The sequence below is a fragment of the Myxocyprinus asiaticus genome, chromosome 40 (assembly GCF_019703515.2).
Source record: "Myxocyprinus asiaticus isolate MX2 ecotype Aquarium Trade chromosome 40, UBuf_Myxa_2, whole genome shotgun sequence".
NCBI classification, from domain to species: domain Eukaryota; kingdom Metazoa; phylum Chordata; class Actinopteri; order Cypriniformes; family Catostomidae; genus Myxocyprinus; species Myxocyprinus asiaticus.
In genome coordinates this window covers 31,318,982-31,542,800 of record NC_059383.1, presented here as the reverse complement: position 1 = coordinate 31,542,800, position 223,819 = coordinate 31,318,982, and the positions used below count along the sequence as shown (strand labels likewise).

The window sequence follows — 223,819 nt, the reverse complement described above, 5'->3', positions numbered from 1 at the left end:
TGGTTTGATATTTTTTGTTAAGTTTAAATTTTTTACTGTTTCATGAATGATGCGTTTCAGAATTGTTTTACTATTTAAATTATGCCGAAAAGCCTATAATAGGCTGTTTAATGGCAGGTTCTATTGGGGGCATGTTGTCACAAAAGGTCAATGTGTGTTTAATAAACTGCATTTTTTTTTTACCCTGGACAATGATGGAAACGTTTAGACTTAAGACTTTAAGTGTCACAGCAAGCCCCAGTCTCTCCTACTTGACAAACAATCGTGATGAAAAACAAACAAACTAGAAATTAAATATATGCTCATTTATAGCATGTAAAATTTGATTTATGCACACAAAAAGCACTATTCGGTGGATATTGTGAGAGTTTTATGCTATCAAAGCTGTAATGTTACTTTAAATTACTGAAGCATTGATCAGTGTTGACGGACTTGCTTTACTGACTGTCCTTGATTTGTAATTTCTATGACGGTTAGGATGATCTAATTAATAAAGCATTGAGAGAGAGCGAATCATTACAGCAATGAGGTGTGACATTTAAACAATCTATACTGTGACATCTAAACTTTGGCATTTGCATGACAAATCATGATACTTATTGTTGTTGTTTTTTCATTTTCTTTATCCTCATGTATGTCGTAACCACGCCAACAGATTTGTTTTTAATCTTGGACGTATAGGGTATCACCCCTTACAAAAAATTATCATGGTAATCACAGTGTCCACCAAAATACCATAGTTATTACAGTTATTATATACAGTTAAACTGTGGAAACTTGGTGTCAACCAATCAAATAGAAAAATGTAACTAACTGAAAGATTCTGAAAGCATTTTATGCTGTTTGAGGGAGATCCCATATTCATTTTAAATGTAATTATGTACTAATTAATTTATGGTTCGACAGTGGTAACAGTAACAATGGTATTTGAGCAGATACATTTTTATTTATGACCTTTCTCCTCGCTTTCTTGCAAAATAACCAAAACATAATGAGAGATATCTTCACCAAATCAAATGTGTATAAAATCCACTGAATCAAATACTGTCTGCAATTTATACAGCAATTAAATCGATGCAATGTATCTAAAGGGATAGTTCACCCAAAAATGAAATGTTTTCTCATCAATTAGTCATCCTGATGTTGTTCCAATTTGTAAGTTTTTTTCTTCTGTGGAACACAAAAGGACATGTCTGGTTAGGCAGCATGTAACCTTCTGTCACCATTCACTGTCGGTGCTTCTCAATCAGAAGGCTGCAGCCTGGTTAGGCTGCATATCTCGGCTGCCATGTCATCAAGCACCGTTGAAGGCCATCTCAATTGTAAGGACCCTCGGAAGGCAGCCTTCGTTCACCATATTTTGGAGGATGCTTCAGGTGCATCCTTCGCGACTTTCAATCACCCACAATCCCTTGCACAGGAATGATTTTGAAAATTGAGAGAGAAAAGTCCTTCTGTGTGCTATTACATGACTGTGCACTGTCCTGGTTTCTTCCTCCATATCTACAAAGAACTTGTAGAGGATCAGCACAGTTTCCATATCTGTCATCTTTGATGCCGCTTCTTCTCTCTTCAAAGTTTTCATGCCGTGACCACGGAGGCAGAAACCTTTATGATGTAGCCATGCACACTTACTAGACCGTCTCATTTTAGCACTGAATGCTGAGGAGGAGTCTAGCCTACAGCCTCAGAAGGACACAGCCTAACTAGACTGCAGCCTTCCGATTGAGAAGCACCCTTTCATCCCATACTCTAAAGGGAATCGAGAATCAACTCGAAACGTTGGAATCGACTCGAAAGCTGGAAACCAGCTGATATTTTCAGACTGTGTTTATTTCCTCGACCACCGAACTACAACACATTTCAGAAGCCTAACAGCAATAAAACAATTAACAAAAGTCTTATAAATGACTGCATCTTGAGTCTTTTGTATTCTGTCAGCATCTGTAAATCGCTCCGTTTGTTCATCTGTATGAAGCAATCACACAAGCCCTTCAACACATCTGCTTTTCAATATAGTCTCTGCCGGTATTTTACTTTGGATTAAATTTATAATCAGACATGCCAGATTTGTGACAGTAAACTGGCATACAATAAAATCTTCCCCGATGTTACAACACAAGTCTGCAACAAGGAGATGGTAGAGTTGAGTTAGTGTCCTAGTTCACATCAATAAATTGGTATGTTAAAGTTTAAATGATCAATGTGCTATATATATACACACATACACACACACATATATACACACATTATATATAATAAAGAATGAGTAAGTGTTTCAAAACTTTTGACCGGTAGTGTATATATATATACAGTGGTGTGAAAAAGTGTTTGCCCCCTTCCTGATTTCTTATTTTTTTGCATGTTTGTCACACTTAAATGTTTCAGATCATCAAACAAGTTTAAATATTAGTCAAAGATAACACAAGTAAACACAAAATGCAGTTTTTAAATGAAGGTTGTTATTATTAAGGGAAAACAAAATCCAAACCTACATGGCCCTGTGTGAAAAAATGTTTGCCCCCTAAACCTAATAACTGGTTGGGCCACCCTTAGCAGCAATAACTGCAATCAATCTTGCAATGAGTCTTTTACAGCGCTGTGGAGGAATTTTGGCCCACTCATCTTTGCAGAATTGTTGTAATTCAGCCACATTGGAGGGTTTTCGAGCATGAACAGCCTTTTTAAGGTCATGCCACAGCATCTCAATAGGATTCAGGTCAGGACTTTGACTAGGCCACTCCAAAGTCTTCATTTTGTTTTTCTTCAACCATTCAGAGGTGGACTTGCTGGTGTGTTTTGGATCATTGTCCTGTGCAGAACCCAAGTTCGCTTCAGCTTGAGGTCACGAACAGATGGCCGGACATTCTCCTTCAGGATTTTTTGGTAGACAGCAGAATTCATGGTTCCATTTATCACAGCAAGTCTTCAGGTCCTGAAGCAGCAAAACAGCCCCAGACCATCACACTACCACCACCATATTTTACTGTTGGTATGATGTTCTTTTTCTGAAATGCGGTGTTACTTTTACGCCAGATGTAATGGGACACACACCTTCCAAAAAGTTCAACTTTTGTCTCGTCAGTCCACAGAGCATTTTCCCAAAAGTCTTGGGGATCATCAAGATGTTTTCTGGCAAAAATGAGACGAGCCTTAATGTTCTTTTTGCTCAGCAGTGGTTTTCGTCTTGGAACTCTGCCATGCAGGCCATTTTTGCCCAGTCTCTTTCTTATTGTGGAGTTATGAACACTGACCTTAACTGAGGCAAGTGAGGCCTGCAGTTCTTTGGATGTTGTTTTGGGGTCTTTTGTGACCTCTTGGATGAGTCGTCGCTGCACTCTTGGGGTAATTTTGGTCGGCCAGCCACTCCTGGGAAGGTTCGCCACTGTTCCATGTTTTCGCCATTTGTGGATAATGGCTCTCACTGTGGTTTTCTGGAGTCCCAAAGCTTTAGAAATGGCTTTATAACCTTTTCCAGACTGATAGATCTCAGCTACTTTCTTTCTCATTTGTTCCTGAATTTCTTTGGATCTCTGCATGATGTCTAGCTTTTGATGATCTTTTGGTCTACTTCACTTTGTCAGGCAGGTCCTATTTAAGTGATTTCTTGATTGAGAACAGGTGTGGCAGTAATCAGGCCTGGGTGTGGCTAGAGAAATTGAACTCAGGTGTGATAAACCACAGTTAAGTTATGTTTTAACAGGTGGGGCAAACACTTTTTCACACAGGGCCATGTAGGTTTGGATTTTGTTTTCCCTTAATAATAACAACCTTCATTTAAAAACTTAAAAACTTCATTTGACTAACATTTAAACTTGTTTGATGATCTGAAACATTTAAGTGTGACAAACATGCAAATAAAATAAGAAATCAGGAAGGGGGCAAACACTTTTTCACACCACTGTATATATATATATATACAGTGTTGGGGAGTAACTGAATACATGTTACGGGAATACGTATTTAAAATACAAAATATAAGTAACTGTATTCCAGTTACAATTTAAATAATTGGTAATTAGAATACAGTTACATCCAAAGTGCATTTGAACAGCGGTGAAACACTTTCTTATGATGTGTTACATACATATGAGCAGACAGAGAAGTAAGTTTGGAACAGAAGAATAGAAATAAACATTGTGTAAATTGTCAGCTTTATGCTAAACTAAAATGCTATTTCTAGCCAATTTACATGCACATGTTACCAGGCACGATCATATTTTTTATCAAGAAAATTCATGTTGGATCATAATTTCTTTTTTTCTAGTAAGACCTTTGATATTAGGGCAAAAATCGTATTATTGATAATAATTGTTGTATTGTTTTCCTGTAAAAATATCTAAAAAATCCTTAAAACAAGATCAATTTGATTTATCTTGTTTTAGAAACAACACTGCATAAGATATTTAGGTTTTTCAGAGAATGTATTTTTAACATGTGTATTTTGTCTTACTGTATTGGCAGAGTTTTTATAGTCAAAACAAGTGAACAAAATCTACCAGTGCTGAAGAAGTAATCCAAAGTATTTAGAATACATTACTGACCTTGAGTAATCTAACGGAATACGTTTCAAATTACATTTTACAGAATGTACTCTGTAATCTGTAGTGGAATACATTTCAAAAGTAACCCTCCCAACCCTGCATATATATATATATATATATATATATATATATATATATATATATATATATATATATATATATATATAGCCTACATTTTACATTAAAATTATTTTATGAAATCAAATTCAAAGACAACAAATTTAAATATATGATTTTATTCAGTGTACAAAAGGTAGTGGAGAATTACTGTACATTATAATTGAAACCTCTTTCAAAACAAGAACTCATGAGTGGTAACAGATCATTTCAGTGTAGGTAAAACTGTGCTTTTAAAATGATTTGCGGTAGTTCTTCGAAATACAGCCGCATCTACTTAAACTTCCCTAAAATTTATCTCATTGGATTGAAGCATCGTGCTTTGGTATCTGTATATAGGCCCTGATTTCATTTTAGAATGGACCTATTAAGAGTAAATGTTGTTCCTGCTATTATAAATAGTGCAAAGAGCACTTTGTAGTGAGCTGTTTATTATGAGATTTAACTTTACCTCCTTTTTTTTTTTTTTTCGGAATCGAAAAAATGAGTCTGGAATCGACTCTTGGAATCAATTCCATCGATTCCAAAACCAGGAATCAGAATCTGAGTCGATTCCCAAATTTCTGGAATCGAACAGCCCTATTCAATGGTCTTTCATGCTCGTTTCCGATTGAAAAAGAACAATCTAGTGCCATCTAGCGTTTGGTTTTGATTAAATGTTTGTAACACTGAGGCACTAAATGCAGCATGCTCACTTTGTTGTAAAGATGTCAAACTGAATCTCCCAGTGTGTGTCACACATTTCATATTATGTTAAAATGTTGCTAGCTTTTTCTGAAACAAGTGAGTATTTTTAACACATTTAAAGGTGGCCACGTGATCACATCTTAACAGAATCATAAAGCACATTGTTGCTCAAGTTAATGGGCCACAAAACTGTGATGATTTGGCTATTGGTGCAACAAGCTCAGAGCTGACTGAACTTCCCTTTGCTTCTTCTTGGGTGTGCTGATAGCTCCACCAGGCTGATTCTTCCTCCATTCTTCTTAGAAACCAGGAAAAAAACAAAACAAAACATGCTAGTCAGAGCAGGTCTATTCAGCATTGCTATATTACAACTTTTTTGTTTTTATTTATTTCTATAATCATTTACTCACCATCATGTTGTTCCAAACCCATATGAATTTCTTTCCTTGATGGAACACAAAAGCAGACGTTAGGCAGAATGTTAAAGGTGCACTCAGTAACTTTTTGTTTGTGTCATCTTAGACTAACAGTGACATCTAGTGGTGTGGATGCAACATCATTTAAAATCAATTGTATTCAGTTTACAGATGCCATTGTAGAATTTCACAATTCACAATCAGCCATGATTAATTTAATCCAAGAGTGAAATTGTCCAATGACAAGACGTTTACTGAGAGCGCTACGATTGCTGTAAGACACCGGACTATTTCTCTTCAGGAGTTTAGACCCATAAATATCCCTTTCTATTCCTTCAGACTCCAGTTATTCAAATGCAGGCAACTCCTGACCTCCTCAAACACATGCTCTTGACGTGCACATCCACTGTTGTTGTTTTTACCTTTCTCTCGTTATTTCCCGGCATTTACATCTTCTAGCGCTTCTTCATGACAGCAACGGCTCAAATGTGAGTATTGCCGCCTTGTGGGCCTACTAATTAGTGCAAATAATTCCAGGAGCATGTGGATTCTGCACGTTCAATGAAAAATCGGGCTGCATGCGTTCAGTGCTCGAGCACTCTGCTGATGACGAGATTTGCGTCATACGTCCTGTACCGAAGTGCACTTTGGGCTTTAGCCTCAGTAACCATTCACTTTTGATGCATCTTTTTTCTTTACAATGATAGTAAAAGGTGACTGAGGCCAACATTCTGCCTAACTTCAACAGAAGACATAAAATCATATGGGTTTGGAACAACATGAGGGTAAGTAAATGACCACATTTTTTTTTTTTTTTAGGTAAACTAGCCCCTTATAGGTTGAGTACCATGACTGCATCTCATTGTCTCTCTATTCCTAAGAAAGCTTTCTTAAAAAAATTCAAATTGTGCAGAATAGTGCAGTTGCAAATTAAAATTTGTATCTCAAATGCCCCTCTCCATGCACCAGCGATTTCCTGCTGTTTCATGTTTCCATCTTATATTTCGAATTTCTTTTTCATTTAAGTTTTATTTCTTGAGTGCCCGTTAAATAAACAGTTTTTGCAACAGTCTGCCACATGGCACATTTTACTATATTTTAATATGGGCACAGAAAGCAAGATGGCAAGAATGAGTGTGTGAGAGAAGCAGAAACACTCACTTCCTCCTCCCGTAGTAATTCAGTACCCTCCGCACAGAGTTCACAAGCCGCAACCGCACACACTGCGCAAGAGACACCGATACATGCACTGGTGCATAAAGAACTGAAAGAGCTGATGCCCCCCCCCATGTTCATGTTTCTCAATCGTCCAGTTCTTTAAGCCACAATAAGTGGCTAAATCAGTGCTCTGCAAGTTTAAAAGACATAATGGCATCATTGCAGAGACCTTCTCAGGTCATAAACATCAACGAACCAACGGTTTATGAGACGGTTTGTTGTAATATTGATGGGCAACACATCATGTCCTATAATCATCTATTTATTAGTTGTGGTATGTGTCATTGAGGTGTTATGTTGATGTTAAATCGTCAGGGGCGAAGTAAAATGGGAGTGGAAAGGGCAAGATGGGCCAAAGGGGAAGGAGAATAAATAAATTAAGAGTGATCTAAGCAGGAAGCTGGTGTATCCTTCATGAGTTACTCACTTCGCATGCAGTATCTCTCCATCATTAAATGACAGGGCAGGCCTCCACCTTTTCTCCGCATAACTCTCTCTTGCAAAGAACACGACAGCTGAGGTCTACCCCACAAGCAACACTCCTCAAAGAACCAGGTAAGAATCTACGCAAGAACACACCTTTAATCTTAGCTTCTGCCCTCTACTGAAGGTCTTTCTGAAGATCTGTTTTTCTTTGACCAGTTGAGAGACACTGTCAGTATTTGCTTCTACTGTTTTTCAGTTCTGTTTTTTCTTGCATTGCACAAGTATAAAGCATCTGCTCAGCAGCTTACTGTCATAGAAATGTTACATTCCCTAACGGATTAGGGAAAATTGAAGCATCACTAAATCTTCTCATTTGTTGGAATTTGCTGTATTATCCTTCATAAAATGAATACACTCAAAAATATTTTAGACTATTTTTAAGATTTACGCATTTCAATTTTGAAACAAAATCATAAAATTTAATTTTATCATTTAAAAAAACGTTGAATTGATAAAACATAAAATATTTAGTTTTTATTTAGTTAACGATTACTCGAATTTCCATATTGGAGAGGATATGCTGTTTAAAATGGCGGAGGAGACTGCGGTTTCTATAGTGAAATACTTTTGTGCACTGGCTACCGCTAAATAGGGAGAAATACCCCCACTTGGACAGCTATTTTTCCACTGAGAAATCTGATTTTCAGAAAGCTGACATCATCTCTGCTTGGGTGTGGCTACAGGCACACACTCCATCTCTCTTTCTCTCTCTCTCTCTCTCTCTCTCTCTCACACACACACACACACACACACACACACACACACACATCCTTGTTTATCCAATAACTTGTTAGAAACAGCACAAGCCATGATACTATTTCTGAAGTGACATTTTTGAATTACTAACGAAGGCTTGAACGCATCATTTGGTTTGAACCAGCAACATCAGATTCTGATCCATCGCGTAAGAAAGTAGTTCCATGCACAAATACGGTTAAAAATACGGTTTTCATGACCGTACTCGGTTTTTCCTCATTTTTTTTAATTTACTTGTTCATTGAACTGTTGTATATACGGTTGTTGTTGTTGCCATCCTGTACCTGTCCTGCAGGTGTGATATTCGGATGTACCGATCCTGTGCAGGTGTTGTTACAAGTGGTCTGCCACTGCAAGAACGATCAGCTGTCCTTCCTGTCTCCCTGTAGCGCTTTCTTAGGCGTCTCACAGTACAGACACTGCAATTTTGTGCCCTGGCCACATCTGCAGTCCTCATGCCTCCATGCAGCATGCCTAAGGCACGTTCATGCAGATGAGCGGGCATCTTTCTTTTGGTGTTTTTCAGAGTCAGTAGAAAGGTCTCTTTAGTGTCCTAAGTTTATATAACTGTGACCTTAATTGCCTACCGTCTGTAAGCTGTTAGTGATTTGCATATTTGACCTGTTTTTTGACGTCAGTGTTGATGTCTTTTCAACATCAATTGCCCACTGGGAGGTGCATGTTCATTAATTGTTTATGGTTCATTGAACAAGAATGGAAAACATTGTTTAAACCCTTTACAATAAAGATCTGTAAAGTTATTTGGATTTTTACAAAATTATCTTTAAAATACAGTGTCCTGAAAAAGGGTTCATGTACACTGGCGGCCAAAATCTTGGAATAATGTACAAATTTTGCTCTTATGGAAAGAAATTGGTACATTTATTCACCTAAATGGCATTCAACTGATCACAATGTATAGTCAGGACATTAATAACGTGAAAAATTACTATTACAATTTGAAAAAAAACAAAAATTCTGAACTTCATAAACTACTTCGAAGAGTTCTCATCAAAAAATCCTCCACGTGCAGCAATGACAGCTTTGCAGATCCTTGGCATTCTAGCTGTCAGTTTGTCCAGATACTCAGGTGACATTTCACCCCACGCTTCCTGTAGCACTTGCCATAGATGTGGCTGTCTTGTCCCACAAAAGCTCAATGAGGTTAAGATCCATAACACTCTTTTCCAATTATCTGTTGTCCAATGTCTGTGTTTCTTTGCCCACTCTAACCATTTCTTTTTGTTTTTCTGTTTCAAAAGTGGCTTTTTCTTTGCAATTCTTCCCATAAGGTCTTTACCCCTGAGTCTTCTCTTTATTGTTGTACATGAAACTGCTGTTGAGCAGGTAGAATTCAATTAAGCTGTCAGCTGAGGACATGTGAGGCGCCTATTTCTCAAACTACAGGCTCTGATGTACTTATCCTCTTGTTTAGTTGTACATCTGGCCTTCCACGTCTCTTTCTGTCCTTGTTAGAGCCAGTTGTCCTTTGTCTTTGAAGACTGTAGTGTACACCTTTGTATGAAATCTTCAGTTTTTTTGGCAATTTCAAGCATTGTATAGCCTTCATTCCTCAAAACAATGAACATGCCATTTTTTACCTAATATTTACCTTAAGACATGCATAAGAAATTAAGACATTGCATACTGTGGCAACTCAAAAACAAAGACAATGTTCAGCTTCATTTAACAAACCAAATAGTTTTCAACTGTGTTTGATATAATGGCAAGTGATTTTCTAGTACCAAATTAGCAATTTTGCATGATTACTCAAAGATAAGGTGTTGTAGTGATGGCTGCTGGAAATGGGCCTGTCTAGATTTGATCAAAAATGACTTTTTTCAAATAGTGATGGTGCTGTTTTTTTACATCAGTAATGTCCTGACTATACTTTGTGATCAGTTGAATGCCACTTTGGTGAATTAAAGTACCATTTTCCTTCCAAAACAGCTTAATCTGTACATTATTCCAAACTTTTGGATGCCAGTGTGTATATACTTCGCTTAATCGTTCTTGTGCCCGGAATTTGTAATTACGATATCTCTGACTCCCCTTGAAGGCTGCGGTAAACTGGGATATGAGGAAATAATTTAGATCGAAAGAAATTACACACATCAGCTTCAATATATTGTGGTGTGGGGAATTCTGTCACCACTCTTATTGGGAGGAATAAGTGAATACTTAATTGGCTGTGAGAGAGTGGATGGACTTTTTTGCCTTCACCTATGGTTGCTGACGGAAGGAAGCTTTTAAAAGGAATACAGTCAAACGAGGTGGTGACTTATGTGAGGGAAGTGATTTGAGTGCTCTCGGGGGCAATAGGCACTCCAGAGACGAAGACAGAAAGTTATTCAGATTTGGGGGTATGTGAGGAAGTTGAGTTAGGGCTGTCTCCTTTTAGTGTCACTGTAACCTCTGGGCAGAGAATACTGCTACTTAGTGATGGTGAAATGAAGCTTTGCGTAGCACCGAGGCTTTTCCCTCAACTGTATAGTGAAATGGTTCATTACTCAAAGCTTTTCAACACAGTGCACACTAATGATATCTTGTGGTCAAAAGGTTGAAAAGCTGCCTTTGCGTCCCAGAGGACCCAGCCATTTTTTGATTTTCATGTAATAAATCAATCACTTTGTACTCTGAAAACCATAAAGGCAATAAAAATAATTAGTCTTTCATGAGTCATGTGTCACTATTGATGTAGTACTTACACAATGTATGAATAAATCAGTCTATGAATGAATTTATGAAAGAATTTATAAATGGGATGAATTATCTTGTACTGTAGCTATTTTTATGAATCTGCTTTGATCAACACATGAAGCCTTGCTCACATAAGTTTTTGCCTTAGTCTGAAACCTATGAGTTCATAGGCAAGGATCATGTAGGCATATACACTATATTGCCAAAAGTATTCGCTCACCCATCCAAATCATTGAATTCAGGTGTTCCAATCACTTCCATGACCACAGGTGTATAAAATGAAGCACCTAGGCATGCAGACTGCTTCTACAAACATTTGTGAAAGAATGGGCCGCTCTCAGGAGCTCAGTGAATTCCAGCGTGCTACTGTGATAGGATGCCACCTGTGCAACAAGTCCAGTCGTGAAATTTCCTCACTACTAAATATTCCACAGTCAACTGTCAGTGGTATTATAACAAAGTGGAAGTGACTGGGAATGACAGCAACTCAGCCACGAAGTGGTAGGCCACGTAAAATGACAGAGCAGGGTCAGCGGATGCTGAGGTGCATAGTGCGCAGAGGTCGCCAACTTTCTGCAGAGTCAATCGCTACAGACCTCCAAAGTTCATGTGGCCTTCAGATTAGCTCAAGAACAGTGCGTAGAGAGCTTCATGGAATGGGTTTCCATGGCCGAGCAGCTGCATCCAAGCCATACATCACCAAGTGCAATGCAAAGTGTCGGATGCAGTGGTGTAAAGCACGCCGCCACTGGACTCTAGAGCAGTGGAGACGCGTTCTCTGGAGTGACAAATCACGCTTCTCCATCTGGCAATCTGATGGTCGAGTCTGGGTTTGGCAGTTGCCAGGAGAACGGTACTTGTCTAACTGCATTGTGCCAACTGTGAAGTTTGGTGGAGGGGGGATTATGGTGTGGGGTTGTTTTTCAGGAGCTGGGATTGGCCCCTTAGTTCCAGTGAAAGGAACTCTGAATGTTTCAGCATACCAAGAGATTTTGGACAATTCCATGCTCCCAACTTTGTGGGAACAGTTTGGGGATGGCCCCTTCCTGTTCCAACATGACTGCGCACCAGTGCACAAAGCAAGGCACATAAAGACATGGATGAGCGAGTTTGGTGTGGAAGAACTTGACTGGCCTACACAGAGTCCTGACCTCAACCCGATAGAGCACCTTTGGGATGAATTAGAGCGAAGACTGCGAGCCAGGCCTTCTCGTCCAACATCAGTGTCTGACCTCACAAATGCGCTTCTGGAAGAATGGTCAAAAATTCCCATAAACACACTCCTAAACCTTGTGGAAAGCCTTCCCAGAAGAGTTGAAGCTGTTATAGCTGCAAAGGGTGGGCCAACGTCATATTAAACCCTCTGGATTAAGAATGGGATGTCACTTAAGTTCATATGCGTCTAAAGGCAGATGAGCGAATACTTTTGGCAATATAGTGTATATATATGATCAAAATAAATGAAGATTATTGTGGAATAATCAGTTGAGTGCTTGTGAACTGGGCAGTGAAAGTGCTTGTGAACTGGGGATTTGACATATTATTATGTGGGAAATAGACTTTAAAGATTTTTTATTAAGGAACAGGATTTGTTCAACAGTGCAGGTGCTAAATCTATTTCTTTTTTTATTTACTACTTCCCCTGCCTTTGAGAATATTCTCTCACACGGGACTGAGGAGGCAGGAGTGCATAAAAATTCCAGGACAAGATGAAGATGCGGATAAACAGTCTTTTGAATAGCCCAGAAATGCAGGGGATCTTCTGTGTGTGGAATATTTGGGTCACTGAGGTACCGCTGACCCTCAACTGTGGCATCTACAGTCGCATTTTTCATCCTTCTGGTTTCTACATGACTGTCCAGTAGATCCCACAGACCTTTACCTGAAAATGGATAGAATAATAAAAATAAAATATAATGGAATTTAGGTTCTCCATGCCAAATGGAATAAAACACACACACACACACACACACACACACACACACAATACCACAAACAGTACCTGAGTGGGTCGCATGGCTGCCTGTGGCTCCTGCTGGCTCTGGTTGTGATGAGGGGATTTGAGAGGATGTGGATGGGGTGTTTTGGACTGCCACAGCACTTATGATTGCAGCACATGAGGCGTCTCACAGCAGTATATGCATTTGACTGGCTGCAGAAGCCTACAGTTTTAAAACGTGGATCAAGCAGATTTGCCAGGGTCATAATGCTCGTAGTCTCATATGTAGACATCCTCTCTGAGAGAAGCTTCAGGAGGTTGTTGCACAATTGCAAAGCCATCTCATCGTCAACCTGTGAGCTCTTTGAGGCGATTGCATGCCTCAGCATTCGTATAAGAGTAATCACCTTTGACCCTGACAATTCTATGGAAGCCTCATTGAAGTGGCACAGTACACCAAGAGATTCATTTACTGTCTGGTACTCTTCTGAAGTCAAAGGTGTGAGGTTTGTCTTCAGAGTAACCAAAGCAGCACCTACTGACTCCCTCTGAGCAAAGAGGCACTCTAACTTGCATACGTGCTGTTCCAACGTGTATTAACTTGTGATTTGGCTTGCCCATCAGATTTTGTAACAGCAATAGCCTTTCTCTTGCTGTTGTGCTGGACTTGAAATGAGCCACAATCTTTCGTGCCTTTACTCTAATATCCTCAAGACCTGGTGCTTGTTCTATGGCCTTTTTCACAACCAAGTTTAGGGCATGTGCTATGCAGTTTGTGTGGCGGAGCTTCAGGATGCCGGCACATGCTATCATATTGGCAGCAGCATCAGTTACAAGACATCACACTTTGTTCTGAATGACCCACTCCTACATCAAAGCTGTCTTCGCTTCAGCTATATTCTTGGAAATATGACTTTCTGAAAATTTTCCCACCACCAGTAAAACTGTGGACAGCTGATCCTTTTCATATATAAAATGACATGTCACTGTCAGATATGCATCCATATGTAAAGATGTCCAAATGTCTGATGTGAGGCTTACAGCTTTGGCCATTTCACCTCTTGCTTTGCCTTCTCTTTGGCCTCCTTGTATTTATCCTCAACCATTTTCTTTAATGACTGGCAGGATGGAATAATGATGGTAGGGTCTATAATTCCAACAAACTCCCTAAAGCCAGCATCTTCAACAATTGTAAATGGATGGTAATCATTTACAATCAAGCTGACCAAGGCCCCTTCGATCATTTGTTTTCTGGTCCCTGCAATACAGTAAAGTGTTTAAAATATAACTGCAGTAATACATAACAGCCTTTAAAACAATGTATACAGTTTAGCCTATTCCCATTATTTAAGATATATACCTTATTATAAAGACAGCAATAGACAAACACCTTGGTCTTACACCTTGGTTGCTTGTAGCTGTTGGTCCACTTCCTGAAGATGTGTTCTCATGTTTAGCTCTAAAATGTCTCAATATTGAGGATGTGTTGTGATATGACAACTGCTGAGAACAAATTAAGCACTCAACCTACAGAAGCCCACATGTATTACATTGAGTACATGTAATATTTTCATATTATGTAATATTTTACATAATATATGCTTATTACACATTGAATATACACAAAACAACACATTTAAATATTTATTCTCATTATGATTTATTCTTATCAAATCGTATGCTCCGTATTAATATTACTATTATTATTATTATAATTCTTGATATTATTAAACTTACTTTATTTGTTAACACCACCTGAAAATGCTGCCAGACTTCAGAACGGCCTCTTTTCTTTCTGGTTCCATGCTAACAATTCAAAAGAACTCACCCTCTGTTTCACTGTTTCACTGTTTCAATTCACTACCGAATCGAATGACACTCGAAACCTGCGCAAGGGACGAGCGCCATTTTTGAATCGGAATATGAAGCAGTCACGTGATTGTGTGCGGAAACGAAGCGTCGGACGTCACAGACCACGTGGTTATGGCAAAACGAATCAAGCTCCGGTACAGTGCTTCACTGTGAGATGTTTCGTTTTTTTGACACAAGCTTCGAAGCCTCGGTGGCGAACGTCACATCACTACTGCTACTTATCCCATTACGCTACCTGCTGCCACATGGCTAATTTGCATGACAGTTTTGCCCCGCCAATGTGAGACGTGGCCAACACAAACGTAATTAATATTACTTTAATGAACATGCCCGTGACAGACTCTCATCGCTGGGAATAATCCTCTCCTGTATTCCACACCCCATGGATGGGTCTTGTCGACCTGGGACAAGGGAAGTGTTTTAAATGGCTCTTTACGATTTTATGTGTGTGAATTGTTTGTCTTTATCCCATGTGCTGCTACTGTATTGGGGAGGGTGAGCAGGGAAGGTTGCGCCTTATGGGTGTGCATGTATTTTCTACAAGAGCCTTTTTTATTGTGAATAGTGTTATTGTGAATAGTGTAACTTGTGAATGAACTGAGCAGGGTTAAAGTTCACTTGTGTGTTTTTTGAAATTATGTTGTGCATTGCATACTTACTGCTGCCATCTTCCCATTTGCGTTTGCAACATGGAATTTTAGTTTAATGTTGTGTTTAATAAAGAAAATGGTCTTTTTGTGTAATCTGTGTGGTTGCGTTATTTATCTTTTGACATTTGCTAGTAGGGGCGAATAGAATCTATTACAATATTAATCATTTTGTGTTCTGATCACTCAATTATAATCTAGCCACAGCTAGATGTTTATGAAAAATATATTTTAAAAAGGAGAAAATATTTTTAAAAAGGCTCTTGTAGAAAATCTGTCACAGATGCCACACTGAACAAGGGAAGATGGAAGGCTTTTAGCAAAGGAAAGAAATACATGTTACATTTTCTGAAGAAGTGTAAGTGTTCTTTTTAACAGCACTGGCATGGCATTTTCTTTTTCTTTTCTTTTTTTGTGCTTGAGTAAATACTCTCGGTACACTCCCTCTTCTGGTCACTCTACTTACCATGTGAGGAATGAAGAAAATGAGGGATTCTGACTGTGACAAAACCACAAGTTGTAGGCAAACACTTTGCACAACCAATAGCAAATCCAACAATATACCATGACAATGTGTTTTCAAAACAAGATAACAAACTAACGCCATCTTCTGATACTTTCAAAGCAAGCTAATGGGTCCCATTACAAGATGTATGGCAAGGTGGATGAGGCATCTTCAACCCCCCTGATTCTCCTCACTATATTCCTGACATCATCTTTACATACAGTTTTATGATTTATGACGAATATCAAAATGTCAGCAATAGATCTCTCACAAAAAACATCACCATCCTGCTGTGGCACTGGCCAAATGGCACCTAGTACAACCTAACATGCGATGTATGTCTGAAGGACTATGGGATCTTTAGATGTTGGTTAGCAGACAATCTAAAATTTTTACAAGAGTGCCGACTTAGTGGTCTTTCATAACTTTGAGCTGAAGATGCAGAAAGTGCACCTGCCATTGGCTCTACCTCGGCCTGCCACTCAAAGGTGGGTGTGGCTTTCTTTGGAAGCGCCACCAAGCAACGGCAACCTCTCGGCACACAAAAACCTTCTCAACCTGACCGTGTCATATCACCCTCAAGGTGACATCACTGTGCCCTATGGGAAGTTGTTACCCTGGGAAAAACCAGGTCTAGACTTTGTTATACCAAAAAACAAGAGTTATGAAGCTCGTTGGGTGGTCAGCCACTACCGGAGACATCAAAAAAGGAGCGCAGTGTTCCAGGAGCTTAAGAAGAACCTTAACGTGCAATTGTACGGGCTTTCTGCCAAAAAGTCACTACCGAAGAAGGCGCTGCTCCTGACAGTTTCACACTGTTATTTCTACCTGGCCTTTGAAAACACACAGTCTCCACACTATATCATTGAGAAGCTCTGGAGAAGCCGGAACTGTGCCTGTGGTGCTGGAGCCGTCATGCAGAGACTATGAAACTGCAGCTCCTCCTAAATCTTTCATCCATGTGGATGACTTCACGTCCATAAATGCTCTGGCCAAGTATCTCAGAGACTCAACTAAAGATCCAGAGAAGTATAATACTTATTTCATGTGGCGACAAGCCTATACAGTCAAGCTGTATACAGACTGAAAAGAAAGACTGCAATATCTGCCCCATTTATGGACGATTTCCAACTCAAAATGTTTACAAAGATTTGAGTGCTTGGACAAAATGGTAACATAAAATGGACAGATTACATTTTACATGTTGTTTACTGTGTTAAAAAGGGGAAATGTGTCATTTCTGCACCACTAGAGGCACCAGAGGGAAATTGCAAAAATAATGACCGTTTCAAACAGGTTCCCCCAAACACACCTCTTATCTGCCATTGGTCAAACATAGTCCCATCCCAACCAGCACACCATTGGTTGAGGCAGTTTTGGAATGTCAAGATGATTGTGATGCTAAAATCAAAACAATGTTTTGAAAGTGCCTCAGAACCCATGTATACACTTTTAGGGGAGATCAACTTACAAATATCTTTTACTTTAGCCATATCTGCACTTGGATAGGAAAAATATTTCAACAATGAAAACATTTAATATTTCTAAGGCACATTTTAGACTGCTGGAGTACCTGAGACTATTTAGGCTGAGATAGACCACTTTTATTTAAATGAATGGGAGAAATTGGAACACCCAATATAACGGGTGCAGAAAAGGCAGTCCCACCTTAAAGGTAAAAGAACCAACCCCCTTCAAAGATACAGACATCCCTGTCAGTTAACTCACAAACACGCATGAGCAGGAACAGACAAATAGTTTAGCATGATCTGAGCTATATATATATAAAAATAAAAAAGTGATAATTGTTCTCAGATTTTATTGCTGATTTGAAGTATGTTCTTTGATTGTAATCTTGACCAACTGTTTTGGAGAGTTCACTCTTTCCCCATTCAAGTAGACAGGAGCTATACTTTTTTGCCACTTGTATCCATAGAAAATAGCTGCCCGGAGCATTGCCAATATGGCTGCCAAAAGGGACTTGGAGCAGAACACATCCTATTATTAATAAACCATTTTTAAGCACAGAACAGTGGTGTATACCGATGCATGGGGGAAAATATATTTTAGTGATCAAAATATTTGGGGCTGAGGCCTTGGTTCCAAACTGAAACCACAAACCCCATTTCCTCTCCTGTCAACATGCATAAACACCCTCAGTGAGAGGATCCTTGAAGGATGCAAGAATGTTTGCTAAAAGCCAGCAACATTTGTTTTTCCAAGACATTTAGATATCAAATAATCTGTGTAATTGCAACAGTTCAAAGGAGGCCAAAACAAGATAGCAATGACAGTCAATGAAATGGTTTAATTGCTACACAGAGGTACTGTACGTGTTGATTGCAAGAGCAGCATTTCAATAAATTATCAAATATGGCTTTCATTTACATTGGGATGAGAGCTTGCATTATTCAGACTCTGAAAGATAGGAAAGGTAAGGCACATAACCTCCAGAGAGGCTTATTGTTCCCACATCACCCTGATAAAAAGATATTACACCTAGTACCATATCATTTGGAGAAGGGAGGACAGTGCTGGCATTTAGAGAAAAAGAACAGTGATTGGTGTTCTTTGTGGACAATTTGGGGGTGTCTCCTCCAAATGATTTTAAAAATAAGTATCTGTTTAAAGATATCGGTAATTGGTCGATTCAAACTTAGACGGAGTTCATGAAACCAATAGGGAAATCTTGAATTTGCTGCCAGTTCACTACGAAAAGGTGATTTGAGCAGTAACAAAGAAATGGACACATGAAATAAGTTGGGAAATCATCAAAATATTTAACTACAGAGACCAACATTAAAACTGGAACATTGGCAAAAGAAAAAAAAGTCATAAAAACAATGATAAAATCATTTTTTAACCTATGAATTCATGTGCAAATGCATTACTTAAACAAGGCATCCATTGTTCATCAATCCACCTGGTAAAATTAGAGTGTCCAAAACGCACATTACAGAAGAACTGAGTAAGCTAGATGCAACATTACATAGAAATAAATTTGGCTTGGAGCATTTCTATGAACATCAAATCAACTTTAGCAGGCACCTGTAAGGTCATGTTCTCACTCTGGCCTAGTGAGCAGGTGTTTAGCAAAGTTTTAGGATGGGCAGAAAAGTGGAGAGGGCCAGCTGGTGAGATTAGCTGGTGAGGTGACCCACCAGTCCAGGGTGCAGGACGTTTTTAAAGATCTCTGGTCGGTGGAGGGGTGGCATGTATAGGGCAGGGGCTGCTCCGGGATGGGCTGGTCCAGGATAGCCTTGCCCTGGGAGCCCTGTGCCACCCATGTGGGGTGGAGGTGGTGGGCTCTGCTCATAATACGGACTTTCGACACATTCGTCATCATAGGGCAACGCTAGGCGCTTACCCTTTTGTCTACGATTGCAGAACCACACGCGTACCACCTAGAGAACAAGTATACAATTCAGGATATATTAGTCCTAGAAGCACCAAATAATGTGATCAAGCAGGAAAAATTAAGGCATGCTTACATCTCTCTCCAGGCCTAGGTCATCAGATATGTGTGTTATCTCCAGAGTGTTGGGCTTGGGGCACTTCACAAAGTATGACTCCAGAGCAGAACGGACGGTGCCTTCCAAACTGGTTCTCCGCTTTCTTTTCCTTGTGTCAACAAAAACCCGCTCAATCTTGTACATCTGGAGGATATATAAAAGGGTGATGAAACTGTCAGAATAAACATTAATATGACAGCAGGTTTGACAAGACATTGGCTATGTATAGGATAGCATCAGTAGCAGCACTCCCTGTACGCATATTACGGGAACAAAAAGAGTTCTGGGTGCCAGAAATGAGTGAAAAATTATGAGCAGGAGGTCAAGAGAACTGCAGGAGCCCAGACTATCAAGCCATTCTTTTCCAAGACAGGTTAGTGCACAGTAAGGGTGTCAAACGGGATGGGCCCTAAACGTTTCGCCATCTGATTTAGTTGTGCAGGAGCACGACACGGTACTGGCACCTTGTACATAAAAATAGCTGCTGGCGATGTCACAATTGCATTATTGCCGGTACGGTGTACTGACGCATACCGGCCCACTTCTAGCACTGGTCAAAACCCCAGTCTTAGTGAGGTATTAATATAAACTGTTTGTATAACACGCAGGGAAGAAAAAAAAAAAACCCCACAGATGTCTCAAAATACGGGATGCTTTAGACTTTGCAGTGTAAATGCAGCATTACAGACCTGCCACTGTGTGAAAAGTTTTACAAAGTCAACAATATTTAAGGAAAAAAAAATATATAAAAACTCTGCCCTTGGCTGTATAACTTTAGTAGCTTTAAGTATTGATACACCGATCAGCCATGACATTAAAACCACCTGCCTAATATTGTGTAGGTCCCCCTCGTGCCACCAAATCAGCGCCAACCCGCATCTCAGAATAGCATTCCGAGATGCTATTCTTCTCACTACAATTGTACAGTGCGGGTATCCGTGTTACCGTAGATTGTCAGTTCAAACCAGTCTGGCCATACTCTGTTGACCTCCCTTATCAAGGCATTTCCGTCAACAGAACTGCCGCTCACTGGATGTTTTTGTTTTTGGCACCATTTAGAGTAAATTCTAGAGACTGTTGTGCATGAATATCCAGGAGATCAGCAGTTACAGAAATATTCAAACCAGCCTGTCTGGCACAAACAATCATCCATGCATTATCTAATCAGCCAATCATGTGGCAGCAGTGCGGTACATAAAATCATGCACATATGGGTCAGGAGCTTCAGTTAATGTTCACATCAACCAACAGAATGGGGAAAAAATGTGATCTCAGTGATTTTGACCGTGGCATGATTGTTGGTGCCAGATGGGCTGGTTTGAATATTTCTGTAACTGCTGATCTCCTGGGATTTTCACGCACAACAGTCTCTAGAATTTACTCAGAATGGTGCCAAAAACAAAAAACATCCAGTGAGCGGCAGTTCTGTGGATGGAAATGCCTTGATAAGGGAGGTCAACAGAGTATGGCCAGACTGGTTCGAACTGACAGTCTATGGTAACTCGGATATCTGCTCTGTACAATTGTGGTGAGAATTTTTGCCAGTTGAAGTTCTTTTTAATTTGACACTCTTGAATTAGACGCCAGAAATACAGGGAGATGCGTTGCAGTTGTCTGTGTCAGTCTAGCACCAATGCTTTACATATTTATCATTGCATACTACTATTACATACTATTTAAAAAAATATGCAGTATACAGTAGCTCTATATATTATATAGCATGTAGTAAACTGTAAGCTTTTATCATATTAAAGGTGTACTTAGCAACGCGGACAACCAAAGTATACTTACTGACACCTAGGGGCGTTGATGTAGCATCATTCAAATTCAATAGTTTTTAGAATGCCATTGTAGAAATTCACTGTTCACAGTCAGCCAGGATTCATTTAACCCCAGAGTGAAAGTATCCAATAACACTGCAGCTACTTAGATTAAGCAAGTAGTATTCAGCTGGTCATGTGATTCTAACATGGCAGCCCCCATGAGGGGACCCTCACCATGTAAAATAAAACAGCTTTTATGACTGGAATATTGATCTTATGTAAGTGGTCATGACTTAATATGCATCAATTACAATCCATTTCTTTAGAAATACATATTTTTAAAAAATAACCAAGTGCAACTTTAAATTCCAAACATATAGCCAGTGCGTCAATATTTAAAGTAAACAGATGGAGTGAAGTAGACGGCACTGTAGCTTCAAGTTTAGTGGCAGTCGTTGTCTGTTTCGAGCGCCTCCTAGTGAGACTTATGAAAACGGATGTAGTCTACTTACATCCTGGGGATTTTCTGAATTCTCTGCCTCATTCAGCCATCTCTGCAGCAGTGGCTTTAGTTTGCACATATTCTTGAAACTCAGTTGGAGAGCCTCAAAGCGGCAAATGGTCGTCTGACTGAACATTTTTCCTAGACATTGAAAAATTAACAAAACAGTTCTTAAACACCCACTTGAACGTAATTATATAAATGGTTAAAGACCTCCAACTCACCATACAGGTTTCCCAGAGCAAGCCCCACGTCCGCCTGTGTGAAGCCCAGCGTGATTCGCTTGTGTTTCAACTCTTTAGCAAACTGCTCCAAGTCTTCTGTGGTCAGGTTCTCCTAAGAAGTTTTTAAAAGGCAAAACAATTAATACTCATAAACGAGACTAGATTTAAATTAAAGCTTAATTACGACTGAAATCTCACCTCCTCTTCAGAATCACTGCACCCTCCGCTGGAGGAGCCGCTGCTCCTGGCGGTGGTTTGCGCCTGACCCGTGGGCATGTTTTGCGCAGTGGCTCCGCTGAAAAATCCCGGGCTACTAAAGCCATTCCCGGGCGGAGATGGAGACAGAGAAGGAGATGATGCAGAGGGAGTCGGGGGAGCTTGGGAAATATTAGCGGGGGGCGTGATATGAGGCAGGCCGGCCCAAAAGTTCGGGTTCCATGGTGTGGAGTAATACATCCCGGTGGCCACGGATGATGCGCCTGCGGAAAGATGATACTGGGATTGAGGCTTGTCTTCTTCATTGGCGTAGTCCTCGACATCCTTCTCGGTCTTTACCTCAGCAGGCATCTTGATTTGCTCCCTGGTTGCAGCGATAGGCGGGCTAATGTTTGCCGGCAGGGTGGCGGTGGTGATCCCCGCCACCTGGCCGGTGAACTCGGGCGCCGCAAACGGGTACCAGTGTTTGGGCTGCGTGAAATCGCTACCTTGCAAATCATTGGCCTTGAAATCGCCTCCAACCCCAGAAAAAGGGAAGAAACTTTGTGGTAGCGCAGGGCTGATTCCATTGAAATGGGTTTTGTTGAAAAGCAGGCTTGGGTCCTGAAGCATGCCGTGCGCGAACTGTAAAGACGCACCGCCATGTCCATCCAGGCCCGGGACTTGAGGGTACATGGCCCTGTTGACCTCGTAGGGTCGGCTGTTGCAGTCTACGCCTGTCGGGCTCTGGGATCGGTCCGTCATCTCGCTGAACAAATCTCTTTGCACTTCAGGTAATAAAACTCACAGCGTGATGATCAATAAACGGACATAAATAGTTCCATTCCAGAACGTTCTTGCAAAATGCCCAAAACTTAGCCACAGACTCTAAAAGTCCCAGTGTCCTCTTTACTTAGTGCGTCTCAGCCTATATGGGAATGTGCGCAATCGTCGTTGGTAGGCCTACTTGTGTGTGATGGCCATCAGTTAGGCCCGTAGAATGGACCAACAGTAGTTCACCAACACCCACCTCACAAACAGCTTCCAAAACTCAACTCTGCCCTGTTCCACACAGGTTTTCCTAATCAATTGGAGTTGGAGGCTGGAGTCTTAACCTTGTACTCTCCTATTGGACGCCTGAGACAATAAGCCACAGCTGACGGTGAATTTGTGAATGAACTTGGGTTTCTTATTGGGTTAAAGGGCCTGTTTGGGAATATGGGCTGCGTCTCTACAACATACATGTTTGTATTTGCCAAAAGTTCACAAATCAAAAGGTAAAGAAAAAAATCAAACAAGGTGTTACTTTAAAAGACAATCCTCTTGTGTAGAACATCCATATCCCTTAGCCTATGTAAAATGGATGTTTTGACAATGTAAATAGGGGTACTGTGGATACATATGCATAGCATGTGTTATATATATATATATATATATATATATATATATATATATATATTCATGCCACATTAAGTAAACGTTGTTTCAGGAATATGAACTTAATGAGTTGTTCTTGATATTCACATTCTTGACATGTATGAAAATATCAATTTATTTAATTGAGGGAAAGTAAACAAGTCTTGTTCAAATTTACGTTTTAATGCATTTTAAATGTTCATAAATAAATATGATAGGCTATATAGTCTAATCTTTTGTTGCGAATAGCCTAATTTGTTTCTTTGTAAATAAAATGGACCATAAAACCAGTTAAAATCGGTTAAAAATGTATTGTTCTAACACAATACTGTTTTAATTCCTAAATTTTATATTTATGGGCTGTTTCACTGGGCTAACAGTGACATAAAAGGTGAAATGTTTGTCTTTGATATCGCAGCTTTGGATAACAAGCGTCACATCTCCCACCTTCACGCTGCTGGTTGGATCACCGTTTATACATGAAAAAAGTGCTGTGAATAATAATATTGTAGAAGTTTTTTTATTCACTTCATTTTATTCCAAAAAATAGCAAATAAATAGAAATTATATATATATATATATATATATATATATATATATATATATATATACACACACACACACACACATACATTATTAGTGTAGTAAAATGTTTTAAAATTAATATTAGAATATATATATATATATATATATATATATATATATATATATATATATATATATATATATATATATATATAGCCTATACATATTTATATATAGGCCCCCCTCTCTCTTTCTGTCTCTATCTAATTTGTTTTTATTTATTTATTTATTTATTTTTTATTTATCACACATTACACATTTACACATATATAGTGAAATTCTTTTTTCACATATCCCAGCTAAGCTGGGGTCAGAGTGCAGGGTCAGGATCTATCTATCTATCTATCTATCTATCTATATATATATATATATATATATATATATATATATATATATATATATATATATATATGCTAATTTATTTGTATAATTTATATTAATTATAAAAAAAAAAAAAAAACGTTTTTGTTCATAAAATATTCTACAACGTTGTATAAGGTTTAGCTCATCCGCTTAAAGGGATGCGCGAGTTTTCAGCGGTGGTTTATTTCATTACTAGCTGTTTACAGTTCTTGGTCTATACAGACGCATCGATACAGCTGTGCACCCCCCGACCGAGCCGATCGGTGCAGATTGCGGCAGGAAGACGCGCCACAGGAAAGTGGATGGGGGAGGCATTGTGCAAAAAGAGCCCGGGGCACCCCGCGGCTTCCAGATCCAGAGTTGCGATGGCCGGCCATTAGCTGCCTTTCAGCACTGAACAATACGTCGCAACCCTTTGATTCCGCCTCTACCCCTCCTCCCCTGAAACAAACACTGGTCAAAGTCTCTGCTCTGCGTTATTCCGAAGTCTCTTTCCAGCATTAAACCGCACAAATATATGGGAGTCTGTATATGCAGAAGACGTTATGAGAGATGTTAAGGGATGAAGTTGTCACCCATATAGTGGCCCCAGAAAGTTTGGATACTGAAGCCACACTTACAATTATGTATGCACGTCTTTGCATTATATAACATTTTAAACAATAATTATTTTAATGTAATTATTTCATTTTTGTTTAGATCTGACAAATTACATTACAAATGCAACGCACACAAAACAGTTCCCTGAAAACAACTCTTCTGATGAACGTGTTTTCAATTACTGAGTTTAAGTAATTCTGGTGCTGTTTATGAAATTCTTGAAAAAATATATGTTGGCCTGAGAAGTGCAGAACAAACTTTTATTAGCAGGCATATTTCTTAAAAAAATTAGCAATAGAAATTTTATTTAAAAATGATTAATATTTGAAAAACTTTTGTCCACCAAATCAGTCATGTAGTTTAACCAATGTACTGGTATCCATTTAGCTGTCATGTGAACAAAATAAAACATAAAACTGAGTGGACCCCTTCAGACCGTTCCAAAAAGCATTATTTTGTTATTTCATTAAATATTAATATTTTGACATTTTTATAAAAATGCATGTTTTGTTTACAATTCCTGATATTTTGTACAAAATATTTTTCACCTTGAAAAATACGTTTTAAAACTTTGAATCAATATTCTGAAATTTTTGTGAAAAGGCACATTGTGTTCAAGATTTGTTATTTATTTATTTATTTTTTTGTAGAAAATGCTATAAATGTTTTCAATAATTTGTGAAACAAACATGAACTCAAAGATCACATTTCTACGAACTTGACACGTTTTAAACTTGATTTTTTAAAAGATAAATAAGAAAAAAATGGTCGGGGTTGGGGAGACACTGTATAACTGTGGGCCCTACTTTGATTCCCATGTCTAATCCCTCTGAAGCCTCACCACCCACCCAGGGCATCACACACACCCGCAAGCACCATCAGTACAAGCACAGCTAACTCAAATCTTGAACAATCAACCCCCTGCCTTCAAACACACTCTGGCAGACCAGGAGCTATTGGTCACAACTGAGGTCTCCATCTCTCCTAGTTACAAAGCCGAGGAAAGGACACACAGGAGGCCTTAGGGGCCAGTCAAAGGTCTTAAAAGACATCAAACCACTGCTGCAGGCATTGTGCTGGCCCATGGACTTGGGTGGGGATTGTTATGTAAAATGCAGACAGAGGAGGAGAAAGTGATGACACTGGCTCGTGGGGTGTGCAGCGAGGGTTGGCTGAATCAGGATTAGGCCCAACACACTCCCAGGTGGCTTTTTTTTTGCAGGCTCTGTCTATTTAAATGGCTTGTATCCTGAAGGGTCTTGAGAGGAGTCTAAACAGGGAAAACACTCAGCTAAACACACTATACCTGAGTTAACTTCATCAGAGTAAATATTAAATGAAATTCAGAAAGGGAGAATGTACATTCAGGCGATCCTTTTTGCAAAATAAACCCAGACAAAGTGATCAGGACCCCAATGTGATGTTGTGAACAAAATCGGTTGCCTATAATGGTCAATTTTACAGTGTAGTAGGCATTATATGAAAATATTTGATCACGGATTGACCAATCAGAATCAACTGTTCAAGGTAAAACACATGGGATTTAATTTGCTCTTGATGTGCTTGCAGTGAGAAACTGTTTCTGGATGCCTGGTAAAATAAAACAACAGCTCTGCCCCACCATGGTTTACATTTGATGCATTCTGGAACATTTCAGAAGATGGTTGTATCTTGGGTTGCATCAACCTCTTAGAATTACATATTATAGACCTGTGAACCAAGTGTTATTGGTTTTAATGGACAACAGTAAATGGTGTATATGTTTGAGGTAAAATATAAGACGTGGATTTTCAGTGAGTTGAAATGTTGATTTTGATGCATAGATTAAAATCTAAAGATGGAAGGAAAACAAGGAAAAGTTGGATATCAAGCTTAACAGAAGAGCATTTCACAAATGCTCTTGCATACATCTATACAATGACCTTATGAGAATGACATAATAAAAACACATATTTTGGCAACAAATACAAATGTACTGATCCATCATTAAGTTCATCAACCCTCTCAGTTGCTTCTGATCTCAGTTTCACGCACAATAACATGACGCCCAGGCTATTATATAGTATAGTATCCAGAAGAGATACAGTGGGGTCTTAGGATTTTGTAAATATTAAAAAATTAAAACAAAGAAAAGTTATGATGTTAAATGAAGAGGAAATATCCATACCAGCACAGTTGCATACTATCAATTAAGCAACAGAGGGACATACCAAATACAAAAAATTCTGAAATTCATTTAAAAGTTTCATTATAAATATTATGCAAATAATTAATTTGTAATGAAAAAAAAAAAAAAAAAAACAGACACAAATTAAAAAAGAAACAAAAGAAGAATTTTCACAAGCGATCTCAGACTTTTGGTCCACACTGTAAATAAAAATGATCATATGCATCTATTCCATTCACACTTTTCAGTGGGAGTGTCCTTTTGCATGGATGGAAGGCAGCAGTGCATAGACAAGAATAACAAATACAGATGGTTGTGCATGCTTTACACATATTGTTTTGTCTCTTATTGAATGTGTAAAATATAATTAAGAAAATGATTCTATTTTTTGAAAGCCTAGACCAGACAAACAGATTCTTCACTTAGTTAAACAGTATATTTGAAACATGTGTTGGAGACACTTTTCAAAATATATATATATATATAAATATATATAAAAATTCTCACATCGACATGAATTAAGCATAATGTGAAGAATCCAATTAACTTTATGCTCAATTCTTAATAATGCACATTATCTAAAGATTATTCCATTCAGTTTGATGAAATTGTGTCATAAAATTGAAATGCGTAATTCTTGAATATAGGTCCTTCGAGTTTTAGTATCTAATAAAAAGGTATGTGATCTCTCTTCTCTCTACCCCTTTCACTTTATATAACCTGTCCGATGGCCTTTTGATTGCTTTTGACACCCTGCTGACGACCACGGCCTCTTTCCCCACATATCTTGATCGGGTGGCCTATGGCCGCCTTCCTCACCATTCACAGTTACAATGGCTCTTAATACCCCACCCCCCACCCCACATAGGCACCTCAATGAGGCTGGATCTGTGATGGCTCCTTCTGGAACCACACCTTATGGGGCATTTAAGTGGCCCATTGCAGAAAGGGTCTTAACTGGGGGAGGTTGTCTCTGCTATTGGCACATTCTTTTGAGGTGACTGAGTTGGAGAGGACAAACAAATATTTAAGCTATGGCTAAGAGCAAACTTGTCTTAGCATTGGCCTTGATCGGCCGTTAACAGAAACCAAGCGTCGACAGGTGTTTCAAGGGACTAACTTAAATCAGCAACTTGATTTAAGGTCAAACGTACACCTTTGAGAGTGAAATGAATTGACATTCATGTAGCTGATTCAACAGTTACCATAGTGAAGATTTAATGCACAAATGTAATGTCAAAATATTACTTCAGTTCAACTATTTCATGAAAAGCTTTATGTAAACAAACAAACAAACAAACAAACAATCTATTTCTTTAAAATGTATGTATTGTGTTTATTAAACAACTATACATTTATTGTCAGAAAACCTGTTTCTACTAGTATGAGAAATATTATTTAATTTATCTGTCTAATCTGTCATTTATATAGCACCTCAAAGGAATGTTCCAGGTTCAGTACTAGTTAAGCTCAATGGACAGCATTTGTGCCATATTGTTGATTACCACAAAAATGTATTTCAACTCGTTCCTCCTTTTCTTTAAAAAAAGCAAAAATCGAGGTTACAGTGAGGGATTTACAATGGAAGTGAATGGGGCCAAGTTTTGGAGGGTTTAAAGGCAGAAATGTGATGCTTATAATTTTATAAAAGCGCTTACATTAATTCTTCTGTTAAAACTCATGTATTATTTGAACTGTAAAGTTATTTCAATTGTCATTTTTACGGTCTGTTTTTGGGTTTTAGTGTTTGTTGACATTACATCGTCATGGTAACAAAGTTGTAAAACTGGCTATAACTTTACACAGAAACGCTTAGTTAGCAATTTTATCACACTAAAATCATGCTTACGCATATTGTTTATGTCTTGTGGCTATATTTTTGAAACAGTGAGTATTTTAAAGTAAAAAAATTAGCCCCCATTCACTTCCATTGTAAGTGCCTCACTGCAACCCAGTTTTTTGCTTTTTTTAAAGAAAAGGAGGAACGAGTCAAAATGAATTATTGTGGTAATCAACATTATGCAACAAATGCTGTCCATTGAGCTTAACTTGTGTTGAACCCGGAACATTCCATTAAGTACTTTTAAATATCTGTAGGCTACTGTACATTCTGTTTTACTACAAATCAATAAAATATTAAAATAATTTACTAGTAAAATCAAGCCATTTCAGTATTACCATAAACTACTATAATTCCAAGTCTGCTCACAGTTATCATGGTATTGAGTCTGATTGTCTTATAGCTAATGTGCGATAATGGCATTAATGCCACACCACAAAAAAGCCCAGTTTGTAGCCCACAAATATAAAAGAAATATTATGTAATGCAGTTTAACTTTGTTTTTTTACTGTATGTACACTAAAGGGACTTGAGCACAGGAGCCTTGATGTTTCTGCTTCAATCTATGTAGTATTACATTCCCTGACATAGCCATGATATCATAAAATGGAATGACATTTACTGGGGCACAAGAAGAAATACAATTAAAGATCATATGGAGAAGGGGAGAAATAGATTTCATATTTCACTGAAAGGCATACAAACTGAGAGGAAATTTACGGAACCAAAGTGACAAAAAGGAAATTAAACAGAACATTTATTAATCTCCTAAAAATGATATTCTTAAAGACCAGCATTAACAAAGACAGTAAGAAAATAGTATACAGATATGGACAGATAAGTAAATGTGTGAGAGACCACTGTGTATTGTTTTCAGTGGCAGATTTAGGCATGGGCGACATGGGCAACCGCCTGGGGCGGCATATTGCTATAATGTATATCATCTATTCTTCACTATCTTTATAGTGTAAGTGTATTATATGCTTTCAGTTTGTTCTGAGGGGCTGGCTGAGCGAAGGGCGTCAACCAAGACATTCCAGGAAGAAAAGTCATACATGTTTTTCACATGTGTGTTACATAGTATATGTGTGGTGCAACAGATGGTGCTTCAACCTATAGAAGAATGCTTTTAGGTCTGTTAGGCCTATTCTAAAAGTATGCAGGTGTGTGTCCAGGTCAATTGTGATTCCTCTGGGAGTGCAAGTTAGAGTCATCGAACAGTGGGTTTTTCACCTCCATCTCTCCAGTCTACAGAGAAAACAAAAAAGTTAAAGAAAATTAGTTTTATGGTTCTGGTTTTCCAGGCAGTATTAACATGAATAGTTCACCCAAAAATGAAAATTATTATTATAAATTATATTTACTCACCCTCATGCCATCCCAGATATGTATGACTTTCTTTCTTCTGATGAACACAAAGATTTTTAGAAGAATATCTTAGCTCTGCAGTTCATCACAATATAAGTGAATGGTGACCAAAACTTTGAAGCACCAAAAAGCAAATAAAGGCAGCATGATAGAAATCCAAAAGACTTCAGTGTTTTAACCCATGTTTTCTGAAGCGATCCAATCGGTTTTGAGTGAAAACAGACCAAAATGTATCTCATTTTTCACTGTACATCTTGACAGCAGTCTCTAGGAAAGATTTTACATTCGATTACACTTCCTGAAATCAAGATTGCCAAGGAGACTGCTGATGTCAAGATTTATGGTGAAAAAAAGTGTTACATTTTAGTCTGTTCTCACCCAAAAGAGTTTGGATCGTTTAAGAAAACATGGACTGAACCACTGGAGTCTTATTGATTACTTTTATGCTGCCTTTATGTGCTTTTTGAAGCTTCAAAGTTTTGGTCACCATTCACTTGCATTGTGAGGACCTACAGAGCTGAAATATTCTTCTAAAAAAAATCTTAGTCTGTGTTCCTCAGAAGAAAGTAAGTCATACACATTTGGGATGGCATGCCACCTTTAAGCCTTGAATTTTTATGTGGGAAACTGGTTCTGCATCTATAAACCACATAGATGTGTCTTATAAAAACCTGCAATGGCCAGTTTATTTATAAATTAGGTGAAAAAAGGAAGGGAGTGTTGGGGGGTGTGAGGTTACACAGTAAAATATTGCCGTGTACGCACCGGTGCCAAGCCAGGGCACTCATACACAGTGAAATCACCCTCTTCAGTCTCTTCGTCTGATGTGGCCCCAGACTCTGAGACTTTAGGTTCAGCTTTTTGCCTGCATTCAAAACAAAAAATAACAACATTAGACTCACAAATGTCTATATTTGCTATCATAACCCATTTTGTGATACTTACGCAAATAGTAGTAAAAGCATCACTCAGACACATCTTTCATAGTGCTACAGTCACTTGAGACCAGACAGTTAAGATCTGAAATTTGACTTGGTAAAGTCCGTAACATGCACAGTGCATATGGTTATTGCTTGTGCATACATGTATGTAAGTATGTAAGTGTGTTTATAAAAAGAGAAGCCAATATGAGGGAAGGAAATGAGTCAAGGAACATTATATATTTGTATCTTCATATTCTTAGCCAACAACATCTTAAAATAGTAACTTTTGTAACAATAAAATGCACAAATAATGTTGATGGCAATAACCAGGACAGTTAGCTAAGGGAACATAACTCCCGTAATAATTGTAAATAATCTTTCAATTCTATTTCTACTCAAGTAATATATAGATAAGCACTGTGCTTACTTCTCCATTGAAAGCATCTGTTGTTTCTGATGCTGATAGTGATACATCTGAGCACTGTGAGCTAGTGTTTTATCCCCAGACTAAAACAAAGAAAGAGAGCAAGTATGCAAGAGAGAGAAGAGAGAGAGAGAGAGAGAGAGAGAGAGAGAGCAAGAGTCAGACACCTTGTCTCTAGAAGAGAAGAGTCTAATACACACTCCACACACACATTCAAACCTCTTAAAGCTTGATTTTTTTAATTTATTACATTACATTAAAAGAAGTACTGCTGTAATGTTTATTTTATGTTGGTCATTTTTGACACATTTTGCATAATTTCGCAAAAACGTGAGAGTTGCTTACAGAGGTATGGCTATTATTGGGACCCGCTGCATGAGACGCAGGGTAATCGACCTTCTGAGCCAAATGAGCTTCTCTCTGTAACCTGCAAGAGACAAAAAAACCAAACTTATAGGAAACATGAGGTTTAGATATAGTTTTATTTTTTGTAAAATACATTTAAGAAATACATATCCATTTTTTCACTATTCCAATTTCTTTCAAAAAGGTACACTGCACTAGGACAAAACTACAATTCTGACAATTTATTATTGGTTAATTTTTTTGAAAATGTTAAATGTTAGTAAACTTTTTCAATTTAAAAATGTTGAAATATTTGTCAGAATATTTCATCTCAAAATAATGCCATAATCTTCAATTATGCATTTATTTATCATCACAATCAAGAATAATGTATAACCTGTTGATAAATATTGTGGAAAAAAAAAAAACTCCCACAAAAAAACAACAAAACAAAAAACTAAAACAAAACAAAACAAAACAAGATGCTCAGGACCTCAACATAAAGCGAAGATGTCTTGCATTATCCCGAGGTGGCTGAATGTACATTATCCCACTTATTACACAGCTTATTACCATATAAATAAATGTCCATTAAATAATGAAGTTTAAAATTGTATCACATGAAAAGAAAGGGACAGCAGGACAATGGTCAGTAATACAGTTTAGTGGTCACTGTACAAAAATATTTGAATGCAGAATGCCACGATTAACCAATCAGAAGCATTCCAGAGAGCTGTACAATAATTGTATACATTGAGATTGAAATCTCACATTACTTCTAACTAAAAAAGCTGATTTATCTTACCTGACCCAGCAGACAGCAGCGAGGATGATAGCTATGGTTCCCATTATAACACATAAAGATATCATCACTGCTCCAAGTGAAACCAACACATGAGAAGAGAGAGAAGGACACAGACAGGAGAAACTATGAGGAGCGCAGTCAAAAGAGGAATTTGGTGCATTATCAAAATAAGCCCCTTCATTCTGAGTTTGGACAACCCATCTTCCATCTGCAGGGTTTTGGGGGACACACTTAAAAGCACTTTAATGAGCACAACATGAGCATGGAGCATCTAAATTGGTTCGATACTGGCCAGAGAGGCTCACAGTGTCCTTAAATTTGAGCACAAGCAAATAGTGAACAATAAAACATCATGTGATAGGCCTGCTGTTATAATGGCACCTTTGTGGGGGATGTGGGCCAGGAAATTACACTTAAATACAATGAAATTACATTAAAATTTGTGCTTGGAAAGAGAACTGTGGAAATCCTGATCAAAGAATAATGATGTTAACAAAAATGTATAATAAATTAATTTGGACATCTGTGTTCACCAAAAAAAAAAATAAATAAAAAAAAAAAGAAACATCCTTGGGAGTTGTGTTAAACGAAGAGAGTGGAACACAACTCAAGCGTGAGATTGCTGTGTGTTTAATGGTGGTGAGAAAGGCAAGCGAATTTGGTCCCACACTTTTGCTCAGTGAATTTCCATAACCTTTCCAGTCTTGTGTGATTACTGGATAAGGATTTTAACAAATCATTTTATTACTTCTGGGGCAGATTTCCATTTGTTTGTCAGGTACCATGTCAGCATTCACAAAGAGCAATATATAGCTGATGAAATGTTTTAGAGCAGAGCATAAATAGAAAAATGCATATCTACTATAGAAATTCTCAATACTTTCTAACTATTTGACATTACTTTCCAGGCTTGGAAATAACACTTTTAAATTTCCCTTGTAACTCATGGTTTTTGGAAACCCTGAAATGACTAAACCTACATAAATCCTGTAATAATGACGAACCTAAATATTAATATAAAACAATAACCCGTCCTTATTTAACATCCCCAACTGAATAAATATGCACTGTACTTATTTTAAAAAAAAACGTCTCCTGATACACAGATCCTTTAGACTCTCGCCAACACGTCAATTACAAATAGATATATAAATAAAATCTGTTTTCGCATGCAAACTCTCATAACCCTATTACTCCTTTGATCCATTCTTTGAGATGTGAATGAAACAGAGGGTGGAATAAGACATGAAGGCTATTTTAGTGCTATAATAATAGCTGACCTAATTTTCTGAAAAGTCAACAGGGAGTCTTGGGTAAATCTGCTTATGACATATTTAAAGATGTTCTAACGATTTCTAAGAGATGTTGTTAAATCAGTACAATTTTAGTTCTAAAGATGTGAAACTCTGAAGAAAAGATACATACAGACTAGCAGGCTGTCTCTGGAGGGGTGGGGGTTGACAATCGGCCCACGACGGTTGGATGAGTCTGTGTGTGGCTGGGGAGGTTTGGGGGTCTGATGTGTTGGTGCTGAAGGGCCACTGGTTGTCGGTTTTAAAGTTGTGGTGTGAGACAGATTTTTCTGCCTTGATTCTGATGTGTGCGAAGAAGACTGTGAGGGAGAACCTAAGGGGTAGAGAATGAGAAAACTAAACAAATTTGACAAAAATCTGTCAATCTGTCAAAGAGTAAACTTATCTGGAGGCAAGGCATATCCAGGAAATTACTTTTGGGTGGGCCTCAATAAAAATGGATGGGCCAAATTTTCACCCCATTTTTTTTAATCAAATTTTCCTTAACAACAGAGAAACGACACATTCTGCAACTGTTCTTTCACTTTTTCAGAAATCAGAATTTATGCATTCTGGGCCTGGGTCTAATTTGGGTGGACCCAGTCCCACCCCAGCCCACCCTTGGCAACTGTCCTCTCTATTTTGAGGTCCATTAATAACGGACCACATGAGATCCACTTATAATAGTATATATATATATATATATATATATATATATATATATATATATATATATATATATATATATGCACCATTTTCCACCTTTTCTCTCACCCTCAAGCCCAAAGTATACTTCGGTTTTGACCCGAACGCTTTGCATCTGCGTATAGTCGAACGCTAGCCTTTCAAAGTATACTTCATTTGACTGTGCGCACATACACAGGCAGTTGGCGTATGCGCGCTACGACTGCTATGAGACACTGGACTATTTCTCTTCAGAAGATTAGACCCATGAAGTTGTCTTTATATTCCTTCAGACTTGAGTTATACAAATGCAAGCATCTCCAGACCTCCTCACACACGCAATCTTGACGTGCACATCCGCTGTTGTTGTTTCCACCTTCATCTCAAGTTTAGCGGAGAATACATCTTCTTCTAGCGCTAACCATTAATTAGTGCAAACCATTCCAGGCGCATGCTGTGCATTCAGAATACACGCAGTTTGAAAAATCAGGTCGCATGCGTTCAGTGCTCGGGCACTCTGGTGATGAAGAAATTTGCGTCACTTGTCCTCTACGAAGACGTCTAGCATTCGCGTCTGACCGAAGTATATTTTTGGGCTTTAGAAACAGGCATTATTTTGCTACTGTACTTTCAAAACTTCTATGTTAACACCCTCTTTGCATGTGTGAGCTTACTTACAGATTGTGGATTTGCTGTCGGGCCTCTTTTTGTTTACAATATCAAGAAAAATCACTTTTCTCATGATATGACCCCTTTAAAATGGTTTTGTTTAATTCAAATTAAAAACAAAATTATATTGTTGCTTCCCTAATGTTACTTTTCTTTGTTCTTGCTTTTAGAGCTTTTCACTGTCTGCAGATTCACTGTCTGTAAGCTGCAAATACTTTAGCAATATGTACTGTTATTTGTCATGTCGCTAAAGCACACTAAATTCAAATTGAAACTGAAACTAGCAGACAGAGATGAGTGAGTGAGGTGGAAAGAGGGTTGAGCAGGGTTTGCTCTGAATCATGACCTCTATAACCACTGTACTGCCATGTTAACCATCACCACACTGATATTATAAGCAGATAATTCAAACCTGGCTGCTTGACTTCTGACATTTGCTGCTTGGCAATAACAGAGGACAGATAGTCGATTTCTTCATCAACATCAGGAAGAGATGTCTCTTTACCTGAGGAAACAAAGACAGAATTTGAAAGGGTTATGATATTATTGCAAAAGAGTACCGTGGTGGTTTCAAGGTACAGTGATGGTATTACATGTTGCTTTGATAAATACCATGGTGTTGAATATTTACTTATTCACATACCATGGAATTCACATGGTACTACTTGGTACCGGTCGACCGATATGTTTTTTTTATTTTTATTTTTTAATGGCCAATGATACTGATGCTGATATCTAGAAAACATGGTGGCCGATGGCTAATATTATGCCAATATACTGTAGTATAGTACATGATAAAGTTTTTGAAATTCTGACATGAAATGACCACATATTTTACACTGCAATAACACAAAATCATCTTCTTCTTCTTCTTCTTTCTGCTGCTCCTGTTAGGGGTCGCCACAGCGGAACATCCGTGATCCGCATATTTAACTTGGCACAAGTTTTACGCCGGATGCCCTTCCTGATGCAACCCCCAGTGGCTGGGGGACTCTCACAGCAATTACACAAAATATTATTCAAAAATATTTGAAACCAAAAATCTGCATTATCCAATAACATATCTGATGATTTTGCAACACACTAACTGGAATGGCCCACTTGTGTTAATCAGCAAATCAGGCATAGTTATCGGCCGATAGGGTTAGGGCTATGATCTAAAAATTGCCAAATATCATACACTACTCCTTGATCCTTTTATTTTATTTAAAAAAAAACCTATCCCCTTTTCTCCCAATATGGAATGCCCAATTCCCACTACTTAGTAGGTCCTCATGGTGGCGCGGTTCCTCACCTCAATCCGGGTGGTGGAGGACAAGCCTCACTTGCCTCCGCTTCTGAGACCGTCAATCCGCGCATCTTATCACGTGGCTCATTGTGCATGACACCGCGGAGACTCACAGCACGGGAGGCTCATGCTACTCTCTGTGATCCACGCACAACTTACCACGCGCCCCATTGAGAGCGAGAACCCCTAATCGCGACCACAAGGAGGTTACCCAATGTGACTCTACCCTCCCTAGCAACCGGGCCAATTTTGTTGCTGAAGAGACCTGGCTGGAGTCGCTCAGCACACCCTGGATTCGAACTCACGACTCCAGGGGTGGTAGTCAGCATCAATACTCGCTGAGCTACCCAGGCCCCACAACTTGATACTTAAAAAATACTAAGGATATACCATGATACTGTAAATGTCCAACAACCAAGACATTACCATTGTACCATGTCCTAAAAACATGATACTTCCATGGTACATTTTTGTTAGTGTATTACTGGTATTCAAAGTTTGGTCTTGTGACCCTGTAGCAAATGGGAATATTCATGAAAATACAAACATATTAATATAGAAATTCTATGAGACTTTAAACGTGATGCATTGGGCAGTGTGTGTGTGTCCTGAGAAAATGAGAGTGTGCCAGGGTGTTGTTTGTTTGACACACTCTAAAAAGAAAACAAAGGCAGCACATGGTTTAATGGTACAGTTGGCCAGACAGTAAGCTGCATTCCAAGACAATGGAAGATCTTCCCCTTGGTAACCAGCCTGAGTGTGTGTGTGTATTTGTGCATGTGTGGCCAATGAGAAGGGGTGTGTGATCTCTCATTACCTCTTTACACACTCTCTATACTGGAACAAAACACTAACGAGATGTGGTCTTGTTTGGGAATTCTTATGATTGTGAATTTTCAATCAGTGTTTTGATTAATTGAAAGAACTGATTCATGGAAAAGAATCAAATGTTCATTGGCATTTTGCAATTGAACTTTAATGTTAACATAAAATGGAATTCACAATCTATTTTACATCCAAAATAAATATTCAACAAAAACAAAAACAAAATGAAGGGAAGGTCATGATTTTTTTCTTAATGATTAAAGAAAAATTTGATTAAAATCCTTGTGATATTTATAATTGTGATTAATTTTATATTGCCAACAAATGATCTATCTATATATTTTGTACATTTTTTAACATTGGAAATACAATATCAAATATATATGTTTGTTATTTGTAAATGCTGTCGCTTTAAATAATTTCCCAGCCTGGTTTCATACATTGATATATGTAACCTACTGTATATGGTTAACTGCTATAGGGATGTGGGAGGTGAGGTGCTGCATGCGACAAAGCTTGTGCATGCAATGAGCTGTTGCAAAAAGTGACATGTTCATATTAGCAACTTCATTAATAAATTAAAAAGTTTGTGTAACTGGTACATGTTAAAGGGGCAGTTCACCCAAAAAATAAAATTGTTCCAAATACATGTTATTTGTTTCTTCTGTGGAACACAAGAATGTTGATGCTGCTCTGTTTTCCGCATGTTGACCAAGGCCAACATTCTGCTTAACATCTCCTTTTGTGTTTTACAGATGAAAGTAAGTCATACGGGTTTGGAACAAACAAGTAGTTGAGTAAATGACAGAATTTATTTTAATTTCGTTTAAACAAATAGTTCGACCAAAAATGTTAATTCTCTCAGCATTTAGTCTTCCTCATGCCATCCCAGATGTGAATGACTTTCTTTCTTCTGCTGAACAGAAACAAAGGTTTTTAGAATAATATTTCAGCTCTGTAATACAATGCAAGTGAATGGTGGCCAAAATTTTGAAGCTCCAGACAGCACAAAAGGCAGCATTAAAGTTAAAGACTCCAGTGGTTAAATCCATGTCCTCTGAAGCGACCCAATTGGTTTTGGGTGAGAACTGACCAAAATATAACTCCTTTTTCACTGTACCACTGCAGTCTCTGGGCACGATCATGATCTTAAGTTTGATTACACTTTTTTGTGCTTGACATGCCCAGAGTGCTAGATGGCGCTAGGAAGTGTAAACAAGCTTGAAATCATGACTGACAAGGAAACTGCTGATGTCAAGATTCATAGTGAAAATGGAGTTACATTTTGGTCTGTTCTCATCCAAAATTGATTGGACTGCTTCAGAAAACATGGACTAAACCACTGGAGCTATATGGATTACTTTTATGCTGCCTTTATGTGCTTTTTGTAACTTCAAAGTTTTTTTCACCAATCACTTGCATTGTATGGACCTACAGAGCTGAAATGTTCTTCTAATAATCTTTGTTTGTGTTCTGCAGAAGAAAGAAAATCATACACATCTGGGATGGCATGAGGGTGAGTAAATGATGAGAGAATTTTCATTTTTTGGGTGAACTATTCCTTTAAGACTTGCTTTAGCCCTGTATCAACACTAAAGTGGCGACAGACCCAAGCTACTGGAAAAGCGAAAGTTTATTGTCATGGTGTATATTTAGTCTACAGAGGATTGGCCATCTGCCTCCTGGAACAAGCCTGATGTGATACAACAGCACATATCACTGTCTGCTTTGTTACAGGCTGAACACCCCCCACAGTCCAGGTTGATGTCCTCCACAGCAGGTGTCAAAGAAGGCGGGTCAAACCATCTGTACTTTTTAAGGGGGGTTGATGGAACTGACAAGCGGACCTGTAAAAGTGTGCTTTACACAAAGTGAGTGTTCAGTACAGCTTAACTGAAGAGACTGATGTACATCAAGGGGAATGACATTGCATCCAACATTAAACAACTCATCTCACGACACCTGCATTCTGTTCAGATCGTGATGCTGTAGCTTTTTTAGAACAAGTGTGTTCGGTCTGAACAGCCCTCAAATAAGACTCTCAATGTACAAGAAAATCAGACAAGTAGTTCTGCAATTTAAAATGCTACTTCATCTTTACACTATGACCGTAACTTATTCAAAAGATTAGGAAATCAAATGATTTTATGAGTCATTCTTTTCTGTTATGAAATGAGTGTGAGACAGAGAGAGAGAAAAAGCGTATTGCCCTATCTTATTTCACTCCACCATATCAAAACTTAATTAGTGCCATCATTATTACTCGTTTTAGGAATTTGAACAAACCCTTCAACCATGTTTGATTGCAGCTTAGAAAAATGGACTTAAAACCTGTTTTATTCATACATTGGTCACAAAATTTGATCTGATCATTAACTAAGTCACAAACATAGATAAACACAGTCTGCTTAAACAACTAACACACAGCTTTACAACAGCTCTGATCTCGCATCTAAAACCCCATTATTCCTCAAGCTATTTTTGAAAGAGTAACTACAGAATCTTTAATAATTTACAGTACATCCCTTTCAATGCTGATAATATTATGATAATGTTATTAATATGGGGAATTTTACTTAATGTAAATTGGTATTATGAATTAGTTCATTAGTTAGAGCAGGGGTTTTCAAAGCCACATTGGGGGCAGTGGTAGCTCAGCAGTTAAGGCTCTGGGTTACTGATCAGAAGGTCAGGGGTTCAAGCCCCAGCACTGCCAAGATGCCACTGTTGGGCCCTTGAGCAAGGCCCTTGACCCTATCTGCTCCAGGGGCGCTGTATCATAGCTGACCCTGCACTCTGACCCCAGCCTAGCTGGGATATGTGAAAAAGAAGAATTTCACCATATATGTGCAAAATGTATAATGTGTGATAAATAAAGAAAATTATTAATTAAAATTATTATCAGTGGATTCATCGATCTGGAGTGCAAAACATGGGCTGCGCCAGATGCTGTCTAACACTTGCTCCTTCACATCCTGTGCAATGTCAGAGATGCGCCGACCCACTGTGTTGTCAAAAAGTGGAATAGAATCAAGCTTAGAAGCCGCTGCCTCTCCTACCATCAAGGAACACATATCTTTGGCTGACGGCAGAATAAATGTCTCTCTGATGTTATTTGCTTTGTTCACCTTGGCAATACGCAGCGCAACGTGATATGAAGCTTTACATTTTATTTGACAAATTCTCTGACCTTGAAAGGCTTGAATTTTTCTTTGGGTCTTTCATAAGTTCACAGTATGCCCACCTCTTCAGACACTACCACACCACTGGGATAGCTACAACAACATTTAGGACCAATAGCTGGTCGTTAAAATGAGATTTGGACATGATTATGCTACCATCTAGTGGTGACTTCATGAAGGACCAGTTGAAGCCATTAAAACTAATTTTTTTAACCACTCCACAGATTTCATATTAGCAAACTGTAGTTTTGGCAAGTCGTTTAGGATATCTACATTGTGTATGACAAGTAATTTTTCCAACAATTGTTTACAGACAGATTGCTTCACTTTTAACTGACTATATCACAATTCTAGTGGGTCAGAAATTTACATTCATTAAGTTAACTGTGCCTTTAAGCAGCTTGGAAAATTCCAGAAAATGATGTCAAGCCTTTTGGCAATTAGCCAATTAGCGTCTGATAGGATACTTGGCTAATTAGTGTCAATTGGAGGTGTACCTGTGGATGTATTTTAAGGCCTACCTTCAAACTCAGTGCCTCTTTGCTTGACATCATGGGAAAATCAAAAGAAATCAGCCAAGACCTCAGAAAAAACATTGTGGACCTCCACAAGTCTGGTTGATCCTTGGGAACAATTTCCAAATGCCTGAAGGTACTACGTTCATTTATACAAACAATAGTACGCAAGTATAAACACCACGAGACTACGCAGCCATCATACCGCTCAGGAAGGAGACGCATTCTGTCTCCTAGAGATGAATGTAGTTTGGTGCGAAAATTGCAAATCAATCCCAGAACAACAGCAAAGAACCTTGTGAAAATGCTGGTGGAAAAAGGTAGACAAGTATCTATATCCACAGTAAAACGAGTCCTATAGCAACATAACCCGAAAGGCTGGTCAGCAAGGAAGAAGCCACTGCTCCAAAACCACCATAAAAAAGCCAGACTAAAGTTCACAAGTGCACATGGGGACAAAGATCTTTCTTACCTCTGGTCTGATGAAACAAAATGGCCATAATGGCCATTGTTATGTTTGGAGGAAAAATGGTGCAGATTGCAAGCCGAAGAGCTCCATCCCAACCGTGAAGCATGGGGGTGGCAGCATCATGTTGTGGGGGTGCTTTGCTGCAAGAGGGACTGATGCACTTCACAAAATAGATGGCATCATGAGGAAGGAAAATTATGTGGATATATTGAAGCAAAATCTCAAGACATCAGCCAGGAAGTTAAAGCTCGGTCGCAAATGGGTCTTCCAAACAGACAATGGCCCCAAGCATACCTCCAAAGTTGTGTCAAAATGGCTTAAGGACAACAGAGTCAAGGTATTGGAGTGGCCATCACAAAGCCCTGACCTCAATCCAATAGAAAGTTTGTGGGCAGAACTGAAAAAGCGTGTGCGAGCAAGGAGGCCTACAAACCTGTCTCAGTTACACCAGTTCTGTCTGGAGCAATGGGCCAAAATTCCAGCAACTTATTGTGAGAAGCTTTTGGAAGGCTACCCAAAACATTTGACCCAAGTTAAACAATTTAAAGGCAATGCTACCAAATACTAACAAAGTGAATGTAAACTTCTGACCCACTGGGAATGTGATGAAAGAAATAAAAGCTGAAATAAATCACTCTCTCTACTATTATATTGACATTTCACATTCTTAAAATAAAATAGTGATCCTTACTGACAAGAGACAGGGAATGTTTTCTATGATTAAATGTTTAAATGTATTTGGCTAAGGTGTATGTAAACTTATGACTATATATATATTTCAAACCGGGGTCTCCGGCATAGTAGGCGGGCGTGCTAACGAGGAGGCTGAAGGCTATAGCCTCTAGCATCAATCGCTAATGTGCCTCTTGAGGCCAGGGGAATGAGGTTTATATGCACAGCACATACCAGCTGGCTACCGTTACACTCACTCCTCTAAACCTCACTCCCATCCGGGTCACGGCACCACTGTAACCAGTACTGCTTGACCCGCTCCGAGCGGGATTTGAACCGGTGTTGCCGGCATGGGAGGCGGGCGCGCTAATGAGGAGGCTAAAGGCTACAGCCCCTAGCGTCAGTCGCTAGTGCACCTCAAGAGGCCAGGGGAGTGAGGTTTATACACACAGCACATACCAGCTGGCTACCGTTACATATATATATATATATATACTGTAACACTGCAATGACACATCAAAACATAAAAAAGTAACTGATTATGTGTGATTCACAGATACATGTGAAAGCTAGCTTTAACCCCTATTTAATACTGTCGGACCATTTCAGTTATTATGATGATTTGTGCAGTCATGTTGGTGTTTAAATCGGGCAGGTGTTTATTGACTGATGCCTTGGTCTCTGGTGTCTCTTTTGCATTGGATTCACATCCAATCAGACATGAGAATGAGACCACTGACCCAGAAAGATGGATGATGATTAGTCGGAGGCTCTCCGGTTTAATGGATGGCTATTAAATACACTACCCAACCTCTTCTCCCACATCAGCCCTCGACCAATCTAACCCAAATTCAAGGGCTGGAAAATTCAGGCTCAGCTTTCAAGAGTATTATAACAATGTAAAAAAATCTATACAAACTAACTATGAAAAAAATCCATATTAATTTTACTGGTCTCAGTTTTCAGTCAGTCTGTTTACTGTCATTTTCTCTTGCTTCATAATATAATTAACCCTTGCCTTAATGTATGCCAGTGTGCTTTTGATTATGTTCGCTTGTTCACTTGTTTACAAGAGCTATAACATATATACTACATGATGAAAGTGAAAATGTTCTTATGAAGGGTAGAATTCACAAAAATTAAACTAAATTTATAATGACATTAAATTAAAATTAATTTAAGAGGGTTTGAAACCAACATACAAAACCTCTGCTAGAGAAAACACAAATTTGCACAATTGGACTTTTGGCAAATAGTTACAGAGATATAGCCCTTGTGACAACCTCCATGAGTGACAACTAGCCCCAGTCTCCCTTAAACATATATGGTCAACACCTGACTCACAGTACAAGTGAACATAGTAATAAATAGCCTACAAGAGAATGGGAATGTAGATGGTATAAATACAGCGCTTTCACACAGAACAATATATATATACATTTTTTTTTTTTAAATAGAACATTTACAATAAGGGTATATGTATGTCCAAGTATTTTGCCAATAGATGGACAGATTAAGCAGCAAGTTATTTCTTAGTGTACAACACCAAGAAACAAACAATGTTATTCAACCATAACAACAGTACGACAAAGAGACTCAAGGTGCAAGAATGTTTGCTCAGTAAACTTTTTAACAGCAAGTTCCACCTTAGTCTAACATACACTATCACGCTGATAGCACTCTTTGAAGTGTCCTTTAAAGGAATAGATTACCTAAAAATATAAATTCTTTCATTATTTACTTACCCTTACAGTATGTTGTTCCGAAATCCGTATGATAGTCTTTCTTACGTTGAACACAAAATGAGATGCTAGGCGGAATGTTAGCCTCAGTCACTATTCACTTTCATACAATGTAATTGAATGGTGACTTAGGCTAACATTCTGCATATCATCTCAAACATTGACTTTCTTTTTTCAACAAGGTAAAGCTATCTATCTGGCTAACAAAGATGAGGTTTTGTTGAAATTGCAAGAATGATTTGTGTCAGTCTTGGAAGTATTAGAAACATATCAAACAAGTGGGTTGAAAATTATAAACATATCAAAGTATGCCATCATTTTCCAGAAAAAAAAAATGTGTTAACGAATTTATAGCTGTCATGGAGTTACATTATAACTGTAGTATTTCCAGCATATTTATTGTATATTTGTTACTTATTACATGTAACGTAACGTTTAATGAAAAATATAAATATACTCCTTGGTGGCTCTTAAAATGTGTAGATAAAATCAAAATTATCAGTATTCATATATTGTATAATTCATCAGGAATCAGAGAAAATATGGGCAGGACAGGTAAAAGAACTGACTAACTCTTTTAAAAGGGATTGTTTACCCAAAATGAGAATTAGGACATCGTTTACTCACCCCCATATGACTTTTTTATGTGGAACACAAAAGGAGATTTTAAAGGGATAGTTCACCTAAAAATGAAAATTCTCTCATTATTTACTCACCCTCATGCTATCCCAGATGTATATGACTTTCTTTCTTCAGCAGAACACAAATTATTTTTTTTTTTTAAGAATATCTCAGCTCTGTAGATCCTCACAATGCAAGTTAATGGTGACCAGAACTCAGAAGGTCCAAAAATGACAAAGGAGGCATAAAAGTAATTAATAAGTCTCCAGTGGATAAATCCATGTCTTCAGAAGAGATATAAGTGTGTGAGAAACAGATCAATATTTAAGTCCTTTTTTTTCTATGATTCTCCACCTTTGACCAGCCCTGACCAGTAGGTGGCTGAATGTGAAAGTCACTTCAACCCCAGAATGTGGAAGTGAAAGTAAATGTGTAGATTTACAGTTTAAAAAGGAGTTAAATCTTGATCTGTTTCTCACCCATACCTATCATATCACTTCAGAAGATATGGATTTAACCACTGGAGTCTTACGGGTTACTTTTATTCTGCCTTTTGGGCCTTCAAAGTTCTGGTTACCATTCACTTGCATTGTGAGGACCAACAGAGCTGAAATATTCTTTAAAAATCTTTGTGTTTTGCAGAAGAAAGTCATTCACATCTGGGGTGACATGAGGGTGAGTAAATGATGAGAGAATTTTCATTTTTTGGTGAACTAACCCTTTAAGCAAAATGACAGTCTCAGTCACCATTCACTGTCATTGCATCTTTTTTCCATACCATTAAGACAAATGGTGATTGAGGCTGTTATTCTCCCTCAAATCTTCCTTTGTGTTTACGGAAAAAAGAAAGTCATATGGGTTTGGAACAACACGAGAGTGCGTAATTGATGACATAATTTACATTTTTGGGAGAACTCTCCCTTTAATAGTCAAATAAACAGAGAGGAGATGAGACGCATCAAGAAGAGAAACTGCGATTTGCAGAACTTTTTTCCCCTGAAAAAGCAAGACCATATTGTAATATTGCAATGGATTAGAAAAGATTGATTCCTTTTGCTAGGCAGTGCTCACATGGAATTACATTAAACCCAAGGACGCATATGCAGACAGATGCGTGCATGCTTCCACTCCAACTGATTAAACTCAGTCATGTGCCTTTGCCACATGAGGAGAGAGGGAGAGGAAGAGATGAGAGCAGAAGTACGGGCCAGCTGACTACAGGATTTGCGTCTAGGCCACTGACATCATTATCATCATGTCCTCTTTCATGATGGCATTAGTCCCTGGCAGAGTGCTGTTAATGAATGCCTTTCATTCGCCTCTAAAAACAGCCACGTTTCACCTGAATCACAGTATGCCGATGCGAAGAAACAAAGCACAGCGCCACTCTAGAAAATAGGTGTTAAATAAAACGTGACACTGCAACCAGAAGGATCGTCACTCATAATGCTTATTTAAACAATGCCATGGCATCAACCTGCGAGGAGTATCTGTGAATTTGAGTTTTGGTTTCGAGAGCATCTGTATGTGGGTTTTTTGTTGTACTTGACAAAGTGGGTGTGAAAAGTCTTCATACCGTGGAGGTGGTGTTGGGGATGGTGTCTCCTGTGAGCAACACAATGTCCCACTTCATCTTCCTCCAATGGGGAGAGGCAAGGGCCACAGTGGGAGGAGCCAGGCGTGCAGAAGTGGCGCCCCATTCGAGCACAGTCTATGTGGTCGGGGCACTTGTTTGCTGGGAGGGAAAAAAAGATAGAAATAAAACTTTTAAAAGAATAAAATAGAGCAGGATTTTAAGATATACTCACATACTTTCGTACAAATCTATCAGCATACAAGGGATTCAAACCCTCAACTTTAAGACCAAAAACGCAGTTTAAGCAAATACTAATATGTAGATGTAAACACTTGGCCAATGCAATGCCAACGCGCGGTCTGGTTGAATGAGCGTTTTTGTATTACAGTGGTGGTAACAAACCTGAGTACTCTAGGGGGCGACAGAGTTACCTTCAAATGTCTGTGCTTTTTAAACTGGATGTGTAATTACTCAAGTAAGTTGCTTTAAATATATTGACTTTAAATTACTTGCTCATCAATATTATCTTTAAACTGCTCCGCCATGACAATAGTTCATTAGAAAGAGAAAACTCAATGTGGACTGTTCACACTATTGTTTGCTATGGGGCCTCTTGTGCAAATGTTGAGAATGCCATTGCACACTGTGGAATGCAACACCGCAAAAAATCAAGCTTGCTTAGCTAGAAGCATCTGCATTCACGTACTTGCGTACTTAAGTATTATACTCGCCACTAATTAAAACCAATATCAAACCATTTTACTTTTCAAGTGCTTGAAGCATTAGTGGTCACATGTAATGACACATGTTAGGAATGATGTGTTTGAATGTTAATGTGCTTTTAATTCATTATGCATTAGTTCAACAGGTGTTAAAGGTTGCTAAAGGAAATGTTGTTCCCAAAAGAGTCATTAAAATACATAATTTCCACTGAAGCCCCACCTGCATTCAGTCACCTTTGATGGTTCTGTTATTGGTGTTGTTTTTTCTGCAGGTATTAAATACCAGTATGTGCCTTTGGACATTAGTAATAATGTTTTTTTTCTTCAAAATACACATTAATGAGAAAATATGAATACAGACTTGTTCTCACACAACTAAAAAGAATATTCACATAATATAATTAAAAAATAATTAAAAAAAAATTCTTGATCAACCAACCCTCATAGAATAGAACTGCATTACCTATATTTTGCTAAATGATTTTCATGTGGCTCTTTGTACGTGTCGCGGAAGTTTCCTGGTGAAATAAAAATTTGAGGCACCACAACAAGCTCAGCTGATAGAGTGTTGCACTTACACGCGAGTCGAAAGTGTCATAGAAGCAACACAAAATGACGTGGTGATTTTTAGAAAAATACCTCAGCTCTATTGGTCCATACAATGCAAGTGAATGGTGATCAGACCTTTGTAGCTCCAAAAATCACATAAAGGAAACATAAAAGTAATCCATATGAATCCAGTGTTATATAATATGTAAGCAATAAAATAGGTGTAGGTGAGAAACAGAACAATATTTTTTACACTAAATCTCTACTTTCAGATGTGAAAGTGAAACTAAACAGGCACCACATGTGACTTTCAGATGTAAAAGTGAAAGTGGAGATTTAGAGTAAAAAAAAAAAAAAAAGGACTTAAATTTTGATCTGTTTCACACCCACGCCTATTATATTGTTTCTGAACATATGGATTTGACCACTGAAGACTTATGGATTACTTCTATGTTTTCTTTATGTGATTTTTAGAGCTACAAAGGTCTGATCATCATTTACTTGCATTGTATGGACCTACAGAGCTGAGATATTCTTCTAAAAATCTTTGTGTTCTGCTGAAAAGCCATACACATCTGGGATGCCATGAGGGTGAGTAAATCATGAGAGAATTTTTGTTTTTGGGTAAACTATCCCTTTAAAAACCTCAGACTTGCTTTTAGCACCACACAGTGGACATTTCATCTTGGAACTGCCGCAATACGTGTAAGGAACTAAGCAACATCATTCTGCAAAAATGTTGCCACAGTCATGTAACTTCCATGAGAACACACTGTTGCTGGTCTCATATGTGTGTTATCACAAAAAGTGATAAAATATTAAAACATATTCAAAATGATCTATAACTAACTTTATATTAATTTATATTCAATATTTCAACTCCTGTTATGACCGGTAAATACGCAACTTCTACACACTACATGGAAGAATACCAGAAGGGAACAAAGTAAAAACACGTCACAGATGCCGTCAATACAGCTTAACTTTCATTGAACATTCCTTGAAGCCAAAGACATCCTTTTTATTCATGAAATGATAACTGAAGTACCCAATTACATCAACGCACTTGAATGACTCAAATCAGTGGCTCATTCTCCAATTTTGTGGTTCATCAGGGTTTATTCAGGCTATTGAGTCCATAATCATATTCACTATGTGTATCTCTCTTCTGTTATATTTTCTCCTATGTGGTTGTCTCTGCATCTTTTGTAAATCCAACAATTTTTATTCGAATTCTCTCGGTGGAGGGTACAGAAGGAAATTGGGTCAGCAGCAACATTATAAGCACTTAAAGGAATCATCCAGGTTCAATACAAGTTAAGCTCAACAAATAACATTTGAGGCATAATGTTTATTACCACAAAACGTAATAATTACCACAAAAAATAATTTTGTCTCATTTTTTTTTTTTTTATGCAGTTAAAGTCACTTACAATAGAAGTGAATGAGGTGAGTCCATAAATGTTAAAAATGCACACCGTTTCAAAAGTATAGCCAAAAGATTATAAACATTATACACGTGAACCTGATTTTAGTGTGATAAAATTGCGTTAAACTTTGCGTAAATTGCGTAAAATTGGAGTTACAACTTTGTTGTCATGATGACATAATGTTGGTAAACCCTGTAATCTAAGAGAGTATAGAGTTCGAGTCTGTGCTCTGATTCGCTGATATTGCTTCTGGGTAATTCAACTATTATTATTTGTATTTATTTTTTATGTTGAAAAAAAAAAAGAAGAAAAATTTGAAATCAAACTTTAAGGCTTCTACAGAAGTATATGGTTTCACTTAACACCGGCGCTCATGTTAGGTCTGTTTCGAAATGTTCATGTTATCATAAAACTCATATGCAATCGTATAAAACAACAAATTAAAAATAAATTTCTTTATGTATATAGGCTAATTAATGCAATTTTTACTTCCAAAATGCTACTGCTGTGCTCCATACACAATATTTACTCAATTTAAGCAGTCAGGAATAAGTGATTCAGTATCCTGGGATAACTGATTAGCTTTCTGTCTCTCTTTGCATCACCAAAGTGACATATAATGGTCCACCAAATGAGTATGAACCCTCATTAGACAATCATCCTTCCTCTGTCTCCCGAAAGACTCATCCATCATGCAAATACTTAAATGCTTAAATAACACTGCGACTGCGTCAATAGATCTTATAAGACAAACTTGTTTGCTTCGTTCCATAACTACATATGCACACACAACTGGATTCTGATCTGTTGTGTAATAAAAACATACTTTCAAGTTCAGAGTTAACATTAATGCTTTTCTTTGCTTTTAAGAGTCACATCTGTTATTCACATGTATCACTGAGAGTGACATTTTTCCAGGCACCAATACTTTTTTAAAATAATTATGAAATGATAAGTGTTCTGTCAATGCAAATTCCAAGGTTACCAAGGTCAGAATAGGAACTCACTGCTTATCACTATAAATGTAGATCTCCATTCCTTCATTAGTCTTCATTAAACTCTACCAGATTGCCTTTAAATCTGGATAAGTCATGAAAACTGAGACTAACTGACTCATGAAGTGTGAGCGTGTGTGAATGCGTATACGTGGGAGATGCACGTTCCTCTAAACATCCCGCTGGGCCGCCCACCTCCAGCTGATCATGAACATTAATTTACACAACCGTTCACATGCTCAAGCTGCGACTGCAAACCAGGAGGGACTTTGGATGCAATGGCCACCACGTTTGCTTCTAATGCTGCAGCAAATATCTCCTGGAGAACTTCAGTTTCTATCAGTTTCTACTTTTAACAAGCAGTAGACGATATATAGGTTTTACAGATTAATCGGTACCGATAGTTGCTTTTTGGAACTATGGGTTATCGACAAAAATCAAAGCTGACAGTTGCCAATAGTTTTTTTTGGCAAATAATTGATACTAATTGACAATATTCATCCAGGTTTTTATTCTCACTTCAATTTTGTTATTTTGATTAGATAAATCAAGTGAGGGCATGTAAAGAAAACTGTAACTATATGGATTAGGCCTATCTATATATACATATAATCTGTTGAATACAGGCTATAAAAAAGCTTAATTTGTTAAATACTTAAATACTGTAACAGAGCCAAGTCTCCTACATTTCAAAATAAGAGTCCGGAAATAAATATGTGCACTTCTGGCCTGTTACTTTTTATCAAAAGTTACATTCAACTAATAGCTTGTAGCAGTTTGAGCATTTTCTAGGAATTAAACCCATCACCTTCTCTGGTTATCGAAACATGTTCTACCAGTTGAAATACAGGAACTGTGGGGGCCTGGGTAGTTCAGCGAGTATTGAATCCAGGGCATGCTGAGTGACTCCAGCCAGGTCTCCTAAGCAACCAAATTGGCCCGGTTGCTAGGGAAGGTAGAGTCACTTGGGGTAACCTCCTCGTGGTTGCGATTAGTGTTTCTCGCTCTCAATGGGTCGCGTGTTAAGTTATGCGTGGATTGCGGAGGGTAGCATGAGCCTCCACATGCAGAGTCTCCGCGGTGTCATGCACAACGAGCTGCGCGATAAGATGCGCGGATTGACTGTCTCAGAAGCGGAGGCAACTGAGACTTGTCCTCCACCACCCGGATTGAGGAGAGTAACCGCACCACCATGAGGACCTACTAAGTAGTGGGAATTGGGCATTCGAAATTGGGAGAAAAGGGGATAAACATAAAAAAAAAAAAAAATAAAAAAAATAAAATAGAAATACAGGAACTACTTGCTTTCTTTGTGTTTAGCTGATGCCTTTATCTAATGTGTCTCAAACTTTTGGCCAGGGGTTAAGTGCCTTGTGTAATGGTGAATTGGAGCCAGTTCATGAAATCGCCGTTGCAGGATTCAAACCTGCAACCTTTTGGTTACAAGACCAAATCTTTAACAACATAATTTCTTACAGTCTCTTAGGTTTCACATTCAGTTGAAGAGACTATATCTGGAACTGTACATCAAAACATCCACGACATAACACTGATCAAAGTCAAACCTGACAGACCACCCATAATTGTATTTCATCTTGCGAAATCATACAACAACAGATATGCATAAGTAAATGACAGACCTAGTAGATCTTAAAAATAAAGGCACGTGTACTAGTCAAAGGGTCTAGGGGCCAGAAAAAAAAAAAAAAAAAAGAGGTCAGATTTCCACTTGGCGGTAAAAAAAAAATAGACTTACATTGAAGGAGAAAATAAAGCTATGTCTAGCACTAGAAAGTGTATAGCAACATGATAAAAAACCACTCAGAACACCTTAGTAACTGCATAATAATGCACTAAAAACCACTTACAATATCGTAGCATCACAATGGCATGTTTTGCATGGCCAAGCACCACTCAGCATTAAAAAAATTAGTTTGTGACATTATCTAACATCAGTGACACATTGATTCTGAAAAAATGCGTATATGAAAGAACCACACCATTTAAATACATTTTTAAAAAGGCTGTGCCAACATTTTTGTTGTTCATGCAATGGGATGCCTCTGAAATAAAAAATGAAACTGGTTGTAGACATCTTGTTCTGGCCTTTTTTGTTTCATATAACTGCTGAGACTGTACAAGCTCCTTGAAATGCCAAAAACATGAAGAGGTCAGATCTGCCTCATGAGACCGTGAGAAAACAGATTTGTCAAAACAAGAAAATGGCACGCAATTACATAACACAGATCAGCATATCATAAAGCTGAATGAAAAATGAATATTCTAACCATCTGTTCCTGGCCCATAAATAATTAACCAAGCCATGAGCGGGAAGGAAGCCAACATCAGCACAGAATTACAGCACTTTGGAACATGTGGTGTTTACAGTGGCCATTTACTTCGGTAGGATATGAATCATGAGTGGCGACAAATGTTAAAAAAATCTGTTGCGAAGCAGTGAAGTGGAGCTAATCTTTTCAAGTAGATAATATTTGGGCAGTTTTTATGTATGTTGAGAGATTCCATGACCAGGAAATTGGGGAAGGATAAGGGGAATCTCCCATTGTGTGGATTTCCTGTTGCTCCACTTAAACCCAAAGCAAAGTGGCAGCTTTTTTGACTGTTTAAATTGGCTTTGTTAATCCATGGCTGTAGATACACTTATTTTCAGTATTATTAATGGGATAGTTCAACAAAAAATTATTACTATTTACTCTATTACTTACTATTTTTACTTAATTATTACTTACTACTTATTTGTGCCACATGCTTGCTCACTCACTCCCGTTCCTGTGACCACATCACCCCTGTACTCCAGAAGCTTCACTGGATTCCTGTACCAACAACGGATTCATTTCAAAGTCCTTCTCTTCACTCACAAAGCCCTCCATAGCCCGGCCCCCTCCTATCTCACCGACCTACTCCATCACCATACTCCTTCCCGTAGCCTCCGCTCCTCTGATGCTAAATTACTGTCTACACCACTCAGGACCAAGCATCGCACCTGGGGCGACAGAGCATTCTCCATAGCTGCCCCCTCACTCTGAAACTCTCTCCCCAAACACATTTGAGACTGTTCCGGTTTGTCCATGTTCAAATCACTACTCAAAACTCATCTTTTCAGGATTGCTTTTAATGTGTGATTAATGCTGTGTGTTATAAGTTTTACTGTATTGTTTTTATGACTATTTTTAACTCTATGACTATTTTTAGTGTTTTTGAGTACCCTGAAAAGCGCTCTATAAATAAATCGGCATGGACCTCGTCGGGCCATTAGAGCGGATGGCACGCGGGCATCGCTTTGTGTTCTGATGGACTATGCAATGCGATATCCGGAAGCAGTGCCTCTACGCAACATTTCAGCACGTAGTGTTGCAGAGGCACTCTTCAGAATCATCTCCCAAGTGGGGATTCCGAAAGAAATCCTCATTAAACAAGGCACTACTTTCATGTCACGTACACTACGCAAGCTATGTGAACTACTGGGGATTAAATAGATTCAGACAAGCGTGTACCACCCGCAAATGGACGGCTTGGTCAAACGGTTTAATCAGACCCAGAAAAACATGATTCGTAAGTTTGTGCACGAAGATGCTCGGAATTGGGATAAGTGGCTCGAACCCATGTCATTCACAGTGCTGCAAGCCTCCATGGGATTTTCCCCATTCAAATTATTGTACGGTCGTAAGCCTCGTGGCGTCTTAGATGTCATGAGGGAAAATTGGAAGGAGGGACCTTCAAACAGTAAAAATGAAATTCAATATGTTCTTGACCTGAGAGCAAAACTCCACAAATTGGGGTGACTGTCACAGGAGAATTTGCAACAGGCTCAAGAACGTAAGTCTCGGCTGTATAAAAGGGGAGCACAACTACGAGAATTTACACAGGGAGATAAAGTCCTTGTATTGCTACCCACATCAAGCTCTAAATTACTTGAAGTGGCAAGGGCCCTTTGAGGCCACACGGCGAGTCGGGGAGATCGATTATGAGGTTAAACGAATGGATAGAGGCGGAGCACATCAAATTTACCACCTCAATCTCCTAAAACCATGGAGAGCGGCGGTCCCCGTGACTTTGGTAATGGTGGTTCCGGAGAGGGAGGAGCTCGGGCCAGAGGTGAACTTAACCGATCGAGTCACCCTGGTCACTTGCGGAAACCACCTCTCACCGTCACAAGTCACAGAGGTTGCCAGGTTGCAAAGAGAATTCTCGGACACGTTCTCGCCTCTTCCCAGTCGTACAAATCTCATAGAGCACCATATCGAAACCAACCTAGGTGTAGTGGTACGCAGTCGTCCCAACTGATTACCCGAACACACAAAAAAAGTGGTTCAAGAAGAATTAAAGGCCATTCTAGCTATGGGGGTAATAGAAGAATCCCACAGTAACTGGGCCAGCCCGGTGGTGCTGGTTCCGAAGAGTGACGGCATGGTCCGATTCTGTGTGGATTATAGAAAAGTCAATGCGGTGTCTAAATTTGATGCATAACCGATGCCTCGGATTGATGAACTGCTCGATCAGTTAGGCGCGGCTCGCTTTTATTCGACACTGGATCTGACAAAGGGATATTGGCAGACTCCCATGTCCCGTGAAAAAACTGCACTTTCCACACCGTTCGGTTTACACCAATTTGTTACCCTTACTTTCGGTTTGTTTGGGGCCCCGGCTACGTTTCAGTGACAGTGACTCATGGACAGAATCCTCAGACCGCATGCCGCTGCCTATCTAGATGACATCATGATTTACACTAATGAGTGGCAGCGGCACCTGCAGCATCTGAGGGCTGACCTGAAGTAGTTGAGATGGGCGGGACTTACGGCAAACCCTAAAAAGGAGGTAAGACAGTTCCTGAGGCTGGCTGGCTATTATCGTAGGAGGGGGGTGGGAGGGGGGTAGTGGGCAGGCCGAATGGCTCCCTCTCCTGAGCCTGGCAATGGGGGTATGTGGAGGTGGGGGCGTGATCAATCACCGATTTGTGAATGGAGAGCGAGATCAGGAGATGAGAGCGGTAAAGAGTCCCACATGTGGGTGTTATCTCTAACAGCTGCTTGTGTTTTCAGTGAGAGTTGAGAGGGATAAAAAGGGGCAGTCCAGACTGAGGAGGGAGAGAGAGAACGACACATGAAGTTGGCTGGGTGTGTGTGCCTGTGCTGAAAAGCGTGTGCATTGCAGTAAAATAGTGTGTGAAATAAAAACTTACGTGGATTGTTTAACAGGCTCCCGCTTCCTCCTTGTCAAGCGAGTTAAGAGCCTTGTCACACACAGAATGACTGATAAGTGGTTGGTTGTATGTTCATTTGAATACTTCAGTTCTGCAGCTATAAAATATTTGATTGGGAATTTCTAGGTACAACACATTTAACAGAGAAGACCTCTGAATAGAGAAGCAAAAATGCATGCTGTACTTACTTTTCTTACAAAACATAATAATAAAGTTCATAACAAAAAGAAAGTGCAACAGATCTGTCTGGAAAATGCATGGATTGAGCCAGGGTCAGAAATGAAGGGGGTCTCAGGGCAAAAATGCCCCCAAAAGTGACAAAAATGCCCCTGAAATTCTAAATCGGGGGGTACAAATTTATATTATAGTTCTTAATATTTTTTTCTAAGCTTAGTCATAAACAGTTTCACACATAAAATATGACTTGATGCTGATTTAATTTTATGGGATGGAGGAAATATATTCAGACTGATTACTTTTGGTGAACTGATTAACTGAAGTATCTGAATAAAAGAAAGACAGTATAATTTTTATGTTTTGAAAAAAAAAAAAACCCTCATAAATTTAAAAATAAATGCTCCTGAATCAGAATCAGATTCAGCTTTATTGCCAAGTATGCTTACACATACAAGGAATTTGTCTTGGTGAGAGGAGCTTCCAGTGCACAACAATACAATACAGCAACAAGACAGAGATAATAATAAAAAATAATAAAAAAATAAAAATACAAAAAGAATAGAAAATAAAGTAAATATAGAAATAAGACACTATATATATATATATATACACACACACACACACACACACACACACACATATATATATATACAGTACACTTACATATACACTACCGGTCAAAAGTTTTGAAACACTTACTCATTCTTTATTATAATTTTTTTTCTTCACATTTTAGAATAATAGTAAAGTCATCAAAACTATGGAATAACATACATTGAACTATGGGAATTATGTTGTGACTAAATAAAATCCAAAATAAATCAAAACTGTGTGATATTTTAGCATCTTCAAAGTAGTCACACTTTGCCTAGAATTTGCAGACATGTACTCTTGACATTTTCTCAAACAACTTCTTGAGGTATCACCCTGGGATGCTTTTTAAACAGTATTGAAGGAGTTCCAATCTATATGCTGGGCACTTATTGACTGCTTTTCTTTATTATTTGGTCCAAGTCATCAATTTCAAAAAACTTTTTTTTAAATTTTTTATTAAATGTTAGTTTTATAATGAAATAAATTAATATGGTGGCACAATTATATTTTTGTCTACAAAACTAATTTCAAATATTTAAGCATACGCCTTCAAATCAAAAGATTCTTAAGATCATGAGAAACATTTCAGTCAAGTGTTTCAAAACTTTTGACCGGTAGTGTAAATATACACATACATACATACATACACACATATACATATATATACATACATACATACATACACACATATACATACATAGTGTAAATCTAAATACAAATCTGTTATATACAGTGCAAGGGAAAGTAATGGCAAAAGAGGTTGGATGTGTTGGATAAATATAAAAAGACTATCCAGGGGGTAATTATTGCCCCTTAATGGAAAAGTGAATTTATGACACTGGATTGAGCACAAAATAGGCTGGTTGATGGTACATCAGGCTGAGTTTCAAGTGTCCGAGGGTCCCTTCTAGTCTGCCTGGATCAGATACTAATTATCATTAACACAAACCCTATAATGACACACATCCTCATTAGTTGCTGAAGTGCACTGGACCACAGGAAATGAGATCCCAGATTTACGACCACATTTTTCAATAGCCACATTAAGACAACTGAATCAGAGAAAGCTTTATAATTAAAACTACCCTTCTGGGCCAGCAAGTTTCTCTTACATTCTGTGCAGTACAGAGTGAACCTGCAAAAGTCCCGGCTGATCTCACTGTACCTTCCGCAACCAAGTTGACAATCTGAGTGTGTACTTGGTGTGGGAAAACTTAAGCGTGGATGTTTGTTGAGTGTTACTGAACACCCAAGGGTGTGTTTGGTTTTTAGTGCGCATATTTAAACATGTATGCCATGTTTGGTTGCGTCTTAACCATGTAAGAAGGACAAGCTTTGAGCAAGCACAGCAGCATAGCCTTGCCTGGCAGAATAGCCGATAGTAGAGTGCAACAGTCAAGTTCCCTAAATTTTTAACAATAATGTATAACCTTTCAAGACAAACCTACTATAAGTTTTGAGGTTGTTAAGCAATGATATATCAGATATTATATATTCTGTAGAAGCCATCGGTCAGTGGGATTTAATCTTAATTTAAAAAACAATTGCATTTAATCGTCCGATTAATGTTAAAGAACTACACTTTCCATAATCCTGAAGAGAGATCCACCAATAAGAGAAGTCGCGGGTGGAAATGTAAAAAAGCATTGCGAATGACAAAATCGAGTCTCCCTATTCTCTCAAAATACTTAAATATTTGTATATACAGTATTTGAATATTTTGCAATAAATTTAAAACATATTGTTTTAATACTTAAAATCAATTATTATAAGTTATTTTTAAATTGTTCTTTATTACGGAATTTGCAGTGCTTCATGGGACAAATCATTCCCTAATAAAAGAATCAAGGTACACAGCCTTTGTCTGTTTGCCCAATTTGTAATACATTTTTTGCTTTAAATCAAATGTTGTAATGCTGGAATGATCCATTTCGGAGGTAGCTGGTTTGGTTCATGGCTTAGAACTACTAATTGAAGATTAACAATCTAATAAATAAACTAATAAAAAAGCCTATGGAGAAAGTCTATAGAAAAAAATTAATCCCAAACCAACACTGCTGAAAAAGTAGGAGCTTAATTTTGCCACAGCTGCTCCATTCTCACACTGTGGGTTTACATGCAGTACGTGGCATTATACAGGTACAAGTCACCACTCTCAATGAGCAGTCAGCTAACCATCATTGTGGCCACAATAAGATGTTTCCAGGTCTCTGTAGTAAGGTTGGGAATCGTAAGGAATTTTACAATTCTGGTTCCGGTTCCGATTCCGATTCCTCTTAACGATTTCCGGTTCCTTAACGGTTCCAGTAACGATTCCAGTAATTCTTTTTTTTTTTTTTTAAGAATTATTTAGAAATGAGAAATGTGATTCTTATTGCAATTACTACCCTCTGCTGTCTGCTACCAAATAATGAGATTATTTCAGATTTGTACAGAGTAGATATAACAAATCAGATATAAATGTAATACAATTCTTGTAAAAGTTGTGTTTGCAGACTTTTTAGAGACATAAATCCAATCCAATAATAGATTCTTACTCTATTTTAAATAATCTAAACCAACACAATATGTGATGGCATATTTCATTAATTAATTTATTATTTTATAAAATTCCACTTATTACAACAAAACTTGTGTATCTTTAATTATACATTGTCATATGAACAACCAGTCAGTAACTACACTACTTGATTTAATAGAGACACGGGTCATCATTAAATAAACAGTAACAGTTCCACAGACAGATTAGACTGTGTTTTGTACTTCAGGCTTGTGAGACTTCAACAGTTCTTATTTAATTTCGAGTTGGACATTCATAACTTGCACATCAGTATAAGATTACTTGTATACTGGAAGCAATGTATGTTTCGCGCTGTAGATCAAAAGAACCGGCTCATTACAATGTTTTTTTCAGGATCGGACTATACCGGAAGCACCATATGTTTTGCGCTGTTGATTCAAAAGAACCGGCTCCTTTGAATAATTATTTCGGGAATCGAACTGTACCGGAAGCGCAAATATTTTGCGCTGTAAAAAGAGCCGGCTCCAGACTCATTCAATTGGGAATTAAATACACTGGTAGAACTGTGTGTTTTTACGCTGTAGAGTCAGTAGAAGGCAGCACTGCTGCAGAGATTTGCTGCTGGAAACACTGTCAGAGTATTTGAGGATGGTGTTCCAGCCGCATCGGCGGAAAATTGCATGCTGGAGAACCATTAACAGAACCGAAAGTCACGAAGATCATACGATTCCGCTATTTTTTAAAGAATGGAACCGGTTCTGAACAAGAACCGGTTCTCGGTTCCCAACCCTACTCTGTTGAGCCTGAGACCCTCATGTTACCCTGAGAGACCAAGCGCAGGGTCCAATTCCACACAGTTGCCACAGCAACACAGCTAACCTTTTCTCAATCCACTCCATCAACTCTGAAGAGATGGATGCAACACTTAGACACTTCACACTTCTTATGTAAGTGCATTACAAAGCAAGCTGTTGCCAGAACTGCAACGTAATGGAAAAAGATTGGTCCCTTATTTCAGAAACGGCAAGATTCCTTTCTTTTATCTCTCTTACTTTACACTTTGAGGATTAGGGATAAGGTGGCATTTTAAGATTCAATTTCCAGATGGGAATGCTATTGTGCACAAACTAAAAGGCCTACTTTCCACCCTACCACTTGATTACATCAAAACAGTCCTCAGTCTGTCAATGGAATTGATGAATGACAAGGGGCTTACAGAGCTCACAGAGCTTACAAATCAAAACAAAAGAGGGCCAAGGACATAACCTTATGGTATCTCAAACTTGACATTTAAATGTGAAAGATTTCCGTGTTCTTAGTAAGTTGTATGACTGTAGGCCAAGTTCAAAAACTCATAACTAAATACAATTTACACTGCTGACTTGCATACAGATTAACTCAGTGTTTCTCAACTGGTTTTATTTCAGGGCCCAGATTTTACATTTGACATCAGCAACTCAACACAGTACCAAAATTATCCATCATACAAAAGTAAACAATTAAGTCCTTAAAATCAAACATTGACATTTATTATTACTATAAACTGCAATGTCCCAACAACAATATGCAAAATTATGAATGTGACAAAGGCTGAATCTGAAAACTGACCTTTATCATTTTAAATTTTGAATGTTTATTTTCTAAATTGTTGAATTTCAGATAGTTTCATGCTCTCGGCAGCCAATAATTCCAACAAAACCCTAATAATTTTAATAATTCGAACAATCCCCTACCCCTAAGTTTTGAACTTCAGTGTGTAACTCGTCCCACACTGTTTGCGCTACAGACATGAATGATATCTAAATCGTGTGGCTTGTTGAGGAGTGGTGTGCTATTACTTTTATAAAGAATTTTTGCCTGCCAGACAATAAATTGGGTGAAAAATATCCCATACCGTAGACTTTTCCATTGAAAGAGGGACTGAGCCACATCAAGGGACCAGAATATCATAGAAAAGGAGATTTTTGCTCTCTGGACTTGACTGGGGCAGTAAACATCAAGCAATGCCCTAGCAACCGCACACCAATGCACTAAAAACAAATCATGAACACCTTAGCAACCACATAGCAATGCCCTGACAAACTCCCACAACACCTTAGCATCATGGCAGCAACTTTTGCATGGGAAGGCACCTCTCACATTTTCTTCACAAAATGTAAAAAAGTAGTTGTCTTGTGCATAGACAGGCTTGATGATTCAGACAGGCTCTGATCACCACCTGTGAAATTACTGCATTGCTAGCGGCTCTAACCACAGGTCTTTCTTTCTTTCAGTGAAATATAAATCTACAATGGCGATCAGATAATCAAACCACCTGAGGGGAGTTCACACTGTAAGGGAACAACAAACAATCTGCTCTACAATGGAAAACATGTATAAACACACGTAAACAGCACTGGGAGATGAGATAAGAGAGAGAGAGAAAACAGAGTGGGACACAACCTCTCCACCAGACTCCACAAAAGCTTAGAGCTCTATCTGACCTTTTAGTTCCAGAGGCAGTATGTTATATGTTGTTGGATGGATACTGGACAGGTCTTTTTGTTTTACCCTATCAATGTACTAATAATACTTTACAGAGGCTCCATAAAGTGTCAATGTAAACCTTTAGTCCATATAGTGTATATCTAACAGTGTAAGAAATTATCTTTTTTTTAAATTATATATGCCCACGTACATTTAACCATACATAAACAGTTTATTTAAGCAAAAATACTTAAATTGAATGAATCAATTGAAATAAAATTCTCAATCTGACAATAAAGTAAGTTAGCTATAAAATCAACATCAAATACAAAAGTAGTTGCCGATAAAGATATCATAACACAATAAATATAGAATGCATTTTATGTAATTGGCCATTCCCTATGTTTGATACAGCTCTCTACTGTCTACTGTCACAGTAGATTTGGATGTAATCACTGTTTCAAGTTTCAAGGTTTTCTTCACGTTCATTGTCAAAGCTGTTTTTTCCCCCATCAAAAATCAACAAATTTTAGCTACACATTAAACAACACCTGCTTCCTTAGACAATGATTAAGATATCTGACAGCTTCAAGCATGAAACCTAGATAGATTAGAATAAAATGAAATATATGAAATGTTAGATAAAATAAAAAATAAAAACTTAAAATTGACCACAGGCAACATGATCACATGGGAAGTCGGAATGTTGCTTCCGAATGTTCCAGTACAGTAACATCGGCCCCATTATGTCAAGTTATTGACAAGTAGTGATGTTAATGACTGATCGAAAATCAATTAATTGTCGTTAATAATTTGATCGATTAAGCTTATCGATTGTCGATTAATGAATTTAAGATAAATAAGATCTGAAATCAAGCTAGCAGACATTGATAAGGCTGTCTATACAGTCAACTGTTGCTAGAGGGTGCTTGCAGGCTGCATGTCATTATTCGGTTCACAGAAGACGCACAGATGCGAGATGTAGTAGGCTCAATGTAAACAGTGTTGGAACGTTTCTCTCTTTTTTTTTTCTTTCTGAAACGATAGTGTGTTAAAGTACATGACAACAAGCACTGTTGATCTTCTTCTTTCATCCCAACCTACAATTACGTCAACAATCGCTGGGAAAGCATGAAGGTACATTCAGCTGACATCTCACCATCGTCACTTTAGAAACGGTTTATTAATTACTATGTTTACGCAGCGTGTAATGATTTGACTTAATTTTTAAAATAAAAAATAAGTCCAAAGGTCCGAAATAACCCACGATCCACAATGTGAAGTTTTAATGAACTCAAATATGCATAAGTGATTATATCTTGTATACAAATTATTTTTCACAGTAGCCTTATTCATTAACAGTAATTAAACAATTCACAAATTCATACTAAACAGCCTAGATGTATTAAAATACACTGAACTAAGAATATTTTAAGAGGAAAATGCCAATACTTGCATTCCTTAAGTGTATTAATGTAAATTATATTTCAACAATAGGCTACATGCACATATTATTTGGAGTCCTCCATGTGCGTTTTGCGATATTAACATTAACGATTCATTGATTGTTAATTTCCATGACGATCGATTATGAAAATGTCTTAAAATTGACTTCCCTACTGACAAGCGGCATCTTCCATCACGCATTTTTGCATCGGTTCAAGCGAGTTTACCTCCTCTTGTGACGCGACTGGAAACGTGTTACGCCAAACATATGGGAGATCCAGGTTCTTGTCCCGTGTTGAAACCAAGACGTAATGGTGTTTGCACAATCAGTGATGAGTGCAATTTGGAGGTTCCAATTTTCTCTGTAATAATACATTTTTACTCCACTGACGGTTAGATTTAGGGTTGGGGTTTGGGGGGTAGACTTAATAAAATATGCATCTCTCTTCACTGTATTAGTTACATCCTTTAAAGCTAAAATCAACTCGCTTTTAGCGCCCCTTTGTGGGCATTTCACCCGGAAACTCAAGTTCGCAAGTGCTCTTAGGGTGTGTTCACATTTGTAGTTCAGTTCTCTTGGTCTGGACCAAAAAAGAAAATGATACATTTAGTCCTGGTTCGCTTAGCTTTCACACTGGCATTTTTAACACCGAACCTAACGATACAAAACCAAAGGCATCAGGAAAAAGTCACAACCTGATTGGACAGCTTTTAGGACGTATATGTTTTGACGGAACTTGCCGATCATCCAAAACGATGCTGGCTGCTGGGCAAAATGCACTCGTTATATTTATATATGTATATATGGTGGTATTTTCACCAGCTGAGAACAAACGAAGAGCTAATAAAATATGTAAAGGAGTCAAAACAGCCCCAGGAATTCCTCCGTTGCACACACAAATGAAGATATGCTGCAAGGACGGCTGACGGCGGTTCTGACGCCTGTACCGAACTGTAATGGGCAACATAGCTCCTATGATGAGAAGAACCAGGTATGCTTGAGGTCAGTATTAGGCAAATTACTTCCTGTTTTTGGTCCATTTAGACGTCTTTGGTCCATGTTGTGTCCATATATCAATTGAACCGCACCAGAGTTCGTTTGGAAGCGGACCAGGACCCACTTTTCAGGTGGTCTCGGTCCGCTTGTTTGGTGCGCACCAAGGTTCGGGTGACAGCGTTCACACTTGTTCAAATGAATCGCTCTAACAGAGCAATCGCACCAGAGTACGTTTTAATCGAACCAAACCTGCCAAGTGTGAACACACCCTTATGTTCAAAAACACTTTTTGGTTTGCCCACTAGTAGCAGTGCTTCCAGTTCCGGTAAGCACAGAAGTTTAGCTCAAGAAAAGTCAACCTACTGTTTTCAAATTTAGATCAGTCTGCAACAGGTGCATTTTTTGCCCCAATATATGAAATCTTAAACATTTTTGCCCTAAGTTCTGTTATGCTTTCTGACTTTAGTTTATCCTGACGAAAAATAAAGTTCTGTACAAAACTATTACATTAAACTATTAGATTTTTCTTCATCTTTCTTGTTTGATGATATATCCAATTGCTGTATAAAACTAAACAAATAATATATAAATAAATATATAAAGCTAGCTAGGAATGCTGAACATTCATTTGTATATCAAGGAGAAAGCAACAGTAAGAGAGTGTGTTGTGCCAGTGTCCATCTGTAGTAATTCCCACAGGGATCTGAGAGAGAATCTCGGATAGATCATTTCTGCTCTTCGTGTTCTCTATAATTACTGCAATTACATTCCACAATCCATAGCTCTCAAAGCCCACAATGAACCTCTTACAGTAATACAGTGAATATTCGAGACATAAAAGACTGACTTGAAAAGCCTAGAACAAAGGGAGCAAAATACATACAGACTCCCTTCAATATCTCCACCAAATGGGATAAATAAAGTGCCAATGGATAACCATACGGCAAGATATTGTATTGCAGCTCTGTAGGATGAATTGCTTATGTTGCAGCATTTGTTGTTCACTTTGGATCAGTATAAGAATTTTAATTTTTATATATAAAAAAGGGGCATTATTTTGAGCCACGGAATTAATTTTCAGGTGCATTTTGCATCTTTAGGAAGGCACATTTTATTAAACCATATACAACCACAAACCATGCCGTACATTTAGGTCAAATACTTCACTGAACAAAATATGGTTTGAATTCTAAAATCAAACCTGCAAAGACTCTAAATCGACAACTAGCCTTAAAATAGGATATTTTTGCACCCACATCATAAACATCTGGGCCATTTTTGTCACTTTCAGTAGCATTTTAGCACCAAGCACTGGTTAATTACCATTCTGTGGATACATGAATACATGTAAATGAAGATAGTATGATCCCAAAACAAAGTATCTACATTCTAGACAAATATTAAATAAGAGAACACCTCTTATGGCTCACTCATAAAGTAGGGAATAGCACAACAAGGAAACACTTTTACATTTCATCCTTGTTTGTTCCTTCTCCACTTGTTCAACTGGATTGGATTTACATACACTCAGCCTGGATCCTGTTGCTTCTAATTGGTAAAAAATGAACATACCCACGGCCACAAAAGAGTAATACATTACAGAACAAAACAGTTTATAACTATAAACTTATCCGGTTAAATGCACCTTCTTCTTAGGAAATCAAGAGTTTCAAAAAGATTCAATAAAAGTTTAAAAGCCTTTTCAACCACTTAAAATAATAATAATAATAATAATAATAATAATAATAAAACTCACACCAAATATTATGCATTATGACATATTAATCTTTCAAAAAGGATTCCAGATGGAAAGAAGCATTTTACTGAGCTCACAGAAGCTTCAGTAAGACGCTGTTACTACCATATGTCAGATACGCACATACTCTTACCTGGAATACTCGCACTGGCCGCAGCGAGGATTATGCTGATCAAGACCCCGGGCAGGAGAAGAGAGGCCCGGGATCGCCTTGCGCTCCTGCTCGGGGAAAACAACAACATCATTCACGGCGCTTCTCAAGTCCAGGACAGCAGATAAAAGCTTCGGGGTGTCATTCCCCCATTTGTTTAGGTCGGACTGAGAGAGGCAAACCGGCCCGAATATAGATAAGAAAGTGTCAACTCAAGAGAAGTGTTTGTCTGTCTGAGCCAGGCGATGTTAAGCCGCTGTCGGTGTGGTACAGTGCTTAAGACAGAGGAGGGAGGGAGAGAGGAGAGGAGGAGTATGTCAACCCGTGTCAACAGACTAGAGAGATAACAGAGAGAAGGTTTGCAGCAGTGTGGAGGATGAATGAGGTCGTGACGCAGTGACGCTGACGTGGATGTTTCTCATAATTTGGCCTGAAAAACGGTTTTTTTTTTTGTTTGTTTGTTTTTTCATTAGATGTATTTCATTTATATTTATTGGCTATAATTGTCTTTTCAGTCAAATTTAAACAGTAAAACAATCATGAATCAAAACATTTTTTAAAAACAACAAAAATGTAACAAAAAAAACAAAAAACATTTGTCAAATATCTTATGACAAATCTACCATCTCTAACTAACTAATTAACTATCTATCTATCTGTCTGTCTGTCTGTCTGTCTGTCTGTCTGCATAATATGTGAATGCTGTTGTTCACTACTCATTAGCCCAGTGTTGTGTCTCAAGTGTGGTTAACTCTTAGAAATGGCGCCTCCAGACAGAATCAGGTTCAAGGTGATACAAATTAGGGTTTATTGCAACACTGGCCCTGTAAGCCTATTCACTGTGACGGAGGCTTCTGTTGTATTCTTAAGTACAGAGTACCACAGCCAAATCAGTCAACTTAAGATGCAAGGTCTCTTTAGAGACCAGTATGAAATTATTCATGTAAAATGATTAATTCCTGTATTGCTTTGTTCTGTTACTGATGTATATTCTTTTCCAAAAAAAAAAAAAAAACACAGTACACTGGTATTTTGGTAAATATACTTTTTATTAAAAAATATAATATAAATTGAAATTTACGCTGAAGAGAAAGAGTCACTGCAAACCAAAGAGTTTAAAGATTATAAGGAATTAACAGTCCACTGAGGTTAAATAACATTCAACAAGCATGTTATGTGAGATATAGGATAAGGAGATCTCCCATTCACCTGTGAATGTGTCCCGATCTGGCACAGAAGGACCGGAGGCAAAAAGGAGGCCTGAGCCATTGTTGTTCTAGGGCGTCTTCTCTTGGCAAGTTTTGGTTAGTGACAACTTTCAAAGAAGAAATTGTATCAACATTGTACATTTTTTTAAACTTTACAACAGGGGAAAATTATGTGTGGAAAAAAAAACTGCATCATTTTTAGTAAAGGAATAAATCATAATTTTAAATTGAACCTTTTAGACTAATCTAGCTGACAGACTTCTTCCAGAAATCTGTGTTTGATGCAAGAAAAATCACAATAATTCAACACAATGAACAAATAATTCATAACAACGTGCATGAACTGTTGATTTTTTACAAAAACACTCCGCTCCAGGTAATATAAATAACTGTCATGAACCGATTTTAATAAAATCAATATATTTACAAAATATTGTGAGTAATTCTATAACAGACATATGTCTGTTATATGTCTATAACAGAGATATAACTTCCTGAACATTCCTTCATCACCACAAAAAAAATAAAAAAATAAAAAGTCACTCTTAAAATCTCAATATATACAATACAGGCAGTACAACATTTCATCACTTTGGCCACATTGGAAAAAATCATCATAATGCCTGTATTATATGTTTTTAAATTTTTGTCATAAATACGCATTTATCCATTTTTTATCCAAAGTAGAATTACATACCTTATGAAGGATCCTCTTTGAAATATCTGGGTGAGGATGAGGACGTCTGGATGGAGGCAACCTGCCCAGATGAGGAGGAGCCACTATGAGAGTCAATACAAGAAGGAAATGAATTGCTCATTTACAGCAAGTTGAACTCTGAATGAAAACAAACATGGGGGTACTACGATATCTAACAAAGTGAGGTTTAACAAAACTGCACATACAGTGCTGAGAGATTTATGAGTCATCATCATTATTAGTGGAGCACACTCATCTGTGAACGGCTCCAGAGTTGGAGCAAATGGGGAGGCCCTCTGTTGGCAACTTTTGGTCCTGTCAACTGTAAATCACAAATATTAATGCAGTGCAGTAGATTCCCTACAGATATATCACAATATTAAAATTCATAGCAGTAAAATATTGTGTGAAACATTACCGTACTTTTAGTAATAAGATAAATCGTATTTAAAATAATTTATTTTAACTTAATATAGCAAGTCTCTTCTTGCAGATTTGTCAATTCTCTCAGCTAAATTGTTAACAAAAAGCCGGTTTAAAGTGTAATGTTTGATCAAATAGCAAGTCCTGCATACACGCGATATGAAATACATAGTGAATATACTGAAAATGTACCTGAACTTCTCAGAGTGGGGGTTTGTTTAACTCCCAGACAAATCAATTAACTGAAAGTAAAGTTTGAAAAACATTTAAATGGAAAATGTTTTCTTATATTGTCTGAATATTAGTAGAGTGATGTAAATTATAATATACTTGAAAGGTTCGTGAAGCAATATGTGGTAGTGCGCAGGGAGTAGCAATCATTTTAAAAGTGTGTGTGTGTGGGGGGGGGGGGGGGTTAATGTTCAAACAGACCCAACACTTACAGTGCAGTATTAATATATACAGGGTTGTGAGGGTTACTTTTGAAATGTATTCCACTACAAATTACAGAATACATGCTGTAAAATGTAATTTGTAATGTATTCCGTTAGATTACTCAAGGTCAGTAACGTATTCTAAATACTTTGGATTACTTCTTCAGCACTGGTAGATTTTTTCACTTGTTTTGACTATAAAAACTCTGCCAGTACAGTAAGACAAAATATACATGTTAAAAATACATTCTCTGAAAAACCTAAATATCTTATGCAGTGTTGTTTCTAAAACAAGATAAGTCAAACTGATCTTGTTTTAAGGATTTTTAGATATTTTTACAGGAAAACAATACAACAATTATTATCAATAATACGATTTTTGCCCTAATATCAAAGGTCTTACTAGAAAAAAAGAAATTATGATCCAACATGAATCTTCTTGACAAAAAAAATATGATCGTGCCTGGTAACGTGCATGTAAAATGGCTAGAAATAGCATTTTAGCTTAGCGTAAAGCTTACAATATACACAAGGTTTATTTCTATTTCTTCTGCTCCAAACTTACTTCAAACTTACTTCTCTGTCTGCTCATATGAATATAACACATCATAAGAAAGTGTTTCACCGCTGTTCAAATGCACTTTGGATCGCATCATTTATATGTATAAATGTTTTCCATCTGAAAGGACTAAATATTAAATGAAACAAATGACAATAAAATGTAAAGTAATCTCTTCAGTAATCAAAATACTTTTTGAATGTAACTGTATTCTAATTACCAATGATTTAAACTGTAACTGTAGTGGAATACAGTTACTTATATTTTGTATTTTAAATACATAATCCTGTTACATGTATTCCGTTACTCCCCAACACTGACTATATTACAGTATATATTAATATATAAATATGATATAAGTATTATATGAATATATATGTATTATTTACTTTTAATATTTTTAGTATTTTAAAGATTCAAGTATTGCAAAATAATTGCTAAATTAGCTGCAAAAATAAAGGGCATCTTGTGGAGCACTTGCTTCTGTTTTACACATGACAATAAAAGACTGAGCACAAGCTGGTCCTGAATACATTATTTAATCAATTATAATAATGATAAGTGTGCATGTGCATTGTGGGATTTAAACGTATCCAAGTGGCTCCAGTGTTTTGACTATGTTCACCAAAATTGGTTCAGATTCATTTAATGATTCATTCATTTCTGGTGATTCCAGAAGGTGGTGACAAATGAGTGTCTTGTGTGATCAAAAGAACATTTTAATCCTTTAAAATGTGTACGTCTACAGACCTACAAAGAGACTTTAGTTGAGGTTTTAAGCATTATAAGAACAAAGCAAATCTATCATTTCCCTACAGTTTGTGAGCTGCTGAGCATGACTTTTATCAAAAGACAACAATAATAGTTAATAATAATTGAGTTCTACATATCGATTCACTTCAGTAAAATGCAGAAGTGTTGTAAGAACACAGCAGATCTATCTTTTTTCTTACAGTTTGTCGACTACACACCAACACAGAGGAAAAAAATAAGGAGCTGATGTTAAAAATAGCTTTACATATTTAACACAGATCTAGTAATCTGCTTAAATTGGGGAAAACAACCGATCAAACTATTACCTCACAAACATAATGTAAAAAGCATAACTTAATGAAGACTCATGTGCTGATATAAACTCCACTAACAATGTGTGCTTAAAAGAAGGATTGTTCTTTGTTTTGTTTTTCTGTAGTGCATTTCACGTAATGCTGCCAATTAAGAGCGATATGCTGATAAATAACTCATTTGTGTGTTCATCATCTCTAGATTATTCATTTAGATCAACATCAGTGCCGATAAAAAACATGGATAATCACCTTTTTAAAGAGTGCGGCTGCTACGCCCTTGGTAGAGCAAACCATCCAATTTCATAGACTTCTTCCAGAATTCCATCGAAATTCTTGTCAAATATCTAAAAGCAACTTAAATTAATCAGCATAAGAGAAACTCTTAACTGCAGCAGATCAATTAAACTTGAAGACACTTTCAACGAAAGAGTTCTCAAATAGAATTTATGACGTCACCTTTAAAAAATAAAAATCATAACAAGTGCCAATACTTTTATTTTTTTGTTTTTAAAATCTCCACTCCAGGGGTGTGAAAGAAAATGTATTTGCATTCTTTGCATAAACGAATTAATTACATAATTAAACGATTGTGAATAATTCTATCACATCAAAAAGTACACAACAAAGTAGGGTCATAACTTGATTTAATGGCAATTTCCGATAATTCTTTCATTAATCGTTACAAAAACAGCTCTTAAAAAGACACTCTTAAAATCTCATTTTACAATATACAATATCTCACAACTCTGGCCCTTAATAAATGCTTCATCTAACCCTTATGACACACATTCTATATGGCAAACATCATCTCAAGTAATGTATAGAAAATATCTTAAGAAATAAATTATAATCCCATCTGATCTGTAATATGCCCCCACTTTAAAGTGAATCAGTCATAAGCCCTTGCGATTGTGAGAAAAGAGGTACACAGATTGACATCCTTTTAAGAACAGCCAGAAATAACAGTACAAGATACCAAACTTAGTTAAGACTTGAAATGGAAACATTTGGTAATGATAGAACCGTTATCCACACAATCGTCCAGACTAAAGTGATAGATCATCTGAAATAGTAAGGCAAATCTAACAGATCCCTCTTATTCGAGTATGCAGGCTGAGCTATAATATGGCAATGTGCGAGACAAACTGGCATTGGAAGTAAAATAACATAACAGCAATAAATTTACAGTATTCTTAGGTGATTTTTAGCAGAAAGCCAGATAAAGCGATATGTAGACAACAATGAATCTAGTGTAAGCAATTAAGTGTTTCTTTACATTGTGGTGGCAAACATAACTGTGGGAAAGTTGGGCTGCACAGTATTAAACAAATTGCAATTTCATGATCAAATCTAAGAGACTAACAGTCATTATCACCATATCAAGTGATCCACAAAGACACTGTACACATGAAATGTATTTCTCATCGCACAAGACCAAGTGTAAATATAACTATATGTAACCTTTCTAATGGTTTGGTGTGTTGTGCATCCTGTGACCTCATAACAGAAGTTGAAATTGTGAAAATGTGCTAAAGTATTCACAATATTTTAGATGATACACATGCATACACAAACACACACATTTACTATTGGCACATGATGAAAGTACACATTCCATGATGAAATGATTAAGGCCACCTCGTACGGCTTTTACACACACATGCAAACATGTTCAAATCATTCGTCTTTGATTTCCCTGATGTGTCTGTGTAATATACTGCATGTATATATGTATACATCAATCAGCCACAACATTAAAACCACCTGCCTAATATTGTGTAGGTCCCCCTCGTGCCGCCAAAACAGCGCCAACCCGCATCTCAGAATAGCATTCTGAGATGCTATTCTTCTCACCACAATTGTACAGAGCGGTTATCTGAGTTACTTTGTCAGTTCTAACCAGTCTGGCCATTCTCTGTTGACCTCTCTCATCACCGAGGCATTTCCGTCCACAGAACTTCCGCTCACTGGATGTTTTTTGTTTTTGGCACCATTCGGAGTAAATTCTAGAGACTGTTGTGAGTGAAAGTCCCTGGAGATCAGCAGTTACAAAAATACTCAGACCAGCCTGTCTGGCACCAACACTCATGCCAAGGTCCAAATCACTGAGATCAAATTTTTCCCATTCTGATGGTTGATGTGAACATTAACTGAAGCTCCTCACCCATATCTGCATGATTTTATGCATTGCACTGCTACCACATGATTGGCTGATTAGATAATCGCATCGATGATTGTTGGTGCCAGAAGGGCTGGTATGAGTATTTCTGTAACTGCTGATCTCCTGGGATTTTCAAACACAACAGTCTCTAGAATTTACTCCAAATGGTGCCAAAAACAAAAAACATCCAGTGAGTGGCAGTTCTGTGGACGGAAATGCCTCGTTGATGAAAGAGGTCAACAGAGAATGGCCAGACTGGTTCGAACTGACAAAGTCTACAGTAACTCAGATAACCGCACTGTACAGTTATGGCGAGAAGAATAGCATCTCGGAATGCTATTCTGGGATGCGGGTTGGCACTGTTTTGGCGGCACGAGGGGGACATACACAATATTAGGCAGGTGGTTTTAATGTTGTGGCTGATCGGTGTACATCCATACACATTCTATATATATATATATATATATATATATTTTAGAGAGAGAGAGAGAGAGAGAGAGAGAGAGAGAGAGAGTTAAACTGTACAGTAGTTTGGTCCAATCTCCCCCATTTAAAAATCTTCTGTAATATAATGGCTACAACACTGTTTTTTCGGTTTGGTCATAGGAGCCCTGTGTTAAGGTTGTCCTAAAGACTTCAAGCCACTTAAATGTGATAAAGAATAAAAACATTAAAAAAAATAAAATAAAAACAGCACTGCGAGCCTGTGATTTGCTATGAAAGAAAAAGAAACATTCAAATAAACTCTGATCCAGATAAATTGGTGTGAGAGAACATCTTGTAAACCTCTATAATACAGAACCAGTTGTTCTTACTTGACTTTTTCACTGCAGACCATTAAGAATATTTAGCAAATAACTCAATAAAGGAGACAGTTTTTCATGTCTTACCCTTTGACTCTGCAGATCTATATGGTTCCAACTCTAAACTACATAAGCGGAGACCATCTTTAAGTATTAATAGGGGGAAGAGAGAGTTTGACTATCTGGTTCCCCCCACAAGGAGTTCAGATGGTAGAAACATATTTTCCTTCACACAATTTGCCTGCGTTGCCTAATCTGAGGTCAGTGACAGCCCTGCATTCTGTGAAGGGAAACGGTCACAGGTTGGTCCCACTGTCAGGGGCTGCTCTCGGGGTCTTTCTGTGACGAAGCACAGGTCTCCTGGTTGTTCCGTGTTGAGGATGTGGCTTCTCTCCCATTAATGTCCGTCTCCGTGGCTGCCTCGCTTTGCTCAAGAACGAGCTGGATGGTTGTGCTCTCCACCTCCCCCTCGGCAAACTCTCCATCCTTAGCCAGACGGAATTTAATGTTCAATTTCTCTGTTTTTGTACAAGGGGTGGGGGATTAGAGAAATCAAATTAAAGACCATGTGAAATAAAAAAATAAAAAATTGTTTTGGTGTCTTTTAGTCCATGTCTATTAGCTGAAATAATCTATAAAATTTACATAATTTTTCTAATGGAAAAATTGAGCAAAAATAATTGATGACACCATCTCTTGCTTAGGGGTGTACAAACATTTTTGGGGCATTCACTCATACACTGATCTGCAGTGGCAAAATGACCAAAAGTAATTAATTTTCTATTAAAGGAATAGTTTACCTAAAATGAAAATTCTCTTATCATTTACTCACCGTCATGCCATCCCAGATGTGTATGACTTTCTTTCTTCAGCAGAACACAAACAAAGATTTTTAGAAGAATATCTCAGCTCTGTAGGTCCATACAATGCAAGTGAATGGTGATCAGACCTTTGTAGCCCCAAAAATCACATTGAGGAAACACAGAAGTAATCCATATGACTCCAGTGTTTGAATCCATATCTTCAGAAGCAATATAATAGGTGTGGGTGAGAAACAGATCAAAATGTAAGTCCTTTTTTAATTTAAATTTCCACTCTCTTTCAGATATGAAAGTTAAACTAAACAGGCACCATGTGTGACTTTCAGATGCAAAAGTGAAAGTGGAGATTTAGAGTAAACAAAGGCATTAAATTTTGATCTGTTTCTCACCCACACCTATTATATCACTTCTGAAGATATGGATTAAAACACTGGAGTTATATGGATTACTTCTATGTTTCCTTTATGTGATTTCTGGACCATCAAAAGTCTGATCACCATTCACTTGCATTGTATGGACCTACAGAGCTGAGATATTCTTCTAAAAATCTTTGTTTATGTTCTGCTGAAGAAAGAAAGTCATACACATCTGATGGCATGAGGGTGAGTAAATAATGAGAGAATTTTCATTTTTGGGTGAACTATCCTTTTAAAGTTGGTGATTTCCAGCAACATATTGAGCGATGCAACAAAAATGATAAATGTTTAACTTTATAGGAAGTAGCAAATCGTGGTTTGGTGGCGTGCCTTCAACTAAATGTAAATGGTATTGTTGTATATTATAAAGTGCGTTTGTCAAACCATTTAATTGGTTATTTAAAATTGAATCTAGAAATGTACAAAGATTTACAAGTTAAACAATTGCTTTATGTACAGTAGGCAAATGGAGTGTGATAAATGACAGATGATTTTAAATACAACAATAAAAAATTAAAATAAAATCAGAAACATGAGAATAATAAATCCTGGCACATTTGTCATTAACAGACTTTGCTGTGTGGCTACAAATGTAAACCAGATTCAGCAGTGTGTTCTGTCTGATCGGTGGTACCTTTCCCCAGTTGTTTCTCTTTGGGCAGCAGGAGGACGTCCACATTGTGATGTTCCTCTAAAGCAGCAGTGAGTGTAGCTCCTTCTTTACTAAAGAGGAACACCAGAGGAATGGTGATGTCATCTGTAGAGTCTCCATCTCCAACCATCTGGAACAGTGGAGTCTCAGCACTGCTGCTGCCCTCTCTGTGATCTGTGAGGACATTCAAAAGCAAACAATCCAAATTCTTCATTACTATTTATAGTGAATGTATAGAAATGCTTACAGGGTGACAGAGAGATGAAGATTAGTTCTAGAAACAATTTATTTCAATATATTCATACATAATATCCAAATAAATTCAATATATTTATAAATCTATTAAATAAATAGATTTAATATATTCATATAGTATGCAGAATATTCACTGTATTGTGAATTAACCTTTAAAATAAGAAATAGATGATTTAAGTTTATCATAGTTCAGCTGACCAATGAAGATGACTCCAATGGCTCCTGTTTCCTGCAGGTGGCGAGCTTTAGCAGCAAACATGCAGTCTCCTCTCAATGCCAGCGCTATGTGTCCCTGCAGCTCCACTGCGTTCTCAATGGACCCACATGCTGTGTATGGAACACTCCTCACAATACTGCCTTTCACCTAAAAGAAGGGAAAAAGAGATATGATGAAAAAGAAAACAAAAACTATTTAATAAATTAATTAACAATGTGCCCTGCAACTACTGTCAATTGCAGCTAGACCAAAAATAATTTCTGCATGACTGCTTACCCCGTGCTCTTGTTTGGCAAGGTCCATTCCAAACTTTGCTGGTCCAGCTGTAAGGACTGTTCTACCCAAAAACGGAGGGGAAATGAGCTGCACAATCAGTGGGACCACTTCCTCATGCTCAGGGGTTTGGCTCACCTCAGCAACCAGCTTCAACTTGTAAACACCTTTCTGAGAGTCCTTTGGAAAGAGAGACATATGAATGAATGGATGTACAGAGGAAAGGATACAGTAAATGACAGATATCCAACTGTTGGTCCAATGCAACAAAGTGAGTAAATGTAAATTTTATGGCTGTTTCACCTGAGCTGCTGAACCTAAACTGGCAGAGGTTAGCTCAGTAAGGGGTGTTAGAGAGATGCCCATGCTCTTCAGAAACTCCACTGGCTCCAGGCCTGTGTCATGAAGAGGCAGTTCAATCCCCCTGTGTGAAAGAAAGGTGTGTTATAGAAAACAGTCATTTAGCAAATGCTTTTTATCTATGCGTTAAATCTTACTTCTTGATGAAAATTGTTAAGAAATGTCTGGGTCATATTCCATCCCAAAATCATAAGTTGGAGTTTTTGGATGGCTCTCGGGTGGGGTGTGGAGAGAGTAGTGTATTGTAGTTAGTATGATTATTATGTGTGTGTATGTATGTATGTATGTATGTGTGTGTATATATATATATATATATATATATATATATATATGTATATTTTTGTTTTATATATGTATACATGTGTGTCGGTTTGATTTTTATTTCTAGATATTTTCTTATGTTTGACCACAGGGTTGTTTTTTTGGGGGGTGGGGTCGGGGAGGGGGGGGTTGTGGGGTTTAAATGTTGATTTTATATATATGTTTACATTTCATTGCTATTGTATGATTTAATAAAAAAAATTTAATTACAAAAGATTCCCCGTGCCTTTAGAGCTCACACACCCCTAAAACATCAGTGAGCCACCACCATGCTTCACAGTGGGGATGGTATTCTTTTCACTATAGGCCTTTTTGACCCCTCTCCAAACATAGCGCTTATGGTTGTGACCATAACCAAAGCTCTTTTTTGGTCTCGTCACTCCAAATTACAGTGTGCCAGAAGCTGTGAGGCGTGTCAAGGTGTTGTCGGGCATATTGTAACTGGGCTTTTTTGTGGCATTGGCGCAGTAAAGGCTTCTTTCTGGCAACTGGACCATGCAGCTCATTTTTGTTCAAGTATCGTTGTATTGTGCTCCTTGAAACAACCACACCATCTTTTTCCAGAGCAGCCTGTATTTCTCCTGAGGTTACCTGTGGGTTTTTCTTTGTATCCCGAACAATTCTTCTGGCAGTTGTGGCTGAAATCTTTCTTGGTCTACCTGACCTTGGCTTGGTATCAAGAGATCCCCGAATTTTCCACTTCTTAATAAGTGATTGAACAGTACTGACTGGCATTTTCAAGGCTTTGGATATCTTTTTATATCCTTTTCCATCTTTATAAATTTCCATTACCTTGTTACGCACGTCTTTTGACAGTTCTATGGCTCAGTATCTAGCCTGCTCAGTGCATCCACTCACTGTGAGAGCTAACAAACTCATTGACTAATTGCCATTTAAACCTGCGTGTGTCACCTTGTGTGTCTGTAACAAGGCCAACCATTCAAGGGTATGAAGACTTTTGATCAGGGCCATTTGGGTGATTTCTGTTATCATTATGATTTAAAAAGGAGCCAAACAACTATGTGATAATAAATGGCTTCATATGATCACTATCTTTAAATAAAAGACATATTTTCAAAATCAGTGCCAAAATTTCAACATTTCTGCCAGGGTATGCAAACTTTTGAGCACAACTGTATATTAATGATGTATTTATACATCATGGTAGTATTTGTTTAATTTATGCTGATTTATTTTAGAAAAATAAACAAAAATACATACAAAATTTGTGTCCAGCCAAGGTCATTTTCATTATTACAGTAAAGAGTTTTTTTCTCCCGTTGTTAATCAGATTTACATTCTTTATGGACAATATAATTTCTTATTTTCATTTTGAGGTGAAATATGATCTGGATATTGATGAGATTATATTAAAGCAATTTACAGTACATTTATAACAGTACATTTTCTACCCAGAGTCAGTTACTCTTGTCTTGTACATAATGCTCAGTTACACCATCTTTAAGTAGACTAATGGGTTTGTAGGCAAGTTTTCGGTTGAAGGTAAACCTGTATCACATCCAGACCCACCTGATAGGCGAGTTCTGCTGGATTCTGCCCACACCGGTGAGGTATTTGTAGCCATCTCTGATAGTCCTGGCAAAAGTGGGGTTGTTGGGGAACAGGGTCTGAGCACTGGGGCAGGAGTATGAAAACAAATCGTCCGCATGAGCTCCTTGAGGTTCCTGAAAAACACAAAAAATGCCATTTAGAAATTAACACATTGTGGAAATGTAGGTCTTTGAAAACAAAGTCAAATGACTGATGCAAGTCTGCAAAACATCCAGTCATTAGTTATTATGGATCCAAAAGTAGTATTTCCCATTGTAGTTGGCAGGACAAGAAAATTTTGGAGTCCTGTGTGAGAACTCTTACCGTGTTGTTGCTATGGCAGTGGGGCTGGGTCGAGGACAAAGATATTGGAAGCAAGTGAGCTTCAGTAGTAAAAATATAGTCATCAATGTCTATAGGCAACTGGCTCTTCTCTGAAAAGAGCAGGTAGAGGTACTTAAACATCTCGGCCAGGAAGAAGGAATCCATCCTTGAAACAAACAAACACAAGAATCCATTTACTATGAGCTCGAGCAACATTTCAAATTTAATCAGGAAAGAGATCCAATGCTGGCTTGTTTGTCTCAGTCCTCTTGTAAATGTTGATATAATTCCTGAAGGCATCACTTCCGAGGCACTTTTCCATCATCAGGCCGAACAGATAACGTTGCTGAATCATGCCGTTCTGTATTGATCCAGGCTTGTTGACCACTTAAATGTTTTTTCCACAGTGGTGCAGCGAAATCAGAATTAGAATGGATTGACTCGGCAAGTGACCAATCTTGAGTCGCCATGCCACTAAAGCCGTTCCACCAGCACGGTTCTCTGTCCTTAGTACGGTTAGCTAACTGTGCTGAGAAATCCACCCCAAATCTTGTTCAAGTGACATACTACTGGCACCATCACTGACCGTGCTCAGAACCGTTCAGCCCGATGGGGAAAAAGCGTCTACTGTTGTTGTTCATCACCTGATTAATGAGTTTCAGCCTCTCTCTTACCTGTCTTCATGCGTTCCTGTCCTCACATCCTGTACTGCGGCGAAGCCACAGGGGACACGCGCATGAGCGTTCAGCTTCTCCACTATAGACTGGCCCACTTTCAAGTAGTACGGATCACCTGTGGCCTGGAAATGAGGTGGAAAACATTGTCTGAGTACAGACAAAACATGAAGACAGTGGAAGTCAACCTTGACCCTCAGAGGGTCAATTCTACTTACTTTATAAAGGAAATATGTGCTCTCAGCAAACTCCGGTCTTAAAGGGTGCTGCCCCCAGTGGACTCTGAACTCTGAGGTAAAAGCCTGTATAACAAAAGATCATTTGAATTTCATTTGAATTTGGAGTCATACGTGAATGGAGGATTAGGATTAAGGAATGCAGTCTGTCCATGAATTACCTCAGGGAGGAAATTGTGCTGTTTGGTCACTTGGTACAACATCTCATGTGTCTCAATGGCAGGTTTCAAATCTCCCCTTAGAACCTGAATGTGTTTAGACACAAAGTGCAAATTCATCTCTAAACCTTTTCATTTCGAAAAGAGCTACTTTTGCTTTTTCTCTTTCTCTTCATTTCTTGATGCAACTTGGTATAATAAGGAACCTGTAGTCCAGGAAAGAAGGCGAGCAAGGAATCCATCCAGCTGCGCACGTTCACGGTGGGGTTGTGCATGTGCACGTTGAGCAACAGAGGAGGCTGGCTGATGTACTTCATAATGGCACTGTAGTGCTGTCACAACAGACAAAAACACAAATCATGTATACTGGAAATTGATGTAAAAGTAACTTAAGTGACTACTGGCGGTTTCAATTATCAGTAGAGCAGCATTACAGAATAAAGAGCTCTTACGGTGTTGAACCTCTCAAGGTACACCTTGTCCCCAAGAAGAATATATGCTTTCATCAAATATTCATAATAAGAGTCGATTCCAGCACCAACACCACTATCTGTAATAAGAAACAGAGAAGACACTGATGTGAAAATAATCTCTATGAGAATTGTAGATGGCTTTGAGGTGGTGAAGTTCCCATCGCTCAACTGGTGCAGCATGGCGCTATCAATATCAAGATCATGGGTTCAATTCCCAGGGAACACACATACTGATAAAATGCATATCTTGAATACACTAAGTTGCTTTGGATAAAAGCAACTGTCAAATGAATAAATTTATGTAAATGACTGTGAGGGTTATTTTACTGGCATTAAATGAATATTTGTCATTGGTCCACGAAATCTCACCCCTGCGAACCCAGTCGCCATTGTGGATGTTGATCACCGTGCCGACGAGGTCACTTCCTCTTTGCCTCTTCTCCCAGAGGACGTCCAGAGCTTTCCGAGCATGTTCCTGTGACGGATGGCAGAAAAATCACTTAGCACAATCTAACTGTTTGAGCCTTGATTTGTTGGCATGAACAAAACATCCTGAGGGCTCTATTTTCATGACCGTGCAACGACCGTGAGCAACATCTTATCTAGTTTTCGTGAGAGCACTTATTCTAAGCACAATTTTCATGCCAGCGCAAAGCGCAAGTGGATGTGGGTGGGACTGTTTGCACTATCTGTGGGTGTATTGTATGTTAATGAAGTGGCACAAAGCACAACTTGCTAATTTCCTGAGAAATAGGTCATTGCGCTAAGACGTTCCTGAACCATGTCTGTTTTCAAGTCTAAACTTGATTCCACCAGCAGGTGGTAATAAAGTTCATGTCCAAACTCTGAAAATATATTGAAAAATAAAATGATGTCCCTGACAATCACTGTTGTAGCCTTTTTATGAAACAAAACATGAGATTTGTGTAAAACCTTCTAGAGATTATGGTTTATTTTCCAATTATTATGTTTATATTTTCAATTGTATTTATGATCTAATCTGTATTAATATTTATTTCACCTGTTGTTGTAGAGTGATTTTTAAGTCACTACAAAAGAGGCTGGTGGAAAAAGTTGGAGAGGGTGAAATGTTTGGATTTTACAGGAGGTGGTTATAAATTATACATAAGATTTTTTGACCACTTCGTTATTTTGATTATATTTGCGTTTTATTTGAAGTATAATATGAATTTATTGTAGAAATATTTTTGGTTTCATTTTTTGGTAGAAGTGAAATGCGTGCAAATAATCCACAGCTCATCTTAAAAGGCTGATACAATCACTGTTAATACTAGCCATGATTTGTGTGTCACTTGATCAATAGATTCATAATACTTACATTCTCTTTAATTTAACGAAGCCTACATCCAAATCCTGACGAGAACCAAATTTTCGATGTGTATAAAAGAAGAGTGTCACTGTCATAGAAATATGCCTGACATTCAACAAGGATGCAGTTAATGCACAAAAGAACATAAGTCCAAATTTCTATTCTTCTATTACAAACAGCCTATTTACACAACCAACTTCATATGAATGTTCAGCCTTAGTTTAAAAATCGCTGGTGCTTGACAAGGAATGGACTATATAACAGTACGCAAACTGTGCAATAACCGGAGAAGAACCTCCGAATTAAATAGAACTTGACCCAGCCCATTAGCACTTTGCATGCAATTTCACCAAACCCACTTGCGTCTAGCCTTAGCACATGCTTGCACGAAAATACCAAAACTTATTGGCCATGCCCTTTGGTATTGCCCACTGCGAGAATGACTTATGGCATAGCGCTGCGCTTAGCGCTCTTAAAATAGGGCCCTGAATGTTTACCTCAAATATTGTGTTTCCAGAGAGTCGGCTGAGAGCTGCAAATTCTAGGATCATGGTCCCCGCGCATGCAGTGCAGGTGTCCGACTCAGTCCCTGTACGGGAGAGGGGGTTGAGGACGCCATACCGCAGGTTTACCTAACGAAGAAAAGTAAAACACAATAAACAAAACATTTGAAGAAAACTTCTGTTCAGTTCAGGCTACGAAACAATGTGGAATCATTCTTGTGTAGCCTTTGTTCAAAAGTATTAAACTGGTTTTGGAGAAAGTAAAAGAAGCGGAGTTCCCATAACTAGAGCTACTAATTAAATATGATTCTGTCCAAACATCAAAAGTCAAAACTAGTGTAGTTACCCGAGGGTAAGGAAGGCCACTGGTGGTGTTAAAGGCAGGCAGGAGGCGGAAGCCCAATTCTTTGGCCATGTGCAGCAGTTCATCTCTGTACCATTGCATCCTCTCTCCACGCTGTTTCAGAACATCTGCCATTACATGTGCACCCAACAAGCCACTGAAGGAACAAAAATGCATTTAAATGGAGTCAAATTAATCAATTTTAGTAATTAAATTTCTAGATGCCTAGAATCACTTATTCTCTTGGTGAATTTAGAGACCATTGCTTTTCACTATTAAAACCTAAACAAGCAACATGGGCTACAAAAGTCTTTAAAATGTGGCTTTAAAAGCTACTGTATTAACCCATCAATATATTTAAAATATTGAAAAGTTTGATTTAAAAAGATATGAACATCCAAAGGAAGAGAAACTTCATAATCCATACCCCAGCACACGGATATTAGTCTCAAAAACAGAGACAACAATGTCATTGTCCAGCCTGACATCACTGACTGTCTTTTTGACCGCCTCCTCAAACTCATCCAGTTTATTTAACAACTGCTCAGAAAAAACATGAAACAACAGCTCATAAGCATCACCACAGATATCAGGGATAGTCAAATATGGCCAAGAATGCCTTATAAAAAATGTGTTTGCTTTGTAAATGTTTTGTCACTTAAAGGAATAGTTCACCTCACCATTTACTCACCCTTATGCCATCCCAGATGTATATATGACTTTCTTTCATCTGCTGAACTCAAATGAAGATTTTTAGAAGAATTTCTCAGCTCTTTTGGTCCATCCAATGCAAGTGAATGGGTGCCAGATTTTTGAAGCTCCAAAAATCACACAAGTCAGCATAAAAGTAATCCATAAAACTCAGTGGTTAACCAATGTCTTCAGAAGCAATATGATGGGTGTGGTTGAGAAATACATCAATATTTAAGACTTTTTTTTACTATAAATTCTCCTCCCTGTTCAGTCAATATCCACTTTATCTTTCACATTCTTGTGTTTTTGGTGATTCACATTCTTCATGCATATCACCCCCTACTGGGCAGGGAGAAGAATTTCTAGGAAAAAAGGACTTGATCTATTTCTCACCCACACCTATAATATCCCTTCTGAAGATTTGGATACTGGAGTCGTGTGGATTACATTTATGATGCCTTTATGTGCGTCACAATTTTGGCACCCATTCACTTGCATTGTATGGACCTACAGAGCTGAGATAGTCCTCTAAAAATCATAATTTGTGTTCTGCAGAAGACATACACATCTGGGATGGCATGAGGGTGAGTAAAAGATGAGAGAATTTTAACTTGTGGGTGTACTCTCTCTTTAACATGTCTGGCTGACATAAGATAGAGTATTAGTGTTTTTCGCAAACATTTACAAACTGTAAAATAATACACAGAAGATTTTAACTCACCACAAGGGTATCTAAAGTGTCTATTAATGTTAAAGAGAACCTTTAAAAGAGAGATAGAGAGGTGGACATTAGTAACCCAAGGAATCAACACAGAAATCAGTTACAAGATAACCACACTCTTTTCAAATGTCATATCAAAGTCAAAGTTTTATTTATCATGTACAAATGAAATTATATTCATCTCGACAACTAAATATAGCAAAATGTATGAGAAAAATCTCCATCACACATGATGTGTGTGCAAACAAAGAGGTAGGAAGAGGGCAGAAAGAAAGCAAGAAATCGAGAGAAAGCTAGACTCACTTTCCCAGAGAGTCATCAATGTCCCCTCGATTTGGTTCCAGCCCTCTCACCCTCCCCCTACAGCTGAGTGGCATCAACTCATCAGCTGGGTATGCATATTTCTGATGGAGAGGGAAAAAAAGAAACATCTCAATTAATCTTTTAACTAGTGCTGTCAGCGTTAACGCATGAGATTAATTAAAAAAAATGTACGTGTTAATTTTGCATGTAAATTCTAAAGCCCACTGTGCAGCTAGTATTTCTCTCTGTTGACGCTCTGCTCAAATTTCATATAATTTCAACTTTGTACCCATTGCCACCGAGCTTTAGAAGTGTCAGCTAATAATCACCAGACAGTTCGGATGAATTATTTAAGTGCCACCACTAAAAGCAGAGCAAGACGTGCTCATATGGTGTTCATATGGTGTTCAATACAGAGCTAGATGCACTGACACGATTCATGTGCATTCCATATCTAAAGTGAAAAGACAGCCTGCCGCTGATTAATATTAAATGAGGTTATTATTTTTTTTTTTTTATAATTTTTTCTCCCCTTTTCTCCCTAATTTGGAATGCCCAGTTCCCAATGCGCTCTAGGTCCTCATAGTGGCGTAGTGACTCGCCTCAATCTGGGAGGACAAATCTCAGTTGCCTCCGCGTCTGAAACCGTCAATTCGCACATTTTATCACGTGGCTTGTTGAGCGCGTTACCGCGGAGACATAGCAGGTGTGGAGGCTTCACACTATTCTCTGTGGCATCCACGCACAACTCACCACGCGCCCCACCGAGAGTGAGAACCACACATTATAGCGACCACGAGGAGGTTACCCCATGTGACTCTACCCTCCCTAGCAACTGGGCCAATTTGGTTGCTTAGGAGACCTGGCTGGAGTCACTCGGCACGCTCTGGATTCGAACTCGCGACTCCTGGGGTGGTAGTCAGCATCTTTACTCGCTGAGCTAACCCAGACTCCCCTTAAATGAGGATTTAATGCACATTGCAATGAATACTAGTTCTTTCAATCAGTCAACATCCCACTTAGACTTTGGGAAGTGTTTAATGTTCCTTGAGTTGGAGCTATTTTAGTGAATTTCTGTCTTTATACTGTGAATTTTGGGAAATGATAATAAAGCATTTTTGTTACATACTGTATTGTTTTGTTCTATTGTGTTGCTCTTTCCAAAGAACAAATAAATGCATTATGACAGGAAATAAGTATATATAGTCAAATTTTACTACTTTTAAAATCTGAGATTAATCACGATTAACTATGAAACATTATGAGATTAATCGCGATCAAAAAACATTATTTGACAGCCCTACTTTTAACCAATCACAGATGCATACATTTCCAAGGTAAAGTAACAGAACAAAGGTACAATTCCTTTTGATAAACAGTGCGATTTGATGCAAATAAATACAAAGTTTTCTGAAAAACAAAACCAATAATGTAAAAAAAAAAAAAGAGCTGCTGGCTGTGATGTGGTTATCTATTTGCTGCTTACCATGTAACTGTTATAAGCATGATCGAACATCTCCAGAATCTGGTCCCTAAAACATAAAATGTAACATCGAGTGAGCAGCTACTACTTTGAGAAAAAGCAATGCACATGAACATGAATTTGACTTAATATCCACATCAGAAAAAAGCATACCTCCTAATGCATGGTCTTATTTTCTGTTTATATGTGGCTTATGTATGTGTAATGTGCTTGCATTCAGCATTCTAGGTGAAATCAAAGACTGCGTTTTCACATGGTTCAAATTTCCTCAAAGAATATAATTACAGATATCAACACCCTGATAAATGGCAAAGTTACAAGGTAAATCTTAGTTACAGATAAACAACATCTCAGCTGCTTAAACAGGGATTAGATTAGAATGACAACCAACCGAATCATTGGGCTGATTGAGAAAGTATGTCCAACACTTAAGAATCAGTTAAATTGAGCAATCATGTTCATGTGCTTGTACCATCTTTATGCAATCCTCTACCAATTCAAACAAACATGACACAACTAATGAAACTATGGTGTCACCTATGAATTTAATATCCAAGAAGCAACATAATAAGTGTGAGACAAAACCAAAATGACGTGGAATTAGAGTTTATAGGTAACGTCTACCATTACATAAGGCTCTATAAATATCTCCGACAGGGTGTCAAAGCACCACACCACTGGTTGTTGTATCTCTTAGTTTGATTTTAAAGGTATTGGGAAAATCTTGCAAAATGGACTGAAATCAAAGTCATCAAATACCAACATCGTAGTATACACATACAAGCGTACAATCAATAATTAAATAATCATGTAACATTACACATCAGTCAACCATGTCTATTTCAGTTCAACTGAACAAACCTGATTTTGGACTTCTCCTCTGCAGTCATGGTCTGCCCGTCTTGACCAGTGACTCCATTTAAAAGGCAGAAGAAAAACACAGCAGCCAGCACCATGACCAACCCTCCACAACCATGTGCTTCTCTTCTGATCCAGTCTCCCCACATTTAAACAAATATTTTCTCGACGACCTGCTCTTTTGGTCCCCTTAAATTACAATCAACCCCTTGTGTAACTTTTAAACTGTCTGGTGCTAAGAGACCCGTCAGTGTTTATCCCTTTGTCTCTGGTCCTATGTAGTTAATTAGCATTAGTTGATTAAACATCCCCGCCCCTAATATAATAATAATAATGCTCTCTAAATAAATTACGATTAAATTTAATCTGTACTCTCATTAAAGAGTCAGACAATTTCTTTATTTACAAGTCAGACTTAATGCAGTTTGTCTACCTGTCGAGTTGTGTAGCCAGCCGGCTAACTAGTAAACAACCCAACAAATATAGTTCTCCGCACTACTTTTGATCTTGTTAGTCTCTTTAGAAATGTCTAGACATATATCCGGGTAAATCGACGGTATCCAGCTCCGGATAATCCCCATCTCACCTAGATTTTACCCCTCATTCAGCTGAGTTTAGCCGACTGATCAGCGCTCGTCCGGGCGCGGCCTGATGATGTCACCATTAAGCGCCGTCTGACTCTTCTTCTTCTTTTTTGGATTTATTGGCGGTTGGCAAACCAGTTTAGGCGCATTTCCGCCACATACTGGGATGGAGAGTGAGGCATTGATGAAGAAGGAAATAAAAAGATTGAAAAGAGAGAGAGAGAGAAAAAAACATCTATCTGAAATCTAATAATATCATATTATTTCCCAAGGACTTGATGTTATCAGAATCAGCTTTATTGCCAAGTATGCTTACACATGCAAGGAATTTGTCTTGGTGAGGAGCTTCCAGTGCACAAACAATACAGCAACAAGACAGCGATAATAATAGAACAAAATAAATAAATAAATAAAATAAAAATAAAAAGTGAATAGAAATAAAGTATATATAGAAATACACAATAGGACAATACACACACACACACACACACACACACACACACACACGTATGTACAATATACAAATACAAATCTGTTATATACAGAAGCAAGGGAATGTAATGGCAGAAGAGGTATGGTATGTTGGATAATTATAAATAGACTAATTCTTCTAATCAGACCTGTTGTCTTTAGGTAATCTAATACAGCCTTAGTCACTTTTGAATTGTTATTCAATAAGTTCTGTAATGTTAAACTATTTATCCCTTTGGTTATGGCTTTAACATCTTCTCTGTGCTGAGATCGTTCTTTGTAATAACCCATGCATTCTAATAGAACATGTTCAACAGTTTCCGATAATCCACAATTAATGCATAGTCCATTGTTATGCTTTCCTATCTTAAATAGTGAATGGTTCAATGAAGTGTGTCCGATACAGAGACGTGAAATTACTGTCATCCCTTCTTTTGCCACAAACTACTCTCACATTTCCTACCTCTTATTTAATTCCATATAAATGTCTTCCTTTTCTCTCCTGGGTCCACATTTCTTGCCACCTCCTTTTAACTGTCTCTTTAATTAATCCTTTCATTTCAGCTTTACTCAGTGGTGCATTAATATCTATTCTTGGATGCTCTAATGCCTGTTTAGCCATTTCATCTGCTAGTTCATTACCTTTTACACCCACGTGTGCCAGCACCCACAGAAAGAATGTTTTAATCCCTTGTTGTTGTAGTATTCTAAACAATGTTTGAAGGTTTTCAAAAAGAATATCCTGTCTAGAATTAGATTTCCCATTCATTAATCTGGTAAGGCCAGAAAGGGAGTCAGAATAGACCACCACATTTAGTGGCTGAACCTCTTCCATCCACTGAAGAGCCAACTGTATTGCTATAATTTCTGATGAGTAAACAGATAAATGGTTAGATGTTCTTTTCCTTATTTTACAGTCAAACTGGAGGAATAACTACTTCTGCTGCTGTATGTCCAGACTCTGGATCCTTTACACAGTCAGTATAGATTTGTATACAATAATTATACTCTTGATCTACAGTGTATCTGGAAAGTATTCACAGCGCTTCACTTTTTCCACATTTTGTTCTGTTACAGCCTTATTCCAAAATGGATTAATTAATTATTTTCCTCAATTCTACAAACAATACCCCATAATGACAACGTGAAAGAAGTTTGTTTGAAATCTTTTCAAATTTATTTAACCCCCCCCCCCCCCAACACACACACACACACACACACACACAGCCTTTGCTCAATACTTTGTTGAAGCACCTTTGGCACCAATTACAGCCTCAAGTCTTTTTGAGTATGATGCTACAAGCTTGGCACACCTATTTTTGGTCAGTTTCTCCCATTCTTCTTTGCAGGACCTCTCAAGCTCCATCAGGTTGGATGGGGAGCGTCGGTGCACAGCCATTTTCAGATCTCTCCAGAGATGTTCAATCGGGTTCAAGTCTGGGCTCTGGCTGGGCCACTCAAGGACATTCACAGAGTTGTCCCGTAGCCACTCCTTTGTTATCTTGGCTGTGTGCTTAGGGTCGTTGTCCTGTTGGAAGATGAACCGTCACCCCAGTCTGAGATCCAGAGCGCTCTGGAGCAGGTTTTCATCAAAGATGTCTCTGTACATTGCTACATTCATCCTTCCCTCGATCCTGACTAGTCTCCCAGTTCCTGCCCGCTGAAAAACATCCCCACAGCATGATGCTGCCACCACCATGCTTCACTGTAGGGATGGTATTGGCCAGGTGATGAGCATTGCCCGATTTCCTCCAGACATGACGCTTGCCATTCAGGTCAAAGAGTTCAGTCTTTGTTTCTCATGGTCTGAGAGTCCTTCAGATGCCTTTTGGCAAACTCCAGGCAGGCTGTCAAGTGCCTTTTACTGAGGAGTGGCTTCTTTCTTTCCACTCTACCATACAGTCCTGATTGGTGGAGTGCTGCAGAGATGGTTGTTCTTCTGGAAGGTTCTCCTCTCTCCACAGAGAAATGCTGGAGCTCTGTCAGAGTGACCATCGGGTTCTTGGTCACCTCCCTGACTAAAGGCCCTTCTCCCCTGATCGCTCAGTTTGGCCAGGCGGCCAGCTCTAGGAAGAGTCCTGGTGGTTCCAAACTTCTTCCATTTACAGATGATGGAGGCCACTGTGCTCATTGGGACCTTCAATGCTGCAGAAATTTTTCTGTACCCTTCCCCATATCTGTGCCTCGATACAATCCTGTCTCGGAGGTCTACAAACAATTCCTTGGACTTCATGGCTTGGTTTGTGCTCTGACATGCACTGTTAACTGTGGGACCTTATATAGACAGGTGTGTGCCTTTCCAAATCATGTCCAATCAACTGAATTTACCACAGGTGGACTCCAGTCAAGTTGTAGAAACGTCTCAAGGATGATCAGTGGAAACAGGATGCACCTGAGCTCAATTTTGAGTGTCATGGCAAAGGCTGTGAATACTTATGTACGTCATTTTTTTTTTTCGTTTTTTTTTTTTATTTTTTATAAATTTGCAAAGATTTCAAACAAACTACTTTCACGTTGTCATTATGGGGTATTGTTTGTAGAATTTTGAGGAAAATAATGAATTTAATCCATTTTGGAATAAGGCTGTAACATAACAAAATGTGGAAAAAGTGAAGCGCTGTGAATACCTTCCGGATGCACTGTATGTATTGCGTCACTACCATATCCTTAGAAACCCATCTTTGTATGTCGTTTATTTTTTCCAGCAACTCTAAATCAACTGATGGCATTGGAAACATCCAGGGAGGTAACACTGGCATTGCCACTGTTGGGCTTACATTGAAAATTCCCATTCGGTGAGCCTCATTATTATAACTGTGAATACTCATACTCCCAACAGTTGTCCAGAACTTTCTTTAAAGGATGACTATAACTATGTCCTTTTATTGATATCCAATAAACCATTTTCAATTGTAACCAGCGAATTTCCAAAGACATCCCCCCCCCAATAATGATCAATGGAGACATGTAAATTCTTCATACTGTTACCACCCCCCCCCCCCCCCCCTTCATACTGTTATACATGTAAATATATAAACACATTTAAAATATGCCGCAAAAAAAATTTATTCGTTCTATTTGTGAATAAAGAACGTCCAACTTTATTGCATTATTTATTGACGTGGGGACGCTTGATCACTTGTTTCTGATTTCACTGCAGTATTGTGGAAAAAGAAACTACATGTAGCCGTGCCAACGATGCCAACCTAGGATCAGTACATAACAGCACATTCAGCAACATGGAAAAGCGGATCAAGTTGGGTTCTGAACTCGCGACTACACTGGTACAGCTAGTAAAAACATGCATCAAACATCCACACCAACTCAGCCTTGTTTTTTCTTTCTTTTTTTTTTTTTTTAAAGATATGCAGCCAATAACCTACAAACAAGGAAGTCTTAAATAATGCCTAAACTAAAAGACTAAAATAATGGCCAACTCGGACAACACATTGTTTACTAGAACTGGCAGAAAATACTAAAAACAGACACAAGCAGCGTATCTATCAACCACAAATAATATAATATTGAGCAGCAGCCGTCGGAGTTGCATTGGAGTGACGTCACCTCCCCACTTCGAATGACTGGCCAGAGGAGGAGCTGTCGATCGAGAACTAGTGGACCAGTAGGGACGCAAAACGCCCCCTGATTTACATGAAACTCTACTCAAAAGTTTTGGAAAACCAAGCGCAGAGCTTGGAAACAAAAGCAAACAAAAATACAGCGTAGCATACGAAAAAAAAAAAAAAAAAAAAAAAAAAATTATTTAAATATGAGCAAAATTGTCAGAGATCACAAAAAACAGTAATATAACAAAGGAAAACATGATTTTGTTTGCAATACTGATTACTTTGCTTTAATTTTTCTGTTGTTTTTTTTTTGCAGCATATTTAAAATGTGTTTATATATTTTTGATTCATGCTTGTTATTTTTTTATCTGCGCTAATTATTTTGATCTGCACTTTTTATTTATTTTTGCGCCTATTATTTTTTTATCTGCACTTATTATTTTGATTCATACTTATTATTTTTGGATCCGTGACTGCAATCCTTTTTTTTTTTTTTTTTTTTTTTAACCCATATAATAATTCTAGATATATTTATTTCTCTAACACTTTTATGTTTAAAAATGCGCCAATTATATCTTCTCGAATTAGCTATTAGTCTTACAGAGATCAGGAAGAACTCATAGTTATCCCTTATCTTTTTAAAGGGCATTTAAAGGAGCGTTTAAAATGGGTACTGCAGTCCAAATTCAAAATATTGGAGAGGGTTGTCTCTCCCACCCCCTCCTCCCCAGACTCGAAGCTCATGCGGGTTGCCAGGTTGAGGACACGCAACAGGAACGAGCAAACTGACAATGGCAAGCGACGAGTCATCAGCTAATGTATACATTTGCAATGTTTTTATTGTTTGCAAATTATAAACCAGCTTTTTATAATACTGGCTGTTGTATTGTTTTCGGAGAAACTAGTATGTCAACTTAACATGTTTCCTAAATCGTTGATAACATATGATAATTTTATGCTTTAGTACAGTAAATTTATTACATAAGTGATGTCTTTTTATATCTATCAAACACATCCTACCTCTTCTGCCATTACATTCCCTTGCACTGTATATAATAGATTTGTATTTGCACTACGTATATATGTATGTGTATATAAACTCAGCAAAAAAAGAAACGTCCTCTTACTTTCAACTGCTTTTATTTTCAGCAAACTTAACGTGTAAATATTTGTATGAACATAAAAAGATTCAACAACTAAGATATAAACTGAACAAGTTTCACAGACATGTGACTAAAAGAAATTGAATAATGTGTCCATGAACAAAGGTATCAAGACATAATCTTGGATTTTAAAATTGTTTCAAAACCGAAAGTAACAGTCAGTATCTGGTGTGGCCACCAGCTGCATTAAGTACTGCAGTGCATCTCCTCCTCATGGACTGCACCAGAATTGCCAGTTCTTGCTGTGAGATGTTACCCCACTCTTCCACCAAGGCACTTGCAAGTTCCCGGACATTTCTGGGCAGAATGGCCCTAGCCCTCATCCTCCGATCCAACAGGTGCCAGACGTGCTCAATGGGATTGAGATCCGGGCTCTTCACTGGCCATGGCAGAACACTGACATTCCTGTCTTGCAGGAACTCACGCACAAAACGAGCAGTATGGCTGGTGGCATTGTCATGCTGGAGGGTCATGTCAGGATGAGCCTGCAGGAAGGGTACCACATGTGGGAGGAGGATGTCTTCCCTGTAACGCACAGCATTGAGATTGCCTGCAATAACAACAAATTCAGTCCGATGATGCTGTGACACGTCGTCCAAGACCATGATGGACCCTCCACCTCCAAATCAATCCCACTCCAGAGTACACGCCTCGGTGTAACATTCATTCCTTCAACGATAAACATGAGTTCGACCATCACCCCTGGTGAGACAAAACCGCGACTCATCAGTGAAGAGCAGTTTTTGCCAGTCCTGTCTGGTCCAGCGAAGGTGGGTTGTGCCCATAGGTGACGTTGTTGCCTGTGATGTCTGGTAAGGACCTGCCTTACAACAGGTCTACAAGCCCTCAGTCCAGCCTCTCTCAGCCTATTGCGGACAGTCTGAGCACTGATGGAGGGATTGTGCATTCCTGGTGTAACTCAGGCAGTTGTTGTTGCCATCCTGTACCTGTCCCGCAGGTGTGATATTCGGATGTACCGACTGAACAGGTGTTGTTACACATGGTCTGCCACTGCGAGGGCGATCAGCTGTCCTTCCTGTCTCCCTGTAGCGCTGTCTTAGGCGTCTCACAGTACGGACATTGCAATTTATTGCCCTGGCCACATCAGCAGTCCTCATGCCTCCATGCAGCATGCCTAAGGCACGTTCACGCAGATGAGCAGGGACCCTGGGTGTCTTTTTTTGGTGTTTTTCAGAGTCACTAGAAAGGTCTCTTTAGTGTCCTAAGTTTTTTTAACTGTGACCTTAATTGCCTACCGTCTGTAAGCTGTTTGTGTCTTAACGACCGTTCCACAGGTGCATGTTCATTAATTGTTTATGGTTCATTGAACATGCATGGAAAACATTGTTTAAACCCTTTACAATAAAGATCTGTAAAGTTATTTGGATTTAAAAAAAATTATCTTTAAAATACAGTGTTTAAAATTATCTTTAAAATACTTTTTTTGCTGAGTATATATATATATATATACATATATATATATATATATATATATATATATATATATATATATATATATATATGTGTGTGTGTATGTGTGTATGTGTGTGTGTGTGTGTGTATATATGTATATATATATATATATACACACACACACACACACACACACACACACACACACACTATATATATATATATATAATAAAAATCTTTTGATCTGAAGGTGTATGCTTAAATGTTTGAAATTAGTTTTGTAGACAAAAATATAATTGTGCCACCGTATTAATTTATTTAATTATAAATCTAAAATGTAATAAAAAAAATACATGTCTGCAAATTCTAGGCAAAGGGTGACTATTTTGAAGATGCTAAAATATAACACAGTTTTGATTTATTTTATATTTTTGGATCACAACATAATTCCCATAGTTCCATTTGTTATTCCATAGTTTTAATGACTTTACTATTATTCTAAAATGTAAAAAAAAAAAAAAAAAAAAAAGTGTTTCAAAACTTTTGACTGGTAGTGTGTATTTATATATATATATATATATATATTTTTTTTTTGCCTTATATATATTTTATATTCTATCCAATTTTTATTCTTATTCTTATTCTATTTCTATTTATTTTATTTTTATGTTTTCTTATTTTTTCTTATTATTATCTCTGTCTTGTTGCTGTATTGTATTGTTGTACACTGGAAGCTCCTGTCACCAAGACAAATTCCTTGTATGTGTAAGCATACTTGGCAATAAAGCTGATTCTTATTCTAGTTCTGATTCTGATGTAGAGTGGCAGCCGCAGGACTTCAACTCCCAGAGTCCTCCGCGGCACATATAAATAAAAACCCTCGCGATACGGCACTCTTTTGTTTGGGCTGCGCGCGACTCAGCTGTTGGCTAATAAAGACAGATAAACATGCGGCGAAGTTGGCTGTTGATGCGCAGGTGGTTATGATCTTGCGTTCCTGCCATAACGGACGTTTATTCCCTCTTATATGAGAAAGTTACATCGTCCTGAACTCATCTTTAGGGGGCTGCACACGAGTTCATCATGAATGTAAGTTGTGCATATGCCTGCACTCAGTCCACGAAACATCAATATTTAATATCTAGCCTATGTATAACTTATATGTAAATCGCAGTCAATTTACCATTGCAGTTTTATCTAACACAGACATTCACCTAAATAGTTGCGTTTGTGACACTAAAAAGAGTATATTTTTGCTGTTTCTTGCTATTTCCACATCATGGACTTCCTTTTTAACGCATTAGTAGCACACGAATGGGCTGTGTTATATTAATGCAGTTACTGAAGGTTACTCTTGAACAGGGGAATAACAGCTGACAGCTGTGGGCATTTTTGTTCTGATGGCCACTTTTTGTTCCAAGGCCAATGTTTCGCTAAGCAAATAAAAGATGCATTCATTCAAGAGGTTACACAGCTGCTCTGCCATAACACTGGGAATTCCTTGATACTGCACCAACTTATCAAAAGGCACTTGTCTCCATTTGACCAATGCAAAACTATCAAGAGAATAGCAGATATGCTGTACAAGACACAATGTGTACGTACTCCATTGCAAGCCTACAGTAGAATTCTTCAATGCTTGGAATGGATTGGATGGGATTCTTTCATTTTACTCCTGAAGACAGAACTGCAGATTTGCTCATGATTATAGCAGGACATGGAATGTTGTTGAAATGGAGAGTAACAGTGACCTCCTTGTCTACCTTTCACTCTCTCTGTACTTCCTGCAAAACACTTGTCATTACAAGTTTTTTGCTGTTGCAAAGTGTCAGTCTTCCTCGAGCTGTTTCAAGTAATGTGACTGTCACAAGTTTCCTCACTTGTCCTTTTATTACCAGTCTTTTTTAAACTGTTGCGCCTGCATATGTACAGAGCACATAGTATGGCCAAATCACATAAATCTGCTATTCCGTTCTGATCCTAATCTGTCTTATTTTGAAGTTCGCCCATGTATTGTTGAGGTTCTGCCTCTTGTAATTCAAGGAAATCAAGCATAAGCTCCTATGAAAAAAGCTGGAGAGATTTAGATTGCAAATGTTATTTTAAAGCAAGTTTTTAAAATGGATGGCTTTGGTTTCTTGTGGTGTGGATAGTCTTAAATGTCTCGCAGCAAATGCCAAGTACAGCATTGATGGGCAGGATTATGTCAGCACTGTTTTGACAAGCTAATTGAAGTGTTGTGAACGATTATGTCTTGATACCTGTTCACAGACTCTTCCTATGGGATGATGTGATAATCTGTGGTGTGAAACCAACCTTCCCTTAGCAGCTGTGTGAAGTTGAGTCAACGGAAATAAGTCACTAATTATAAGTCTGCTGATTGTGTCCTCTTGTTCTCTGTCCTCAACAGATGCACTTTGAAGGGTCCAGTAACGTCACCCTGTTGTTTGATTTCTGGAACGTGCACGGGCCTGCAGGTACGTGGCAGTTACAGACAAGACCTAACATGATTATAGCATACAATATACAGTATGCTTACATCTTCAATATGACCGATTATATCCCAACAATTCATCTGGCTTTCTTCTACCGCTCTGATTCAAAAGTTGTTTAACTTGCTTTCATTTATGCTAATTAAGAGTATTAGTGAAATCTGTACGTAAAGTGCACAATATAAACACTGCAATGTAATGGCGTGTGAAAGAATATATCAGTAAGATGCCCCTTTTTTAATTGAGTTTACCTGTATTGACATTCTTGTATCCATGGAACACAAAAGGAGATGTTAGATGTGACCTTGAATGTACCTACATTACCTTCACCATCAGTAGACAATGGTGAGCTTTGAATATACCAGAAAATAGGGCCAATCAGTTCACATAGTTTTGACATTATGCTCTTTGTTATAGAAATGTCCCACCTTCATAGACGAGAGCTTAAAGGAATGTTCCGGGTTCAATACAAGTTAAGCTCAATCGACAGCTTTTGTAGCATAACGTTGCTTACCACAAAAATTAATTTCAACAAAAAGCAAAAATCGAGGTTCCAGTGAGGCACTTACAATGGAATTGAATGTGGCCAATTTTTGAACGTTAAAATACTCACTGTTTGAAAAGTATAGCCACAAGACAAACAATTTTACTGTGATAAAATCACTTACAAACCTTTTCTGTGTAAAGTTATAGCCAATTTTACAACGTTGTTACCATGACGATGTAATGTCAACAAACCCTAAAACCACTGTAAAAATTACAATTTAAACAACTATACAACTCAAATAATACACAAGTTTTAACAGAAGAATTAATGCAAGTGCTTTTATAAAATTATAAGCTTCACATTTCTGTTTAAACTAGTGGTCAACCAATATGGATTTTTTTTAATGGCCGATGCCGTTATCCAGAGAGCAGGGTGGCCGATAGGCCAATACAATGCAGATATATAACACAATTTAATATAGTAAGTAACAAGCATAAAATTACTACTACTACTAATAATAAACTCTTATTTAGCACTATATTTACTCAATTTCACACAAAAATTTTACTTTTTAAAAAATAATCTAAAAAATATTGTATTTTAAATGGTGTATAGCAGTTTCTTCTGTTTAGTCATTTCTGTTTAGTCATTACATTTTAGTAATTTATTTGCAAGAAGGAAATAACAGTACACACAGTAGTCCTGCAACCATGGATGTCATGTCCACGTTAGCAATCACATTTTCTCAAAAAATACAGAATCAAACCAATTGTACATACAGTCCACAGTGAATAAGACATTTACTTGTAGCACATGTGAAGCGCTTTTACTTTGAAGTTGCACCAGAGACTATTTAGCAGAGACGGGCCACTTCTATTAAAATGAATGGGAGAAATTAGAACGCCCAATTGCAGTCAACGGATGTAAATAGGAAGTCCCGCCTTACAGGTAAAAGAGCCAAACACCTTTTAGATACAGAGATCGCCTGTCAATCAACTTGAGAACTTGCATGCACATTAGATTTAAAAGCTGGGAAAATTGTGTTTTTTAGCATAGTCTGAGGTAAAGAAGCACCATTTATGATACCAGTGTTGTCAGATTTTACTGCTGATTTTGAAATATGTTCTTTGATTGTAATCTTGACCAGCCGTTTTGGAGATTTCGGTCTTTCCCCATTCAAGTAGATAGGAGCTGCACTGTCATGACTAGAAATAGCCTCCTGAGAGCATTCCAAACATGGCTGACAGTGGACTGACTTGCTAGTAAGACTTTGGTTGCACTCACGCGCTCATGCGGATCCAGCGAGCAGCAGCAATCTCCTGACAGTTTAAACAGCCTGGATTGCCTGCTTGGATTGTGACCATTGACCATCATGATTTGTGAATCAGAGGAACTTTTGATCCTGATCCTGAAGTTTTGATTCTGGCTGATAGAATATGCACTTCAGAGGAAGATATTAGATGAGTGCACGACGGGAAGAAAACACCAGATTTTTGTGGGGTTCGTGAATGACATCTGTTTAAACGAGATATCTGCATATTTGCAAACAGTATATAATAGAAGTTTTATTGATATTTGCCTTTTATCATTAGAAAAGAAAGTTAAAGTTGACAGGGAACAGTTGAACTGTTAGAATACGTGCTTTAGAGGTAAATAAATGAGCGCTCCACAGGATGCTGGATCTGCTCAAGTTGTGTGAGGTTGGTTTATTACATTTGTTGTTTATTACATGAGATATGCGCATATTAGCAGACGGTATATGATATTAGTTTTATTGATATTTGCCTTTCTATCATTAGACAAGACAGTTAAAATTTACAGGGAACTGTTGAGGAGAGAAAATCAGCCAAAGGCTGATGCGATAATTAAAAAAGTCTGAATATCGGCCTTGGCGATATATTGGTCGACCACTAGTTTAAAATTGCCCACATTCACTTCCATTGTAAGTGCCTCACTGTAACCTTGATTTTTTTTTTTTTTTATAAAGAAAAAGAGAAATGAGTCTAAAGTAACTTTTGTGGTAATCAACATTATGCCACAAATGCTTTCGATTGAGTTTAACTTGTACTGAACCCGGAACATTTCTTTTAAATGTATTGTTATTATGGAAATTCAGCAATACTGTGGGTATACCAGAAGCAACAGGTTCCTGTTTTGGTTGGTTTCCTGTGTATTCACTTTCAGGGCAACAATGTCATTCAATAGGTCATGAGCCATACATTACACTTAAAGATGCACAATGCAGGCCCAGACAGAATCTGCAGACTTTTTTTTCACAAATTCTGTAGAATGGGTGTAAACAAAACATGTGTTGAACGGAGCTGAGAGTGCCAAACTCTTATTGGTTGCTAAAGCATAATAAAATTAGCCAAGATATTTGATAAACAAATGATCTAATCCATGGATCGTAGAATTCTGTGAGCACTGATTCCATGTTGATCTGCTTGTATGTAGCATGACTCAAGCATGCCATTATATAACAAACATTTTGTCTAAATTGTTTACACCCTGTAAAATAATTGTAATTTTAAATGGAATTAAAAAAGCTACAGCAAAAACTTAGTTCACCCAAAAATGGAATTTCTCTCATCATTTACTCTCCCTTATGCCATCCCAGATGTATTTGACTTTCTTTATTCTGCAGAATGCAAACAAAGAGTTTTAGAGGAATGTATCAGCTCTGTAAGTCCATACAATGCAAGTGAATGGTGACAAAAACTTTGAAGCTCCTAAAAGCATATGAAGGCAGCATAAAAGGAATCCATACAGCTCCAGTGGTTTAATCTATGCCCTCTGAAGCGATCCAATCACTTTTGGGTGAGAACAGACCAAAACTGCTTTTTCACTGTACACCTTGCCATTGCAGTCTTTTGGCACAATCATGATTTCAAGCTCGATTAAACTTCCTGCTGCTTGATGCATGCCACAAAGCGCTAGATGGCGCAAGGAAGTGTAATCAGGCTTGAAATCATAATCGCAAAGGAGACTTCTGTCAAGATTTATATTGAAAAAGGAGTTACATTTCAGTCTGTTCTCACCCAAAAGTGATTTATTTACTTCAGAAGACATAGATTAAACCACTGGGGTTGTATGGATTACTTTTATGCTGCCTTTAAGTGCTTTTTTGAACTTCAAAGGTTTGGTCACCATTCACTTGCATTGTATGGACCTACAAAGCTGAAATATTCTTCTAAAAATCTTCATTTGTGTTGTGCAGAAGAAAGTCGTCCGGGGTGGCATGAGCATAAGTAAACGAGATAAATTTCATTTTTGGGTGAACTATCCCTTTAATTTGTGTATGGTGAGAAATTCAGTTTTATTTAACAAGACAATACATGTAATTTTACAGTAAAATACTGAAATAATATGATTTTTTGTTATAAGTAAAAATTATGATTTACCTTATAGTTAATGGTAAAAATGTGTATTCTGTTTAACAAGACAATACATGTTCTTGAAGTAAACTATTGTTAAATTTATGGTGACAAACAACAATTGACCACTCCTTGAAGTCCCTGTGTGGCCAATCACATTTGATTACATTTTATTGAAATATTAGTTTTTTTTTTTCTTCTTTTTGATGTCTGTTGTGTACATTTGGGGTGTTTTGTTACATTTCATGTTTTTTAGTTAATGTTTATTGTAGAGATGCACTAATACTATTTGGTGGTACTAGTATCGTGCCAGTACTTGGGGAAGGTAAATACTCCTACTTTGTATCGGTATCTTAATTTAATATTTCCAAGTATGAGTTCATTGACATCATGACATGGTTGCACTTGTCACAATTGCCGCTTCTAAAACCAGAGTGAAAAAGTGTCAGAAATATGGGTGTTTAAACTATTTAAACCAAGCATATCATTTTCATTTTATCTGTCTTTACATGATATATATGAAGCTCATCCATGGTTTTTTAAAGTATAATTCCAAATGTTATAAACTACAATAAGTAGTCTGTAAAGTAGATTTTTGTAGTGTAGATTGGTATATTAACCAAAATGATATCCCATAATGCCTGAAACTTGTTCACTGTATTTTTTATGGTGAATTTCTGGCAACAACTGCCAGTTTTTATTACCAAAATGTTTTTTTTTTATTTTAACAGTGCAGAGCTTTCCGCTGTTAAACTAAGATCTTACTTTTTCATTCTGAAGGGATGGTGCTGTCAGTCTTTGTTGTTCTCCTGCTCACTGTGTTCTATGAGCTTCTAAAAGTGTTGAAGATCACCATTGGAAAACAGACACAATTCCCCATTACACAGCCTTCTGGTCCAGTGTCATTCTCTGCTGACCAAGCCTGCTTCGCTCCTGTCATGGGGTGTCAAGGGGGAAGCTCAGATCTGGCCGGCAGCCCCTCCGAGATCTCATTAGCTCCCACTGAAAGTACCACTGCCACTACATCCACTGCTAAGAAGTAAGTGTTTTCCAAGAACTGTTGTGTTCAAATTGTAAAACAAACAGTGACGATTTGTGTGCTGTTGAGTTCACGTTTGCATTTAATCATTTAGAAGACACTTTTATCCAAGCAATATATGTGCAGGAGCCCATAATAATGGCAGTACCGCAATACAAAGTTTCAAGACAATAAAGATTCGGTATATGTCAACTTTTAGTTAGTCTATTGCATTAACAATTAACAGTACTTTTGCAGGATTTATTAATCTTGGTTAATGTTAATTTGTACATATACTATGCCAACTTGTTGATTGTTAGCCTTGGCTGTCCTAGCATATTGACTTTGACCAATTGGACTGTCCATTTTTCTATTTTTCTGTCCATTTATCTCTAGCTGGCTTCTGCACAGCCTCCAGACCGCCATACATGTCCTGCAGGTGACTCTAGGCTACATGCTCATGCTTTGCGTCATGTCCTACAACATATGGATCTTCCTGGGAGTCATCGTGGGCTCCGCTCTGGGATACTTCCTGGCTTTCCCTCTCCTGAATCATGTTTGAGAAGGAGTAAAGATGAAGAAACGGGAAACAAGACGCTACAGCCCTAAAAGCTTACGATCTTAATTTACTGAAAACTTCAGATCACAAGCAATGAGGAACTTTTTAGATTTTGTTTATGGTGCCAGGTTTGTGAACTTACAAGCAGAATAGTTATTGCTTTTAACAATAAGATGTGCAAGCCCTTGAGATGTTTTTTTTATTTTTATTTTTTTTTCAATTTGGCATGCCCAATTCCCAATGTGCTTTTAAGTCCTCATGGTCGCGTAGTGATTCGCCTCAATCTGGGTGGCAGAGGATGAATCCCAGCACAATCCACGCACAACTCACCACACGCCCCACCGAGAACGAACCACATCATAGCGACCATGAGGATGTTACCCCATGGGACTACCCTCCCTAGCAACCGGGCCAATTTGGTTGCATAGGAGACCTGGCTGGAGTCACTGCCCTGGGATTCGAACTAGCAAACTCCAGGGGTGGTAGCCAGCGTCTTTACCACTGAGCTACCCAGGCCCCTGAGATGTGAGATTATGTAGTTCGAACAGTGATGTATTCATATTTCTAACAGGATTTTTAAAGAAAATGTTAAAGAAGAAATCATGTTTTAATGAAGGTTGGCGAGAACCATCATGAGAGGATGGTGTGACAACAGGCCAGTTACAATTTTGTAAAAGGGTTGGTTATATTTTAAACCTCATTGAGAGCAAACAATGTGTGTTACATAGCATTTGATGCTGCGTTTGAAGTTTTGTAGCCTATTCAGAATGGTGCTACTGTTTATGGCGCGGAACACATGACCTTCTGTCGAAACGGTCGGTTTCCGTACTGTAATAAACATTAATGTGACCTATTAACAGGTTTTTCCACTTTCTATTGATTAAGCTAATTTTGTTACACAAATGAATGTTGAGGTTCTGCAAGTGTTGTGAATTAAAGTTAAAGGAATGTTCCATGTTAAATACAAGTTAAGCTCAATCAACAGCATTTGTGGCATAATGTTGATTATCACACAATTTATTTTGAATCGCCCCTCCTTCAAAAAACAAAATTCAGGGTTATAGTGAGGCACTTACAGTGGAAGTGTATGGGGCCAATTTGTGGAGGGTTTGAACCGAAACATGAAGCTTAATTTTATAAAAACACTTGCATTAATCCTGTTAAAACTTGTGTATTACTTGAGCTGTAAAGTTGTTTAAATTGTCATTTGTACTGTCATTTTAGGGATGTACATTACATCATTTTGGAAATGAAGTTGTAAAATTGGCTTTAACTTTACAGAGAAAAGGTTAGCAAGTGATTTTATCACACTAAAATAATGTTTACACGCATATCCTTTGTCTTGTGGCTGTGCTTTTAAAACAGTCAGTGTTTTAACGTAAAAAAAATTGGCCCCCATTCACTTCCATTGTCTCACTGTAACCCAGATTTTTGCTTTTTTCAATCAATTTTTGTGGTAATCAATATAATGCCACAAATGCTGTCGATTGAGCTTAACTTGTATTGAACCCGTAATATTCCTTAAAGCTGGTCTTTTTTTGGGGGGAAATTACACAAGTTTTAAACCTTGTGATGGTTTGTAGTAAACTTCCTAAATGAGTCAAGATCAGGCACACTGGAAATTACAGCTGAATGGGAACTTTGTAAAAGAGATACAAATCATGTGGCCTTAGTTAATGTTCACCAGCAATAGAGACATTGAAACTGAGCACAGAAATGGGAAAATTAGTTGGAATGTGAATGGAAACTGTGTATTCATTTGTTTGGAGGCAATGGGTTCTGTAGAAAACTTTAAATCAAAGTGGTGAGGATTGTAATGCACTATTCCTCAAGGCATTTTTTTTTTCTCAGCCACTTTTTGGTCTCCATGGTTTGTGCAATTCATTACTCATTTTGAAAAAGTAAGATTTTGTGTTTGTGGAATGTTTTAAAATTGGTTTACACATCTAAATCAAATAAATTGTTGAAACAGTCTTGGATTAATCTGTTGTAATGCAAAGTTGTACCGCACAGATTTTAATTCAATGTTTTACACAAAGGCTTTACAACAAATGAACATTTTATATAAAAGAATACATCCTGTGGTTGATTTGTACTATGGGGAGGTTAGGTCAAATGTAAGCCTCAATCACAATTCACTTTCACTGTATAGAATTGTTCGTTTTGGGTGAACTATCCCTTTAATGTGGATGGACATTTGTAATAGTTTTGGGGGGTCTATGTCTGCTTTTTACAATCTTGTACGAATAGGACAATTTTATGGACTATAATTTTGTAGCATATTTTTTACATAATATCTTAAACTTATTCAACATGCAAAACAATTTCAAAATAATTGGGATTTATTTGACCTACTGCTGACTTACAAAAGAATAAAAGCAGGGTGTAGAAAATGTCACACTGAACACACTTAAAATAAATAGATATAAACTGCTAAATATATCAATATATTTCTGTGGGGCTAATGTTGCTGTATCAGTAGTTTTACATCAAAACTAAATCAGAAAGTTTCAAAGTAAATATGTGGATGTGAATTTAATTAATAGACTTCTATCAAATCTGAACTGTGGATTTTCTTTAAACTGACAGCTGCAATAACCCAATCCTCAACATGCATCAAGCTTGAATCTCTATCTGCAACTAACAGTTTACATCCTCTGTAACACACAAACACAGGTGGACACACAGCACTCCATGAAAGTAGGTCACAGCATATGTGTGAGTGCCAACTGTAAAACATTCTAGAGGCACTGAAGGCATATAGTGCAATCTGTATTATGCATGGTATGTACAATGCATTCTAAAGCAGTAAATTCACTTTGGATTTCTTTATAAAACACATAGTAATCAGAGGAATAAAAACATACACTTTAATTTATTAGGAATGCGTTCACGCAATCATTTTGTAAGTGCTCAACTATGCTGCATTCATACCTAGTGTTTGAATATAACCACAGCAAAGGGAATTAAAAAAAGAAAACTATTTGGTTTGATGTAACTATCAGCTGGCCCCAAATATCACTGTAATTTTCTCAGAGATCCTCTATAATGCACAAAGCCACTTTGCATATACGAGTAGTCAGGTGGAGTCTATTTATACATCTGCATTAGCTCAGAAGTCTCCTCATGACAGAAACTGGAATAATACTAACAAACCTTGCTGATGTCAAGGGATGAAGGAATGCCACCCGCAACCAAATGTGATGATTTGCACAGAAATAAGGAAATATAGAGCTGTAAAGGACAATAATAATTCATATTGTGAAACCTCTGCCACATATAATTATTACTGTGGGAGTCATGAGTAAATAAAAAGATCACATTTTAAAGGCACAAATAGGTCATATAAATGTATATATGATAGAATAATCTATATACACACACATGTGGAAAACAAACAAACAATGTAAATTTCTCATAGCTAAACATCCCAAAACAAGTCAAAATTGTATGCAAGAATAAGAAATAAAATAACGGTAATTTAAAATAAAATAAAAATAAATGCCAACTTGGCTGAAATATCAACCATAAGAGTGTTGCTGGGAAACAAAAATATAAACAAAACCGAACACCTTCAGTTTATAAAATAACATTTCACTGTGGCTTGGTTTCTGCATTTAAATCTCACTCATTGCAAACAACCATCTTCTGTGGTTTTAATTTTTGATTCTTTTCCTGCATCTGAAACATCACAAGAAGCTTTGACGTCTAAATCGATGCTTGCAGTTTTTACTCCCTCCACCAGAGTTAACGTCACCTGCTCTGCGTCCACTGCATTTAGCCCTTCCATGATTGGCTGAGCCTCTCCTTCTGCATTCTCATTGGCTGGAGACTGAAAGCCACTGTCATCATGGTGCCGAGGGCTGGAGTTGATCAATGTTTGGGTGAATTCCTCATCAGAGTCAACGGCACCTTCACTCAGGTGCTCAGTGGGGTCTTCCTGAACTGCAATCTCGATCTGCTGAATGGCACTCTCAATTGCTGACAAGCTCTGCTGCTCTTCTGAGAGGTTTGTCTTTAAGGTATGTCCATCATCAGAAGGGCCTTCTTTTTTTGTTGGTGATTGCCTTTGCACTGTCTCCGTTACTGTGGTGATGTGCTTTACCTCATCACCCTCCTCCAGAGGCAAAATCCCATTGGTCACCTGTGAACCAACTTCTAAGGAAGCGGGGACAACGACCTCCTGAACGGGGTTGATAAGGTGTCGGATCTTGTCAATGCTGTCAGGAGACCCTGGTTCTTCTTTGAATGGAACATGTTCAACTACTTTTATAGGTGTTTCAGCTTCAAGGTCTTGTCCAACCTGCCCCTTGTTCTCCATTGAGTTAGAAGGCTTTTCTGCTGCAAAATCTTGTCCTACCTGCCCATTGTTCTCCATTGAATTTGAAGACTTTTCTACTGCGAGAACCTGTCTTACCAGCCCCTTGTTCTCCTTTGAGTTAGAAGGTTTTTCTGCTGCAAGATCTTGTCCTACCTTCCCATTGTCCTCCATCGAATTTGAAGACTTTTCTGCAGCAAGAACTTTTTCTACCTGCCCCTTGTTCTCCATTGAGTTAGAAGGTTTTTCTGCTGCAAGATCTTGTCCTACCTTCCCATTGTCCTCCATTGAATTTGAAGAGTTTTCTGCAGCAAGAACTTGTTCTACCTGCCCCTTGTTCTCCATTGAGTTAGAAGGTTTTTCTGCTGCAAGATCTTGTCCTACCTTCCCATTGTCCTCCATTGAATTTGAAGACTTTTCTGCAGCAAGAATTTGTTCTACCTGACCCTTGTTCTCCATTGAGTTTGGAAGCTTCTCTGCAGTGAGATCTTGTTCTACTTGCCCCTCGTTCTCCTCTGGGATACCATCCACTCCTGGCACTTCCTGGCAAGACTCATAAGGCAGTGGAGGCATCCCTTCCAGGTGGATCATGGAGACTATCTGCCTGCGTTTCCTGTTGGCCCCATCACCCCTCTGCTTCTCTCCTTTTACATCTCCGAACTGGCCAGCCCAGTCGATGGTGTTCTCGCCCAACAGGTGCAAGTTGGGGTCACTGTTGGTCAGTGCCATGCTGTCCCTGTACAGGTTATGCCTTCTCTGGACCGCAGCCTCCTTTACAGCTGCAGAGAGATAGAGTAAATGAGCAAGAGAGAGAAACAGTGTGGCTTATCCATATGGTAAGTTATTAAGCTGATTGGTTGATACAGCATTTACAGCCAAGTTGAAACACCTGTTCTAGCAACAGTGTATATCATTATCCACGTTTCCACTGTCAGGCCAAATTAAGGTGTGCTAGTGCATGCCAGGGCCAGTTGTGTTCCCACTGTCACTTCCGGGGCTTAATCATTCCTCCTCGGGGCTTTTTCGGGGCCAACGGCCCACTGATTACCCTTGGGCCAAAGAAGGCCAACTGGGGATTGAGACTGGATCAATGTCAAAGGCAGAGTTTAGCAAGATACTCATGCTGCGTTTCATTACAGTTGGATGTGGGATATTCCTACTTTAATTCTCAGATCTTCAATTGCCAGATGCATGGAAAATTACGTTTAAACAACCAAAACGGCAACGCTCCCGCTTGCTTAACAGGGGCTCGGCTGTCACCAGAGACGTCTCCTAGCAACCGAACTGATAAACAAAGCTGCTATGCTAGCATTTGTGCTACAGGTGTACGATCATCAAAATAATTTAATTTACAGTGTTTTGAACACATGTCCCTGCAAATGTTTGTTAAATAAGCTTTAATATCTTGTAATGCAGGAACTTTGACTCAATGATTGATATCATTTAATAAAAGTGAATGTTGTTTATCACTACATTTTTACATCTCCGGATGCAGACATGTTTGTGTGACGTCACACAATTGCATCTCAGCCAAAAGATGCGGACACATTACAAATCTGTTAAGATGCACAGTGGACAAAGCGGTGCTCAAAGGAAGAACTTTCCATGGTTCAAGATCATGGACGGTGTGCAGGGACATCGTCCCGCTGTTAGTGGAGAGACCACTCAGGACACCATGGCAGTTAAAGTCGGTAAGTTGTAAGTTATCTTGCTAGCTAGCTAATGTTTAAATACAATATAAACTTGATATTCTAGATAACTAGATAACATGTTTTAGCTTGTGAAATGGGCGGGGTGTGTGATGTTTGCACCAGGGCGATATATTAAGGGCAGGTTTTAGGCCAACTCTGCAGGCTTTTGGCCCGATGGTGGGAATGCAGAGTTATTTTGGTCTCACTGTCCGAGGCTATTGGCACTGGCCCGTTAGTGGAAAAGTGGCTATTGCACAGCAACCATATAATTATGGGCCAAATTTTAACCTTAACTTATGTCATTAACTATATCTTCAAGCGGAAAGATGGCACTTAATGAATTTGCTTAAAATAATGTTTTTATTTTATTCAAAATTAATTACATGATGTGCTGATTAATAAATCACATTAAATCGTAATTAATTGCATATCAATATTTACTGAGAAAGGAACCCAAAATTAATACAATTTAGTATATATTAAAATAATTATAAATATAAAATACTCTATAATAAATATTATAATTCAGATTATTTAAATACATTGCATAATATACATATATTGTGGCAACAGAAAAGTTTAGCATTTCTACAATACAATAAGTGGCATAAAGTCAAAATACTGTTTGTTTTGTTATCATTAGACATAACCCTGTTATTAGCATGCTTCCGTCTGAGCTAATTTTTAACTGGTCAGGCAGGCGTTTTGAGCATCTCACTTTGGTTGCGTTGCATTTCACTAGTTTTAAGCGTCTCTAGCCATAAGCGCTGTGTTTTTAGAATGCTGTGTCAAGTTAAATAAAGTTTGAAATGCTGAAAAACCCACATTGAGATCCCTGCATTCTGTTGTTCTCAGTCCAGCTGAGCGCAAAAAGCATGTCTGTAGTAGGCTGTACTGCCTGTTGCGGTCTTGTTTTTACGAGAAGTGTTGCCTGTACAGCTGGAGTTGACTGCCCCCTACTGCCACATTAAGGTGGTACATCAAGCTTGAACTGGTCCGATGGTAAGAACATTGCATATTATAGAAATTACGTACGGGCACATGAGTAATTGTGGTAAATTTTTTAATGCGTTAAATCAACCGCCCTTGTTCTTATTAAAAATGTGGGTACTTAATATTTTCATTGTGTTATTTTAAAGTTTTATGATACTATTATGCAGTAACTTCTACGAAAGCAATAAGGCACTCAAAAGTCATGCTATTTTGCGAATATACAGTAGTTATGGCTATAGGGGTTGCAGACACTTGGCTGCATGTTGTCCCTTGAGCCATGGCTATATTCACAATATAACAAGCACTCTTACATATTATTGTTTAAATATGCAATTATACAATATCCATCTAATGAAATGTGCTGTACATTGTCTTACCCATCAAGATATCCTTGGTGACTGACTGCAGGACCACTTCCTCAAAAATGCTCTCTACTAGTATGAACCTAGAAAAGTCCTCAAAGATGAGCTCCTTGAACTTGGGCAGATCCTAGAGGTCACAGGGAATTTTTTTTAAATGCCTGCATGATGATCGCAAAGGTCACAAGAAATAGAAAAAGTGGTGGTATTGTTGGACAAGCAGATTCCTTAAAATGAGGGGATCTTAAATGTCAATAAAAATAGTACAGAATTCTAAAACTCCAGTAGGCACATTATTTACTAACCGGTGAACAGGATGGGGAAAGCTGTTTCAGCATGTACGGAATGATGATTTGAAGTAATGCCTCCCTGAAGAACTTCTTCCTTACTGTGCTGCTGTCATAGTCATATTTCTGCAGATAAATGAACAAAAAAAGTATATTACTGTAAAAGGAGTAAAAGGTGTCTGTTTAAAGACACATATTACCAGTTTCATCCCAAAGCAATAAACTTACTACAGAACACATAATACAGGGACAATTCCCCTGGAGTATCTTGAGGTTAAGCGCCGTACACAAGAGAAAAACAGTTGAACCAACAACCTTTCAGTTGCCAGCACAATTCATTAACCACAAGGCTATAAAAAAAAAAAAAATGCAGACTCAACCAGCACACTTACTTTGAGCACTCGGTCCTGACAGCGCTGCAAGATCTTGCAGGTATCCTCTCCACTGTTGCCGTCTAGACTCTGGTGCAGCAGTTGTTCAAATGTGTGCACTGCATTGTCCATTTGCTATATTCATTCAAGGGGATTTTTATTGAAAAAAAATATATAAATATTGCATCTTTTGACATTTTTCAGAAAATCATACAATTCTCAAGGACTTTGAAACTCTAATGGTCAAATACTAAGACCAAACAACATTTGAATACTGGTCGTAATGGCCACTATACCTGCTGTACAAGATATTACCACATGGTGGTGCACATTAACAATAAATGTACACTGCAGTATTGCAAGGAACAAACTCCTCTTTAACATTTAACATTCTTCAACCATTTTTCTCATTCTTCCATTTAAAAATAAAATAAAATTTTGTCCGCACCAGTGAAATCGATAAAATGTGCTTGCGCCAGTTCTGCTAAACTTTTTCAAATGAAATCTCTAAAAATGACAAGAACTGTGCATGTTCACAGAAAGAAACCAGAGACTGAGACAGACCTGTCTCATGAGAATCTGAGCTCTCTGGATGAATACAGATGGACTGGAGACGTCAAACCTCTGCTGGAGACCCTCCAGGTTCAACCTCTCCATCTTCTCATAACAGCTCTGCATCTTTACCGGGTGGAAGGCCAGCATGGAAATCCTATCCATATGCTGGAAATTAGGAAAGAGAGGAAGGAAAGGACTTAAATTGAATTGTGAGATTGTAGAGAAGATGAACAAACCTTTTAGAACAAGAGTTTTACATTTTAGGAAGACAAAGTAGTTGCCACGATGTTGCTATGTGGTTGCTAAATCCATGAGGTCCTTAGCAAGCCCTAAAATGTTAACTTATTATGTACTTATGTTTATAAAAGAAAAGAAGTGAATCTCACTCCTCACCTCTCCCAGTTTCTCCTTGCTGCTATCGTTCATTGTGTTTTTGCTGACCTCCACCAGTTCACGGAAGAGGATATCCCTCACTTCTGAAAATCCTCTGCTGGTGGGCTCCATAAGGGCCTCCAGGATGGAGTTGATGTAGGGCTGAACGCTGCTCCTCAGAAGCTGCTCAGCACGGGGCAAAACAAAAGCTTCAAGAGGAAATAAGAGGGAACATTAGCACACTAAAACTTATCTTATGGAAAAACACATGAATTTCACACATGAACACGTTAATCACATGTGCATGTGCATTTGACGACTGAAATTGTCACATTAATGTATGCCGTCAAATCAAAAACATAAAAGAATGTGTAATGTTCCAAAACCACACAAAAACCATATTCAATTACACGTGTCAGACTCATGTGGTTGTGAGAGATATCCTAGTCATATTTAGGCTTTAAAGTCATATATTAGGCCCGCAAGCCATCTTTTTGAGGTCCGTGTGATGTTGTCAACACATAAAATTATTGAATGTGTATGGATTTTGAGGTGTCAATTTTCTAGACCATTTACGGTAAATCTCAGTATTGATAAACTGCTAAACCGGTATAGAGGAAAAGAAACGGCAAACGGATACAAATAATGAATTAAACAACAAATCCGCAAATATAAATCTCATTATAAGCCACTTTATATGACATGAGTGCAGCATCAGTATGTGCGCGCGTTGATAGAAACAGTTTGTACACGCTCTCAGTCACTTTAAACATGCACACGGTGAGTCTCTCTTCCACACCTGCTCGTCACTGCCACAGCACGAGTCAACGAGTGTTGGGTGACAAACAAGCTCATCATATATATGCTCATCATGAACAGTAATAATAGAAAAAAAGGTTTATCCTGCAATAACGGAGTTAAGACATTTTCTCCCAAATGCTTAATTTTTTGTGATTTACTTAGCTACATAAAAGACCCTGAAAAGAGGGTAATAGACAATGATGTCTCACTGAAACCCTTTTAGAGCTAGTTTTGCATAAACAGTAAATGTCTTGTTTTGAGGGTACTGTATCTCTGGAGTGTCATGACAATTTAACAGTGACAACAGAACAGATTATCTTCTTTCTGTATATATATATATATATATATATATATATATATATGGCAGAACATTTCTCAAAATATACATTTTAAATAAAAATTTTTTTTTTTTTTTTTAAGAGTATGTGCATTCTGCTGCAGTATATGGCCTACTTCTAAAAGTGTGGATCTTTTAAAACAAACAAACAAAAAAACATATAGGCCTGTATATGATCATTATAATAGTGTATCACAGTTTTGATTTTTTAAAGAACCACACTTTTCCAAGAATTCTGCAATATATCTATAAGGTATTATTTTATTCTTGTTAAGTACATGTGTACATGATGTATTAAATAGCATATAAAACAGTCTGCTTGCCCCATTATTATAAAAAGTAATAAAAATCTTAAAAAAAAAAAGAAAAAAAAAGAAAAAAAAAAATAGAGTGCGGCCCTCGAGACTAAAGGCATCCTGCTTTCCGACCCCCCAGTTTTCCAAGGTTGACAACCCCTGCTTTAAAGGAATAGTTCACCCAAAAATGAAAATTCTCATTATTTACTCACCCTCATGCCATCCCAGATGTGAATGATTTTCTTTTTTTCTGCAGAACACAAACAAAGATTTTTAGAAAAATATCTCAGCTCTGTTGACCCTCACAATGCAAGTGAATGGTGACCAGAACTCAGTAGGTCCAAAAAGGACATTAAGGCAGTATAAAAGTAATCCATATGACTCCAGTGGTTAAATACATTTCTTTAGAAGCGTTGTGATAGGTGAGGGAGAGAAAAAGATCAATATTTAAGTCCTCTTTACTATCAATCTCTACCTTTGATCAGCCCCAACCAGTAGGTGGCTGAATGTGAAAGTGAAAGTCACTTCCGCACCAGAATGTGGAAGTGAAAGTGAAACTGTAGATTTACAGGTAAAAAAGTACTGAAATATGGATCTGTTTCTCACCCACACCTATCATATCGCTTCAGAAGATATGGATTTAACCACTGGAGTTGTGTGGATTAGTTTTATGCTCCTTTGTCCTTTTTAGACCTTCGGAGTTCTGGTCACCATTCACTTGCATTGTGAGGACCAACAGAGCTGAAATATTCTTCTAAATATCTTCATTAATGTTCTGCAGTCGAAAGAAAGTCAAACATATCTGGAATGGCATATGGGTTAATAAATGATGAGAGAATTTTTCATTTTTGGGTGAACTATCCCTTTAAGATGATAAAAAGCCTTGCCTACTGGAAAAAGTTTAATTATGCTTTACTGAGCAACACAAAGCTTTAAAAGCTCAATTATGAAAGTGAAGGCCGAATTAAGCCACATTATACAATGACTCAGGAACAAACCCGTGAAAGCACCTGTACTTTAAAACAACTGCTATTATTCAATAAGAGTCAGGCATATCTTAAAAGGCACAGTTCACCCCCACCCCAAAAAAATTGGCATCATCAAGATGGTATTTTATTTTAGAGAGATTCAGCAGAGTCACAAATTTCAGTCTGTTCCTCACACATAGCTGTTGTATGGCTTCAAAATACTTGGAATATAGAGCAAAAGTCAAATGGACCACTTTTGTGCCAATTTTGTGATGCTTTTTTGTAATTTTTGAGTCCCCATTCAAATGAACTGTATGTAAAAAGAGCAGTCTGGACATTCTGCCGAACACTTCCTTTATTGTTCCACAGAAAGAAGAAAATTTCTACGAGTCTCTTAGATTCAGTTTGAAAACATCTGTAAAATCTCAAAGTTAGTATGTGCCATAGATCTCACATTACACGTACAGAACAATATTTGTGTTCTCTGTAGTTTTGTAAAAGATCAGTGTTGCTTGGTTGTGCTCTTACCACGAATCTTTCCAGAAACATGCTCTTTGGATGTGATTATTTGGTCCATATCTGTGCGTAGAGCAGCGTCCAGGTGGGGGCGCTCCACCTCACACACCTGCACCATAGCTTCATGCTGGGTTCGTGTCTGTGCCAGCACCTGCCTGTACACTGCATCAGAGATCTAACAGAGTAAACAAGCAATAAACAAAGCTAAGAAATTGTAGCACATAAACACACACACAGACTGCAGTGTGTGCTTCTGACAGGCCATTAATGCAACAAACAATCTTCACAAATCAAAAGTGTGGTAATGTTTGAATCGTAATCATTTCTTCATTTTCTAATTCAAAGGAAAACACTAGTTTCATCTAAACATTAAAGGAGGATACCTTACAATTATAATAAATGTAAATCATGAATTCATCTAAAACCAGCCTAAACTGGTTGGCTGGTCTTATCAGTTTAATGTAGTTTTAGTTGGTTTGAGGTGGTTTTCCAGCCTGACCAGATAAAAGGGCCCAAAACACCTCTAAAACAATTAAATTGACCAGCCAGACCAGGGCTGCGTTTCCAAAAAGCATAGAAACCTTAAACTGATCGTAGAGACCATTGGCGCCAATGATCTTTAAGCTTGTGATGCTTTTGGGAAACGCAGCCTAGGTTGGTTGACCAATTAAGACCAACTGACCAGATTAGGCTTGTTTTATTTTTTCAGCAGGGATGTAGCATCTCAATTCTCTATGTATTGTAACAGATACCATTAGCTGCACGATGCAATTGTAACAATAGTTAACAATAGTTGTCACAAAATTTGACACTTTGTGATGAACTCTCTGAAATACATTGTGTACATATACCTGATCTTTAACAAATTACAAATTTTAATATGAAAACCGACCAGCATCCAGTCCTTCTGTCTCTGTTGCAGTTTTCCTTTTAACCTTGGTACAATCATATTCCTCAGTTCAGGGTGCAAAGTTTCCATCACAAGGTTGGACAGAATCTAGAAACAAAAAAGATACAGATAAAAAAGAAAAAAGCATTAAGCCTGGAAAAACATTACGGTGTCGTTCCACTACAAAGTACCGTTTACATGATCATGTGGCACAATTTGAATACTTCTTAAGAAACTGATCAGACAGCTTTAGGGTATCATTATCTATACTAATAGCCCTGTGGTTTTGCGTGAATATCTCCAGTAACCATTTCACAGATGGCACATTATAAAATGTCAAAAGATTAAAGCTGAATTGTGTAACTTTTTCAATGTTAAAATACCTTCTCCTATCCCATCTTAATATACAGGGACAAATAAAAGCCATTTGTAGATTGATTTCCCAAAAAGGTTTATTTTTAAAGCTTTTGTCATGTTTTTTTTTAGTACACTAGCAAATACAGTAGATGGTCACAATGCTAACAAACATGGACTCCAATTTTGAAATCAACCAAGGGATGAAGCAATGAGGATGTTAGTATATGAGCACACATACAAACCAAAACACCGAAACATTATTGAAAAAAAGGCCATAGGGTCAGTGGGTGGGGCTTCGTTTTCACAATCTGTCAGTGATTGTATGGCCAAACGACTATTAGCTGATCATCTGTAAAGCGTCCGGCCACACCATGTGCATGTACAAAACTAACACCTCTAGGTCAAACTAGTATCTTTGAGTAGTGACTAATTGATTTTAAAAGCACTCAGAAGCTAATCACATAGTTGCATTTATTCAGATAGGCTTGGCCTTGGTAACCGCTATAAACTTTAAGATGAAGTTAATTAAATCCCCACTGATTTCCCAGGTTTCTCTTAAGTTCATCATTTATTTAGCAATTTGATCAGACAATAAATAGTACAGGATTGTGCACCCACTCACCCGGTTTCCTTGGTAACACAGGGACCAGGTGTGCATTAACACCACACAGACCCCCTCCTAGGAAAACAAAAACAGACGGCCCATGCCCAGCAGTAATAACAACCCACACGCCTGTTTCCTCTGTCCAGGCTGACCGTGACACTCTGAAACATAAGGGCTGTGTGAGGAGGATACAGCCCTCCAAAACTAATCACCATGCCTCACACGCACACAATACCTTCTTTATTTCCAACTTGTGCCACTTTCCCCTGGTAAGAGTGCAAGAACAATGGCGCTAACCTGCTTAACACACACACACGCACGCACGCACGCACGCACGCACAAGCACGCGTGTACTTTTAAATGAATATTCCTGCTAAATTGTAACTTAAGCTCTCAAACTTAATGCCTCAAATGCTATTGCATCTGACAGAAATTTTACCACAGAGATTGATGGAGTATCATCGTTTAGCTTTTGAAAACAAACTAAAACACTTGTTTACAATAATTCATAAGTGACATCAATAATGTCAGACGACACTGGGACTCGGATGTCTTGTGACCGACGGCAAGTCTAAATATTCCAATGTGCAAATGAAATTTGAGAGATAACAATGAATACCAGCTTAAATATCAATCTGTTCATCAAGGAAATAGCGTAATTGCTTGGAACATTTTTACGGTGCTTTTGGTCATTTCTTTTTCTTGACAACTCCAGTTATCATTTACTTTCCTTCTTCTTCCGTGTTCAATGGAAGATAGAAATTCATACAGGTTCAGAGCAAATGAGGGTGAGTAAATGAAAGAATTTTAATTTTTGGGTGAACTGATGCTTCAAATTGTATTTTTTGGGGGTATTCCTTTAAGACTGAATGAAGTAAATATAGGAGAACACTCAGGGCAAAATAAATCAAATAACACATGAGTGATAAAACCAGTCTAACCAGAAGAGAGTTCTTGACTGTTTGACAGTTTCAAATGAACAAACAATTCTGTCTTCCAATAATCCTAGTGATCTGGTTGCTGCCCATTAATATGGACATAAAGGGGAGTTGTAACAAATATGCCATAAGCCACTGATTCATATCATGGGAGTGTGTAGGTCGTCTGTAAATCAACAGGACAGTGTATTCCGTTAAGGGGCCATATTCACACTTTTGTCCCCCAGGTCCATTTCTAATAGTCAAGGTTTCTTGCGAAATTATTTAGTTTTACGTGAGCATTTTTATCCTCTCTCTGAATATGGAGAGAAACAGGCTTTTTTTACTGACTGTTTTGTCTACTTTAAATGACCTCTTTTGTTGTTTGCTAACCTTTTTGCACATGGGAAAAAGAATGGGAATAGTAAAAGTAAAATGTCCAGACACGTTGTGATAATGAGAATTGGATGGTAAAAATGGCTTAAATGGTCCTAAATGCAGGCTTCATTTTCTTTATGCAAAATTTAGTTTCATAAATTTATTGATTTAGGGTTAAAAAACTGATCTCAGATCCATAACTCACTCCTGTAATGACACATTCTCGGCTGTCTTTCTGCTCTGCGGTTTAGGCGTTATTGAGGGTTTAGGCAGATCCAGATCTTAAATACAGAGAGCTCAGTCTCTTAATGGAACATTGAGCTCGGTTCAGGTCAGATGGAAAAATAATACTGTCTTTGAGTGAGTGAGTGAGTGTGAGAGAAAGAAAGAGAGAGAGAGAGAGAGAGAGAGAGAGAATTCAGAAATTGTTATGGTTATAACGTCACTACTCTGAGCACATTGAAGTCAACATGAAACAATGTTTGCAACCCATTTAACATCAATAATGGCATATATTTATATTTTTCGCACCAAAAGCAATCGTGCCACTTTAGAAGACATTAATTTGACAGCTGGAGCTGGATGAAGTTTATACGGACTATCTATTCTGTTTTGGAGCTTCAAAAGTCAGATCACCATTCACTTGCATTTTAAGGACCTACTGAGCCAAGATAGTATTTTTCTAATTTTGTTCAAATGTGTTCTGGTGAAGAAAGAAATTCATATACACCTAGGATATAATGAGGGTGAGTAAATGAGAGAATTTTCATTTTTGGGTGAACCAAAAATACAGAAGCAAAAACAGCCTGTTTATTTCCAAGTATAAGAGAGAGGGAGTAAAATGGTCATGTAAAACTAAATTACTATTAGAAGTGTTGGTGCAAGAAACTTATGATAATAATTGGACTATTAAACTACTACTACAGAAAGTTTATTCAACCTCCCACCTGTCTGGGACACAAGCCTGGATTGAGAACACGTGGAGGAAACTCAACTCAATGATCCGCAGAAAAGTGCACAGGGATGAACACAGTAAGAACACACACTCACTCTTCTGTAGGAAGGCTCTGATTGCTCCTCCATTCTCAATCTAATCAGTCCATTGCTATGAGTTAGAGTTGGAAGTCTATTGTCTTTTTTGATAGCATTCAAGACTGCCTTAAACTCTCCAGATACACTGTAGAAGAAGGCGACAGCAAGATTTGGGCTCTGAAGTACCACTATTATTGGAACTTTTTATTTGCAAAGCAGCCTGTTCTGCATGGAAGATGCAGACAGGTGTCAGATGTTGTTTAGTACTGCTCAGACATCCCAATGAATGTAATTGACCTTTACTGACCTGTGCTGGGTTACCACACATCATGTCCCAGGTGCCGTAGTGACCCTTAGCCTGCCTGTATAGCCGCAGGGAGTCAGTGAAAGCCGGTGTTGATACCTTGCACTCTTCTGACAGTCCTAGAAAGATAAAAAAAAGACAGTGTCAGAAGTTATTAACAGCTGTTGCGATAACATGTGAAAGGGGGTTGTATGTTTTCCTGGACATTTTTTATGTTATCGGTCATGATATCATCAGTTTTTAAAGTTTAGCAAAAAAACAAAAACATTTGGCAAAAAACACAAATTCATGCCAAAAATATACAATTTTGACAATCCTGCTAGAAAATCCAGCTAAAACCATGACTAAAAAGGCTGGTAGGGATGAGAATGACCTGGTAGACCATCTTTGTTCAAGTTGCAACTAGCAATAAGCAAACTACCATGTTACAAAAAATAAAAAAATAAAAATAAAAAACAGCTTTATCACCTAAAGCTGATATGACCTGAAAGAATGGAATCTCGGTTCAGTGAGATTCAGTGAAAACTATGGCTACCACCAATCAGGCAGAGAATTTTAGGAGAATCCAGCAGACCTAATGTGACAAGACAGTTAGGAAAAAGATTTAAATAGAGATATACAGTAATTATATGGACTACACTGAATATGACTTCCATGGTCATTGTGCTTTTTTAGCCAAACATGTGAATCCGAGTCAACTGATGGGGTCCCGTTTTTTTACTGGTTTTACAGTCTACATGAAACAACATTCACAACACATTTTACTTCCTTAATGTGATGATTTTTTTGGAATTGACTGGATTTTACCAATAATTTCTCTTTGAAATAACATGCACAGATAGATTTCACAAAATAAGACAAGAACTATGCATTATATTCTGTAAGTCAATAGTGTAAATTTTGTTGTCGACTTTAAAGTCAATCTGAGCAGCTTTTATTTTAGGTGATCTGAGCTCTCTGTGTCATTTCAGACTAAGATAACCTTTTGGAACAGCTTTCCTGTTGCCAACAGGAAGTTAGAGTGGGATCTATAGTTACACAGACAGACATGGAAAAACAAATACACAGACATGAGCAAAGGCAAGCTGCACAAACAATCATAAGGCAGGAGCTGGTGATTCAGAGTGTCTTTGCAAGTATTTATCTGTGTGTACAGTATACGTGCTGAAGTGTGTGTTTCGGATTGGCTGTATTTAAGAGAAAGCCACAAAGACAGGAAGTCAGCAGTGAGAGATGGAGGGATGGAGTGTGTAAGAGTCTGTCAGGAACAGGAAACACACTCAATGTCCATTTTTCAAAAGATACTGCGAGAGAGAGAGAGAGAGAGAGAAAATGGAGGAAAGTAGAACATAACTAGTTTTTCTTGGCCTGGGACCCATGAGAAAACACTAGACGCATTTGTCAGCAGTCTCCGTGAGAAAGTCCCTAGAGTTCTGTGCTCGATAAAACATTCTTGTTTTTAGAGAATACTGTATCTCTTGAATTAAGGTTCTTTTTCTGAACCGCACTAGCAAATTTTCCTCTTGATTCAAGCGTAAACCACAAATTTTTTTATGCTTAATGATTTGTTTAAAACAAGAAATAATTGCCAATGGGGTCAGTAAAATAGCTAATTTAATACTGAATAATAAATATTTTGAATATGCACTGCTAAAATCATTGTCTTAATCAGTATTTTCCCCTTGTTTTCCAGAAAAGACGCCTCCAGTAAACCCTTAACATATAAATACCTTAAACAAGATACTTAAAGCAAAATTGTGCAAGTTATTAAGACCTGTTTTTCAGAGAATATTTCTTGAATTAAGTTTATTTTTCTTACCCCACTGGAAATATGTTTTTGTTCGCTTTGAGTATAAACGTCTTACTATCTTACGCAATTTTGGTTCCAGTTAATTTTTCTTATTTTAAGGATGTTTAGATATTTTTACTGAAAATTATTTTTTACAGTGTACATAAATAGTTTTCTCCCAAAACTGTTCTAATTAAATTGAAGGACTTGAATGTGGGTCTCTGTATTGTTGGGTGGAAAAAGAGCTGTAATCATTTTTCAGGTCACAATCAGAGATCAGCCCTGGCAAGCATTAGAAAGGTGTCTTGAGTAAAAATAGTACATATGGTAGAGTTTAGCATGGGTTGACTTTGGCACAGGCCTGTGCGGAGGTTAGCAGAGACTCCTGGGATGGCTGGTTCCCAGGTTTTCTCTGCCACTGCATATGTGTGTATTACTATTGCATTCACTGGAGAATTTCCCTCTCAAGCATAAATAACCTGGACATCGTCAAGATAAACATCTTATCTGTTATGCATAGTATTTGTGTTACAATGTGGTTGCTTGCGAAAAGAGCCCCCAAGTCTTTATGATATTCTGTTCACCTAGATGACTCATGTACCCTCTTCAATGAAAATCCTATGGGACTTTTTCTCCCATTTTATTGCTAGCCAGGCAAAAATTGTAAGTGTAAATCCTTAGAAAAAGCACTCCACTTTTTAACAAGCAACATGATTTGAGGTACCATTCATGGCCTTAGCAAACAATGATGTACGAGTTACATGCCGAAGTGTAATAACATACAATGTGTGGAATGACACAGGTCATTTGTATACATATGAATGGGAGAAATCATAATGCTGAATATGTTGGCTTTAGGAACACCGCCTTGCAGTTAAAAGGGCCAATCATCTTTTAATAGAGACATCGCATGTCAGTTTTTATTGAGAGCTGTTCTTGTATCCATAGAAAATATGTAAGGTCCTGCAGGCTGCCTGCAGGCAGAAAGAAGATGGCCTCTGATTGACACAACTTGCCTTAAAGGGACTTTGGAAATATTCAATAGAGGTGTGTTCTTTAACACATTAGGGGTGTGTTCCTAACACTCAAAGTACAGAGGGCAATTTTTGGTCTTCAGAGGAATAGAGACAGAGAGCAAGGGTTCATTTATTGTAAGAGCTCACAGATGACATCTTCAGTGATCACATGTGGGTGCCACCCAGACAGATGGTCAAAGGGTGCTTATTACGTTGTACAAAGGGACTTTAGTTTAATTCAAAGCATTCTAGTTGGTCGTGAATTGCGACCCTCATTACACTATACAAAGCATAAAAAATGCTTTATTGGCTCTTTTGATACTTTGATTCCATATTCGAAAGTGACAATTATCTACTCTTCTATTTTAAACCTGTTTGTTTCCGTTTTGCCTTGCATCATGACGCCATAATGGATGTGATGACATGATTTCCAACTCTCCCAGTTGCCAATAGTTGTGTTTACATGGACACTTTTTACTTTAATTGGAATGAAATCACTTTTTACATGAGCGTACATAAAGTGATCGGATTGATGCGAGCGTTTATTTGTATCAAGCATCAGATCGGAACTGCTATTGTGACATGTGTACACTGAACGATTATACATCATTCCTCACCGTTTGAAGGGGTGTTGACTTTGAGCACATAAAATTATTTCAGACTTCTCTACAAATGAGGATATCATGTTACGCGTGACGGCTTGTAGTTTTAATAATCAATACATCATAAATAACAAAAAATATTAAATTCAAAATGTTCAAATATACCATCTACTCATTTTCCAGCAACAATTTAAACATCCAGCTTTGAAATATACAGCCTCTAAATTGAGCCAAGAGGTCAGTTCTATTTGCCTGCTTCATGTGATATCATATGACCTTGCTGCCAAATACCGTACAATATATGACCAAAACTCCACATACCTTGTGTGTGCTGCGCTGTGGGATGCAACAAAAGTCAGCAAAACTTTTATTTCTATTTATAAAGCTTAATAAAGTGATACTGCTGTTAACATACCAGAGCCAAAATCACAAAGTCAACCAGTGATGAAGTTGGAGAGCAGCAATTAAACACTTACATTTATAATACCACGGCTGTGTAAGATGTGTAACGATTGTAACATTGTATAAAAAAAACACTATAAAGTCAGTATACAGTATATATTTAATTGTAGGCTATACAGTATACTAACATTAGTCATTAAACAACACATACGATTTTGAAGCAGACTTCATTCACGCCACCAGATAACAATGTAAAAATAGTCATATTTACACAGCAAGTTATGGAAAATTCTGGATATTTGTAAAATTAACACCATTAACTATGCAACAAAAGAGACAACATATGCATGACAACATAAATAAAACACAATAGTAATAATTAATAATTTGCATAGGTTTGTTTGCCTCGTTTGCTTTCTGTGTTCTCTTTATGAGCTAAAAGCAGATCTTTCATATAGGTGGGATCATCACAGACATTTAGTAATATAGTGACCGAATCAGAATGAGAGATGTATACGATGATATACCGCTGGGTGTGTGCGCGCTCGCCGATCACACGTCAGATTGGCCGGCGTACTAAGATGACTCTTGAATAAAATATATTTAAATGAAATGTTTGTCTGTGAAAGTCAAATCTGGCAACATTTCTGCTGACTTCAGACATGTACACACTTTTCCTGGCACTTGGCATGGATCAAAAGGAACTTTTGGATGCTTTTACTGACATCATTTCACAGGTGTTTCTCCATTCACCACTGTAGCTTCTTTACGCTGATGGTCACAAACATGCCCACTGTGATGAAAGTGTGTCGTCGTGCGTGAAACGTCATGACACCATTACTGCGTCAGTAATGAACATGTGCAGATCGTTCCAGTTTCACAAAGCAATCAGATCAAGTGTTTACATGGCAAAAATTATCTTTTCAAAAGGATTAGAAAAGGTTTACACCACCCCTTACCATCCAAAAGAAATTTAAAAATAGGATGTGGCCAATTTAATCCGACTGACGTGGTTACATAAGCCTTTTTTTTCGGATTGAGATTCTAGTCTGATCACAAATGGATTACCAGTGTCCATGTAAATGCAGCTAATGAGACAGGCAAGACTACCACAGGCTGACTGAAAAATGACTCAAATAAAATTACTAGATTAACAAAATGCAACATTTGCATTAAAGCACCAGTGCGTTTCAATTTATAGCTCCTTTCCTATAGCCAGGACAATACACTTAAAACATGTATTGTATTCATATAGAGGCCTAGTTCCAGTTCAAATAGTATGTTTGGGGTTTGCTTTATCTCAGCTGCATGAAAGGCCTTTGTGCGTGTGATGGTGTATAATCCTGGATTTCATTCCATGGTGGCAATAAAACCAAGTGCTTCAAGCACCTGCTGTAACACCACAGATTTGCATGTGGTTTATGTTCTCTCCTCTGGAAACCCTCCAACCAAAACGCAAAGTTGTGCTCCCATGTTAGCAGAGCAACTGCCTCTAGTCATCATACTATTTAAGGTAATGGCTTCAGTAAAATCTTCAGAATTTTTAGAGCCCCTCCCTGCTGCCTCAAAGGCAAATGGTGTGTATAATTTCTAGCACTCATGAGCTGTCTGTTTTGGCCTGTTACAGAGTTAGGCATGGTATCTTACATCTAAGTTTTAAAAGGCCTGGAGGAAAGCCGGAGACTTCTGTATATCCCACAATGTCTGCTGTAGATATTGATCTGGGATCAAGTCCCTCATTACATGTTAATTTTAAATCAATATGCGAAACAGGTTGAGGAACAACACTTCCTCTTGAAGATCTTCTTGTTTTAGTAAACATGATTTAAAAATTGACCACAATTACTTTAGTGATACATTTTTCCTGGTCTTATAGAGCGCAACAGTCTGGTTCTGGAAGTAAAAATACCTTTCATTTTTTTCCCCATTGGGGAACTGATTTTTTTTTTATACATTATAAACCTTTAAAGACAGACCTACTGTGAGTTCAGAGGCTGATATACTTCTGCTACTGCTTTATTTCAACTACATAAAAAAAAAAAAAAAAAAAAAAAAAAAATATTATAGTAGAATTTGTGCTGAATATCTACACTATCCCATGATCCTGCAGAGAAAGATTAACCAATCAGAGAATTGTGGCAAAAAGAATGTGCCAAGAGCCCAGCAACATGTTGCACAGTGAATGATGCTCAAACTATTTATATATTTGTATATATCTGAATATTTAGCTATAACCTTAAATCGTGTTTATATACTTATAATCAACTACTAAACATCAATAGTTTTCTATTTTCAATCACTTTTAATTTGATTATGTCATCCACTACACGGGATTGTAGTGCATGCCCTCATGGAAAACATTAAGTACAGTCTTGTAACTTTGTCTTTTTGTTAGAGTTTCAAATACCGTTTTTTTTATTAATGTATTTTTTTTTTCAAATAAAATGTTGTAAATGTTGTGATTGGGCTTGTTTTGGTTCATGGCTTATAACTCTTTTATGAAGTACTTCATGAAATCCCTATGGGGAAATATAAGGGGAAAAATACTTCCAGAACCAAGTCGGCTGAAAAAGTGGGCAGGCAATGTTGCACTCTATTGTGCATGATTCATCAGAGCATATTTTTCCAAAGAAACAATGCGTTTGTAATCTTTCATCTAAGTGTAATACGTTCATCCGCCTCTAAAAACGAAACTTTCGTTTTTAGCTTAAATTGATAAATGTTAACCTATAGTCAAATAGCGGTTTAAACATTGTTTCAGGTTACTTTGTAGGTAAAGTGGCCTGTCTAAACTATTGCCAATAGTTGACACAGTAATTTAATGCCAGTTAACAAATGTAGCAAATGTTGCAATAACGAGATTCGAAAAAGAAGCATTCCCACTGTGATACATCAAGTGTCAAACTGAACCTTTAACATTCAGGTCTCAATTCAAAAAACCTCCTTAAAAAGCAGATGCAATCAATTTCCAATGGATAAAATCAAGTCAGGGCCTAATTTATTTTCTCACTGAATATCCTGTTTCTCTAATATTACGGTGTAAAATGGGATGCCAGTGTCATTTCATGTTGACTTAAATATGGGGCGAGATCAGTACTGGGAGAACAGCAGAATGTTTTCCATCATAAATTTTGCACAGCTACTGCAGGGGAATCAGTGGGAAGATAACATGTAGCTCCTGGCTAATGAGTGACTTAAAAGGTCCCACCTTTAATTGATCAATCTCTGGCTGTGGACAACAGGGAGGTCTGACTTTCCTCAGTGCAAACAGACAGGTGAGAAGGAATGCAAGAGGGAATTTATGAGTCTTCCATGCGACTGCCTCTTCGGGTCAGGCTGTGAGCAATATTGCTGTGCTGTTTAAAAGACACACCCCTAAATTGTATTTGGCAGCCTATCATCATGTACCAATGAGATACCGAAGTACTAGATATTCTATACTGGGGTAAATTATGTAAGGTAATTAAAGGAAACCTTTTGTCATTATTATTTGTGATTCACAGTAATTTGTACTCTTGTCTCAACAAGCCCAAATGAGGCCATCTCTTATCTACCCCAGTGCATCATGGGAAGGTGCTGACATGTGATCTGAGGAGGTTAGTTAACAGTCGATACCTGAAAGATTGTTTTCAAACAGGTTTCCAGGGTATAGCTCAATTTAATACTGGGAATTTTTAAAAAGGCATGTCAGAATTTCTGAGCACATGTTGCGAGAAATTTTCTCAGGTGTACTTTTGAGTGACAAGCAGGACATACAGACTGAAAGATGAATAAACAGAAAGATACAGAAGGATAAAGATAATACAGGCCTTTTTAAAACTCAGGAAAGCAGATTATCTCAAAGGGAAATAGACGTGGCGTAAATTTTAAAACAGTGTGACTTCTTTGTTTTGTCTTTTGTTTGTGACCGTGACTCACCATTATTGGTATGTCTCACACAGTCCTGGAAGACGGCATGCCACTTCTGCTGTTCTTTCTCTGTCATGACGCAGAAGTAGTGATGGCGTGCGTATGGATGCCATAGGATGAGGGGAAACTGAGTGGGACACTTCAGAAATGGAGAATTGCCTGCTTTGGCCTTTGTATCTAAAAACAAACACGTCATAAAATACATGCTGCTCATGATGGTCAAACACAAATTATGTCAAATTACACCGATTAGACTGAATAGTCTATATATATCATATATAGAGTGCTGAATTCAATTAAACAAATCCTCTAATAATCAAATAAGACCCTACCGGAGGAACAGCAATTCCTACAGGGTGAGCAATAGAAGTTGTACATTTCTGAGCGATTTTCTTTTCAATTCTCTTTAAATTCTTTTTCATGTTCTACAGGATCATTTTATTATATTAGGCCATGTCCACACTAATGTTTTCATTAAATCCTTTTGTTAGTTTTCTAACGTCATTAAGTATGCTATATTAGATTTCGAAAGTGTCTGTTTTTGGAGGAGGAAAACATTGTATTAGAGTGAATGAGACACGTAAACGTCACAAAATCAATGCTTTTTCAACTGAAAATGTATTATTATGGGCATTACCTTAGTCATATAAAGAGCTTTGTGTAAAAGAACAAATACTGTTTTGTGTTAAATTGGAACAAAATTTCCATTTAGAATTGTCTCCAAATTATGATCAAAATTACAGTAGGAATCTTCACGATTTTTTTTTATTTTTTTTTATCAGTTTAGTTTTGAATACATTTCTTATTTAAAGCCTGCTCATCACTCACCAGGCAGGCTATTGTTGAGAAGCTCCAGATATTCCTCCATAGAGGTCAGGGCTCTGTACCCAGCACAGTTTATGATCCCTTTGGGGTGGAGACCTCGATCATGTGCCTGTAAAGGAAACAGACAGCTCAGAATCACACTGCAGCTGGTCATACATGACCAGTAATAGCACCACGCTCTCGATTTAGGCAAGGCTTAGGAAAAAACAATAAACATCTGTGCTAGATCAAGACTGTGTTCCCTAAAACAAATTTAGTTTACTTTCGTTAACTTTTACAAACTTTTGTTTACTTTTAATTATCGGAGCTGGTCATGTTTGTGCAATGGTCCCAGAAATAAAAAGCCCACTTAGATGTTTACACTCACCGCTTTGCTCTCGTACAAGCCAATGTTGTAGGAGTCACCCACATACAAAAACCGGCTCCTCCATTTCTTACTTTCTTCCAGATACTGAAACAGACCTCCTGAGAAGATGGACTTGTTCTTCAGTGGATCCTGTGGTGGGAACAAACACATTGCAAATGAATGGGAATCGAAATCGTTTTGCTAGATGAAAGTGTGACTAAACATAACACTGGATGGTGTTTAAAAGACCCATTTGAAACATTCCCAACAGATTGGTAACAACAAAAAGGCCTCAAAGCAGCTCTAGACGTATTTATATAACATTGGTGTCACTAATTTAGTCTAAATCAAGAAATAGGTGGAGCAATTGGTACATAAAAGACATTCAGGGTCTGTTATGTCTACAATCAAGACCACAGCTTTGTACCAATTCATACTCATTGAGTACACATGCTTTAAACATAGTTCATCAGTTAATCTTTGAAAGATCAAATATACATCAATCCAAACAAATATCTTCAGGCCCACCTGTCTTGGCTCTCAAAAACACAGGGACTTCAAAATGAAGTATTTTTGTATTCAAAAGGAAAGCGTACAATTCTTCAGAAGCAGTGTGAAAGTGAAAAGAAAGTGTGTGTATGCGGTGGGGTAGGGGGGTTGGGGTCTAACTTAAGACCAAAGCAAAGATAATTTTAGATCTTTATAACCAGGTAAATATTTGTTTAAGCTATTTGTTTGGTTTGTCTAATGGATTTAAAAAAAATTTTTTTCATTAACCAAGATGATGACTCAAGACAAGCGAGATTGCTGTGGGACTACGTCTTCATAAACACGTAAATTAAGCCCAATACTTTTTTTCAAATAGCGGACCCCAAAAATAAATTTCTTTGTTTTTATTTCTCTGTCATTAACAGTTACTGGAGGAGAATGTCCTCAGAAGGAGAGCACTTGACAACGATCCACATCACTTAGAGGAACCAGGCCTCCAGCCAACAAACATTCTTTGAGTGTGTGTGCTATTCAGGGCTTTGTTACAGTTATTTAACATGTCTGAAATATGCTTCACTTCCTTTCGCTGACTTCATGTCGATAAGCATGACCACAGTGAGCCTTCAACATGAGAAGGGAAATGGAACAGCAGGGAAAAAAGGGAAAATCAAAATTGAGATAGAGACAAAGTAAATGCCATGATGGAACAGAAAGGACCACAAAAGACCTAAAAGACATAAAGTGAAACCTTATTCTGAATCGAAAGATGCAAAGGTGTGGATCTGTTTTCAACTTGGGGTGGGCAAAAAACAGGACTATTCAACAGGACTCTTTACAATATTAACTGTATTACTGTAGATCCATGTCCATTGGATCTACGCCCCTGGACAGATATAGATGTGAAATAAAGGCAAAGTTGGGTGTTGACTGGAGTGGTACCTTTCTCTGTAGAAGTTGTGTCTGGGTGTTCCCCCCTCCTTCAATCTCAAAGCGCACACTGTTGAACAGAGCCACAGTATACTGCTGCTCGTGAATCGTCCCAAACTCTGCCATAACGGCACTGGTGCGGGCTAGGTTGGAACAGAAACAAGGGAATGTTATATTTTAATATAAACCACACCACAAGAAAGAAAATCATCACTGCCAATGATTATTCTGGGTTAAACACAAGTTAAGCTCGATCAACAACACTCGTTGCATGCTATTGATTATTATAGAAAATAATTTTGACATTCATTTACAAAAATGTACATCAGTTTGCAAAAACAAACAAAAATGTCCTCACAGGTCCAGGAGCAGAGCGGGGAATGTATCGACCAAAACAGATGCGTGCCGGACCAGCTCCATTCAGAACCCCGGTGCGAGTTAGATGTGTCGCCAGTAAGGCTGGGCGATATATGGAATATTAATTATATAATCTAGATAATTTTGCTGACGATGTCAAACTGAATGTTGTGATTTAATTTGCTTTCATTTGGCCATTAAGTTTCATAAAGAGCGAATCAGTAGACTCATTTTACGATCATTCAGGGCTGCACAATTAATCAAAATAACATAAAAATGGCGAGTCATATGTGATTATTAATCCACAAAAGGCTGCGATTTAAAGACAGATAAATATGGTCTGTGTGTGATTCAGAACAAACTCAGATCAGTTCACGTGTATTGTGAAATCAAAGTAATGCAAGTTCAAGCATTCGCGCAATTCCAAACATTAGTAACTGCTACAAGTTATTATACAAATCTACAAACGCGGCATATAATAACAGAATAGGAGGAGATTACAGTGTTTCAGGAAATGCAGAACATTGTAAACTGTCAAATACACACTGACACTTTCAGTGTCAAAATATAAGCTCCTTGTGAAAAATAAAATAAAATATATAAGCTCCTTGTGAAGTTGAAGTAAATACGACAGCACTTTCAGTGTCAAAATATAAGGCCCAGGTGTAGGTACAGGACAGAAATATTTACTTTTGTATAATGCAAATCTAATAATCAGAATAATGAAATTTCAGCATTATATTATATTAATAAACCTGATGTGTCCCACAGTAATAATTTAGTATTATGCAATGTTCACCTAAGGTTTCGAAGTCAGTGAAGTAGCTTTGCACACCATGTTCATTCACAAAAATGTATTAGTAAAAACATTTGAAGGTAAATAATGCTTTTTATTAAGCTACCATGTATCATTGTATATGAAATATAAATTTAAAGTGCATATAAACGAAAATGATTTAATTTCATTCTCCCGTGTGTTTATTTAATGAAAACTAGTTATTTTTAAATAGATTTTTATTTAATGTCTTTTTTCTTTTTTTGATTTTCTCCCCTTTTTCTCCCCAATTTGGAATGCCCAATTCCAAATGCACTCTAAGTCCTCATGGTGGCATAGTGACTCGCCTCAATCCGGGTGGCGGAGGACGAATCTCAGTTGCCTCCGCGTCTGAGACCGTCAACCCGTGCATCTTATCCCGTGGCTTGTTGAGCGCATTACCATGGAGACATAGCGCATGTGGAGGCTTCACAGCATCCACCGCGGCATCCACGCACAACTCATCACGCGCCCCTCCGAGAGTGAACCACATTATAGCGACCTTGAGGAGGTTACCCCATGTAACTCTATCCTCCCTAGCAACCAGGCCAATTTGGTTGCTTAGGAGACCTGGCTGGAGTCACTCAGCACGCCCTGGGATTCAAACTCGCGAACTCCAGGGGTGGTAGTCAGCGTCTTTACTCGCTGAGCTACCCAGGCCCCACATTATTTAATGTCTTTAAAATATTGAATCTACTTGGCTACAGTGGCAGATTGGATGCAATGATGGTTCCTCTGATTAACACCCCCCCCCCACACACACACACACACTTTTGAGAAGGGAGTTGCTACGCTGGGTGACCTGTATGAAAATGGAGCATTGAGATCCTTTGAAAATATTATACAGCGGTTTAGGATTCCCAGATCTCAATTCTTCAGGTACTTACAGCTGCGCCATCTACTTTGTGCCACCTCTGGGTGTAGTACGCAGCCCCCTAAAGCTGCAGACACTAGAGATGGTAATAGCGGATTTTGGAAAGGGTCACGAGGCTTCAGCATACTATTCCTGGCTAATTCAGAGTCTAGGGGTTGGGGTTTTGACATCTCTTAAGTTATGGGAGAGAGACTTGAATTTAGTATAAGGATGAAGAATGGGGTAGGATTTTTAAAAATGTCAAGTCTATGTCTAGGAATGCAAGGGTGCGCCTCATTCAATTTAAGATTCTGTATCGTTTTATAAGACACACCCACCTGCTGGCGATGCCAATCAGAAGATGGGGACATTGCCCACGTTTTTTGGTATTGTACTAAGATTCAAGAGTTTTGGTCGAGGGTTTAGAGTTATGTCTATGAGATCCTGAACACTCAGATTTCACTCTGCCCCAGACTTTGTATTTTGGGTGATGGGGCATATCATATTTAGATGAAAATTGATTCCGTGTTTTCATGTGCTGATTGTGTTGATTTGAGTTTGGAATCAATAAAAATTGTTAATGAAAAAAAAAAAATCTTTTGAGCCATTTTAGAGCAAATACATAATTATCGAGATATATATTGAATATCATCAATAGGCAATAGGCATGTAAGACATGATACCCCATTATTTTGGACACTATTCCCCATGGACACTTTATTCCCCTTTTTGGACATTTTCTGTTTATTATAATTTCCAATAAATTTCTCTCCGATGCCTGACACTACACCCACTGTGTCTGTCTCTTGCTCACTCTGCCACAGGGCATAAATGTCAACACTTTTTCAACAACTGTCAATTAAGTTAACTTTAACATTAAATATACTATGAATATTCCTTTAAAGCTATATTATGCCTCAGTACAAATTGCTGATTACAGACATCAGTGTGAAAAATATACAAGTATAAACAAGTACAAAAAGTATAACGGTCATAAACCTGTTTAGTTAGTTTAGGTCTTTTGATTGTGAATTGTTCCCAATAGCGGTCAGGCAAGATAACAAAGACGGACATGAACACGCACATGCACACCGTCTAGCATTACCAAACAAAACACTGTAACTTGATCTAAGATTTTTAGTTGGGTAGAAATGGAGTGTGTAATGGAGCGAGTGATAGTCTACTAGCCAACTTTTCATCATAAGCCTGTATACCATAATCAATAAACCATGAAATGCTGTGATTTAATAAATAAAAATATAGGCCTATAGTCCGCATTCAAAGTGAATAGGCGGCACTGTGTTCTGTCTGTAATCTACACATACTACAAGTACGCTTGGGGCTCATGATACAGTGTTTTCAGTGGCCTCAGAGAAGTTCACAAAAATATATAAACACAACAAACCACACTTTGCCATTAACAATTTTTACTGATTCCAAAATTAAAATGAACACAGACAACACATGTAAACACGGAATCAACTTTTATCCATATATGGATAATCTGTAATCTTAAATTGAATGAGGTGCACCATTGCATCCCTAGACATAGACTTGACATTTTTAAAAATCCATCTCCATCTTCTAGTACTAAATTCAGGTCTCTCTCCCATAACTTCTTAAGAGATGTTAGACCCCGTCCCCTAGACTCTGAATTAGCCAGGAATAGTACGCTGAAGCTTCATGACCTTTTCTAAAAGCAGCAAGCACCAAACAAACCACACTTTACTGACAGCAGATGGCACAAGTTAAGGATGCGTTTTTGGATTCAAACAGCTGGACAGAGCTCAACTCAGAATGCAGGGTTCTCGAGATGTGTTTTTCTAAGGTTCAAACTACATTTAACTTGATGAAGCATCCTAAAAACTCTACACTATGCTAGTGTACATAGACGTGTCCTTAGAAAAGCCCTTATAGTACATCGGACAGATTGATGAGTTCAATTGCAAAATGGATTGATGTGGACCTTAGGCCAATAATAAGCTTATGTTCAATGATATGGGAATAAACATGTAAAACATCTATTGCCTTTTAAGAAACACTAATCAATTATTGCCTAATCAATGCTTTACTTGTCTGCCACAATAATGTATTTTAATTATATTACATATTATATAAAAAATTATTTAAATATAATAAATCACCAAGTATACTGCATTGATATTGCAATACTCATATGGAAAAATATTTTGTCTGAGAAAACACTGATCCAATTACAATGGGCATACTGTTTGACACAAAAGAAGACCAAATCATAACATTAGGGAGTTTTTGATAAAGGGGAGAAAGAAAGATGCAAAAACAGTCAAGTTAAAAAAACAAAAACACATAGACACACACTTCTGTGTGAAAATACAAACTAAAATTAAAAGAACTGAGCCTGCAGGCTTATCAGAGCTTTATGAAAAGAAGAAAGGTGCTATTAAGAAGAATTTGTTTATAGTAAGAGAGAATAAATGTTCATGGAAAAAGTGACATATGATTAGAAGCAATCGCAATTGAATACCACATTCAAAGCATCTTGTGGTCTGGTCCAGCAAATGACACCCTCTGCATTTAACATTTAATGTTATGTGAGTCCCACAAGTTTTCTGGTTGTTTCTGGTCTATAGCCTTGGTCTTCCGGTCTTCCATTGATTGTCCGGGGCAGAGTTTGCTTACTTAGCTACAGGCCTAATTTGAGGACAAAATTGTCCCTTAATTTAGCTAAATCTGACAAAAGTCCCCTTTGCGGCTGTGCTAAAACAACTCATAGATAAAAAAGGTGTAGGGTTAGTGAGTAGTAAATATAATTAGCTTTACATAAAAACAAAAAGAAGTCTATGGATTGTCCTCATTTTCAGTAGCTAAACAAGCATGTTTGTGTGAGTGAAAGGAAAGGTGCTTCCATAACAAGAAGGAACAAGGACAGGAACAGGACAGGAGCGGAAATGAAAGAAGGCCATATCTGATGTCAACTCGCATGAACTTAGTACACAACCTTAAATACACATGACCTTCTGTATATTCCGGTTTCAGTGTTTCCCACAGGATTCTGAGAGACTGTGGTGGTTGGACCTCGGACCCTCTAGACTAGAGCATGCTCCCCGTAAGGAATTTTTTTACATTTTAAAGTTAAATGCATAAATCTGGTGCACTTTGAGAGCAAACTTAAGAGGCTAGATCTATGAAGAACTTAGTGCTCTTGTAAACAATTTTGCACTCTAGCAGTAATTTAATCATAAACACATTGGTTGCAGGGCTCGACATTAACGCTTGTCCGGGACAAGTGGATTTTTGAAGGGGCAAGTGAAAGAATTTTACTTGCCCAAACGGACAAGCAGACTGATTAAAACATCAATAACTAAAAAATAACCGGCTATATTTGTGATAGCCTAGGCCTGTGTCACTTTTTAGAAAATTAATATTTTTATTTTGCTTTTGAAATTAACCCAGAGCACGTCATTTTATAATTCGCTAGCAATCTAGTAACAGCTGCGTCTGTTTGATTGACAGGCGGCGTATGTGTGTGTGCTGAACATGTGCGTGTGTTCCGAAAATGCTCATGCTAATGCGCCTGAATGGTCAAATACATTTCAAAACTCTGCCAAAATGCCCGTCTTGGTGAGGTATTCATGTAAACACAGAGAGTGATGTCTAAAGTGAATGTAAACATCGGAGAAAAAAAAGCTGATTTGTATTCAAATGTCAGACTTGTAAGTATAAATGTAAGCTAATAGACCTGCTGCCGTCTAGTGTGTCATCATAATAATCGAGAAAACACTCACTGCTCTTGACTGGGCAACTTTAGTAGCTTTAAAAAGTATTAATGTATTATAATCATACAGTGAATACCAGTAGTAGTTTTATGTTGCATTTCATTCTGAATGTTTATATCAATACTTGATAGCCTACTGCTGTTAAAAACGTTTAAAGCTGTTAAAAAAAGCACTGAATTTTCTTAATTTTTATTTTTTGTTCTATTATTTTTCATTGCTGTTTTTTATTGTTATTTTATTACTGACTGTTTACTAGTCTTGAATAATTACTTAAGAACTTGAAACCATTCTTTCGCACCAAACTACGTTCATCTCTAGGAGACCTTCCTGAGCGGTATGATGGCTGCATGGTCCCATGGTGTTTATACTTGCTTACTACTGTTGTACAGATGAACATGGTACCTTCAGGGGCTTGGAAATTGCTCCCAAGGATGAACCAGACTTGTGGAGGTCCACAATTTTTTTTCTGAGGCTGATTTCTTTTGATTTTCCCATGATGTCATGCAAAGAGGCACTGAGTTTGAAGACAGGTACACCTCCAATTCAGTACACCTCCAATCAGAAGCTTATTGGCTAACTGTCTAAAGTCTTGACATAATTTTCTGGAATTTTCCAAGCTGCATAAAGGCACAGTTAACTTAGTGTGGCAGTGGGGGTATGGTCAAGCGTCCATCCGGAGAGAGAGAAAGCGGTAAGGGTGCTTGCACCTGAGCTAGATTATGTTTAACACCTGTTTCTAATTCCAGTGAGCATGGGGAGAGCGGCATATAAGCAGCCACACCACCAGCAGAGAGGGAGAGAGAGTCTGGCACAAGGAAGGCCACGGTGCTCTTGAAGCTGCTACGTTTAATCTGTTATGTTTGTGAAGCTGATGTGTTTAAGTTACTATGTGCCTGTGAAGCTGACGAGTTTGCAAAGTTGTAAAGCATTGAAGTGGCCGATTAAATGTCCTACCTGAGCCTGGAAAAAACCTGCTTCCCTGTGTTCTCCTTCCCTTCTGTTTATGAGCTGTGTTACACTTAATGTATGCAAACATCTGACCCGCTGGAATTGTGATAGTCAATTAAAAGTGAAACAATCAGTCTGTAAACAATTGTTGGAAAAATTACTCATGTCATGCACAAAGTAGATGTCCTAAACGACTTGCCAAAACTATAGTTTGCTAATATGCAATCTGTGGAGTGGTTAAAAAAACTGAGTTTTAATGACATCAGCCTAAGTGTATGTAAACTTCTGACATCAAATGTACATGGTAGATCTTGCTGCAATAACATGATGAAAAAGTATATCTCATTCCATAGAAGTGTGAGCATCCCTGCTGTAAATAATGGTGTTGGAGGCTTTCCTTTATTTGACTACCAATTGTAACATAATATAATTATCATATGACAAGAGCCTCCTCCCCTACTCAGTGTGGTTTACATTTTTGTCACAGAGAATTGAGTTGATTGCATAGGTACACTATTAGGTTGGGCATCTTAGAACAGTGCCGGAGGTGCATTTTACCAGAATTTGAATAAGAAGCAAATTAAACTCCTGTGAACTTGCCTACAAACAGACACATACAGGACTTCCTGGAGAGTTTAGAATGTCAAAATAAAAGCGTGAGGGTTTAAAAAGTGCACGATTGAAATATGTTACTGTTTTATTTAAAATTAAAAGTCAATAATAATAATAATAATAATAATAACAATAATAACAATTTATTATTAGTAGTAGTAGTATTTGTTTGCATTTTATAACAATATTTAAGTTGAATGGTTCCAAAAAAATAACTGTGTGAATGAAAAGTGGACTGATGTCCTGCAACTAAATTGAACAAAAAGTCTGAATCCTTTAAAGTCCAAAAGCAAGTTGAAACATAAAAAAAAAAAAAAGAAGGCAAAAATAAAACACTGGTTTCTTTTCTACTGAAGACTTGAAGACTGGAAGTACTGTTAATTTTGCTGCTACATTATCCAGTATACTAGTTAATAATAAAGTGTTTCTTAATAAGCTATACATTTATATTGAAATAATGTGTAGATAGAGGTTTGTTTCTCTTTACATATTAAAGAATACTCCCAATTAATTCCACACAACAATGTAAAGATATTCTAAACTGATTATGCAAAAAAACAACACTGGTATCGGCTTGGGATCGGTATCAGCCGATACTGAGATTTCCGATATCGGAAGAGAAAAAGTGGTATCGGTGCATCCCTAGTTATTATGAGAACTGTAAAAATATTTTCATTTCATTATGCAACTGTGGTGGGACAAATTAGACCAGGCCACCACTGTCTAGGTAATTAATGGAAAACACTGGGTTTACTGTACCAAAGTGACAAGATTGCTTTTGGTGTGAAAAAGATAAATATTTAATTAATTTTTTGAACTCTAAATCATGCTTCCGGTCGGCAGGAGTACACGCGTGTGACATACGTTCTCGCGAGTCCTAGATCAACATAACCTGAAAGGCTGCTCAGCAAGGAAGAAGCAACTGCTCCAAAACCGCCGTAAATAAGCCAGCCAAGTGCACATGGGGACAAAGATCTTACTTTTTGGAGAAATGTCCTCTGGTCTAATCAAACAAAAATTGAACTGTGCGTCACAGCCGGAAGAGCAGTGCTGTACAAGTGAGGAGGAACGCTGTACAGTAGCTTGGTTGATTTTGGTTTAGATCTGTATTTATCCATTTCTTTTCTCACAGTGGTGCGTTTGTGTGCTTATCCTGGATGTCTCAACCCAGTGGAGAATGTGAGATAACGTCTGTATCCATGGCAACGCAAATACATCACACGAGAGACCGCATGGACTCCACCCTCACCTGAAGCATTGGATTATAGTTATAAAGTACTTAAATATTGTTCATTTTCACACCAAAAGCGATCGTAAGCTTTAGAAGACATTAATTTAACCGTATTGTCGTACTGATGACGTTTATGCTGACTGTCTGTGATTTTTGGAGCTTCAAATGAGAAATTGCCATTCACTTGCATTTTAAGGACCTACTGAGCTAAGAATTTTTTTTATTTTTCTTCAAATGTGTTCTGGTGAAGAAAGAAAGTCATACACACCTGGGATATCATGAGGGCGAGTAAATAATGAGAGAATTTTCATTTTTGGGTGAACTATCCCTTTAAAAACACTTATGCAATGCATACATAGGTAAAATTTGAAGGAACATGCATATTTTTTTAAATATATTATTTACATTGAAATTTAACTTTTTAAATAGGCTAAAGGATTGTGTTCAATAGCATATTTCCATATTAGCATTTTTTTGCTGCAGTATTGAAATTAGTATCGAAAACTGAATTTTCACTTGTATTGGTACAGAATATCGAAATTTTGGTATCGTGACAACCCTATCAGTAACCTTTTAAAAGATTTTTTTTTTTTTCATCATGGTGGCTGCCAAGTTATGACCACAATACCAGTCGAATACTACTTGCTTTATTAGTGTAAAATTAATTAGTGCACCTTTAAGGGGCTTGACCCTACAACATTCCAATTACCAGCCCCGATCTTTTCCACTACGCCACACCACCCTTAAAAAGCTGCAGCTCTGGTGGGACTTGAACCCACAACCTTTAAATGACCCCTTTCAATCTATATGTCAAATGAGCTATCCGTTGCACCAAGTAACATAAAGCCCAAAAGCTGGCAAAGTCAGCAGATAAGCCGCCATTCACTTTCCATGACAGAAAGTCAGAAAAGTGTGAGACAGAGAGAAAGGCATGAGTGCATGAGGACACCTTGAGAAGATCCTCCCTACCAAATTAAGACAAGTTGAAACCTGCTCTCAAATAACATCCTGCTCTAATAGTGAAATAGCTCACAAGGGAGGTCTAAAGATCTTCAGAGGAATTTCCTGCATTCAAACCTCCCTTCAACCTCCTGACCTCCTGTCCATCTACAGTACTACAGGCATCTTCACAACTGCTCCAGGCTTCAGAAGAACAGGCCACTCTTATAGTCTCTCCCTCTAGAGAGACTAAACACCCTCCCACAATTAAATTTCAGAGCATTGGTGGAATTTAAAGGGTCGTCATCATTTCTTAGGGCCGAGTCAGCAGATAGAGTCAGCATTTTCTGACATCAGCATGAGCGTGGGACCTGCCCTGATCCACCTGCATTAATCCCATGGAAATATTTCACACAAATCAGTTTGGAATGTTGTAATGAGAAAGACAATTGTTTCATGATGTGTCAACTCAAAAACTGACACAAGTCTGAACTATTATCAATGAAAGACTTGGACTGGTACTTCAAACACACACAATGAAAACTATACTCCTCAACCAGTCCTGACTTGTTCTAAGAGATTGTGTGTATGTATTTATGCACTTCACTATAGCATGGGGACAAAACTGTCCCCAAAAGGAGAGCCAAATCTTACGTCTATGGTCTATTCCCTGGAAAAGTTTGTGTTCCCAATTTTCTACTCAGTCAAAAAGGCACATCATTTCTGAATTCTGGGAGGTTGGTTGAGCATTTGTTTACCAAAAACACAGTGTTGGCACATAGCAATAATCTTCCGAAACTCTCTCAAACTGAGTATGTTTCTCTGAAACATGCTTTTCGACAGTCTTCCAATGCAGAAAATTACTTTAAAGAACACTTAGGCTATATTCATCCAGTCCTTTAGTTAGTTACTATGATTGACATGTGGGAACAAGAGGAGAAAAAGAGCAGCCACTGCTTCAAAACACCAAAACCACCACTGACGTCACAAACTATGGATTGGTTACGTTTTCCCACGTCTCAACCGGGTGGCACAGTCCAACTCTGAATTTTTCCTAGAAGATTCTAGGAAAACTCTAAAAGCCTGATTGAACAAACTAAGCAAACCTCAATGGACATAACTGCGGTATTCCATGCCTCTCAGACTACTGGCTGGAAACAAATAAAGCCCTTTAATGAGAAAAACACGTTTCTATTAAAGTACATTATTATTTCCTGTCATGACTGGAAGAGGAACTAATATATGGCCCTGTTAAGGGTGTGTCTCTACAGGTAGATGACAAGTCCTCCAAACCAACCAGAGGGACCACACTAAAGCCATAAGTTAAGTACTAGAAGCTTCAAGCTTCACAGATCACAAAGGAAATCCAAATTGGGAGTGCAACATTAAACAAAGACTTTGATATTTATTTTACTGACACCTTTTCCCCACAATTGCTAACAGTTTTAGAGGTATAAGGGGGACATTTCAGTTGAGGATGCAAAAACTACTATTAATGCACTATTAATATCAAAAGATAGACTGACTGAGTACAACTGGCTAAGAGACAACTATGTTGTTGCCAAAAGACATTTCTTGGCATAAGGATAATAAAATTCAATAGGATGGGCAATATCTCAGAGAAAGTGTTGCCAAGATAAACGTTACTAAACATTCTCTCAAAAGCAAGTCATCTAGACCTGAAAGAAGGATTCATTAAATGTTCTTTAACTATTTTAATAGTAATCAATTTTGAACCATAATCAACCTAAATATCTAATTTATGCTCAAATGGTTCAAAACAACGTAATTTATGGAACACAAAAGGCTGTTTCGCACTTAAATAGTACTGGTATTGTTACAAACTGAAAACCCCAAACATTTTCCCTAAAGAGAGTAGATTTTAAGAACATTTCTAGATTATATTTGGGTGAACAATCCTGTAGACCATCACATGTGGAAGGTTGCATTGGTATGAAAACTTCTGACAAGACTAAAATTCAATATAATTCTTAAAGAACTGTAAAGATATAGCAGGTTGCTGTGCTTACACTCACAATGCCCTTTAAGATTTTAGTGTACGTATGCCTTCTTATTGGTTCGACTTTTTAAAAATATATATATTTTTAAAAGAACACAAACGCGTCTCACCTGTAATCATCTCGCGCTTGCCCTCGTCCAGGTTGGTTGAAATCACGTCACCCATTATGGCGATTTAAGTGAAAAATGACAGATATTGTGGAAAGTTCCTTGAGATTTAAGACTTGCGTTAAAGAGGAAAACACTTGAGAGACGTGTCCTTTGAGTCTTCTGAGAAACACATCCCCAGAGAGCAGAATCAGCTCCACAGATCGGGGTGAGTAACTTCAGTATGGCGCGTGTTTTGCATTTACATGAGACTACTTTACTGACAGAGTTGCGCGCGCGACGAGGAACCGTGTGAGAAAAGTGTGAGTCATTTAAACTTGTTCAGTCAAATGAGATACACTCAGAGAGTATGGTCTACTGAGCTCGACACACCCAACTTCACCATAACAAACCTGTTGTATCGCAGCTGCTATTTTAGAGCGGCTGATACGATCTGGTAATGGCGCAACACAAAAGGGCGTTTGTAAAATGACTGGCTTGCTTGCTTTGTTTTATTATTATTTTGTTTATTATTATTACTATTATTATTATTATTATTATTATTATTATTAAAAGGGAATCATTTTCGTTTTAAAAGTAAAGAAAAGGTATTGAATTGTATTTTATCATCCTGATCTTTTTAATAATTAGTTTGAAGCCTATGAGGCTTGCTCTGCCTTCTTTTTATGTCAGGTAAATACAAAAATAATTACAGAAATAAATACATTAGCAGGGCCTATGTATAATATTTATTTTTTTATCAGTGAACACCATATATGAACATACATATATTGCCATATATCAGATTTGTGAATGGGAAATAAGATATTAATAAATTAATAATAAGAGATTAATAATTATTAATTAAATTAATTATCTGTAATTTGTTATTGAATTTTATACATTTAATTAACTGTTATTAATTAAATTAATGTATTAAATTCAATAAAAAAATTAATTCATAAAAAAAATGTAAAAAAATAAAATAAAATATTCAGGACCACTTTTAGGCCTACTTTAAAAAAAGATTTGGTTTTAGAAAAGGAGGCAATAATGGCAATTCTGTTTCGACGAACTGTAGCGCCCTGTTGTGGACCAAATTGGTAACTGACTAAATGCTGCATTGGACCATGCAGTTTTCATCACACGAAGGCAATGATGCAATAATAAAATAAAATAAAATATTGTTACAGTTGTCTTTAAATTACCTATTCGTGTATGAAATGTAGTTAAGTTAACTAGTATCGCTTAGTATTGGAAGCTCACTGCAGAAATTTTTCCGAATAAGGAAACCTTTAATTAAACGTCTTTGCAACAATGTTAAACCTTTAGTTGCTTTTCAAAATCACTAGTGACTTTATGATGAGAGACCCAATGTCTTAATCAAGTAGTGGCCAATAAACACGTAAAACAGGTGCATTGGAGAAGGGCAACGATGTTTTACAATCTTCATTCATAATGACATGGTAAATAATCGGGGAATGTAGAAAGAATAAGAGCTATAAGAGCAGGGAGGGGCTGATACGCAGTGACGAATCCCCGCAGTCAGCTGCTGTGTGAGGTGCACTTCATCCATCGCTTTGCCAGAGACAGCAAGAGGAGGAGAGGAAGTAAAACACAGCACACTCAGGAGCATCATGGCACCGATTGGATTAAAGGCGGTCGTTGGAGAAAGTAAGATCATGCTAACTATCAACTACTGAGATTTTATACACTTGTCTTGAGGTTTAACCAAATAGATATGTTGAATTTCATAGTATAGGCCCATTATTGTATGTGTCCTTAGTGCTCCTTGCGTTTTTGGTTCCCCCTGGATGCGGCTGGTTGTTACCCTGCCATTGTGCTGAGCGGTGAGGACATTTATTACAGGGACGCACCGTTGCGCATTGTGCATCAGTGGAACATGACAAAAACGCGCTTTCCCCCCTATGTTTGTTTGGTTTAAATCAGAAATATTTAGCAGGAGAACCAGACTGTCATCAAAAACGCTTGATGCACTGGTGTAAAGATGGTCCTACATAGAAACGCCCTATTCTGAATCTGCATGGACATTTATGGAATTACGCAGGGCTGTGTCGACGGGACCACAGCGATTTTATTTTATTCAGATTAGCATCCCAATGATCAAACAATTGTATATTGATGAGAAAACAACTACCTACGGCACTGAAAGATTAGGCTAATGTATGCGTTTAGTCAAAGCCTCACCCCTATGATTGATCACCAGTGCAATAGCTATATTGCATTGCGTAAAACTCCAGCTGGTGAACTGATCTGCCAAGGGAAAAGTGCCCGTGGTTTTAACACGAATGCAGCTGGCTTGCATCTCCGTGAATTTCCAAATGGATCATTAAATGGCGGAGTGCTTCTCGTTCGGTTTAAGAGTGGAAAATGAGAGCACCAAATGCGCATCCCTGAGATTTGTAGCTGTAATTTCCGTTTGCCATATTGGTCTTTGCTATGTATAGCCTAATGCATAACTGGATGACCACAGAGAGATCATTTAGGACCAGAATGGCGTTTAGAAGCGACAGATTGTTGGTTGTTGTAGGTGTTTTATAATTTTAGAGAAATGTGTTTGGCTTAATGCATGGAAAACGAGATAATTGTGTAGGAATAATGCTATCCAAAAGGTCGTTCTCTTTTGGAGATTTCAGGCCTCGATTGATTGCTTATAATTGATATAAATGAATTTTGCCATAAGCACAAAAGTCAGTACTTACAATTTAGATTCATGAAGCATTTCATATTTTAAGCATTGACAAATGCCTCATACAATTAAATATATGGATATATATATATATATATATATATTTCTATATTTACTGCACTATATATATATATATATATATATACACACACACACACACACAACATTTAATTTAATGTATGAATATGTATTTAATATAGAAAGATATCATATATATATATATATATATATATATATATATATATATATATATATATATATATATATATATATATATATATACACACACACACACACACACACACATTATATTTAATTCATATTAACTTTATATAATAAATGAAATAATAAATTTAATAAATTATTATGGAAATTAATAATTAAAGATTCATAAATCATTTTTATTAATTAAATAAAACAAAATTGTCCAGGACTGTATTTTGTAAAATTGAAAGATATGTAGGGTATCCCACTGGGTTTAATAATTGCTTTTTGGAAAATTAAATCAAATATATTATTTATATTTAGATTAAGTGTGCTGTATTCAATATGTACACAGAACATTATTTTTTATTTTTAAACATATTAACCGCATATTAACATTTCAAATGGCAATTCTCATTTGTGTTTAGAATTATTATATAATTCATAATTTAATTGTTTGCAATAGCCTTTCAGTGACATTTGCACTGTAAAAAAATCTTTATATTTTGAATTTTGTTTATTTAATATACACAACATTTAATTTAATGTATGAATATGTATTTAATATAGAAAGATATCATACAAAAATAGCATTCAGCAATAATAGCCTACTGTGAAAGCAACAAAAATATTTTACAGTGTGTCTAATGTTGTCAACAAATCTTATGCTAAATCCACATTAAAATTATGGAAAACCCAACAGACTTACATACTGTGAAAATGCTGTTGCATTGTTCATTGCAACTGAATGGGTATACACACAGGCACGCACTCAATATTGACTGCAATCTGATACATATAGCCCTGATAAAAGGCACAAGCGCACTGAGCACTTGCTCTGCATTCACTTTTCCTCACACGCGGGATGGATTGGTTTTGGTGTGGTTTGATGCACACAGTGTATGTGTGTAGTGTTGGTCTCACTGTCTACTGCTGGGACACAAGATCCAGCACACATATCCGGACACAGGGTCAAATATTAAAGAGCAAATGGAAGAGAGCCAAGTGTTGTCTCAAGACAAGACTGGCCAAATGCATGTGGGATGGATGGAGTTTTTGCAGTATCCACAGGGAAACCTTTTTGAGCGTTGTAGGATGCAAATGTAAGACATGGAGTAGACACGGAAAGCATCTGTGTGAATGACAAAAGGGTCATTCTAAAGGGTCTTTCAAAGACATTAGATTTGTTCTGAACGAATTTGTTGCTCTATTTGTTGATCCATTTTCATGAATTGTGCCTTCTATACCCTACTTACCAGGTTTTGTAAATTACATTCAAAATTGAGCCTTTATGGAAACATGTTCTTCTTCTATTTCTCCACAAATCTCTGTGCAGAGAAGATTTTGACTATATACTGGAAACCCATCAGCTGATGTAATTATCTGCACTCTTTTGATGCTAAAATACTCAGCCTACTGTAGTTTACTAATACCAAGGCAGTCTATAATGCCTGGAGAGAGCCATCATTCCTGTTCATCTAAATGACAGTTGCTTGGCTGGCACATGCAGCCCCAATAGTACGTAACTGCAGGAAAATGATAACGCTGATTGGCTGATGGAACCTCAAGAACACACAGTCACAAGCCCTTTATAAGCCATTCATTAGAACTGGTGAAACATCTATATAATGACATTTTTGCATTTATTGCTTTTATTTATGTTGCAAAAAAAAAAAAAAAAAAAAAAAAAAAAACAATCAGAATATATGCTTTTTTCAATGGAAAAAATGACACCTGGAGGGAATGAAAAATATCGCAGTCTTCATAATACACCAACACAGACACAAAACCTGGTATGTGACACTCCTTTTAATGACGACGCTTTCTTTTCATCTGTAGCATTCAAGGGCACAACAGCAGAAGATGTATTGAGACGAGAGTCCTTGATCATAGTGTTTATGAGTCAGTGTGCCTTACAGCAAACATATGATTCATGCTCGACTTGAACTAAGGACATTCATAACGCACAAGTATCAGGTGGAGAGAGAGTCCAGTCCCTTTCACGCCATGCATATGACATAGGCCATGTTCAGAATGGAATACTTGTTTACTACTTATCAAATGCTGTGTAGTATACACTGTATACTGTTTACTTTTTAAATTACTGCCTGAAAAATGTTTAAACAATTGTATGCTCACATAACCTAATCTTAATACATTTGATTGCTGTCCAGTCATAATCTTGGATATAAAAGTGGTTATTTTGCTGGTTTAATTAAATAAAAAATGTATCAGTCTGATCAAATAGTAAGTTAAGAAAGAGAGGTGAAAAACTGCAGCTCTAATTCTGTCTGGTTCAGTTATCACACTAGAAATGGAAGGTCAAGTTGATGGCATGACATTGTGAGATACAGTGTTCAGTGCAGTGTGCTTTGCTGTATAATGCACATCCGGGTATTTCATGCACACTATATACATACTATGTAATGCAGAAACAGTAAGAGTTGGATGTTTGTATGCTATTCCAAACATAGCCATATAGGCCTTTGTATTGAGTGTCATTTGTGATGTCACATTGAACAGCTGTTAATGTTCTCCAATAACAGAGCTGGTGAGTGCAAATCCAGTGTGGCAAATTGCCTCTTTATTGATTTAGAATTGTGTTCAGTAGCTACTGATGGTCTCGCTTTCTGCTCCTTTACAATACACAAGCAAACCTCCTTTACGTCGTATATATAGAACCTATCGAACAGATACACAAACCAGGATAGAAATAGCAGATGGTGAGAATCTATTATTCAGGCATCAGATCCTTCCCTGTAAGTGTTGTTAAGGGAGAGAGAGAGAGAGAAGATACAGATGTATAAATAAATAAGAAAAGAAGAAAATCAGAGGAAGCAAAATCTCACTGAGAAAGTTGATGGGGTTAAATTAATCGATGAGTAGAATTAAAGAGAGTAGCAAAAACTAGACTAGAACTTTACATTTTCTAAAAAATAAAAAATAATAATAAAAAAAGGTGTTTGCACATGCAAATCTCACACCACAATGCTTCAGTGTTGTGGGTGGTTTTTACTGCATTGCTCAGTGGTTTCTTACTGGCCCAAGTCAAAAGAGCCCACCCCAACATCTCTCTAATGTTCTGGTCCCTAGATATGGTTTAGATACCTCCTTTAATGCAAGTCTATTTATCATCCACCATGCAAAAATTGTATGTCCAATCAGTAAGAAGAGTCAGTAACTACGTTTCCATCCAAGGATTTTTGCGAAAAAAGTTTAAGACTATAAACTATAAGAACTATTTGTCCAATGAGTTCACTTTCAGAAAACAAGCTTTTGAACCTTTTAAAACTTTTAAATCTTTTAAATCTAACCCTCTTTACCTTGGATCGCATTTGCTGAGCTTCTTCAGAAAATGTAAATTGCATTATGACGCTAAAATTAATTTTAGATGATAATCAAGTTCAGTTGGTTGTTAAAAGTTGTGGGACAAATATACGGGACATAATGCAGTTGAGATGGCAATGCTTTAGATTAGATGATTGTTCAATATAGCCTACTGAATATCAGGAATGTATCATATGTAAACCCTGATATTACACTGCATCAGTTTCTCTTTACTAGCTGTGCACACAACATATACACATCGATGGATGGTCCTTATAAGACCGAAAATGTCCCCATTACTTGGTGCAAGTTGCCAGTTTGAACATGGCCATGACGATTCGCTTTCGGGTCGGAACCGGTGGCAACCTGCGATAGGCACAACATCAGGACCAATATTACAGTCCTATCAGAAGGGCAGCTGTTCCCTTTTGATTGCAATTCCTCGTCGTCTGATTGCATTTATTTGTGAAATTAAAATGACAATAAGCTGGCTAATTTCAATGAATTGTCTCAATACTTTCCCCATTTTACCAAAACTTTGGAGGAAAAAAATTAGGGACATCTGGGAGGCGAATAAACACACATTTCTGAATGGAAATGGCTTAAACATTGACCTCAAATTAAACTCTGTGAAATAAGGAAATAAGACATTTTCTCAAAGAATATGGAAATCTTAGGGAGAGAAAAAAGGGAAAGAAAAAAATACTCTTGTTTTGAATTATTTAAGAGGCTCTGAATTTTTTTAAAATTGTTACATAAAACACAGCACAGGCTTTAACGTGAATGCACAGTGTGGATTTTCTTTTCACATATTTTTAGCAACATATTCAAACTTGGTCTTATAGAAACACATTACTATGCCAATGTTTTTGCTAATTTATTTTTACATGGCTTGTTATGTGTATCGTGGCATTTTACTGGGGAGATAAACTCAATTAGAGGTTCTAAAACAACTACTTTTATTTACTTTTTGCCCTGTTCCACACACAATTGTTATAACATCAAAACACTTTTACTATAGCACATGACTTATAAAGCAATACATTTTAAAGTTTGCATTACATAACCATCTACATTTAGAAGCTTGTTCGAAATTGCGTTATAGCTCAACTAATAGAGCATTGCACCTGTGATGCAAAGGACCTGAAGAGCACGAAGTGAGTTGACAAGCCTACATGAGTCGACATGTAAGCCTAAAGTGTCATAAATGTCACATTTGCTTTTTCTGACACTATCAATTGGGTTTAGGTTTAGGGTAGGGAGGTAGATTTCTGTTATTTAAAATTCAATAGAACATTAACCTTTAAAACCTCATCTGTTTGGGAGAAAATGTAACTCACTTTTAGCACTACTACATGAACCCCATAATATCATTTTGCAAAAAGGTCGCCACAGTCAAGCAATTTTCAGATCAGGCTTATACAGTATATTCAGTTGTATCATATTCTGATCTTTAATTTCTCTATTTAGATTTTCCAAACATGTTCCATAAAGTTATATTGCATTAAACAATACATTTTCGAAATGTAATAGAATATATCATTATTTCTTCTTTCAGGATTGATTAAATTCCCAAACAAAACAGTATAATGGTGTAAAGTTATGTATCAGATGGACAGTAATAGTACTTTGATATAACATGGTACTGAATGATTACAATATTCATGTACCATGGTATTTACATGGTTCTCCAAGGTGCTTCAAAGAATACCATGGCACTACCATGTTACATGTTTAAAAACCTTTATATTACCATGGTACATATCCAAAACCATTGTATTAGCAATATTAAATGGTTGTATTAGCAATATAAAAATGGTTGTATTATCAAAGTACATGTCCAAAAACCATTGTATTTACCTTGGAACTGTATGTGTCCAAAAACTATTATATTAGTATGGTACATATCAAAGAATCATTGCACAGTATTACCATGGTAGGTGTCCAATAAACATAGGTGTGCTGGTATTCTGTTAAAATTGATTTAAAATAATAATAATAATTATTATTATTTACTGTTCATCTTCAGAGTTTTAGCCTTTTAATGAGTGAAATGCACTCTTTAATATTTTTATTATATGACTAATTTCTGCAAAACAGACTTCAACATACTTTGATTTCTCCACTTACCACTTTAAACCAAAGATTGCACTGCATTGCCTGTGAGCTATTTGCAGTACTCTACCATAATGAAAAAGCACCATTGGCTTGGCATAGAGGTCTATAGCATCACTACTATTCCTCTTTCAAAAAGCTCTGTTGCGTTTTTTATTAGACGAAACTTACCAGGGAGCAAGAGATGTGTTGCGTAACGACTCGGCATGCTGAAATTCTATACCAGCAGGACAACAAACAAACATCTCACTGTGCATCTGTGTGAATGGATGTGAGTGGGTGCGTGCTCTGTCCTTGGACTCTGTGACGTTGGTTGGGGTTCATTGGAGCATCGTCTGTCTGTTATACAAGGACATGGACAACATTTGATAGTCACCTTCACAAAGGCATTATCTGCGACTATGCGCATAGACCGCACAGCAGTATGACTGACAACCAATTCAATGAGAACCAATTATGTTGAAAATAGTCTCTTTTTATTTACAGATTTATAGAATGTCTCAATACGAAATATACATTTAGTTTCTGCTTGTAATCTGACGCAGTGCTATTAAAGGTTTGGTTCGTCCAAAAATTACAATTCTGTCATAATGTTTTTTGTTACAAACCTGTATGACTTTATTTTTTCATTGAAAAATATGTTTGACAATGTTAAAGACAATCTTTTTTTAACATAAATTAAAGTAAATGGTGACTGTAAAATTCTGCTTTTTCCTTTTATGTTCCATGGGAGAAAATCATACAGATTTGGAACATGAGGGTGAGTAAATGATGGCAGAAGGTTTATTTTTGGATGAACTATCCCTTTAATAGTGACCCTTACTTTAATAATTAGAAAGATAATTTTCTTTTGGAAAAATGGCATGCCACTGATGCAACCATGTAATGCATCATAAATAGAAAACATGAAACCTTAAAACCTTGAGGTTTCCAGGGATTTTATCCACATCGGAAAATCAAAACAGATTCAGAAGGATAAGATAAAATGCCAACTGTCTCTTTATGGAAAATGGCTGTAAATTTCCAGAGAGAGTGAACATAAAAGTGGGTCATGAGAGCTCCCTCGGGGGAGCCTGGGAATTTAGAGGGTTAAATCTGCAGTGATGAGCGGTTATACAGTTTTCTACACTGACCCATAGTCAAACACACTAAACCATCAGCGACTGTATCAAACCAAATGACCGTACCAAAGATATCTTTAATTACAGCTGTAAGCTAATGCTAAGTTTAACCGAACGTCTGCTTTTACTGCAAACTTCAGCTGTGCTGTGGCGAATATAAGGCGTTCTATGTAATTAAGGCATCTTACATTAAGTTTAAATATGAAGAGTGAAGAGCTAAAGTGAGATTAGACTGCAGTTGGCACACTCAGGAGAGAGGTTTAGTGTTTAAGTGAGGAAAGTGTTCACTGAGACATGGAGACAGAAACAGCTGGTAATTTTGGTGTAGGAACCAAGCTGGGTGCTCCTATGGGGGCATGCACTTCCATTCACCTTCTTTATACAGTAAGTGATACAGAGATCTGCCTGGCATGAACTAGGAGAATGTGTTTATTTGTAAAGCTTGGTTCAGTTTTTTTTTATTTTTTATTTTTTTATATTGTGATGTTTAAGATGAAGTTTGATGTTAGCTTGACAAAGCCTTATCAGACGTTTAAAAGCCTGCTTTGAAAGTTTGGTGAATGTAACTTGAAAGCTCCAGTAGCAGTTAGTCACACATTTCCAATAAAAGTCCATGGGATTTTAGTGATTTTTAATTGTTCGCAATGCAAAAACACAAAAATCAGTTTGTAGCAACCCGTCACAACAGGCTGAAGGACTGTGCAGAGATGATGTAGCTTGGTGGTTGTTGGGAAATATACATTGAGAAACTCTGGTCTTGGTTCAGGGATTTTGGGAAAAAAACCCTAACCCAAATGTGTACAATAACAGTATGTTTGTCAAGCAAACAAAATTTGCTGATGGATATTTCACCCTGATCATATTGTAAACCTTAGTTTTCTGTCCCCCCTGATGCTTTTTGATATACTTAATTATTGATCAGGTGTGACTGATTGGGCCGTATCAGTGCCCATCAGATAATGAATTTCGGGCACAGCTAATAGGACGAATCAAGAAATCTAGAGCCCGCAATCTGGCATACTATACTCAAAATGAAAGTCCACTCAACTACATAGTATGTCTGGATTTATACCTGATTATATTGCTCTTCTCCATTGTTGGATGAATTATTGCTATCATGATCAATAAAATGTACGAAAACATATCTTTTTAATACAATTCTGTTTTTTTTTAATAAGGCACAATCTATAATAAGCCTAATTTACATAGAAATGAGGTGTGTTTGGGCCAAAAAGAATGACAGTGAGCGTGTTTACATGCACTTACAATGTTTATCGAGGTAAGGTCATAAACGGTTTAAGCATAAACTGATCTGCACAAATAGATTTTTGTCCATTACCCCAGTTTTGCTCTGCATGTAAACACCTTTACTGCAGTTCTTACCGGCTCATCCAATGTGTACGAGTGTTGTGCGCATACCTGTTTACATTTACATTTTTTGGAATAAGCTGATTTTTGCCAGTTATCTGCATATTGGTGCTCATATAAATTCATTTTAATTTAAATTTAAATACTCACAGCACAGTGCCTACTCATGGTGCAGTGCCCAAATGCTTATTGATCAAATACTCATTGATTGATCAGGCCATATGACAGAACCAGTTGGTGCTTGGTGTCCTTAAATGTCAGACACTGCATATGTAACCGGTCCTGCTCGCCCCGCTCCGAACGGGACTCGAACCGGCATCTCCGACGTGGGAGGCAGGCGCGCTAACAAGGAGGCTAAAAGCTACAGCCGCTAGCGTCAGTCGCTAGTGCACCTCTTGAGGTCAGGAGAGTGAAGTTTACACACTGCACAGCTATCTACCAGCTGGCTCCCGTTACACATAACTATCCCTAAGATGCCCTAACCATTTAGGATGATGAATTTTAGGCAAAGCAAATGGGTTAAAAAAAAAAAATCAAGAAATGGGGCAAAAAGAATTGCCGCCCTAGCGGTAGATAAAAGCCATAAACCTGAAGGTCTCTCGCACATACATACAGTTCTGTTTAGATTGCAGTGAATTAGTTTAAGTGACCCAGAAGGGAAAACAGTCTCTGCAGCTGTCTCTGCTGTCTTTTGCTCTGTTGACACCCTTTCACACCCCCTTTCTACCCTGTGTTTGACTCCATGGCAACTACTATTTGCTTTTATACACATTCTTAATGGGGAAAAGCCCATTCAGACCTGTGATTTCAAACATAACCTTTGCCTAACATATAGTGCATCTAAATGTATTTTACTGATTGATCCAATTATAATGATCTTGCATTAGTGTCATTTTCCAATCCAGTTGATCTGACTGATCCTGAATGGCATCAGTTAAATCATGCCTGCTGCTGTACACATTATTTAGCACCTTACTGAGAAAATAAATGCTGAAGCCATTGCAATGACAAACTAGCCAATAGACTGCGGTACATTTTATTACCCAATATGAGGAGCATAAAAATAAAAGACAAATTTCATTAACTTGGACCCTGCAGTCTGTATAATTTAATTCAGTGTAACTCTTCCAACTCAAATTATATTTTTGCTGCATGGCAGGAAATCATCTTGAGGATGCCACAGATCAGCAAGGATGCAAAATCCATATATTGAGTGGTCACCATATAAGAAATTGGAAAATCCATGAAGCTGCAAGTTTTATGATGCCTTTTTAAATTCATAGTGACTGTTTTGGCTTTAGGATATATATTGCAGAAGGTTTAGGTAAGGCTGTTTTTGACATTCATTGTGTCCTTCTGTTTTTTTCCCATTCACTTGCAGCAATAACCCTGATTTGTAAAGTGAAATGGACTTTACTTTAGTCCTAGAAGCTTGGCATGGGCAAAAGTGAACTGAGGCCAGTGAGGGAAGTGCTGATGTCACATGACAGGATGTAAAGTGTCCGCTGGAGACTGCTGAGGACTGTCACTCCCAGCTCTTACATTTCTAAAGCTTCTTGTGATTTAACTAGGTTATTTCCAGCAATACTGTAGTAGAACAAAAAGCATGTGTGCATGCTTGTTCATTGAAAAATTTGTAAAATAATATTAATAAAGAAGAAATCAATATCAGTGCTTCTTAATTTAACATTAAATGGCTTAAAGGAGTAGTTCACCCAAAAATGGAAATTCTCTCATCATTTACTCATCTCTGTGACATCTCGGATGTATATGCCTTTCTTTCATCTGCAAATCACAAACAAAGATTTTTAGAAGAATATCTTAGCTCTGTAGGTCCATACAATGCAAGTGAATGGTGACCAAAATTTTAAAGCTCCTAAAAGCACATAAAGGCAGCATAAAAGTAATCCATAAGACTTCGGGGATGGTTCACCCAAAAACAAAAATTCTGTAGTAGTACCCTCATTTACTCACCCTCACATTGTTTCAAACTTGTTTGATTTTATTTCTCCAGTGTAACACAAAAAGGAGATGTTAGGCAGAATGTTAGGGACTGACAGCTTCAGTCACCATTCACTTTCATTGTCTGAAATAATAGCAGCATCAACATTCTTTCACTCACATTAGTCATAGACTGTATCTATCACAGCTGTCCTAGACAGGATTTGCTTTGTGTAAAGCTTATTGTCTTTAATCACTTCAGCATAACATTTGTCTGAAAAAAAAAACAAAGATTAGAGAGTTTGAGTGAGACGTTAATCAAGATCACCTGTGTTTTTGAATTACATAATAAACTTTTACTTATTACATAAGTAAGCACAAGTAGGTTTGCTTGGTACACAGCTCTGCGGCCCATGGTGTATTTTGCTATACACAAAACCGTCGCCAAGACTATTTGTTGTTTGCATCTTTATCTGGAATATGTCATTTTTAGGATGACATTTGATTTGTTTTATTTTTTATTTTTTTATGATACAGAATGTGAGTCAGCTCTTTATTTTAGCATAGTAAATATTACATAGTAATTTTTTTTAACACGTTTAGAAGTTTGTGCACAAATAATGCTGGGCGATATACCAAAGAAATTCTCTCAATATTATACAGCCTATATATAGCTTCTGGGAACGTGATGTCAGCAACGCAATGCATGTTTGGACTTTAGGACACGGAAGCTGTGGTGGATACTGTGTTGTATTGGAAATAGACGGTATAGTTTGTATTATACAGATAAAAATACGTAACAATGGTGAATGCTTGTTGTGTAATTAACTGCCATAATCGCACTCACGGCTGGCGTGGAAACCGTAATTCAAATGGAGTGCGATTGGTCTTCGTTCGGTCCATTATTGTATTTTTTTGTTTTTTTTTTCTGTTTATTATCGCTGTGTACTAATATCTGATAACTGATGAGCGTGTCCTAAAACATGGCGGCAACTACCCAGAATGCAATGCATAGGGGCGTAGTTTCCCAAGCTCTATATCTGCTTATTTATTTACTCTGGGAGAAAAAAACCCTTTTTAAGCCATTTCAATCAAACAGCCAAATTGATTCAAAATGTAGAAGAAATTAGGTAAAAAATTGCAAAAACGAAACAGCTTTCTCTAGAAACGCGTCAGTCAATCATTGTTTTGAGGAATGAAGGCTATACAACTGCCAAAAAACTGAAAACCTTTCAGACAAAGGTGTACACTACAGTCTTCAAAGACAAAGGACAATTGGCTCTAACAAGGACAGAAAGAGATGTGGAAGGCCCAGATGTACAACTAAACAAGAGGATAAGTACATCAGAGTCTCTAGTTTGAGAAATAGATGCCTCACATGTCCTCAGCTGACAGCTTCATTGAATTCTACCCGCTCAACACCAGTTTCATGTACAACAGTAAAGAGAAGACTCAGGGGTGCAGGCCTTATGGGAAGAATTGCAAAGAAAAAGCCACTTTTGAAACAGAAAAACACAATGAAAAGGTTAGAGTGGACAAAGAAACACAGACATTGGACAACAGATAATTGGAAAAGAGTGTTATGGATCTTAAACAAATTGAGCTTTTGTGGGATCAGCTAGACTGTAAGGTGCGTGAGAAGTGCCCAACAAGACAGCCACATCTCTGGAAAGTGCTACAGGAAGCGTGGGATGAAATGTCACCTGAGTATCTGGACAAACTGACAGCTAGAATGCCAAGGATCTGCAAAACTGTCATTGCTGCACATGGAGGATTTTTTGATGAGAACTCTTTGAAGTAGTTTAAGAAGTTCTGAACATTTTTTTCAAATTGTAATAGTAATTTTTCACATTATTAATGTCCTGACTATACATTGTGATCAGTTGAATGCCACTTTGGTGAATAAAAGTACCAATTTCTTTCCATAAGTGCAAAATCTGTACATTATTCCAAACTTCTGGCCACCAGTGTATATTTTTACAAAAACATTTTATTTTGATATGTGAGAAATGCCAAGCAGAGACTTAAGTGACCAGTTTTGAATGATGATGCAAATGCATCATTGAATCAGATTTATGAATTCATTAATTGAAATGGACTGTTTCAAATTTACCAACTCAAACACTATTTTTGGTGCTGGAATAGACAAATAAAATAATTGTGAATACAGTGTGATTCTTCCATATACAATATATCACCCAGCCCTATAGACAAAAATACCAGAAAAATGTTAACCTAACAACTGTGCATCATGTAACATCTGAATTAACAGTTTGTATTCAACCAAAAAATATTAACATCACTGAATCAACCTGAATACATTAGATTACACAAACAGAACCAATTTTAAAGGTTAGATAAAGCAGAAATGTCTCCTTAAGGTAACAATAGCAAGTGACAGTGTATGAAAAATAAAGTGTGGTGCTTTCCAGATAATGCATGTTTTCACAGAAGTCTTGGCCACACATTTGTGCTTACTGGGTTGCATTTCTTTCAAAGGCTGTTTGTGCCCCTAGACCCTAATGATAACCCTAGGCATCCAAATAAACAGTATACTGTACACCTACTGTGACTCTAGATTTGGCACCAGAATAGACGTTATAAAAAGCCATGCTGAATTCTCCTCCGGCAACGTTGTAGCCTTTCTAGTTATTTGTCTTTGATGAAAAACCACAGCACTTTCCTATCCAATAGGTCAGACATCTGACAAATATGTTTTCATTGGCGCATTGATTGGTTCACTTTGAATAGGTGTGGCATTCGCTAATATGAATTGCTATTAGAATCAATGCTAAATCTCCCCTCAGCTTTTGACTGACCTGCTAATCTCTTCACCATTCACTAAAACAAGCTCTGTGTTTAAACAACCAAAATCCATCTGCATTCGGTCAGAACCTTGTGTTTTCTACCACAGAGGGGCTTAACTCTGGCTCACAGCACCGGCAACAAATGTCAAAGCCACAAAATCATCCCGAGCGCATTTATTCTAATGCCACAACCAGATGGCTAGCATTTGCAATCAGGCTAATACTGGCCACAACACACAAACATGCTCGCCACCGCCCAATCCCTTCTTGATGTGATTATTTACAGTACATCAGAGTGAATAAAAGAGCAATACAGAGAAAGAAATAGAGCAGAGAGCTATACAGGAAAAGATTCACACATCATTCTACCCAGATTTAATTCTCAATGATCCGCTACTTTCATTTAACATTTAGTTGGAGTTGCTGTCTGTTAGAAACTGACATGGAAACTGACATCTGAATGGAAAGATTCTGAAGATACAGAAGATTCAATTTGCTACCAGAGTGAATGCTGCATCAGCCCTGTGCTTGATGTTGTACATCTGATAGTGTGCTAGCCGCAATACTGATAGACATGCCCGCTTACAAAAAATACTGTGCTGGTACCACGGTAGTGATAGTATTAGATGATTATACAGTGGTGCTCTAAATTGTACCATGGTACTGAATGATTAGCATATTCATGTACCAATGTATTTAAAAGAATACCATGTCCACAAACCAGTCAAAGAAAGCAAGGGAGAGAGATAATCCATTTTAGTATGTGGACCAGTAGGCACAGTTAGGTGTGTCGGGCACAGAATGGGCATACCAGCACCAATGCCTTCATATTTTATAGTGTGTGCATCAATAGCTATTAACGTCATTTATGAACCAATGCCGTGTTTTGTTGTATATGATGGCAGCTCAGCCACAGACATACGCTGCCTTTAATTGCCAAATGATTTTGTGTCCTGTGATGAGTCTAGAGCCATTCGAAATAATCTTGCAGCTATTAATCATGTTATTGCTTTTAGTGAATGAATAACGGCAGATGGCGAAAATGAAACCTAGTACAGTGTGTATTTCTGTTTGAAGAAAGGAGTTAAGACTAGTCTGGGAGATTCATGAACTGCAGACATCTGATGTGTATTGTTTTTTCCTTTACAGAGATTATGAACGATGTTATTAAGAAGGTGAAGAAGAAGGGAGAATGGAAGGTAAGGCGAACTCATTCACCTCATCACCATAGCAGCCATACTCTCCTTATGTCATTACCTGGGTCCCTTAGATGCAGACCAGGCAATTAGTGTGCATAATTAAGACCAAACAATTTCATCCAGGGTTGCCAGATCTGTTTGACCAAACAGCCCTATGATGAATAAAACCAGCCCCCGCAAAGGCAAACCTCAATACATATGTAAAATGTATTATTTACAAAGTAACTTAATGCAATACATTTCAACTGAGGTGGGACAGGCTTTTAGGGGATTGCTTGGATAATATAAATGCTTACAGTACCTTGCTGCTTTTAATTTATTTATTTTTATTGCTACATTTTTTCACCTGTAAATTCACTGTATTGTAATCATAGCCGCAGTTGGCCTATCTGTTTCCATGAAAAATACTATACATCCTACCCGTTTTGACCTGCAGAAGATTGGCTATTGATTGGTCAAAAATCATGCAAATCTAAATCGATGCAAGAAATCATGCATGTTAAACGCTCAAACCATGGAACAAAGAAATCAACCCACAGCAAGTATTTAAAAGTAGCCCAATTCTGTACTTTTACTGTGGCAGTTCTGCATAATGCTGGACAAATGATTGTATGTATGTGTGGGTGTGTGTGTGTGTGTTTTTGCTGGTTATCTCATTGTTTCCTCTCTCTCCAGTGAGTCAAAGAATATTCCATGTTCAATACAAGTTAAGTTCAATCGACAGCATTTGTGGCATAATGTTGATTACCACAAATTAATTTTGACTTGTTCCTCCCTTTAAAAAAAAAAAAAAAAAAGGCAGAATTGTGAGGCATATCATTTTATAAAGGCACTTACATTAATTCTTCTGTTAAAACTCATGTATTAATTGAGCTGTAAATTTGTTTAAATCGTAGTTTTTACCGTCGTTTTAAGGTTTGCTGACATAATATCGCCATGGCAATGAAGTTATAAAATTGGCTATAACTTTACACAGAAAAGGTTAGTAAGTGATTTTATCACACTTAAATCATACATATTGTTTATGTCTTGTGGCTAGTGAGTAATTTAAGGCAGGGGCGGACTGGGAACAAAAATCAGCCCTGGAGAACAGTTGATGATTGGCCCCCTTCAGCACATCATGGCACCGTTTCGAGGCCTTTTTGGCATATCGCGGCCCACTTTGGCATATCGCAGCCCTGTTTCACGGCTGGCCCACCGGGAAAAGTCCCGGTTCTCCCGATGGCCAGTCTGCCTCTGTTTTAAGGTTCAAAAATTAGCCCCCATTCACTTCTTGTAAGTGCCTCACTGCAACCCAGATTTTTGCTTTTTTTAAAGAAACGGAGGGGCAAGTCAAACTTTATTTTTGGGGTAATCAATATTGTCACAAATGCTGTCGATTGAGCTTAACTTGTATTGAACCTTGTATTTTATTCCTTTCAGTATTTCCTTGTTTTGTGTCTCTAGGCTCTGATAGTGGACCAGCTCAGTATGAGGATGCTCTCCTCTTGTTGCAAAATGACCGACATCATGACAGAGGGCATCACTAGTAAGTCAGTCCTCACATTTTGACCTCTCCCTGCTATAAAATCCAGCTTAAACTGTAACTGAGTTTTGGAATGTTTTGGGGTATGTGTGCTTACCGCTATGCCATGGCTCCTAAGCACTAAAAAGTCTGAATCTGAAACCTCTCATATAGATCCAGACTGGACAGGAAATGGTGAAGTGTTACTGTTGCCAAACAGACAAAAGGCTTATTCAACTGCTTTGCTGATGTAGCACTGAGTCAGGGTTTTGATTTCTGAATAAAGGCCAGAAGGAAATTAACTTCTCAAATCAACAATTCTGTAAGCACCCATATGTCACAGAGACAGAGAGACATTATCTGGAAAGCATACATCTGATAAAAATCTTACTTTGAACATGAAATCAAAATCGGCACCATTTATTTTCTTAATACACATTACTGGTCTTTAAGCGACAGCCCTGAGAATGACAAACTCTGTTTTTCTCTTTATCCCTGCAGTTGTTGAAGACATTAACAAGAGAAGAGAGCCTCTGCCCTCCTTGGAGGCCATTTACCTGATCACCCCCACTGAGAAGGTACTCAATACATGATATTTTAAAAAGCACTAATATACCAGTTACACCTTGACACTCACACAGAGAGAAAAGGATAGTGGTAGTGTAGACTTTATGCTCTCAGTATGGAGGAGAAACATTCACATAGTACACACTGAACATATGTCACTCACTTATGCACACAGTATTGACTCAGCCTACACAAACAGCCCAAAACCCCCCACCACTTCTATTGGCTGCTGCGATTGCTATAGCAACCCAACATGCTCACACACACACACACACACACACACACACACTAACTCTTGTGTAAACCTTATTTTCTGTCTCTTTCCAGTCTGTGCAGATGCTCATTAATGACTTCAAAGATCCCCATTCAACGAAATATAAAGCGGCTCATGTGTTCTTCACTGACTGTGAGTATGCGAGGGCATTCCACTGTACTTAAAGGGCTATGCAAGCATACTTCATACTACAGTATTAATGGAGACACACACACACTCAATGTTATGTAATATCAGATTTAAAAGGTAGCCCAGCTTTAATGATTTGGTTGGTGATCCAATGAATTAAACGAATTAAACAACATCCATCCATCCATCCATCTATCCATCCACCCATCTATCCGTCCAGGGCTGGTATTGATCAAGATTTCCCGATTCAATTCTATTCCGATTCATAAGCGTTCATTTCAATTCGATTTTACTTTCGATTCAATATCAGTTCCTATGGGTATATTTCAGTTATAATCAGGGTTTGAAATTAACACCCGCCAAATGCAGGTAAAAATCGGCCGTGGCGGGTAACACTGACACTCGTACTAGCCACTTTTGCTAATGAAGTTTTTTCAGGGTTTTACCTGCATTGAAAATTCTGTGTATGTAGGGCGACTCGGAGCTGCTGCTGAAGGAAATTTATTCATGCCTCTCATAACTTACACACACATCTTTGTGGGGCGAATGAAGTGTGCTTTCATGTGAACCGCCGCAGCGCACACAGCACGCTCCAGAGATAAAATCACCAGAGCTCTGAAACAGCACAGAGCGAACCTTGCATGATTCAGTCGCACTTCAATCGATATTGCGGCGGTCAGTGGAAAACAGAAAACTAATGTGACCCATTTTAATTCTACAGAGAACATTCTAGTATAAAGCGCTACATGGAGGAAGTCAAACCTCTCAAACTGCTAGACAGCACATACATTATATACACACAATGTAAAGAGGAGACAAATACATCATCAGTTTTTAAAATACACATCATCATCCTTACTAAAATATAGAATATGTTTAATGCAGTAACACTAACTGGTAACTTGTAGGTATAGATTCATTTTAAGTGTATTAGGGCGAATCTATTAGATTTTTATCAGGCTACAATTGTGAAAGTGGTAGTGAAAGGTTTCTAAATGTGTTTAGTCTGTTAGCTTTTTCATAACAAACACTACAGTTTTATTTTTTAGAAAAGACTATCAACATTAACCTAACCACAGTGAAGCTGTGATCTTACTTAATGGCCTTGTCATTACAAATGCCACTGTTAAACAATAGTAGAATTTAAAGGGGTTGAAACTTCCATGAATTATGGAAAAATTATTGACAAATTTTCATCCTGTTCTATCCTACTACTGTTCTAACTGGTGTTTGCCTTTGGATATTTTATAGGTTACTTAAACCATTAGGCCTGTGTCCTGCTGAACTCGTATCATTCCTGTTTAAATGGAATGTGCAAACAAATGCATGCAGTCACAGTCTCCAGTCTCCTTTATCACTTTTTGCGAGGTGGGGGATTTTGTCTAGTGAAAATTGAGTTGACCTTGGAAAACTACTAGCCACAGTGGCCAGTGAGCCAAAAAGTTAATTTCAAACCCTGGATAATATAATGTCCCTTTAGCTTTCATATGAAAGATATTCTCTCCCAGCTAATGCTGTAAATTATCCAGGGGACCTTCTAACTAGGAACATTACGAAAATATTAATTTGACTTATTATGTTTTTATTAGTTTTTCATCATTTTGTTTACATTTTGGCTTTTTTAAAACTGAACAAATCCATGTATTCAATCAATAAATAAGATATTATATTTCATACATTTTTGGTATGCTTATTGTTTAATTGCATAATTTGTACTATTTACACTTATTTACATTGATTTGTTGAACATGTACCTGTACTGTCTCTTTAACAAAACCGGCATTTTTGTAAAGGGTGTCTGTAAATGAGAGCATATAAACGAGGACTTGGATGGCTTTATCTCCATTATCTCCATATGGCTTTATTAGAATTAAATGTTTATTTTGTTGTTTTTGATCAACAGCTGACTGTAGAGAACAGAAAGGCTATTAAAAGACACATTTGTCAATGACAAATAGGTTGCGTGTCTCGTCTTTGGACACGCATTACAGGGAACAACTTTTACTCTCAACACACAGTGAAAGGATTTTGCTGCTGAATACTCCACCACTATACTACACAATCAGTGAAATGTAAACATTTACCAGCCAGTTGACAAATACATACATTTTAGTCGCATAGCGTGACATTTGGTTGCGAAAGCAAGAGATATCCTCACATTGTAGTAGAGGGTTGCGCATAGTGTAAAAGAATTTAAGATTCGATATCGAGATTGTTCATATTATGATAGCAATGCATCAGAAAATCTATATTTTTAACCACCCCTCCCTCCCTCCCTCCATCCATCCATCTATCTGTCTATCTATCTGTCACTCTCTTTCTCTCTAATAATAATAATAATAATAATAATAATAATAATATTAATATGTTTATTTATATAGCGCCTTTCTACAAACTTAAGGACGCTTTACAAGTAGCAAGCAAATAATTTTTTTTTAAATAAAAAACACAGAAGAGCAGATCAATTAAGAGTCAGAATGACATAGGGCAAAGAGATATGTTATGAGTTGGGTTTTGAAATCATGTATGGTGTTGAGGTCACGGAGGGATAGAGTTCCATAATGTTGGAGCAGCAGTGCTAAAAGCCCTGCCATCCAGTGATGTTAGCTTGTAACGTGGGATGAGTAGTAAACCGAAGTCAGAAGACCTGAGTGAGCGAGATGGTGTGTAGGGATGAATAAGATCTGTGATGTAAGGAGGGGAAAGACCATGTAGATTTTTACATTTTGTAAGAAGTAATTTATACTGAATGCGGTAAGAGACAGGTAGCCAGTGCAGTCTACGTAAAATGGTGGTGATGTGAGATGATTTCTTGGAATAAGTGAGAACCCGAACTGCAGAATTCTGAATGTATTACAGTTTATTGATTGTTTTAATGGGGAGACCAGAAAATAGGGCATTACAATAGTCGAGTCATGAAGTGATGAAAGCGTGAACAAGAGTCTCTGCATCTTTTATATTGAGAATAGGGTGTAGCCTGGCAATATTTCAGAGGTTAAAGAAAGCAGCTTTTGTGAGAGAAGAGATGGGAGGGAGGAAGGAGAGTGAAGAATCAAAAATAATGCCGAGGTTTCTGACTGTAGAGGAGGGTCTGACCAGGAACTAAAAGTACATCAGTTTTGTCAGTGTTAAGTTTGAGAAAATTATTGGTCATCCAGGTATTGATGTCACTGATACATGCAGATAAGAGGCTTGTGGGGAAGGGGGCAGTGGGTTTTGAACAGATATAAAGCTGTGTCATCAGCATAACATTGAAAGTTGAGTTTGTGTTGTTGGATGATGTGATCCAGGGGAAGCATATAAGTGATGAAGAGCAGTGGACCAAGAACAGAACCCTGAGGGACGCCTTGAGAAACAGGAGCTGTAGTAGATTTTGACTGATGAATAGAGATGTAGTGTTGATGGTCAGAGAGATAAGAATTGAACCAGGATAGTACAGTACCAGAAATGCCAATAACAGAGAGGTGAGAAATGAGTATACTGTGTGAGATAGTGTCAAATGCAGAACTGAGATCTAATGGGGCTTTTCCACTGCACGGTACAGCTCGACTCGACTCGACTCTGCTTGCTTTTTGGGTCTCCACTGTGGATAGTACCTGGTACCTGACACTTTTTTTAGTACCACCTCTGTTGAAGTTCCAAGCGAGCCTAGCCGATACTAAATGTGACATCAAAACCTTGCAGATCACTGATTGGTCAGAAAGAATAGTCACTACCAGCGTCACTGGATTTGCGACACGGGACATCAACCCGCTAGTTTTAAAGTTAGCAACAGCGATAGCAGTGTCATTTGTTCACATGACTTTCGAATTGTAAAAAGAAATGGCTGTGTGCAAAACCACACCATGATCAATAAACGAGGTGCAGACGCTCCTCTCGTTAGCAACGAACGAAACGACGTGAAATGAAAAAGTCTTTCAGGAAGTGTCTCAGCTGTTGGCCGCACACGGCTACCACCGGACCTACCAACAGTGTAGGGAAAAGTAAAAAAAACGTAAATGACTACAGAACCATCAAGGACCACAACAGCCGGAGTGGTTCAAACAGAAGAAAGTGGAAGTGGTTTGACCAAATGGATGCTATCTATGGCAATAGACCGGCGAGCAATGGGAGGGAGAGTGCCCTGGACTCGGCCACAGCGTTGTTGGATTCCACGATGGAGGATGGTATGTTTTGTTATGTTAACTCTATATTCTGCTTGAAAGTTTCACTTTATTTAGTTGACCAGCTACTGGAAAGCTTGCTTCTAAAACAACCAGGCCAATTTAACTGTTACACTTGTGTAAAATCACCATGCAACAACTGCTTTATGCAGCACAATGAGCTAGTAGCTAACAGCCAGCGGTCGTGTTATTGTTTATGGTCAGTAATGTTTGTGTCGCGTTTAAGATGGTGTCACGGCAGAAGAGGCGGCGCAACTATGACGATCAGCCTATAATCCCACCCATGTTGAGGCGGCACTAAACTGCAGTGGAAAAGCAAGCTCAGAAAAGTAAAGCGAGCAGAGTCGAGTCGAACCGTAACGTGCAGTGGGAAATTGCCATAAGAGAACAAGAATAGTGAGGGCACCAGAGTCTGCGACCATTAGAAGATCATTAACGACTCTAATGAGTGCAGTCGATGTGCTATAGAGTGGATGAGTGTTTTCAATCTGGTTTCCAAAGAGATTGTGTGAGGCCAGATAGGATTGTAGCTGAGAGGCAACCACTTTTTCCATCAATTTGGACAGAAAAGGGTGATTTGAAATGGGACGTTTATTTTTAAGGTCAGAAGGGTCTAGGCCGGGCTTTTTTAATACTGGTGTTACAGCTGCAGTTTTTAGTTCTAGAGGGACAATACCAGTACTAAGAAGTACGTTGATGAGGAGGGAGACAGGCACCGAAATGGCAGACAGACAATGTTTAAGCAAGGCGGTTGGGGCCGGGTCTAACTGACAGGAAGTAGAATTAGATTTCTTGATTAACTCAGTAATTGCAGGTGGGCTATTAGGGGCAAAGTCAGAAAATGTGCCAATGATGAGGTCAGTGAGGAAATCCTGTGGTGCGTCTGGAGATATGATACGAGGGAAAAGTTTGAATAGTGAATTAATTTTATTTTGAAAAAAGTGAAGAAATGACTGACAGAGATCAGGAGAATCAGAAACAACAGACACAGGTGGGTTGGTGAGTTTGTTAACAGTGGAAAAGAATGTTTTGGGTCTGGAAGAGGCATTATTGATAAGGGAAGAAAAATATGCTGAGCGTGCAGCATTTAATGCAGATTTGTATGTCTGCATATGGTCATTGTAGGCAGGTGAATGAGCAGTTAAACCGGTTTTCTTAAAGAGACGGCATCCTGCAGCTTTCAGAGTGCGAAGTTTAGGTGTAAACCAGGGAGACGAGTGAGTGGAGGGGACAAGTCTACTCTAAAGATGGGCATGTAAATCAAGGGCATTAGAATGGATGTATTGTATCTAGTGAGGATGTCAGTGGGACAGGTAAGTTCAGTAAGTTGCGGTAGGTCATAATAGATTTCAGACATGACCTGGGGAGAGGGGTTTCACAACTTAGTTCAATAAATGAATGATCAGACAATCCAATCTGAGAGCCGAGCACAGAGACATTATCTGTCTCTCTGTCTGTCTGTCTGTCTATCTATCTATCAATCATCTCAGTTATTGCTTTGAATTATTGGGGTGACAATCATAGTACATTGTGGAAGTTCAAAATGCAAAAAAGTCCCATATTACCTTAATTCTCACTTTATAAATTTTAACCTGGGACCATGATGTTGAAAAAATACTTTAGGTCCATGTTTATTTTAGGGCAGGGAGGAAAACATTTTTCTGTAGTAGTTTTGCATTCCCTCGCAAAACTTACTGTGATAGAATGCAAACTATTTCAAGGGAACGTAAAACTACTGCAAAGGAAAGCAGAACTATTTCAGAAAATACATTCCCTCCCTGTCCTCTAAGGGGCTCAGTAGTAAATGACCCAAATAGTTAAAAAATAAACCGCATTTCCACTAAATATAACAGCTGTTGTACATTTGGCTAAACTGTATGTGTCTTCTGCAGCTTGCCCGGACCCCCTGTTTAATGAGGTGGTCAAGAGCCGGGCCTCTAAAACCGTTAAAACCCTGAATGAGATCAACATCGCCTTCCTGCCCTATGAGTCCCAGGTGAGCATCTTAGGCAATGAAGGAGCTAGAGAGAGAGAGAGAAAGAGAGAGAGTGAGAGAGTGTGTGTGTGTGTGGGAGTGATAAGAATGCAGGGAAATAATGTGAATGCATTTAGAAATGAAATTTAGAGGGGGCCTGGGTAGCTTAGCGAGTATTGACGCTGACTACCACTCCTGCAGTCACGAGTTCAAATCCAGGGTGTGCTGAGTGAATCTAGCCAGGTCTCCTAAGCAACCAAATTGGCCCGGTTGCTAGGGGGGGTAGAGTCACATGGGGTTACCTCCTTGTGGTTGCAATTAGTGGTTCTCGCTCTCAATGGGGCACGTGGGACTTTGTGTGTGGATCGTGGAGTGTAGCATGATCCTTCACATGCGGAGTCCCCGCGGTGTCATGCACAATGAGCCATGTGATGGATTGATGGTCTCAGAAGCGGAGGCAACTGAGACTTGTCCTCCGCCACCCAGATTGAGGTGAGAAACATTTACATTTACATTTATGCATTTGGCAGACACTTTTATCCAAAGCGACTTATAGTGCATTTATTACAGGGACAATCCCCCCGGAGCAACCTGGAGTTAAGTGTCTTGCTCAAGGACACAATGGTGGTGGCTGTGGGAATCGAACCAGCAACCTGATTACCAGTTATGTGCTTTAGCCCACTACACCACCACCACTCTGAGTAACTGTGCCACCACGAGGACCTACTAAGTAGTGGGAATTGGGCATTCCAGATTGGGAGAACAGGGGATAAAAAAAACAAAAACAAAAAAAAACATTTAAAAAAAGAATAGAAATGGAAATTAGTGACTGTAGCTCTGTTCAAAAAGACTGTTCCAGAATAGCTCTGAGGCTGGATGGGGGTGTAGTCTGGCCCACAATGCCTTGCTGCTGATGCTGTCTGCTAGGATTAAGTCAGTGGAGTCTGTGCGTTTCTCATGTCGTGATGCTGGAGCTCAGTGCTTTACAAGCCATCCTCGTTCAGCCACGTGTAATTGGCCCATGCAGCATTCACAGAAGCAGCAGCCAATCAGAGGAGGTTATAAGAGGCAATGAGCATCAGGGGGAACCCATCTGCTGAACAGAAGGATAGTCATGTGACCTTGTGTGTGCAGACAGGGGGTGGGGATGGGTGGTTGTGAATGAGCACTGTTAAAATATAGAGAGATAGAATAGTTATGAGAGGCATTTATACTGTAAATCATGACATGAATGCAAAATAAGAAAGGAAAAGAACATTTAAACACAGTCGTACTTGAGACTGAAAAAGAACAAATGGTGATAAAAAAAATGTTGCCGACAAATCCAGACAGACTGAGTTTGTTACAGTCAGAGAGAGAGGTATGCCAGGGATTCGGACATAGGAAACACAAAGGCAGGAAGGAAAGGCCCGAATCACAGATTGTAACTGTAAAGACGAAGAGTCATCTCACTCAACCCAACAGTTTGGAAACAGGATGTAGAGAAGCACATTTTGTGACATAATGCCATTGAGGTCTTTGGTATCTATTTTACATGCATAAAACACTGTATTTAGGTAATCATTTGCTGTGGATATTTCAAATTTGGAAAAATTATTAGACAAAACAGCAGACAGAATGGATAGTTGTAATTACAGAATGAGTACAAGTGGTCAACCAATATAGTTCTTCAATTGCCAATGCAGACATCTAGAGAACAGGGTGACCATTGGACAATATAATGCTGGTATACACTCTATACAATTTAATACACATGCAAAATTGCTGAAATGAAACACTTGGGGGCGAAATCATTAAACATTTGCGTGTGGCATTTAAGAGCGAACACCTGCGTCTTATTCACTAACCACCTGCAATCTAATCTAGTTCTAGCAGGAACAACCAGCGCTGAAATAGTGCTGCGTTTTGAGTATTTAAATAAAGTCATTGTCATTCCTTTTTGCAGAAACATGCATCCTTTCTATGTACAGTAAATTAGGCTCATTACAGATTGTGCTTCATAGATGCAACTCCATGCTATTTTTGTACACTTATTCTCCTCTATATTGTACTACTGTAAATGTGCTAATGAATACATATAGCATTTCTAAGTTGTGCTGACTCAGTTCTTTTGTTAATTAAACAACCTTCGTTACCGCCCCAGGAAAGCAGGCGGTAAACTGGATTTATTTCAAAGCGATGATTGTGTACATTTTCTATTGATTGTGGCAGTACAAATTAATCAAATAATGATCAAATAATGGAGAAGAGTGTTATAACATGGCATATATCCAGATGTACGGTGTAGTCGTGTGCGCTTTCGGCATGTTAAAGAGATGATTAAGGTGTCTGGATCACAGTAGTGGAGTGATACTGTACAGTGCTGACAAAGTGTGCCAGATTGCAGTGGTCTGCTGCATCCTCCTCTATATATTGTTCAGAACTGGCCCACAAGATCGGAATTGCAGCATGCAAATTGGGTTTGCTGCATCATTGCCTGATCTGCATAATTCCTTTAGTGAATCAGGCGCTAAACCAGCGCAGACAGTGCGTGCAAATAAACAGCTTTTACTGGCCGCAATTTATTTTTTGTGAATTTTCCAATTTTTTTGCACAACAACTACTCAAAGAAAACGAAAAAATACTTGAAAATAGAACATTTGCACTATCAATTTGGCATTGATACGAGGGGGGAACTGCTACTTCGGGCAAGCTGGCACAGTTATCGGCTAACACCAAAATCTCAAAATGGCAAAAAAATAAAAATAAAAAAAGCCTGATTAATTGGCCGCGCTGATACAGTATATTGGTCTATCACTGATGAGTATGAATGTGTGTTTAGGTGTTCTCTCTGGACAACCCTGATGCCTTACAGAGCTTCTACAGCCCTCATAAGACACAGCTGAAGAACCCTGTGATGGAACGACTGGCCGAGCAACTGGCCACACTTTGTGCCACACTAAAGGAGTACCCTGCTGTACGATACCGAGGGTAAGACACCAGGGGCCATTATGGCAGAAACATGTTTTGCTGAGATAGTCTTTAGAATGAATTCTCCAACAGACCCTCCTCTTATTTTATACACTCTTTCATTTGTGCTTCTATAATTGCTGACATATTGGCAGGATGAAAGCAGTGTAGATGCAGCAACAAAAGGAGAAGTCATGCTAAGCCATCTCTTGATTGGATTCCAGGAAATGGCTGCTTGTTAGGATCAACAAAATGAGCAACCAGTGCCCGGGGGTTGACTGTCTAAATTTTTGTCTGTCTGTCTGTCTGTCTGTCCTAATAATCTGCTTCTATGTGCACAGGGAATACAAAGATAATGCCACTCTGGCTCAGTTGCTTCAAGACAAACTGGACGCCTACAAGGCAGATGATCCCACTATGGGTGAGGTGAGTGGCACATTAATTATTGTACTGTACTGCATGGAGAGAAAGGAGGAAGGATAATACATATGAATATTACAAAAATGGATCCTAAATCATTGTTTATCTCATGGGTGAGATAAACAACTTAATTACTGCCCATTGTATTATATCTGTGGGTGGAATTATTAGCTAAAAATGCCTTGAGCTGATTATGAATTGTTAGAATATTTTCAGACATCTGCATGTATTTCGGTGCAGGGTCCAGACAAGGCCCGCTCTCAGCTCATTATTCTGGATCGAGGTTTCGACCCCGTCTCCCCTGTCCTACATGAGCTTACCTTCCAGGCTATGGCATATGACCTGCTGCCCATCGAGAACGACGTCTACAAGTGAGTGAGCATAAACAAAATTTGCCCGCTAAGTGATGAAAGAAATGTATTTGTAGAATGCAGAATAGATACATAGTGAATGAGGTATGTGCATTTGGCGATACCATTCATCCCAAAATAATTCGGTCTATCACAAGTTAGTTGGATTGTGAAAAGTCTGGTTTTAAGTAAGGAATATAAATAGTTTGATTTGATTTGGTAGGTATGAGACCAGTGGCATAGGTGACTCTCGCGAGAAGGAAGTCCTGCTGCATGAAGACGATGACCTCTGGGTGGCGCTACGACACAAACATATCGCAGAGGTGTCTCAGTGAGTTAAACCTTATTATTTGGTCATATTTAGTTCTTTTTTTTATCTTTCTCCCCCCATAATATCCTCATTTTTGTCTGTAAATGGTAACATCCCTTTCTCATTTCCCTCGCTTACAGGGAGGTGACACGCTCCTTGAAGGAATTCTCTGCCAGTAAACGGATGAACACTGGAGAGAAGGTATGCTGGAGATGGGCTGAGGGGGAGGGGTACGAAAGAGAGAAAGAGGAATAAAAGGAGAGAATTGTGTAGTGTGGGCAAGGGAGGATAGCCTGGCAGATGAGATTTTGTTGGCAGTTGAAAGTAAAATGTGATGGCTGACTCATGTGAAAGTCTTCTGAAGCTTCAGCAGGATTAGTACTGATTGACTTGACAGCACAAGCGCATTCACAAATAAACATGTGGCCCTAGACTCCATGTCTTTAAGGGATAGTTCCAAAATTATGTGACTGTGGCAACTTTTTGGCTAAATTAAATGACATGGTTCATTACAAAGCAAATTTGAGATTATCTTTTTTTTTCTATTGTGAAATGACCAATGCAGTGTCTATTTGCACCCCTGTGTAAATAGCATCTGCCACACAGTGCAGCTATTTGCACCCCAATAGTCAGGTGAAACCACAGTAATATACGACAGACTAACCAATAGGTGTGTAGTGTTGTCCTAGCGACCACGGTTCGATTCCGCCTTTTGTCCCACTCTTTTTCCCATCAGATTTCCTGTTTCCACTCTTAATATTTCCTTTAATACTACTAAAAATAATTTTGATTTCATCGCAGTGATGTGGTCACGGTGAATGTCAGGGAGTGCAGAGGAGAGTTTGTTCCGGAGGCGAGGTCTATCGATCACACTCGTTCTCGTGGCTCGACATCGCTTGTGTGTAGATCGCATCACTGTATTACTATAGTAATATTGTAGTAACCATGTTTTTTGGCAGAAACCATAGTTTTAATGCAATTAACCATGGTGTTGCTACAGTAATATGGTGGTAATATAGTAACCATGGTTAATTTTGTGGCTATTGTAATTTACAACAAAATACTATGGTGAAACTTTGGTTACTATAGTAAAACCAAGGTTATTTTTTCTAAGATAAGGTTAGGGTTAAGTTTAGGGTTTAATGTAGTGTGTCTGTGGGACTCTAAATAAACAAAATAAACACACTGCATTGATGCCCATATACTGTATGTTAGAAATTAAATATGGGTGCAAATAGGATCTGACACTATTTGCACCAGGGTGCAATTAGTATCTACCATTATTTGCACCAGCGTTGGGGTGCAAATAATATCTGCCACGATTTGCACTGGGGTGTAAATAGCATATACCATTATTTGCACCAAAGTGAAAATAGCATCTGCGAATGAACAAAGCTGACATGCTTACCCTAACTGCTACATCTAAATCTAACTGATAGTGTTAAAAAAAGCAAATGTGAGATGAAAAATGCAATAGCTGAAGCAGCCACATCATTTTGAGGTGCTTTTATGACACTTTCGACACTTGTATGTGTCGGCTCAATGTGCTTTGCTGCCCTCGACCCTGCATTCAAAGTCCAACACTATCAATTACGCCACTGCGCAAGTCAGTCATGCTTGAATAAGCTTGTATATGCAATTGGTTATGCGTTAAAATGTATCGTCTATTAAATCATCCATTATAGTTAAAGCGTTTTAATGTAATAAGATCATATTGTGTGGGAAACAGAGCAAAAAATAAATGTAAATAAAGAATGAATCTACTGTGTTCCTCATGATTTGCATGAAAGTGAATAAAATTTGTTGTTGTAGTGTTCATTTCACCAGAAAACTGCAGCGATACATAGATCAAGGCAGGCAAAAATCTTGCTAAATTACTATGAGACCAGTATGGATAGTTCACCCAAAAATTAAAAATTTGTCATTTCCTTTCCTCATGTCATTTCAAAGTGTTTCTTTTTTATCACAGTCCTGTAAAACAATATGTGTGTTTTTCTGCATGTTATCTGACTGATGTTTGTTCTCCAGACCACCATGAGGGACCTGTCTCAAATGCTCAAGAAGATGCCCCAATATCAGAAAGAGCTCAGCAAGGTGAGAGAGTTCCCAAGAGATATATAGAATGGGAGACTATGTCAAATCAATACACAACAAAGAAAGTGCAGTTTTTTTCTCTTAACCCATAAACTCTCTGTCCGTTTAGTACTCAACCCACCTGCAGCTGGCTGAGGACTGCATGAAGAACTACCAGGGAACCGTGGACAAGCTGTGCCGTGTAGAACAGGTACAGATTCACATCGGCTGTCACTGCCACAGAAAAGGACAGACCATTATGAAAATTAACCGGTTTTTGCTTTAGTGATACTAACTGTATTAATTATGTGAATTTGGGGGGCCAGGGTAGCTCAGTGAGTATTGACGCTGACTCCCACCCCTGGAGTCGCAAGTTCGAATCCAGGGCATACTGAGTGACTCCAGCCAGGTCTCCTAAGCAACCACATTGGCCCGGTTGCTAGGGAGGGTAGAGTCACATGGGTAACCTCCTTGTGGTCGCTATAATGTGTGGTTCTTGCTCTCGATGGGGCACGTGGTGAGTTGTGCGTGGATGCTGCGGAGAAGAGCGTGAAGCCTTCCACACTTGCTATATCTCCGCGGTAACACGCTCAACAAGCCACGTGATAAAATGCGCAGATTGACGGTCTCAGACGCAGAAGCAACTGAGATTCGTCCAACGCCACCCGGATTGAGTCACTACGCCACCACGAGGACTTAAAGCGCATTGGGAATTGGGCATTCCAAATTGGGGAGAAAGAGGGGATAAAAAAATAAATAAAATAAATATGTGAATTTGGTGAAAATTTTATTATATAATATAAATATAATATTAAATAATATAATGTCATTCATATTAAATAAGCTGCACTATAATGTACAGGTCTAAATACTGTACCTTAATTTGTTATAGAAAACATAATTTAGTAATTGTACATGTTTACCAAGTTGACAAAAGTGTCAGTGAAGACATTATGCTATGAGTTTTGAAGAAAACAAAGATTTGTATTGGGAGTCATTTCCAGGCAAACTGCAATTTTGCCAAATTATATAAAAAGTGTGAAAATGTTATTTTATTGTGTATATTTAGGATACTTAAACTGTTAGCTATGAAATTAGCAAGACATAGGAGTTGGCTGCTTTATTTTAAAAACATTAAAAATGCAATTTACACTATAGAATTAAACACAATACAACATTTGAGATGTTGTGGAAATTACATTGTGGTGGTAATTTTCATGACTTTCAGAAAAATAAATGGTCAGAAATGACTAATATCCTGTGATGCATTTACATACACTTTTTGACATTGTTGGTAGATAAATTAAAGGGATAGTTCACCCAAAAATAAACATTTTCTCATCATTTACTCACCCTCATGCCAGATGTGAATGACTTTTAATGAAAAGTATTCTTTTGAAGTTTTATACTCACATTAGGTCATATCACGATTCCTGTCTTTCTGCTCCCAAATTCAAGACCTCTTTAAATGATAATAAAGACTTTTGTTGTATCATTTAAGATATTTAAGACCTTTTATGACCTTAAATTTCAGAAAACTGAATTTGAGACATTTTAAGACTTTTTAAGGATTCACGGGGACCCTGTTTTAACCCAGTGCAGAGCGCAGCTTTTGCGTCGAGCCGCTTGTGCCAGTAAGCAGCTCCGGTGTAAAACAATGACTGAATCTTCGGATGATACAGCTCATATTGCCGTTTCCGCGAGTTAACGAACCCCCACATGAAACTCACGAGATACACGTGTACAGTGCAGTGTGGCTCTCTCACATTATATGACATTACTAACAACTAGTTGTCCAGTACGGTTCCGTTCACACAGCGCAGGTTTTTTCAAAAACGTGGTTGTGAGTCCTAAAAATTTGCAGGTGTCAGTTCGGTTATAGAATGCGGTTGTCACTCCAAACTGTGTGTGAACGCAACCATATTAAGCACTCAAAACAGGACTGACATCCGTATTCTGCTGCTGTGTGAATGTGGCCAAGTAGTTAAATCCATATCGATAGAAGCGATATGATAGGTGTGGGTGAGAAACAGGGCCCATATTCACAAAGATTTTTGTCTTACCACTAGGAGTTCTCCAAAGAGTTCTTAGCTAGGAGTTTTTGCTTAAAACCTATTCACATATAGACCTTATTCACGGTCGCGCCATCTTTGATTTTTAATGGGAATAACAACGAGGCTGTGAGTGATAGACTTCCCACCTCTTCAATGGCACGCACGGTATAAAGCTGTAAAAAGTTCCTTGATCACATTTGATTTTCCACAACTCATGTTGCCTGGAGTTTTCAGTCTACTGAATGTTCTTAGAAAGATGTTTTTTCAATGTTTTGTCCGTGGAACGATCCAAAAACAACACACTTAAAGAGACTGTACATCTATCCCTCACAGCCTTATTGTCATTTCTATTACAAATCAAAGATGGCGCTGCTGTGAATAAGGTCTATAGACAGTTAGTGGGATATAAATAAAATGTATAACAAATATTAGGATGGATGGATTTTTTTTTCATTTGGTTTTTTCTTAATTTTTTTTCCCCGTTTGATTTCTTCATCCTGTGCTGATGCAATGAAACAAGTGTGCATCCCATCTACTGTATCAACGACAGCATGTAGCCCCTTGATGGCGTGAATGCCGCCTTTTTTCTCTGAAGCAAGCGTGCACACTGGAAATCATTCACTATGAATTGGCGGACGATGTGCGGTCTAGAGAGGGCATATTTAGTTTAATAGATAATTCTGCTGACAGAAATTCCCAATTCATCCGCGCAACACAGTTGAATTTTCCCTGTGGCCAGAGAGCGTGCGTTGGTGAATACGGGTGAGGAAAGGGACTTTCACTTTCACATACAGCCACCTGCTGGACAGGGCTGATCAAAGGTGGAGATTGATGGTAAAAAAAGGACTTAGATATTGATCTGTTTCTTATCCACATTTATGTCGCTTCTGAAAAAATGGATTTAACCACTGGAGCCTTATGGATTACTTTTATGCTGCCTTTAATGCATATCCTTTTTGGACTTTCTGAGTTCTGGTCACCATTCACTTGCATTGAATGGATCAAATATTTGTTTGTGTTCGGCAGAAGAACGAAAGTCATACACATCTGGGATGGCATGAGGGTAAATGATGAGAGAATTTTAATTTGTAGGTGAACTATCCCTTTGAATTGTGGTTACCATGAAATAACTATAATAAATTTTGTATGAGGACATACAAAAAAACCCTTCACATCACAACAAAGACTTTAAGCAAAAGACAATCTGCTATTTATTATTTATAGATGTGATTATGTAATTTGAATAGATTAGTTTAGCTACTACAAGGTAGTAGATTCATTAGTATTTATTGATACTTAAATGATCTGAAAGGTGTTTATTTTTATTACTGTCATTTCCAGTGTGCTGAATATAATTTATTAACTGCTTTCTGTCACCCTACCGGCAGGATCTTGCAATGGGAACAGACGCAGAGGGTGAAAAGATTAAAGACCCCATGAGGGCCATCGTGCCAATCTTGCTGGACGCCAACGTCAGCACCTATGACAAGATCCGCATCATCCTGCTCTACATCTTCCTCAAAAACGGTAATACAGATTGCTTTGTTAGTTGTGTTGGGCAGCAATTTCACACCCCAGCTTGTGTTCCCATGCCCTCATCAGCCATTATGTAACATTACTTGTGTGTGCAAAACAGGGATCACGGAGGAGAATCTTAACAAGCTGATCCAACACGCCCAGATACCTCCCGAGGACAGTGAGATCATCACCAATATGGCTCACCTGGGTGTCCCCATCATCACAGATGTATGCTATCCACTTCTAGTTCAACATGCGCTACTTTAAGCAGCAATTATAAACAGGTTTCCTGGCTATTAAAGGTTTGTCCTTTCTGTAAGAGACTTGACATTTGTCCTTTGCGTCTGTATGCTGCAGTCCACCCTCCGCAGAGGCAAAAAGCTTGATCGTAAGGAGCGTGTGAGCGAGCAGACCTACCAGCTTTCTCGCTGGACCCCCCTGATTAAGGACATCATGGAGGTAAAGCCCACACTATACAGGGTTCCTGCAGTGTGTTTTATCTTGTGGCACTGGCAGATAGTTTTCAATCTGCCAGTGCAACAAGACAAAATACATTTTATTTAAGATATATTCTCTGAAAACAAGTCTTAATATCCAACATAGTTTTCCTTATCAGATGATTTTTTTTTTGAAGGCTGTTTGCATGTTTTTGTATTAGTATCAAGTCAAAAATGCTCTTAATACTAATACTGACAAATGACTGTAAAGGTCATGGAAAACTCTTAATAGTTTATATATGGAGAAGAATAAGCATTGTCTATAGAGAAACTGCAGACTGTTTGTGTGATTGTGTATGTATAAATGTGTAATCTTACGTAATTGCAAATCTTGCAGGATGCTATCGAAGACAAGCTGGACACCAAACATTATCCGTACATCTCAACACGCTCATCCTCTTCCTTCAGCACTTCTGCAGTCAGGTACACACACACACACACACATTCAATACACTTATATCCCTTATGCATAGGTGTATGCATGCACTTTTGCATTTCCAAGCCAAAATCTTGAAGTTGGATCAATAGTCATTTGTGCACAGAGCGATGGGGAGAACATTCAGATCAATACAATGATTGGATGGGTAGTGTAATGTTAGGCGAGGGTGAACAACAGTCACTTGGCTTAAACCCCCAGCAGCAGAAGCAGCATAGACTGGCAGATTTCCTTTAGGGTCTGCAATAATGATCCCTGCATACGGTTCTGCCTTAAGGGCAAACAAACATGCACAGCTCCTTTAAACAATAGCAGAGGCAAAGCAGGTCCCTGCTCTCAGTGCAGGAGAGCTGGTGGACTCTGTATCAGTTCTCTTGGTCCCATCGTGTCTGTATTGATTGGACTCCAGATAACTTGTGTTTAAAGCGATTTCCTGTATTATGCTTGCAAATGACACTTAAGTACAGACGGTGTGAGACATGAGAATGGCTGGTTGATAGATTAGTAGGAAAAAGAGAGCGAGTGCTTTTGAACCCACATTTGCACAGGAAAATGCTATCGGAAGAGTAGCTAGTAGTAAGAAAGAGCAAAAGAAATAGACAAAGTAAGATAAATGTGAATGAAAAATAACCATTATAACCTTATACAGTAAGTTCTTATTACATTGCCACATAAAAACCTCCCTGCAATGTTCTGAGAACATTAGTTTATGGTTATAAAAAAATAAAACCTAAAAAAATGTGCCTAGAAGAACGTTAGGAATTAATTCCCCCAATCCCCCAAGAGAAAACAAAAACAGGAACCATATTCTGAGGTTAGGAGAATATTCTGTGTTTTCTGAGTATATGAGATACATGTATAAATTATTAAAGCTGTTATTTCCTATCTACAAAAGTAGAAAAAATGAAGTAAGTTTGTCAGCAGGTCAATGGGATAATTTCATTGTCTGTTACATAGTCTCTAGTCTTCCTTGCTCCTACTTCCACACAAACACCACCACGGCTCAGGGATGGCTTTCCAGCCCATCTCAGTTAGGCTCACGCCTTGAACGGTACCAGCCAATAACTATCCAACTCCATCAATAACGAAAGTGAAATGATTGGCTGGCTGGGTGGGTGATGGGCAGAGAATTTCTTGAGTGACTAGTCTTCATTCACTGACCACCTGAAATAATCCTCCTAAAAACTAAATCATGTTTTCAAGGTACCGGAATGGATAGAAATTCTGATCACAATTCTGATTCTAATCAAACTCTTATGTAGAAGTTAGCAAGACAGATAATGTCACTTACAGCTGCTTTTTTGCCTATTATTGTGTCCCTCCCATGGCAGTGCCCGATATGGCCACTGGCACAAGAATAAAACCCCTGGAGAGTACCGCACAGGCCCACGCATCATGGTTTTCATCATTGGAGGCATGTCCTTTAGCGAAATGCGCTGTGCCTATGAGGTCACACAGGCCAACGGCAAATGGGAGGCCATCGTTGGTGAGTCTGCATAGGATACCATTAACAATCGCTATATTAAATTCCAGTGTTAACAAGCAACCACCCTTTAAAGCTTTAAGATGTATCTCCTTAAGCCTTATTTATTTATCTGTTTTGATTAATTGTACCTGTAACTAATTTACATCCTAGTCTGGGAATCTGTCTTTATATTTTCTTGTGCTCTTGTCTTGTATTTTGTGCTGTTGTGTTTTAACTGCTCTTAAATTGCAGTTATGAGCCTCCGCTGTGTTCATAAGTCTATGTTCGTAAGTTTTTTCTGTGTGTATGTGTCATGTGTGTGTGTGTGATTACCCTTAAGATGTACTTTTGTTTATTCATCAGGATTACCTTTTTCACTAAGGCCTATGGGGCCAACATAGAAGTGTTAGGGGGCGTTCACACTTACAAAATTCTGATCAAATAGTTCGCCAAGTCACTGTACTGTTTTCCTGCCAATTCCCAGTCGGTAGTTGCTGCATTGCGCTGCTCTGCACTTGCAAAAGTTTGAACTCTGTTTAGATTTGTTCCATTGCCAAATTCTTTCAAAACACCAACTCTCATTGAAAATGAACAACTTTTGGTCACTTTGTCATTGCAAATCACTGTCAGTGTGAACGGCCATTTAGAAATGAATTATGAAGTGTAGGATGAGCTCTTCGTCAGTTGATTTCCATAAGAAATTTTGAAATTTGATTTTGAAATTGGCCTTAAAACATAGGGCATTACCATTTTTAAATGAGGAATTTTTATTCCAGTCCACGGCATCGCTGGAGTTATACTATTTTGTCCAAGCATGAGGTCTATATCCCTATCAGAGATGACTAATGCTGTAGAAGGACCTCAGTGAGAAAATCCATTTAACATCTGTAACTCTAATTACAAACCGTGGAATTATTATAAAACATAGTTGATTGAAGGAGGCTTTTAAGTTTTTATGGCTTCTGTCACTAATAAATACACCAAGAGCTTCCAAAATAATTTCTGTCGGGGTTCTAGGATGATCCCTCTAGAAAATCTTGGACCATCAATTTCTACAGATGGTGGAAACTGGTTGTTTAACCCTCTTTTTTCCCCCTCACAAAGATGAAAGGTGGTGAAAGAACGTGAGGTGCAGTATGAGATCAATGCTAAGCGTGAAGCCACCTTTGTTCCTCCGCAGGTTCTACTCACTCGCTCACCCCCACCAAATTTCTAATGGACCTGCGGCATCCCGACTTCCGAGAATCCACTAGGGTATCCTTTGAGGACCCTGACCCCTCAGACGAGTGAGAGAGAGAAAGAGGGAAGGGTGGGAGAGAGAAATCACACTGAAAAAGTAAAGGCAGCCGAACAAAGAAACCCTTTCTGAATCCCCACAGCACAAGGGCTTTCTTTCCTTGCTCCTACTTCCACATTTACCGTTTTACAAACGCCACCACGCATCAGGGATGGCTGTTCGGCCACTGTTTCACTCAGGCTCAGTCCTCAAACTGTACCAGCCAATAACTATCCAATTCCATCAATTTCGAAAGAGAAATGATTGGCTGGCTGAATGCCTCATTCAGAACTGTGGTGGGCAGAGCCTTTCTTGAGTGACAAATGTATTTGGGGTCCGGACTCCATCCCTGTTGACTTCCGCATCCTCTCAGTTGGGTGGATTAAACTGCATTTTCCCCAAGTATGCGCTTTCTAATTCAATGGTGCCTCTTCTTCCGATGAGGAATGGCTACTTCCATTTGACTTCTCAAATATCATTTTCTGTTTTCCCGCAGATTTAATCTACCCTCAAGACTCACCATATTCCGATTATTTTAGAATAATAATCCAAAGCAATCACTCATTTTAACTTTTATTTAATTTTTTCTTGGAGAGGTGATTGATTTGATGTTGGATGCCAATGCAGGATAATTTGGATTCCTGGTCTCTTTTGTTTTTTTTTTTCAGTCCAGTTCCTCAAACTACCTCACATCACATCTACATCACCAAGTGGCGTCTGCAAAGAATATGTTAAAATTACTCCTCTGCCAGACAGAATGGCTCTCCTTTCTGTATAATTCTTCTGCAGATGGCAACGGTTGAAATGTAGCAGTGTTCTTCTGATATGCTTTAGCACTAATGCTTCATCACAGAATCCCCCCCCCCCCCCAAAAAAAAACTAACATTTTGCTACTAACTAGTTTTAGTCCTGGTTATGCCAATTTTCAGAAAGGTCATGTTTTGGTATTTGTTATGCATTAAACAAAAATTTACTTTTTTAAATTGTTGATTATAAAACGGACCACAACATCACTTAATTTGTGGTCACTGAGTGACACTTAAAGGGGTCATATCATGACAAATAAAATTGTCCTTGATCTTCTGAGATAAAAGACTTCGGGTTCTATTCTTGTGAGTGAGCTAATCACAGCGCAACACGCAATGACCGTGTGCTACGTCTTATCCAATTATCATGCCAGTGCAAAGTGCAAGTGGCCACGAGTGTTTACACTATCTGTGGGTGTATGCGCGCAAACAATGGGTATATTGTATGTTAAAGTGGCACAAAATGCAATTTGCTATTTTCCTGAGAAATCATTGCGCTAAGTCATCTGAAAAGCACATCCAATCTCACCGCAAAGTCTAAAATCAGTTCCTGCATTTGCAGTTTGGAGATACCGGCAGCAGTTTGGAGATTCTACCAGCAGATGATATTAACCTTGTGCGACCCTGCGTCCACATGTGTAAATGTTGCATTTTGGCTTAGCTATATGCAACACATAATGTAAATAAATTAAAACCTATTAAATACTGTTCACAAGACTCTAAACTGTCATTTAAGGGTTAAACGTCTGGCGCACCGCGTCACGTGATACAACATCATAACGTTAATTTCCAGGAAGCGCTCCTACGGGTGCAGCGTCATCAAAAGTAGAATAGAAATAGAAACCTGTTTGGTTGTAAAGAGTAGTGTCTCTAGTTTCGTTTGATATGGCGCTTTTAAAAAAATCCATTCATTTTTCTTGCATCAGCGTGCTGACAAACATGTGGAAAATGGGACCATTTTCCCTCAAAAGTTGAAAAAACATGTTAGTTATTTTGAATAATTTTCAACTATACACATCTGTGGGTCATTTCGCTTCATTTAAATATAAATTTTGTTATATTTTATTTATCACTGTACAATACGGTTCTGTTCATTAACATTAGTAAATGCATTCCTATATATTTACTGTGCATTTTCACTTTGAGAATCAATGTTTTCATCCAAAAGCTGAAAAATGTTGCTTTCAAATGTTTTTTTTGGAGTTAGGATGAAAATAAGGTGCATTTTGAACTGTTCTGAGACCAGTGCAGACAGACAGCACACTGGAGGTTAGAGCAATCACTTTTAAACAGATGATTTGTGTGTCAGTAGATCAATATTCCAAACTTATTCAAAATATTCAACTTTCCAAATCTCAAGGATGCTGCACAGAAATTAAACATAAAACATTAAACAAACATATAACAAATATACATTACAAAATAATGAACTATGGGAGAGCAGCAAAGCATGTTTCAAGCACCCTGTAACCATGTCAAGACCGCAGATGTGACAGGCCCATAGAGATCACGCATCACACTCTGGAGGCAGGAGGAAACACAAACATCCTCAGTAGTATTTTACCACCACTAAACACCATAGCACTGGAACCATGGCAGACAAAACAGGAGAGAGTTCACAGCAAGGATGTAGTAATTGCACAAAAGAACAGAAGACAAAAATGGTTCATATTTCTATTCATCTAATGCATTACATGCAGCCCATTTCCACTACCAAATTATTATGAATGGGCTGTCTTCATTTGTATCTACATTGCTTGACAGGCAATGGAATATGTGATAGGAAGTAGATGGTGCAATAACCGGAGAAGAACCTCAGAATTAAACTGCACTTGACCCAGCCCTTTAGCGCTTTGTGCGCACCAACCCACTTGCGCCTAGATTTAGCGCATGCTTGCACGAAAATATCAAAACTTCATGGCCATGCCCACTGAATTTGCACATACGAAGTATCGCACTGTCCTACGCTTAATGCATAGCGTTCTTAAACTAGGGCCCTTCATTGTACTATGAAAACATACTGTAACATTTAGAAGTCCAAAAAGACCGTCTATTGAAACTGAGCTACAAAAACAGCTTGTTCAGAATGTCCACAACTTTCAGATATCATATAGAATATATTACATGAGAAGATAAAGTCTATTTATAACAAGGTTTGTTTTATAATTCGAGCACTATGTCAAGTACGTTTTGCAAAGAGGCTGTTATTGAAGGATGGGGCAATTAAAAACAATATTGGACTTGACATCAAACCTGGAACTTGTGCATAAATGCAGCAAAGCTGTGTCTCATTTCACGTGCGAAGAGGGCATGTACATAGGCTGTTTTTGTTGCTGTTACTTAAAAACGTATAGCTTATAGCTTCTAAAAACTAATTTATAGCTATTTTGAAAAACTTAATGATTTTACTACGAGGAGTGAGTGATATAACCCCTTTAAACATCTCACTATGTACGTGCTACGTAAACAAAATCAAGCTTAGGTACACTTTATATTACAGAACAATTATTCATGTGCTGGCTTATGGTTATACCATACATTGTGTTCTATACTACTCATTGTAACATGTTTCAATCCTACCATTTGGTGTTATGTTTGCCTTCACTCTAAATCTTGTTACAAGGAGTATGTATAACATTTATGACCCCCTTAAAAAGGCACGCAAATAAGGTCCTGTAATACAGAGTGTCCTTAAATACCTTTTCTGACTCTAAACAGTTGTTCAAGAATGATCATTGCTCAAACCTATCAACAATCATTACTCAAGTGTCAGCCTGCTAAAGCTATATCCCTCTTGATTTCCCCCCTTTTTCTCTTAGTTTATCGTGTTCGTACTGTAAACTCTCACCATGTGCAGTATGCCAGTCCTAACCCATACTGCTACATTCTTGATTGTTTCAGCCATTATTTTACAAAAATACAATTTGTTTCCATTCTGGTTCTTTAGTTTAGACCTGTTCATCTAGTCAATGAGCTACAAATCACATTGCATATCAGATCAGCTATTAGCAAAGCTGCATGTTTGCATTTTTTAACCATCATAGACAATATAAGCTGGATTTAGAATCAAGCAAGGCTGAAGTAAATTTAAAGGTGACCATGCACTTAATATTCAGTTGTACTGTTCAGCATCCAGTGGTACAGATTTTGAAGATTGATTTTGACCTATTTTTGTAGGCAGGCCTTGATGGTTCTACTAGCCCTACACTATCAGTTACTTTTACACTCATAACAAACTGCTTTTATCAATTGAGTGTTTTATTGCATTGCAGTTACTTTGCTATTTGAGTCAAAATTAGTGGGAATATGCAGCTTTGCTAAAAATTAGGTAGTTTTCAATAACATGGAGTAAAATGAAAACATTTGTTCTACAGAGAACCAATAAACAGTTATTTCAGTTGGTATGGGTCACTATACCACATAAATAATCTTTGTCTGGTGACCCTGTAGCACAAATGTTTAGGTTAATTTGACTGTCTGTAATTTGTGTTGAAAATGTGTCTTCAGCTAAATATCTAAAGAGTCAAAGTTCATTCATTGTGCATTTTATGGAATTTTTTAGATTAAGAGGAAAAGTTCAAATGTGTTATATAATTCAGTTAGTTAGTAAAGTTTTTATATTTTTAAAGTTAGTGTAAATACCATTTTGGACATACTTTAATACATTCCAAACATGCATTTTTCACAATCTTCACAAAATGTAAACCTTTAGTCTATTTATACAATTTATAAATGTAATTCTTTCAATTATCAATGTATAAACAAAGAGTCAAAACATTAGAGTTTGTTGCAGGGCTAATCAAATCCACTCCAAGACGGCCACCATCCTGCAGATTTTAGTTCCAAACTTGCTTCTACACACCTGCCTGTAATTTCCAAATAGCTTGATTTGTTGTGTCTGATTAGGGTGGGAGCTAAAGCCAGGAACAGATTTGAATAGCCTAGTTTTATTTTTAATTGGCATTTAATGGTGAAGTACTTATATATATTTATAACAGCTGAAAGCACATTTTTATAGTCAATCTATGCGTATGTTCCGATCTAATTATTTTTTTTTTTCTTTTTTTCGACACTTGATGCTCATCCATACAGGTTCGACCCATGTCGTCTCCCCCACCATGCTTCTCGACACTCTCAAGGCCATGAACAAACCTGATGAGGAGCAGACAAGCTAAAATCACAATTCCCCCACCCCCTCACCCTACCTTCAACTGTTACCCTCACCTGCTCCTATATAAATTGTGTATGCATCTTGCTTGAAAGTAAAAAAAAAAAAAAAAAGAAGATTGGTGACAAAATAACATTATATATATAAAATATAAAACTAATATATATAAATATATATATATATATATATATATATATATATATATATATTAGTATGTTAAAATAAATTAATCATTGCAAGTATTCTGTTTTACAATGGATGCAAATGATTAGACTGTCAAACTGAATTATAATTATCAATCGCCATTTAAAAACCTGAAAGTACCAAATGTAATATTGTATGTTATGGAACCTGCTAGAATTTTTAAATGGTAGATCACTCTTTGCATTTGTTCCTTATTTAACTCGGTATGTTTTTAATGGTTTAATGGTAGGTGGGGATGGGACTGGTTTGTATACAAACAGACCAGTATGGCAAAATTACGCATATCACTTCCGATGCTGAAGGCTAAACTTCCGCCCAGTTTAGATGCTTGGGGTTTTTAGATGTAGTCTTTATTTTAGGTGTGCATGCTACGGACGCTACTATGTGGACCTTTTGACACTGAAAATAAAAAAAAAAAAAACCCATGTTAAGATGTGTAAAAATGAAACAATGAGCATCTTCTGGGACTTCAGTGGTGAAGAGGAAGGAGGCCAACGGAATAAAAAGTGAAAGAGACACTGTGCATAGATAGCGGATGTCACCCTTCCTTCAGTCATTGGGAGCATTTCCTTTCTGCATCCTTTTCACGTCTCCTTCTGCAGAGACCTCATGATTTAGTGTCAAGAAGGCCGTTGCTTGCAAATGTTTAAGATATTCAAAAAAAGGGCCAGTTGTATTTCAGTATTGTATCTTGTCCGATTAAGTCTTTATCATTGGTTAGGTATCAATGTTTAACCGGACCATGCACTGAGTAGCGTGTTGATGTATATGCCATATGTTACTGTTTTTCCGTCTTAACTGTTGATTGGTGCGAATTTCTAACTGTGTAGTAAAACTTTCCTTTGCCAATGTGAATCCACTGTGTTTGTGACATATTAGCTGTAGCTGTAGTGATAAACTGGGAAACAATAGGTAATATCTATCTTTTGTTTGTCTGTCTGATTATTTCTGGTGCAGTGTTATATCTTCCAATGGTGAATGGCTTTGCAAAGAAACACAACCCACTTTTAAACATTTCAGTTTCCTCTACTCTTCTGGCAGACAGGTTGTATATTGCACTACGCGTTTTCTGTGATGCAAACACTTATATGGTTCTCTCTTTTTTATTTTTTAATTTATTACCTTATTTTGGTTTGCTGTTGTATCGCACCTACTGTGTCCACTGAATTGATTTCTATTACATTTATTTTTCAGAGAATATCAATAAATAAGAACGTAGTTCGTCCTAAACCTGTTGAACTTACTGGGATTCTATGTTTGCGAGTGCTGAAGCACAAACTAAAGTATACATTATGTGTACCGATATACTAAGGCTGTCTAATAAATTGGCTTCCAATACAAATACGGAATCAGTACATTTTTGTTCCATGCTCTGTAAGTGACTTCCTCTATAGCTCTGATCTCATCTTGAATGCAGTGTACTCTGGTAAAACTAACTGCATAGATTTACTGAACATTATATAGAAATTTGAGTGACTTTGTGGCATGGACTCTTTGATTAGCCACCAACCTTTAATCACTGGATTCTGAATGCATAATATGTTACTGGCTCTCACCACTTTATCTCCACACAAACACCTGCATCTATGGTTTAAACGAAACAAAGATCCAATTCCATATTTTGAAACACACAAAGTCAAACAGATGTAAGGAAACATCATAGTAATTTTTTTTTGTAGAAAATGTATAAAATTACAGCTCTATAAATATAAAACACAAAAAACACAAGACAAATCATGAAATTCATCTTACTCATTAATACCCAAAACTACTGTTTTCTTTTACAATGACATTTACAAAACAGTCCTAAGTAAATATTTTGAGTCTCCGACATTTACCTTGGAGCCACTTTCCTGAAGATGCCTGCCCTAACAGTGTCTTTAATTCCTTAGACAAACAATAAAAACAATCAGCATTATTATCATCAGTCATCTTATGCACATAACTAATTATAATAACAGCGAATAGCCGATAAATGTGGCTTAAAGGGATATTCACCCAAAAATATTCTCATTTTTTACTCACCCTCATGCCATGTATGACTTTATTTCTTCTGCAGAACACAAATGATAATTTTTAGAAGAATATTTCAGCTATGTAGGTCCATACAATGCAAGTGAATGAGTGCCAACATTTTGATGCTCAAAAAGCACATAAAGGCATTAGAAGAGTAATCCATACAACTCCAGTATTTTAATCCATATCTTCAGAAGTGATATGATAGGTGTGGGTGAGAAACAGATCAATATTTAAGTCCTTTTTGGCTAGATATTCTTCTCCCTGCCCAGTAGGGGGCGATATGGATGAAGAATGTGTATCACCAAAAACACAAGAATAATGTGAAAGTTAAATTGGAGATTGACTGAGCAGGGAGGAGAATTTATAGTAAAGAAGGACTTAAATATTGAACTGTTTTTCACCCACACTTATCATATCGCTTCTGAAGACACTGATTAAACCAATGGAGTCGTATGGATTATTTTAATGCTTACTTGTGCGATTTTTGGAGCTTCAAAATTTTGGCACCCATTTACTTGCATTGTTTAAACAAAAAGAGCTGAGAAATCCTTCTAAAAATCTTCATTTGAGTTCAGCAGATGAAACAAAGTCATACACATCTGGGATAGCATAAGGGTGAGTAAATGACGAGAGAATTTTCATTTTTGGCTGAACTATACCTTTAAGTGTCCATACACTTTTTGGGCCACTGTATGTACAAACTTTCTGTATGTATACAATCTGTAAGGTAGCACGTCACCCGAGACATTTTTCAACAGATTCCCATGTAAGAGTGTGCACGTCTGCCCATCACAGTCAAACCACTTTAAATGTAAACTAATAAAAATGCACACACTTCTCTTGTCATGTGACACAACCGTGTAGCAGAAAGATATGTGTCGTATTAATTTTTATTTGTAAGTTGCTTTGGATAAAAGCATCTGCTAAATATATAAATGTAAATGTAAGTGTCAGTAGGTGCAGGACGTGGTGAGGAAGCTCTCGTTCTGAAGTCCTGAGGCCAGAGAGAGGGCCATGTGATGCGAGACCTGTCTCATGTTTCTGGCTGCAGTGATGGAGCGATTCAGAGAGCTGTTTAGAGAACTCTGTTGATGGTCCATAGAGAGAGAGCATCTGCGATGACCTCTGACCCCTGACTTCTCATCTCTGGAGGGACTCATTAAGATGTTAAAGGGTTGTGAGTACACCTGTGTTGCTAGAGGGCTGGAGACGTAACTGCAGGGAAACATGGACAACATTGTGAAGTATGGCGCCATATCAACGGATCTAATTGGCAATCAAGTGCAATTGATTTTTAAACACCATCAAAAGGCAACTGAAATGGCTCTCGCACACTGATCTACTAACTTGAAAAACAAAAGCTATTTTGTTAGACAGCAGATTTGATTGTGATGATATATTTGTAAAACTCATCATTTGACAGGAAGATTCTTCATAATCATGTTCTCATTCATTCTACTATAACACTTTGTCCAAGTAGCTGCATCGGAAGAGGCGTTGTAAATAAATGATCAGTTTATCCAGAGTTTCTTACAGAGTTGAAGGATAGACTGGCACATATGGGACAACAGGAACACCACCCAGCACTGTAGGTGGAGGAGCCACTGCCACATTCAGGCCTACTCTGTCCCTCTGCTGGGATCTCATTGGCTGACTCCTTGTGGGGATGGAGACGGGGTCCTGGTTTGCTAACCAAAAACGAGAATCAACATTATTCTTACCTGTCATAATGCTCATATTTTGAGAAAATAAGTTCAGTTTTCTCATTATAATCTTAAAACAAAACAATTAAAAGTTGAGTTTGAAATGGGAACTTTCACACACACACACACACACACACACACACACACACACACACACACACACAAAAAGATAATTATGAGTAAAGAAGTGTCAAACCTGGTTGACTGGCTCTGGTTTGACTGGGCTGTAAAACACCACACAATGGACAATGCCTACAGTAAGACTTGGTGAGACGTGGAGAACTTCTGCTCCTCACTGGTCGTTTACAAAGAGAGGACAGGACATGAAGACAGAAGGACAGAAATAATACACAGTTGATACAGTGAGCTAAGGATTCAGACTCTATTACTGTGGTTCTTATTTGGGTTCTTATGTATAGAGGCACCTGTGCGCTCTGACAAGCAGTGTGGGCAGGCTGGTTCTGGCCCTCGGCTCGACTCCGTTTCATCACTCTCCTCCGATCTGCCCGTCGATGAGCTAGCGTTTTGCCCTGATGAAATTAACAAATGATTTCTGAGATTTCAGACAGTCATATGGGTTTGGAACAACATGAGAACTATGCCTTTAATGAAACTCACAAAAACGGGTCCTAGCTCAACAACCAGACTGAAAAGTGCAAAGTCGCCAATACTGCCATTGTATTCCCCCATTACGTAAAGACTACCATATTTTCTTACTGGTACAGTCCACCATGGGGTATCCAAACCCTGCTCTGGTTCGTCTTCTTCCTCTTGGTGTTTTTATAGGTGACATTGGTATGTGTCTTAATGTTGATGTTCTTGGCTCAGACTGGGCATGTTCAGAGTCCGTTGCTGCAGGGTTGATTAGGGAAATGGTCAAATTAGATAAAATTCAATATCAGAAACTTGACTGTAACTTTGAGAAAGGTGCTTGTGAGTGAACACACTGAGATCAGTTTTAGTTCGATACTGAGGTAAAGATGCTGATCTCTGCCTCACAGCAGGTCTTGGTGAGTTTTCCCTCTCTTTTTTCTCTTTCTCTCCATTCCTCCCTCTCTCACTCTGCCTGCCGATCATTGATCTCTCTGAATGCCTAGGAAGAAAGGAGTGCGTTCATTCTCACCAAATCACAAATCACTTGTAACATGTAAGATAAAAGGTAAGACATATCAGACAATCTAAATCACATAACTAAAATGTTAACAAATACTGTATAAAAACAACAACAACAAAAAACATTTAAAGGCCTCTTTACACAGCTGATTTAAGACTGCTTTGTGCCTGCCCAAAATTCTGTGTAAAGATGCAATGCCGCATAAAAGCCAGACTAAATCATGCTTGCTCTAACACACCTCAGCCCCTAGTATAAAAGGGAGATCTGATGCGGATTTGGTTCTGTGTAAATGAAATGCAGAATCAGAGCAGCCCTAAACTTGTTATTGTCATGATAGAGAATATACTGCATTTAATAATTTATAGTGTTATATTTTTTCATAAGGTTCATAAGGTCTTTTCAGAATTTATTAATCTTTGTTATTGTTAATAAAAATACAATTGTTCCTTGTTAGTTCATGTTAGTTCATAGTGCATTAACTAATATTAACTAATACAACATTTAAAAAACATATTAGTATATGGTGACATTAACATGAATCAAGATTACTAAATGCAGTACAAGTATTGTTTATTGTTAGTTCATGATACCTAACGCATTAGCTAATGTTAACAAATGGAACCTTAGTGTACAGTGTTTCTACATATTTCTACATTAATCTCATAACATTATTTATGCAATTGTAATTGCAAATGCACTTATTCCACCTCTGAGCAGTCTTATGCACCTTTCTTGGTATATTTGCCACTTCTGATGCAGCTTCTATGCCACCTTTGCCGTGTAAAGATGGCTCAAATTCAAATGGCAAGAACACATGTAGTTCTATAAAATGTATTTAAAGGTGCATTCAGTCATTTTTTTCCCCATTAAAAACGTTTTACTCCTAAAGAAATGAATTGTAATTTTGAAACATATGTATAAAATCATGATCACTCACATGAGATGAGGACTCTAGTCATATCAGTAACCTTATAAAAGCTGTTTTATTCTATACGGGGCATGGGCGCCGTCATGGGGGCTGCCATTTTGGAATCACATGACCAGCTGAATACTACTCGTTTAATCTTAGCAACCGTCTTGTTATTGGACACTTTCACTCTTGGATTAAATTAATCATGGCTGACTGTAAATACAAATTTCAACAATGGCATCTGTAACTGGAAACTATTAATTTTGAATGATGCTGCATCCACACCACTAGGTGTCACTGTAAGTCCAAGATGACACGAACAAAAAGTTAATGATGCCGAGTTCGGAATGGCATACTACCCATACTACTTCTACAATACATATGTCTATGGCAGAAACAGTAAGAGTAGTATTGTAGTATGCCATTCCGAACTCGGCCTGAGTCAACCTTTAAAGAGCAACAATGAGTGAACACTACCTTAAATTATGCCTCTGAGGTGTGGACGTCTGAGGGTGACCATTTATGTTCTCCGTGGCAGAAGAGGGCACTCTTTCAGGATGAGCAGGTTTGGAGAGACTCATACTTCCCTCTAGTCTCTCTTTGAGTTTGTTCACTTCCTGCTGAAGAGACTGAAGAGCCTCTCTGAATAAGAAACATCAGACACCACACAACATTAACATTCTGGTGAAAAGAGATTAGGAGACAACAACCTAACTGCGCTTTGCTTATAAATAAGGATAGAGAATGTCAGAGCGGAAAAAGGAGTTATACATACTCCAACAACAAACCATGCAGAAACATGTTTATTTAAGGCACCTCCCGGTTACTATTCATTTAAGTGATCAAAATATCATTTCAATTCAATAAGAACAACAGTGAGATTGCTCTGGTTGGTCTCAGCATCAGATGGCATGCCCATGTACTGTCTGTTGCATATTGCAAAAAACGCCTTGAGCGGTGTAAAATCACCAGCTCCCATTCTTACTGGCTGGCTTCTATGCAATTTCCAGTAGTCAAGGCGCAAAAGTGAGATTTAAAAGTTTCCATGCTGCTACAATGAGCTCTTCCATGGAAAACCTACCACAGATCTTTGAAAGATATGTTGAAGAAAGGTTTTGTTTGAGACCCTTCTTAGAAAAATAAAGAAGATATCCTTGGGCACTCCTGTATATTCTGCTCTGTTTAATGTTAAAGGACAAGCCCCTAAACATCATGTAAAAAAAAAAAAAAAGTATAGTGGTTGGACTTTGCATGTTGGTTAGATAGATCCTTTCCAAGTGGGCTTGTCTTGGTTGAAAAAAGCTTCAATGTGGGCCAGACTTTATGCTAATATTCAAAAGTCTGGCTAATGATACTTTAGATGCTACTTTTCTGACATTGTCTGTAAAGATATTTAGTCTCTGTTAAAGTGTAGATCAAAACACAAAGGATTTCTGTTCCAGGGAGGACGAAAAAAATAAAATAAAAAAATAACTGGCACAGCCAAGAATGGTGGGTTTGGATGTGGATAGGTGAGTATTTCAACCATCAGAAACACACAGGGTTATGGTTTTATTAACAGATAATAGTGATTAATGCTGGTCTCTTATGCTGAGCACAGCACTCTAAAATACATACCAGGGCACTTTTCAGTCTATTTCAGGGACTCTAAAAATGAAAAAAACACACAACTAAATCCAATTATCGAGATTGAACTCTGAGTGCCGTGAAGTGAAAAATTATTTCATAAAGACAAGTGCTTATTGCCACACTGGACTTTTTCCAACATTCCCTACAAACTGCAGCCATAAATCTCTGCTTGTTTGTGCTGCAGTCACTATGTCAGCCATTAGGAAACTCACTGGTGATTTGTTAGCTGGTCAAAGCTGTGGGCTTTGTGGTGGTTGCCATGGTGATAGGGCACATAGAGGGAAGGGATTCTGTGCGAGCAGAGCTGCTGATTGGCTGGTTTTGGGTAGTGGTTATTCAGAGTTTTCTCCTCCCTAGATAAAGAATGGACTGAGAAAAGAGAAAAAGAGGAAGAGTCATAGGAGAAAAGGAATCCAGTACCAGTGTTACTTCATTGTTAAATTATCGGCATTGAACGCTTTTTGCTTGTGTTATCTTGAACTTACAGTGACACCTAGTGGTGTGTAGGCAGCATCATTCAAAATCAATACTTTTCAGATACAGATGCCACTGTAGAAATTTACTATTGAGATTAAGAGGAATAGTATTCAGCTGGTCATGTGATTCTAAAATGGCAGCCCTCATGAGGGTGCCCCTGCCCCATGTAGAATTAAACAGCTTTTATAAGGTTACTGATATGACTAGAGTCTATATGACTACATTTTATACACGTTTCAAAATTACAATTCATTTCTTTACGAGTAAAACTTTTTTAATGTGGAAAAAAATTACTAAGATTAACACAAAGAATAGTTTATATTATCTTAGCTTTCTGAATACAAAGGGACTTTTAAGAGTGGGAAAATCTCAAATCTATTTTTACCTGCCTTCTGTATGAAAATAGTGTCAAAAGAGTGTAAAGCAGGGCTGGGTGATATAGCTAAAAAAAATATCTTGGTTTGTTTCAGCCTTTTGACGATTTTCACTCTATATCAATATTTATGTATTTGCTCTGAAATCTTCAAAGGGTGATTTCCCCCCCCCCAGTTTTATATCATTTTATCTCACATTCACAGTTGTCAAGAAAATGTAAAATATTTAATGTTATACTGTATATTATATATATATATATAAAAACAGTAAAAACACAGTAAAAACCTAGATAAACATCAGGTTTCCAAACAAGGAATCAGGGAATGTTTTCCATGCATTTTTTCACTAAATGGACACAAGAAAGGATTATATTTAATTATATGAATTTAAATGCACCAATTTGACAATACATTTTTATGAAAAGATTTTAATACATTCAAAATTCCCATGTGAACACTTCTTGGAACATCACTGAAAGAGGCAGCTTGGACTCTCAAATGAGGTTTTTGCTACCGAAGTTTAAATGAGAGACATTATCTGTCTACTATCTATCCTCTATACTATACTATCTACTATCTCAAACATTTCTGTCCTAACACTCTCATACCCGCAAGTTGCAAGACTAATGGCACACCCTTTGGGAAAGTTAAAGGCCAAATAAAAAGCACATTAAGTTTGTTGCGATGCACACAATGTTGTCTATCACCAGCAAAATCATCACAAATACATTGTGAATATTTAATATATTTCCCAGCCCTAGTATCAAGACTATTCTTTTGTAATGCCCACCCTGGTCAATGCTATGCTCTGATTGGCTGGTCAGGCTGCTCGTCCAGGGCTGTAGAGTGCAATCGGGCCAATGAAAGGGGGATATAGAGGTAGCAAGGGTAGAAACAGAACACCTTTCCTCCCTTCCTCTCCTCCTGACAGGATCTGTGTGTCCTCCAGATGCCCTGAGGTGTTGTACTGGAGGATCCAGAGAAGGATGTGAGCGAGAGGGGGAAATCCACAAAGACTGCCCAGAGGGTGGAGTAGACTCTGACCTTACTGTGCTCTTGTGTGGAGCTGATGGCTTGATGGAACTAGACAAGATATCACAGAGAATTTGATGGCATAAATAAACACACACACACACACACACACACACACCCAAACACACACAAACCCATCAAGATCTACTGTAAATTCCCTAGAACAAAATTTAAAACTCGATATTTGTGCTTGCCTATGCAATGGTAATTTCTCTGATTTGAGGTATCATTCATGTCCACAACACAAACAGTGCAGGAGGAGTTTGTGCCAAAATTAGATATTTAAAGGTGCAGTATGTAAGATTCAGAAACCCTTGTTATTAATGACACCTGTGGCCGTTAAGTGAACTGCAGCCAGCTACCTGTTGCTCGTGCTGGTGCACACACTCCATAGGGACGCGAGCAAGCGAGCATCGGCCAAAACAATGACGTAACATACAGATGAGGTAGCATAATTCAAATTACACAGTTATGATTGTTTTATTACAAACTTTGAGACTAAACTAAAACTACTTATCAGCTAACATAGCATACTGATACACACATACAGCTACATACTACCAAACTATACCAGACAGTTTACTGTTGCACTGCACTGTTATGTTGCACGATTGTATGTTTTGTATGTCATATGTTGTACTACAGTCAAGAAACCAGCATATTTGCTTAAATTTATCCTGTATACCTGACATTTAGTATAAAAAGAAGATCGTTGAAATTATTTGTAAGTTACGAAGCAAGGTAACTTGCAATTCGTCAGCGTTAGCAGGCAAGATCAAGTTAGCTAAAATTACACACATCAATCCTTAAGGCACTATATTTCACATGCTTTGCAGTTATGTAAGCTTACCTGTCCAATAAGTAGAACGCCAATTCATGATCGGTTTTGATCCCCAAAACCGAATGAAGTTCCCTCCAGGAATCAAATGCCCTGCCGATGTTCACTCTAGTTTTCGCTCGACCACGATCACGTTCCCGCTTAGCCAGATGGGAGTCAGTAGATACATTTGTTATATTTTTGGCTTACTCTGAGTTTGTGTAGGAGTCGGTGTTGTGCTGGGAGCCGGACACTTGCTGGATTCCATCTCTAAGATAACATTACCTAGTGTTGCAGTTTGTTGTCGCTGTTGAATAGTGGAAGAGAAGCACTGAGGCAAGGCACTTGGGAGCGCACATAAACATCACATCCTTTGGATTTTCGTGGCAAAACCGACCTGCTCCCTTCACATGAAAATCAGTCTACAGGCTTTAATAGGCAACCTAGGAAGTTCTGGAAGGGCTCATTTTTCAAGTTGCGTTACAAGCCGCTCACACAATGGCAAAAAAAAAAAAATAAAAAGGTGAATATTACATGAAAATTGTTACATACTGCACCTTTAAGGATAGAGGTTTGTACTTATCCCAAACCCTAAGTATGAGTCATAATAATAGTGATCCTTGCCTTAGTAAATCACCATTAACTCATTACAGTTTACTGAATTCGTATTTAGTCCTTAGATAAGTGTAATAGTGAATAGGCAGAGATGCTTTACAGTGAAGATTATACCTCACTACTGTCCTCTGCTGGAGAAAACTATGAGCTGCAGGAGTGAGCTGACTGCTCTCAGAACCCATGAATCCACTGTCTGTTTCTAGAGACATGACCCCATCCTACAGTGTCAAAAATACATGAGAAAACTATTATTCTTGAACATTAAGGCTTCATATTTTGATATGACAAATAGCATTAATCAGTGGACAAAACTGTTGCTCATTATAAAGGAGCAGACCAATATCAGTCACTGACCAGAGGGGGCGCTCTAACAATCTTGGCCTTTGCTTTCAAGTCCTTATTTCCAGGCTCTGCGCTCTCTGCCAGGCTGGTCATGCTGCTGCTGCGAGTCCTCCTGTTCCCTGCTGTTTTTCTCTCTCTGTCCGGATGCCCTAGCAACAGTGAGGGGTGGCAAAGAGCCTCTGGGCGAGTTTCCATAAAGTCACACACCTGTGGCCTGACAGATGGGCCAGAGGGAGGGACACAATCTGTTGCTGGTTGCCTAAATAAAAGCATGGAGAGGTGAATGAGTGAGAGAGCAAATAGCCAGGTGTTGACACGTTTATAATGGACACGCTATGGATTGAACTTCAACTGCCTTTGATTACCTTGCGCAAACCTGACAACTACCAATAGCTGATTTTCAGATCACAAACACACACATACGTATATCCTCATTGTTTTCACTGTGACATTGTTTTATTACGATGAATCTAGAGCGCTATGAGCGATAAATATTCTTTTCTATGTTAATCTTGTTTATTTGTCCTAACCAGCCACAAACGCGACATGGCAAGATATTTTTTGCCTGCTTAGTTTCTATTGCCAATTGTGTTATTATGAGATGTTCTGATTTTGTTGCTTTACCTTGCATTTTTGCTCTCAGTGAGGACAGAAATATTACTTGTTAGGACTAAAGGCCCGGGTATACTTTGTTTTTATGCATTCCGAATCGGATCATGCCCAGTCAACTGTGTTGCCTTTCAAAAGTATACTTTTTTGACCGCGAGCGAATACAAACGTGTTCGATGCATGCGCACTATGACTGCTTTGTGACACTCTTTTAGTACAGTCAACGGCAGGTGCATGCACTGACAGACGAGGACTCTCCATTTGTCGAGTAAATCCGGGCTGCATGCAGCCAGTCCGCGCATGATGATGAAATTTGTGTCACTCATACTGTGTGCGGAGCGATCAGCAACGTGTACAACCGAAGTATCGTTTGGCGTTTACTAGTTAGGACACTATAAGTGTGATGCATTTACCAAAACTGTATGGACACTATACCAAATTATCCATGAAGCTTCTAAACTAGAGCTGTCAAAATTAACGCGTTTATGCATGCGATTAATTGTAAAAGTTTAACACTTTTTCTAAATTTTTCTTAATCATGATTAAGTACATTTACCATTATTAAAGCAAAAACCAGCAAAAACATTGGTGGGATTAGGGCGGAAACTTTGCGATGTGTCTGCCCGGAGTCATTACACTGACACACAACGCACACATAACAGTGACAGGACAGGACCTCTTAATGCAATTTGTATGTACAAAACACCCCAATATGGGACTTGTGACAGAAAGCAAGTACTTTTTAGCCTCTGTAAGGCACAATTTAATTACCACAGAAACAGGTAAATTCTAAACTATCACGAAAATGCAGAATGAGACGTTGTCTGCAGCGCTTTTTATGTTTTATGAGTTTAAAGCGGTGCTTGACGCTGCATGACGTTGACGCCCTGACGCGAATCATGAACATGGCTTCATGACTGCTGTAGCAATGTGGATAGAGTTTAAGAGATTGAATGCCCATTCTAATGAATATACAACCTATGGGGGGACTAGTTATTTTAATTAGTCAAATAGTCAAGTTCCCACTTAGACTTTGGGAAACTTTAATGTTACTTGAATTGGTGCTATTTTAGTGCATTCCTATTTTTATACTGTGGAAGGCTTTGTTAGGAAAATGTTTAATAAAGCATTATATTGTTACATATCATTTTGCTTTCATTCCTAAAAAGGAAATAAATGCACTTAGACAAGAAAAGAAGTATATATAGAGTCAAATTTCAGAACTTTCAAAATCTGCAATTAATAGTCATTAACTATGGAAATATTATACGATTAATCGTGACTAAAAATGTGATACATCTCGTTTTGCTTTCTTTCCTAAAAATGAAATAAATGCACATACACATGAAATGAAGTATATATAGTCAAATTTCAGCACTTTAAAAATCTGCAATTAATCACGATTAACTATGGAAAAATTATACAATTAATCGCGACTCAAATTTGAATCGACAGACAGCACTATTCTAAACCTTTTTAAAGTTAATGTAATATTACAATAATGGAGCTCAGGACATACAGCAGAGCAGTTTTGCTCGTCACTCTGTCATTGGTAGACCTGTGTTGTTGTCTATAATCTGCAATTTCATTCCTGGGAGGAGGAGAGTCACCAGAATCCAGAGAGTCATGGCTTGTTAAAGTGACGTTTCTTTCCATCAGGCAGGGGAGCTCTTTAAAACTCTGGTAACTGGGTAAGAAGACAGCAAGAGATAGTGTGAGAGACTCAAAACACTTGATCATGCATGTGAAATTTTTGGTGAAAGAGATGTATGCAGGTCAAAGGTCACTCACCTGTCCATGAGATTCCTGAAGTCTTTCTCCACACGCTGGTGTTTGTCATAGAGAGGATGAAGTAGAGATGGAAAAATCTCATCTTCCTCTCTGTCTCCATTACTCTCTTCACTCACTGAACTCACTTCCACACCCACACAAGCCTGAGGATGAACAACTGACAGTGGGCTCTGAGAGAAAGAATAAAGAGAGAGGGAGAGAGACATAGACAGAGAAAGAGAGTCTCTAAGCCCTTATATCTTCTACCACTATCCACCCAGTACATGATGGTTACACCAGGACTCTTGGGCCCTGTTTACAACTAATACTACCATTTGATCCAATCATAAGTGGACAGCACTAAAACAATGTATTGATGCGTCTCAGCTGACCACTTGTGATCGGATCACCTCAGGTTAGTGAGGCTTAGATGTAATGTTTGAGCTACCTCAGGTAATGGTTCAGCCTCATGCATGGACACAGACAACACATCTGTGTGTGGGGGCGGAGTTAAAGGAGGTTCTGAGGTGGGTCGGTTCTGTTCAAATTGCTCCATCCACTCCTTCAGCTCCTCCAATCGCATCCCCGATCTGAAGATCTGACCCTCTAGTTCCCTATTTTACACACATGAACTCATCATTCCATAAACAGTAAGTTCAGCAAACACATCTGACCAAAAATTGTAGTTTGAAAAATTAGAGAAATGAAAATGAGAGCTCACCTGTCAGGGTCAAAGCTCACAGGCCCGCCTTGGCATTTCTGCAGCATCTGATACTGGGCTCGTGCGTCCAGGTAAGCCCTCTCCAGAGACTCCTGTCCCTCAGCCAGCGTGGAGAGACCCTACAAAGGATTCAGAATCCAGTAAAAGTGAACATCAATTCCTTATGGGTAAAATCAAGTCCTGCTCTACATATTTTTCTCATTGAATATCCTGTTTAACTCTGAAATGTCACTTTACAGAAGCAAAATGGATTGTGAGTCCCATTTCATGCTGATTTAATCAGACCCATCAAGTCTTTAAAGATTAATTTATTTCAGTGCCAAATGGAAACAAAATACCTTTATTTGTTCACATGGCATTAGCTTGCCATTCTTCAGAAGCTTTCCAAAAGCATCAACCTGTACAAGCAGAAATAAAGTGATCTGGGATTCAAAGCACCTCTGTTCATCAAAAATCATAATTCTTTTCTTGGGTTTGGCATACTTCATTGTTACAGACACCATAAAAGATCCAAACAGGTTTTCTGAAATATTATACCTGTAGCTGAAATCTGTGAGTCTGTTTGGTCAGAGTCTCAATGAGATGGTCTGCAGTAATAGATCCAGGCCTCCTGGAAGAGACAGAGTCCACAGACGAGGGGCGAGAAGAGGGTTTTCTGGACATTTCTACAATGCGAAAAACGTAATTTTGGGGTGACTCAACAAACTTTCTCAGATTGCAAAGTACATTTTGCTCTGAAGTTATTATACAAAATTTGGATTAAAATCGATACAAGGCTTTGCAAATTTTACTGTACAATATTCAAAGTAAATATTACTGGATAAAAGAGAAGTGCAACATCCTAGAGTTGTGACATTTACATGCAATTATACATTTTACAAGCATTCAGTTTCTGAGTTGGATTTTCATTGGGGTTTACCTGAGTTATGCTGTGTCAGTTGAGTAGAGCCTTTACCAAACTCTGCCCTCTGTGCTTGTGGAAAGCTGAGCGTCATGACTTTTGACCCCTCCTGAATGACACCAGACATGATAGCTGTACTGGCTTTGGGAGGATCAGAGTAGAGGTCCACCTGAAGTGAAACAAACACACACAAGACAATAAGGGTTTTACAAGTAAATGGCATTTACAACCTTTTGGACATAACATACAGATAGCAGAATTTTACATTTCTGTAAAAAGCCATACTTGCCCATGTACTACAAGCCACCAAGATACTAGGGTGTTGAAGGTTTTTACCAAGTAATTGCTATGCGTTTGACCAAGTATTCTAACCATATCCTTAGATATGGCTCTTGTCACTTCTTCAATGTAAATGCTTGGGATTATATTTTACTCCCATTTCATTGTCTGTCAGGCAAAAATAGTCAGAGAATCCACACTTAGAAAAGTAATAGCATGCCTCTCCTCAACAAGCTGCATGGTTTGATAAATCATTCATGTCTGTAGCACAAACAGTGCAAGACAAGCTACATGTCAAAGTTTAATACTTGGGGTTAAAAGTTTGTTCAGATCCCTAATCCTGAATAGTACTTCTGAGCTAAAGAAATACAGTAGCGATGCTTGCCTCTAGTAAATTTATGACTGAAAATCTGCTTTGAGAATTATCCAAGACTAAAAGCCCATTCCTATACATATACAGTATTATAATCTCAGAGAATCAAGATCATTGCCAGCATCTAGTAGGAAGTAGATGCTGGAACTACCAAAGAATTCCACCCTTGACTTGCTCATTCACCTCTCCACTGGATGGATCCCTCAGATTTACTGCAGCCTAGTGGCTGAAGCACAAAAGAAGATGGAGGAAACTCGTTCACCAAACAGGGCTCATAAAACAGGCCATTTAACATGGATGTCTCTTTCATTCAAATGTTTTATTATTGTTTCATTGAGTCTGATTTATCCTTTTCTTTGATTTGCTGGTGGTAACCTTAATTCAAGAAAAAAAAGAGTAAACTGGGTAATATTGTTAAAATGTGTAGCAAGATAGTTGGTACTGATCTTACTAATATAATGCAAGTGTATGTGACAAGAGTGACTAGGAAGGCCCAGCTAGACCTTTCTGATCCTAGTCATCCTTTGTCCACTGAGTTTTGGTTGCTTCCCTGTGGTCAAAGATACAAACATCCTCAGTGTAAAGCTGGAACCACACTAGCCGATTTTTCCAGTGATTTTCAGGTGTGAGCTTCATTTACATAATCGCCGGACAGGTGAAAGGAGATGAAGAGCGCATTAGCATCTGCCAGTGGGAGGTCATTAATCACTTGACTGTCTGAACTTCCAGCTGTTAATGGCTTAAAAAAAACACAGACTTGCTTGAAAAAAATCGTTCTGTCGCCGAGGCAGGCCTTTGTGCTCTCGTCCATTGACCAATGAGTTTCTTCTTTTAATAAAGAACTGACAAGATGTCAAGCTAATCTGAAAGTTTTCATCGCACATCATCACAAACGCTGATTGCAATCCACAGTGATTCTGTCACCAAACGTTTTTCCTGTGTTTTTCTCCTACACTAAATGACTAATGAAATCAGAAAGCAGAGACACAACAGTCTGTTTTTATTGAAAGTAATTTATTTCCACACTGAAATCTGCATGAAGACATACACATTCTATGGCAAGCCTCGAGGGGATAAATACAAAATCACACACTTTCACAAGGTAAAGTTACTTCATGAATCGCTTCCTAAATCACACTATTACAATTGTTTATGCTCACGTGGTATTCCTGGGCTATGTTCACACGTGTTTGGGATTGACAACCGTATTTACTTAAAGGAGTGAGTCTTGAAATGTCCTGTTCATACAGCAGCTTACAGTAGCAGTTGGAATACTGTCTGTATGAACGGACAACCGAATCACAACCATATTCTAACAGGTGTAACCATAGTGACGGTGACTAACGTAAATATCAAAGATGGTGACGTCCGTAACACTGGCAAGTCTTAACACAACTGATGCCACGTTATTAAATAAACTAGTCCAATCGAGGCGCGAGTTCATCCATCAGATCATAATTAACCGACAGGCTTAGAATGATTTTTTTACTGTGTGTACTCAGCATTTGTGTCACATGGCTCATGGGAGCAGCTACGGTGGGAAACAGCGGCAGAATCTTCGATGACACAGCTCATTTCTCTGTCTCCATGAGTTAACAAAACTCCCCACAAACACATGAGACAGGTGGGTACAGTGCAGCGTGACTCTCTCACATTATATGACGTGACAGACAACTAGTTGTCCAGTATGGTTCCGTTCACACAGCATGGGTTTGCCGAAAATGCGCTTGTGTGACCTGAAATTTGTGGGTGTCACTCTTGTAAATAACCGAACTGTGTGTGAAAGTAACCGTATTAAGCACACAAATAAAGGACTGACAACTGTATTCTGCTGCTGTGTAAACGTGGCTCTGTTGTTATTTTGGCAAGCTCCAGAGTGAGAGAGAGTGTTGTGGTGAGTCTGTATGTTTGTCACCCCTCCACCATACTTAATCGTCAAGTGTGTCATACCTCCGACTGAAGAGAGCGAGATCGGTGTGACACCCTCTGCCAAAATCCAGTTGTTTAGTGTCTGCTACTGTGGGGACAGCTTAAAGGAATATTCCGAGTTCAATACAAGTTAAGCTCAATCAACAGCATTTCTGGCATTATGTTGATTACCACAAAAATACATTTTGACTCGCCCATTCTTTTTTTTTTTAAAAGAAAGCAAAAATCGAGGTTACAGTGAGGCACTTACAATGAAATTTTTGAACGTTAAAATACTCACTGTTTCAAAAGTATAACCACAAGACTTTACTGTGTAAAGTTATAGATTTTACAACTCCACTGTCATGACGATGTAACGTCAACAAACCCTAAAACCCAAAAATGACTGTAAAATTACAATTAAACAACTTTACAGCTCAAATTTTAACAGAAGAATTAGTTTGTGCTTTTTATAAAATTATAAGCTTCACATTTCAGCCTTTAAATCCTCGAATAATTGGCCCCATTCACTTCCATTGTAAGTGCCTCTATGTAACCTCGATTTTTTTTTTTTTTAAGGAGGTACGAGTCAAAATTATTTTTTTGTAATCAACATTATGCTACAAATGCTGTCGATTGAGTTTAACTTGTATTGAACCCAGAATATTCCTTTAAGACCGACAGATACAAATGCTCTTTTATTCTGGCAGTAATCACTTTTACTGTCCACTGTAATATTTCTTTTTTTCTTTTAAAATACACGAGTTTATTTGTGTGTGTACTGCTGTCTACATAAGTTGCATCTTGAGGACAATAAAGATGCAAACTCGAACATTAATGCGTGTTTTCCATAGCTAAGGGATGGGACAGCTGGCCTCACTGATAAGACACTGGGTTTGCCGACATCTAATAACACCTCACAGAAATACACTGAAAACACAGCACATCAATAGGCCACGTTATCCATGATGATTTTTCATACCCACACACGCACTCCAAGTGTGTTTATGCCTTTGCCTGCTGACTTTAGTCAAACAGAATCTAAATGGCTGTTCCCCCTCGATAAGCCCCAGAGACACTAAATCATACTGTGACCTCTGCATGACCCCTAAACCTGATGAATAAAATATGAACCATTTTGTCTTTATTACAACACTATCTATATTAACACAGGATCAAGACCAGTAAACAGATCATCAGATCTCAATTAAAACATAGTTGCATCAGTCCATGTCTAAAGTTTCAATATAAACACAAGAAAGCCACAAACTAATAAGGGATTAAAGTGAATAAACCTTTTCTCTCTCAAGATAAAAGGCAAGACAGATGGCCAGGGCATGTGGGGGAAGATGAACCTAATGAGCATTAGAGCGAATGCAAATGGTGATGCAAAAATGAACTTCTCTATAATCAGAGAAAGGCTGTTATGTATTGATGCAATCATTTTTAACTAGCAAGCAACAAGTGATGAGCTGCTTTTTTTATTAGCTAACATCTTATGTAATGGTTAAAGCAGATATGACATCACATCCTGTTTTAATCCTGGTAGGAAGACCCATAGCATAAGGCTCCAGCCAAGATCCATTTCAGGTCAGCCAAGTGATAAAGTGACACTTGACCGAGTGATATTGATTTGTGCAAATTATGTGTTTGTATGTACACTGTTCATTGCCTCAGTTTGTTACTCTTTCTCTGAAACTTTGCAGGCCTTTCATTTGAGGTAAAGCATTACAATCAGAGACTGAAAATGAGCCTGTGTTTAAACACTGTGGTGCTGCTAAAGCGAGGGCTGTGATTATGGGCATCACAAAAGAGATTGTGCATTTATTTTGTGTTGACTCAGCCTGAGGAGCCTATAAATAGATCCCGTTGACATCCGAGCAGATGAAGAGTGGAGAAAAGCCTGGTGACAGGATGGAGAGTATGGCACAGGAACGTTTAAAAACGTTTAATCGTGCACAAAACACACAAGCAAAAGCAACCAAGCAAAAACATGATGTGCAAAACCCTACCTTAGCTTCCAGGCGAAGTCTGTCAATAGTATTTTCAGCTTCTGCATACTTGGTTAACAGCCTGTTATAGTCCTCCTATAAGAGTGAGTGTGAGGAAAAAAATTGCTCAGACAAAGAAAAATAACAGCGACTGATTCATCTTTCATTTTTGCCACTTGGATAAATCTGCATGACCTCAGAGTCTATGGGTATGCAAGGAATGTTATTCAACTGACTATTTTTTAAAAACAGTTGTATGCGGTAAGTATAATACTGATTAAACAAAGTAGTAGGTGGTATGTATCTATATACGGCATAAACAGTAAGAGTAGTATGGTAGTATGACGGTCCGAAACCTGCCGATGTTAAATAACAAAACTGATTTTGCCTTTCTTTACTCAATTTTTGATCAGACTACCAAAAAGAAAGTCTTCACACTATATATTTCAGTGTGTCTTGATTGGCTCCACTGTGAATACCTGTAGCTGCTGCACCAGTGTGCTGGCCTGTTGGGGGCAGCGGAACTCCTCCGGAAATGTGCTCTTTGGAAGCTTGTGGCTCCCACTGGAGGAGGGACTTCCTGGAGACACATCAGTGCTGCTTAACAGGACCTCTCTCACAATCTCAGCAGGGGATTTGAAAATTACAGGAAGATCAGGGTGTAATGTTTTGCCATGATCAGCACTACGACTTTTGGGAGGTTTGTATCCGCCCTTCGGGAAACGAACCCTCGGCTCCACTTTGGAGAAATCAGGTAAGGGGTGACTCAGCTGACCTTTCCTTAGAATAAATACATATCAATGATTAGTGCTGAAATAAATACTCTACATACATGGACTAAATGCAGAGTATGGACTTTAGTACAGATACCACATTGCCTGTTTTAAACTTTGAACCAGAAAAGGTTACTTTAAGACAAAAGACTTTAAAGACTTTTATTTCTTGTTTTTTTGGCCTAGGTCATGTCAGCAGAAAATTTAAAAAGTAAAAATAGTTTGAGAGTTAATAAAAAGTGATGAAGGATTATGAAAACAAACATTTATTTACTTTAGTATAAAATGCTATGATGAATCATGCACAGGAAGACGCCAAGCAAATTTTTTTAAAGGAATAGTTCACCCAAAAATGAACATTCTCTCATTATTTACTCACACTTATGCCATCCCAGATGTGTATGACTTTCTTTCATCTGCTGAACTCAAATTAAGAATTTCTCAGCTATTTTGGTCCAAACAATGCTAGTGAATGGGTGCCAAAATTTTGAAGCTCCAAAAATCACATAAGTCAGCATAAAAGCAATCCATAAGACTCCAGTAGTTAAATCAATATATTCAGAAGTGATATGATAGGTGTGGGTGAGAAACAGATCACCTTCTCATTCTTCTTGTATTTTTGGTGATTCAAATTCTTCATGCATACTGCCCCTACTGGGCAGGGAGAAGAATTTCAAGCAAAAAAGGTCTTAAATATTGATCTGTTTCTCACTCACACCTATCATATCACTTCTGAAGATATGGATTAAAACACTGGAGTCTTTTATGATGCCTTTATGTGCTTTTTGATGGGTAAAACTTTTGGCACCCATTCACTTGCACTGTACGGACCTACAGAGCTGAAATATTCTTCTAAAAATCATAATTTGTGTTCTGCATAAGAAATAAAGCCATACACATCTGGGATGGCATGAGGTGAGTAAATCTGGTGAACTATCCCTTTAAGAAAGCAAATAGGGCTAATTTGGATTTCATGTTGTTATGTTTTTCCAGCACAAACAACCGTTATTTTTTTTGCAAGCCTCTGATTTCAATCTCACCTGATGTCTTCTGGATCAGTGTGGGATGTTTTTGAGGCTCTTTGCCTCTTTTGTGCTGAAAAACTGTGATGTGTTGGAGAGAAGTCTGAGGGGGACCTGCTCGCTTTCAGCTGTGCTAGAATGGAAACCTCACAATCCATCTGGGAATCAGGGTTTGTTTTTCTGGGAGAGGGCACTGAAGGCTGGCAGTTGTGGGAGGGGCTGTGCAAACTTCTTTCTAATTTGTCTTCACTTGCACCATCTTTGTTTGATTTTCCAGCTTTGATTTTCATCACAGGGCTTCTGGCTGAAGTTTGAGGTGTGACCTTGGGCTTAAATTCCTCCACATTAGATCTACCAGTGTGATACATTTTAGGGGTGGGGCTTTGGTGACTGCTCAGAGACAATTCCACCATGCAGTCTGGGAGGGCAAGCTCTGGAAAAGTCTCAGCTTCTATCCCACAACTATTCATCAGCTCTTCTGAGGACAAATGTGGAAAAAAGGAAGGATTAGGAGTGTTTTTACAGGACAGATGTGAAGCTGGGAGAAATCTCCCTTTGTTTTTCTTGAGTTCCTCACAATCACTTTGTTCAGAATGTTCTGTGATTTCTAAAGTCGGGCTATTGTTGCGGTTCTTGGAAAATGAATGGTCCATGTGTCTCTGAGCATCTTCACATGTGTTTTTTTCCTCCATCTCCTCATCTGTCATGTCTAACGCTCTGTCTCTCTCTGGGAAAGTGTTTAATTCCTGCTTGTGGATTGTTAGGTTCCCTGAATCATCTTCCTCATCAGTCCAGTCCTCCAATCCAATACTCTGGTCATCATCTGCTTCCTGTTCTTCCTCTAAAACAAATGAGAGAAAAAGTAAGAATAAACTGACATTGTGGGACATTTCATGCAAAACAAGATTTTCCTTTCTCTTTTGGAAATAAAAGAGTTCACAGTTCACATGTAGACATTTCAAATACCCTCCCAAATCCACCAAGACCAATTATGAAGTTAAGATGCAGAAATCTTGAGCTAATGTGACCACCCAAATTTTACACACCAAAACATATTCTGTATTTAGCATGACAAAGTGAACTTCATGAGGGTTTTCCAATCATAACAGAGGTCATTTACATATAGAAGTTCTGTAGGTACAATAGCAAAAATGACTGCTTAATTTTACACATTTGTCATGTAAAAATTGTCATTCTTTGATGAATGAAACCTTAAATCAAATTGTGAATTGCTTCAAAACCAGGGTTGCGTTTACCGAAAAATTCTCCATGATTTACCATTTTTTTTAAACATTGACGGATAATTTAAAATGCTGTTGGTCATTTTGACAGATAAAAAAAAAATAATAAAAATAAACATTTTAACCTTAGTTTTGACACACTCCCACTGGGTGTGAGCCCTGTTTATTTCCTAGTAGTATTAAGATGTGTATTAGGCTAAAAGGCGCCATCACTGCTCCTGTTCCTGCTAGCGCTCGTGTTTGTAGCCTGCTATCCTGCTTAGCATTGCTTATCTTTCTATTTTCAGGGTTTAATCTTTAATCGTTCCCATTTTTTTGCATGCAATGTTTTTTCCTTGCTTTTATACTTTTAACGCAATACAACTAAATACATTTTACTGCGCTCACACGCCTTTCTACTTTTATCACACTTAAACTGCATACTTTACCGCACGCATTTTTTACACTGATCTTTACATAGATCTCAAACCACTGGTGATCAGGAACCACCACAACAACAACAATTACGTGAGGGATTAACATTGATCTCAAACCCTCGCATATCAAAAACCACTACCACCACAACAAACAATTGCAGTAAGTCATGGCATCACCTCACGTTATCGTTACTTGCACCACATGATGCCATCAAAATAGATGGCATCATGAGGAAGGAAAATTATGTGGATATATTGAAGCAACATCTCAAGACATCAGCCAGAAAGTTAAAGCTTGGTCACAAATGGGTCTTCCAAAAGGAAAATGACCCAAAGCAAAGTTAAGGTATTGGAGTGGCCATCACAAAGTGCAAATATGTTCATTTATACAGAGAAATGGTATATATGAAGAATTTCAGTCAGGATTTAGGCCCCATCATAGTACAGAGACTGCACTTATCAGAGTTACAAATGATTTGCTCATATCATCTGATCGTGGCTGCATTTCTCTTCTAGTGCTCTTAGATCTTAGTGCTGCCTTCGACATCATAGATCATAACATTCTCTTGGATAGGCTTGAAAATTATGTTGGCATTTGTGGACAGGCATTAGCTTGGTTTAGGTCCTTATCTCTCTGACCGTTACCACTTTGTCTGTGTAAATGAGCAACTGTAAGATCAAATTAAAGTTAAGTATGGAGTGTCACAGGGATCAGTTTTAGGGCCTCTGTATTTTCTCCCTATATATGCTCCCCCTGGGAGACATTATCAGGAACCATGGAATTAGTTTTCACTGTTATGCCGACGATACCCAACTTTATATTTCTTCGAAACCTGATGAAATTTCACAATTTTCCAAATTAACAGAGTGAATAAATGATATAAAATAGTGGATGGCTAGCAATATCCTTCTACTCAATTCTGATAAAACAGAAGTACTAATTATTGGAACAAAAACCTAAAAAAAAAAATATAAGATTCTAAAATATAATCTGACTCTTGGTGGATGTACTGTAACGTCAACTTCTACAGCAAAACGTGTAGGTGTTATATGTAATAGCAATCTAACCTTTTTATATATATTTTATATAAATATTTACAAATATTTCCAATATTTGTAGAACTGCATTCTTCCACCTCAGAAATACTGTTAAGTTACGACACATGCCATCTGTTTCTGAGGCCGAAAAACTAATTCATGCGTTCATGATCTCAAGACTAGATTATTGTAATGCATTAGTTTTTTTCACCATTTGTCAGTCCTTGAAGTGTTACGTTGAGTTAGTGAAGTGTAATGTTAAGATTTATTGCGTGTTCTACTCCAGTGATTGTAATTAAAAGATTCTACTCCTGCGTCTCCTCTCTTCTTCTTCCGCTCCAGACACCAACGTTACAGATACCAGACACTCTGAAAAAGTTCAGTGAAATTGTGCATGTAGCTATGTATGTGCATTTTCAAATATTCCAATCTGACTTTTATTTCCTTTTAAATGCTGCAAGTAACAGTAAAGTTTTAAACTCTTATAAAACTAACGCTGATGGGACTTGGGGCAAAAGTTCTTTGCATCTTTTGCAAGTCAGCATTTTACCACATGGAGGGTCTGGTGATGGTCTGCTCAGATGTAATAATTTCAACTTTGTACCCATTGCCGCCAAGCTTCTGAAGCGTCAGCTAATGATTACAAGACAATTTGGATGAATTATATTTCCATCAGCAGTGCCAGCAATAAAAGCAGAACAAAACGCACTTTTCATATGGAGTTCAACGCAGCGCTTGCTGCCCTGAAACAAATCATGTGCATTCCATTTACAAAGTGAAAAGACAGCCTGATGACGATAAATATTGTGGAGGATGAGGGTTTAAGAGATTTAATGCGCATTGCAATGAATAGTAGTTCTATCAATCAGTCAGCATCCCACTTAGACTTCGGTAAATGTTTAATATTACTACAATTGGTGCTACTTTAGTGAATTACTGTCTTTGTCCTGTGGAGTTTGGAAAATGTTAATAAAGCATTATTGTTATATATTGTTTTGTTATATTGTGTTCTTTCCAAAGAAGGAAATAAATGCATTTTGACAGGAAATAAGTATATAAAGAGTCAAATTTCAGCACTTTAAAATCTGAGATTAATCGTGATTAACTATGAAAAATCATGAGATTAATCGCAATTAGAAATCTTAATCTACTGACAGCTCTAGTTATCAGTATTGTGCCATTTAAACACTGCTGGTGTGGTTTAATTGAACTGGGTCCTTACGCAGAAATGAGTCATCTCCAGTGGGCTGAGAGAGGGGTTCTGAATCTAGCAGCTCACTCAGGTGATAGCTAATCTCCTCCAGTGCAGGCGGCGGGCCATCCTCTGGCTCCGGGGATTTTATGTCCCACAACAGGTCTTCCGCAATTTCTTCGTCTGCTCCCACCTAAACAAGGAATACTCATTAAAAAGTTTCAAAGTACAACTTTATTCTAGTATCTAAAATTGGTTTTAATTATATGCAGTTCTACTCTGGTTCAAAGCAAAATTCTTGGCAAGCATAATGAGACTCATTTAATGAAAAGTCTGGGCAAGACTGCTCTAAATGACCAATAAATGGGCAGTTATCAGTCAAAAATCTCCAATGTCCCCACCTCCAGCTGCCTCTGACACTCTGCCAGACCAATGATGCCATTCTCATCCATACGGCTTTGGAAGTCCTCATCTGGGTCTTCACCCCAGCTGAAGTCCGACTCATCTGGGCTTAAGGGAAAGGAGTACGCCGGGGCTGGCGTCCACACCAGAACCCCTGCAGTGTTTCCACCTCTGCTTCGCTCCATTACCTGGCTCTTTATCGCTGTCTCTTACTGCACCTTGAGCATCTGCACAGCCTGGACTCTCAGTATTGACGTTGAGGATGTGCAGGCTGTGAGAGATTAGCAGACCAGTTAAAGAAGTTTCTACGAACAGGCCAGATATTGTCCACTCGGGGGACACAATGACTTAATACAACCTGAAAAACACAGACGGGAAAGTACCAATGAATTTAGGACAGTAAATATGTCAGCTAAGTAATACAATTGTAAACAAAATTGCAAAAGCAATCAATGTGTCTGGCATTTTTGTAGATTTATCCTGTTAAATTTAGACAAAAAGGCAAAGCAGACACAATACACAGTTTTATCAAACAGACTGAATTAGCAAACAGTTGTAAACAGATGCTGAAGTCATTTATATTTCTACCGTTAACTGAAAATAAATCAATTTAGTTAAAACCATTGAAGAAATACACAGGAGTATCTCTGTAATTAATGCAGTCCTTCTGTACTGTAGCAGAGAATAATGAAGCATGATGAAAGGCTACACAAATGCTTGTCTGTAAACAGCTGCTCCCAAGTGGAATCACAAAACATCTGAATAAATAACTGTGTAACTCCAACTCCTCGTCTGGTTCATAAGACCTCAAAGAAAGAGCTACAGAAAGTAAACTCAAAAACATTAGATCTATATTTTGAAATGCATAACTTGTTTGATGTTAAAACTAGGGATGTGCGAGACTAGTCAACTACACGGTTCTGATGCTGCTAGTCAACGTTGGAATTACTAGTCAGTTAATTTTTCCCCCCATTAAACTGTTCAACATTTTTACACCTTTACATTTGGCTTTACATTTTTACAGAGGCTGCACTTAAATTACTGTCATATTAATGTTACACTTTTTAAATATAATTAATAATAAAAATATTATTTAAAAAAAGTATATCTGGAGCAGATACAAAGTTTCATTTCAGCTCAGGCTGCATGCGATTCTTCCCTCTCTCACTCGCGGCGCGTGCAGGGAAATGTCCTCTCGCAAGACAAGAAAACTCAGCAAAGTAGCCGTGAAATCACTTTGGCGGTGGTGCGGGAAGTGGATTTCCAAAACGTTGGCTTGAAAGTCGGATGTTTTCACATTTGAGTCTTTAAATCTGTGCACGCTTAAAAAAGTTATTTTCCCGCCGATCTTACTTTTTCAATCGGAGGATAGTTGAGTCAAGTCCAGTCTTTCACTGGGCCATGTTAACGTGTTCATTTTGCTCATCAAAAATGTATGCCTTTGAGTAAGTAGCCTAGCTTACTGTTTTAGGCAAGGAATGCCATTTTTTTAATCTGCTGATTAAGAAGGCTATTTTCAATGAGGTGCCGACTCTTAACGGGTTAAACTATCTTTTACTCTGTGTGCACGTCATGTTAAGAATACATTAGGTTTATTGTAGGCTACATCACAGGCCTATTTTTTCATACTATAGCAATTTTTGTTACATCGTAACTGTTATTGGTTCTGTTAACGTTCTTTACAGAACAGCTGTCATATTAGATCAACGGCTAATGTACGACTGCACATAGTGAAATACGTGTAACTTTTCAGCTGATTTTTTCTATCTCGTAGATATGGCTTAGTCTATCTGTTGATTATTTTCAATGTTCTGACTGTTTTCATATTTTAAGTAATTTTTACTGCTGTGGGTGAATTCCATTTAGAAAAGGCTATTAGGGTTGTGCTATTGGTCCTGCAATATTCATTCATTCGTTCATAAATAAACCTTTATTCGCTAAAGGTGAATGCGTGTCATGTTCTATATTTAATGTACAATAATGATAATGCAAGGCGAGCACGTTGCAGATAAATGCCCCTTTACAGCCTAATTTAGCATCAGATTTGGAAAAGATTAAGTATATTAAATGGGTCGTATAAACACATATTATTATTTTTTTTACACTTTTCTGAAGGTTGATTTCTTTTTACACAAGTTGACTCCAAAATTTTCATTTAAATGTCAGTGAAATTAGTCGTTCCGCACATCCCTAGTTAATACTTTCTGAACAATGACAGATGGGGTGGAGAGGGGGTGGTAGGAGTGTTCTCTAGCTTCGTCTGATCTTTATCTTTATCTTTATAATCATCAGGATGGTTATACTTGGAAAAAGTACAGAATTATATACAAAATTCCACTTGGTACCACTGGTGGCACAGAAATCCCACACTTTAACTTTAAGGTAGATTATTTTACTTGTACAGTGCTGTGAAAAAGATTTCTTCTGTTTTTGTGTATATCTCATACAAAATTGTTTCAAAAATTAAAACAAAATCTAACATAAAGGCAATCTGAGTAAACACAAAATACAGTTTTTAAATGATAATGTTATTTATTGAAGAAAAAAAGTTATCCAATACCAACTGGGCCTGTGTGAAAATGTATTTGCCCCTTAGTTACTGAATCCCCAAATCTATGAAACTGCATTCATGATGGAGTTGAGCCGGACTAGACACACCCAGGCCTGATTACTGTCAGCCCTGTTCAATCAAATCAACACCTAAACAGAACTTTTTCAGCAGCATGAAGTTGGCTAAAAGGTCTCACTCTGTAGCACACTATGCCAAGGTCGAAAGAAATTCCAGAAATGATGAGAAAAAAGGTGATTTAAATACAGTACATCAGTCTGGGAAGGGTTACAAAGCTATTGCAAAGGCTCTGGGACTCCAAAGAACCACAGTGAGAGCCATTATCTCCAAATGGAGAAAACTTGGCACAGTAGTTAACTTTCCCAGAAGTGGCCGACCTTCCAAAATTCCTCCAAGAACACAGTGACGTCTCATCCAGGAAGTCACAAAAAATCCAAGGACAACATCCAAGGAACTGCAGGCCTCTCTCGCATCAATAAAGGTCACTGTTCATGACTCCACTATCAGAAAGACACTGGCCAAAAATGCCATCCATGGAAGCGTGGCGAGGCGAAAACCACTGCTAGCCCAGAAGAACATTTAGCCTTGTCTGAATTTGGCCAAAACACACCTTGATGATCCTCAAAGCTTTTGGGAGAATGTTCTGTGGACTGATGAGTTGAAAGTGGAACTGTTTGGAAGACAGGGGTCCTGTTACATCTGGTGTAACTCAAACACAGAATTCCACAAAAAGAACATCATAACTATGGTCAAGCATGGTGGTGGTCGTGTGATGGTGTGGGGATGCTTTGCTGCTTCAGGGCCAGGGCGACTTGCAATAATTGAGGGAAACATGAATTCTGCTCTCTAACTGAAAATCCTAAAGGAGAACGTTCGGTCATCAGTCTGTGAGCTGAAGCTCAAGCACAACGGGATTATGCAGCAAGACAATGATCCAAAGCATAGGAGTAAGTCCACCTCTGAATGGTCAAAATAAGCAAAATTAAAGTTTTGGAGTGGCCTAGTCAAAGTCCTGACTTGAACCGGATTGAGATGCTGTGGCAGGACCTTAAACGGGCAGATCATGCTTGAAAACCCTCAAATGTGGCTGAACTAAAGCAGTTCTGCAAAGAAGAATGGGCCAAAATTCCACCACAGTGTTGTGAAAGACTGATCTCCGGTTATCGGGAACGTTTCGTTGCAGTTGTTGCTGCTAAAGGTGACACAACCAGCTATTAAGTTTAAGGGGGCAGTTAGTTTTTCACATGGGTGATATAGGTTGGATAACTTTTTTGCTTCAATAAAAAAATGCATATATTTGAAAACTGTATTTTGTGTCTACTCAGGTTGCCTTTGTTTTATGTTATATCTAGTTTGAAGATCTAAAACAATTTAGTATGAAAAATACACAAAAACAGAAGAAATCAAGAATATAAGCAAATACTTTTTCACAGCACTGTATTTTAACACTTACTGTACTTATTATCGAAACATATGTACTTCTGAAATTGTCACAATATTTACTGTAGTTACAATAATTATATTTTTCCATTAAAAATGCACAGCTGTATAATAAAACAACTCAAATGAAAGCTTGTTTTTCATGAGACACATGTATGAGACACCTTCTATCAATGAAAGTAAAACACAAGAAAAATAAGCATGTAGCTCTCTGGGTGGTGAATGCTGTCTGGGGTTGTTTTATCAAAAAACAGACCTCAAGCTGCACAGGGCTTTTGATCACTATGGTGACCACACAACAACAATATCTGCCATGCGCAACGGACCACAGGCATCAATGCAGCATTCTAAGAACAGCCAATCAGAATTCAGCACACTACTTCAGAGTAAAAATGAATAGCTGGGGTTGAGGTAGAGGGAGAAGTTTAAAGTAGGGCTGTGAATCGATTAAAACGTTTTAACTAATTAATCACACAGTTTTCTGTGATTAAACACGATTAATCATGGTACATAATACATTACAAAAAAAACATTTAAAAAAAATCATCATAACTATATTTAATTTATAAGGGTTTCTGCAAGTTTTATGAAGCTAAATTTAAGACTTTAAGACCTTTATAAGACTAACTATGGAACTTAGGACATACAGTTCAAAAGTTAAGGGCAAAAATAGCAATGTTACAACATTTCGTGACCCATAGGTGGTGCTGTCACAAAACTTTGTGTACCCTCAGAGGATGGTCCTGATGAAGCATACAAAGTTTCGTTTCAATACGACAAACCGTTGCCAAGATATAGCCACACTTCCTGTTTTACGTCAATTTTTTAAAAAGGAATGTTCTGGGTTCAACACAAGTTAAGCTCAATGGACAGCATTTGTGGCATAATGTTGATTACCACAAAAATTAATTTTGACTTGTCCCTCCTTTTCTTTAAAAAAAGCAAAAATCGAGGTTACATTGAGGCACTTACAATGAAAGTGAATGTGGCCAATTTTTGGAGGGTTTAAACAGAAATGCGAAGCTTATTTTATAAAAGCACCTGCATTAATTCTTCTGTTAAAACTTGTGTATTATTTGAGATGTACAGTTGTTTACATTTTAATTTTACAGTCGTTTTAGGGTTTGTTGACATTCCATTGTCATGGTAACGAGGTTGTATAATTGTCTATAACTTTACACAGAAAAGTTTAGTAAGCGATTTTATCACACTAAAATCATATTTACACACATTTTGTTTGTCTTCTGGCTATTCTTTTCAAACAGTGAGTATTTTAAAGGGGACCTATTATGCAAAATTCACTTTTACATGGTGTTTGAACATAAATGTGAGTCGGCAGTGTGTGTACACAACCACCCTACAATGTTAAAAGTCCACCCACTCCTCTTTCTTATATTTCTATTAATCAAAAACAGTGTCTCAAAATGATCGGTTTTCATTTCTGCTCTAAAGTGACGTCACATAAGAGCAGGCCACGCCCACGACTGGTGACGGACTCCACCCTATTATCACAGATCCTCTCCCGAGTGATCTACGCACAGTCCGCCATTTTTTTCCACGCTGGAGCAGCTACGGTGATAAGAATAATGTCTCAGCTTCGTAAGCGTCATAAGTGTTCTGTTGTTGGCTGTAAAAGTGAATATAAGAGTCTTCATATACAGTTGTGCTCAAAAGTTTGCATACCCTGGCAGAAATAGTGAAATTTTGGCACTGATTTTGAAAATATGACTGAACATGCAAAAAAAACCAAAAACTGTCTTTTATTTAAGGATAGTGATCATATGAAGCCATTTATTATCACATAGTTGTTTGGCTCCTTTTTAAATCATAATGATAACAGAAATCACCCAAATGGCCCTGATCAAAATTTACATACTCTTGAATGTTTGGCCTTATTACAGACACACAAGGTGACACACACAGGTTTAAATAGCAATTAAAGGTTAATTTCCCACACCTGTGGCTTTTTAAATTGCAATTAGTGCCTGTGTATAAATAGTCAATGAGTTTGTTAGCTCTCACGTGGATGTACTCAGCAGGCTAGATACTGAGCCATGGGGAGCAGAAAAAAAACTGTCAAAAGACCTGCTTAACAAGGTAATGGAACTTTATAAAGATGGAAAAGGATATAAAAAGATATCCAAAGCCTTGAACATGGCAGTCAGTACTGTTCAATCACTTATTAAGAAGTGGAAAATTCAGGGATCTCTTGATACCAAGCCAAGGTCAGGTAGACCAAGAAAGATTTCAGCCGCAACTGCCAGAAGAATTGTTCGGGATACAAAGAAAAACCCACAGGTAACCTCAGGAAAAATACAGGCTGCTCTGGAAAAAGAAGGTGTGGTTGTTTCAAGGAGCACAATATGACGATACTTGAACAAAAATGAGCTGCATGGTCGAGTTACCAGAAAGAAGCCTTTACTGCGCCAATGCAACAAAAAAGCCCGGTTACAATATGCCCGACAACACCTTGACACACCTCACAGCTTCTGGCACACTGTAATTTGGAGTGACGAGACTAAAATAGAGCTTTATGATCACAACCATAAGCACTATGTTTGGAGAGGGGTCAAAAAGGCCTATAGTGAAAAGAATACCATCCCCACTGTGAAGCATGGTGGTGGCTCACTGATGTTTTGGGGGTGTGTGAGCTCTAAAGGCACGGGAATCTTGTGAAAATTGATGGTAAGGTGAATGCAGCATGTTATCAGAAAATACTGGCAGACAATTTGCATTCTTCTGCACAAAAGCTGCGCATGGGACGCTCTCGAACTTTCCAGCACGACAATGACCCTAAGCACAAGGCCAAGTTGACCCTCCAGTGGTTACAGCAGAAAAAGGTGAAGGTTCTGGAGTGGCCATCACGGTCTCCTGACCTTAATATCATCGAGCCACTCTGGGGAGATCTCAAACGTGCGGTTCATGCAAGACAACCAAAGACTTTGCATGACCTGGAGGCATTTTGCAAAGACGAATGGGCAGCTATACCACCTGCAAGAATTTGGGGCCTCATAGACAACTATTACAAAAGACTGCACACTGTCATTGATGCTAAAGGGGGCAATACACAATATTAAGAACTAAGGGTATGCAGACTTTTGAACAGGGGTCATTTCATTTTTTTCTTTGTTGCCATGTTTTGTTTTATGATTGTGCCATTCTGTTATATCCTACAGTTGAATATGAATCCCATAAGAAATAAAAGAAGTGTGTTTTGCCTGCTCACTCATGTTTTATTTAAAAATGGTACATACTGTATATTACCAATTCTCCAAGGGTATGCAAACTTTTGAGCACAACTGTACTCCCAGCATCAGAGTCACTGAGGACGCAGTGGACAAGTTTTGTTTTTGAAGCAAATGTGCCCCAAAACAAAAAAACATTTTACACCGGACTGCTTTGTGAATGAGGATCAGTATTGTGAAGGTTGCACAGGAAAGGACGAATTGGGAAGCTCAGACACCATCAAAGTAAGGCTTTTATTTTCTGTCCTCTGCACAGCCTGTACACTCTCTCTAGTGTTTTCCTGGGTTCACTCAGATAGCCTCACCAATAACAAAAACTCTCCATAAACTTCTTAAAAGACATGCAGCTTTTTTGACATTCAGGACACACGCCAACACTGGACTGACGTGTTGTTCTCTCTCTGCTTCTGACGGTGGTGTGGCTGTTTATATGCCGCTCTCCCCAGCTCACTGGAATTAGAGACAGGTGTTAGACATAATTTAGCTCCGGTGTAAGCGCCCTTACCGCTTTCTCTCTCTCTGGACGGGCGCTCGACCACGCCCCCGCTGCCACAAATATAAAGCAGGATTTTCCAAAAATTTGATTCTCAAGCATGGACCAGTACCAACTGTTCGTGTTCCAGCTTTAGTGTCGCACTTTATATTTTGTTAATGTTTGCAAATCGCCTTTCCGAATGTGCTTGTTAGCTGATTCCACGGCTAATACAGCTAAAGTTACCACTGTCTCTGATTGTATTCACGGAGACCATATTTTTACGCTTACTGTCTGTATAATAATAGGGGGTGGGGAGCAGCAGCTCATTTGCATTTAAAAAGACACACACGAAAACAGCGTGTTTTTAATTCCACATAAAAAGAGGCATTTACAACATGGTATAATAAATGATCCATGGGGTATTTTGAGCTGCTGAAACTTCACAGACACATTCTGGGGACACCTGAGACTTATATTACATCTTGTAAAAAGGGCAATAATAGGTCTCCTTTAAAACTGGCCCCCATTCACTTCCATTGTAAGTGCCTCACGGGAACCCAGATTTTTGCTTTTTTTAAAGAAAATGAGGAACGAGTCAAAATAGATTATATGTGGTAATCATCATTATGCCACAAATGCTGTCTAAATGCTGAGCTTAAATTGTGTTGAACCTGGAATATTCCTTTAAATTTGTGTTAACATAACTTTTCAGCAAAATCAAAATTCGGAATCATTCATCATGTGTGGATCAGTCTGGAGATTAGCAGACCATTGTTTAGGCAAATTGGGCAAAGTTTGAAGGCACTCAAACTTTGGAAAAACAACACACAAAAAAAAGTGTTGTTCAAACAGGGAAGTTTCTGAAATTTGGCTGATTGGACATGGAATAACCCTTTAAGACATTTCACGATATTTCACAAACTTTTGAAAAGTTGTCAAAAACAAACCTTCAAAAAAAAAAACACAAGAAAGCAGGAAACATTCCCTTAATCATGGTCACAGCTATAGGTTTCAATTTTGTAAACAACATTTTGTTTGCATGCCTTAAATGTTTACACAGTCAAATATCATGCACAATGGCATCTGTGAATACTTGTCATATTATGAAAACACAGGCACAGATTTTGTCTCCGATATGGACCCGTTTTAATCTGAGAAATTTAAATCACATTTTTGCGAAGGCAGTAACCTTGACAAGATATGATTAGGGTTGCAATCACAAATCCACAAGTACACACTCCGTGTTTATGTGGATGTAACTTTTGTTTGCGTGTTGGGTAACTATTCCACAGAGACACACAAACTCAAATGATCCGTCAGCATACACTGCCAACGCACATACACAGATACACTCTGGGAATCTGCTAATCTCCCGAGTGCAGCAGATTCGTCTGTGTTGTGCAGCATATGCTAATTAAACGCTTGTCTACATCTCCACCGACCATTCAGCGAGCCTGTGGTGAGCTCTGCCAAAAGCAACAAGTATCCTATATATAGATCATCCACTGTTATGTACTGAATATATCACAGTGCCAACAAAAACAGAGAGCTGAGGAGGATTAATTAAATGGACGTGAGTCCTAAATCTACTTAGGGCCAAGAAGATCTATGGGGACAAAGAACTTGTCATGAGCTCAGATAGGCCACACAGCCACGAGGAACGCACAATTCAACTTCCAAACCTTGAGCTTCTTTTCTGGTTACAGTGAAGGACTGAAACAGCATGGAGACTTTGTTTGGGTTTATTTCGTCACCTTCACCATGTAAAACTGTTGAAATAGAGGATATTTTAAGCAAGCAGAACTTCAATGCAGTCTTGAAAGGATATTTTTCATTCAAATACATAACATAACAGATTCTAGGTTATGTCCCCTGTGAAGCTACATGGTTTTACAGTATGTATCATGATAAGTCCTTAATTTATAATAATAAATATGCATTAGACTTTTAGGGGTTCTACATTTCTTGTCTCGCTTCCTCACATATGTGTAACGCAAAACAAATTGAGTAATTGTCAAATAACACAGACATGCACATTTTCAAGATCTTGGGTAAAAATTGATATACAGATATAAGGTAACATTGGCTCTACTATACTCAGAACAACTCGATTTGGGTGGGGGGTGTCACACAGGTGGTTTCATATTTAGTACATTTTAAGTGAACCAAACCCAGTTCGGTTAAAGTGAACCAGAAAGGGAACCAGCTTTTGGTGTTTACAATGTAAGTGGACTTAAAAGAGGACCCAGTTTCTTTTTTTGGTCCTCTTCACATTAATATAGTCTCAGACCCCATTGCAGCTAGGGCTGTCACGATTATGAAATTTGGCTGACAATAATTTAATTATTTTAATAAATAATTGCGATTATTATGATAACTGTCATACAAATTGTCATACTTCTTAAGGTGTACGTATGCTTATGACAGATAGGCCTACACCTTAAACAGTAATTTAGTGATGTTTAACTTGAAACCATATAATAAAACGGGGCTATATGATTACTTTTAAAGGCTTTAAAACATATTGAAATTTTCATTAAAAATTATTGCACAGGGATAGAATTACATAAAAAGTAATATTTGATATGTTATATCATTTATGAAACCCAGACAACACCGCCAATTATATTACATTATGCAATAGTAATAATGTATACTGTATAAATTCTTCACTCTCTCACGTTATGTTAAGGCTCTCTGATAAAAGTTACAAGCCCTTATTTCGCATGAAGGAAAACATTTGAAATTCTACGTGCGTTTCTTTATCTATCATCTCGAGAGTAATGGAGCAAGCAAGCGTCTCCTCATGCGTGTCATTTACATTATGTGTATGAGCCAAGAACATTTGCCATTGCGCAAATAAAATTAAAGTGAAACTATACAAATCCTCGCTTGCACTTTCGTGGGAGTTTGGCGCAAACCTCCATAGACGGTACACCCATCAGAGCACTTTAAAACGGTTTATCTTAATGCGCTGCTCTGCTCTGAATGTGGCCGGTCCATTCATTTTAGGTGCTCAAATAATACAACAAGAACGGAATATGAGACACAAAACACGTCATGGTAATCATGGTTTATCTTTATTCACTTAAAATTCCCATATGTGGACAGTAAATTGTGACTGGAATATGAAGTATGTAATGCAGCTATGTATGGCAAGCCACAAGGTACTTACGTCATAAAATGCAAAGCGGACTGTTTTACCACTCTGAGGGAGCTCTGAGTGCTCAAACGAACTAGGTGTGAAAACGCCCTCAATGACTGTTTTCTCTAATCTTGCCCTCATAGTCAGTGGTCCTGTCACATTTACAGATTAAAAACGGAGGGAAGGAATCACACTTAACAACAGTTTTTGACTTTTCTCAACATTTCACTGTCATGCCTTGTTTTCACAGCCAATCAACCTGAAGCTCACAGATATAAGAGCAAGAGCACCGCCTCCGAGTGAAACGTGAACACACAGGCAAACATGAACAGCACATTTTTTGAAATATATTTACATTTGGCAATTATTTCAAAAAACCCATGTCCCCATAATCTGGTACACAACTTGTATGACATTTATTGTTATTTATGTTTAATTGCTTTTACTCCTTTTGTCTTCTCAGATCAAGCATTAGTGCAAGGCCTAACAAGTGTGTCAAAAAGCAAAACAAAATAAAGGTGCTTTTTCATGCTTTTCTGTAGAAAAAAAAATATTTTGCTTCCATCCTCCAGCAAAAAAACATGTTATTCATAAACTGCACACACTGGTCACTGCCTTGGTGGCGTGTTCCCGCCCCACCCACAGCCAGTGATAATTTCAAGCAAGCCGGATGTGTATTTTCAGTGTTTCAAGGCATTAACTCAGCTGGGAGTCCAGACAGTCAAGTGATTAACAGTAGGGCTGAAACGATTAGTAATAAAAAACACGAGATCACATTAAACTCTAACGATGACGCGCGAGAGCAGCACTGCCTTTTGCGCCTGACTGAGGAGAGGAAGAATTACACAGCTCACAGTCTCTAAACTTTCCAAACAGCTTCAGGTGATGTAGATCACAAAGTATGAGGGAATTATACAAAAATACCAAATAAGTAATACAGAAGCACTCTCGTTGTGGATTAAGAGGAGCTGGAGCTCTTTAAAGGAAACACCCTGGCATTATATCTTTAATGCAGTTATATTTAATGCGTTTTAGCTTTATTAAAGTTCAAATAATATGGAAGCAGATCATATAAATAACTATAAACTCCGAAACTGGCATTTCTCTGTGTGGTCAGCGCCTCTTCTATGAGCTGCACAAAGTGTCCCGATCTAAGGGGGAGAGATTGAAACTGCACTCGGCTGATGCTCACTCTGTCACAGGGAAACTCATCCCTCGAGTGCGCGCTTGCTGCTGCTAGATTATAATGTGATGGCTCGTGACTTATTGAATCATAATATATATATGTGTCACTGTGCATTTCATATCGTGAAGAAAATTGACAATACGCAGCTTTATTAATAAGAGAGAGTTTGTTTTTTTGTGAGTTAAAGATGGCTTGTTTTCCAATATAAATATCTAAACCTCCTTTAAAACAACATTAATTTTCTTTTGCAGCTGTACTGCAGAAGAAAAAAAATGTATCTGAGAATGTTGAATATAATATTAAAAACACAAATATTTGGGGCCTGGATAGTGAGTAAAGACGCTGACTACCACCCCTGGAGTTGCGAGTTAGAATCCAGGGCATGCTGAGTGACTCCAGCCAGGTCTCCTAAGCAACCAAATTGGCCCGGTTGCTAGGGAGGGTAGAGTCACATGGGGTAACCTCCTCGTGGTCGCTATAATGTGGTTCGCTCTCTGTGGGGCACGTGGTGAGTTGTGCGTGGATGCCGCGGAGAACAGCGTGAAGCCCCCACAGGCGCTATGTCTCCGCCGTAATGCGCTCAACAAGCCACGTGATAAGACGTACGGATTGACGGTCTCAGACGCAGAGGCAACTGAGATTCATCCTCCACCACCCAGATTGAGGCGAGTCACTATGCCACCACGAGGACTTAGAGCACATTGGGAATTGGGCATTCCAAATTGGGGAGAAAAGGGGAGAAAAAATAGAAAAGGAAAAAAATAAATAAAATACAAATATTTTAAAATATCTAAAAATACTTTAAAAAAGATGCATTCACCTGAGAAGCAGCATATAAGATATTTAAACTTGCTTTTAGAGAATAGATCTTGAATATTAGTGTATTTTGTCTATACTGCACTCGCAGAAATATAACCAAGTGAAAAAATACACTTATATACAAAATACACTTATATTTAAGATACATTCTCTTAAAGCAAGTCTCTTAAAATACCTTATATGTTGCTTCTCAAGTAAATGTATCTTGTTTTAAGGATTTTTAGACCATTTTAATGGAAAACAAGACAAAAACACTTGATAACAATAGGATTTATTGCAGTGAATTTCTTTACTGAAATAAACTTAATAAAAAGTACTTTTTTCCCTTTAATTCAGTGAATGTCATTTAGAGGTATTTTTAAAAGATGATTTTGTCCTCTTTATTGTTAGTAAGCACATCTAATACAACCTTTTAAGTCGGGGCACAAGCTGAATAATCGGTTAAGAGCTAATGATTAACCGTTGCAATAATCACCGAATAGTTTAATAATCGTTAGATTAATCGATTATCAAAATAATCGTTAGAAGCAACCCTAATTAACACCTCCCTGAGAGGTGCTAATTGGTGGTCTGACTCCCTCTGCCTCAAGTAGGTATAGCTGCAGGCTGGAGACATCCAAATGGGGAATCTCCAAAAAGAGGGCGGAGTTACTCCATAAGGGGGCGTCACTTCCGGTTAAGGTTAGGGAAAGGGTTATGTAAGGGGCTCCCTATATCTTCTATGGCGGGTTTGAAACGAAGCGAACACCCCTTTTTGGAGCAATGTCTGCAGCTATATCCTTCTCATCTGCCAGGCCAGTGATTATGTTAATGAAGCTAACACCTGAAAATCATTGGAAAAGTCAGCTAATGTAGAGCCAGCTTAAAGTGTATATTTACTGTATATGCTGTAACAGTTCACCATGTGTGTGTTTTATTCTTCTGTTATAACTTTGTTTACAATTCACTAAAAAAAAGTTAATCTTGTACATTTATAATCACAAAAGAACTAGACAAGGCTGTTTAAAGTAGTTTTGGATGCAGTATATCACACTGTAGGACACTGATTTCACTGTTTGACATTTTCATAACTTATCACTTACACATGTCTTTACTGTCCCTGTTTTTTTAGAACATAGTAAAGTTTCAGATATGATTAACTTTTCGTTGTTCTGTCGGTGTAGTAAATGCCCATCACAGAAGTTCAAAAATATGCAGACTGAACATAAGAATCCTTAAACTCTTTAGGTGATTAATGTAACATAAGCATAGGGAATGGCACTAAACTATTAGGAAGATGCGGTCTTTGCAGATCTGTCTTGTATTTAAAAAGTGTCAGAAGAGATTAATACACTTGTTCTACTTGAATGACAAGTTCAGAGGTTTGACCTGTTGATCAAGACTAAAAAACCCCTTAGGAAAGTGGTAGTAGTAACTCACATAACATAACATAAACACGGTTCTTCGAGAGATTAACTTGATGTAATCCGTTATGACCGTCTTTAATCAAGCAAAGCTGCATTTTAGTAGTGTACTTTGAGGTACCTTACCTTGAGCATCTAAAAACTGCATTCCCATTGCAAAGCCAGTATCTTCCCCTGAATGCATGAACTTTAGTCTGTTGCCTTGAGAACAGCACACAAACTAATGCCACCAGCCGTCAGCCCCTCCATTACCAAGCGACGGGGCAAACAGGAACTTACCACTTGCTCTTGATAAAAGCGTGTAACTCAAGGGTCCATGTCGCTTTCACTTTGATATCTTATCACGTTTCGATTCGGGAATCTTCAGCTCCAGACGGTTTCGCGCTTTGTTGTGCTGGTCGCGCGTGCCAAAATCTCGGTAACTCACTTCACGCGACTAGTTAAATTTCACCTAATTTCAAAGTCTTCAAGTTTGCCAGTCCTCTGTGTTCTAAGATGGATTTTTTTTTTTGTACCTTTCTTGCAGAAAAATCCTAATAAGTTACAACAAAGACATAGGGTTAATTAGTTATACAGCATTAAATCAAGACGTTGATTTGAAGGCGGAGCATGGTTGTCAAGTCGACGCTGGATCCAGAGTTTGGATTGGCTCGACAGGGACGAGGGCGGGGTTAAATAAATTAAGACTTTTTACATGGTTAACATGGCAGCATCTTACACTACCATAAGCCTGTCTCTTTCCCTTTGG

General features: G+C 38.0%; 7 protein-coding genes and 1 pseudogene across 9 annotated transcripts; 3 read left to right on the top strand and 5 right to left on the bottom strand.

Annotated features, from left to right (window-relative positions):
• Window positions 1-14,883: 14,883 nt before the first annotated feature.
• On the top strand, window positions 14,884-17,062 carry LOC127430936 (alpha-(1,3)-fucosyltransferase 7-like; annotated as a pseudogene).
• Window positions 17,063-19,027: 1,965 nt separating this feature from the next.
• On the bottom strand, window positions 19,028-22,848 carry LOC127430598 (POU domain, class 5, transcription factor 1). The gene is made up of 5 exons (XM_051680477.1): window positions 22,087-22,848; window positions 21,889-22,000; window positions 21,675-21,805; window positions 19,379-19,543; window positions 19,028-19,291 (listed from the first exon to the last, which is right to left on the bottom strand). Exons 1-5 carry the CDS (start codon window positions 22,846-22,848, stop codon window positions 19,028-19,030), a joined length of 1,434 nt encoding a protein of 477 aa, XP_051536437.1.
• Window positions 22,849-28,423: 5,575 nt separating this feature from the next.
• On the bottom strand, window positions 28,424-65,766 carry LOC127430605 (neural proliferation differentiation and control protein 1-like). The gene is made up of 9 exons (XM_051680494.1): window positions 65,462-65,766; window positions 46,455-46,613; window positions 35,977-36,069; window positions 34,345-34,545; window positions 32,920-32,986; window positions 32,115-32,196; window positions 31,773-31,852; window positions 31,188-31,287; window positions 28,424-30,302 (listed from the first exon to the last, which is right to left on the bottom strand). Exons 1-9 carry the CDS (start codon window positions 65,571-65,573, stop codon window positions 30,231-30,233), a joined length of 966 nt encoding a protein of 321 aa, XP_051536454.1. The 5' UTR covers window positions 65,574-65,766; the 3' UTR covers window positions 28,424-30,230.
• Window positions 65,767-72,506: 6,740 nt separating this feature from the next.
• Window positions 72,507-86,448, bottom strand: LOC127430584 (ER degradation-enhancing alpha-mannosidase-like protein 3). The gene is made up of 20 exons (XM_051680449.1): window positions 85,800-86,448; window positions 84,942-84,987; window positions 83,456-83,556; window positions 83,153-83,192; window positions 82,166-82,278; window positions 81,742-81,895; window positions 81,390-81,524; window positions 79,932-80,037; window positions 79,542-79,639; window positions 79,296-79,421; window positions 79,093-79,176; window positions 78,914-78,997; window positions 78,696-78,820; window positions 78,022-78,187; window positions 77,677-77,831; window positions 75,769-75,889; window positions 75,469-75,645; window positions 75,174-75,339; window positions 74,703-74,894; window positions 72,507-73,349 (listed from the first exon to the last, which is right to left on the bottom strand). Exons 1-20 carry the CDS (start codon window positions 85,943-85,945, stop codon window positions 73,147-73,149), a joined length of 2,538 nt encoding a protein of 845 aa, XP_051536409.1. The 5' UTR covers window positions 85,946-86,448; the 3' UTR covers window positions 72,507-73,146.
• Window positions 86,449-93,887: 7,439 nt separating this feature from the next.
• On the top strand, window positions 93,888-102,895 carry LOC127430610 (probable low affinity copper uptake protein 2). The gene is made up of 4 exons (XM_051680503.1): window positions 93,888-94,082; window positions 95,404-95,470; window positions 100,127-100,385; window positions 100,761-102,895. Exons 1-4 carry the CDS (start codon window positions 94,077-94,079, stop codon window positions 100,924-100,926), a joined length of 498 nt encoding a protein of 165 aa, XP_051536463.1. The 5' UTR covers window positions 93,888-94,076; the 3' UTR covers window positions 100,927-102,895.
• Window positions 102,896-103,247: 352 nt separating this feature from the next.
• Window positions 103,248-139,593, bottom strand: LOC127430580 (protein Niban 2-like). The gene is made up of 14 exons (XM_051680439.1): window positions 139,216-139,593; window positions 127,586-127,716; window positions 126,179-126,307; window positions 125,815-125,920; window positions 124,996-125,163; window positions 117,272-117,387; window positions 113,680-113,784; window positions 112,800-112,962; window positions 109,891-110,078; window positions 109,507-109,662; window positions 108,964-109,077; window positions 108,590-108,697; window positions 108,303-108,414; window positions 103,248-106,020 (listed from the first exon to the last, which is right to left on the bottom strand). The coding sequence occupies exons 1-14, from the start codon at window positions 139,268-139,270 to the stop codon at window positions 104,552-104,554; spliced, it is 3,120 nt and encodes a 1,039-aa protein (XP_051536399.1). The 5' UTR covers window positions 139,271-139,593; the 3' UTR covers window positions 103,248-104,551.
• A 1,137-nt stretch (window positions 139,594-140,730) lies between these two features.
• On the top strand, window positions 140,731-184,463 carry LOC127430589 (syntaxin-binding protein 1). Of its 2 annotated transcripts, XM_051680462.1 has the most exons (20): window positions 140,731-140,865; window positions 155,934-155,983; window positions 157,430-157,511; window positions 157,989-158,065; window positions 158,382-158,460; window positions 164,513-164,616; window positions 167,417-167,565; window positions 167,886-167,970; window positions 168,205-168,335; window positions 168,538-168,645; window positions 168,765-168,825; window positions 170,653-170,718; window positions 170,828-170,908; window positions 174,140-174,278; window positions 174,388-174,497; window positions 174,627-174,728; window positions 175,104-175,189; window positions 176,534-176,688; window positions 177,848-178,003; window positions 182,842-184,463. In XM_051680462.1, the coding sequence occupies exons 1-19, from the start codon at window positions 140,829-140,831 to the stop codon at window positions 177,955-177,957; spliced, it is 1,812 nt and encodes a 603-aa protein (XP_051536422.1). In that variant the 5' UTR covers window positions 140,731-140,828; the 3' UTR covers window positions 177,958-178,003; window positions 182,842-184,463. The 2 variants fall into 2 exon arrangements, with proteins under 2 accessions (XP_051536422.1, XP_051536423.1); XM_051680463.1 differs by lacking the exon at window positions 177,848-178,003 and having other exon boundaries at window positions 140,732-140,865.
• A 1,236-nt stretch (window positions 184,464-185,699) lies between these two features.
• LOC127430575 (microtubule organization protein AKNA-like) lies at window positions 185,700-223,235 on the bottom strand. 2 transcript variants are annotated; one of them, XM_051680424.1, is made up of 24 exons: window positions 223,198-223,235; window positions 208,789-209,147; window positions 208,418-208,580; window positions 204,519-205,341; window positions 203,185-203,485; window positions 202,727-202,801; window positions 198,173-198,323; window positions 197,791-197,918; window positions 197,592-197,651; window positions 197,254-197,372; window positions 196,981-197,146; window positions 196,554-196,723; window positions 196,282-196,449; window positions 194,166-194,412; window positions 193,926-194,029; window positions 192,138-192,430; window positions 190,709-190,865; window positions 189,345-189,509; window positions 187,791-187,936; window positions 187,561-187,695; window positions 187,269-187,373; window positions 187,040-187,138; window positions 186,675-186,828; window positions 185,700-186,355 (listed from the first exon to the last, which is right to left on the bottom strand). In XM_051680424.1, the coding sequence occupies exons 2-24, from the start codon at window positions 208,972-208,974 to the stop codon at window positions 186,091-186,093; spliced, it is 4,380 nt and encodes a 1,459-aa protein (XP_051536384.1). In that variant the 5' UTR covers window positions 208,975-209,147; window positions 223,198-223,235; the 3' UTR covers window positions 185,700-186,090. The 2 variants fall into 2 exon arrangements, 1 of the variants encoding a protein (XP_051536384.1); XR_007895459.1 differs by lacking the exons at window positions 185,700-186,355; window positions 186,675-186,828; window positions 187,040-187,138 and having other exon boundaries at window positions 187,311-187,373; window positions 187,462-187,695.
• Window positions 223,236-223,819: the final 584 nt, after the last annotated feature.

Coding starts and splice junctions, on each gene's coding strand:
- LOC127430605 (XM_051680494.1), bottom strand. CDS start 65,573: ATGATGTTGTTGTTTTCCCCGAGCAGGAGCGCAAGGCGATCCCGGGCC. Junction 36,070..46,454: donor TCCCCAACACCACCTCCACG/GTATGAAGACTT, acceptor TTGTTTCCTCAG/GTAAAGAGACATCTCTTCCT. Junction 31,288..31,772: donor CAGATGCTTTCAATGGAGAA/GTAAGCACAGTG, acceptor TTTTGAATGCAG/GCAAAAAGCTGAACCTAAAG.
- LOC127430598 (XM_051680477.1), bottom strand. CDS start 22,848: ATGACGGACCGATCCCAGAGCCCGACAGGCGTAGACTGCAACAGCCGA. Junction 22,001..22,086: donor GCAGTGATTCTGAAGAGGAG/GTGAGATTTCAG, acceptor AAAACTTCTTAG/GAGAACCTGACCACAGAAGA. Junction 19,544..21,674: donor ATTCAGAAAATCCCCAGGAT/GTAAGTAGACTA, acceptor TATATCCTCCAG/ATGTACAAGATTGAGCGGGT.
- LOC127430610 (XM_051680503.1), top strand. Junction 95,471..100,126: donor GAACGTGCACGGGCCTGCAG/GTACGTGGCAGT, acceptor TTCATTCTGAAG/GGATGGTGCTGTCAGTCTTT. Junction 100,386..100,760: donor ACTACATCCACTGCTAAGAA/GTAAGTGTTTTC, acceptor ATTTATCTCTAG/CTGGCTTCTGCACAGCCTCC.
- LOC127430575 (XM_051680424.1), bottom strand. CDS start 208,974: ATGGAGCGAAGCAGAGGTGGAAACACTGCAGGGGTTCTGGTGTGGACG. Junction 187,696..187,790: donor TCGAACTAAAACTGATCTCA/GTGTGTTCACTC, acceptor TCAACCCTGCAG/CAACGGACTCTGAACATGCC. Junction 186,356..186,674: donor CCAGTCTATCCTTCAACTCT/GTAAGAAACTCT, acceptor GTTTCCCTGCAG/TTACGTCTCCAGCCCTCTAG.
- LOC127430584 (XM_051680449.1), bottom strand. CDS start 85,945: ATGTGGGGAGACTGGATCAGAAGAGAAGCACATGGTTGTGGAGGGTTG. Junction 82,279..83,152: donor ACACTTTAGATACCCTTGTG/GTGAGTTAAAAT, acceptor TTTTCTGAGCAG/TTGTTAAATAAACTGGATGA. Junction 81,525..81,741: donor GTGGCCTTCCTTACCCTCGG/GTAACTACACTA, acceptor TTTCTTCGTTAG/GTAAACCTGCGGTATGGCGT.
- LOC127430589 (XM_051680462.1), top strand. CDS start 140,829: ATGGCACCGATTGGATTAAAGGCGGTCGTTGGAGAAA. Junction 164,617..167,416: donor TCCTGCCCTATGAGTCCCAG/GTGAGCATCTTA, acceptor ATGTGTGTTTAG/GTGTTCTCTCTGGACAACCC. Junction 174,729..175,103: donor TGATTAAGGACATCATGGAG/GTAAAGCCCACA, acceptor CAAATCTTGCAG/GATGCTATCGAAGACAAGCT.
- LOC127430580 (XM_051680439.1), bottom strand. CDS start 139,270: ATGGGTGACGTGATTTCAACCAACCTGGACGAGGGCAAGCGCGAGATG. Junction 109,663..109,890: donor GCAAGGAGAAACTGGGAGAG/GTGAGGAGTGAG, acceptor CCTAATTTCCAG/CATATGGATAGGATTTCCAT. Junction 108,415..108,589: donor TTTCCCCATCCTGTTCACCG/GTTAGTAAATAA, acceptor TGTGACCTCTAG/GATCTGCCCAAGTTCAAGGA.